This window comes from Heloderma suspectum, chromosome 1 (genome assembly GCF_057233095.1).
Source record: "Heloderma suspectum isolate Gila_16-S chromosome 1, 16-S_ref, whole genome shotgun sequence".
Lineage (NCBI taxonomy): Eukaryota > Metazoa > Chordata > Lepidosauria > Squamata > Helodermatidae > Heloderma > Heloderma suspectum.
The window spans coordinates 27,197,956-27,486,313 of NC_139458.1; the positions used below are offsets into that span (position 1 = coordinate 27,197,956).

The 288,358-nt window shown below is 43.3% G+C and overlaps 1 protein-coding gene across 8 annotated transcripts; it reads left to right on the forward strand.

Moving 5' to 3' along the window:
- The first annotated feature begins 46,459 nt into the window (after positions 1-46,459).
- On the forward strand, positions 46,460-225,000 carry BCL11B (BCL11 transcription factor B). Of its 8 annotated transcripts, none has more exons than XM_084839360.1 (4): positions 46,669-47,652; positions 66,272-66,640; positions 137,371-137,577; positions 221,389-225,000. In XM_084839360.1, exons 1-4 carry the CDS (start codon positions 47,595-47,597, stop codon positions 223,398-223,400), a joined length of 2,646 nt encoding a protein of 881 aa, XP_084695486.1. In that variant the 5' UTR covers positions 46,669-47,594; the 3' UTR covers positions 223,401-225,000. The 8 variants fall into 8 exon arrangements, with proteins under 8 accessions (XP_084695526.1, XP_084695486.1, XP_084695535.1 ...); XM_084839370.1 differs by having other exon boundaries at positions 47,508-47,652; positions 66,275-66,640; XM_084839381.1 differs by lacking the exon at positions 46,669-47,652 and adding an exon at positions 48,019-48,295.
- The last annotated feature ends 63,358 nt before the right edge of the window (positions 225,001-288,358 follow it).

Here is a 288,358-nt window from a genome sequence, read left to right on the forward strand (position 1 = left end):
GGTCAACGGAAGATAGATTGGGATCTACTGGTGGGAAACCTCTGGGTGATTTGCAGCAGATCAGCAAGGATTTCTGACTCCCATTTTTTTTTAAAAAAAACAATAACAATAAAAACACCACCACCATCCCTACCCAAAAAAGATTATTCTTCTGAAATGAAGGAAGTTTGTGGTAAGCAGGAATGGATTTAGGTGTGGGAGGACTCAGAGGTCAGTTCAGTTCTGTCATACAAACCAAATTCCTGGGCTCAGAAATCTTTAGTTATAAATGTGTATTTTTTTTACCTAACTCCAGTGGGTGGATCTCAGGGGTTGGAGTAAAGAAAAAAGATCCCACAGGCTTGAAGTCTGCCCACCTCTGCTTTACCAACACTAGAAGAATTTCTCCCCAAAGTACCTGCAATAGAAAATTGCCTGTTTAATCATTTGCAGGTCTCCCTGTGAGTCAGAAGATGGCAACAGTTCATATGTGCATCACTGCAAAGGTATTCTTCTTAAAAGTCCCTTCACCATGCCTGACTCTGCACTAGTGCAAATCCATGTAAAGAAGTTGCCTCAAGACGGCCTTTCTGGTTTATGACTCTGACCTATGAACATCAATGTGACAGAGCCTAGTTGGGTTTTATAGATGGGGCCATCAGGACAGCAATTATCGCTGAATATATGCCTGCCTTTGTCCAGGTGCCAGGACAGGAAATGTATATGATGCACCTTTTCTCTCACCAATAGGACATTAAAAGCAAAACAGGAAAAAAAAAAAGACTTGGAAAGTAAATGGTTGAACCCGACTCAGGTTCATTTGAGTCATTACTCTTTAGTGCCCAGCCTTTGTTTGTTTTCTGTTTTTCACTGAAGATCTTTTGCCACAAGAGGTTAAAGATTACTGAGATAACTGTCAATAAATGCGCCTGGCCCTTGTGACTTTTGACCTATAATTACAACTGGAGCTACTTGGCTGAAAGCAATCTGTTCCAAATGTTATTCACCCACGCGTAGCCAGAGCCTTGAGTGACAAAGGTGCGAATTAAAATCAAAGCTCTTTAACTCTTTTTATTAATATCAAGGAGGGAGGAAACACAGCTATTGCTTGTGCTTGGAATGACAAGAGGTGCATGGCCCCAGCATCTGGCTCCCAATTCTGCTTCTGTTGCAGAGATGGGGAACTGGTAGCCCTCCAGATACTGCCGGAGGCCAATCTTCACCAGACCCAGCCAGCATGACGATGGTCAGGGGTGATGGGAATGTAGTCCAACAACATGAGAGAGGAAGGCCAGGATCTCTTCTTAATCATCCCAGAATGCAGGACATGGAAGAATGGGCTCAAGTTACAGGAAGCCAGATTCCAGCTGAACATCAGGAAAAACTTCCTGACTGTTAGAGCAATAGTACAATGGAACCAATGACCTAGGGAGGTAGTGGGGTCTCCCATACTGGAGGCATTCAAGATGAAGCTGGACAGCCACTTGTCAGGATTGCCAGCTTTTAATTGGATCTGCTCCAGTTGCCTTTCACAGCAGACTTGACATGCAGCGGTAAATTTTCTCCTGGCAGGCTGGAGATAAAGTGATGGGAAGAGCTTTGGCAACTAAAATTGCCAGTGTGGTGTTGTGGTGAGAGTGTTGGACTGGGAGCTGGGAGATCTGGGTTCTAGTCCCCACTCGGCCATGGAAGCTCACTGGGTGACTTTGGGCTAGTCACAGACTCTCAGCCCAACCTACCTCACAGGGTTGTTGTTGTGAGGATAAAATGGAGAGGATGATGTTAATGTAAGCTGCCTTGGGTTCCTTACAAGAGGAGAAAAGGCAGGATATAAACGCGATAGATAGATAGATGATAGATAGATAGATAGATAGATAGATAGATAGATAGATAGATCAAGAGGCTGGAGCAACTCTCCTATGGGGGAAGGTTACAACAGCTGGGATTGTTTAGCTTAGAAAAAAAATGGTGAGTAAGAGGAGACATGATACTGGTGTACAGAATTATGCATGGTGTGGAGAATGTGGATAGGGAGACATTTTTCTCCTTCTCTCATAATACTAGAACCCGGGGTCATCCCATGAAGCTGATAGGGGGGAGATTCAGGACAGATAAAAGGAAGGACTCCTTCACACAGCGCATGGTCAAACTATGGAATTTGCTTCCACAAGATGTAGTGATGGCCTCCAATTTGGATGGCTTTAAAAGGGGTTAGACAAATTCCTAGAGGAGAAGGCTATCAATGGCTACTAGTCCTGATTGCTCTATGCTACCTCTAGTATCAGAGGCTGGGGAACATGGGTGGGAAAGTGCTGTTGCACTCATATCCTGCTTGTGGGTTTCCCGTGGGCAGCTTTCTGGCCACTGTGTGAACAGAATGCTGGACCTCTGATCCAGCATGGCTTTTCTTATGTTCTTATAAATCTTTGAAATAAATGAATCTTTGCCCATTTTATTCTAGCTGAGTCCCACAGCACCCACACAGGCAGAGGTGACACATCCTCCCTCAGTACCTCTCTGGCCCCCAGATCTCTGTAAGATTCCCCCATCTCATTAAGAGTGCTTCCAGATGGACTGCTGCTAGCAGTATGCACACTACCAATCAAAATACGTTGTGAAGCTATTCCATCTTTTCTTCCTTTTCTTGGGGAAAGAAGTGGTGGGGAAACATGGGTGTGTTACAAGTGGAAGACAATAATGTCTGACCCCCCCATGAAATTCCATTAATGAGGACAAGGCAATTGCATGATAAAAGCCTCATATTGAAGTGCCCTAAAGCTACTTAACCACCCCCCACTTTCTTGGGAAGGTCAAGAGGACTGACATGGACCCTAATCTTCTGAAGAAGGCCATTTAGCAGTCAGTATGCTGAAGTTTCTTTTTTTCTAAGCAACTATGTATGCCTTAAAGTGGAAGGGGAATATATTATTTCTTTAAATATATTTTGTTGTTTCTCAAGAAAATGTTTTTAAACGTTCCTGTTGCAAGTCGCTTTCAAGATGCCTTGACCCAGAAAAAAGAAAACCATATTGTTCTTGTTAATCGTACATTACTGTGACAATTTTTTGTTTGGAAAGACTAGAGTGAATAGATATCCAAGAACATAGCTACAGTCTAAGTACAGGCAGCTTTGCATATTGCTAGACTCATTCATCCTTCTTAGAAATTGCCCAGTGCTTTGGGTAATTTGCTCTGCGGTAGACTGAGAACTTCTTCTTAGACTGTGTGAGTAGGTCAGTATTAGCCAGGTCACACACAATACCCAGGATTAACATTGTTACACTCACTCCACGTCTCGGAGCGGTGAGAAGTTCCACCGGTTCCCTTTGATTCCCTCTGGAAGGTTTTCTCCTTTTGGAAGGAGGTCACTGGAGACCTATTGGCATTTTTTAATATTAGAGTTTATCCACAAATATACAAATTGAACAGCGGTGGAGGCACACTTTAATCACTCCAACGGACAATCAGAGTCCACTGCTCAACTAACACACCCAGGGTGCACTCCTATGCATGTTTAGACATAGATTAGTCCTACAACTCCCAGGATTCCCCAGCCAGCATGGCTGCCTGGGGAATACAGAGAGCTGTAGGATGTTTTTGCTGTCTAAACATGCATAGGATTGCACCCTCATATGCTTCTGGAGGCCAAACTCAGTTCTCTCTATCTCTCATGGTCTCTCCAATAGCAGTCTATTGTCCTGCTCACACACGGGCACCTTGTCCCCTCCCCCTGACCAGATGGGTCATGTCTTCTGACCATCACCCAGCCTTCTTAGCTCCCACAGAGACATATAGCTGGAACATTACAATTCTCAACATTTTTTTGTCGTGTCTATAGGAGGCTGGCTAGGTATTGCCTGGCAACCCACACTGTTAGCCTTACTCACTGGAATCTGATAGGGGAAACCCATAATAATATCTGTAAAGAAGTTCTCAGACTCAACTCTGTGAACCAAGAAGCAAGGCCTCTACATTGAAAACAAGTTCCAGAATGGAAGTCCAAAATGGAATTTCTTGCAACTAAAAAAAAAAAAAAAAAGCAGGTGGGGTATTAAGGGTGGCATCCTGGTCAAACTGGTTTAAGCCAGAAAGTCCTCAATCACACTTATTTGTAAACATGACAGAGAGAACCAGAGATTTTTTTAAAAAAATCCAAATGTGGGAGAAAGCAAAACTGACAGATTTGTCCAACCTTTGCCTATATCTATATATGTAGGGAGACAAGCCAGAACACTTTTGCTAGGCCATTCTAAAGCCTTAACGCCACCCCCAAGAAGGCTCTGCTTGTCATACCGCAGACTGCATTTCAGATGGTGGTGGGATACACAACAGGGCCTCCACTAAAGACTGAAATATGTGGACAGGTATTTATTTATTTATTAAATTTCTTAATCGCCCATCTGGCCAGTCACCCAGCCACTCTAGGCAAAGTACAACAGTACAAACAGTTTAAAACAATAAAATTAAACATTAAAACATCACATTTCTAAAAATACCCCACCCCACCCCAAATGCCTGTCTGAGCCACCACATTTTCAATGCATGGCGGAAGCTCATTAAATAGGGGGCATGGCAGAGTTCCATAGGGAGGGAGTTCCACAGAGTGGGGGCCACCACAGAAAAGGCCCTCTCCCTCGTCCTCACCAGCCTAGCTGTCCTGGCTGATGGGATAGAGAGTGGAGGTCACTTATTTATATTTATTTATTTATTTATTTCATTTCTATACCGCCCAATAGCCGAAGCTCTCTGGGCGGTTCACAAAAACTAAAACCAAACAACACACAATAAAACAATTTAAAATATATAGAACATTAAAACCACAATATAACAATACAACCACAATAAAACCTAGCAGCAGTACAGGAGTTTAAAATACAGATTTAAAACAGCAAAGCTAAAAATTTAGAAAGCTAAAATGCCTGGGAAAATAAAAAGGTCTTCACCTGGCGCCGAAAGGAGTACAATGTAGGCGCCAGGCGAACCTCACTAGGGAGCTCATTCCAGAGCCGGGGTGCCACAACAGAAAAAGCCCTCCTCCTAGTAGCCACCCGCCTCACTTCCTTTGGCAGGGGCTCACGGAGAAGGGCCGCTGAGGATGATCTTAAGGTCCGGGCAGGCATATATGGGAGGAGGCGATCCTTCAGGTAACCTGGCCCCAAGCCATTAAGGGCTTTGAATGTTAACACCAGCACTTTGAATCGGGCCCGGAAATGGACTGGCAGCCAGTGCAGCTGGAAAAGTACTGGCGTAATATGAGCTCGCAGGCCAGTCCCTGTTAACAATCTTGCTGCCCTATTTTGGACCAGCTGAAGTTTCCGGACCGTTTTCAAAGGCAGCCCCACGTATAACTCATTGCAGTAATCCAGACGAGAAGTTATCAGAGCATGGATAACTGTAGCTAGGCTATCTCTGTCCAGATAAGGGCGTAGTTGGTATACCAGCCTAAGCTGATAAAAAGTGCTGCGTGCCACTGAGTTCACCTGTGCCTCAAGTGACAGTTCTGGATCCAAGAGCACCCCCAAACTACGAGCGTGATCCTTTAGGGGGAGTGCAACCCCCTCCAGAACAGGTTGAATATCACCTAGCCGGGCAGACGAACCACCCACTAACAGTACCTCCGTCTTGTCTGGATTGAGTTTCAGTTTATTAGCCCTCATCCAGTCCATTACCGTGCCCAGGCACTGGTTCAGAACAGCCACTGCCTCACCTGGTTTTGATGAGAAAGAGAGGTAGAGCTGGGTGTCATCCGCATATTGATGGCACCTCAGCCCACACCTCCGGATAACCTCCCCCAGCGGTTTCATGTACATGTTAAACAGCATGGGGGATAGAATAGAGCCCTGTGGAACCCCATGGCACAATTGCCATGGCACAGAGCAATAATCCCCCAGCACCACCTTCTGGAATCGGCCATCCAAGTAGGAGCGGAACCACTGTAGTGCAGTGCCTCCAACTCCCAACCCAGACAACCTATCCAGAAGGGTACCATGGCACTGGAAAGAATGGGTCAATTGGATAACCACAAATGCAAAGGCGGACAAAGGTTTTGTACCTCTAAGAGGTATGGATAAGGTAGACATTTCAGCAGATGCATTTCTTCTCAATCCTGCATACATGATTAGCTGTATATGCCAAAATCCCCACTTCTTCTATACAACTCTTAAAGGTATAGGTAAAATGTAAATGTAAAGGTAAAGGTGTCCCCAACCAGTCATGTCCGACTCTAGGGTGTGGTGCTCATCTCCATTTCTAAGCCGAAGAGCCAGCGCTGTCTGAAGACGCTTCCGTGGTCATGTGGCTGGCATGACTGAACACTGAGGTGCACGGATCGCTGTTACCTTTCCCGCCGAAGCGGTACCTATTTATCTACTTGCAATTTCTTGCTTTCGAACTGCTAGGTTGGCAGGAGCTGGGACTGAAGACGGGAGCTCACTCCGTCACGCAGCACTCGGGTCTCGAACTGCTGTCCTGCCAACCTTCCAGTCTGCAGTTCAGCGTCTTAATCACTAAGCCACTGCAGCCCAAAGGTATAGGAGCTCCATCCTATTCTGCATGTGGTCACCCTATAGGGCAGCAGCTGTTAACAAAGAGTGACAAAGCTGCTAACATGGGACAATTGTTCCCATCTAATAATCCAGTCTTCCTTTTTGGGGTTGCCACCAGTGGAGCACCCACAATAGGAGAGCAGGGCTTGGCTCAAGAGGGTGCCAGAGCTGGGCATTGATCAAGTCCCACAAGCCAGCACTGTCATTCTCACTTTGTGTGGAGAACCCATTTCTGTGCCCTGCCTTTTCCAGGTTAAAGGGCCCACTGAAGCTGCTTTGCCTTCTCCTCCCCCACCAGTGCATTTTTGGACTGGAGTACCACATTGCAAAATCTGGAGAAGTGCAAATTTTGAAGGATAACTTGAGTTTCATCTGGCATATTGGTTTGAATGTGTAAAATTAGGTAAGTTCACTTTAAATGTGAATTGAACAAATTTCTCCCACATCCTTACCTTGAACCAGTAACTCCCTCTCAGCCTAACCTACCTCACAGGGTTGTCATGAGGAAAAAAATGTTGGGGAGGGGGAGAGGAGAACCATCTATACCACTTGGAGCTCCTTAAGGAAAGGCATGATATAAATGTAAGAAATAAAGTAGAAGGATACAGCTTGCTTCACCTGCAGGCCCCATTTGCTTTTAAAATCTGAACCCTTCCCTCTTTCTACATGACTGGAGCAGTTGCATTAATGAATGAATGAATGAATGAATGAATCAACTAATTAATTACATTTATATCCCACCTTTCCTCCAAGGAGCCTAAGGCAGCATACATGATCCTCCTCCTCTCTATTTTATCTTACCAACAACCCTGTGAGGTAGGTTAGGCTGAGAGTCAGTGACTGGCCCAAAGTCACCCAGGGAGCTACATGGCAGAGTGGGGACTAGAACTGGCGTCTCCCCGGTCTTAGTCCAACACTGTAACTGCTACACCACACTGGCTCTCCAGGTTGGAACGCATAGAATTGCCACTGTCACATCTTGCTGGGCTTTGATTCTACTGGGAGACGTCCTTTCGCCTGCCTTTGGGGTGTGCCGCTTTGCATCTGCGAGTCCTTCATGCTCACGTACAACATCCTGCTTTCCATCTGTTAGGTACAATTCAGTCCTCTTATCAGCAACTTGGCCATGTGATCCTAGCATCAGGTGTGGCCCAGGGTCACCCTCTGGAATGATTCCTAGTACCTGTCCAGATCCTGACTCTGATGTCACCGTCATCCTTGCCTGCAGCAGGCCCTTCCCTACCCACCAGGCCAGGTGTTAACCCTTTCCATATCCGATGTGATACATCCTCCACACTGGGGCAGGTTAGGGCTTTCTTGGAGTCTGGGCTTTACTGATTTCTTTTGTTCATTATCTACATCAGCCTTCCCCAATGTGGGTGGGGCATAGCTGGATGGGGGATGCTGGAAGTTGTAGTCCAACGTATTTAGAAAGCACCAGGTTGGGGAAAGCTGAGCCAGTGTGGTGTAGTAGCTTTGGACCGGAACTCCGGAGATCTGGGTTCTATTCCCCACCCAGCCATGAAGCTCACTGGGTGACTTTGGGCCAGTCATTGACTCTCAGCCTACCCTACCTCACAGGGTTGTTGGGAGGATAAAATGGAGAGGAGGAGGACCATATAAGCCACCTTGGGCCCTTTGCAAGATGAAAAAAGGCTGTCTATAAATGTAATAATAAAGAATGAAATAAAGAATATACTTGTTCATGACCTACAGTCATGTTTGGAAGGGATACGTTCTTCACAGGGTGTGTGTGTGTGTGTGGATATATAAAGTGGCTACCTTTTCAATCAACCTCTGTAGCAGAGATTGTACATTTCAAAGGTTTTAAAAAGAGGCTTTAAAAAGACCTGCAGCAATGTTGTGGCTTGGAGAGCAACATTTATTTCCTGCAAATGGCTGCAGATCAAGCTGCTTAAAAGTACTGGCTACAGAGGGCAAATGAAATGTTGGCAACCCTAGGCAGGAGGAACAGCAGGGAGACTTTGCTGAAAACGAACAGAGTGGCATAGGGACTACCCCTCTATGTATGGTTGTTTGGTTGGTTGCGTCTCCCTCTTGGCCCTGCTCCTGTGCCTTTAATAGCAGCTCATCACTCAGAAATGAATCAGGTGATGATTTACCTGGTGGAGGGATATGCCGAGGGGGTGGGGAGCATCACTTGCTCAATTTCTTCCTGGAAGCCTGCTGTTAACAGGCACAACAGCAAAAAATGTAAGAAGCTGGCAAGCTCGAGATCACACACACACCCTACCTGCTCTGCATATGCCAACTGAGTAACCTGGTCATGCGAACCTCTGACCTGACTCTACTGGCACAGTCTTGCCACGATGCCACAGTGGCTTCTCTGATTGTAAAAACCTGATTGTAAACTGCCCCAGAAAGCTCATCCCCATTGGAAGCACTTGGATGTTATCTCTGTACCAGGTGCCTTGTTGTTCCTTCCATTTCTCTTTGTTTCTCATGTGCCCCTCAAGCTTGTCTTTGTATATTTTCACACTAGGCAAGCTGCATTTCCTGTGCCTGTACATGTTATCTCTGCTTGGGATTATATGGACTGTTGAGTTAAGCTAGTTCCCCACCATCACAAAAGTTAAGTACGTGCAAAAAGGTCTGCATCCTATTTTGTTTTAATATAAACACTTAAGTAAAGAATAATTAGATTTACAAATAATTGTATTACATTTAATATAACTATTGTTACATAATGCAGAACAAGAATTATTACAGAATAATTACATTTACTAATAATTAGAGAAATATAACTAGTTGAATTTGTAATTCTCCCTGCCAAAACAACAACAACCATGCATTCTACTTTGTTGAGCGTGTGTTTGAACAAAAAGAAGGGGGGAACCTGAAGATCTCTCTCTTGGATAAGAAAGTAACCAGACTTGTGCAAGGTCAGGAACAGGCCGGTGTCAAGGGTAGGCATGGTTAGGCACTTGCTGAGGGTCCACACCCCAGCAGGAGGCCACTGACAAGAGTTGCTCCTCCTCCTCACCATTGCAACCTGCTTGTTCACCTGCCTCTCCCTCTGGCCCAACGGAGGTGAGAAGGAGGTGCCATAGATGCTGCTGCTCACTGCCTCTCTGCCTGTCAAGCAAGCAAGTGGTAGCAATGAAGAGGAGCGACAGGTGACAATGCTGGTGAGAAGGTGGCCTCACTGAAGGAGGGGGCCCACTGAGAGGGTCTTGCCCAAAGGCCCTCAAAAACCAGAAGGTGGAACTGGTCAGAAACAACCTCCACCCCCTTTAAAGCCACAGGAACCAAAGTGAGGTTTGTTGGGAGAGACACGTGCCAATTGGCAAGTTCTCTTAAATAAGCTTGCTGATGGCGAAAGTGTGCACACAACTGGATTAATCACATTATTTTTTGTGTAATTGATTTAGATTGAATTCATTGTTTAGCAAAGGAGAAAAAGAAACAAAATCCTAGATAGTGGAGGATGATCAGTGGGACAATGGCTGGATTGGAGAACATTGCCAGATGATTACTCAAACAAACACAAGGGACACTTGGTAAAAGTGTTGGTAGTAGCTGCTGAATTATTTCTTTATTCTATTTCTAATCTGCTCAGTAACTAATGTTCTCTGGGTAGAATACAAACAGTTGAATGAAGTCTTGTTTTTCACACTAACGCTGCAATCCTGTGCATGCTTACTCAGAATGGCTTCTTGGTAAACATGCAGAAGAGAGAGGTGCATGAAACCCAGAAGAACACCAACATATCTGGGATGAAGCGTGGACCACAAAAGAAATGTGTGTTATTTTCAGGTATAACTGTGCAGCAAAGCACAGGCGTTCGCTAAAAGCAACTTCAGGAGTAATTGTGATCATAAAAACAGTTGTAGTCCTCATTTCTGCTCTTCTCCATCTCATCCAGAATAGACCTTTTGCATCCTTTTTGGTGGGGAGATGTGAAAGGTTGCAAAATAGGGGGTACCTGGTGTATCTTCTTGCTGGGGACAAGACAGACATGAAAGACAGACAGGAAGCACAAGTCTGTTGTGCTTCCTGCTTTTCTGCCCCAGGAACATCACATCTAAAGGTATTCTTAAGACTGGGTTCTTAGTACCTTACCTTAATGGCATAGGGGCTGCAGCAACTCCACTCCTTCCCACAGCACTGGTAATATAAGAAGCCCAGAACCACGCTGGAGGAGTACACATTTTTGTTTTCCAAGATGCTGCCCATGCGACTCCAGATTTCTTATGTTGGGAATCCAGACTAAAGCTGCAATCCTTTGCACAACTTATACGGGAGTAAGTCCCACTGAACACAATGGGATTTACTTCTGAGTAAACATATATAGGATTGCTAGGCACACAGGGCTGGCACTACCATTAGGGAGAGTGAGGCAGCTGCCTCAGGTGGCAGATGCTGGGTGGTGGCAGCAGCCCCCTTGCCATGGTCCCCAGAGCTTGCCCTGCACTCCCTGATCTCATCTGCTGCCCTCTGGTGGGGTGGAGGACAGTGTCCTCTTGCCAGTGTTGAAGTAAGATTCAAAGGCCAGTCCAGTTGGATTCTACATGTAGGTAGGGATGGTGCCATCTTGTCCTTCATCTCAGACAGCCAGTGTCTTGGGCCAGGCGTGTGATGTAAGTTTTCCCTAAAACTTACAGCTAAGACCATAAGAACATAAGAAGCGCCATGCTGGATCAGACCAAGAGTCCATCTAGTCCAGCACTCTGTTCACACAGTGGCCAACCAGCTGCCCACAGGAAACCCATAAGCAGGACTGCGTGCAATAGCACCATCTCACCCATGTTCCCCAGCAACTGGCATACATAGGCATACTGCCTGATACTGGAGGGAGCATATAGCCATCAGGACTAGTAGCCACTGATAGCCTTCTCCTCCAGGAATTTGTCTAACCCCCTTTTAAAGTCATCCAAATTGGCAGCCATCACTACATTTTGTGATAGGGAATTCCATAGTTCAGCTATGAGCTGTGTGAAGGAGTCCTTCCTTTTATCTGTCCTGAATCACCCACCCATCAGCTTCATGGGATGACCCTGGGCTTTAGTATAATGAGAGGAGAAAAATGTCTCCCTTTCCACATTCTCCCCACCAAGCTGTGTAAGTTCCTTCTGACTGCTTTTCTCCATTGCTGAAAGAGTTAAGTGGATCTTGATACTACACAGTTATCTGGAACTCTTGTTTACAGGCAGGCAATAATTTTTTTACCCTTTCCAGGGCGGCCAATGCAAAAAAAAAAAAAAAAAGAGGTCAATGCAGACTTGAGGAGCTGTGTATAAAGTAGCCTCTTAAGTCTTCCCTAATTCATAGTGTTTCACTGACAAGGACAAAAATTCAAAACCCACAACATTTTTCTCAAATGAAGGCTATCATACTGCATCCAAAGTCACCAGAAACTCACATTTTTCTTGGAAAACAAAAACATGCATTTCTCAGTGGCGTTCTATACTTTTAAATGGTTGACAGTTGGAACAGCGACACTTGCATGGCACAATTAATGAAAAATGATAAAAATTAGCCCATAATTATGAAATGAAATCAATCAGATGTTAAAGTGGGTGGGTTCTGTAGGCAAGGTTCTATCCTGTCATGGGAATGGAGTTGCAAATGTGTGATTTTAAAGATACCTCTCAGTGGGCAGAGCTAGGAATGAAGCAAAGGACAAAAGCCCAGGCAGGTACTGAATAGCGGAGACGGAGCATAGCCATTTCCTGGAGGGTTTTGATCTATCAGGGAGTAGAGCCTGGAAGCACAGAGTGGGGGAAATGGAAGAAAAATAAAATGCTCCTCAGTTCAAAACACCTGACCTATCCAACAGAATACCTGATATGTAACCTGAAGATGGATGGATGGATGGTTGGATAGATGGATGGTTGGATGCCAAAATGGGCAGAAAAAAATTCATAAGAAAAGACAGGACGAAAAGTCCTGCAAGATGCATCTGAGAAGACCATGCGCAGGGCTTGAAGGTATCCACGCCTCTCCTGCCTGCTTTTGATTCCCAGCAACTGGCCACTTATGCATTGCCAAAAAAGAGGACACCACTTTGCATAAAGGGTGCTGTTGCACTCGTGTCCTGCTTGTGGGTTTCTGTGGGCAGCTTGTTGGCCACACTGTGTGAACAGAATGCTGGACTAAATGGACCTTTGGTCTGATGCAGCATAGCTCGTCTTATGTTCTTAAAATGCTCATATGGCTAGTTCATATGTACAGATGCAAATTTAGAAATAAGTGCTGCCGTTTAAATACAGTGCATCTGTTCACAGTGGGGAAGGCTGTGGCCAGGTGACCTGTGTTCCTGCTCAGTCTGCTGACCAGGTTCTCACTGTTAATGAGCAACTTCAAGGCCCTGGTTGGCTCCCCTTCTTATGCTTCATTCTCTTTAAACCAGACTTGGACCAAACAGCCCTTCAAATAGTGGATGCTTTCAAATAGAAGCCACATGGCTGTCCTCGCACCTGGTTTTCAGTGACATACTGCCTCTGAATATGGAGGCTCCAGAGACCCCTCCCTAAGGAGACAAGACTACCTCTCACTCTGCTTGCCTTCTGGCATGCAGTGAAGATATTTTTATTTGTTTCGCTTTCCAGGACTGTTAGTATGAGCCGATTCTTCTTCTTCTTGTCTTATGCATCTGCTGCTTGTGTTTCCAAGCATTTACATTTTCAATTCTTTAGTTCAGAAGGGTTTTTAATTCTGCATTGTGCACCGCTCTGATAGTCTTCTGGTGTGTGTGTGTGTGTGTGTGTGTGTGTGTGTGTGTTTTACTAAAGCAGAAATATTTTAATAAATACATAAATGTATTTTATATACATTTGATGATTCCTTTTTAAAGCCTGACAGTTAGCAACCCAACTGGGGAGAAATGTTTTTGGATGAAAAGGATGGTTCTTTCCCTTTGAGGTAGAACCACCATACTTCTCTCCCCTCAGTCCTGGGCCAGAGTCAGGACAAGGGGGAGAGGCGGTAGTGGTAGAGGCGGGTGCTCTCAGAAATATTCCATGCTCCCCTTCCCTTCCAGAGTAGGCCACTGGCAGTTGTGATCATGATCCCTGTCAGTGCTATATAGGGATGCCCCGTCTGGGTTCTCTGGGCACCTGCCCAGCCCCTGCCCCTGCCTGCCAGTCCCTGGACCGTGCTCGAGCCCTTCCCATGCTCGGCGAGCTGCCTGCACTCACCCCAGCGGCCTCATTGAGCTCCACGGTCACCATTTAAAAAAAATAATAAAACAGTAAACGCAAAAATGCACATCTTTGCATATATGCAAAAATGTGCATTTTGGGGAATGTGCATATTTGCATATGCACAAAATGTGCATTTTCACAAAAATCCACATTTTTGTGCATACACAAATATGTGCTTTTTTGTGTTCTCCGTTCTATTCTTTAAAAAATGGCAACTGCGGAGCTCCATGAGGCCACCGGGGTGAGTGCGGGCTGCTTGCTCAGCATGGGCTCAGGGGTGCGGGCAAGGGGGGTTCTGCCAGAGTCCCAGTCAGAATCGGGTGCCTGCACCATCCCTAGTGGTGTGTGTGTGTGTGCGCGCATGCACGCACGCGTGGTGTCTATGAGTGTGTGTGTGATATTGGCCTGGGTATGTCCGGGGAGCCGCTGAATATATTTATTGTCATGGGGGCCACTGAATATATTTAGGGCCAGGGGGGCACTGAATATATTTGTGTGTGGGAGTGTATGGGTCTGGACAATCACCTCAGGGGGGACACTGAGGGGGACTGAATATGAAATGTTGGGGGCAGGAACTGAATATATTTTGTTTGGGAGGGGCAATGATCACCCAGGGAGTGGTGCTGGCTGCTTTAAAAAAGGCGGTAATTACACCACTCCTGAAAAAGCCTAACCTGGACCCGGAGGATGTTAACAATTATAGACCAGTGGCCAGCATCTCCTTCCTGAGCAAGGTGCTTGAGCGGGTGGTTGCAGGACGGCTCCAGGCACTCTTGAATGAAACGGATTATCTAGATCCATTTCAGTCAGGCTTCAGGCCTGGTTTTGGAACGGAAACTGCCTTGGTTGCCCTGTGGGATGACCTCAGCTGGGATAGGGACAGGGGAGTGTGACTCTGTTGATTCTCCTGGACCTCTCAGCGGCTTTCGATACCATCGACCATGGTATCCTTCTGGATAGGTTGTCTGGGTTGGGAGTTGGAAGCACTGCAGTGGTTCTGCTCCTACTTGGATGGCCAATTCCAGAAGGTGGTGCTGGGGGATTATTGCTCTGTGCCATGGCAATTGTGCCATGGGGTTCCACAGGGCTGTTTTATCCCCCATGCTGTTTATCATCTACATGAAACCGCAGCGGGAGGTTATCCAGACGTGTGGGCTGAGGTGCCATCAATATGCGGCTGACACCCAGCTCTACCTCTCTTTCTCATCAAACCCAGGTGAGGCAGTGGCTGTTCTGAATCAGGGCCTGGGCACAGTAATGGACTGGATGAGGGCCAGTAAACTGAAACTCAATCCAGACAAGTCAGAGGTACTGTTAGTGGGTGGTTCGTCTGCCCGGCTAGGTGATATTCAACCTGTTCTGGAGGGGGTTGCACTCCCCCTAAAGGATCACGCTCGTAGTTTGGGGGTGCTCTTGGATCCAGAACTGTCACTTGAGGCACAGGTGAACTCAGTGGCACGCAGCACTTTTTATCAGCTTAGGCTGGTATACCAACTACGCCCTTATCTGGACAGAGATAGCCTAGCTACAGTTATCCATGCTCTGATAACTTCTTGTCTGGATTACTGCAATGCGTTATATGTGGGGCTGCCTTTGAAAATGGTCCGGAAACTTCAGCTGGTCCAAAACAGGACAGCAAGATTGTTAACAGGGACTGGTCAGCGAGCTCATATTACGCCAGTACTTTTTCAGCTGCACTGGCTGCCAGTCCATTTCCGGGCCTGATTCAAAGTGCTGGTATTAACATTTAAAGCCCTTAATGGCTTGGGGCCAGGTTATCTGAAGGATTGCCTCCTCCCATATGTGCCTGCCCGGACCTTAAGATCATCGTCAGCGGCCCTTCTCCGTGAGCCCCTGCCAAAGGAAGTGAGGCGGGTGGCTACTAGGAGGAGGGCCTTTTCTGCTGTGGCACCCCGGCTGTGGAATGAGCTCCCTAGTGAGGTTCGCCTGGCACCTACATTGTATTCTTTCTGGCACCAGGTGAAGACCTTTTTATTTTCCCAGGCATTTTAGCATTTTAGCTTTCTAGACTTTCAGCTTTGCTGTTTTAAACCTGTACTTCAAATTCCTGCACTGCTGCTAGGTTTTATTCTGGTTGTAGTGTTATATTGTGTGTTTAATGTTCTATATATTGTATATTGTTTTATTGTGTGCTGTTTGGTTTCAATTTTTGTGAACCGCCCAGAGAGCTTCGGCTATTGGGTGGTATAGAAATGAAATGAAATGAAATGAATGAATGAATGAATGAATGAATAAATAATATTTAGTGTCACGGGGGCACTGAATATAGGTAGAGTTGGGGGGCACTGAATATATTGAGTGTCGGGGGGCACGGTGTGTGGGTCTGGGCAATCACCTCATGGAGGCCCCTGGCCCCACCCACTGCTGGCATGCTGTCCCTGATGTGCTTGCCCAGAGCCAGTTCAGTCCTTGGGTCAAAAAATTTCCCCACCTCAGGCAGCCATGTCATGTGTGCTACTTTACAGCGGTCAGCCCTCTCTTTGAAGAGCTCTTCAGTCCAAGCCCAGTTTAGAGATAAAGAACCAACTGCAGGGGCCTGAATGTTGCCCAGCAGACCGAGCAGGCAACAGGTCACCTGCTCAGAGTCTTCCCCACTGTGGTGAGTTGGGCTGTATTTCTAGTGAAACTATAGCAATTGTTTCCACATTTGCCTATATACATATAAATTAGCGTATGCAAATGCATGCAAATATCTGTCCTCTTTCTCGGCCATGTATAGGTGGGCACCCTATCCCCACCCCTCTTTTAGACTGAGGAGGCACCTCCAGGCCTACTACTGCCTATTAGCCACGTTCAAGGTTTTGTTGTGACATTCAAAGACCTAAATTGGGACCAGGATACCTAGCTGACCATCTTCCCCTCTTTACACCAAATCCACCCTTGGGATCCTCCTCTGAGGAGGCTCTATTGGCTGTCTCATGACCAACAGTGTGTCATTATGTAACGACATGTAACTGGGCCTTCTTGGTAGCGGCACCCACCCTCTGGAACACTCTCCGAAGTGTAGTCCAAGAGACATAAACTGTGGTGAGCTTTAGATGCTTCTTGAAGATGCCTGTTTACTCAGGCTTTTCCTGACTTATAATTGCACTGCTCTTTTTTAAAAACGGCTTTTGCAATGTTTTTAATGTATTTATTATTGTTTTTACATGGCTTTTTATATTGTATGCATTTTTATATAAACCACCTAGAGATCTTATGATGCCAAGCAGCATATAAGTAGTTTAAATAAAATAAATAAATAAATAATAATACTGAAAGTAGTTGCTGGCCAAGGACCTAAGCACTCCTAGCGTGCTGTATCACAACTAGCAAACAGAGAAGCTGCTGTGTGGATGCAGTTCCAGTCCATGGAGCTGGTTCACCCTCCCATGTTCATCGCTTGATGGGCCGTCCGATCAAACTTTCACATCACCTCCAATGCAATTGCTTTCAGGGGAGCCAGTCCACATGTTTAGCTGTAAATCATGTCCACATGTGCATATTCATCATCACCGATTTCTCTACCCTAGATTACTAAGATGGCTGGCAGCTGGATGTGAGAGCTGGCTCCACGGAAAAGCCTCACGCTCGAGGTAGAGTTATACCAGTGATAGCAAATTCTCACTTGCAAGTCATCGCTTGATGTTGCAGGCATCAAGCAATGCGCAGGCATGTGTGAATCAGGTCAGTGCTAGTGATCAGAGAACCAGACGAAGCTAGCTATTCTGGATTAATTATTCTGGAAGCAGACAACAGTTGTTTTAAGAGTGATTTGAGAGAGGCTTTGCTTCCCATGGTGTACACACACATTTCTTTTGTCACAGTTTCACTTCTGGGTTTTTAAAACAATATAAAACCCTGCAAAAGCAATTTTCTAGAACCCAAAGTGGCATGAGTCAACTACAGACCACAAACACCAACCCCTCTTTCACGTTGCCCTCAAACCTCGGGGAAAAAACGAGCCTTAAGGTGTTGTGTGATCGCATGTTTTCATCCCAAATTTAACAATTATTTGGGGGTCTTTAATTTGGCGTTTTAAATTGTGGACACTGTTTTTAATGTTGTTTTAGAATGCAATCCTACGGGATGGAGCCCTCTGTCCACCCTAAGGCCAGCTAGCAAGAGCCTTGCAGGGTGGGTGGGACCTCCAAGGCTTTTTTAAAGCCTCTCTGTCCTCCAATTGTGCTGTTTTCACTAGATGGGCCTCTGAGCCCGTCTAGCTCACCAACATTGCTGCGGGTGAGGACCAGATTGAAGATACTTATGGATCCAGGAGATCCACAAGCTCTCCCCTCCCACTTGCCTGCCCACAACACACCCACTGCCTCTCCTCCCAATGTTGCGACACCAACCTTGGGAGAGGAACCATCTGTGAAGCTGTGAGGAGAGCATGTGTGATCATTGTCTGCAGCTTCAGAAGGGGAAATCTTCAGCATCCTATGGTCCCTCAGATGACATCTAAGGGGCCACAAGACAGTTCTCTTAATGTTTTAATAGGGTTTTATTGCTTTTTCTGTTTTTAGGTATTATATTTTTTATTTCCATAGTTGTACACTGCCTTGGTAACATTTGTGGAAAGGTAGTATACAACTATTCTCAAAAATGAATGAATACATGAATATTTCCAGGCCTGTCGCTCTGGCACTTTCTACATGAACCAGATTCATCAGCCAAAAGAAAGTAAAAGAAGGAGGAAAGAAGAAATGCTGAAGAGTTGAGGGCATCCTTCAAGTCCTTTGATCAGAGCCCTTGGCTCTGATCAAATCTCTAGCATTTAGGGCAATGATCTAGTTTCTCATTGATCTTGGCAGCGCTGGCAGGGTGCCATATTTCTTTTTGGACTGATTGCCCCTGGACATATTTTCCTCCACAAGAGGGTTGCTAAAGAAGCCACTTAGGCATCATCAACAACAAAAAGGAAATGCATCACCAAGAAAAGAAGACGAGAGATGACATGGGTTTGCATAACGTTTGCATGTGCTAATGTATCTGTATAGATGAACATCTAGAAATAATGGTTAAAATTTAAACAGTCCTATATCTCATCATAGCAGGCGATGGTGCGGGGAAAACTGTATGCAGGTGAACTCAGTGCCTGCTTAGTCTGCTGTCCGGTGCTAAAGTAGAACACATGGCCATCCTAAGGTTTGCTGTTACCAGGGAACCTGGTGCTTTTAAATTCATTTCTTCATTCAGCCCACCTGGCGCCAACATTGTTATCTTCTCTGCACCAGGTCAAGACTTTCCTCTTTTCCCAGGCATTTGGCAGCATGTGATTAGTTTTAACTGATCCTGGATAACAGTTATGGTTGGCTGATTACTCAAAGTTGTTTTTAGATATGTTGTCTTTGTGTATACTGTTTGTTTTTATATTTTATATTTTGCATATTGTACTTGTAATGTTTTAACCTTTGTAAACCACCCAGAAAGCTTAGGCTATGGGGTAGTATAATAATAATAATAATAATAATAATAATAATTTCATTACATGTACATTTGTTTAGAAGCATAACTTGATTTGCTCCAATACACTATTTTTGTCCCCGTAAAGTTGCACTGAAGTTTCTGGAATCTCATTGTTCATTTTTAAACGTGATGCCACTCACATACAGATTTCAGCCCAACCTCTACATTTCTATGACAGTTTAGATCATTCTGCTGCTCTTATTTGTAAAGGCTGAATGCATATATTCTAAAATAGCTGTAGCTGGTGAGACAACAAAGAAATTGTGATAATAACAGGCTCAGTGGATGCTGGTGGCTCCAATTTCAGTGGGGCTGTAAATCTATTCTGGGTTTCAGTCAGAACCAGCCCATAGGGCTGAGCACCTTGGATAGCTCCTTTAGAGTTCTGGCAGGTTCTGACTAAAACCCAGAATGGGTTCACAGACCCACTGAAATCGGTGCCACCAGCCTCCACTGAACAGGCGTCTGTTTTCATGCAGTAATTCCGATCTACTGTGCCTTTGGTAAGAATGGTCAGAAAATAAATAATTTGTGTTCTCTTTTGGTGAAACATGTGAATGAATCTGTTTCCAGATGAAATGAACCTCAAAATGGCTTTACTCCCCAGGAAATCAGATGGCCTACATCTGAGGTAAGCAGACTGGTGCCCTCCAGATGTTTTGGACTACAAATCCCATCAGTCCCAGGCATCATGGTTAATGATCAGGGGTTATGGGAGTTGTAGTCCAAAACATTTGGAGGGTGCCAGGTTGCCTACCCCAGGCCTACATGATAGCTGCAGGCAGCAAGACAAAGAAGGGAGAGAGTTGAATCCTTCGGAAATGGCTGTTTTTAAAAGCAGGATATAAATGATAAAGGGTGCAATCCTATGCATGTTTAGACTGAAAAAAGTCCTACAACTCCCAGCATTCCCCATGCTGGCTGGGGAATGCTGGGACTTACAGCACTTTTTTCTATTTAAACTTGCATAGGATTGCACCCTAAAACAAACTAACAAACCCCTGAGGCCTACAGACTCTAGTAACTCACACTAACAAAAGTTAAATAAGGACTTGTTGGTGGAGGGACATTAATTTATCAGGGACAAGATAACAAAAAACATTACAGACTGTTCCTACAGATCAGGGACCATTGTAGCATATGTTATCACACAGGATAATCTACAGATGGGTTCCATGCTATTTCCTACACATCAGAGCTATCCATGTAGGAAATGCACAAGAAGCAGCTCTTTATTCATCTCATGCAAAATTATGCCCTCATGTAACTAGATCATTTCCCCCCTTGTGCCTGCATCTAACCCTTCTTTATTTTATTTTTTAAAAAAAACACCCCCCTTATTTATTTCCATTTAAAAATGAGTAAAGAACGGAGTCGTCCAGAGAGATGTGCTCCAGCAATCTGTGGGTTTTGATCTAGGGATGCATGCTGCTGTTTCTCTGTGCTCTTCTGTGGAACATGAACCCCTCGGGACATGTGATAGAACATAGAGATGGCTGCAATTCAATAAAGTTGCAATAAAACATCCAAGGCCTTTGATACTCTTTCACTTTCTTTAACTCAATTTATTTTTCATTTCATGGACAGAGATTTAGTCTTGGTATTAGTTTGTGATTTTGCTGAAAGAATTACCCAACCCATACAAAAGGGAAATATTATCGTTACTTTTTTATTTTTTTATTTTTTTTTGCACCACATTATGCCATCAGAGCCTTCACCAACCGATGGAAACAAAAGAGCAGAGCCGAAATCACTTCAGCACTGCTGCGTTTTTTCATTACAGAAGTTATTACATATAGAAATTACTCCAAATTATCTGAAATGAATGGAAATTATGAGGTCTAAATTCCCCAAGTTGTTGCAAGCGCAGCACTGGAAATTTATTTTGTCATCTTGCCGAACATAATTGCTACAACAAAATTTTCTTCCATTTTACAACCGCAGCATAACTTATTTATACCAGTGTTGTTGTAATTCGACATCAATACGTTGCATGGGAAGGAGTACACAGGTGGTAATTGAAAACAATAATTTGTAGTGGGGTCCAGGTGGAACGGTTGGCTGGCTCAGAAAAGGCTTTTGCATCAGTGTGCCCTCTCTCTTTTCTCTCTCTCTCTCTTTTTTACCACAGCATAAGCAGCCCCCTGGTCCAGCAGGCTCTGAGGTTGCCTAATCATCCTAAATTACATTTCAAAGTGTCAGCTGAGGTGAACTGAACAGCTGATCTATAATTATGGCCTTGACCCACAGATCACAAACAGGAAAGCATCTGGGGAATCTATCTTGCCTCTCTTTTTTTCCTAAGGCCAAGTGCGAAAAGCCATTGGCCTCACCAAGAAAACAGAGATTAAAGCCATGACTATTCATGGCTTTATAGTGTTGTCAAGGTGTTTGGTATATAAAACGTTATTAACATGTTGCTCCAAAAAAAGACACCACAGGCATGTCAGCATTATACGTTTCAACTAGTTTCCAAGCCTGTTTAACTGTCATGGTTCCCCAGTCACAGAGCCCTAGGAATTAGGGTGGTCGCTTAATGCCTTGCCAAACAAAAAGGACAAAAGAGGATACAGATTGGCATAAAATGTGCACATGTTCATTTATATGTATGGATGCATATCTAGAAATAGTTACCATAGAGTTGGATCCAGGCTTCATCGTGCTTACTGTAGACACATTGAAATTAGTGGGGCTTCATTTAGTCCTGGGGTACTTCTCACACTGATTTCAGTCGGTCTGTTGTTCCTCTTCATACCAGACCTGGACAAGGCAGCCTTTCAAATGTAAGACACTTTCCAATAAAGCACTGCTCTCTGTAAAGTAGGACACACATCCAGTGGAGGCTGGTGGCTCCAATGTCAATGGGGTGGTGAAACTGCTCTGGGCTTCAGTCAGAACCAGTCTGAACTCTAAAGGAGCTAGCCAAGGTTCTGACTGGTTCTGACTGAATCCTGGAGCAGATTAACTGTCCCACCGATATTGGAGCCAGTGCACACAGTGCACACAGCCAACCTACTTCTGAGTAAGAAAATCATAGGATTGTGTTGCATGCAAAATGGAAGCCTAGAAAATTAGCCCTGATTTCAGCTTGCAAATCCTAATCAAACTTTCCCTGAATTCTAGCTCAAGTATATGTTCTAAGAGCTGCTCACGACAGCTACCTCAGTTCCTATAACTCTGAAATGGATAGATTCAATCCCTCCAAGTCTCTCAGAGCTGTCAAGAGGATGAATGAGAGAAATAACATTTGTTGAATCATTTTGCCCAATTAAAGTGCTCTATAACAGATTAATAATAATTGGTTCCCCAAAAGACACAAATAATGATATTCCCCTTGTTAAACTCACTCAAGCTGCATTCCTTGCAAACTCCATTACCAAGGCCTTAAAAACAATAAGCTGCACTTCATGTTCAATCCACAATTATCGCTCCCAGGTTAGGTGTCCTCAGTAGGTTTCATGTTTCATCTTGGTTGACAGGAAATGTTTTCTGCAAATGTTTTCAGTGAATCTAAATGCCTGGGATGTTAACTATTCAGTTTGAAGGTTGTTTCTTTTAAGTCCCTTCAGTCTGTCTGGCTTAAAGACTACTTTTACGGACATGAGCAAGACCAGTTGGAACATCTTTTTTGTGATGTTGAGGGCTTAACATAGAAAACAAGAGTAGATTAAAGGGTTCCTGAGCATTTCTTTCACTCCTAACTGTAGAGAGCCTGAACACAACAGATATTTGGGAGATGGGCTTCTTTGGGGTGGTGTCCCCAGAAAGGCTCAACATATGAAAAGAGGTTGTGTTTTGAGCTGAGTTTAGAGATTTCATCACTCATATCCCACAAATCTTTGGTGTTTTCTACAGGGTAACTAGTGTTGGGTAATAGGTCTCCTATCCTTGGTGCCACATGGTCAGGGGCACAAGTTTGGCATCAAAGGCTACTTAATATATTGACAGTTATTAAAATAACATTGGGTTGGGTCCAGACTAAGTGACACCAAGGCTGCAATCCTGTAAGAGCCATTGAACTCAATGGGACTTATTTCTGAGTAGACAAGCATTGGAATGTGCTGGTAGTTGTTATGGGATCAAAGTCACGATTAACTTGTCCCATGAACAGTGCAACTGCTAGTGTGGTTGGATTTTGTACAGGGAATGCAGGGAGATTCCACCTTATCCTTTTCCTCAGGCAGAAAAAAGTCTTGGGATGATCCTAATATGCTAGTTAATCAGGTTTAGTTACCTGGCTTTCAGTAACGCATTTTCACTGGTGTCTCCTGCTGAAGGAATATCTCCCAGCTGCGGCTACTGCACTTTTTTTCAGGTGATGTTACACCTACTCTTTAAAGAGATGCTCCTATATAAGAATAGTCTACCTGTCTGAAAAGTGGGGGCCCCAGCAAGGAGAACATAACCTGTCTCCAGCTATAGTCACTTCCATCGTTAGTACAAAAGTAGTAGTGTTAGAGCAGCTGCTCTCAAACTTTGTGTGCGTGTGTGTGTGCCATTTGGAAATTGCTGGACGCTTGGAGAATCACTTCAGAAATGTGTTTTTGTTCTACAGATCAAAGCAAATACTTAACTCATATGTTAATAACATTATTTTCTTCCGTGCCAGCATTATTGTCAAATGCTGTGCCATTATAAAAATCATGAAATGTAGGCAAGGCTGCTGAGAAGGGCCCTTTTTAACTAGTATTTTTAATGGATAAAATCATAGATGACATAAATGACATATTATGAAAATCATGGAGTATAGAACAGGGCCTTGATAGCCTATTCGATAATCTGGCCCTGGTCAAAATGTCCTCAAACTCTGTCATCAGAAAAAATAAATCAAGAGCAAGACCAACTACAGATATTCTCAACTGTTCCACAACTTTCCCATATACCAATGAGCTTGTGAACTGGCAGTTATCCATGAACTACAGTTTGAGAACCTTTGTGTTACAGTATAATTTCAGTTGGCACTAGAATCTCTTCAAGAAGTTACTCTCAAGCCTTAGAACCTGAGGGACATTTTACATTATACTAACAATTAGTGTTTGCATCATGTATACTATATGGCCCTACAAAGAAACATTGTGTCTGAAATGGACAGATATTTCTCAAGAAACATACTAAATGTATGTCCTGGTCATCTAGGTGCACATTAACTGCCACATGTTCAGCACAGGAACGAATGGAGGACGTGCTGCAAACTCATCTTTCTTGGGACGCAAACTCATTCTGTTTCATTGTGTGTGGTGGGAAAACCCTGAGTCTTACACAAATTAGACCAGCCTTTCCCAGCCTGAGTACCAGAATGCCTATCTATCTATCTATCTATCTATCTATCTATCTATCTATCTATCTATCTATTAAATTTCTTAATCGCCTATCTGGCTGGTCACCCAGCCACTCTGGGCAATGTACAATAATACAGTTTAAAAACAATAAAATTATGCATTAAAACATAATTTTCTAAAATTTCCCTAACCCACCCCAAATGCCTGCCTGGACAACCAAGTTTTCAACGCGTGTTGTTGTTGTTGTTGTTGTTCAGTCGTTCAGTCATGTCCGACTCTTCGTGACCCCATGGACCATAGCACGCCAGGCCTTCCTGTCCTGCGCTCTCTCCCGGAGCGTGCTCAAGTTCATATTCATTGCATCCGTGATGCTATCTAGCCATCTCATCCTCTGTCGTCCCTTTCTCCTTTTGCCTTCAGTCTTTCCCAGCATCAGGGTCTTTTCCAGGGAGTTTTCTCTTCGCATTAGGTGGCCAAAATATTGGAGCTTCAGCTTCATTATCTGTCCTTCCAATGAGCACTCAGGGTTGATTTCCTTTAGGATGGACTGATTTGACCTCCTTGCAGTCCAGGGGACTCGTAAGAGTCTTCTCCAGCACCACAGTTCGAAAGCATCAATTCTTCGGCGCTCAGCCTTCCTTATAGTCCAGCTCTCACAGCCATACATTACTACTGGGAAAACCATAGCTTTGATTAGACGGACCTTTGTTGGCAAGGTGATGTCTCTGCTTCTTACTATGCTGTCTAGGTTGGCCATAGCTTTCCTCCCAAGGAGCAAGCGTCTTTTAATTTCAGGGCTACAGTCACCGTCTGCGGTGATCTTGGAGCCCAAGAAAGTAAAATCTGTCACTGCTTCCATTTCTTCCCCTTCTATATGCCAGGAAGTGATGGGGCCAGATGCCATGATCTTCGTTTTTTTAATGTTGAGTTTCAAACCAGCTTTTGCACTCTCCTCTTTCACCCTCAACAAGAGGCTCTTGAGATCCTCTTCGCTTTCTGCCATTAGGGTGGTATCGTCTGCATATCGGAGGTTGTTGATAATTCTCCCAGCAATCTTAATTCCGACCTCTGATTCATCCAACCCGGCATTTCTCATGATGTACTCTGCATATAAGTTAAATAAGCAGGGTGACAATATGCAGCCTTGTCGTACTCCTTTCCCAATTTTGAACCAATCGGTTGTTCCATGTCTGGTTCTTACTGTTGCTTCTTGACCCTCGTACAAGTTTCTCAGGAGACAGGTAAGGTGGTCTGGTACTCCCATCACTTTCAGAATTTGCCACAGTTTGTTGTGATCCACACAATCAAAGGCTTTAGCGTAGTCAATGAAGCAGAAATAAACGTTTTTCTGGAATTCTCTTGCTTTCTCCATGATGCAGCGAATGTTGGCGATTTGATCTCTAGTTCCTCTGCCTCTTCTAAACCCAGCTTGTACTTCCGGTAGTTCTCGGTTCGCATACTGCTGAAGCCTAGCTTGTAGGATTTTGAGCATCACCTTGCTGGCATGTGAAATGAGCGCAATTGTGCGGTAGTTTGAACACTCTTTGGCGTTGCCCTTCTTTGGAATTGGAATGTAAACTGACCTTTTCCAGTCTTGCGGCCACTGTTGAGTGTTCCAGATTTGTTGGCATATTGAATGCAGCACTTTAACAGCATCATCTTTTAGGATTTTAAATAGCTCAGCTGGAATACTGTCATCTCCACTAGCTTTGTTGTTACTAATGCTTCCTAAGGCCCACTTGACTTCACTCTCCAGGATGTCCGGCTCAAGTTCAGTGACCGCACTATCATGGCTATCAGGGACATTCAGATCTTTCCTGTATAGTTCTTCTGTGTATTCTTGCCGCCTCTTCTTAATCTCATCGGCTTCTGTTAGGTCCCTGCCTTCTTTGTCCTTTATCATGCCCGTCTTTGCACAAAACGTTCCCTTGAGATCTCCAATTTTCTTGAAGAGATCTCTAGTCTTTCCCATTCTGTTGTTTTCCTCGATTTCTTTGCATTGTTCATTTAAGAAGGCCTTCTTGTCTCTCCTTGCTATTCTCTGGAACTCTGCATTCAGTTGGGTATATCTTCCCCTTTCTCCCTTGCTTTTCGCTTCTCTTTTTTCCTCAGCTACTTGTAAAGCCTCATCAGACAGCCACTTGGCTTTCTTGCATTTCTTTTTCTTTGGGATGGATTTCGTTGCTGCCTCCTGAACAATGTTACGGACCTCCGTCCATAGTTCCTCAGGCACTCTGTCTATCAGGTCTAATCCCTGAAATCTATTCCTCACCTCCACTGTATATTCATCAGGGATATGATTTAGGTCATACCTGAACGGTTTAGTGGTTTTCCCTACGTTCTTCAATTTAAGCCGAAATTTTGCAAGAAGCAGCTCATGATCTGAGCCACAGTCAGCTCCAGGTCTTGTTTTTACTGACTGTATGGAGCTTCTCCATCTTTGGCTGCAAAGGACATAATCAATCTGATTTCGATATTGGCCATCTGGTGACGTCCATGTGTAGAGTCGCCTCTTGTGCTGTTGGAAAAGAGTGTTTGCTATGATCAGCATGTTCTCTTGGCAAAACTCTATTAGCTTTTGTCCTGCTTCATTTTGTACACCAAGGCCATGCCTGCCTGTTATCCCGGTGATTTCTTGACTTCCTACTTTAGCATTCCAATCCCCTATGATGAAGAGGGCATCTTTTTTTGGTGTTAGTTCTAGAAGGTGTTGTAGGTCTTCATAGAACCGATCAACCTCAGCTTCTTCGGCCTCAGTGGTTGGGGCATAGACTTGAATTACTGTGATGTTGAATGGTTTGCCTTGGATTCGTACTGAGATCATTCTATCATTTTTAAGATTGTACCCCAGTACTGCTTTTCCCACCCTTTTGTTGACTATGAGTGCTACTCCATTTCTTCTAAGGGATTCTTGCCCACAATAGTAGATATGATGGTCACCTGAATTAAATTCGCCGATGCCTGTCCATTTTAGTTCGCTGATTCCCAAGATGTCGATGTTCAATCTTGCCATCTCATGTTTGACCACCTCCAGCTTACCTTGATTCATTGATCTGACATTCCAGGTTCCTAAACAATATTGTTCTTTACAGCATCGGATTTTCTTTTCACCACCAGACACATCCACAGCTGAGAGTCCTTTCGGGTTTGGCCCAGCCGCTTCACTCTTTCTGGCGCTACTTGGAAATACCCTCTGCTCTTCCCCAGTAGCATATTGGACACCTTCCGACCTGAGGGGCTCATCTTCCGGCGTCATCTCTTTTAGCCTTGTGATACGTTCCATGGTGGCAGAAGCTCATTAAAGAGGGGGCATGGCAGTATTCCCTAGGGAGGGAGTTCCACAGAGTGGGGGCTACCACAGAGAAGGCCCTCTCCCTCGTCCTCACCAGCCTAGCTGTCCTGGCTGATGGGACAAAGAGAATGCCATCCGAGGCTGATCTTGTTGAGTGGCCTGCCTGGTGTTGCTGGAGGTGCTCCTTCAGATAGGCTGGGCCAGAACCATATAGGGTTTCAAAGGTCAAAACCAACACCTTGAATTTGGCCCGGAAAACAACTGGTAACCAGTGCAACTCCTTCAGCACCAGTGTTATGATCACGCTGGCGGCTGCCTTTAATCAGGCGAGCTGCCGCATTCTGCACCAGCTGCAGCTTCCAAATTGTCTTCAAGGGTAACCTCAATCTCTCAGCTTAGGGTGACCTTGAGATGGAAAACGAAATCAGGGAGGCCTCCAAACAAGAAAGTGTTGTAATAATGGGCAACTTCAATTACCCCACATTGACTGGATAAATGCATGTTCCAGCCATGACAAAGAGGTTAGATTTCTCGATGCCCTAAATGATTGTGTCCTAGAACAGTAGGGCATGGAACCGACCAGAGGGGAGGCAACCTTGGATTTAATCCTAAATGGTGTCGCCCAGAACCTAGCACGAGATGGAAATGTTCTTAAACCAATTGGAAACAGTGATCACACAGTGCTATCAGGTTTAATAAATATTTAAGTGAAAAACTGCCATCCAAGGAAGTCCAATACAGTCACATTTGACTTCAAAAGAGGAAACTTCTCTAAAATGAGGGAACTGGTGAAAAGGAAGTTAAAAGGGGCAGTCAAGAGGATTAAATCCCTTCAAAATGTTTGGACTCAAAACCACAATAATAGAAGCCCAGCTAAAATGTACACCACAGGTTAGGAAAGGTAGCACCAAGTCCAAGAGGTCGCCAGCATGGTTAATGAGCAGTGTTAAGGGACCTATTAGAGAAAAAAGAGCTTCCTTCAGAAAATGGAAGTCTTGCCCAAGTGAAGGAAACAAAACACAGCACCAGCTTGCACAAAGGCAATGAAAGCAGGCAATAAGAGATGCAAAAAAGCATTTTGAAGAGCATATCGCTAGCAACATCAAGGCCAACAATAAAGAATTCTTTAAATATATCAAAAGCAGAAAACCAGCTAGAGTGGCAGTTGGGCCATTGGATGATAATGGAGTGAAAGGAATACTGAAGGAGGACAAGGAGATTGCAGAGAAGCTGAATGAATTATTTTCATCCGTCTTCACTGCAGAAGATATAGGACAGATACCTGTGCCTGAACTGATGTTTTCAGGAAGGGAGTTTGAGGAACTGAGGCAAACAGTGGTGACAAAAGATGAAGTTCTCAACCTTATTGATAAGTTGAAAGCAAATAAATCACCGGGACCAGATGGTATCCATCCTAGAGTTCTCAAAGAACTCAAAAATGAAATTGCTGATCTTCTAACCAAAAGTATGTCTTCTAACCAAAATATGCAACATGTCCCGAAGATCAGCCTCTGTACCAGAGGACTGAAAGATGGCCAATGTAACACCAATTTTAAAAAAGGGATCCGGGGAGGATTCAGGAAATTACAGGCTGGTTAGTTTAACATCTGTTCTGGGTAAATTGGTTGAAGGCATTATTAAAGATAAAACTAGTAAGCATATAGAAGGACAAGCCCTGCTGAAAAAGAATCAACACGGCTTCTGCAAAGGTAAGTCCTGTCTCACTAATCTTCTAGAGTTCTTTGAGAGTGTCACTAAACATGTAGACAGTGGTGATCTGGTAGACATTGTTTACTTGGACTTCCAAAAGGCTTTTGACAAAGTCCCTCACCAAAGCCTCCTGAGCAAACTTAGCAGTCATGGAATCAGAGGACAGGTCCTCTTATGGATCAGTAACTGGTAAAAGAACAGAAAGCAGAGAGTGGGAATAAATGGTAAATTCTCCCAATGGAGGGAAGTAGATAGTGGGGTTCCATAGGGATCTGTATTAGACCAGTGCTTTTCAACCTGTTCATAAATGATCTGGAATTAGGAGTGAGCAGTGAAATGGCCAAGTTTGTGGATGACACCAAATTATTTAGGGTGGTTAAAACAAAAAGGGATTGTGAAGAGCTGCAAAAGGTTCTCTCCAAACTGGGAAAATGGGCATCTAAATGGCAAATGTGGTTCCATGTAAGCAAGTGTAAAGTGATGCACGTTGGGGCAAAAAATCCCAACTTCAAATGTAGCCTGATGGAATCTGAGCTAGTGGTGGACAGCTCAATGAAGATATCAACCCAGTGTGCAGCTAGGGGTGTACGAACCCCACTCACCATTCTGCTGGCGGTGTCCACAGGGGAGGGGGAGGTGATCTGTCCCTCCCCCCGGAATCCTGCCTGGCCGGCTCCGCTCCACAGTGAGTCCGCGGAGCCACGGGCTGGGCCCATCCGTAGCCGGACTGCCATCCGCTGCTGGGCTCCTGCAGCCGCAAATGGCGGCCTTTGTAGCAGCTGCCATTTGCATCCCTGCCCGTGGCCGTGATTGGCTACGTATATATTTACGTAGCCTATCACGGCAAAGAGCAGGGACGCAAATGGTGGCCGCTACGCCATTTGCGTCCCTGCTTTTTTCGTCATAGGCTACGTAAATATATACGTAGCCAATCACTGCTAAGGCAGGAACGCAAATGGCATAGTGGCCGCCATTTGCATCCCTGCGTTAGCAGTGATAGGTTACGTATATATTTACATAGCCTATCATGAAAAGAGCAGGGATGCAAATGGTGTAGCGGCCGCCATTTGCATCCCTGCTCTTTGCCGTGATAGGCTACGTAAATATTTACGTAGCCAATCACGAGCAGGGACGCAAATGGCAGCCGCTACAATGGCCACCATTTCATTCTGCAGCCCAGCTGCAGAAGGAAGACGACGACCCGACCCAGAGCAGCCGCCGCCACCAGGTAAGGTCCATCCCGGGGGGATTTGGGGGGTGGCGGTGGGGGGGGGGTAGTCCATTCCACCATGGGCTCTGGGGGGCCAGAGCTTCACTGGAGTCCGTGGCGGATTTCTCCACCATCCCTATGTGCACCTACTGTAAAAAGCAGCTCCATGTTAGGCATAATTAGAAGAGGAATTGAGAATAAAACTGCCAATATCATACTGCCCCTATACAAATCTATGGCGCAGACACACTTGGAATATTGTGTACAGTTCTGGTCACCACACCTAAAAAAAAGATATTGTAGAGCTGGAAAAAGTGCAGAAAAGGGCAAGTAAAATGATCAAGGGGCTGCAGCTTCTCCCCTATGCGAGAAGGTTACAACAGCTGGTATTGTTTAGCTTGAAAAAAGGACGGTTAAGGGAGACATGATAGAGGTCTACAAAACTATCCATGGTGTGGAGAATGTGGACAGGGAGACATTTTTCTCCCTTTCTCAAAATACTAGAACCCAGTGGGGTCATCCTATGAAGCTGATTGGTGGGAGATTCAGGACAGATAAAAGGAAGTACTTCTTCACACAATGCATAATTAAACTGTGGAATTCACTACCACAGGATGTAGGATGGCCACTAATTTGGATGGCTTTAACAGGGGGTTGGACAAGTTCCTGGAGGAAAAGGCTATCGATGGCTACTAGTCCTGATGGCTATGTGCTATCTCCAGTACCAGAGGTAGTGATCCTATGTATACCAGTTGCTGGGGAACATGGGTGGGAGGCTGCTGTTGTGCTCATGCCCTGCTTGTGGGTTCCGGGTTGACAGCTGGTTGGTCACTGTGTGAACAGAATGGTGGACTAGATGGACCCTTGGTCTGATCCAGCATGGCTCTTCTTATGTTCTTATATACCTCCAGATGATTTGGCTTACAACTCCCACCATCCTTGACTATTGGCCATTCTGGAAAGGGCTGATAGGAGTTGTATACCAAGGCAACTGGAGGAACCCAGCTTGGGAAAGGCTGTATGATTAGATAGTGCTGGTTTTCCCTGCTTTGTGCCAACAGCTTAGCTGACAAATCTGAGTATGTGTCCCGCCCCAACTCTAATGAGTACAGTTAGGCAACTCCCACATCTGTGATTAAGGGATTATCTGTGGTTAAGGGCTAGAGCTTCCCGTTAAAAGGCACATCTTACAAATTAAGTGGCAATATAGAGAAGAGTAAAACTCAGTATTCCTTTGTAAAACAGCTTAAATGTAAACATTTTTAAAAAGCTAATTAAAACAAAATATAATTGCAAATATCAAATAGCAGCAAATATACTAAAACCTTTTTCGGTTGAAAGACAGAAGGAGCAAGAATGTTTTTAAAGCCCTGTTAGGAACAGCCACTGAAGTAGCCAGCTGCACATCTCCCAAGAGGGAATTCCATAGGGTAGGGGATACCACTGAGAAGGCCCGGTAACCCTCTGTCCCTGGTGCCAATGGGAGCTTTCTTCTCATTGCAAATATCAGGTGTGGGGTGTGTGGGACAATTCCAGTCAGGACTGCACCTGGGGCAAAGGGTGAAAGTCCCCCTCCCTCACGCCACATTCCCCATCTGGCTCACTGACACCACCTGCCTTCACTTATATCAGCCTGCCTGCACTTTAAGATCAACAGCCTACTGACCTTCTCACTTGTCCATTTTTGAGGGCATTAAGTGTTCAAGTACATAGGAGAGGGCCTTTTCCACAGTGGCCCCACTCCTCTGGAACAGGTTGGCATCTGGGCCCCATCGAGCCCTGCCCTTACAGGCTTGTAGAAAGCTCTGTAGACCCATTTGTTTTCTTTGGCCTTTTCTTGATCATGTGTGTTGGGTTGGGGGGGGGGTATTTTTTAACTGCAATTGTGTGTTAGATTTTAGTACTGGCTTGGCTGGATGTTGGTATTATGGCTGGTGCTTATTGATTTCTTTTTCTTTTTTGCTGTCTTATTATTGTATGGGATTTTATTCTGTAAGGATATTTTTTCTGTGGAATCCTATGCATGTTTAGACAGAAAAAATCCCACAACTCCCAGCATGGCTGGCTGGGGCATGCTGGGAGTTGTAGGACTCCCCCCCCAATCTAAATATGCATAAGATTGTATCCCAAACCACCTTGAGAGGGCTCTTGCCCTTAAAGGGAACTCAGAAACATTTTAAATTAAAAAGTAAAAAATGGAGGGTAGCACCAGGAATCAGATGGCGGGGTCGCATTGAGGGAGCCAGAAATGAGAGGACCTCAAGAGATGCTGAGAAGCAATTTATTGAAATGTGCTTAATGCATTTTATGTCTGAAACAACACAGGGGACAGAATTAGTCAGTGCTTAAATTCTAAAGAAAATTATGCTGAGGCTCACCTCTGTCTGGAAGGTTTTTTTCTCATCCAGCCATCCCCAAACTGGGCACCTTCCAGATGTTTTGAACTATAACTCCCATCACTTGTTGGGTGAGAATGGTGGGTGTTGGACTACATCCCCATCAGCCTCACCTGCCAATGATGGGAGTTGTAGTCCAACACATCTAGAGGGTGCCAGCTTGGGGGAGGCTGCCCTAATCCCTGATGTTCGGAGACTCACTCTCTACTTACTCCCTGGTGAGTGAAACACACTTTGAACTGTTCGGGAGCTTACATCATATGTAACAAATGCCAGAACTGAGCCCTGATAAGTACTGACACCGATTCAACTCTGGAATTCTATACATACAGAGAGAGAGAGAGAGTAGATATGAAGGCGGGGCAGGCACAAGAAATGCAGGGGGCTCATTTTAATTGCCTCTTTTCTGCAATTCATTGAGGTCCTCTCCCCTCTCTTCTCTCACACCCAATAAAAGATCTCTTGGTGTCTATTCTTTGTGGCCTTGTTATTAGTGGTGTAATGCTAAATTCTGAAGTGCATCACAGTCTCCATAGCCACACCCCCAAGGAGAGGCCAAAAATGCAGACAACTGTGCTGATCCATATTAACATACCAATTCTAGCAGGTTCGTCTCTATGCTATGCGGAGCAGGTCTTCTATAAAGCTGTTGGGTCTAGATTGCCCATTCAGGACCAGGGCACCCCAAAACACTTTGCATTACAACAGGGATCCCTCACAACTGTATATAGCTGCTGAAAATAATTATCTGCCCCTCTCCCAGCACTAGCTACTGTGAGGATTGCAGCTAAGTGCAGAGAGAGCAGAGAATTCGGAGCGGGGGGGGGGGGAATTGATGTCCGCATCCCTGCTAATCAAAAACTGTCATCACTGCTAGCCCTAGCTCTGTTACACCACTGCTTCTAATGCCTTCTTAGTCATGTCGGATCGGTAGAAGGTAGATCCCCAGGCGTTTTGGACTTCAGCTCCCAGAAAACTCTGCCAGCATGGCCAATGCTGGGAATTTAAGTACCAAAATCTGGAGATCCACTCTCTGACCACCCCTATTGTACACTTACATGCAGTGGGGAGATCCAAGGGTCTGTGGTAGACCACATCAGGCCCAGCATGCAAATGGTCAAGTCCAGCCCCAAGCACCTCCAGCGAAAAATGGTTTCAGATGGTTGTAGGTCTGGGAAAGAACTTTTGTTTGAGGCCTTGTAGAGCTGCTGCTAACCAGAGAAGTCAATACTGGGCTAGATGAACAAATGCTCTGACTTGAGATAAGCAGCTTCAGGTATGTGTAAGATCTGCCTATCAACTTATCTGGCTGTGTTTCATCCTCTAATAAAGATACTTACCTGCAGTCTGCACTGTTATATACTGATTTTAGCACTACATTGTTTTAAGTATAACTATTGGTCTCCTTTATACATTTTAGTTGGTGATGTTTTTATGTGTATGTTTTAAAATATTGTCTTCTATTTTTAAAGTACAATGCTAATTCCCAATGTCCCCAAAGGGAAAAAGACAGGGGGACGTCAGCCTATGCTTTCCCCCACTGAGTCCTCTAATATCTGTCTGTCTGTCTGTCTGTCTGTCTATCTATCTATCTATCTATCTATCTATCTATCTATCTATCTATCACACAGTGAAGCTGCTGAAGTCAACTCTCATTCCTGAAAATGTATGTAATAATACATGTATTGGTCTTTGAGGTGTTACAGGACTCTTTTCTGATTCTGCTGCAATTGACCAGCACAGCTTTCCCTCTGGAAGATTTGACAAAGGCAGAAAGATATCCAGGAGCCAAAGGACTCTTATTTCTTGTTTTTCCCAATCTAAAACTCCAAAGGAAATACGTGGACTCCATTAAAAGTCATCTTGGAGCTTTCCACAACCAGGTGCCCTTGAGATGTATGCATCTCTACCCAGCAGGTATTGGCCTGGGATGCTGGGAGTTGTAGTCAACACATCCAGAGGGTTGCCAAGTTGGGGAAGGCAAGGAAGGGCAAAGTTTTCAATTTGGGAAAAAGCAAGAAGGTACCTTTCTGTACTCTAGAAATTTTAGGCATATCTGCACCACATATTTATTTCAGGGAGGGAACCCTCATCTGAGAAAGGTTCTGAACAAAGAAATCCCAGCTGGCTTATCAAACTAGGATTCCCAATATTCTTTTGAGAAGGGGGAGACCCTTCAATTTCACACTGGTATAAAATCTGTATATATAGAGGGAGAAAACATGGAGGCAGTGACAGACTTTGTCTTTCTAGGCACAAAGATTACTGCAGACGCTGACTGCAGCCAGGAAATCAGAAGATGTTTACTTCTTGGGAGGACAGCAATGACAAATCTTGATAAAATAGTGAAGAGCAGAGACATCACACTGACAACAAAGGTCCGCATAGTTAAAGCAATGGTATTCCCTGTAGTAACCTATGGCTGCAAGAGCTGGACCATAAGAAAGGCTGAGTGAAGGAAGATAGATGCTTTTGGACTGTGGTGCTGGAAGAAAATTCTGAGAGTGCCTTGGACTGCAAGAAGATCAAACTAGTCCATACCCCAGGAAATAAAGCCAGACTGCTCACTTGAGGGAATGATATTAAAGGCAAAACTGAAGTACTTTGGCCACATAATGAGAAGACAGGATACCCTGGAGAAGATGCTAGGGAAAGTGGAAGGCCAAAGGAAGAGGGGCCGACCAAGGGCAAGATGGATGGATGATATTGTGGAGGTGACGGACTTGACCTTGGGGGAGCTGGGGGTGGCGACGGCCGACAGGAAGCTCTGGCGTGGGCTGGTCCGTGAAGTCACGAAGAGTCGGAAGCGACTGACTGAATAAACAAGATATGCCCTTTATAAATGCAATCCTAAAGAAGGAATTCGAAGTTAGTAGAGGACTTCTCAGACGGAGAATGCTGCCTGGGGAATGCTGGAAATTGTAGGACTTTTTTCTTTCTAAACATGCATAGGATTGCAGCCTAAAGAGTAGAAGAAAGCTGAGACTAAGGATTTGATCACTTTCTCTGTATTACTCTTGGGTAAGTTGCAGAGTGATCAAAATCTCCAAAGTAAGGTAGGAGTAAGGTGTGTGTGTGTGTGTGAGAGAGAGAGATGGCTAAGGGCCCAATCCTATGCATGTTTAGACCAGTGGAGGCTGGTGGCTCCAATTTCAGTGGGGCTGTATTTCATTTTGGGTTTCACTCAGAACCAGACAAATTTAAAGGGGCTATCCAAGGAGCTGAGCCCTTCCCCCCAAATGGATTCAGCACCTTGGATAGTTCGTTTAGAATTCTGGTTGGTTCTGACTGAAACCCAGAATGGAGTCACAGCCCCACCAAAATCAGAGTCATCAACCTCCACTGGTTTAGATGGAGAAAAAGGCCTACAATTCCCAGCACTCCCCAGCCCGCCTGGGGAATGCTGGGAATTGTAGGACTTTTTCTCCATCTAAACTTGCATAGGATTGTGCCTTAAAGACTTTTGTAGGTTGACCAACTATCTTTAGATTCAGTTGATCACAGGACTTGTTACTCTTTTGGTTTTATCACCGCGAGGGCGACACAAATGTTTGGCTAGGAAGGAAAGGAAGGAGTCGCCCAAAAGAACTTTGTACGTAATGTAGGACCATCAAACAGCGTCTCAATCCCCTGCGCCCTTTGCTTTATCCTACTCAGTTGTCCTCTCTGAGTTAGTAGCACTCCCTAGATCAGCGAAACTGCGCGCCACGAGCAGCAGTCGATGGGATTCCTTCCCAAGGGAGCCGTCTGAGCATTGCTCGTTGTGAGGGTCGCACAAATCCTGCTTCCTCCAGCCACACAAGGAAAACAAGAGGTTAAAATAGAAAGGAGGAGGATCATGTACTCCGCCTTGGGCTCCTTGGAGGAACAAAGGCGGGATATAAAGTAACAAACAAACAATTTGGTGGCAGTCAGAAACTGGGGCTTGTGGATTTCATTAATGTCTCTCTCTCTCTCCCCCCCCCCCCGCCTTTCCCTTTTTAACTGGAGTAGTAGTCTGCTATACACACGCTATATTTTGCACCCATTAATTCATTGCTGTAGGTATAATTTATGCACAACTCAGGGTGGGTTAGAACATTTTAAAATGACATTTTAACATTTTAAAATGTATAAATGGCTTATAAGACACCGCCATATAAAACCAACAAAGGGAGACTGGATCAGAGACTGAAACCAAAACATGGTCTATCTCATAAAACAAAAGCCTACTGGAATAAACAGGTTTTAAACAACCGACGAGGGAGCGAGGGAAGGAGCTAACTCACTTCACCCGGCAAGGGTTCCATAATTGGGTGCTGCCGCTGAGAAGGCCCCGCTTTCCCGTCCCACTTAGCCGCTTCCAGCCTAGGTGGAACACAGAGAACGGTCTGCCCTTCTGATCTTAAAGATAAATAATACTGCCCTACCTTTCAGGGTTGCTTGGAAGGACTGCTGAGAACATGGGCGTGAAGACACAAATTATTATCACGGATTACTTTACAGGGTTGGCATTATGTGAATAAAAGAAACCAGAACAGTAACCAAACGGGTTTTTTTGTTGTTGATTTTCGCTACACTGGAAAGCATTATAGGAATTATTAATGACTGGGAATCCGGAGGCATCTCTGCCCAGAAACGAAAAGGATTCCATCCCAACAACCCTGCTGAAACTGGTCCTCTCCTCGACCTCATGGGCGATATGATACTAAGTTACGCGCGCACACAGTTTTTTGTTATGTTATCTCAAAAGAGGATGCCACTAAACTTTGGATGAGGCTAGCAACTCGCTGCAGAAAACCAAAGGAGTGGAGTGGGATGATGCGGAGAACCCCTTCTAGGATTTCTTCCTCTGTCTTATTCATTCATTCCTTTATTCAATCCACCAGATAGAGAAGAGAGATGCACTGGAGCTGAAATATATATATATATATATATATATGCAGGAGATATGTATGTGTGTGTGTGTGTGTGTGTATGTATATAATTGCGAGTAACAGAGATTTCAATTTAACTAACAAAGCGCTTCGGCTTCCGTTTTGTTAGTTAAATTGAAATCTCTGTTTGTTAATCACAATTACCTGTGTGTGTGTGTGTGTGTGTATAATGACTAACTGAATCCTTCTATGGATTGAGTGAAGTTCTGTTTGTTGTTGCCTTAAAAAAAAAAAAACAGTCTGTGTGTATACACACACACACACACACACACACACACAGAGGCATGTAGCTTTCGCCATTCCGTTCATCTCTGGCGGATCTATTTAAATATATATATATATATATATGCACGCCACTATATGATGTCGCTGAAACCCTGTGCTTCCTCGACTCCTCGCAAGGTGGAGCGACGACTTCCACCAGCTTCGGGTTCGTCAGTGCTTATTCCTCCCCCGACACCCTCCGTTCCGCCCGTAGCCCAACTCCGCCAGTCAAGGCGTAAAAGAGACAGCTACACTGCAGACAGAGCAGCAGCCTTATAGCCTCGACCTGGACAGGCGGTTTTGAGTTTTGCAAAAAATACGAAGTCTTCCTCTCCTGCTCTTCGTCCCCCGCCCCGCCCACGTCCCCAAGGGACTCGCAGCCTTAATGCATATTTACTCCGAAGGAAGTCCCTTGGAGCTCGAGGGGGGTCCGAAGAAAGAATTCGGAAGTCTCCGCTAACAGAATCCTCCAGCCGCCAGAGTCTAGCCTCTGACCATTCCTGGGGAGGTGGGGGCGGAGAGGGGTTCCCCCCTACCCCGGGAAGAGAGAGAGGACGCCTGTGCGCATCCCCTGAAGTGGACGATCTCCTCACGCGTGGGGGAAAGCGACGCGTAAACGCGGACCGCGGAAGGAGAGACGGCCGCGTGGCCACTTCCTAAGCCGCGCTAAAGGAAGGCGCCGCAAACTTTTCTTGCACCCGCAAGTTCAGCCTTAGACGATAAGGCCCGTAACCAGCCTAAAAGTTCGCTGCCCCCCACCTAAAAAGGCACTTCATTTGGCTTGCAGGCCTTTTGAAGACAAAATTGTAAACTGTTTTGTTAATTATTTGTGTGTAAAAAAAAAAAGGGGGGGGGACAAGGGAAATGTAGGGGGCAGACCTCCCTCCAGCCGCCCCCCTGGCTAGAGGCCTGGGCATGACGGCGAAAATTCCTGAATAATATTTCAAAAAACAAAAACAAAACCCGTACAGCGTTTTTTAGAGCCATTCCCGGGTTTGACGGTGTCCTTTTATCCTGGAGCATTTGGCTTCAGGCGAGCGTGTCATTGATTAAGATCCTGGTGCAGTCGTATGGCTTGCCGAAAACATTTTCGCCAAAAGCCCTCTTGAGCCAGGACCTTGCACAACCTTCATTCTCTCTGCATCGTGCTGGGTTGGATCCAGACTTAGACCTGGTTAGAGCAGACCCATTCAAAACAATGGGACAAGTAAGTCGTGCCTAATTTAAGCCCCACTGCTTTCAGTGGGTCTGCTCTAACCAGGACTAAGACTGGATTCAAGCGCATTTGGCTCCGAAAAGCCGAAATGCGACATTCAGTTACTTGGAACTAAGCCTCATTGAAGCCAGTGGGACTTCCTTCCCATAGGCTTGAGTTGCAGAGCGTTGTTTTGTGGTTAGCCTTCCTAGAAATAGAATTCTGTCGAAAATATACATGTCGCAATATCCTGAATAGTTAAATAAGGTGGAGTATTCATTCACATTATGATATTTGCTCCTCTTTTTTCGGTTGCTATTAATTGAAGAGACATTTGATTTAACCGGATACTTTGATCTAATATTCATGATATGAAATAACTTGAGTTTAATTTCCCCCCTATTTTTTTATAATTAGTCCTCGTTTTCCACACTCTTTCTCGTTGTAGTATAGTATATTTTCCCCGCGGCTTGCGGTTGAGTCCCTACCCATGTTTACACATAAGTAAGTTCCACTGATTTCAACGGGATTTACTTCCAAGTAAACCTGTTACTTAGGCTTGAGCCCAGGTCTAAGTAGCAAAAATCACACGACCATTCCGTCGCTTCCTGAGGCCATTGAGCATGATCAACGTCGCAAACCCGTGCTCATTTACTCGGGAGTAAGCCCCGTTGAGCGAGGGAACTTAGTTTCGAGTCAACCACACGCAGGATCGGGCTGTAACTTTTGCTGGATCGTGTCCACAGCATGTTATAGATTACTTAAAGGGGGGTGGGTGGGACAGACAGACCTTAAAAAAATCATTACTCTTTGAATGCCCAAAACGAGACGGCAGTTAATCCGTAGCCTATAAAAGTTCAGCAAAGATTTCTTAGTTTTTATTATATGGGTAAAATCCAGCATAGATGCTGCTTAGAGCAGACCCATTGAAATGAATAGGACTTGAGTTAATCAGGACTTAGGTTAGTCATGACTAACGTAAGTCCTACTCATTTCAGTGGGTCTACTCTAACTGGGACTTATGTTGGATTTTACCCCGTGTCTTTGAAAAAGAAAGAAAAAGGGAAGCCTGTTTAGGTCACCCACTTATAGACATGGCCGCGCGCTTTGAATAGACTGATGCAGCCCCCAAAGAAAAAAAGGGGTGGGAAAGAAGAGATTCAGACAAAGCAATAAACCATCCATCGCCTATGGGATCCTCCGGCCAGCGTGGTCTTATTGTGACTGGCGGCCTGGAGCGCGGCGGAGGGAGAGGAGGCAAGGGCGGTTTCCCCTGGGTTTATTTCATTTTCTCTCCCGCTGCCCTCCGAGCCGCCAGGCTCGTCCCTCTTGTCTGCTGCCACCCGATTGTGGCTGGGATATCGACGCAGTGGGGCGGGGCGGGGCGGGGCGGGGGTGGAACAAAACAGCGGGCCAGCTGCAGATGGAGGAGGGGTCGAGGAAGAGGTCAAGGTTAGCGAGAGGCGGCTATTGATCTGACTTGGAACGCGAGACAAGGAGCGCGCAGGAGACTAAAGGGGGAGCTGTGAGACAAGGCATTAACAGCTTTCGCGCAGTGCTAATGATCACAAGTGCCAGACGGGGGACAGAAAGAAGAGACTGAGAAATCACTTTGGAATTTCGCCCCCCCCCCCGCGGGTTGGAGTATATTCGAGGGGGAGGGGGAAACCTTAAAAGAAAGAAATCAGCACCCTCCAGCAAGGATCAGCCTTTATCTCCCAGGGAGGAACAGCATCAACCGATGCTGTCGCGCCCCCCCCCCCCCGCCCTCCACCAAGCCCCGAGGAGGCAATAAACCAAGCCGCGGTGGCCAATCATTTATTCGTCCTTATCTTGGATTTGAATGCCCACTGCAAAGACGGTAGTTAATCAACAGAGGATGGCCAGGTACTCCCTGATAAGGTGTGTCAAATATAGACTCCCCCCCCCCCCTTTGAAGTTTCCTGCAAGGATTAACAAAGTCATTCAAGGTGGACTTTGGGCGCCTCGCTAAGTTCTCTGGTCTGACAGAGAGAGAGAGGAGTGGGGGGAACCTGCAGGAGGCATCGCTTGGAAAAGCTCCCCATACCTTCCTGCTCCAATACATAGGACTCGTTCACAAGACCGCACCCCTGTTGCTCCGCGGGAATAATCCCCGCCAGTCCCGGCTCTGTATTCAGAATAGACAGTACTTAAAATTCCCCACTCTTGTCTGTAAACACTGCTACTCGCTGGCTGCAGTCCTATATACGCTGACGCTGCAATCCTATAACCCTTTCCTAGGAATACGTCCCATTGAACTCAATGGGACTTACTTCTGAGCAAGGGATTGCACTGTGAATCAAGAGCATCCATCACTTCACGGTTCCACATTCATAACCACAGCCTGATCCTATGCTGCATGATTTCTCAGAAGAAAGTTCCACTGGCTTCCGAAGTCAACCTGCATAAAGAGTATAATTTTAGGCGGAATAACATCTGACCCATGAGTAGGGTCATGAAAAAATTGGGTTCGCGGGGGGGGGGGGGAGTATAATAGGGTATTCAAACAACATTTTAAAAATTATTCTATTTTTTCATGATCCTAGGCATTAAATAGTTTTATGGCCAATCCTATGTATATTTACTCGGAAGATTTAATTCAGTGTGAGTTCCTAGTTTAAGGGCTGTATAGCTCTTAAAGGCGGTATAGAAAAATTTAAAATAAAAATAAGTAAGTAAATAAATAAATAAATGGGATTCCAGCCACAAGGCTTGCCAACTATAGTAATAGTCACAAACTCAGCAAGAAAGAAAGAAAGAAAGACGAAAATCAATGATATGGGAATCCAGAGAATCACAAACACCCTAGGAAGTTTCGCCTGAGAAATGGTTCACGCGCGAAAACTCGAACCCAAGACCCCGGCGGGGAGGTTTTGCTTCCTGAGCTGCAACTCTTCTCTGACGCTTCCCCCCACCCCCATTCCTTGCCTGGAAAGGCTACCTTGTCCCGCCCCCCGGGAGTCCATCAAACTGAAACTGGCAAAGGGAGAGACGACTTCAGATCCGATATGAATGAGTTCCAAAAAAGATCGCAACTTTTTTGTGGGGTAGGGGCGGAGGGGAAGGAAGCACGGCTGCTCCATCAGGAGAACGCAGCTCCTCACCCCCCCCCCCCGCCCTCCTTCAAACGCAGCAGCGGATCCTTTAAGATTCTCCTCCTCTTTTCTTTCTCGCTGGGATTGTTTGGACAACTTTTTGAAACGACGCGTGCGTGTCTCAAAGAGAGAAAATCTCTCTGTTTCGGCGGCCTCCGATGTTGCAAGGGGGGGGGGAGTGTTTGCTCCTATCGTGATGCTAATTCCCCCCCCCCCTTTTTTTCTTTTAGAGAAACCTGTAAAGCTCAAGCAAATCTGCCAAAACTGGAACTAAGGGACGGCTTGAAGAGACGTTAAACGGCTTGCTACATCGCTTGCCCTTTGTGAATGGGACCCGAGCGTTGGGCCAGGACTTCACAAGAAGGACCGGGGAAGTTTGGCCCGGCGCCCGCCAATGAGGCCAGCCGCAGCATCCTATTTGGGCGGGGGGCGGGGGAGAAAGGGCGACAGCAGAATTATCTCTTCTGCCCAGCAAAAGCCCCGCTCAGGTGGGAACAAACGGGTGGGAATGGCATAACAACAACGGCAGACTGAAGATGGAGCATTGGGTTTGCAGCTTGGGTTCTGGAAAAAGAAGCTGATTTTCGCCATCTTCTTCACGTGGGATGTAAAGAAAGAACAACAGAATGTTATTCTCTTCTCTTCTCTTCTCCTCTCCTCTCCTCTCCTCTTTTCTTTTCTTTTCTTTTCTTCCAAAAGGACGCTTGGGCTCAAACAGACTAAATGTAGGTTGCAATCCTATTCCCACTTACCTGGAATTAAACTCCTCTGAATCTCTTGGATTGCTCCGGCAGGCACTTTTAAAGTACTGGTTGGACTTGAAAAAATTGGGAGGCCTACTCGGGAATAAATCCTATTGAGCTCAATTTGGGATTTCTTCCCAGATTACTGTATATAGGATTGCAGCCCTTTAAGAATATGCTTAATTTTCCCACGGAAATCCAGGGGACTTAATTTCGGCCGAATTATCCCCTACCCCGTGCATTAACTGAATGTATGAACGCAAGTCACAAAAAGTGTATCCTCCCTCCAGCACCCCAGGGACTTGAAGGTGATCAGAAGTAACCAAGACGGATTTGTGTGTATGTGTGAAACACCTCTCTAAAGAGCTCTCAGCTTTCCCTAGTCTTGTTCCACGGTGATAAAGGGGTGAAGGGAGAGACTGTAGAGCAGCATTTCCCAGCCTAGTGCTCTCTAAGTGTGTTGGACTACAATTCCCATAATCCCCAGCCACTACGGCCATGCCGGCTGGAGTAGACTGCTTTGTAGTCCCAACACAACTGGCTGGGGAAAGCCGGTGTACAATCTTAAAACGGGAAAGGGCTGTTTCTCATCCAACACACGCAACCCAAAGGCATCCCATAATATGGGAAAGACCACCATTCTCCATTCCAGCCCTCCCTGGTTCGATTCCACCTTATCCCGGCTGGAGTGTGTCTCCAGAGGGTTACTGCTAACAGCTGCACGTATAGAGGAAAGAACTTCCAGGCGACCCTACAAGGGCGAAAATAACCCTATTATTTGGGGCTGATGGGGGAGTTAAGTCACAGAAAAGAAACCTGTCTGGAGAAGGCTAGAGTGCCAGTTCCGCATGCCTCACTTTAACCCCTTTCTTTGCATTCAAAGGGCGAATTCCAAGGGTTCCTCGGCAGTAGCTCAGTGGCAGAGTACCTGCTTTGCACGCAGAAGCTCTCAGGTTCGATCCCCGGCATCTCTCCAGGTAGGGCTGGAAAAACCAGGTTCGATCCCCGGCATCTCCAGGTAGGGCTGGAAAAACTCCTGCCTGAAACCCTGGAGAGCCCCTGCCAGCCAGTGTCGACAATATTGGGACAGCTGGGTCCATGGTCTGACTCGATATCAGGTAGCTTCCTGTGTTCCTATGTTCCAGTGGGGCTGGGAGTAACAAAATGGGGCACTGAGTCCACAGTGCTTCTGCAGGAACAGATTCCAGACGGTAGCCCAGTGCCGCGCAAACAACGAAGAGTCTTGTAGCACCTTAAAGACGAACACATTCATTCTGGCACAAGCTTTCGTGGACTTCTCTCTCCCTCTCCCCCCCCCCCCGTACTGTATATACACACCTACAACTCTCCATCACACTCCATGCATCTGATAAAGTGGGCTATAGTCCGCCCAAGCTTATGCCAGAAGGTATGTGTTAGTCGTCTTTAAAGTTCCACAAGACTGTTGTTTTTGCCGCAGCTAACAGAGAGTGCGCGTGAGCTGCTTGTATTCGCCCCTAGAATCATTGCAACGGTGGCACTGTTAAAAACGGACATCCTCACACAGTCCACTGGGGAGCAAGGCCCGCCAGGTCGCAAGCAGCCGTAACCCAAGTCCGCGTGGCTGCGTGTTTTTTTTTAGAGTAGCCAGTGAAAAGTGCGTGGTCCCAGAGATGCAACGCATCTAAAAACCCCCCGCAATGTCGCAGATGATGCTGGGTACGCTTCCGGATCGCTGCGGCTTGGCTACCCTGCACAGGACTAGGCCAAGCGAAGACAGCCCCGCCACTACAGGTGACTAGTTCCCCGTTCCTTACGAAGCCATAGACTCCGAAACCACTAAATGCAGACGAATGGCCCTTTCAGACAGGTTGTGGACATCCCTTTATGCCAGATCAGGGTGGTCGAAAGTTTTGGTGGAAACGATGAGTTCTCTCCCTCTCCTCTCCGCTCCCTCATTTATGGCTGGCCCTGGAGAATCCAAAGCGCATTAACGCTTATGTGTATAGAAATGGGCGGTATTTTTTATTATGGGCGATTGAACCCGGATTCAAATACTCTGATCTTGCAGTGTGCATATTTAGGGACCCCCAGGTTAGATGGTCGCTCATGCTAAGGGATGCATTCGGAATGGAACGCCTTCAGCGCAAAGCAGCGCTGTATATATCCCAAAGCATTGTAACTGGGGGACCCCGCATTTAAAAAGAAACTTCTTTAGGGACAGAAAGAGCCCTATAAAACGCAACGGCCTTCCTTTATTAGCAAACAGTCATAGGATTATATTGGGGGGTGGGTGGTGCAAGACACATGGAGGTAGGTCCACCGACGACTTATTTAGTGGTCACGTTTCGCGGTTTCGACCTGGTCTGCAGCCCGGCTTCCTTGGGTGAACGCTCGTTTGTAGCACAGTGCCCAGGGATTTGGTAGGGATCCTTAACCACCTAAGCGCATGAGAGAGACAGACAGACAGAGTGGTGTGTGTGTGTGTCTTTGTGGCTCCCTCTGTAATCGCAATTCAGATTGAAGGGGGGGGGGGAGAGAAATATCTCTTCCCCCACGCAGATATTTGTGTTATTGTAAAAACTGTTGGAAATGCACTGCGAAGGTGTTTGGAGCGGAGTCGGGCTGTTGCCGCCTGCCTGCGTGCAGAGAAGAGAGCGAGGCAGCTCTTAGTTTAAAGAGGGGGAAGCGAATGGATCTCAGCGAAGCCAAGATCCAGCCGCCTGGGAGATCTCGGAGCAGGTGGATCGAGCGAGAACAGAATGGACCCCGCGTCCCCTGGGCGCCCACCTCCAGCCTGGCTGGCTGCTCTCCGGGTTTCGCCGATCATTCCCAACTCTCTCTCCCTTTTTTTTTTTGCCTTTCCGGCGCCAGCCTGCTTGGCTTACCCAATCCCTTTACCTATTCCTCCCCCCCGTTTCCCCCAGGAGACGTCCGTCCCATTTGGGCCTCCTGCCAGTGGGCGGAGGAGGGGGGAGGGAGATGGCCCGGGTCCGGATCACCTCCCCCCTCCACCGAAGACCCTCCGGACCTTGGCTCCTAAACCTGATCGGGGACGGGTTGGGAGGGACTCCCCTTCCCCCCTTTCCTGATTGCTTCCCCCCCCTTCCCCCCCCTTTCCTTTCCCCCTTCTCTTCCCTAAATTCAGTTAATTTCATTTTGGCTGTCGCTCTCCACAAGGCAGCCCTGGCTAAGCAATCGAAGCCGCGCGTGTGCTGGGAGTGTGTTTGAGGGCGGTTTTTCTCCTTCTTCTCCTTCTTCTCGTTCTCTTGCAGGGTACAATGTTAAAAAGCCACCGCTAGTCGCCCCCAGTGCTCCTACTCTCTAGGTCTTTTTTGTCTCTAGTGCAGATTAAACGTCACGTCCGCACTTGAACTTGAATTTTATCCCATTGTACGGAGGCAGACCCAGCCATAGAGAGACAGAGCGCTCCCAGGGAACCGGGCTCCGCCATCTTCACATTGCAATATATCTCCTAGTAATAGCCAGCCCTAACCCAGAAGCACTGGGGGGCTTCCTTCCTAGCAAGACCTTGTGCCAAGCGAGGGGAGGGGGGAAGCCAGTGGCAAAGTGGTGCGAGCAAAGCAAAAAAAAAAAAAGAAAGAAAAAGAAAAGAACAACAACAAAAAACCCCCAACCCAGTGGTACTTGAACTGGCAAAGAGGAGACACAGTTTGGGCTACCCCTTTTAAAAAACAAGCCAAGAAAAGAAAGAATTCTAATTAACCCAGCAAGGGTAATTTTTCTTCCTGCATTTTTCTCTGCGTGTGGGCAAATTCCAATTTTTCTACTTTTGTGCGAGCGTGTGTGTATATAATCCAATTTTTAGGTTTTTTTTTTATTATTAAAGAAAACCCTCCTGGTGGAAGAAGTGCACTTTGCTTCCCCCCCCCTTCTTTTTCTCTCCTCCACCCTCCCACCCCTAAACACTCTGGAAAAATAAAAGTGTCAGCGCCTGGTGAAGGGGGGGGGGAACCATCCTTCTCTCCTGAAGTTCAAGAAAAGATCTGGAAGCGGTGGAAAGGAAAAACAAAACAAAAAGACAGTTGTCTTGCGAAAATAAAACCAAGCCTAACCCTACTCGTTTGATGATGCTTTTTTAATTGAAGGAAGAACCTCATCTTGAGTGCGCCAAGGAGGGGGGGGAAAGAGTTTTTCGCCCTCTCTCTTTCTCTCTTTTTTAGTTCTTTATTGTGCTTTTTCTTTTTAAAAGAAGAAATCCGTCAAGAAGAAAATAGAAGAGGAGGAAGAAGAAGATCGCTCCCCCCTCCTCCAACCCGACCCCCCCTACCCAAGTCCAGCTCTCCGGGCGATGACCGCGTAAATGCAAGTGCAATGTCCCGTCGCAAGCAGGGAAATCCGCAGCACTTATCACAAAGGGAAATTATCACGCGTAAGTTGCAACTCGCGAGGAGCCGGATCGGAAGGAAAAGTGTCTGCGTGTCGTGTGTGTGTGTGTATGTGGGGAGAAGTAAGAGATCGAAACTTGGGGCGCGTGTATGCACCTCGTATGAAATTGACCAGGAAAGATTGGCGCTAGCTGCTGCTGGTGGCGGATGAAGTGAAGGGTCTCTGAGAGTTTAGAAAGAAGGGAGGACGGTGGCGGTGGGCTGTGAACGCGCGTGTAGCTGGCTGGCTTGGGAGGACGAGGGGGAACCGAGGAGAGAGAGAGAGCGCGAGGCGTGCGTGTGTCGGGGGGTGGGGGGAGCAAAGTTTGAGGTGAATTTGCAGGCAGCGTGGAGGTAGCGAAGGAGGCCACGAAGCCGGTGAAGAGGGGGAGAAACTAGCCGTGGAGAGGGGTGGTGTCGGTGTTATCCGCAGCAGGGACTTGGAGAGCCTGGGTGGGGAAAAAAAGCTGGTCCAAAGTTGGCCAGCGCCGGAGAAAAGCGGCAGCCAGGGAAAGAAAGGTGGTGGTGGTGGGGGGGTCATCGCTTAATGGGAACCACATGGAACGGCTGGGCCAGGGATGGAGCGGCGAGGCCGGCGTGGGGAGCTGGGAGAAACAGGAACGGAGGAGGCGGCGCGTTGAAGGCGAGGTGGGTGGGGGGAGAGCCGGGGATGGGGGTTGTTTCCTCCCGTCAGGGAAGCCCAGCTTGGTAACGGGGCCAGAGCCGGACTTTTGGGGGTGTGTGTGTGTGTGTAAGGGATGCCAGTGTACAGGTAGACAGGCTGTAGCCTTTTGCTCGACTTCATCCTTGCCAAGGTTCGGCTGCCCTGTTCGAAACGTTAGAGTGCCTTTGTATATAATGTGTGTGTGTGTGTGTGTGTTGCTTTTTCCAAAACCTGGAGGGCGGGGGGGAGGCAGGTGTGTGCCTGCACGCGGAGTGTGTATGTATATGTGTGTGGAAGCGTGTGGGAAATGGTGTTGTGTGTGTGTGTGTGGGCCAAACCTTTGCTAAGTAAGGTAGCACCATTTTGCACAGCGGAGCGCGCGCGCGCTTTGCAAAGCAGCTTAGAAGTCCTGCAAAAAGGCGCGCCACTTTTGCAAGGAAGGGAGAGGTGGCGGTGGGATCCTGTGGCAGCCAAAAATAGTCCAAGGGAGGACATTGGGTGGCGGTGTGAGAGGGAGAGATCTAGAACGAGGTGCTGCTGGCAACACAGCAGAGGGTGGGGGTGGGGACCCAGGAGTCGCTTGTATAGGAGTTCTGGGGAATCTACATCCAGGGGGTCAGTTTGCCTCATTGCAACTTCTCTTTGCAAAACCTTCTGCCCTGCTAATTAATAATAATTTTAAAAAGGCAATCGCCACCCTGTATTTCGCCGTATTTTTCCTTTGCTTTCTCTAACACTGAAATTCAATAGAAACCCAACGCTTCTGAAGATTTGCAGGCAGCATTGCCTTTTTTTTTTTTTGCCTTTTGCTTTCCTGAATGGCTTTTTTTTTCTTTCGGAGGCTAGGCTCAAACAAGTAAATACATTGAAATGAAAAAAGAAAAGAAATAAACCTAGGCTAGTATTTCTTTTGGAGGGGGGAGGGAGGCGCAGGGGGAGGAGAGACAGAAGAAATCACAGCCCAAACAAACCCCTGCAAACGCCAAAAAGAACAGCTCCGTTGCACGCTTTTGCAAAGCAGCGGTTGCGCGTGTGGAGCTAGGCGAGAGGAGAAGCGGGGGGGGGGGTAGTGTGAGAGAGGGAGAGGGAAGCAAGAGGAGAAGGGGGCCGAGTCGGAGAGACTGTTGAGGGGGAAGAGAGAGAGAGAGAGAGAAAGGAATAGAATATGTATGTTACATTCTTTTAAAATTTAAATATATATCTATACACACACACACACACACACACACACAGCGTCTCCCTTCCCCCAGAAAGCCCAAGACTTGCAGCCATCCGCCAACAGCATTTGGTGACAGCGGTCTCTCTTTCCTCTTTCCTTTGTTAGATCTGATAAAAATGTTCGTAAGAATACATCGGAATTATATTGATTGGCGAATGCAGTCGCTCGACCTGGCATGGCGTTTGGCTTGTGAATGTTATTTTTCCTTCCCCACCCCGCTACTTTATTTTTTCTTCTTCTCTTTCCATCCTCCCCCTACCATTTTTCCCTCCCCCCCATTATTAACCGACTACAGCATCAATGAAGATGTATTTGATATCGGCCTTTTAATTGATTCTGAACCCTATTTTGCAACGGCGAGTTGATGGTGTTGCTGAACCAGCAGGAAAAAGTGGATTTAAAAAACCCAAACCAAACCCCAAACATCTTTTGAGCAAACTGCATTGCCCTCCTTTTTTCTTCTTTTGGCATTTAGAAAACCTAACCGGTTTGTAAATTACCTTTCGCTTTGGGAGAGGGAAAGTGGAGGTGGGTCTTATCCCTCCTTTATTAAAAAAATCCATATTATTTCAAGTAACTCTGTTTTGTGGTTTTGTTTTCTGCATGGTTTGTATGAGGAGTTTGTTTTTTTGACATGGGGAAGAAGATAGAAAAAGGTGAAAAGGCAGTACATAGTAATAATAGGAAAAGAAAAGGTACACTGGCACATTTTGTTTCAAATTATGTTTTGGGATGAGGTTAAAACAGGTGGGCTTGTGTTCGTGAATTTCAGTTCTCCTTTTCCTCCTATTGTGTAAATTAAAAGTATAGGTTGGTGTTAGGTGTATTGGAAGGGTACCCCATGGTTCTGCCTACAGTGTGGCTTAATGGTGAATGAAGGTTTAGGCTGGAAGGGAGAGAAACAGTGCAATTTCTTTCTATCCTCAGCTCTTCCATTCATCTTTCCGTCTGGAAGGGACTTAACAACAAGAGACATCAAAGTGTCCTCTTGAACTGGGGAGGAAAAAGGGGTGGTGGTGGTGAGGAAGATAACAACCAGAGAGGTGATGGACATAAAGGGTGTATGTGTATAGATTAGAAGAAAAGAAAAGAAAAAGATCAAGAAAATGTAACCCATGTTTGGGCCATAAGAGTTCTAGAGAGATGGTTTCATCAGACGGCTGTTGAACCAATTTCCAGGAAGGAGTTATGCATTATTAAAGAGGAGCTTGTTTAAAAAAGAAAGGAAGAAATCTAGACAAGTTTGATGAGAAGCACAAACAAGAAGGACCAAATAACTAAGTAAATTAATATGAATTTCCCCTCCCCCCTCCCCCAAGCACTCTTTTCTGAATGGATAGTATCCTGAGAACTGCATTTCTTTGATGGCTCACTGTCAAGCAATCTATCAGGAGAATGGCATTGCATTTCAGGGTACACTACTAAGTGGGGGTTGTAGAGTCAGGCAGGAGAATGGGTTTAATTCTAACCATCCTATTGGTGTTCATTAGATTTTAGTCCCTGTGGGTGCTAAAAGATAAGACTGCTAACCTGAATGGCAAACAAGTAGAAAGTGAGTGTGTGAAAAATATTTACAGTCTGTGTCCTATACATGTTTACTTAGATGTAAGCACTGCTGAGTTCAGTGGGGCTTAGTCCCAAGTAAGTATGCATAGGATTTGGGGTCTTAAGTGTACATTCCAGATACAGTTCAGATCAATGGAGGTGTTTGTTATTGTCTACAGTGACTGCACTCTAACTTTATAACTGCACTCATGGTTATTTTTATTTATTTAGAGATAGGCTTCTTTGATTCTTGTGACTTCCATCCCTCTTCCCAAATGTATTCTACCTTGTTTGTGATAGATGAAGAGCTGATGAATGAACACATTTGAGTTTGTCTCTGGTGATGGCTTACTGTAGAAAAAATAGCAAGTTACATAACATTTAGAAAGTGAAAATGGGATCTCTAAAAATCCAGACAGAGATGTGGTAGGACCTTTCTGTACAGAAGGTGATAAAAAGTTTAATAGCTAGAAGAGTGAGATTTCTGCACTAGTTAAGCATTTTAGGAATGGAAGGATATGTTAGCCTGGAATTAAAGTAACCTTTTCTGCCAGCGAAATGACCTTCGTTCATAAGACAGTTGAACCCAGCTGAAGAAACGGAGCATGGGGGGGATTGAGAAAAATATGAAAACATTTCTGGGGAAAAACATCAGATTTCTGAAGTCCATGGTCAACAGGTTACTTGTTGGTTTTCGTGATTTGACCCTGTTGATTTGTACCATGCCCACATGATCTCAGTAGAGAGAAAACACCCTTTATTTATTTTTAATTTGTTTTCAGGTTTTCCTTAGTAGAAGAATTTCTGCCATTCAGAGGCGATCAAGGAAACTTAACATGCATGTTAAACAAAGCATAATAGGTATAACTAAAGAATTAGCCAGGAAGGAATTTGTAGAGATGGTTGCATTTTTTGGCATACCTGTAGGGCTGTAACACATACATGTCTCTAGCAGGTGTTACAGGCCGAGTTAAAGAAGGGCTTTGACAATATTGCCTCCTCCATTATCTGCATCCAAGCTGTACCTTACCAGTTCGTACGTGATACATTTTACTTAAAATTGCAGGTTTTAAACAGATTTTTAAGGAAATTATAACTCTTGGTTTTGTTTTAAAACAATTCACCCACCCCCCATTTTTGGATGCTTCCTAGTATTTTTCCCACTGTCTTCATTCTTCCTTTGAGTTGTGTGATTTGCTCAGCATAAGAAATGGCTTTGTGAATGGATGATGGAATAAGAAACAGCTTTGCTTTTCATTGGTAGGCAAACACGGAGGAGACTATTTTGTCAAGCTTATTGAAACATTCTAGCAAGCATGGCTAGGGATCTCCCCCCACCATCCCATTTTTGTTAATAGCAACGCATATATATATATATATGTGTGTGTGTGTCCTTGTCTAGCATTATCAAATGTATTGTGGTGTGTGTTGAACAAAGGACTGTCTTCTGGTGCACTAAACACAAATGGTGATCTCCAGGTAAAGAGGCCATATTATAGATGTCACTGCTTCTAATTGGCACCTATTCTCCTTCCCTTATCAGAACGAAGTGTGTTTGGAGTTTAATCTATTAGTTTAGCACATCTTGCACAAGGCGTTTCTTTTCCCTTTTACATTTCCTATCTAGATTGCCCTGCACCCTCTTGTTTGTTGATACAAAATACTTTCCAAAATAAACTTTGCTAGTTTCTTCAGCTGAATAGCAAGTCACATTTGTGCCTTGTGGTGCTCAGTGGCTAGCTTTGACGGCTAGGGGGCGCTCATAGCCTGTCTCATAGAAATTTCGGGTTGGTTCCCAGCACTGGTGGAGGCAAGAAAATATAATAATAGGTAGAAGGGAGTCCTTTTCACTACTGCAAAAATGTTTTAGGTGTAAAGTTGTGGTATTGATTTTCATGCTGAGATCTATATGGTACAAGATGAGAGAGATTGCAAGTTAGATAAATCTATTTTCTAAGCAAATTATGACTGATTAAGCAGCTCCGGCAAGATAGATGTCTTTTAATTAAAATTAGTTTTTAATGGTGTCTTTTACTGTCAGCAGCTTGCCTTTGCTTTCGCCATTCTGAGTTGCTGGATTAGCTAAGAGCGAAGAGTAGGCTCGTGTACAAATATGAAAATGTATATGCATCCAGTGATTAATTTGTCTTCTGTGTAGGTTTAGATTTGTGCACAGCGAGCCCGGAAGATTGTTACAGTGGAATATATAAATATAATGATTGCGAACTATAAAGGGCCAGCTGAGCTAAATCCTTAAGAAAATGTGGTCTAACTCAATATGCACAACAGGGTATGAACATCCGTGTGAGTTGTGTATACAGACACACACGCCTTTTTCTCTTTAGTGTATATTTGTATATGCACACAATATGTTGTACATTGTGAACAGCAGAGATGGGACTGACCAAACGAAATCCTTAAAAAGCTACATATATTTACTAGGGGGATGTGTGCTAGTTCAAATGGATGTTCTGTGTGCATATGTGTGCATGCATAAATTCAGCAGAAGAATTGTCAACAGAACAATACGTATGAATGTAACTCACAACAGTGAATGTTTAATGAAACCAGATCCTTCAAAAGCTGTGTGTTAGTGCAGGGTATGTTTGTGCAAATTATTATCACACATACACACGGATCTTTATGCCACGTGCATACGTATTTGAGCATTCAGTAAAAGATGAAAATAGTTATCGAACGTCTCTAAATATTATGTATAGCTGTGATGGGGCAGAACCTTCAGAAGTTGTGTGATAATAGTCATGGCTCTGAAGGTCAGAACTCCACATGGGCAGGTTGTCTAACTTTTAATTGCTCTCTTATAGTAATAAACATAGGTTTTTCCTATGTTAAAAGGAATAGAAATGAACTTACAGCACATCGTGTTTCTTTGTGTGTGTGTGTGTGTGTGTGTGTATGTTTGTATAAGTGTGTGTGTGTGTGTGTTTCTAACAGTGTTCCCATGATTTGCACACATCTTGTTAGTGTCGACATCACTGGAATGCTTTCATGCCCAAATGTATATCATTTAATGGGTTATATAGAGAGAATCAGGGTATCTGGGAATGCCAGGGGAACGTGTTTATGAGGAAGTTTGTCAGGTTATGGTATTGTCAGTTCTTCCACAGATTTCTTTCTCATGTTAGGGCACAGTATGTAGGTGGATGTTCTTTGCTGACAGGGTAGAGGGCTCCATTTGAACTTGAAAGAGAAATAAATTGGGTCAGACAAAAGACTAGGGCTGTCGCCCACTATAGAAAAAGCCTTCACTCTCAACTAGACAGGGCCTGCAATTTATCTGATGATTCCTCTATTTCATTTAGTGTTCGCATTCAGTTTGTTGGAAGCATAGAGACAGTGGGCAGTTGATTTGACTAACCTGGAAGATGAAGTGTTCAGAAAGTGTTCCCCCCAACACACCTTTGTTGTTAAAAATGCTCCAGTTTTGTCAAGAAGAACTTGCTTCAATCTTTAAAACTTTTCACAATATTTTCAGAAAGAAACAAAATGGTCCTTGGTAACCAAGGAGGCACCTCTGCCATGCAAAACATTTAAAGTCTTCCTTACGAAGATGTTCACTGCGTCCAGCCTGCTTTCTGTTTTCTTTCCAAAACAGTATTTCCCCCCCTCTTGCTTATTGCTCAGTGAACGCTGCTTAATTTAAAGAGGTGGATAAGCTTCGAAAAGAAAACAACAGCAAGATCCTATACATGTTTACTCAAAAGTAAGGCCCACTGTGTTCAATGACGGCTTAATCCTAGGTCAGTTTGCACAGGATTGTATCCTAAGCGATCTTTTTGTCCTGTATGAAGGCATACCTTAAAAGTTTAGTGATGCCGGAAAAAGCATCATGCAAGCTATTAAACAGTTGCAATAGAAATACAAAGATAAAGAGCTCTAGAGCACAATCCCATCAGCATGTGGCTGTGCAGCTTCCATTCCTTTCAATGGGCCTTGTGCAGAAGGCTTGGCTGCAAGCTTGCATTTGGTTATGCTTGCCTGGGACTTCGGTGAGACCAGAGCACATGTAACATGGGCGCATGAGAAGTGCAAACATACTGATGCATATATCTTTATAACAAGATGAGGGAAAACCGGCGCTCGCACTGAGCAGGCATTACTAATAAATGTGCGATCTTTCCAGTGGCTGTTATATTTCTGCTTATTTACTTTCATAAAGTGTCCTTTTGTAGTCCCTTTCCACCCTCAGCAGTGAAGGCGGTTGTGTATTCACAGTGAGTTACAGTTTCTCAACATCATCTAGATTTGCTCCCTCCCTCCCTTGGAAAAAAAAAAAAAAACAGCTGTCAACTAAGTCTTTACTATATACAGGGGACTCTTACGCAGCAGGACATCCCCTCCTCTTGTTCTTCCCAAGGCATATATTTTTTTAGAAAAATGTCTGATGGCTTTTTGAAAACAAATGAAAGAACACAGACTTCATGCAGTATAGGCATGCACCAGAGAGGGGGGAGGAAGAGGAAGAAAGTGATGGTGGCAGCGATGCTGCAGGAATATCATTTTCTGGCATAAATGACACCAGATTGGGGATTTGATTAATGGTATGATGTTAATAGGGGCTGGCTTGGGTATTATTTTATTTTATTTTATTTTATTTATTTTTGCATATGCAAGACTTCTGGCTCAGTGCAAAGAATTCATTTTATGAAAGAGCACGCAGATTTGTGTGTTTTGTGGGCACTGAAGTGCTTGTTGGGAATTGTGAGTGCTTGTGTGCATATCATGATATAGAAAGAAGGAACAGAGAGCGATTGCATGCAGAAAGTCACCTCCGCTTCACTTTTTATTTTTTGCTTTTAATGAGTCTGGAATCAGCCGACCCAATATGTTGGGTTTTGGAACACCTGAACTTCTGTTAACTTGAAAAATGACCCCAAAAGAGTTTGAGTGTGAGTAATGGTGGTGATTTAGAACTCCCCTGAATTCTCCCTTTTGACACTTGACAAGGATTCCACCTGTGTTTCAATCCACAGCAGAAATCAAATGCATTGATTTTTCTCATTTGCGTTTTGCTGTTGTTCATATATTGCTAAGGATCTATAATCCAGGCAGCCTGTTCAAGTGTAGCCAAGAGTATAGAAATTCCCTGTGTGGACTCCCCCCTCCTCTTTGAGTATCCATTCTCCCCACTCCTTTCTCTATTTAGTTTTAACTAAAACAAATCTATTCACACAGGAACAAAGGAAGCGTTTGTATCGCATCATCTCAGTCCCTGATTTATCTGTGAAGATTTACAGCTTTCGTGGTCTACACAAGAACCTATGCATTTTAGCCTTTCAGTTGCAATAAATCTTTTTCTTCCTCCCTCTTGTGCACCTAGAGCAACTAGTTTATTTAGCAAAACATACATCACCTTTGTTCCATTAACACTATATATATATGTAGCTTTTGATTTAACTAAGGGCAGAGGCATGTCTGAAATTTAGGGAAGCAGGACTGGGGTAATGCTGGGTATTCTAGAGAATGGAGATGACCACAGCTCCATGCAGTTAGAGGCACCATTTTGTAAGGTTTTAAGTGGCCTCCATGAGATCGCTAGACTTTGATTCCGCTGTAAGATTTGTATTTGTGTTGAAATGTGCTGGGCGTTTTATTTTTAACTCATCTCTCTTTTCTTCCTTTCTTTTCCACTGCAGCTATTTTTTTGAGGCATTTGTCCTACATTCAAGTGTGTGATGGGGTTTACTTGTTTTCTAAGATACAGGCTAGTTCTTCCAGAGGTGTCTGACCTGCAGGTTTACGGAGGAGTGCAGAAACTCACAGTTGTATGAATATATTTGCAAATAGCATTCAATCTAAATGAGCAATTCCAAGTTATCCTCTACTTCCTTTTTAAACACACCTTAATACTGATTCCTCTGCTTTCCATAGTAATTGGAAGCCATTTACATCTGAAGCCTGATCAGTAGTCTTTGCCTAGCATTAAAAGGGGTACTGCAGCAACAAAAACAACATCTTTCCCATGTTTGAGCCACATACAGAACTGGACGTGATTGTCACCTTCATGACACAGCAAGACCAAAGGATGAAGGGGACACGGAGATGGAACTGTCTTCTCCCTTCCCAAGAGCTGCTTTCGCACTTGACTTTTTAAAAAGTGCATTTGGGACTCCCTTGCGCTTAGATTTGTGCCAGTTGTGAATGCTGTTAATGCAAGATAGAATGTGGAAGAGAAACTGAATGTGCATGTTCGCCAGTATAGGTGTTATATATTTATTATATTTTTATTACCTTTGAAAGCAACGTAAAAAAGTTGCCGGCCCACAAAACTGGGCAACCCATGGATATTTGTCTGCCAATAGCTACCTCTGTTAATTATTTGTGCTTAGGTGAGAGGCTATTATAAGGCTGCTGTGGACCAGTTTAAGTAAGCCTCTCATGTGAAATAGCTGTTATGTGTAGGTTGGATCTTCATGGATCGATCGAGATACCTGGTCTGTTTTGTGCACGACCTCCAGATGGCTGGAATTAACAGTCATGATCTACCATTTTACACCATTAGATTGAGTTATACCTCTCCCCTACATTAGTCTTTCCTCTTTCTTTTGGGTTTATTTTCCATGGAAATGTATGTCCGCAGCTTCAGCCCCCCCCCCCCCTGACTACTAAAGGAAAAAAAGTGTGCAAGGCTGTGATACTGCTGAAGTTTAGATACGATGGAATACTTTTCCCAGCTTGAGAAGGATTTGAAGGCAAAATAAATGATACAGGTGGGATGGTTGGCAGAGAAGTTTTCCAGGAACTGTGTTCTTTACATCGGTGGCATCCTCAAAACTCTCACTCTGTGACTGATCCAGGTGATCTTCTCACTTGCAGCTGCATAACTCTGGTGGGTGTGTTGTGTGTGTTGGGGGGAGATAATTTCAGATGGAGGCATAGCATCTATTTAAAAGATGGTTTATGGGCAGCATCTTAAGATGAAAGTAATTCCTCCAGTGGACGTCTGGGTAAAGCTTTAGAATGTAGGGCTTTTGCCTTCTTCATGTAACCAAGGTTCAGAAATCTGGGTGCAACAGCTTGGAGATGTTGGGAGTGCTGGAAGATCCTCACAGGGGGCCAGAAACGGGAGACTGAGTGATATACCTTTGAAGTTAGGATTTCCCTGCAGAGGGGTGCAGCTGGCAAATGCTGCATGATTCATCATTTCATCATTACAAAACGCAGTCAGATCTGGTTAATCTGCAGTCTGCTCATCTGGGTCTGTGAAGAGATTTACATGGTAACCAACCTTACCAACATTGTACCCATGGCGATAGCAGCACCTCTGCAGAGGACTGTCGCAGCAGCATTTCCATTGGCCTCAAGCATGTTTCTGATGTTGTGTAGAACCTAGGTATCTTTAGCACCCAGGATGGAGGAGAGAGAATATTTGCATTATTTTTTAAGGAAGGGGCAGATCAGTGGATTGTTTTAGGGGCCAGAAGCAGCAAGACATTGGCCCCTAAAACAATCCATTGTTCTGCCCCTTCCTTAAAAAGAAATAATAAATAAGAATTCCTTCTGTACTGGGTGATAGCGTTAGAAAAGGGAGTGAAAGACATGTTTTTTTCATTTAAATCTCTGCCATTTAAATACAATTGCAATACTTTAAAACTAAGTATGTCCAAAGAGCTCACTTCACATCTTAATTTTTTAAAGCAATAAAAATACAAAGTGCGAATGCAACAGATAGGTACCACAGAGGTACGCTCGTCAGGCAACAGCTTCCTGTTGACTGTGTGGACGGTGTGGCAAACCTGGGTTTGCCTTTTCATAATATGTGAAATGGCCCTCAGGAGCTCAATTCAAAAGCAGCCAATGGCTAATATTTACACTTAAACCCAGTGGTTTCTTGTCTCATGCTCAGTATCCTCCTGTAAAGGATTTCTACCCTGTGAAGGAGATCTAAACCTTGTAATATTAAACATGAGTTACATGTGCTTCCCTACCTCCTACCCTGCCCCAGCTCCAACATGTTTTAAAATCACACGGCTATCACCACCCAAAGAATAGCATTGGTGGTGGAATTGGTTTGCAAAACTCCTGGTGAAGAATGGCATGATTATTAAGCCACTTGATCTGTAGTCTGTTTCAGTCAGTTGGAATGCAAGGCTTGTGATACTGCTGTTGTTCTGGAGCTAACTATAAAATATGGAAATTACTTCTACTTCTACTACTACTACTATTATTATGAATAATAATAATACAAGGAGGTGGTGTTGACAGGCTCTGATATCCCTATCTAAGAGGGGCGTTATGTATATTACCACCTGGAGCATTCAATTTGATTTCATGGCATCTAGGTTGTATTGGTTGCTAGAATATTTTTAAGGGGACTAGTGAACATTATTATTATTATTACTATTATTATTATTATTTTATATTTCTATTAAGTAGTTGCACTAATAGTAGAGCATTCACAGTCGAAGCATTTTCTATCCTTGGGTATGTGTGTGTTTCTAAGGGCCTCCAAATATAAAGGAATCATAGTCTTAGGACTGAAAAATGGTAATATTGAGTATGGCATGGGTGGACAGACATCAGGCTTGTAGGATCTACTTTTTTCTTTTTTACTAGATTCCCGAGATCTACCAACTGGAGCCAGGTATAGTGACTCAGTGAGGCAGATAGACCCTTACCATTAAAGGGTACCTTTGAGCACACAAGTTTGTTTTAATTACCAGAAATGAACTTTTGGCTTTTTCACAATAATCCACTCCTGATTTCTCTCCAGCTTTCCTTTGCTTCAGCAGCCAGAGAGAGAGAAAAAGAGAGAGAGAGAGAGCTTTCGCTGTTGCTGTTGTTAAACAGTTAGAAGTCAGAGACTGTTGCAGATCTACAGCAAGTCAGACAGAGATCTACCAGGAGATTCCAATCTACCTTTTGCCCATCCTTGGAGTAAGGCCCTTGGAGGATACATTCAGGCACAGTGAATGGCTCCTTCTATGAAGCCAAGAAAGCTGTCTTAATTTCCTGTGTGTGTGTGCGGGTGTGTGTGAATGAAAACCTGGAGTGATTTCTTTCTTTCCTTCCGATGAACATGTCAGAGACAGACAGCAATGTTTTTCATTCCCTGGAATTCACAGTTGTAGCTCAGAGAAGCTAGGCCGAAGCATGCAGTGTGGGGAGCCCTTCTGTGTTGCCACACCCAGGCATAACTTCTTCAGTTCAGCATGGGGTCCTTACTGGCTTTGGACACAAGTTATTGAGTGCTGCTGTTGTGTATGCCCCGTTGACATGAATGCCAGTGTCTTAGGAGTAGTGTCTGTGGTTTGTACCTGTTTTCCTTCCACGGTGGGCTCATTTGTGTCACAATCTGAATGTAGCATTTGTGGATGGGTTGAAGGGAAAGCATTTGGAACAGAAGAAAGTTTGCATTTGGCTGTTTACACACAAGTACATATAGAGGTGTGCTAAATTTGCCTCTCACTTTTTCTCATGAGTATGGTCAGTTTTAAAAAAAGATACTATGGCACCAGAGTTTCCATTAATTTCCCGTGTAGAAGCCCTTCAAACTTTTGATCAAATTCCAGTTAAGTACAGATTTTTTTCTGACCGATACACACACCAACCCCTTATATATGATATAGCTTATACAGTGAACTTCTCCTTAGGCTGTTTTATCCCAGCTGTCCCACAAGCATATTCATGATACGTTCAAGAGTTACAATCAGTGAGTGTCTTTTTTTCTTCAGTGATTTTGTTATGTTGTTATGTGTGTTCACTTTTGTTTCCTCTTTTTCAAAACTTCATTTTGAAATAAAATTCCATTTTAATTAGGCCAGGTGAATTATTGATGACCCCATTTACTCTGGAATAAACTATCAAAGTTAATAGATACTTTTTAGGGAGAAGGTTCTTTATTTGGTTTATACCCTGCCTTTCTACCACAAAATGGCACTCAAGGCAGCTTTGGATTGCAACTAGAGATAATTTTTGCCACAAGTCGTTTTATCAGCCCAGCTTTTGTTATGAGTTATTAAATTTAAAATGGAATTAAAATAACTTCAAAAAACTTTACTTAATTCCTTTGAAACGACTGACGATCTTTCAAGAGGGCTTTGTGCTGGGAGAAAATGTAAAGCTGATTTCCTAAAATATTAAGACTGCCAAAGAATGAAAAGGGTGCCAGGTTTTATTTTTAACAATATTTTTACAATTCTTACAATATATTTTTAAACAATTTTTAACAAACATGCTATTGCAGACTGTTTGGGGTGGGGGTAGAGAGGGACAAGAGGATTTCATATGAATGGGCACGTGTGTCCTTAACTAATTACGGTGAGGCCATAGTAATGCAAGATGCCACTGGGTTGGGCAGATAAATCTGGAAACTGATGAGGTTAATAGCTTTACATTCCCAGACCAAAATGGAAGAAATTGTGTTTTATATCTATATATATTCCTTCTGAGGGTACACTATAATGATTAGTTAGAGAAAATAAAAGAAAAATATGAATAATTCAGTTGCTGACAACTGAAGGAGATTTTGGAATTGTGACCTAGACAGGGTCTGGAAACTTAACAAGAGTCATGGTTTTCCACTCATTCCCCCTCTCCCCTTTCTTTTCTTGGAGCGAAAAATATCTCCTACACCATAAAGATAATAAAGGATTAAAAAGAAACACCAACGCCATTAATATATGTATACATAGTTAGAGCACTGTAATTTCAGAAACACATCTAACTTTAAAGAAGAGCAGGATGGCTATGGGAAATGCCAAGAGGCATTTTTGGATTTATTCTGTTCCCCCCCTCCATTCTCTGTGTTTCTTCCTTATGTACCTTGGCTCAGTTCAGCTGTGCTACTTACTTTGCCTCTTCCAGCTCTTTTACCTTATCTCCCTTTGTGCATGTGTGTTTTAATATTTTGACACTCTGCTTCTACCTAATAGGAATTCTTTCCTAGAAACGGTGCATATGTTGTCTAAAGAAGTCTTTTCACAGCACTTGTATTTCCCCCCTTTCCCTTTTGGCTCTAAAATTATGTATATGTAATTGGTAATTAAAGGTGCAAGCTCTCTTCAATATAAACAGTATTGCTCAATGTTAGATCATTAAAAGGAACAGAAGCACTAAATAATTACCTTTTGCATTGTGACAAACCATTCGCACAGAAATCCACTGACTTCCCGCTCAGCACCAGGGTTATGATTACATTTTCACGATGGCAAAGAGTCTTTTCATAAAATAAATTGGTAAATTAATTATGTTGCATTGTCTACCGGCTGCTTTTAAAGTAAACTTAGAGGAAGGGATGGGGGGGGGAGTAATTAATGGGTTTCACACACCATGCATTATGCCTAGAGTTGAGTTACCTACTGGATTAATTTGGCTACAAGTAAGTTCAGGAGACTCAAAAGCTTTCATGCATGCATCTTCTATTCCTTAGGTCGCTTCTTGTTCATACACCTCCGTTGACTGCAAAGGGGTATTAGCTTAGGCTTAATCTGAACTGCCGTGAATATACCAGGCACCAAGTTCCGATACACTTCTTTTTCTTACATAATGCACGTGGTTAGTGGGCAGTGATGCAGTTTACGATATGTATGATTCTTGTACTAATTAGCATTTTTTTCTTTCTTCCCAGAAAGGGAAGCTAGATTTGTTTTGACCTCTAAAATAACCGTTTCTCTGGCTGAAACTGTGAAATTAGCCTCCTAGTCAGAATGCCGTTTCCGATCCTTTATTAAAAAAATAAACAAAAATAAATGGTAGTATGTAGTTCTTGTTCCGTTCAGTTATTGCAATTCAGAATTATGACAAACGTTTTACATTGTCCTGCTGCTTTTAGATCTCCAGGAAATTTGGAAACAAATCACCAATGCCAGTATTTCCATGTGTTCATTTTTCCCCCTGCAGAGCTTTAGTATTCCCATCTCCAGATAAAACTTCAGTGGCTCATCTCTTTTATTTACATGCTGTTAGTTCTCTGTGTATTGATCGGGCCAAATGATAAAATTTTTGTTCAAAGCAAAACCCCGCCAGCCAATGGGAATTGTGCCTGATTGAAGACCATGTTTCGTGTGGTTTTTCAATTAGACTGCAATGGAAATAAATACCCCCCAAAATAAAAGTTCACTGCATAGCAGCCTGTGAATTAGCGGCTTTGAGTACAATACTGTCTTATGCAAACCTAGGTTGTCCCAATCTCTCAGTTATTTAAATTCATGTAGAGGTGTCACACTGCCCCATGTTTTTTGGCATGTAAAATTATATTTCCTTTTATATGATCCGATTATCAAAATGTTGGCCTTACTCCAGACCACTTACATAAATGAGGATCTACAAAATTTATACGCAATGTAAAGCATGGTATGAATCTGAATCTGGAAGTCAACTTTCCTCCCTAGAACCTGTCTTGTGATTTTCAGCATTTTAAGATATTCTTGATCATACCAAGAAACTGAGGCTGTAATCCTATGTGCCCTTACTCAGAATTAAGTTCCATTAAGTTAATTGGAATTTACTCTCAAGTAAATTTGCATAGGCTTGGGCTGTAAATTGACCAAATGAATTTGGACGGAAGTGCATGTTGCTGCAGTATATTTTACATTTTCAAAACATCAATTTGACTTTTGGTTGCTTAAAAGTTGTCACTTGATTCACCTACTTGTCCGCGTTCTTACTCTGCAGCCATCAGGGTTGCATGCAGATTAATTGAAATAAAGGCATTAAAAAGGCGCGAGGTTGCCTGGACCCCAAATTAAAACAATTCAATAAAAGCAACAGATAGTGGAAAAAAGAAAAAGGAGGAAGAGAAGAAGAGGGTGGGGAGAAATAGATTATGTGAAACTGTAGAATCACTACCCAACAGGAAAAATGCCTGGTAACAACGTGCATATTGCTGCAAGATACTGTAGTACCTGAAAAAGATGCAGCCTGCAATCCTTCGCATACTTACTTGAAAGCCAAATGTAGGTATGTTTACAGCTGGAGGTTTTCTTAAACCTCCTGCAGAAAGTGGAATCTTCAGAAACGCCTGGTGCACGTGTGGCTGAGGTGAAGAGACTGATATCCAGGAACCCACTAATTCTTGAGGAACCTCTCTCCATTTGCTACCTCATATGGACACCTACATGCATGGCATTTTTAATGGTGTATTATTATTTCATTACATTTCTATTTCTATTATGCGTTAGTGTGCACAGTCTGGGCCCATATTTCTCTGGACTGGGGCATTAAAAGCCAGCTGGTGTGTCAATCCTAGTCAGCGGGCGCTCATCAGTTTTTTGATGGGCGTATTATAATTCCCACCCTGTGCCAACCACAGTGGTGGGGTGGTGGTGGTGGGTGGCCATTGTGTGGCCTTGACAGGGCATAGTACCACTTCCTCCAAGCTGAGTGTGTGGGGAGTAGTGGGGAGAGAGGAAAGTATGTGGTTACCATGTCTGGGGTGGGGGACACGTGGCAAGCTGCCACGTTGCCTATGAAGGCAATGTGGCACGAAGAGTAACAAGCATCTTGCTGCTCATCCTGGCTGTAGCTTTTGTGGTGCAGTCAGGCTTTTTTTTGTGGGTGGGGGTTTGAAAGAGACTCTTCCTGCTCAAGGCGAGCCCGAGAAGCTACACCTGCATTTTGTTGCCTTCCAGCCAGGAGGTTGCATACCCTGGCAACAGAAGGAACTTGTTTCCTAAGCCGGTTTTGCCCAGCTAGGAGAGGCCTGCCTCAGGTAACATTCCCACCACCTTCTTGGCAGTGATGATGCAAGGACTTCGTCCTTGTGATTCCCTATTGCCACTGAGAAAGGAAGGCTTGAGGAGGCAGGAATGGTGGCAATATGGCACTTCCCTCCTTTGGTCATCCTGGAAATTTAGTACAATAAAGCAACAGAAGGACCACACTGCCTTATGTTGGTCTGTTCTCTTTAGGCACAATATGTCTCTTCATTGTAAATGAACAAACCTTGTGCAACAGGGTTAGTTTCACTTGAGCTACACACAGCAAAAATTCTTCACCAAATCTTTTGGGACTGGTGCTTACTCTTCCCCTGAAGCTTTTTCATGCTGATTGGACTTGACCCGTGTTAACTTGTTTTCTCTCAGTCCCGTGACTATATTTGTAAGACCAATTCTGCCTATTCAGCACTTCCAAAATATGTTTTACAGATTTGGCATGGTGGTGGCTATGGAGTGGATCTGAGAAAAGGCATATTTTGGAGGGTGGGTAGGTCAGATAAAAGGAAATACTTCTTCACACAGCGCTTAGTTAAACTGTGGAATTCTTTACCACAAGATGTAATGATTGACACCAATTTAGATGGCTTAAAAAGGGGCTTAGACAAATTCATGGAGGATAATGCTATCAGTGGCTAGTCCTGATGGCTATATACTACCTCCAGTATCAGAGGTAGCATGCCTATGTACACCATTTGCGGGGGAACATGGGCAGGACGGTGCTGTTGCACTCACATCCTGCTTGTGGGTTTCCTGCAGGCAGCTGGTTGGCCAGTGTGTGAACAGAATGCTCGACGAGATGGACCCTTGGTTTAATCCAGCATGGCTCTTCTTATGTTCTTATGTGAGCGGACAGTAGAAACATGAAGATGTGCTAAACTGCAAAGGATAGAGTGATAGTACAAGATTTAGGGCCTGTTCACAAAGGTCTCTTTAAGAAATACACCGTACAAGTGATTTTTGCAAAATGACTTCATTGTTGTAAATACGTTTTAATGTCAAACAGCATCTTTTAAGTTGTGTTTCTGCAACAACAACCCTGCCAGGCAGGTTTTAGTATTGTTTCAGTTTCATAGAAGAAGAAACTGAGGCTGAGAGTCAGATAGGGCTGCTTAATAATTCCATAAATAAAGCTGTTGAGACTTGAGCAGTGGTGTCAGTCCATCCCTTCTGTTCACAGAATCATGCCGGTCATGGTTCTACATAATAGGTCTTTACTGTTATTAGTATATTGCTGCAGGGTAGTTTGAAGGAGCATTCAGAAAAGCCACATCAGATATCTCTATTATTTTGTTTCGCAGACAGACTTGGTTGCAAAATATATTTAAATTATTTGTGGAGACAAGCAGGGAGGGGAATAGATAAAAGATACGATCAGGCTTTAAGCAAATCCTGTTCTAATTCAGGTTTTATGAATATTTAAACAAATTGCTCTCAATTCTTTTCCCTCTCTTTTTCTTTCTTTCCCCCTCTCCCCCCCACCCCCACCCCTCACCTTCTTTCTGCTTACCCACATAAAGCAGAGGCTGACCATGTGGAAACAGCCATCACCCATGAGGATGAGAGCCTAGCCATAGGAGAGCCGGTTGGGCTCGGCCTTGCGACGGGTGGAGGAGACCCCGACCTATTAACCTGTGGACAGTGTCAGATGAACTTCCCCCTGGGAGACATCTTGGTTTTTATAGAGCACAAGAAGAAACAGTGCAATGGCGCTGGTGGTGCCTGCTACGAAAAGAACCTGGATAAGACCAGCCCTCCCCCTTCATCACGCTCCGAGCTCAGGAAAGTGTCAGAGCCAGTGGAAATCGGGATCCAAGTCACACCCGATGAAGAAGACCGTCTTCTCACGCCTACAAAAGGAATTTGCCCCAAGCAGGAGAACATTGCAGGTACAACATATATTTTACATTAAGTCAACTGCAGAGGCAGCCTCTCTCTCTCTCTCTCTCTCTCTCTCTCTCTCTCTCTTCACCCCCCTGCCCCTGTCCTTTATCTTTAAAATTGAGAGAGAGAGACTTCTTGACAGTCTTGAGAATGTAAGATTTCACTAGCAGCCTGTGGGAAATTCATAATGCCTTAACATACTTTTGAGGAACCTCTTGCTTGCAGCCCTTAGTAGATCCTATTCTTTGGAGGGTTCATTTGGTTCCTTGGACTACGGAGGAATCTGAGTGTTCTGAGAGATAACTGTTAGAGTAGACCATGGTGTGTGTCAAGATGACAGGTTCCTGTGCTTCCTTTTGTTTACTGTGGTAGCCACTGGGAGCATAGATAGCATAGTGGGGAAAGTCAGAGGTCTCCTTCTCCCCAAAGAGAGGTATCTCCTTGTCTCATACTTACTGTGCGAAGTGAACTGCTTGGATTGTATTGTCCAGCCTGGCTGCCTCCTGAAACTTCTCAGCTGTGTGGATTGGCATGAGCTGTTATAGCCTGGACTGCAAGGGTTGAGAGTGCTTTCAAATCTTGTATTGGGAAGCGCTCACATGGACAAAACTCAAGGCCAGATATCAGAGATGTTACCACGATAGATTTCTTCTTCAAACTGAAAATGTACGTAATTTCCGGATACGGATGGCGCCTCATTACCATAGTTTTCTAAGCTTTAGATTAATAAAAAAAATAAAACCTTGAGAAAAGTGGTTGAGGGAACCTTCCCACACCCTAACCCTGCTTAGCTTTTCCCTGTATGGTAATTACCAACCCAAGGTGCCAAGACAGATACGTGTCCGGACAAGACAAGAAGATAAGTCTTGGCTAAATGTTTAGCTGGCTCATCTTGACCGCTAATGTAGATGCATTCACTTTGTCAAAGTAGTGGGGTGGGTGGCTATGAAATACTGGGGGAAAGGGCAGTTGTCTTCAGTGGAAAGAGGGCTTGAGCCTGAATAAAGAAACCACAAATGTAAAGCAGATTTAACCTTCTTGGTTCTGTCCAGCCACCCTCCCCAAAATTAAATCTGACTGTTATAGTTCCAGTGAGAGGCCTAGGGGTCTCAAAGAGAGGATTCTTCTCATCTTCACAGATCTACTATTGGCAAGCGTCCACTGAAGTTAAATTGGTTTAAAGTTAGTTAAGGCATGTGTTGCAGGCAGAACAATACAAAGCCTAAACAGTGTGCTTGCAAGCTGGACTGTGTCTGGCACTTCTGACTTATTTTATTGGCTTTGTAGCCCTTCAGCAGGCCTGCAGTTCCTGAGATTTAGGTGTCCCACATGTTTCTAAGTTTGGAGCAAAAAGAGAGAGAGAGAGAGCGAGCGAGAGAGCGAGAGAGAGAGAGCAGTACGTTAGAAATGCTTTATTCCAGAAATTAATTTCTGCAGGTATAGTGTTTAGGGGGGGGAAGGAACGTAAGCAGTTTCAGGTTGGAAGTTGACAAGTAGACTGCATTTTCATTTCTAAAGTGCTTGGACATCGTGGTGAAATTGGATGTGTAGGTTAAAGATACCCTGCGGCTGTATTCAGCATGTGCAGCCTGCACTTACTCTGGAGGTCACTGCTGGTCTCATTACAGGGGCATTACAAGAAAGGGGGACTGTATCATCCCCCCGGATGAGCCACTTGGAGAAATGGCCTTGCACTGCACACAAGAGAAGACAGCAGTTTTTTTCCTTAGCACTGGATGGCCATTAAAAAACACAGTTCTGATCTCCAACCTAACTGAAGCTATCCCAAACTTACTTGGACAGTTGGGGGAAACTCTGTAGATGAATACATTTATTTATTTTTAAATGTAGGCTACCTTTAAGGTATGCATCCTCCCAAGGCTGCATACTTAATAAAAGAAAAAAAAGATAACAACGGCAAAAATCAACAGAAACAATAAATGTCAGCAATTAAACCAGCAGCCCGAAAAGCCAAAGGCGATGTTTGTCTTGAGAGCTGCAGAGAAGAGGCCTGTCAACCCCCTGATGAATTGCCCATAACAGCCTTCCCCAACCTGGTGCCCTCCAGATGTTTTGGACTACAACTCCCAGTGTACCTGACCATTAGCCATGCTGGTTGGGGCTGATGGGAGTTGAAGTCCAAAATATCAGGAGGGTACTAGTTTGGGTAAGGCTGGCCTATAACACTGGAGCAGCGAATTTTGTGTTAGATGTGTGTGTGTTTTTAGGATTGTGGAGCTAGCCGTCTTTTACTTCTTTGTCAATTACTCCTTTGGCTATCAGGGAGCTTCAATACTTTCCCCCTTTACAGAAGGGGTGCGCAACCTTTTTGGCCCCAAGCTCTCAGCTGGGGGTTGCATATGTGTGCACGTGTGCACACACACACCCTTCCTCCTCCTTCCCACCTCACTGCACAGGGCTGGGGAGGTTTAAGCCTCCCCTCCTGCCTGATGTGATCTAAGGATCGTGGGGGGTGGAGGTGAAAAGCCTCTCCCATCCCCTAGCAATGGCAACTGAGATGGTTGTTTCTCTGTCATTTGTAGCAGCAGAAAACAGCCATCTCAGAAGCCAGCAGTCTTTTCATCAACTGGGATGTGGGGAAAAGTGGGGTGGGGTCTTGCCAGCTTTGGGGGAATCACTAGGAGTGGCTGACAACCGCAGGTTGTGCTAGATCTAGATCTTACGGTTAGAAAGGAAGACTCTCCTGACATCTCCAAGTAGGGCTGCGAAAGACTCTTGTCTGAACCCTCAGAGAGCTGTTGTTAGTCAGCACAGATGGATCGATGGTTTGACTGGGTATAAGGCAGTTTCTTATGTTTCTTCCTATGTTCCCATGACTTCATAGTGGGTCCTGAGCTGCACTTCCTAAAGCTAGGGCAAAATCTGCCATATAAGGGTTTGAACATAAGCCAGCAGTAACCACTGCAGGATAGTAAAACATATATTAGCTTAACAAGACATGTAGGTAATTGTACAGGGGCATCATACTCTCTTTGCAGCGGGCAAAATAGCAGTGTAAATCTACCCGTGGGCTTCAAATTGTCATGCATCACTCAGCAGTTGTCTCATCCACTTGCAGGATTGCGCAATTGATTTGAGGTCGACAGACCGAGTACCCAAATTTCTCTTTCTCGTATGGTGAGTTCAGTTCCGGAAAATGGCACTGCCTTTCAGAACGGCATGCCTTATGAATGCGTTGTTGTTCGTTGTTCAGTCGTTAAGTCGTGTCCGACTCTTCGTGACCCCATGGACCATAGCACGCCAGGGCTTCCTGTCCTCCGCTCTCTCCCGGAGTGTGCTCAAGTTCATATTCATTGCATCGGTGATGCTATCTAGCCACCTCATCCTCTGCCGTCCCCTTCTCCTTTTGCCTTCAATCTTTCCCAGCATCAGGGTCTTTTACAGGGAGTTTTCTCTTCGCATGAGGTGGCCAAAATATTTGAGCTTCAGCTTCAGTATCTGTCCTTCCAGTGAGCAGTCAGGGTTGATTTCCTTTAGGATTGACTGATTTGACCTCCTTGCAGTCCAGGGGACTCGTAAGAGTCTTCTGCAGCACCACAGTTCGAAAGCATCAATTCTTTGGCGCTCAGCCTTCCTTATAGTCCAGGATCTCACAAGACAGAGGTTAGGTTGAGCAAGGTTTCTACTGGTTAGCGACAAGAGCTGCAGTGCCCTGCATTAGTGTTGTGGGAGAAATTTTGGGCACATTTTTTTCAACCATTCTCATTCAATTTGATAGAAGAAAATTGCTTTCGAAAATTAATGCAATGGTGATTTACCCATGGCTTGGGTTTGGGTTTCTTGGGCTTAGCTTACTTAGGAGGTGGTCGAGGAGTGAGCACAGGTGTCGTGTTCTTCATTGTACAGTCATCTCTCTGGCAGCCTATAGCCTCTTCAGCTTCCTACACTTCAACTAAAGCCCAGTTTAAGGCCCCATGAGGTATTTTCTCCCATGGAGCTTTTTCAGATCAGGATGTGCAGGCAGTCTGGGAGGCCAGCTGTGATTAGGTAAGCTCAAAAACACCACGAAAACAAATTATACAACATCCTGAAAGAGGCAGGACAATGGAAGCCTGCTATTGGGGGGGAAAACTTTCAGGAAATTGGAGGGCAGATTTTGGCAGAGCACTAACTCCACCTCATCTGTGAAGCTAAACACAACACTGCCCCCACCTGCATTGTGGTGGATGCAAACGAGAGGCCTGCCTGCCAAGACAATTGATGCTGTTGCAGCACCAAGACCCCAAACACCCTTAGGAAAAAAGAAAGAAGCTGTGCTACAAGCCCTGCCAATAGGGAGCCCTACCTGGGAGAAACTGTGGAGAATTTCTAGGGATGTCAGAGAATTCTGTGACGGATCTCGGTGAGGCCGAATGATAGTGCATTCGGCCCCCCAAAACCCATCGCGGAACGAAGCCCCCGCCCCCCCAACCCACGAAAGGTGCACGGGACGAAGTGCCTGCCGCCCCCACCCCACGAAAGGCGCACGAAACGGAGCACTTACCTGCTCCCATCCGCGCTGCTGTGTGAATGGCAGCCGTCCTGCGGCCATCATTTGCTTCCTCCTTCTTCAGCCGTGATAGGCTACATAAATACTTACGCCATTTGCGTCCCTGCGGAGGCTGTGATAGGCTACGTAAGTATTTACTTAGCCTATCACGGCGGGAGGGGGGAAACCCCAGCGTATGCAAATGGCGGCGGCTACTGCCATTTGCGTACGCTGGGGTCTTCCCCCTGCCGTGATAGGCTATGTAAATATTTACGTAGCCTATCATGGCTCACTGCAGGGATGCAAATGACGGTGGCTACGACAGCCGCCATTTGCATCCCTGCAGGGCTGCCCAGCGGCCTAATGTCCGGCTGTGGGCAGCTGGAGCTGGCTGGCGGCTCCGCAGCTTGGCCGTGGAGTGGAGCCGGCTGGCCAGGATTCCGGGGGGAGGGATGGAGCATCTCCCCCCACCTGCGGAGCCCGGTGGAGCCAGGTAAGCGGGGTTTCGTACACCCCTAAGAGTTTCTCCTGCTCCTGGAGAAATTTGGTGAAACTGTCTCCCAAATTTCTCTGCCCACAAGTAAGGTGGAAAACTTCAAGAGGCCATTTGCACACAGCTCTACCCTGCATAGACATTTGTCCCTTCCTGTGATGACCAGAAGCAAGAGAAAGTGTGCACTGTTAGCAAATACCTACGAATGTCATAACTTAGACACGTTAATTGGCACAGATATTGGAATTCTGTAATGTAGGTTTGGGGGCTTTTTTTGAGGGGGAGGCACAGAGCATGCACACCCCTGAACAAAGCTGCAAGTGTGTACTTTGGTTTTTCTTTTTCTTTTTTTTTACAACAAACCATGTTGTTGTTTTCTGCAGTTGTCACATGAAGATCAGGGTCAGGCTTTGACGTTGAGGAGTTTCAAGAAGATATCACTGAATTGCAAGAGACCCAAGATACCAAATGGTATCCACCCTTCCCCAAATTTGCCCTGTAGCTTGCCCCACAAAAATGTCATACGTGCTTATCTTTGGGACAAACTATATGTGACATTAAATGCTAACGTGCATGTTGTTTAAAAAAAAATGCAAACAGCAGCTGCTGGGGTGGTGGTGGTGATAATTATTGGGAGAGCAAAGAGGTAGGAAGGGGGAGCCTAACCATTTCCCCTCCCCATTATGATCCTGACAAAAATCACTTCTTTGAAGCCACTATTTGTATTGGGAGCAAATCCCCCATTTGCACCAATTTCCTACCAGTGCAAATAGCAGCTTTGAGGAGAGATTTTTATCAGGACTGCAGCAGGGGAGAAAAGGGTTAATCTCTTCCGGGTCTACTGTGATCCTGATAAATTATCACACACACCCCTCCGATCAGCTGCTATTTGCATTTTTAGAAATGTGTATGTTAATTGCAGTGATGCAGGTGACATCACATCTACCGTGGCCTTTTTATACTCTGTTATGATCAAGAAACAGAATTCAGAATAGGACTCTACAGATAGGAGTCGGCTTTGCTCTTAATGGCTGGGATAACCAAGAGCAGGTTTAACCGCCACCATAATGGGGTCCCTGAAAGGCAATCCTTTGCTTTCTTTCATGGAAGTGAATGGTTGCCATTTACTTTTCTGTGCAGAAAAGTAAAATGTTGCACTTGGAATGAGTGTGTGCTCTCTCTCTCTCTCTCTCTCACACACACACACACACACACACTCTTCCATACACTCTTCCATGGACCCCTTCATACACTTCCGACCTGTCACACTGACAGGCATTTCACTAGCAATTAAATTTGGGTAGCTACATATGCTATGGGATAGGTGTACTCCTCCCACCAAACCACTTTCTACTCTGGTTGCTTTGGCCATGTAGTTTAAGTTGTTTCTAGGACACTTTTGCCTTGACTATAATAAGCACACCAAAAAGAAATAAGAAAGAGCAGAGCTGGAGGTCTTAATTTTTTTCTGTGGGAAACCAAACATCAAATGGAAAATGAGCTGGAGATTTTGAATCTGCAAATAAAATAATATAAAACGGGTGGTTCATTTGTTTTTTTCTTTCTCTTTATATAGGGTAGAGTCTTCTTGCTAAGTATGGCAGTAGTAAGGCTTTCTCAGATTAGGGATTGAACTCTTAGATAAAAAGATTTGTAGCATCCTCCTATTTTAGTGTGGGGGCTTTGCTCACCTTCCACTTCCCCCCTTTCCTTTTTTCTCTTTTCGTTGGTTGGTTGGTTGGTTGGTTCCTTCCTTCCTTCCTTCCGTCCGTCCGTCTTTCTTTTAAAAAAAAATAGCAGAGGATACTTTTCAATAGTAGGGTAAAAGCTTCATATTACAGCCATGGAGGCTACCCATGGAACCCCCCCCCCCCCCGAAGTCATTCACTGAAAAGGCTTTAGTGGGATATAGCGAGCCCCTTATTTATTTTTCAATAGAAGGGCTTTCTGCATTAGCCAAGAAAATCAGAATCTGTATTTAACACTAAAGGTATTTCCCAGTGAGAGGCTGTAGGGCATTGTTGTTAGATTTGTTAAAAAAAGAGACTAAATGCAATTTTATAAAAGGGAAACTTAATCTCTAAGCAGCTTTCTCCCCCCCCCCCTTTTTTGTGTGTGGTAATAATGCAACAGCATATATAATATTTTCACTTTCTATGTGACGAAAAATATTCTTAGCTTTTTCTACGCTGCGACAGGAAGAATGAAAATTTCTTTATTCCACCAAGAAATATGTAAAATAATCCTTTAGAAGAAATGGGGAGATATGTTTGTTCAAAGCATTTAAAATGTTATTTTAATCAAAGGCACAAAACAGTCGACATGCTATGTCAGCTAAAAGGAGACTATTACATTTGAACTGCAAGCTGCGCTCATCTTTTTATTTTATTCCCCCCACCCCCTCCAACCTCTTTTCCCTCCCTTTCCCAGCACTTTGAAACATTTTTTTTAAAAAAAATGAATAAAAAAGAGGAGAGAAATAAAGATTAAAAGAATAAAGGGGGAAAAAAACTTCTGTGGCTCAAATGTGTAAAAGTAATTTAATATGGCGAAAGCATTAATTATTTTAGCTTAATTGAATTCTGAGGACTGCAGCGGTTGCATTTTTGTTAGACAAGCTCTGTTTATTATTTCTTTGTGTGTAGATTAACAGTAAAGGAAACACAGATAACTTTCACTTATTTATTGTGAAATAAATGTGTCAATTCATGTGAAGAGCAAGCTGTTCGAAGACAATTGAATCTTTACATTTCAAGAGGAAGGAAAATAGAAATCACCCTCAGAGTTGCCCATAGAGAGGTGACAGCTACTTTGCTCAAACTCGTGTCATGTTCCTGAATCTCCTTTTACTCAAAATGGTTTGTGAACTTTGATGTCTCTGCCATAATACTGCGGTTTTCCTGGCCTGCATGTGTAGCCAAGTTAAGTCAAGCATGGGACTTGACTAAGACATTTCTTGGAGAGTGCAGGTGCTAGGCCTGAGAGAGGGCAAAGAAAGCAAGGAATAGGACTGGCTTGACCATACATGGCAACTCCAGGTAGGCCTCAGAAAGAATCCTTCCTGAAACCCTAGAGAGCCGTTGCCATGTCACTGTCTACAACTCTGCACTCAATGGACCAATAGTCTGAGTTGGTGTAAGGCAGCTTCCTATGTTCCATGTCTGAGCATTCATGTGTCTCAGAATCTTCTGTGACTGTGACTCTGCATTCTGCTGTGTACTTGGTTTGTGCAGGATGTTTACTGGCCTGCCTAGGATTGCAAAAACCCCTGAACTGGCCTTGATAGGGAAGAATCCTATGGAACCTAGGCTCATCTTATGCCTAGATTTCCTCCTACTCCCAAACTCTGTTTAGCAAGCAAGTGCTGCTGCAGGTTCTAAATTCCCTACAATTTCTTACTTGCAGTTGAGGTGGTGTGAGCCTAATGAAAGACAGGGCATAATGGAGGTGGTGGTGTTGCGGTCTTCTTTGACAACATTACCCTTGTGGGGAAACAGGAAGCAGTTCCACCTAGAAATGTAGTCTGTCTGTATAATCTGAATTTTTTTATTTGTATTTAGCTGTTTAATAGTTGTTTTTTTTTCAGGGAAATATTAAACACCCTTTCCCAATTTTTACTCTTTCATTCCCTTTGTAACATGGAAGTCTTTGCGGTCCTCACTCCTTTGAAGTTACAGGAATCCAAAGGAGGCAGTGTGTATTTTGAATGTGGATTGTATCTTGTAATGGTGTATCACAGGCTTCCATGCCACCAAACAGCACCCTGGCTGCTCCAGGAGAGGGATCCTACCAGCATTTGCTCCAGTTTCTTGTTGCACCGTTTTTCTTATATGCAGCCATTCAGTAGCAAATAATACCAACCAAACGCCCGGTGCAAGTTGTGAACGGGCCAATGTGAAAATATTACTGAACATGTTGCCAGGATTTGCTGTGTTAGCAGACAACTGCATAGAAGAGCACACAGAGCTGTGTAGTGTGATAATCCAACAATCAGTTATACTGTCATTACAGACAGGGTGGATTGATCTAAATTATTGATAAAAAAGCCTGATTTAAATCAAATTTCCTGTTGGTATTTCAACTATTTCCTAAACAATGATGCATACTAATTGGCTTGTCTAACCACTAAAACAGGTTTATTCACAATTGAATGTAAGTACACATGATCCCCAAGGTAGGAATAGTGGATGAGCCTCATATTGATATCCAGGATGGCGTAGAGATATCCTGGAGCCAGGACTGGATCCCAGTATCTCTGATGGCTTCCGCATTCCTGGACGTTGGGATTAAGCCTATAATAACATTATAGTATATATGACCTTTTGTGCCATAAATAAGCACGTAATGCTTGGTTCTTCATTTCATAGAAAAGCAGTGTGTATGACAATGAGCCATCGATGTAGTTATAAGAGATCATAAGTGTATGTTTAAAGTGCTTGATTATTCATGTTTACTTTTAACCAGGCTGTTTAAAAAACAGAAACATTTTTGATTTTTTTTTTAAAGTCAGATTTTATTTTTTTTAATTCCCTGTTTTAATTTACCCTGACTCCAGGCTTGTCTCATGGCAGATTTTAGCAGCTGGCCTAGTCCATCTCCCTACAGATTCCCCTTCCTTAAAAACACAGGAATCTGCCTTATACTGAGTCAGACCATTGGCTTACCTAGCTCAGTATTGTCTTACTAGCAGCAGCTCTCCAGGGTTACAGACAAGAGTCTTTTCTAGCCCTACCTGTAGATGCCAGGGACCTTTTGCAGGTGAACTACTACCACTGAGCTGTGGTGGTCTGGTCTGGTATATTTCTACCATTAGAACATAAATATTGCTCTGCTGGATCAAACCAAAGGTCCTTCATTCTGTCTCCTAGGATGGCCAGCTGGATGTTTCAAGGAAGTCTGCAACCAGAGTGTGAAGCCATTAGCTTTCCTACACTGTTGCTCCTCACCAACTGGTACTTGACAACATCTTGTTCCATTTAGCTATTACAGCTAAAAGCCACTGAAAGACCCTAAATTTGTCTAATCTCATATTAAAGCCCTTTAAGGGTGCAATCCTGTGCATGTTTATTATTTATTTATTTATTGCATTTCTATCCCGCCTTTTTTCCTCTGGCAAGGAACCCAAAGCGGCTTACATTCTCCTCCTCCTCCATTTTATCCTCACAACAACAGCCCTGTGAGGTAGGTTGGGCTGAGAGGCTGTGACTGGCCCCAAGTCACCCAGTGAGTTTCCATGGCCAAGTAGAGACTAGAACCCGGTTCTCCCAGCTCCCAGTCCAACACTCTCGCCACTACACCACACTGGCTCTCAATGTTTAGACAGAAAAAAGTCCTACAAGTCCCAGAATCCCCTAGCACCTTATGGCAACAAATTCTACAATTTTGTTATTTTTTTTGTTTATTGCATGATAAACCCCCAAGATGATGTGCATGAGGTTCCCAGGCAGCCTCCTCTCGAGGCATTGATGAGGCCCGGACCTGCCTAGCTTCAGCAAGGCGGCTTCATCCTGTGGCTTCAGACCATGCCATGTGGGATTATACACTGTATGGAGTGTTTTCTTTTTTCCATCTGAATCGGCTGCCAGTTAATGTCTTCAGGCAATCCTGAGTTCTAATGTACGAGACAGGGAGAAAAAAATCCTGTATATCCACTTTCTCCAAACAATGCGTAATTTTATACATGTCAATCATATTCCTCCCTCCCCCTCCCCCCCTTAGCTATCTGTTTTCTAAACGAAAAAGCCCCAAAGGCTTTAGCCTTTTCTTGGAGGAAAGCTTTCTTGCTTGCTTCCACATTGCCTTTATGTTCTGTCTTTAGTAAGTCTTCTGGCCTAGAATCTCTTGCTTTATTTTAGTTCCAAGAAGGCAGGACAACCCTACAGCATGCAGTCATAATCCATAAAATGGTGCTTCCAGTCTGAAGTAACGATGAGGTATAATGGTGTTCATGGGATCAGCGAGCTAAATTTTCAACGCCTTGTCATATTGACGTTGGCAGTATTTCCTTAACATGTGGCTTTCAAAGTCAAACTGGAAGGGTGTAGAAATGTTTTAGTTATACAGTGCATCCTATTAGGGGTGGCATGCTTTAGTGTGGCACATGTTCAAGGGTGTGGAAATCTCTATAGCTCCAGGCTATATTGCCCTGTGTCCAGGCTATATTGTCTTGAGCCTCTTGCTTTCTGTCCACTGCAATTCTGAGTCCTAGCCCTTATTTCCTTGTTTTTTTATATATATATATATATATATATATATATGTATATGTATATGTATATATGTATATATGCATATACACACACACACACACACACAATCTCCAAGTGCTGATCCTTATGTAGACAAAATGGCACCATCCATGCACACAAAGGAAGTATTAGTATGCTTGAGTGAACCCCAACGTTTGCAGAATCTTTAGGAAAAAATCCTGTGTGTATGTGTGTGAACTCGAAACATCCCCATGAGGACTGAGCATGCTCAGTGGGCACAGAATGCTGACTGTCTATTGTGCGGGAAAAACAGCAAACGAGTGGGGGTGGGAGATGGGAGTATCCCAGAAGAGGGCACTTGTTACAAACATACTCGTTAATGTATGCACATTCTAGAGTCAAAACCCTGACTCATGGCACTTTCAGTATTTTCTGTATAGAGTGTGAGCATCTTTTAGGCCAGAATTTCAAACCCAGCATCTACAACATCAGTTAGTATGGAGACATGCATATGGGGCATTGCAATATTTTTTTCTTTTAAATTGACTCATCTAGTTGCAATCCCTTTTCACCATCATTTAAAAAGCCAAACGTCCTTACAAGAAAATGCAGTCAGGTTACAGAAATGTTAAAAAAGGTAAAAGGTAAAGGTGTCCCCAACCAGTCGTGTCCGACTCTAGGGTGCGGTGCTCATCCCCGTTTCTAAGCCGAAGACCCAGCGCTGTCCGAAGACGCTTCCGTGGTCATGTGGCCGCCATGACTGAACACCGAGGTGCACGGAACGCTGTTACCTTTCCCGCCGAGGCGGTACCTATTTATCTACTTGCAATTTCTTGCTTTCGAACTGCTAGGTTGGCAGGAGCTGGGACTGAAGACGGGAGCTCACTCCGTCACGCAGCACTCGGGTCTCGAACTGCTGTCCCTTCCGGTCTGCAGTTCAGCGTCTTAACCACTAAGCCACCGCGGCCCCACAGAAATGTTAGACGTTGTGTATTTGTGTTTTTTACTACACACACACTTGTGTGGGTGGGTGTGCACACACACGTGCACAAAGACTGCCTGATTTGCACTGAGAATAAGAAACGCAATGACATTTTGCAGTTTACCTTCTTAACCTATAAGAAGCTGTACCATGTAGAGATGTGAAGGCCTGGAAAAACTGGGGGATAAAATGTTTTTCCCCTGTTTTTTTCTCAAGGATCTTTTTCGGGTTTTTCCAAAAACATTGGAAAAATTGAACAATTTCATCCTGCCATTGCCATCACTTGTGATGGAACAATGTGTGGGTTATTCCACTTACATTTCTTTTTTTCTTTTTTTTAAAACAACTTTGAGGGTGGGGTCTGTGGAACTCTTCCTATGGAGCCTTCTTCTGACTCCAGCTCCTGCTTCGTGTGGATTTTAGGATGATTCAGATCTTTCAGGGACTACTTGCTGAAGTTCCTAAAATGTTTTATGTATAACTTGATTCGTTCATGGTATATTAAATTTAAAAGTGTAGTTATTCAGGCAATAATTGCAAGTTTACTGAATGTACTTTTAAACATTTAAAATTTTAATGATGATTAATGAGTAAACCAAATTACCCATAATATGTGTTATGTTCCTAAAGTAACAGTGACTTTAGATCTGTAAAAAGCCCTAAAAAAAATAAACATTGCACATTTTCAGTTTTTCCTAAAATTTCTTTTTACTTGAAAAAAAGAACATTTTTTCCCAGTGGCTTCAAAATTTCACATCTGTAGTACCTTGTGACTGCCCTGGATCATACATTTTGGCACTTAGAATGTGAGACCTGGGGGGAAGGATTGCATCACATATATGTGTTCGGTACGGCTCCTGGCAGCATACAAATGCTAAGTAACCGTGACAGAAATATACTATTTCTGTTACTAACTAGCAGTAACAGAAATAGAGTGACAGAGTAACATTCATAGACTTTCAGATGCTGATCAAGCCAGTAGTGGAGGTTCATTTGAGCAAACTAGCTCAAAGTGGGCTAGATGAAACAATGATCAGGTGGATTCACAGTTGGCTACAGAATTGGACTCAAAGAGTGCTTATCAATGGGACCTTCTCAAACTGGGGAGAGGTAACGAGCGGGGTACCGCAGGGCTCAGTCCTGGGCCCAGTGCTCTTCAACATTTTTATTAAGCTGAAGCTGAACCCTGACAAGACCGAGGTACTTTTGGTGGGAGACAAGAGGAGGCTGGGGGATGTTGACCTGGTGTTGAATGGGGTACGGCTACCCTTGAAAGACCAGGTCCGCAGCCTGGGGGTCATTTTGGACTCCCAGCTGTCCATGGAGGCTCAGGTGTCAGCTGTGAGCCGGACAGCGCTGTATCAACTCCATCTGATACGGCGGCTGCGCCCCTTCCTTCCTGACCATCTGCTCCCATCGGTAATACATGCCCTGGTCTCCTCTCGTTTAGACTACTGTAATGCGCTCTACGTGGGGTTACCCTTGAAGACGGTTCGGAAGTTGCAGCTGGTACAGAACGCGGCGGCTCGCCTGATTAAAGGCAGCCGCCGGCGAGATCACATCACTCCAGTGCTGAAGGAGTTGCACTGGTTACCAGTTGTTTTCCGGGCCAAATTCAAGGTGTTGGTTTTGACCTTTAAAACCCTATATGGTTCCGGCCCAGCCTATCTTAAGGAGCGCCTCCAGCAACACCAGACAGGCCGCTTAACAAGATCAGCCTCAGATGGCCTTCTCTCTGTCCCATCAGCCAGGACAGCTAGACTGGTGGGGACGAGGGAGAGGGCCTTCTCTGTGGTGGCCCCCACTCTGTGGAACTCCCTCCCTAGGGAACTCCGTCATGCCCCCTCTTTAATGAGCTTCCGTCGTGCATTAAAAACGTAGTTGTTCAGGCAGGCATTTGGGGTGGGTTAGGGTATTTAAAAAAAAAAATTTATGGTAAAATTTTATTGTTTTAAATTGTTTTATGGTGGGTTGTACATCGCCCAGAGTGGCTGGGTGACCAGTCAGATGGGCGATTAATAAATTTAATAAATAAATAAATAAATCACCTGGAGGAGGAGGTGCAGGGAATGCTGATCAGATTTGCAGATGACACAAAATTGGGTGGGATAGCTAATACTTTGGAAGACAGAAACAAAATTCAAAGTGATCTGGATAGACTGGAGCGCTGGGCAGAAAACAACAGAATGACATTTAATAGGGATCAATGCCAAGTTCTGCACCTAGGAAAAAGAAACCAAATGCACAGTTACAAGATGGGGGATACGTGGCTCAACCACACTACAAGCGAGAAGGATCTTGGAATTGTTGTTGATCACAAGCTGAATATGAGTGAACAATGTGATGTGCCAACAATGTTATGTGGCTGCAAAAAAGGCCAATGCTCTTTTGGGCTGCATTAATAAAAGCATAGCTTCCAAATCCCAGGAAGTACTAGTCCCCCTCTACTCAGCACTGGTTAGGCCTCATCTGGAGTACTGTGTCCAGTTCTGGGCACTGCACAGATGCAGATAAGCTGGAGAGGGTTCAGAGGAGGGCAACAAAGATCATCAGGGGACTGGAAACAAAGCCCTATGAAGAGAGACTGCAAGAACTGGGCATGTTTAGCCTTGAGGAGAGAAGACTGAGGGGAGATACGATAGCGCTCTTCAAGTACTTGAAAGGATGTCACAGAGAGGAAGGCCAGGATCTCTTCTCAATCATCCCAGAATGCAGGACATGGAAGAATGGGCTCAAGTGACAGGAAGCCAGATTCCGGCTGAACATCAGGAAAAACTTCCTGACTGTTAGAGCAATGCGACAATGGAACCAATTACCTAGGGAGGTGGTGGGTTCTCCCACACTGAAGGCATTCAAGATGAGGCTGGACAGCCATTTGTCAGGGATGCTCTGACTTGGATTCCTGCATCGAGCAGGGGGTTGGACTCGATGGTCTTGTAGGCCCCTTCCAACCCTACTATTGTATGATTCTGTGATTAGCCAGCTGTGTTAATTGCTGCAAAACAGCAGAAGATGTTACATGAAGCTCAGTTTTTATTCACCAAAGCAGTATTCTGGACTTCATGTACCACAGTTTGATAGACATAGTGGAGAAGAAAGGAAGATTGGGGTTGGGGGAGGGGGAGGGGGAACGACAAATGGAGGATTAAACAGCAACCTTCTGCTCCACAAATGTTCGTTTTGGCCTTTTAAATGGCAAAACTGCCAGTGAGAGGAATGAAATAACTTGCATGTGCTGGGAGCTAGAGATAAACACTGCCACAGGTTGCTGTGAAAAGAAGCCATTTGATATATTTAGAATTGTTATTTTTCCTCCAAATTAAGATTAGTTAAAATCCATGTGTGTTGCATGAGTGATTGTTAACTCAATGGCATGGATTATCCTTTCCTCACTTCATGACAGCTAATTATTATTGCTGTCTACCCAGAGACATTCACTTACATTGTGTACCATTATGGATCCGGGCACCCCATATTAACGTTTAGGAGTCAGACAAGCCACCGTGGCATCTTAAGTGGGAGAAAGGAAGGAGGCAGGGAAGGGCGTGTTTGCTAGTGGCGCTGGGGAAAATCAACAGTCCCTCCAGTGTCAGGCAGGTTTGTAGCAAGTGGTTAAACAAGCAATAAGCTAGCATCATGAGTTGGAAATCGATCGGGGTTGGCTGGCATCATGGTAAAAACCAGCACTGTGTTATGAAAGTTGTGGGTCCTAGGCCAGGCTGCTGAGAAGGGCCCTGTTAACTAGTAATTTAAAAGGGAAAAATGAATAGACTGGGTCAGTGCTATATTATGGAAATCACGGGCCCCAGGCCACGGCCTTGTTAGCTTATTCAGTAATCCAGTCCTGGTCAAAATGGCCTCTGTCTCCGTCATCAGAAAAAATGAATCACGTGCAGGGCTGTTCTGCCACTTTCCTGTGGACCACTGGAATGGAGCTCGTGGGCCATCAGTGGTCCATAATTTGAGAGTCTTGCACCACTACATCATTCTGCCTGTCAACCATATGTTTGTCTGAGAAGGGATAGTTGAGAAAACAACCCAATAGGAAGATTTTAAAACAAATTAAAATTACAATGTAGAATAGACCATTGCAACTTGAGATCCATCAAACTTAAAAAGCTTGCGAGCCATGATATTTGGCCTGCTGATGTAGTATAGCCATTTGGCTAGTGTTTAATCCTGGAGCTTTATTTAGCTAACTCTCTGTTTCTGCTGTTATTTTGTAAAGTAGTTTTGCACTATTGTTGCAGGCTGTCTTGTGGGCCAGAAGAGGGGTGTGTGTGGGGTGTGTGTGTGTGTGTAAATGGCTTTATAATTAAATAAATACAAATACTTCAGAGAACTAAGTTTTCTTTTAGGCCCCCTCAAACTGTAGATTTAAGGCTGCAGGTGGGTACCAGCTGTCATGTATGTGTGGATTCACACAAACAATGATACACAAAGTTTAGGATTACTTAGAAGCAGTTGCACTTGAATTACTCGTATTTATATTGTTGAACATAATCTTAACCTATCTCAATAATCTTTACAACAACCCTGTAAGGTAGATCAGTATTATCCCAGTAATACTGTTGCATGTGTGGTTGTGTGTTTGCATGTGTGTATGAGAGAGAGTGTTGTGTGTGTGTGTGTGTGTAGAGGCAGTTGAAGCTAAGGGATAGTAGGATGTAAAGTCATCTTAACAAATATATGGTTCAGGAAAGATTTGAACTGGCCACTACCTGCATCGTAACACAATCTCCTATGATACACCAGCTCTTACATATATGTCCCGGAATGGGAAAAAAGAACAGATGTAGAGTAGGGGTGGGCAGAAAGTAGATGTCCAGATGTTTTGGGCTTCAACTTCCAGCACTCCTGACCATTGGCCATACTGGCAGGGGCTTCTGGGAGTTCAAGTTCAAAATATCTGGAGATCCTCCTTCTGCCCACCCCTGATGTAGAGTAACAATGTCCCTTATCACAAAGACATGTATTTGGATGGGCCTCTGAACACTACAGAGGTAATTCCAAATCAACTACCTCACTTTTAACTGATGAGTGATGATACATGACCTTAGAGTAGCTTTTCCCAACTTGGTGCTCTCCAGATGTTTTAAACTACTACTCCCAGAATTCCTGACCATTGGCCATGCTGGCTGGGACTGATGGGAGTTGAACTCCAAAACATCTGGAGGATACCAGGTTGGAAAAGGCTGCCTTACACTTTAAGGCTCTTTGGTTCTGCGTGGGAGGCGTGAAATTGACTAATTAGTTGCTTCTATCCCACATGTGCTTCTGGCAGATTTATTCTCATAGTATAAAAGTGTACTAGCCACGAGTAGATACCATCTTCTAGCGCATTGTCCCATGTGTATAACTTCCTTGAATCTTTCTTCAGTCTGTAGGGAAAAAAAAAAGGAAACGCAACTGCTAGTGCATCACCCCCCCCCCGCCTTCCCCCCCAGCAGGAGAGTCAAATTACTATGGCCCGAGTTCACCAGGAGTATCTTCTGTGTAAGCCCCTTTGAAAGCAGGGAAGCCATTAGGAGATGGGGAAATGCGCACTGTTTCTGACCACATATGTTTTGGGAACACGAACACCTATATCTCTGGCCAACTCACTGGTTAGGGCTACTGAGAGCCTAGGCAGAACAAGCAAGCATTACTCATTGCTGCGTTACCTGGTACAGGTGGAATAGGATATCCTGCCAGAGTGCTGTGCCTTACCTGTATTCTCGCTTTAGAGAATCATCATTTTTGAAAATGTATGTTGCCTTTAATTATTATTTTCCCTTGCAATTTGCAACAGGCTTAAGTGGCTACTTCGTTAGAAGTAATTAAGATGGCCTATGTTCTAAGAATGCTTGGAAAATATATGAGGAACAGTGTATTTATGTATTTATTTATCTGTTGCATTTGTATCCTTCCTAATGGCACCATCAACGTCTAATTCTTCAGACCTCAGTCCACTTTAGGGCACAATCCTATGCATGGTTAGACAGAAAAAGGTCGTACAACTCCCAGCATTCCCCAGACAGCCATGAGTGGCTGGGGAATGCATGGAGTTGTAGGAATGTTTCTCTGTATAAATATGCATAGGGTTGTGCCCTTAAGGGATATTACTCAAGAATAAATCTTCTTCAATTGCAGCACTTTAAAATGCAGACGATTCTAACACCAAAACTCTCACCTGTGCTAATGATAGTGTTAGTCAGTCTTGCAGTGCATCCAGACATACATAATTTGAGAAGTGAGTGGAAGCACATTTACTACATTTTGTTCAGATGTATACTTTTTTTTTTTTTTTAAATGACTGAGCTTAGGGAAAACCCGTTCTTCCTGTTTGTGGCTGAACACAATGATGCCCGACACATTGGCCTCTTCTTCTTCCCTTTCTGGAGCACTTTTTCAACTTTTAAATAAGGCAAGGAACAAACATTGAGTTGAATGAATCTATATGATGAGTAGACAGCCCATGAGAAGCCTGTGCGGAAGACCGAAGACATCAGACATTAGTACATCTGTCACCAGGATTCTGAATGTGGGAGGAATCTAAGCTCACGCGTCTGGGGAAATATGCACTCTGACTCCTTATTTTTTGGTACGTGTGGACACACCCTTGTTCTCACTAGCTACTGTGGGATCCAGTTCCACTGCTCCCCAACTTTACCAGATGGTCTCCTGGATACAGCCCTGAGTGAAGTTTCTCATAGAATACCTCTTTGTGTCTACAGATTTCTTACGGATAGTTCTTGGCCAGAAAGGTTGTTCTTCACTCTTCGTTTTGCAGCTGATGTTGTTGCTTTTAATCAGGACATTGAGCTTTGTGAAAAGGACATGTTCAAACAATTTTTTAAAAATGCAAACCTTCCTTCCTACCTAATCACATGGAAGATGGTGAGAAAGGGGCAAAGGAACAGGAGTTGTAAGTTTGTGATTGTACTACAACAGCCTACTTGTATGGTGCACGAAGGCTTTTCCCACAACATGCTGACTAGCAAGGGGCTTGTTTAGGCAATTCACACCTTACCCACTCATAGTGCTTATCAGTGACAGATATTTACTGACCTGTCCAAACACATTGTTAGGGTATAATGCTAGTCGAGTTCAGCCTTGCCCAACCTAGTGCCTTCCAGATGGACTTCAGCTCTCATCAGCCTCAGCCAGCTAATGAGAGATGATGGCAGTTGTAGTCCATCCGAAGGGCACCAGGTAGAGGAATGCTGGTCTAGTTGAAGGAGGGGTTACCTTGCTCTGGGAGTGTGTGTGTGTGTGTGAAATAACTGGTTGGAAAACTCAAGGGAGTGCCCATTCTAGTGCTGGATAAACAGGCCTTTTTTAATGTTTCAGATTGCAAAGAGTTTCCCTGGTCGACTTTCCATGGTACTTTCTTCCATTTTGGGAAGCAGCGTTTTGATTTAATTTGAGTTCAAGTTCCAGCCTTCTCTGAAAGTAAAAAGAAGTGGCTGCTAATTTGCTACCCTCTGCCCCCAATTACAGTTCTTCAACCATTTATCTATATAGAAAGTTGAAGAGGGACATGCCTTTGACACTTTCCTCTTACAGGCAGTAGTGTGGTTTGCAAATGGAGGTCTGGTCAGGGCATACCTGTTGGCTGTGGAAGCCCTGCTGATGGATTGCTAGGCTGCAGGCTGATGGGCACTGACAAACTTGGTTATGTGAAACCAAGGTAGCATTTTCTGGCATTTGTTTTAATTTGGTCATATTGGTAACTAGATTAATCTTGGCATTTACTTTCTCCATAATGAGACTTCACAGTTAGTTAAACTTCAAAGTGCTAGGAAAGACTCAGAGATGTCCTTTTTTTCTGCTGTTTATTCAGGCTACGTTTGTTGGTCTCACTTTATCGTATATATCTTCACAGTTCCCCTTACCTAGTGTATTTTGGCAGAAACTGTCACAACAGGAGGCACTGTTCTAAATTTGTGGGGGGAAGATCATTCCCGTAATATAGCTGTGCTCTTGATGGGTCATTTTGGAGAAGGATTTGAGAACCGCTGGTTGATATGTATAAATACTTTGAGCATCATTTGGTGGAAAGGTGGGACACAGATTTAACAAACAAACAAAATATGGCATGGATTGGTGGTACATACGTTTTGCATGCGGAAGGTCCCAGGTTTGATACCTGGCATCTCCAGCTAGGGCAGGAAAAACTCCTGCTAACCCTGGAGAGGCGCTACCAGTAGGTGTTGACAATACTGGGCTAGATGGACCAATGATCTGACTTATAAGGCAGCTTCCTATGTTCCTGTGAATATCTGTGCTTACATCACCAGCTAAGTTAGTGCAATGGTATTATTTTGTGGATTTTTGTAACCCCTGTGCAGGGCTGTGCCTGTGCAGCTGGAGCATGCTTGGAGAATTGAGAGGGTAGTCTCAGGAAGATTATCAAATGATTTCATATGAAGAGATAGAATTACTGTCTAATATTTTGGGAGCACACTGCTGTGGGTGCAGCTAAAGTCAATAATGAGCAATGGTGTAAATCCTCAAATCACTCTCTCCAGTGTAGGCCTACTGAAGCCAGAAGGAGATGCAGTCCTTGAAGACTGCAATGTCTGTGATTCAGCCAAGCAAGTGAATCATGCTAAACACAGTACCAGAAATACAATGCAAAATAACAGCAAGCAGATTAAAAGTAGCAAAACACATTCGTTCATGCGTCTGACCTCTTTTGTTTGTTCCAATCTTAAGAGGAGCAGCGTATGCCATTCACACTTTATATGCTTAACTGCAGACAGCTGCTTATACATTCAAAACCAGTAGCTGTTTGTCATAACTGGAAAAGACCCAGGCGATGGTTTAGGATATCCATCTCTGGACAAAACATATTGGACAAAATAGAGGATTGCAAGAATGGATTCAAATAGCAGGGCTGGATTAAGCATGATATGAAGTGGGCTATAGATTACGACCACTGCAAAAGGGAGTCTTCTTCAACTGTATAATGATAGGAAGGTCGTTTGACAAATCCCAACATTACTACTGATACCAGTAGTAGTATCTAATTATATCTACCTTATCTAATTCTTATTCCACACTTACTGCAGCGTGGCATACTACTGCTACTATTTCTACCATTACTATTTAGCACTGACAACATGCTGAGTCCTACCAGCACCTTTTACTGGTGCTTTTAAAGATTTCTGTAGCTCAGTAATAATGACATTGTTTGGATCTGCTGGATGCCTTGTGAGGCTCTGCTGCTTTGTGTCCACAAGAGGATGCCTGGTTTGAGGCTGCATTTGTCCTGTACTGGACAACAGGTGGGCTGAGTACCTCTGATAATTCTATGATGAATGGACATAGCTCAGAGCAAAGGGACAGGCTTTGCATGTGCAAGAAGTGGTGCAGTTAGGTAATTTTAGACTCTGGAACTGGTAGTGTTACCAGGCCAGGGGGAGCCCCCTCCCCTCTTTAGATGGCAATATGTATAACTTCATCTAATTCAAAATGTGGTAAACTGTTCAGAGGTCCTGCTGTGTGGGGCCTCGGGCATCTGCCCCAGAGTCCAGCCAAACAGTGCCACTGTGTGTAACTTCTCAGATTCATTTTCTGGCATCTGCAGTTAAAAGAATCTTGGGTACCAGGACTGGGGAGAGCCGGTGTGGTATAGTGATTAGAGTGTTGGACTGGGACTCAGGTGATTCAGGTTCTAGTCCCCACTCGGCCATCATGAAGCTCAGTGGGTGATTTTGGGCCAGTCACAGAGTCTCAGCCTAACCTACCTCGCAGGGTTGTGAGGATAGAATGGAGAGGAGGAGAACCATGTAAGCCACCTCGGGTTCCTTGCAAGGGGAAAAAAAAGGGTGGGATATAAATGTAAAAATATATAAATCCATGAGCTGCTGCCTGTCTAGAGTTTTGGCTAGACTAACCAATGATCTGAGGCAATTTCGTATGGTTTGGGGAAACTATGAAACACTTGCCTGCTTTCAGCAAGAGCAAAATAACCAAACACTCTTAGGGCTTGCTCAAGCAAATAGACAGAGCTTATTTAATAAACCTAACCACGTGTGTGACTGTGTAAAAACTTACCTGCTGCCTACATGAGGTTGGATAGAGCTCTTGTATGAACCTAGAAAGCTACTGTATACTACGTCAGCCTGTTCCGCTAGCCCAGAACTGCCTACTGTGACTGGCAGCAACTCTACAGGATCTTAGGCATAGCTCTTTAACATCACCTGCTACCTTACTCTTTTAACTGGGCATGCACGGGATCTTCTTTATGCAAGGCATATGCTCCACCACTGAGCTACACTTCTTCCCATAGTGGTTGCTGATTTTCGTGGTACGGAACTGTGCATAACTGTGTGAGCACAAGCAGCAAAGTATGTATGACATACAGATCAGAGATGTGGGGCCCTGCAGTTTGGATTAGCTGTAGATATACCCTTGCAGAGTGAGAAGACAATCTGTGGAAATAAAGGGTCAATCTATGCAGTCAGCAAAATCAAGTGATATACTGTATCAGTTCAGGCTGTGTGTACCTGTGCGTGAGTGAGTTGCGTGTTTGAATGTCCTTCTTGAAAAGATCTCCCTGCATGTAAGAAAATAGCATGCCAGGGAAAACAATCCTAGCCTTCTACCTGACATGCTATTTTTCTATGTGCAGGGAGGTTTTGGTTTTTGTGTGTGGAGCATTTCAACATTTCATCTTCTATCTGCACCCTAATGCGGCACATTCGTACTGAATGTATACGCTGTTTCAAATCCTTGCTCATGTTTCCATACTTTCCTGGGGCATCTTTAGAAATTACTATTATTATTATTTATTACATTTCTATACCACCCCATAGCTGAAACTCTCTGGGTGGTTGACAGAGATTAAAAACCATTAAAAATACAGTACACAAAATTTACATAAAAACACACAAACAGACAACACACACAGACAACATATATCTAAAAACAACTTCTAGCAATCAACCATAAAACAATCTAGGAGCTGATTAGAAATGTTATTGGCTTGGACCCTAAGTGTGCCTTCTATGAACAAAGGGGTACTTTCTGTTCATGGAAGATCCAGTGGATGACTTTACTGGTGGAAGTGTGGAGGGGATTTTTGTTCACCCCCTTTCCCTCAGTACTCCCCTCCCTAATGTTCTGGAGTGTCCCCCAAACCTTTAGAGCAGATTTATATGGGCACAAGAAGCTGCAGTGGGAAGGGGGAATTGGTGAAAGTTGTTTTTCACTAGTGGGAGCGTCCCATAAGCAGAACTCAGCGCATGGGATAGTCCTGCTGGTGAAATCAAACAGCATCAGAGCCATTGCCTGTGTGTTTGTGTGTGCATGTTTGCGTGCATGCATGTGTTAGAAGAGAGATACACATTCCTGCTATGATAATGACAGATATTGACAGGCTGAATGTTCTTTTTGATGCGAAGATGGTGTTAAAAATAGGTAGAAGGCAATAATCCTCCGATATGTTAGCTGCTTTCTTTCTGCTGTTACGGAAAAAAGTTGCCTAATAATAATGATGGCGGCAGCGGTGGTGGTGATGATGATGAAAAGGACAGTAATTATTAAAAACAAAAGCAAAAAGTAAAAACAAAAACACCAACATTTGTTAAAATGTAAGCAGAGAGAGAGAGAGAGAGAGAGAGAGAGAGAGAGAGAACCAGCTACTTTACAGTTAGTGAAATATTGATTGTAGGAGACACGTCATGTGAATTTGCTTGGGAATTTGAGGTCGCATGGGAAAATGGTTGAAAAGGACAGTACATCACCAACTCTCTCCCTGTCTCTCTCTCCCCCAACCCCCCATGCTTTCATCAGAAAAGCCAAGTCTGTGAGTACAAATTATTTGACAGCTGGAGACTGGTGGATGATCAATAAAAGTCACTCTGACTTGACTTTACCATAAATAAATACATATATACATACATAAATAAATGGGACAAAAAACTCTTTGCCACCCCTACCCCCCTGCCATATTGCAGGAGGAGAGAGTTCCTACATCACCAGACTAAACTTAGCATCATGTCTTTCCGGTGAGTGTTTTGCCTGTATTTGAACCTGCGCTGCATTAACGCTCATTGACCAAATAAGCTGTGACACTGTGGTTTGCCTCACCCCTTTTTACAGGGGTTTCTGAGACTGGGACATTTTCCTGTCATAGCTTTGTGCTTTGTGTGTGTGTGTGTGTGTATATATATACACGCACATGCACACACACACATGCACACACCATTTATAAACTAGTCATATATTTTTGTACAAGAAAAGCTCAAATTTCTCTGTCATGTCATATAACTGAGAAAGGCATTGATTTTCGCCTTGCTGTCTCTGGTGAGGGCTGGGAGGTGGGAGTTGAGGGCATGCATGCATGCAATCAAAGAAGGGAAGGGAGGGTAGCCCCCTCCCCAAATAGCAAGTCCATGTGACATTGCATTTCTTAACTGAGCCACACTGCAAATGAATAGAAGTACCAGCTCTCTGTATCTTGAGAGAACGTGTTTTGTCTACTTCAGTCAAAACATTGCTTTGGAGGGTGGGGCGGGAAATCTTCACACACTTATTTCTTCCTTTTAAAAAATAATTTAAAAAATTCCTAACAATACAACCACCAACAAAAAAGACATTTTATGAAATGGGTTGTAGGAATCCTGAAAAAAAAGCTATCTATCTATCTATCTATCTATCTATCTATCTATCTATCTATCATCTATCTATCTATCATCTCTCTCTCTCTATATATATATATATATATCTATCTATCTCTATCTAAAAAGTGGGTGGGATATCTTGGGATTTAGTATCTAAGCTAAGGAGCTAAGCCGGAAATCCCAGCAATGTAATGAAAACAAAACGGACTTTTCACTCGCGCTGTGGCATTCTGGCAGTCAGAGCAGTTTCCTGTGCCAATGTTTTCATTGTAGGTTTTCTCGAGAGAAGTAGTGGAAACGAATCGTTAACCCCTTAACTGGAATAAATGCCTGTAAGAGCAACAGCAGCACAGGCAGTAACAGCAGCAGCAGCAGCAAAGTCGTTCCTGGATCTCCCAAGCCCTGTTGGAGGGCTGGGAACAGCTGAAGGGAATGGTAGATGCTTTCCCTCAACAAGTTGGGTGAATCAGTCTAAAGCAGCTGCTTTCCCTTTTGTCCTCCCTCCCTCTCTCCCTCCTGTCTGTTTCATTCATGCCTTTGCCATTTGTGTGTGTGTGTATAAAAAAACTTAACGAACTGAAATTTGCTCCAACACTCAAAAGCCTCTTAATTTTTTAGAAAAAATCTTAGTATTTTAAAACACATTTATGATTTAGCTTCATGTGAGCAAGAAAGGAGGCATTTGCTCACTCAGGACAGCCAGATTAAAGACCATTTTACCAACATTAGATGTATGTACGCACAGTATAAATCGGTTTAAAACAAACATAGACAACACCCAGGAACATCTTTGGTTTTTAGGGTAAGTTAAGCCAATTAAGCTTTGCTTGCATGCCTGTTTATATTCGAAAACAGATTGGGGTCCTCCTGCCTCTGTAGATTGTGCTGTGATTTTTATTCTTGATATTTTTTTCCCTTTAACCTTTTGATCATGGCCAGTGCTTACCAATCTAAGCTCCCTCCCTGGCCCCCTCTCCCATTAGGACGTTTTATCTGCATTTGTGCTTGCAAAACTGTATGGCACATCAGACCCTTTACGAGAGAGTGTCTTAATCTAGCCTTTAGAAATTTGCAAAGCAATTAAAATCATTCAGCATCTCCTTTTTGGTGTCCTGCAAGCCTGTGTCTCCCTGTCTGGCTATACTAGTCTCAATCTTTGGAATTTCACTGCCACGCATAATTTAGGCATAATTGCGCAGCTGCTAGGGGCCATGTCTCCCCAGCTGACCTTGGTCAGCATGCCCAGTCCTTGAATAGATGCTCTGCCTTCTTTCTTTCCACTTTGACAGCTCCCTCCCTCCTCTTCGCCCAGTACACACACTTCCCTGAGCCCCTTCCTCTTCAGGTTTCATATTGAAAACCTTGTGGTGGTTTGGGAAGATATGTTCAAAGATTTGTACAGCACTGTGTACCCTGGGAGAAGTGCTATTTAAACAATGATGGTAATAATAATATTAATAAGGATGAATATTAATAACTGTATTGCTCTTTTTTTAAATGTCTGAAGTCATTACCTCAGTCATCTTCAGAACAACCCTGTGAGGATTTCTAGCATCACTTTGCATTATATATGCAGCAGCAAATGCATATTTGCCACTGGCCCATACCCATAGCCACAGGTATTTGGGACTGTGGCTAGTCCCAACGCCATACATAGGTGTACAAGTACAGGCGTGTGTTGTTGAATACATGAGAAATGCATGTTTATATTACGTTTGAGCACATACATATAAAATTTTTAGTGCTGGGGTTGAACGAAGCAGCTGTTGAGATGGAAAATTCTGGGTGTCCTAAAAAGGCAGGTCTGTATAAGTTCATTGAATGTGTGTGTGTATGTATGTATGTATGTTTGTATGTGTATACGTGCATGCATACCACAGGCTACAGGGTAGCAGATGTACATTTGGATTTTCCACCTCAGGGCCAAAAATGTCTTGGGCTGGGGCTGAAAATGTTTTATCTGTACACATTAAATATGTAACTTGTGAAGCATTCTGTAGTCTCACTATTAAAAATTGATTTTGTCTCCACTGTATACATACTTAACATTTCCACTCATTTCATGAATCGGTAAAATTCCTCTTTAAGCTTGTGAAAGCACAAGCTACAATAGCCTGGTTCACGTGACATGACAGCCCACTGCAGGTTAATTTACCTGCAGGGGCTGTTGTGTTGTGCCGGGCACCCGCAGGTGCCATTTTTGCATGGCACCCATGGGCACCTGGCTTGCTGTGGCTTGTCATGTCGTGCGAACCCAGGTGGCAGGGGGCATCTGAAGGTTAGACAACCCTGAAATAACCCATGTCTTATTTTAGGGTTATTTGAGTGTTGTCTAATCCCCAATCCCTGCCTTTTGGGTTCACATGACACAACAAGCCACAGCAAGCTGGGTGGCGTGCAAAAATGGCACCTGCGGATGACCAGGACAATGTGTCAGCCTTTGCAGTTTGTTTAAGTCACAGTGGACCAGGTTGCTACGTTTCTAAGTCCTAATTTGTACATTAATTGGGCCTTTGTGGAGTGGGAGCTTGGTGTGAGCCTGCCCTCTCTACCACAGATATGATGTCTCACATATCGACACCTGGTTGTGTGGATGCCACATCCATGCCACATCGCTCCTCTTTTGAGGAAGAACTGTGTGAATTAGAGCACCCACGTAGAGTGCCCATCTCCACTCTTTCCTGATGTGGCACACTTGCTCCAATACCTAAAGACTTTCAGAGACATGAGCTTATAAACTGAGTCTTATTCTTTAAGGTGCCATAGGACTCTTCATCCTACAAGGTAGGTAGTTACTATTGCTAATATACAACAATTATATTTCCACTGTATTTATAACATTCCTGGTCTTCCTGAATAAAACTACAACTCAAGGGAACAGAGGTGGACAGAAATTTATTTTCACCCTGGAGGAGCGTCAGTGTGTGTGTGTGTGTGTGTGTGTGTGTGTATAAACCTGCCAGAGTGGTGGATGAGAATGAAGAATGTTTATGAAGTAATAAATAACTCATTTGGATTTGCTGCCATTGTTTATTTCTTTTCCGAAGTGACCACATAAAAGGAGTAGAGGAAGCAAGACTCAAGCAAACACCAGCAGGGCTTAAACAGGCCGTGTCCTTTATAAAGACGTTTATTATTATTTTCAACGTCACTCTGGAGCCTGATGCTGTGAATGTGTCTGCTTGAACTCTTGGCTGGAGGTGGGGTCTGAGACGCAAGAGCTGCAGTTTATTCTGTACAAGACAAAGTCCAGGCTTGGGGACGTAGACGGAATGAAAACAACTCTTGAATTGTTTCATTTTGTATTTAAGTCTCTTATTCTCCCCACCCTCTCAGCCCGCTCCCCAATTAATTTTCACCTGGCCACCTAATGTTGTTTGCTGGAGAGGCCCTGTTACTAGCTCGTTAAAAACAAAACAGTACCTCGAAATTGAAGAGAAGTTTCATGAGTAGGAAGGTTTCCTATTCCCCCTCCCTCTCTCTCTCTTCCAGTGGTGGTGGCTAGATTTGGCTTCGTGCCAACCTGTCTTTCAGCAAGAAGAGAACCATTCGAAGTTGAAATTTATAGAGCAGAGTCCAAGTTCAAGGGCTGGAGCCCGGCAGGAGACCCGGCCTCTTTGTTACTGATTAATGCTGCAAGCAGTTCAGCTGGTTTGCTCACCTCTGTCTTCTCTCCACAGCGCTGCCTCCTTGGCTAATAAGCAAGATCGCCTACTGCCGCTATTTCTATTTCTCTTATTTCCTTGTCTCTTATTTCTTCTCCTCCTCCTCCCCCCTCTCGCAACCATTTCATCTTCCCCTTTCTTTCCCTTTTCAGCCACTTGAGGGCTGAAGTCTTTCAAATAAATTATTTTGCCTTGCTTCCTTGCTACAGTGTTTGGGGTTTCCTGTTTCGGTGTCAGCATCTACCAGCAAGGTTTGGGCTCTGAGTGTCCTTAGAGGCATTCGTTGGAACAAAGTAGCTTCTTTCAGCCTCACACTGGGAAGGCCTGCTCTTTCCAGCAGGTCCTCAAGTGGCGGGAGGCAGAGAAGAGAAAGGGAAGAAATGATAGCCTTGCTCCCTACTAATGTAGCTTGGATGCCTATGGACTTTTGCAGAGCTTAACTAACAGGAGCTTAACTTTAAAGTGTAGGAGTGGTCACCTTGAATTCACCTTGAAGTGCTGTAAATGAGTGGCATCCTTGAAATACATGCTAGAGTTGAGGAGGAAAGTAATCTGCATTTACAAATCGAAGACAAGTCCAAGTCCAGATAATTCTCCCCCTCTGCCCCCCTGCACTGTCTAGACAATGGTGGTGTAGCTTAAATAAGACATGGTGATAACACTTCTATATCAATATAAGTTTTGTAAGATGTCATCATTTATAAGGGTGTGTTTTCATGATCACTTAAATATGGATTAATAGCACCTTTGCAGGTTAGTGACTCCTCTCTGGTGTGAGAGATGATTTTACTAAGGGAAAATGGGGTACTGCTAGGGTGCTGTCCATATTGCTTCTTGCTGGCATGCAGAAATCAGGAGGTAGCATTCTGAACCAGGGCAAGGATTATGTCTTCACTATGTAGAAAGCAAACGTCATCTCTGATTCCAAGTCTGTTTATAAGTAGTGATGCAAATTGCTCTGGGTCGACAAGGCGTTCTGCACCCAAGGTACACCTTATGAGTGGAGATCATACGGCTCAAATTTTTAGGTGAATTTTTCAACTCGAGGGGGGTTCTATCATTACAGCCCTAGTTCCCCTGATTTTAGTAATCACAGGCAAACAAAAGAAAACAAAAAATTGCTCCTGATGATAACAAAGAGATGTTTGTAAATGTGGAGGCAATAGAGGAAGGAAAGTAAAAAACATTCAAATTTATTGTTCATGGATATAATCAGATTCCTCAATAGCCGCTTTGCATTTGCATAAATGAGAATAAGCTTCCAAAATAACAGGAATGGACCTTCTCCCCACCCTGTCTTAGCAGTGTCAACTCAAGTTTATTCTTTTAGTGAATTGAATCTGGACATGGTGAGCTGTGATTCCTAGATGTTTCAAGTATGTGTCAAGAGCTATGACTCGCTAAAATCCACTGAAAAATCAAATTGGATTGCTTGCAGTATGTGTGAAAACAATTCAGCTTCTATTGCTGTGGCCTTATTCCCAGTATACAAATATAAATGAATAATTAAAATCCAAATGTATTCGTAACAGACCATCCAAACGCAAGAAGAGTAATGTATATATCTCAAAGCTTCGACACAGATACCATTTCAGGATGCTAAGGAAATCGACTGACACAACCTGAAGCTATGATCTACCATGCAAGGCGAGGCAAAAAATGGATAGGGCTAGGAGTAGGAAACTTCTAATCAGTGCAGTGCTGTTGTGCGTTGTTGCTGTTGTGTTTTCATCACAACTCTGATGTGGATTTACTTGTGAAATCGAGTTAAGTACAATCTTATTCAAGGTAGTTTTCTGAGCTGTCAGTTTATTTTATTATTTATTTATTATTTATTTCATTTCTATACTGCCCAATCGCTGAAGCTCTCTGGGCAGCTCACAAAAATTAAAACCAAAGAGCACACAATAAAACAATATAAAATACATAAAACATTAACACCACAGTATACCAATACAACCAGAATAAAACCAGAATAAAACCTAGCAGCAATGCAGTGATTTAAAATACAGATTTAAAACAGCAAAGCTAAAAGTTTAGAAAACTAAAATGCTAAAATACCTGGGAAAATAAAAAGGTCTTCACCTGGCGCTGGAATGAATACAAAGTAGGTGCCAGGCGAACCTCACTAGGGAGCTCATTCCACAGCCGGGATGCCACAGCAGAAAAAAGCCCTCCTCCTAGTAGCCACCCTCCTCGCTTCCTTTAGCAGGGGCTCATGGAGAAGGGCCACTGAGGATGATCTTAAGGTCTGGGCAGGCACATATGGGAGGAGGCGATCCTTCAGATAACCTGGCTCCAAGCAAGTTTTTTTACACAGGTGCAGAGTAGTAACCACATTAACCCCTCCCCCCCAAACCCCGAGTACCAAATTCCAAGACCTAGAATCATAGACAGCCCCCACAGATGTTGGACTTCTTTGGCACAACTTTCTCCACATAGGATGCTGACTAGCATGCTTTGGTGGAAATGCTGGTTTAGCAAAAGTCCTCTGCTTGCCCAGATCATGGTGAATTTCTGAAGTGGTGCTGAATAAGTGGCCCATCTCTGACAGAAGTAAAAGGGATAGTAATAGAAATAAATTAGAAAAAGGCAGTACATTGGATTGTTAAAGTACCTTGTTGAGAACTAATGAGTTATTTCTAAAAACATTCAAAAATGTTATAATACGGTGATGAAATTAAGTCCTTCTGAAGACTTTCACAAGGATCCTCAGAGAAACAAATGATTGGGAGAACAGACTTTACATTCTGAGCTGTTTTTCATTACGATATTTCTTTTACATTAACCAGAAATAAAAACGCATGTAAATACTCACTTTGTTGTGGGTCTTTATTACCCTTTCCCTCCCTGCCACAACTCCCCCTCCCCAACTTTTAAATAGTTATTTAAAGAACTCAAAGAGTACTTCAAGAGCCAGAAAAATAAAAAACAGTATATGCCCTTACCGCAAAGCTCTTAAATTCTTGTTCAAACATTTCTCCAAAGCTGTTACTCCGGAAATAAAAAATGTGAACTGCTTGCCTGTAGCAGATTCAGAGTTTACCTTTTGAAATGACACCCTCTCGAATGTTGAGTCGGAAACGTGTTGATGTTTTTGTGGTATATAGAAACAGGTCTGGACCAGACGGAATATATTTTAAACTAAAATGAAATGAAGTAGATAGAAAAAGAAAAAAATGATTTGTAATCACAGATCTTTTCTGCATCTGTCTGTCTTGTAACTTTTTTAATGCACAAAAATAGCAAGCACGATGAAGAGCAATTTACAAATTTAAAAGAAAAGATTGAGCTTTTTTTTAAAAAGGGGGCAAACCCAAATTATTTGTTGTTCTGCACCTACAATCTCCTATACCAGCTGTGCAAACCTCATTGAACTGAATGGGGGATACGCAAGTTATCGGCATCCCAGTCTTCTGAGATTTCTTGAGGAAATGCTCCTGGTGGATTGTGCCCCATGTCTGTAATGATCTGGTGAAGGAACTTGTTTGTTTTTTAAAAATAGTATTTATAATTTTCACACTGGAAACTCAAAAAATGTATCTAAAGCCTCAAAGAGGAGCGTCTGGGAAAAAAAAGCTTTCACAGCTGCCGAAGCCTGTGTGTGTTGAATCCCTGGGGTCCCATTTATAACAATCTAACAAGATAGAATCTGCCTTTGAATGTCAGTAAATATGGCTAAAGATCACAAAACTACTCATAATTGTTCAAGTCTAAAAGGCACAAAATAGTGTTTCATTAATGTTTAGGGTACAGGAATTATTTTAGGTTGTGGGAAGAAGATGCAATGTTAAACCAAATGAAACCACATCCTCCCAAACTTATACAAGTCCATTTTAATTGTTACTTAATGACTGACCTTTCAAAAATGTTCATTTTGGCAGTCAGAGATTTTTCTTTACCTATGCTGGTGGTTCAGCAACCTGACCAAAGTTGCTCAGCCATTTTCTCTCTTAGTAAGGGTTAAACTGAGTTAGTGGAACATAGTGAAGAAACAAGAACTGACATGCTCTTTGCAATATTCCCTTCCTGGATGTTGGCCTTCGTAGATCTCAGCCTGACCTCTATATTTCACCAAACTTTTATTGCACAAAGAAGAAAAAGAAATGCCAAGATGATCCTGAAATTTCCTAGTCTGTTCAAAGACATTTTGAGTTCGAGTTAATAGAGCTTTGTCAGTAAGTGTTGATTCTGATAACAATTATTTACAATTTCATTCATTTTATAAAAACATTGCTTCCATTTTTCAGATGGAAGAACAGGCTTAGAAACAGTGACTTGCCCAAAGCCACCCAGAGAGTGTGTATATAAACGATCAGGCATTTGAAATCATGTCCCAGACCTAAGACTACCAATGTAGATGATGTGTGATCATATCGGATTGCCTGGTGCAGCAATTTGAGAATATTTCGTTTGGATATGGACAGTGCTGGCTCCAGGCTTTTGAAGGCCCTCAATCTCCCCCCCCCCCATGAATCTGCCTTCTCACTGCTGTTGTCACCAGCTGCTATTACTCTTATTTTTTCTCATCATTGCTACCGTTTGCTTGCTTGACATGCAGAGTCGAGAACCAGTGAGCAAGAATGCAGTGGCATCTACTGGTCCTCCTGTTGCCTGGGCCAGAGCGAGAGTCAGGTGAACAAGCAGGTTGCAATGGTGAAGAGGAGGAGCAACCCAAGAGGGCTATTGTCAGTGGACCCTGCTGGAGTGTGGGCCCTCGGCGGGTGCCCGACCATGCTTACCTTTAATGCTAGCCCTTGATAAGGAAGATACATTTTCAAATCCTATCAGATGCGCAAAGTGCATTGGGGTGGGTCTTGTGAATGCTGTAGCCCAGATTCAGTGAGTGAAAAAAAAATCCCTACTCCTCCCCCATATGTTACTGCAGGAGAAAATCCCCCCCCCCATTTAGACGACTGGCTTATGTTTCTCTTCTTTACCCTGATATTGAGCCTCATGATTTCAGCGGCTGGCTCTTTCCCCCAAACTCCTCTGCCTGTAGCAGCCAGTGTAGACACCCCCTTTCTCCTCCCACTGGTAATTTGTTTTGCTGTGCTGTGGGAAGGGATGAGTGAACTCCTCTTGTAGATCTTTGCATTGGGACAACTACGGACATGCCTCTACACCACATATTTAAACCAGTTTAATTTAGGTTTAATTGTCTTGGCTTCCTCCAAAAGGAGTGTAGTTGTATGAGGATGCTGCATGTTTTCTGGTGGTGATCCGTAACCCCTTCAAAGTACTGAACTTTCGAGGGATCCTTATTGGGTGCTGTGACTTCTAGACTGATTTGGAACAGATGTAAATTCGAAGTGTAGATATGTTTGCTTCAACCCAACCAAGCTTGCAGGGTTATTTTTAAGGATGCCTGATGTAAAGCAATTTTCACACGCCAAGGTACCATGATAGAAATGATCAGGTCACTCCAGTTTTCATGAAAGTTGGATTTTTAATTGGAGTAGGAGGCTGTAATAAGTAGCTATTTGTACTACGCTGAATGCAGTTTCTCTCTCTTTTGGTTATTGGTTTTGGTTTTGCTGTTGCTGTTCTTCATTAGCATACTGTGAGCCATCTTTGAAGCATCTATGAGAAATTGATTTCCAGTAACTCCATTGGTCTGAAAGTCTATAGGTTTTGAAAGAAGGGGGGGATTAAAAAGGGAGAGGGGAAATAAAAGTACAGCTGTCTGAAAATAGCAGAGCCAAAAAGTGGGCAAGGTGACACCTTTTTTATTGGATTATTTTCTGTTGGTGAGTGTCCAAGATTTCAAGCGTCACAGAACCTGTGTTCTGCTGAGTAATTCAATTTAAATATGTCTTGTAAAATGCTAGCTTTGATGCTTAAATAATAAATTACTATTAGCAGTTAAAATATAAATGGCATTTTTAAAAAAACAAGTGGGAACATTACCCTCTGGGATTAATCCCAGAAGGACGTTCCATTTTTGGGTGCTTCCTTAGGCTCCTTTGTTTTGACTTGATTAAGTTGGCCAAGAGTTTTCATTGAAAAACATATCTGTAAAAAAGATAAGCAATGTAGTAATCATGATAATGATGTTAGGGATAGGTTTATGCAATATTATATCCAATTATCTGCTTATTCAGCCCTGCAGTTGTCTGCCTGTGAAAACACAGGCTTTGGCCCTAGGCAGCAAAATGGCTTTGTCTAGAGGAGCTGGGTGTTGCCGAGGCAAACTAGAGTCAGCTAACAGACTGAGCAGAGAAACTGAGGCAAGACCCGGACTGAAGGGATGTAAGAGCTAGTATAACAGTAGTAGTTGTGAGCTACAAAATCTCAGATCCAAATCTTGTCTGAGCCACTGGATAACTTTAGAAGAGCCACTATAAAACATGAGTACGTAAGAAGAGGCATGCTAGATAGCCACCTATCAAGTCCAGCATTCTGTCTACACAGTGGCCAACCAGATGTGTATGGGAAGCCCACAATGGGTAGGGATGTACGAAAGTGACTTACCTTTCCGCGGATTATGTTGATGGTGGGGGGGAGGCGTTCCGTCCCTCCCCCTGGAATCCTGGCCGGGGGGGGAGGCGCTCCGTTCCTCCCCCCCAGAATCCTGGCCGGCTGGCTGTGCTCCGCAGCGATTCTGCAGAGCCGCTGGCCGGCTCCGCCAGCAGCCGGACATCCGGCCGCTGGCTAGCAGGGACGCAAATGGCGGCGGCCGTAGCCACTGCCGTTTGCGTCCCTGCAGTCAGCCGTGATAGGCTATGTAAATGTTTACATAGCCTATCACGGCTGATTTAAAAAACAACAACAACGTGTGTACGCAAATGGCGGCGGCCATGGCTGCCACCATTTGCGTTCTTTATTTTGGCATGTCTTAGTCTAAGACGGCGAAAATAAGGGGAACGCAAATAGCATAGCGTCTATGCTATTTGTGTTCCCCTTATTTTCGCCATCTTAATCTACGTAAATGTTTACGTAGACTAAGATGTGCCAAAATAAGGAACGCAAATGGCAGTGGCCATGGCCGCCGCCATTTGCGTATGGGCATTTTTTTTGTTTTTTGTTTTAAGTCAGCCGTGATAGGCTACGTAAAGATTTACGTAGCCTATCATGGTGTTTTTTTAAAATCTAGCCATGATAGGCTACGTAAATCTTTACGTAGCCTATCACATTTTTTTGGGTTTTTTGTTTTTTTTAACTTGGAAATGGTGGCGGCGGCAGCCGGTCAGAAGATCGGCCGCCGGAGCCGCCGACGCTGCCAGGAAGATCCGCCCAAGGTAAGTCTCGTCCGGGGGGGGGCAGGGGGGGCCGTTCCACCACCAATTTCAGCGGGCCGAATGCACTGGCATTCGGCCTCCCTGAGATCCGTGGCGGAACTTTCGTACATCCCTAACAATGGGACATGAATGCAATAGCACCCTCACATTTGTGTTCTCCAGCAAGCGGTATTCAGAGTCATAGTGGAGGTAATAGCCATCATAAGTGGTAGCCATTGATAGCCTTCGCCTCCATAAATGTATCTAATCTTGTTTTAAAGCCATCCAAGTTGCTCTCCATGACTACATCTTGTGGTAGCAAATTCCATATTTAAGTATGCCTTGTGTGAAGAATTACTTTCTTTTATCTGTCCCTGAATATCCCACCATTCAGGCACATGGGAAGACTCTGGGTTCTAGTATTATGAAACAGGGAGAAAGAAATCCCTATCCACTTTCTTCACTTCACTGTCTCTCACCCCTAGCCCTCGGCCACCTCCTTGGCTCTACCTTTAGAAGTCAAGTTGTTGCATTGCTTTAGTCTAAGGGCTTCTCCACACGGGGCTTATCTCGTGCGATCGAGATTGGTAACTCACGGATGTTTGCGGGTCCTTTACATGATGTCGTCAACCTCTAGGGCCCCTCCCGTGGTTTATAACCTTTAACCTGCCTTTGTAAAGCGCAGGTAAAGTTGTTTTTTCTCTAGGAAAACTGCTATAACAGCAGCACCATCCAGTGGCTGTAAAATGAAACATATAGAACTTGCTGAGAAATAAAAACAGCACATATCAGCCTGGGTAAAGGAGCCAATCTTAATCCTGCGAAGAATCTGGAAGCAGAAACCCCGGTAAGGATGTGAAAAGTTTAGCCTTGTGCGGTGAAGCCCTAAGCTTCACTGGGAAAGAGGAAGCAAAAGAACACACCCCAAGTAAACAGAGGGGCAACAATTACAAAGATCAGTTCTAACAGCCCAAGCTGCCAGAGAAGAAGTGAATGCGCAGCACTTGTTTGCCTCCAATATCCACCACTGGAAGTTCCTTTACTGCAATAGTGAAAGGGCTCTTCTCATTTTTTCTCCTTCCACTTGAACTTCCATGTCTATACAGCTCTTTTTATATGCTCCCTTTATCAGCCCCCCGCCCCCTGCCTAATATTTTGATTCCCATTATTTGATGCATCTCTGATTGTCCCAGTGCTTTGTTCCATCAGGTGCTAGTGTGATCTTTAGGAATTTCTCCAGGACCCCAGAACCACATATCAGCTAGCTCCCCTCCCCCTCCCCAGTGAAATAGCACCTCTGCATTACAGGTGATAACAGTACTGACTTACTTTACAGGGTTGTTGTAGGGATTACTGAGATAATGTCCAGGAAACACTTTGGACACTCAAAAACGTTCATTATTATTATTATTTATTTATTATTACATTTATATCCTGTGTATTTTCCTCTTGCAAGGAACCCGAGGTGGCTTACATGGGTCTCCTCCTCTCCATTTTATCCACACAACAACCCTGCGAGGGAGGTTAGACTGAGCGTCATCCAGTGAGCTTCATGGCTGAGTGGGGAGACTAGAACCTGGATCTCCCGAATCCCAGTCCAACATTCTAACCCCTATACTGCACTGGCTTAATAAATCATCATCACACTAAGACACCACGCTGGGTGGCAGAGTGTTGCAGATGCATGTGAATAATGGGAGATCCAAGTTCAAATCCTTGCTCAGGTATAAAACGTGTTAGAAGAATATTGCTTCCATGGAAGAATTAACCTGCAGTCATCACACAGAGCGTCACATGTGATGATCATACATGTGGGTTTTTCACGTGTGTACACATGCTGATTTGGCTGTGACTTCCCAGTGAATGGGCTTCTCCACATTTAGCGAAAATCACACGGCATTACTGGGGCTTTGTCTTTCGGAGTCTTCGCAGGTTTAATGATTGGCAAAATACCCCCCCCCCCACTTTTTGCCAGTTCCCTCTCATATGTTTCATTGATACTGCCAGCAGATGGCGCTGTTTTGTCGCATGATTTAGGCTAATTAGCGCATTTTCCACGACTTTTAAAATGGTGGATTATCCTTTGAAAACTATGCGAGAGGCATCGGAAGTTGAAGTCATTGTGAAAACGATCCACGAAATTCTCTGAGTGAACAGTCACGACTGCACGATAAATGTAGAGATGCTCTATGTGCATACAGAAAATAACCCCCAGCACCTCTTCATACATGAGTATTCATATATGGGATGCAAGCACATGAATCTCTTCACATAAGTATCTTCTATGTAGAATCATTTAGCATGCAACTTCTAATGGCTAGCCTGGGGAACTCACTGGCTTGGCCTAATTTACTACACTGGGTTATTGCATGGAGAAATTAGATAAAAATTGAACAGTACTCTCTAGGCTAGAAGGTTTTACTGAAATTATGGACTGAATGTATGTTAGGTTGAAATATCCTAGCTAGTGGGCAACCCCTAAAAGGAGAATATCTCATGTGGATGTCACCTCTTTATATTTATTGCTGAGTGTATAGTTTCTCCTTCTAGTTGGAATTGATTTATATAGGAGGACAAAAATGTAAACTCTGTGGGAAGTGTGTAATGTGAACTCTGAAACACTCCTTTTGGTTTCAGTGAGCTTAATAGCATGCCCTGGTAATTATGTAAGTTATTTTAAGATACATGTTTTGGATGCCCCTTCTTAGCACCTAGCAGTTTGGTCTGAAGTAGGAGAGGCTTGATATTCCTTACCATTGTTTTACCACGCAGACAGCCTCATATATAATGTCAGGGTTGAATTGTTAAGCTAAGGGCTAAAACAGGCATACTTTAAATGTGTCTAGCAGCTGCGTCTTCTTTTCATTTTTAATCTAGAGTAGGCACAGGCCCCTCGTCTGGATCAGGACTGTATCATAAGGGGGCTTTTAAAATCTGGATTGGGCCCCCAGTGTCTCTTTTAGACTAAAAATGAAAAGAAGACATAGCTGCTAGACACACATTTAAAGTAAATGTCTGTTTTTGCCCCTAGTATGCTACAGTTTAGGTCCCTGGCTGTATTATGGTCTTCAGTGTAGTGTAATTATCAGAGAGTGCCTCTGAATAGAAGGAATGCCATTTCTCCTCTTAAAAGACCACAATGTGGTGACCCTTCGCATAACATGTAACATTTTTACATCAAGTGATTTACATTTCTAGTGGTTTCTGTTCTCATTCTCAGTTGTGGCACTCTGTTTGTGGAATGCCCTTCCCAAAGAGATTTACCTGGCACAATGTTATCTGGAAAAAAGGTGGGATATAAATGTAATAAATAAATAAGAACGAACGAACGAACAAACTAGGACTGGGAGAACAGAAAGGTCTTTGCCTGGCAACATTGTTATCGGTTCGGCACCAGGCAAAGACCTTTCTTTTCTCCCACTTCTAGTTCTAGTTTGTTTATTTATTTATTACATTTATATCCCCACCTTTTTTCTACATTAAGGAACCCAAGGCAGCATACATAATCCTCCTCTCCATTTTATCCTCACAATAACAACCCTGTGAGGTAGGTTGGGCTGAAAGTCTGTGACTGGCCCAGAGTCCCCAGTGAGCTTCCATGGCCGATTGGGGATTAGAACCCAGATCTCCTGACTCATGGTCCAACACTCTAGCCACTACACCACTCTGGCTCTCACTGCTTTGATAGAGCAGGATCCCTTGTGCCTGTTTTATCTATTCCTGTTCTGCTTAGTATTGTATTTTATTCTTTTTAAATATTATATTGTATTTCATATTTTAATTGCTTGTACTTTAGTCTTTTAATTGTTGTAATCTGCCCAGAGAATGTTGGCTATTAGGCAGTTTAGAAATATAATACATAAATAAGAGGGGAAAGCAAAAAATAAAAATAAAAAACACCCTTAGATCTCTAGGTAAATGTTATCAGGGATATAGCCTGGAGCTTTAAACTGGAGGTTGGGTCGAGAATGTTGTATGGGTAGGAAATGTAGCAAGTATCCAAGTAGCTCTTGGCTCTTCCCCTCTTTACAAGCACGATGTAGGCAAAATGTCAGAGCCGGCAGCAGAGGTTGGCATCACCAGGCACCTGCTGAGGCCCACATCCAAGTAGGGGACCCTACTGCAGTCTCTGGAGGCTCCTGGTCCAGTTCTGTTTCCTCCCAGGGAGTCAAACCATTACATGTTTTGGCTCAGTTCTGACTGCGGTTCAGCTGCAACTGAAGTTCTGGTTTGTTTCCGGTTCTGGCCAATAAAGGCTTAGTTACTGGTAAAGAAATAAGCAAGCAGTTCTTTTCTTGTTCACATGAGAACATTTCAGTATAAGGCACATTATTTATAATGATCATTTGTACCATGGGGTGGAGCAAATCAATAGGTCTAAAACTGTTGCAAGTAGAGCCCTGTATAGGCATTACGTGTGAACTGGTTACGTCTGAAAGTGTGAATAGGGGCACAGAGCTGCTCATGTTGGCCCCACCCCTATGTTCACGTGCATGCTGCTCCTGCCCCCACAGTTCTGACTTGTTACATCAGTGGCAAGGTCTGAACAGGTGTTCTACTCAGGTTCACTTGAACGCAAGTAGAACTCTCCATGCAGGGTCCCTGACAGAGCATGGTCCCCGATTGCTTCAGTATCAGCAATAAGTACTATGAAGCATATATATACATACATATATATATATATATATATATACACACACACACACACACACACGCACGCACGCACACACTTTAAGTACTTAACAAATACATGCTTATTTTATTGGTATTGTTTACTTTTGATCATACAAACAGAGACTCTTGTTCCCCAGCCTCTGATAGTGGGGGTAATATATAGCCATCAGAACTAGTAGCCATTAATATGCTTATTCTCCATGAATTTCTCTAATCCCCCTTTAAAGCTGTCCAAGTTGGCAGCCACTGCTACATCTTCTGGAAGTGAATTTCACAGCTTGACTATGCACTGTGTGAAGAACTACTTCCTGTTGTAACATGCATGTTGACCAAACCCCTGTTATGGAAGGAAAGCAGGCCTCCAGAGTATAGAAGCTTCTACAAAACCAAAATATATAAATCCTCCCAGATGCTTTTTATTTTATGTGCTCATTCTGATTCTGGTTCTAGTGAAGCCAGTGTGTGTACCACATCAGGCGTTTTTATTGTTTGTTTGGTTGGACAGACATTCTGAACTGGTAACCTGATTTTTTCCCCTGGTTCTGTTCTGGTTCAGGTTCAGCAGAGATTTTCAGATAATGGTTCATATTGTGGAAAAAAATAAAGCTTGGTTCCATTTTTTTTTTGTACTGGTTTGGTTTGACTGTTTCCTCCTTGGTGTTGCTTCCTTTTCACCTGGCTTCTCCAAGAGTGGAGAAGGAGTAGTAACCTCCACCAGTGGAGGCTGGTGGCTCCGATGTCATTGGGGTGGTGAATCTGCTCTGGCTTTCAGTCAGAACCACTCAGAACTCTAAAGGTGCTATCCAACCTTGGATAGCTCCTTTAGAGTTCTGATTGGTTCTGATTGAAACCTGGAGTTTATTCAGCACCCCACTGACAACGGAGCCGCCAGCCTCCATTGACCTCTGCATAACTTCTCCTCTCCCTCTGAGAGGTACTGCAGGTTGGGCCCAGAGGGAAATGAATGGGCAGTGGTAAAGAGGAAGAGGTGGATGCATTCAGGAAGGGGATGGGGGCACTGAGAACATCTTGTCCTCCAAAACCTAAATCCAGCATGCAAGAAATGCTCAGCAGATATATGGGGATATGCAAGTAGATACATATTTCCTTTTTCAATTTATGAAGGAGAAACAAAAATGTTATGGCCTTTTTTCAGTCCTGCTTGGTCACCCTTTGATGTCCTGGGAATTTATCAACTGCATATAGCTTTGAAAACTAAGAATCCCAAAGGCCTAACTGGGTCACAGTAAGGAGGCCATGGCAAGGCACCAGGTCAGAGCTAAGAACAGTCTGTCCTCTCCTTTCCTTTAGAGCCTTTTCTTCTCAAGCACGCCTGTATTTGTTAAACTACCACTTGCCCTTTACTATCCTATTGGTGTACTATGAGTTAGCGTCTCTTTTAGGGGGTGGGGTGGGGGGCCAAGGTATGGTTGTTCCCACACCTGCACAATGCTGCTATGAAATCATGTTCCATCTATTTCCTCTGTCCACACCAGCAGATCGAATGCTGGACCAGCCTGTTTCTGCTTCTCCACAGATTTGTGTTTTATTAAGCAGTCATTGATCATGAACCCCTGTGTGTGTTTGGTGATCTTCCAGTATGCAGATATTTTTGTGGGATATACTTTTCTCTTCATTGTTTACCTGTCTGTACCTCCATTTATTCTTCTGTTGTTCTTTGTGGTATAGCAACTGCTGTGTAATTCATGATTATGAAAACACATGCTATTCGACTTTTGCTGTGGCTAACATACTTCATCCCTTAACATTGCACATCTAGTTATGAATATTCATGGCCATCTTCTTCGGAGTCATCATAAAATCATGATACACCATCTCCTTCAGTATTACAGACGGCAAATGAATATGCTTCTTTAGAGTGGGAAGTGTTTCCCAACTTAGAACTGTGACTTTGAGCAGGCACTGGCTCTGATATATCACTTTCAGTGGACTGCAAAATCTGGACTTGTATTTTTGTTTAAATATACAATCATGCAATGAAAATACAGGCTGCTGAACGGTGGAAAAATGCTGTAAAACAAATGAATTAGAAGAAGTAGAGGAGTGGAACATGGAGGAAGAATAGGAGTTTGCGAGGTACCTGGGAGGTGTGACTGACCTGGTTCACATGTAACAACAACCAAGAGTATGGGCTGAGTATGGGTTGTTGTTGAATTGTGGGTTGTTGTTGACTTGTGATTTGTTGTTACGTGTGAGCCCTGCACTATGGTTGAACTATGGGTTGTTTACCACAAATGATCCAGAGTTCACAACCCAACAACAAACCATGTGTTCTCTTCCTGGATTGTTTGTGATTAACAACTCATAGTTAAACCATAGTGCAGGTTTTGCATGTAACGATAATCCACTATTCAACAGCACCCCATACTCAACCCATACTCTGGGTTGTCGTTATATGCGAACCAGGCCTGTGTGTGTGTGTGGGAGAGAGAGAGGTGAAGAAGGAAGTGGGGATTGATGTTTGCAAGTGTCCCCTGGGAAGGTGAGGAACATCCATTCTGAGTGAAAACGTGTAGGTGACTCACTTTTATAACATGGGAAAACTGCTTTCTGTAAGGGTTGTGTCACTACAGAGAAAGGTGCAGGTTTCCTTTAGCAGCACACAAACTACACCATGACATTGTGTATCTGTATGCAACCTTACCATAACAGTGAGGTGGAGTTTTGCTGCCCTTACTACAGCCATCTTAGGTTCACATCCTCTTGCGAGAGGACTTATAAAGGCCACACTTCAGTGACCAACTCAAAGGGTGTGTGTCTAGATGCCAGCTTCCTGCACTGCTGGTTGCAATATTTTACTCCAAACAGTGGGAGGCAAATGAGAAAAAGAAAAGGCACAAGCGCACACAGGACAGTGAGCAAGGAACCTGACACAAGATGACACTTCTATTGTACCACCAGGTTAAATCCTGCTAAATTATAAGACAGAATACTGGACATCTGAAACAGCCCTTCTAATTATCCAAAAGGGGAGAAATATCATCTTGGCAACTTACCAATCAACATGGCAACATGCCACCTCTGACCCTAGCATACAATTTTTGTTACAGAGCTAGCTAGCTTGCTTGCTTTCTTTCTTTCTTTCTTTCTTTCTTTCTTTCTTTCTTTCTTTCTTTCTTTGAAGACTTTGTTCTGGTTTTAATTTATTTTGAAGAAAGAGCAATTTGGAGGAGGGAACACATATGCCAAAGTATCTGCCCCTCCTGCAGTGGGTGTCCTGTTGAGGCTCGACTGGTTACAGTTATATGGGGAGTGTGCCACTTCCCAGAGCCACACTATTGTTGCAGTTTTGGGCATGCTGCCAAAAGATGGCTGCTGCCTTCTTAATTGAATAAAGATCTAAGTAAATTTCACTTGTGATCATGTGACCACCAGACATGGAGCTTTGCTGTGGTCAAAGAAAAAAACCTGGAATATTTTATGCTGCGTATACATGATACCCCACGTAATTAAACCAGAAGCTGTTGCTTTTGAATTGAGTGGCATTTTTGTTTTTGTGGTTGTTGGCTTACCAATAACTCATGGGTTTAGTGTGTGTGCACGCGTGTGTATGTGTGATATTTTGTGTGTATTCACGGCAACACACACTCTTATACAACTGGAGGGTGAATGTAAAAAGAGAGCCAGAAAAGATCTGTGGCAAACTTACATAACACCCACATAAATATTGTTGGTATGAATTGGGCCCTTCATCTTTTGTTTAGTACCAGCTTGTTAATTAACAGCAGACTATTGCCACTTTTCTTTTAACACATGAATATATTTTGGGTTTGAAAATACTTGTATGCAATAAACCTGTGTCACTCATAGAACAATTCAGAAAAACTACCAGTGGTGCTCTGTAATGTATTTCCTCATTTTAAAAAATTGGTCCTCTCTTCCCTCTTTCTTTTTTTATGACACTCTTTTCCTAAATGCAATAGATTTTTGTAGTCTAGTGCACAAGAGGTGTGTTAAACACAGCTAAATAAATCATATTTACTCTTGATGTTCTTCACAGTGAAAGAAAAAAAAAAAACACGGTTGGCTGTTTTTAACTTCCTTAATTCTCAGTGTTTGCTTCCTACCTGTTTTTGAGTGTGTGCCCAGAAATAGTACTTTTGTCAAGCGAGTGGATCATGCCAACCGGCAGTTCCTTCTGCCAACTAAACTGCTGGATTGGAAAATCCAGAGCCTTTTTCCCAGTGACAGTGAGATATGTCTCTCTCTCCCCCATTCCCAGTTAACAAAAGAACTGAGGATATAGAATTGAGGGCATTAAAATTCTGCAGAATGGAAGACATAACATGATATTGGCATTTGGTCAGACCAGTAGGGGAAAATTAGAACGTAGATTATGGTGGCCTCTTCCCACCCTGTTTAATTGACTGAGCTTGTGTCAGTTGTGAAGCTTGAAAGAGGCAATTAAGAACCAAATATACTTTTGTTTCCTTTGCCATCTTCTTTCTCCCCAGAGAACTGGTGAAGGTGGGGCTTCACGTGCAAATAACTCACAGTCATCACTTGGGGCTTTTCTACAGGAGGCATTTATTGCGCCCGCGTCATTTCCTACTCACGGTTGTTTACAGGTTCTTTAGACAACATCGCGACACTCTACTTTGGCTTCTGTCTCTAATGAGCACTTCCAGCAAGTGCTTTTAGAGCAGGGAAAATGTGGCATTTAATTATGAAAGTGAAAAAGTGCAATTTCCTCTTGTGCATTTGCCCTATTCTGCTACACCACAGTGCCTCCTAGAGGTTATGTAGTGGAAAAAGCAGGAAAGGAAACGCTCCTTCAGTAGTGCTTGGATCTCAATTCTGCGATGAAACCAAAAGTAGATACAGCAGATTAACAGCCGATTAGCAACCTCGTGTAGAAAAGCAATGGTGTTAAAGCTCTTGGTGTAACCAGCTCTTGCTTCTGCTTGATTTGAATGCACTCTGTTGTTTCACATATGGATTAGGTTTGTTTGAGTACGTCTGCCCCAGCTAAATTGCATGCGGATTGTAGCAGAAAATAATAGTTTGTTCAGACTGCACCTCTTCTTGTTTCCAATCCCAGTTAATGCTCTACTTATTGGTTTCCTTCTGTGGAAGTACCTCTAGAAACCAGGTACTAACTTTACTGCAACACCTTCTGCATTCGTTTGGAATCTCCTTCCACAAGAACATATTGGATGTGATGAGTCAGACCAAAGGCCTGGCTGGTCCTCCATTCTGTTCCTACAGTGGCCATCCAGATGGCTATGGGAAGTTTACAAGCAGGACATGAGTGCAACAGCACCCTCCTGCTTGTGTTCCCCAGCAACTGGTATTTAGAGGTAAGCAAAGTTAGGACCTTAGCTGCTGCCATCTTTGTTTTCCATGAATGACTTTATGCTCTGGGACTCCACCTCTGCTTTGTATACAGTCATTTGGGCAGGTTACTTGTCCTTTGTAACTAGCCACGTCTCTCATGGCAGCCATTGTGTGGTGGTGCCCATGACAGTTTCTCAAATTGTCAAATGTGCCTATGGGCCCCAAAAGGTTGCCGACCCCTGAGTTAGGGGAACTGTATCTAATAGCGATAATTTCCAGATTATGAACCACATCAAGCCTACTCAAGCTAATTTTAATACAAAGGTTAACTGTGTGGGCATACTTGTAACACTGTAGGAAGTGGGAGTTTTATAAGATAATACTTGCTAAAGTACAAGCATTACTTAAGTCCTACATGGAAGGCCCTTCCATGTCAGAATGTATGTATGTATGTAAAACCCCTTCAGCTAGATAGCACATACATAGAACCTTGTACACAGGTTTCTGATTGTGTGAAGTCATCCTAGGAAGCTGTAACGGACTGCAGCTTCCCACACAGCAAGCAGGGTTCCCCGACCTTTTGGGGTTGGTGGCCACATTTGGGATTTTGAGAGGACATCATAGGTGGCTCACAAAATGCCTGCCATGGGCAGGGCTTGCCTATTGATAAAATGGCTGTCTTGGTGGGCATGGCTGGTCACAAAGCACTCATTTTCCAGAAGGCAAACTGGTGACACTGAAAGAAAAGTAACTTGCCCAAAAAAGTAAGTGCAAGGCAGAGGTGGGTGAGCTCCAAAACACAAAACCACCCTACTGAACCCAAATAAAGGTGGTGCTGGGGGGCAGCACTTTGCTTTGCAGCGTGCCAGTGAGCCTTCCAGTTTAATTTTTTTTAAAAAAAATCTTAAGAAATAAAATAAAAATCAGGAGAGACAGGGAGGTGTCTGCGGGCACCTGTAGTGTATCAGCAGCAACCCCCCCCCTCCATGTGTGTGTCATGGCACACGATAAATGGAATTGTTTTGTATCACGCAGTAGATGCTACTTGCTTCTGCTTTTATGACGTTTGCCTGGGCATACCCTTATGTACTGTAGTGTTTCTGGATACTTCTCTTGGAGGATCTGCTTGATCCTTTGGCTGCTTCCTTTGATGATGTTCTGATGCTACTTGCTTTCTCTCCATCAGTGCTTGTCTCATGGGAGAAACACCACTACTACTACATACGCCCATTTATCTATAGATCCATATGTGGTCCCAATACATGGTCTTCAGGCACATGAGGCAGCTACCCTGCTGAACCTAAGCAGGTCTGGGTCTGGTCAGTGCTTGGAGGGGAGACCACCTGGGAACCACATGTAGCCACCTTGAATTCCATAATGGAAGAAAGGTGGGATATAAGTGTAATTAATTAATAAACGCATAGTTATATACAGCCATACCCATAGTCCTCCCCAGGGGAATTAACTGCTGCGAGAGATAGGAAAGAGCATTCCACAGAGAGGGAGAGGGAGGAAGGAAGGAAGGAAGGAAGGGGAAAAGAACTTAGGGTATCGTACCAAATAACTCCCCCCTTCGGCCACCAGGACTTGTTTACTTGGGCTTTGTACATATGTTTTTAATGAGCCAATGGTTTGCCATAGATTATCATTTATTGTGAACGATCCTTTGTGTCTTCAAAAAGCCAAATTCCCTTCCCTTTACTAAACCTTGGAAAATACTTGATGAACTTCATAGTGGGTTTCTGTGGCAAAGAAATTAAGGCAAAAATCAAAGTGTATACATTATGATTCCTCCAAAGTTCTGGTGGGAATAGTTTGTGATAGAAATGACATATCCATGGAGGTTTTCCCTGCCAGTTGTTTAATTAGATTAAGTAGTGGTATAACCCTCAGTAGAAACTAAACCTCTGCTAAATCCAGTTACTTGAATACTGAATCATAAGGAATAACTAGCCTAGTGTAACATATTATAGCAATCTTTATTAAATTAGTAATTTTAAGTGCTAGTGTTTTTTTTATTACAAATAATAATATGGCTGCACATTTTCCTCTTATCACTCATTAAAAGCCTGAAAAGGGATTGCATTTTGTTAGGGGAAAAGAAAACCAAGGAAGCTGTTTAGAATGCTAAATTGGAAGACTATTGATGATTTTGCAATTGGATCCTGCTCAACTTTTAAAGTAAGCCCACAATACTTAAATTGAAATGCCATCTACAGCCTCAAAATTAGGGTTAAAAGGGCTACTTTGTTGAAACTAATTACAGCCCTACTCGATTTTTTTAAAAACTCAGTGACATTTTAGAAACTTGGCTTGAAACATAAGAGGCCATAGAAAGATTTTTTTTACATAGTGACATAAAGCAGCAAGCTCCCAGTTTGAGTGTATATACAGTTTCACTTAAAGCCAAAGCAAAACAGAAACCCAGTGGCATTTATTTTACTGGGATAATAAAGATGAATTGAATACATCCTTTCTCATGCTGAAGCCAGGTCTGTTGTTTGACCTCTGACAGCACAATGCCACTGTGTTGTTTGTGCATTAAAAAAAAATTAAAATCTGTAAATATACTCAGTGAAGAATTTTTTTGCCTTCTCATCTGAGTAACCAATGTAATGCATTTCGCCTGTACCTTGGCTGAGAAACTAAACAACATTCATTACTAAATTGGGAGGTTTGATGTCAACAGGATAGCACATGGAGCTCAAAACTAGACACCCCTCTTAGGAGGAGACAGGATGGTGGTCTCTTGTACTTCATATACCCAATCAAATAACACTGCTGCACAGGTGATAGATACGTTATTTTCTTCTTCTTTGGCTATGTGTTTTTGGATTTTTGGAGGAGTATGTCAAGAGTAATAGCGCTCTCCTCTGATCCACAGTAATGATCGCTTCCCCTTGTTCCACCTCCCGGGTTAAGACATCTCTAATTTGGAAGAATTTTCTGCCTCTGTGATAATAAATGTTGCACAGATGTGTAAAGCTTTTTAGGGATTGGTAATTGGACTGTTTTAAAGTTTGAGCTGTCTTTAAGGCTTTGTCTGTTGTCTATGTATTTGATGTTTTTATGTCTTATTCTTTTATTTTATATTGCAAGTCGTCTTGACTATTCTGTAAAGAGGCAACTCAAACGTTTATATAGGAATAAATAATTGTAAGAAGTTTTAAGATTACCAGAGGCACTGGCTATGGACACCATCCCTTACATAATTTAATAAGATATATAATTTAATATTGCTGGTAATTGGTTGTAGATATGAAACAATTCCCTTGATATTCATGATTTAGGACTTTTCCACACACCACGCTAGTTCTAGCAGCTGACAGCTGCTGAGACCTTTTTAGGATTGGAAAGAACTTAAGTTCAACCTCCTGTTCTGAAGCAGGATGCACTCTACCTAAAGTTACATGGCTATCCAATGTTTTCCAGGAAAACTCCATAAGAAGCAGTTCTACAACAGCTGTAGGCTAATGTTTTTATAATGGACAAGTTCTTTTTAATGTTTCATCTAAATCTATTTCTAGGTTATTTAGGATGGAATCCAACATTACCTAAGCAGACTTCTCTTCATGAAACAAGACTTTCCCTTCATCTGTTCCCCTCTGTAGCCCCCTCTGCCGCTCTGAAATCTGGTCTGGAAGATCCCCTGACTCTACAGAGCAGATTTGGGGGGGGGGGGATTTGGGGGGCTGCAGGCAAGAGAGGATGCCATTCTATTGGTGGGACAGATATAGTTTGATTCTGCCCTTTAAAAATATTGCTTCTTTTCCTGTCCTAAATGGATACAATGAACTACTGTTTCCACACTTCTATTTGATGTGCCTTTATATTGGGGCTGCAATATATAGAACCCGATCTTTATACTAGTTTACTTTGAAGAAATCCCAATGTATTCAGTGATATCAACACCCTAGTAAGTATGCATAGGACTGCAGGCTTTGTTGACTGATTAGTTTAATCAGTTAAAAGGCCTTTTCATTGATTAAAAGGTGTCCCTGATTTATTAGGTGGTATATTTCTTCCCTATATATTTAATTATTTTTAATGCAAGTACTTACAAACAATACTAGCAGCTGGCACCACCTAAGAAGAGGTATTCCACCTTCTCTCTTTCTCTCTCTGTTACACACACGTGCTGGCTGGGGAATGCTGGGAGTTGTAGGATTTTTTTCTGTCTAAACATGCATAGCATTGCACCTTTAGGGTGCAATCCTATGGGGATAGACGGCCACCTCTGAACTCGGGGGTGACTGCCTATCCAATGCAAGGCAGGAGAAGCACAGAGGGGATTGTCCCCTCTGTGCTTCAGCTGCCGTGCATTTGTGGCTAGACAGCCGATTTTGGCTGTCTAGCCGCGGGAAGGCGAAGCGTGGGAGGTGGCTGCCGGATGACACATAGGATTTGTCGTACCTGCATTTCCGCCTTCCCCGCCCTGGAACGCCCCCCGGAACACCCCGTTTTCGCTGCTCTGTGCTCCTCTTCCGAGTGTGGGGCCATTCCGAGCTGCCACTGGAGGGGGGGAAGGTCAGTTCTCCGGGAACCGACCTTGGAGAGTTGGAGGCTCCACGGTCGGTTTCCGGAAAGCCACATATCCTGTGGCTGTCTAGCCATTGACTAGTGGCCATAGGATTTCTCCATTAATTGATTATAGTCCATAGGATTAAGATCTTTAATTGGATGAATGTGCAGCTTTAAATATTTGAAAATAATCAACCCACTTCACTGCCACCCCTCTTTTGAATCTTCTTTCCCATAAGTTAAACATATCAATTTCCTTCTGCATGACCTCATGGTACTTGCCTGATAGCCCCTAATCATCTTTTTAGCTCTCTTCCCAATCATTTCCATTTAGCCATCATCCGGTGTGAATGGTGGTTCACAGAAGTGAGAACAGTATTATAAATGATGTCCCATCAGACCTGAGCTGAGCAGAACTTCTGTCTTGGAAGTCTTGAGATAATGCTTGATGCCACTTAAAATGTCACTAGTCTGATGACCTACAGCAGAAGCTTCAGGGGAAGGATTGTAGTTCAAGTGGTAGAGCACACACATTGCATGCAGAAGATCACAGGTTCAGTCTCTGGCATCTCTAATTCGAAAGATCAAGTAGCAGGTGATGGGAAAGAGCTCAGCCTGATATCCTGGTGAACTATTACCAATTGAATAGACAACATTTATTTTTATTTTATTTATTTCATTTCTATACCGCCCAATAGCCGAAGCTCTCTGGGCGGTTCACAAAAATTAAAACCAAACAACACACAATAAAACAATTTAAAATATATAGAACATTAAAACCACAATATAACAATACAACCACAATAAAACCTAGCAGCAGTGCAGGAGTTTAAAATACAGATTTAAAACAGCAAAGCTAAAAATTTAGAAAGCTAAAATGCTAAAATGCCTGGGAAAATAAAAAAGTATTCACCTGGCGCCGAAAGGAATACAATGTAGGTGCCAGGCGAACCTCACTAGGGAGCTCATTCTACAGCCGGGGTGCCACAGCAGAAAAAGCCCTCCTCCTAGTAGCCACCCACCTCACTTCCTTTGGCAGGGGCTCACGGAGAAGGGCCGCTGACGATAATCTTAAGGTCCGGGCAGGCACATATGGGAGGAGGCGATCCTTCAGGTAACCTGGCCCCAAGCTGTTAAGGGCTTTGAATGTTAACACCAGCACTTTGAATTGGGCCCGGAAATGGACTGGCAGCCAGTGCAGCTGGAAAAGTACTGGCGTAATATGAGCTCGCTGGCCAGTCCCTGTTAACAATCTTGCTGCCCTATTTTGAACCAGCTGAAGTTTCCGGACCGTTTTCAAAGGCAGCCCCACGTATAACGCATTGCTGTAATCCAGACGAGAAGTTATCAGAGCATGGATAACTGTAGCTAGGCTATCTCTGTCCAGATAAGGGCATAGCTGGTATACCAGCCTAAGCTGATAAAAAGTGCTCCGTGCCACTGAGTTCACCTGTGCCTCAAGTGACAGTTCTGGATCCAAGAGCACCCCCAAACTACGAACCTGATCCTTTAGGGGGAGTGCAACTCCCTCCAGAACAGGTTGAATATCACCTAGCCGGGCAGACGAACCACCCACTAACAGTACCTCCGTCTTGTCTGGATTGAGTTTCAGTTTATTGGCCCTCATCCAGTCCATTACCGTGCCCAGGCCCTGATTCAGAGCAGCCACTGCCTCACCTGGTTTTGATGAGAAAGAGAGGTAGAGCTGGGTGTCATCCGCATATTGATGGCACCTCAGCCCACACCTCCAGATAACCTCCCCCAGCGGTTTCATGTAGATGTTAAACAGCATGGGGGATAAAATAGAGCCCTGTGGAACCCCATGGCACAATTGCCATGGCACAGAGCAATAATCCCCCAGCACCACCTTCTGGAATCAGCCATCCAAGTAGGAGCAGAAGCACTGTAGTGCAGTGCCCCCAACTCCCAACCCAGACAATCTATCTAGAAGGATACCATGGTCGATGGTATCGAAAGCCGCTGAGAGGTCCAGGAGAATCAACAGGGTCGCATTCCCCTGTCCCTCTCCCATTTGGACAAGTGGTTCCACTGATTCCAGTGGTTGTCAATCAGTGTTCTTGAAAATCCTGAGCATCACTGGAAATTACTCAATTTTTTTTAAAGATCACTAATGGGAAAAGATTTTTTAAAGACAGCTTGCCCACCTCTATAAATCCATTCCTCCATAGGGGAGTGTTTTGTATTTATTTATAATTACATTTATATCCCACCTTTTTTCCCTCTTGCAAGGGACCCAAGGCAGCTTATATAGTTCTCCTCTCCATTTTATCCTCACAACAGCCCTGTGAGGTAGGTTAGGTTCGGAATCAGTGACTGGCCCCAAATCACCCAGTGAGCTTTATGGCTGAATGGGGACTAAAACCTGGATCTCCTGAGTGTCAGTCGAAACATTCTAACTACTATACCATGTTGGCTTTTGTACAACCTAGGATGCATTCTCCGTTCATGTGGGGCTATCGGAAGGCTCCATAGGCCCAAGCAGTTGCTCTGCATGAGCTGGCTGTGAACAAATTGCACTGACTCATCTTCCGATTGCTACCCACTGAATCCCATAGTTGTTCTCTAATGTCGTGATGCTTAGTCAGTTATCCCCCCCCCCCATCTCATAATTGTGCTTCTGCTTAATTTATTTTCCACTTTAGGTGTGCCCTTGATGAAACTCACGTTGAAACTGGGTGCCCAGCTCTCTGGTGTATTAAAATCACTGTACATTTTTATCCTCTACAGCAGGAGTGGGAAACATGTGGCACAGATGTTGTTGGACTGCAACTTCCATCAGCCCTAGAAAGCACAGACAGTAATGGTGTGAGTTGCAGTCCAACAACACCTGGAGACCCATACTTTCCCTATGCTTGAGCTAGAATGTAGCCAATCAAGATATTGACAATCTATACATTCGTTTCAGGAAGCTCTTGCGTTAAAGTGGCACACCATAAATTAAAGTAAGAAAATGCAAATTAAATAAGAAATAAAACAGCCCAGGTTAAAAACCAAATGAAAACTAGCAAGTAGATGCTAAATAATGGTGGAAAAAAAATCTAAAAACACTAAAACAATTTTTCCTAAAATGTGGGAAAATAAAAAGGTATTTACCTGGTGTTGAAATGTGGTGCTTGGTGAGCCTCTCTGGGGAGGGCTTTCCACAACTGAGGTGCCATGACTGAAAAGGCCCTCTCTCTTGTAGCCACCCACCTTGCCTCATTTGGTGGGGGTACCTGGAGGAGGGCCTCAGATGATGTCTTTAGGATCTGGGTGAGTACATATGGGAGGAGATGTTCTGTTAGATAACTTGGCCCCAAGTTGTTTAGGGCTTTGGACTTCGAATTGAACCTGGAAACAACTGATGGCCAGTGCAGATGGTGATGTACTGGCATGACATGATCACAAAGTAGCCACCCTATTGTGAACTAAGAGAAGTTTCTGGACAGTTTTCAAGGGCAACCCAACACATAATGCATTGCAGTAATAACTGTCCCAAGGCGTGCGCTCTCTCTCTCTCTCTCTCTCTTTCTCTCTCTCTCCAGATAGGGTCATAGTTGGTGTTTATCAGCCTAAGCTGGTAAAAGGCATTCCGAGCCACTGATGCCACCTGTGCTCTTAGTGACAATGTTGGGTTCAAGGGTACCCACAAACTACACACCTGGGCCCCATCTAAATGGCACCGCTTTGACCCCCCACTCAATCACAACTGTGCAGCAATGCGGCTTCGAGTAGGCATGCTCTGCAATACACTCGCAATGTACTGCGCGCTTCCCTAAGATACTTGCCGTGCCCTTTTTTTTTGCCATTATACTGAAATGTGCACCTGTGCAGTCCCATGAGTGCGGGGGTGCGACACTTCAGTGGCTCTTTTATATGTGAGGGGCTCTGCTGTGTCTTTCTGACCCTGTTTTAGGTAAAAATTGGGTGTTTTGTGCTCCTTCATATGCACACCATCAGTTTGTCGGTTCCCCAGCGTGAGACTCTTGCGATAGTTCACACTCATAAGCATGAATGCTACGTGCCTAGCTATCATTCCGAAATGGTGCCCGGAGCGATGTTGTTCCTCCCCCAAGACCCTCCCCAGCCCTTGGGTACTGAGTCCAAAAGCAGCCGTTGCGAAGATACGAAGCTGCAAAAACGTGCGAAAGTGTGATTAAATAAATGAAAATGCTCCTCTGTGCCTTTGTAGCTGCGCAGCTGTGAAGGAATAGGGGAGCAAAGGGGCATCACAGAGTGACGCAGGCACTATGCATGCCTACAACACACCCACTGTAAGATGCGAAGTCAGTTTGGGGTAGGGATGTCAGAGAATTTCGCCACGAATCTCGGGGAGGCCGAATGCCAGCGCATTTGGCCCCCCGAAATTGGTGGTGAAACAGTCTGCCCCCACGTACCTTGGGCGAATCCTCCTGGTGGCAGCGGCTCTGGTGGCGATTCGGCGGCGGTGGCCGGTCTTCTGACCGGCCGCCGCCACCGCCATTTCCAGTAAAACAACAACAACAACAACAAAACGTGATAGGCTACGTAAAGATTTACGTAGCCTATCACGGCTAGATTTTTAAAAATACCATGATAGGCTACGTAAATGTTTACGTAGTACACTACAATCACGTAGTACAATCGCGTGTACAATCACGTAGTACAATCGCGTGTAGTACGTAATCACGTAGTACAATCGCGTGTACGCAAATGGCGGCGCCCATGGGCGCCGCCATTTGCATTCCTTATTTTGGCACGTCTAGTCTACGTAAACATTTACGTAGACTATGGCGAAAATAAGGGGAACGCAAATAGCGTAGCGTCTACGCTATTTGCGTTCCCGTTATTTTCGCTGTAGTCTACGTAAATGTTTACATAGACTACACGTGCCAAAATAAGGAACGCAAATGGCGGCGCCCATGGGCGCCGCCATTTGCGTACACGCGATTGTTGTTGTTTTTTACTCAGCCGTGATAGGCTATGTAAACATTTACGTAGCCTATCACGGCTGACTGCAGGGATGCAAACGGCGGCGGCTACGGCCGCTTCCATTTGCGGGCCCGGCCGGCCAGGATTTGGGGGTGGAGGGACGGAGCGCCTCCCCCCCGGCCAGAATTTCGGGGAGAGGGACGGAGCGCCTCCCCTCCACCGCAAATCAAATTTTGTTAAAGGTAAGTGACTTTCGTACATTCCTAGTTTGGGGAAGGAACAGATGTCCCACAACCGCGGGGGAAACCCGCAGCAAACCCCCCAAATTACAGTAAGCCGACTCCTTGGAACTGCCATTTTTCCGGACAAAAACCGTGGATGGCTGCAAAGTCATGACTGCGTCATCTACCATGAAGGACCTTGCATCACACCCGCCCCGGAGTAAAAGTCCGGTGTAGATGGGGCCCTGATCTTTTAGGGGGAGTGTAAATGCTCTCCAGAACAGATTGAACACTACTCAACCAGGATGACGAAGCATCCACCTACAGTATAAGAAGGTTTATCCATATAAGAGAGTTGTTATCTTTTGTAGTTGAGTTGCTGTTCCCTCTTTGGGACCCAGGGGTTGGGAGCAGCTGTGTTGGAAGGGTGAATGGTTGAGGGTTCACTGTCTCAGAGGCAAGGTGGAAAAAATGCAGTAGCTGACACTGAAGAAGTTAGCACAACAGTTGCAAAATTAAGTTTGTGACCTTGGTCATGTCATTATAATTCAGCTGCTTTTCTGTCTGTGAAATGGTAATCTTGCTAACAGCTTAGTTATTATGAGGTAAAGCATCCCCCCCCCCCCGCCCAAAAGGATATATAAACCTTTAAAAGGCAAGGGGATTCCTTTGTATATGTTTGGTATGATTTGCTGAGTGATATTTTCTTCCTAATCTCTCAGTTTCTTGGACCTGGAGCTGTGGACAAAAATTTGGGCAAAGGAGGTTCACACAGTGACCCAGTTCCCACGATCAAAGCATGCTCATGGGTCATTTGAGGGGTGTTTAACCCTCTATCAAGCCATGGCACTCGGCTTCAGATGACATGATATGCCAGGGCCGGGCAGTGATTATGCAAATTGCGACTGGCATATACCGCAGCTCACAACAAGCCACTATGGCTTGTTTTGATTTTGCGAACTGGCCCAGAGAAATCATTTGCCTGCTTAAAACAGCTTAATTTTGTAACCTCACACTAGTTTTGTGTATTGTGTTTTATTCTGTTAACTGTTATGATCAGGCGGTTTAAGAATGTAAATCAATCAATCAATCTATGTTCATTTAGGCTTTTACAGTACTTCAGCATCCTTCAATAGAGGCCATTAGAGGAATAAAAACACATCGGTATTAATTATTATTAATGAATTAGCATTTTGTATCATTCTGCCAGTAGGCAATGAGAATTTTCCTTGCATAGTTTGGTGGGGCTTAAGTGGAGAAACTGATTTTTTAAAAACAACATAGTCCCAACTCTCCCCGGTTTGCTTTTGTACTCTAAAATGCATTGCATCTTGAACTTGTTGAAATAGGTTTATAGCCTCGTAATTAGCACAGAGAGGGCTTGTTTTTTAAAAAGGAGGAAATCTTGCTGCTACGGAAACAGAAATTGATAAGATACCACAAAGCTGTTACAAAGTCCTTATTCTGAATTGTTTACTTTTTTCATGGATTTTGTAGTTCATTGCTCATCTTGGTATATACATAAGGAACAGACAAAACACCCCATTCATATTGGATGGAGTATTAGGCAAAAAGCCTAATGTGGGTTAGGGTGCAATCCTATGCATGTTTAGACAGAAAAAACATCCTATCTCCTATCTTCCCTTCAGCCAGCCTTGCTCCCTGGGGCATACTGGGAATTGTAGGGTTTTTTTCTCCTGTCTAAACACGCATAGGATTGCACCCTTAAGGACATATATTTCAATTTAAGATGCATTTGTTCCATCAGCAAACAGATCAAGGTATACTGAAATATTGCAAACAATATTAAGCCAGCTCTATGTTCTATATAGTTTTCTTGTGCTCCCATCAAATTGATGGAAAAATATTGCCCCAGCATATCAAGGCAAGTATGCTAGGGCAAACTTTTAATATTGTGTGATGAAACAAACCAGACCAGTCTACAGAAACTGCAGGTCTGTTCAGGACTGTACCACTGCTTTAGAATTATGCCACTTCCCTATGTGTGTAGGGAAGGGTGGATTTCACACATTTGAATGAACAGAAATGTACAAAAAATGAACATAAAAAGCTAGCACATTAGCTAGAAGGTTAGGATATACTTCTTTCTGATAAGCTAGTCTTCTGGGTTTGGGGATTAAAAAGTAATAATAATGGGTGAACATTAAATCATGCAATTCCCCTCGTGCAGTCTGTAGCGGCATCGACGAGGAACAATTTTTCACTATGATCTCCAGTTTGTGTAGACTAACCATTTCAACCTAATTGCAAAATATAAATCAAAGTATGTTAGCTGCTCATTTTAGATCTTAAAGAATACAATTTTAAAAATGCTGGATACTGTGGGAATGAATTGTTAAAGGGTGAAACTACATATGATGCTCATTGGTGTGTAGCTTTTCCCAGAATTTTTCTGCTGCTGCTGCTGCAAAATGCAGTCATGGAGGATTCAGTCTCCAGTACAAGACCAGGCAGGAAGAGAGGAAAGGGGCTTCTTAACCCCTTTCCCGCTGTGGTGTTTTTAATGCTAAAAATCACCCTGTTTTTCTCCTCACAAGGGAAAAGATATGGGTGTATGTATTAGTCCTGTCTTGGGTGTGGGAAGCAGGTTGGAGGGGCAATTCTGTGAGGAAAAACTGCTAGAGTGGTACCCATATCTTTTCCCACATAGATGGAAAGGCTGTTTGGGGGAGTGACTCTTAGGGAAAAAATACAGAAGGGGGAGGATTAAGAATCTCCTTCCCTCTTTCATGGGTCTTTGTCTGTAGCATGCACAAAGGATTGCATCCAGTGTTATTCCTACTTGGAGTAGCCCCTTTGCAATGAATGAGACTTAAGTTAGGCTAACATTGGATACAACCCAAAGTCTCTAGGAAAAAAGTTTACATGACTGTGGTGTCAGGAATGATGGATCTGTAATGGTCTATAGTTTCCTTGTGCACTCCTCAATTAGATGCATCTGAGGATTCTTTTTAAAATGAAGATGTTACACTTTACATTTCATCTTCTGATCTGCAAAGTAACGAGAATGAAGAATTCATGCCTTTAAAAACAATGTGTGTGTTTATGGGGGTGGGGAGGGGAGAGGAGAGAACCCTTTTCCAGTTTATGTACTGCATATGATTTACAGAACATAATTTTGAAATAATAAAAATATTTGTGGAACCTTAAAGGCTAAAGACTAACTTAACCCTAAACTACCATGCTTAGAAATTGATCTTCTAGAAAGGTTATGGCTTTGTTCTTGGGACATCCTTTTTGTAAAGTATTGCCAAGGATTTCTCAAAAGCATCTGACAAACTGAATGGAACTTGTAAAACAGTTTCTGTGTTTTCTAAGCTAGAAAAGATTTAGCCTGAAAAGTTATAGTCCCCTCCCACCCAGCCCTACTGCTGGATCCATGCAGTATTGGAGTCTAATCATAAAAGCCAAGAATTCTTCTTCAGCATGCAAGAGATCAAAGTGCTGTTTCTTGTCTCTGGAGCGCCATAGAGCACTCAGCCATGCTACGGTGTAGAACTCAACTTATCTCATTCAAAATTGCCAAAAAGTTGATGTCGTCAGCCACTAATTAGATGTATTTGAATTGAGGAATCCATTTTTGGCAGCTAATACTGTTATTATGTGCTTCAGTGTGAATCTTTAGTGGAGTTGTTAAATTGTGAGAGTCTGAATTCATCAGACATTACGAAAAGCTAGTGGGTTATTTTGTTCATTTGTACAGAAATCTTGTGGAGAAGGGCAGTGTCTTTCTTACTTAGATATTTGGTGAGTGGATGGTCCTTTCTCTCATCTTTCCTTCCCGAGGATGAACATACAAAGCTGCCCTATAGAGCTATATTCTGCGTTAAGTAAGAAACAAGGTTTAGAAATGATAAGCTCTTCCTATGGAAGAGATCTGCTGTACCATTTCTACCCATTGATATGGGTGTATATGTGTGTGTATGTACACATATGTTCATCTGTTGTTGACCATAAGAACCTGCATTATACTGAGCACAGGTCTTTTCCAGCCCTGATACCAAGGATTAAACCTGGGGCTTTCCGCATACAAAACACATGCTTTACCATTAAACTGTGATCCTTTCCTAAATATGCAGCTTCTCTGGAGATCTGAAACATATTGGGTCTGATGCTGTGTGAAATTGTGCACACTCTCTTCCCATCTTAGGCAAGAATGAGTAAGCATATGCTGCAATTCCACAGAAGCACACACAAAAAAAGGCAGAATATGATATTATGATATTCAGCATAGAATTCATGTTTCTCAGAAACTCAGTTGTCATTTTTTTAAAACCAATTTTTCTAACCCTTATGGCTAAAAGTTGTGCTTGAAAATGTGTGGGTACTGTCTGCTGAAATCTTTAAAAGTCAGAGAGGTAGCTGACTGTGACTAGCAAAACCAGAATAAATTATGGAAATTCATTCAGTTTGCATAATCCATGTGAGTTGCAGAATTCAGCTTTGCTTAGCAATGAATTTGGGTTGCCTGAATGCAGAATTTTAGTGGGTGTGATCCAGACTTCCCATGCGTGGAGTGCCTCTCACAGGACACTCCGCTGGAGGAAGGCAGGGAGATATGAGTTTTGCCAATTCCTGCTTCTACCCCCAGTGCCATGTCACATGCTGTTGCGGAGGGTTCCCTGAACCCCGGGAGCAGCTTTTTGGAAGGCCCAGGGGATTGCCAGGGGACATCTCCTGCCCTTCATCCATTGGGAGCCCCACTGGATCTGCAAACAGAAGGAGCCCTTCCATTTGTGGAACGGCATGTCTGGATCTAACCCAATATCTTTTACACGCAGTCCTGGCTTTAGGATGCTATCCAGAACACAGTGTGCTTGCATTTCCTTGAGTATATCTTATACATATAGTTGTGTAATAGAAAAGCACAAAGTTGTTGATAGTCTGGCGCTCTGAATAGGTTCAGGGTTGTCCAAATTCTAGTTTATGTTATGTTTGCGGTTTATTGTGCCTCGTCTTTTCTGAGCATTTGCTTCCACTCAGAAAATGCTACTTTGGATTGTAGTTACAGAGCTGATGTTGTCTACACCGTCCACAACACAATTAACACCTTTCGGGATCACATTATGAAAAGCAATGCATCACGTCTCCCAGTAGAGTTATTCTTTTGTAGCTCTATCAGTTTCTAACCAGAAAATAATAATTAAAAAAGCCCAATCCTCTTCTCAGGGTAGGCTTTGTGAGGAAATGGGCTTTTCGTCTGTGAGCAAACAGTATATTTAATTATGCTTTCCCCTTCTCTGATCCAATCTTACTACCCACTTAGGCCTTTTTTCCACCCTACACTTTTAAAACAAAGCAGCTGATAAAATATTGAACCCATGAATTTTATTTCATTTTTTTATGAAAAAAAGGTGCGAATTCAGTCGGGTTATCTGCCTATCTTGTTTGTGAAATTTTGTGCTGTCTTTGCTGCATAGGCTGTGACTCCCAAATCTTCCGCAGCTCTATTTCCATATTCCTGCGTGCTTGTTCTTTGTTAATCACTTGGCAAGCGCTTATTTGAATATTAAAAATTTCTTTAATCATCAAAGGCAGGAGCACAGCTTCATGAATATTCATATTTTTTTTTTCTCTTCAGACTGGATTCTAGTTCATTACCCTGCAGTAAAGCCAAACAGTCATCAATCGCGCTCATTACTGCCGCTGGCGTTTTGATTGGCTGCCTGCTGCTGGTAGCTTTCTCTCCCCCCTCCTCCCGCTTTTCTCTGTGAGCTGTCGTGTACCTGCCAACAACAACAACAACAAGGAAAAAACCCCAACAATGCAAGAATAAATTTTTCTGGTTGAAAAACAACTTCGCAAACTTGTCATATAGTCCTCAACACTCCACCCTCCCCATTTCTATTTTATTTTATTTTAAATTGAAAGAGCGATTTTTTTTAAAAGGGAGAAACTTGAGCTTCAGAGATGAATATTTGTCAAGAGAGTTGACGTAAGTTTCATTTGCATAATGACTTTGTACTTCTGCATTAATAAAATTTGCATATGAAGCCATGTTAATTACTCCTGATCATGCTTTTTGCATTCATGCATAGTAATTTTCTCCGACTTGTGAGAATTAATGTCTTGGCATGGGGGGGGGGGATAGACGAGGGGGAGGTAGTAAGGGGACTGTCAAGTTTCTGTGCCAGTGTCCCTCACTTACAGCCTCTGTTCTACTTGCTCTCAACATTGCTTTTCTTGATCTATGACTCATTTATATCAAATCAGTAGAAATCCTGACTATAAAGAAATGTATCAGTTCAGAAGGAATCCTTGCTTGCCAGAAAAAAAAAATTGCAAGCAAGTCTCAAGATGTGGGTGAACTTGAAGAGACTAGTAGATATCACTCATTGTTTGATTCTTGATTGAGTATTCAAAAACTTGCGCTACATGCGTGTTTGGTTTGAAAGATATGGCTTGTGCATGGGTACGTCTGAGCATGCATCTGCAGTTTTGAGCATGTATCTGCAGTTTTGAGTACCCTTCTACATCTTTGCACATGTTCTGCATATTTGCGCATCTTATCTCTGTGTGCCTTGCTTTGTGTGTTCTCTTACAAGTATTTGAACCTCTGAATAAGCCTCCTTATATGTGTATAATTTCATATGGGATGCAGAGGTGTAGGGATGTGTGTGTGTGTGTGATATAAATTCTCCACTTTTTTTAAAAAGCACTGTTATGGAAAACAATCCACTTTTTTATTGCAATAGGAAAGAGGCAGTGAATCAACCTGTTTTTGTAAAGGCTTTACCAACTTTCTTTGAGATTTTAGCAAAAGGAGGATCACTGTATATGAGTCATGTGTGTAGGCATGCTACAAGGTCAATGGAAAAGCCTAGAAATAGCAGAAATAATTATACACAGCTCTTTCTGGAGGCAACGATACAACTGTAGCTTTCAGCTGGTGACCAAGACAGACATTGTTACTTTTAGGGCACAATCCTATGCATGTTTAGACAGAAAAAAAACCTCCTACAATCCCAGCATTCCCCAGCCAGCATGGCTGGGAGTTGTAGGAGGTCTTTTTCCCCTGTCTAAACTTGTATAACATTGCCCACTTAAAGACTTCAGACCTTCTTGTGCCATCCATCCATCCATCCATCCATCCATCCATCAGTCTAGCTGCAGGTATGCTCTTAGACAAAAAGGCAAATGAATGTCAGGAGCCAGTACAATTCCTTGTTGGACTGGACTTTAATTTGTTGGATAGTTGGATAGCCTTGGGCATACTGCTGTCTTAAAACAACAAGGGCATTTGCACACATGGGATTTGAAACAGCTCTTGTTTCATTCCTTTTGTAATGTGAATATAAAAACTGCAGTGGCAGGAATGTTCATTTGCATTACAAATTCCTCTCCTCTCTTTTTTCTTCTGCATTTACAGTGGCTAGATATTAACATAAACATAGCGGATAGAGGTTCAAAGGTGATTTATGGCTCACATGTCACAACACTCCCAAGCCACTTCCACATCTTACTGTAGTCAGCAGATACACACCTGTATACCACATACACCTGCATTCTATTGAGAGCCATAGTAATCTCTTTTTAATTGTATGGATGCTGTGTGTCTATTGCATGGGATGGGATCCAGAGTAATTGTGGCTCCCTGTGAACCATAGATAGGGTTTGCATGATCACTGGAGCCCACTGTGGCTAATTTAAGCCATGGTGGGTTGTGGTGCGTGCTGGTGGCCATTTTGAATATTCAGCCCCCAGTGGGGGGTTGCCATGGTTTGCCATGTTGTCCCAACAACCCTCAAATAACCCATGGTCTGTTGTAGGGTTATTTATGATGTGCACAAGGTTAAAAAAAGAAAAGAAGAAGATGCCTTACATATATTAAGAAGAACATACCATGTACACATAATACACGTACATTCTGTTTCCATCATACTTGAAGCAGCCTGTACTCCTCCAGTCAATTAAATGGGAATAACAACAGCCTAGCTTGGAAGACTTTTGTGAGAACTGCAAATGATTCTCACAGCATTTACACAGCCACATTTGAAACAAGGATGCAAATGGCCTTGTGTTAGCAGGGCACATGGAACATTAAGACCAGAAATACCTTAAAAAAGAAGCTATGACTCTTTCTGAAAGCATCTAAAGCAAAGAAAAAGAAAAGAAAAAAAATGAATACTAAAACCGGTGAATACTAAATGAATACTAAACCTTGCACAGGTTTTTTGTTTATTTTTAGATATGTGGGTACAGTTATGCATTAGCAGCATTTCCCACAGTTCCTAGATACAAATTAAAATAAATGAGGAACATACCTTAAATGTGGCTACTCAAGTCTTTTGTGTTGTAATGTTTTAAATTTCATTTGGATTTTGTGGTTTGACTTTCTTTGATTGCTCTTTCTTTTTGGCGGGGGGAAGGAGTAACTTAAGGGAACGGGAGAGGAAATACATTTTTTTTTCTTAGATGTGTTTGGTATTCATCATGTCTACAGTCTCAAACTCTTAGCTCCCATCTGCAGCAAAGATATTTAATCCAGGCCTAGGAACTCTGTTTCAGGAAATTCAGGTTCATTTGCATTTGGGGATGATTGGTGAAAGGTGGGGTAAAAATACAAGTGATAATTAATAATGGCAATAGTTCTGTTCTTTAAAATTTCAGTTCACCTTGTTGGGAACTAGCTTCTTATGCTGGATGCAGGCAGGCTGTGCTACAGAGATAGGCTGTGTTAATGGAGAGATTTTCTCTTCTTTCCCCTAATGGCCATACAGGAAAATCAAAGTATCAGAGAGATCGCATGTTCAAAAGCAAACTTAAATTCAAGCCACACTTATTGGCATTCTTCCATGAAAAGAGGGGGCACTTATAAGAAATAGCTCCCGATATGGGAGACTCCAGTTCTAAGTCTTGTTTCCCTCTGGAAAAAATTAAAATAGAAACACCCAACTAAAATTAAAGCTAGTTCTTCTATTGTACTAGTTCTGAAAGTGACTTGGCCACAAACTGTAGTTTTATATAATATGTTGTCCTAAAGAGTACACCAGTCTGAAGAACAGATAGATTGTATTCTGTTTCCTAGTATATCCCTGTAGAATAGCGGTGACTATCTACAAAAGGTTCTCATGGCTAGATTTGGTTATGTTGTTGTTTTAACAAGGAAGCACTAATGGAAGTGCTACTTCATGTGATCCAAGGCTGATCGGCCCTAGTATTGAATATAGGTTTTAGAGAAGAGCTGTTGGCCTTTGTTTCTAATTAATAAATGTTGACTGCTTGCCTTTATTTGAGGTTTGTAAACTTTGATTGTAAACTTCACTGAGCTGCGTTGGGGTTTTTTCTTTCTTTTGCACGCTTAGGTTTCTTTTTCTAAAGTTTTTTTTTATACTTCTGCAAACTTTGAGGTTACTTAGAGCATACTGATGCCTCTTGTGCATGGATGTTGCCATTTTGGTTATTTAAGGACTGGCACTCATAGCGCTGAGACGGTTATTAGTATATATGATGATGGTGATGATGTAGAATTCTTTGGGGGATGGGAGTGCAGGTTGGATTTTCCAAGAGCAGAAGCAAATTTAGAACTTTAGACTTTGCCATAATTTGTGTAAGAATCTACTGCTTCTAAAAAAGCATTGCCTGCTTTGAACGATGGGTGTACCATTGAAACCAATGACTAGTTACTGGGTACAAATTCATGAAATTCAGGGGCATAAATCTAAATGAAATGAGTTACGCTCTCAGTGCATATCAGCGGGGCTTGTGTTGATTGTGCACATACTGTGTATTTCAACTGCTTGTAGTTGAGGTTGTATTGTTCAGTAATACATGATATGATGAAGAATACAGGAAGATGTAACAAAAAAGAGAGATGTATTCATGTAAATTGTAAGGAAAATGAACGTAACATGCATAACCACCAAGTGACTCCTCTTGCTTTCCACATTCCTTTATATAACAAGCTTTGGTTCTCTCCAAAATCCAGGGTAAATGTTAGACATGTGATGTGATTAATCCTGAAGTCTTTTAAAGCTAGATCATCACAAGAGGCACAACTGGAACGATTTAAAAAGAAGTGTCCTTTGGTGTTTGTACAAAGCAGTTAATATGGTCAAAAATCTCCTCCCCATCTCTCTGATGGGGACACTGCGTGCAGATACCATGTAGCCTTTACAGTTGGTCTGAGGAGCAACATCAGGGATGTAATTACAGGGTGCTCAGGTGCTGAGCTGGATAAAATATAAAACCACTGTATTTTCTACAGTGAAAAGATAAACAAAATGTCTTTATCGTTTTAGCCAACAGATACGTTGTCGTAGTCGTTCCTGAGGAAAATGGTTTACGTGTTCACCTACACTTTTTAAAAACCTACAATTCAGTTATCAGATATTATTGGGGAATGGTTTTTTTAAAGCATCATTCTAGTCTGTAATTGATGAAACCTAATTTTATTATTATGGGAGATTTATTTTCTTTGAAAATATTTAGTATTTACCTGAAATTTGATTGAATTTTATTTATTTATTTATTTAAAGTATTTTTTTAACCTTTGCTCTTGGTATTAGTGAGGCATAGAGGTCTACAGCCATGTTGGATTCCATAGTATAGTGTTTCTCATCATTCCATATACTTATCTGCTGTTGTTTAGAATAATCTTCCTCATCTGTTTTCCCAGTAAGAATCACTTTGGTCTAACAGAGGAAGGCTGTAACCCTGATTGTCTCAGGGTCAGATTGGCATCCACTCAAAAGCCCGAGGGCTGTGTGACTCAGTGCAGGAGGTACCTGCCACCCTCATATTTAATAGAGGTGTGGTTTGTGGAGACAGACTGCACAGCCTCGGTCAGAATAAGTTGCCCTGCATGTTGAGGCCTGTGGCATTTGTACATTCTGGTTCCTTCCACATCAAGGTGATTCAAATGCTAGAGAGATGTTTGGAACGAAAACGTTTGAATTGTTTGTGCTTCTACTTACTAGACCTTGTGCGTAAATGGCCTCTTGAAATTCTCCGCCCTGTTTGTGGGCAGATGAATTTTTCTAGTGGGAGGAGAAATTTTCCAACTGTTTCTCAGGGGTGAGGCTCACCATTAGCTGTGGCAATAACACAGCTCCCCCCCCCCCAGTTTAGTAGTCTGGTCACCATTTTATTAATTTAGGGTGCAATCCTATGCATATTATGACAGAAAAATGTCTTAGGATTGCATAAGATTGCACCCTTATCAATTAAAATATTTCTAACCTGTCCAATATCAAAAGTTCCCAGGGTGGGATACAAAAAGACTATTTGAAATTTTGCATCCTTCACCTCCCTTGACCTAGCTTTGCTCTGAGACATGGGGATGTGTAATGGCGGTCATCACAAAAAAAATGTTGACGAATATTCAGAGAAAATTTTCCAGAGTGGACTTATTGCTGTTATTGATTTCATTTCTATACTGCCCAATAGCCAAATCTCTCTGGGCAGTTCACAAAAATTAAAACCAAAAAGCACACAGTAAAACAGTATAAAATATAAAAGCACTAAAACCACAATAGAATACAACCAGAATAAAACAAGAATAAAACCTAGCAGCAATGCAGGGATTTAAAATACAGATTTAAAACAGCAGAGGTAAAAGACTAGAAATCTACAATGCTAAAATGCCATGGAAAATAAAAAGGTCTTCATCTGGCGCCGGAAGGAATACGATGTTGGTGTCAGGCGAACTTCACTAGGGAGCTCATTCCACAGCCGGGACTTGTTTTCTGGTATCTAGGGGGGCAGAGTGTGGGAGAAGGGATAAAGAAAAACCTCAGGTATTTTCTCAGAAAAAATATCCCCTGAAAAATTTCAGCTCAGCTCTACTGTTGTAATGTGCCTGGTTGGCTATGATAGCTGAGCTCCAGGGATTATTTAGTGTGACATAGTGGTTAGCTATCAGTCGGAAGTCATCTCTCTTCTTAGCTATAAACTTACTAAAGCTGCCTTAAGACAAGATGCTATTTCTTGACTTCAGCCACCCCTCCTTCCCCCAGTAATACAGTCGTAATAAGACTGTCCTCCTTGACAGGATTGTGCTGAAGATGTATGCAAACCTCTTTTAATGCTTAGGAAAACCAGTGTATAAATACTAAACGTAATTATTACATTGCTGCCCATGACTGCCCTAGAGGTGAGGCTACCTCTGATGTGTGACTTCTGTAACTTCTGAATCACCCTCCAGTTGCACTACCACTCCGTTCCCCCTCTAGGAAGCTTACAAGTGATTATTGTGGTGAACAAAGGACGTGTGGAGAACCAACAGCTCAGACTTTCAAGTCTCTCTGTCTAACAGGCATATTTCCAGGTTCCGGTGCAACAGAGTTGAATGAACAGTGCCAACAGTGACTGTACTTTCTCACCCCCCCTCCCATAAACCAATGTTTACAACCCTGAATATTTAAAATAATTTTGGGAAGCCTCTCTTGTCTACATATCCTTCTTGATGCATTGAAAGATCCTGCCATTACTACTGTGATTTCCTAATGATGAGCAAAGTTGTTTTGTATATTTAGACATCCCAAGTCTGCCATCTGCTTTCATTGGTTTGGCACAAAAAGTCATATCCAGATTGTAATGTAGACACAGTTCCTATCAGTGACTTTTACCTGTTTGTGTAGCAATTTGAAGTCCGATCAAAAGGATGCAAAAGAAAAGAAGAATAATCCCAAGAGTCCAGAGAGTTTATTAAAAAATGCTACTCACCAAAGCACACAAATTTTATCCTTGATGCTTTGGAGCTCAAGTATTTACGCCGGGGATTTAGACCCTTCACTTGTGGTTTTGGCAACAGCTTCACACAAATGTTTTGCCCTGCTAGTCTCTTAGCCATTTAAGATAAATGACAAAAATCAAACACAGTCCATGCAGACTAGAGTTCGGGATACTCTGCCAAGGATGAAGTACCCCAATTGGATTTGCATGTGTAGCTATCAGATCACCACACTAGCTGTAGCTTTCAAATGGGGACATGTGAGATGGAGAAGCATTAGGGGGAAAATGCTATTTTGTAATGCTGTTCAATTTATGGGGAGTTTAATCTTTCTTGTCGGTGTTTGTATACTTGGAAAAAATCTTTGTACAGAGTAGTCATCATTCAAAACTAGCAGTTGCCTAATGATGATCCATTGCCAATATGATGGGGTCCAAACAGAAGGAGAAAATTGTGGCAAACTCAAAAATTACTTTTTGATATCTCAGAGAATCCTTATCTTAATGGGAAACTGGGAGAAAAAGTTTTGTGTGGTAGAAGATGGATATTGGAGATAGATATGACTAGCCTCTTCTCCCATTTCCCTTTGTGACTTGATAATGCCCTTGGCATGTCAAATGTGAATAGAGAGGTATCTTCATTGTGTGCTCTCTACTATTTGGTTTGTTCTGTTCCTTGATGCCTAGATGTCTTCTAGGCACCGCAACCTAGACATGTCTTTTATTTCAGTACTGGCTGATCAAAAGCAAGTGTGCAGTTGTTTCAGCTGTTATTGTTAAATGCAGTTTATCTATATATCTGTTAGATTTTAAAATTATTGCTGTCTGCCATGAGCTCTGTGCAGAAGTCACAATAGAAATCTGCATAAAATAAACTTGCCAGCCTGTGAGACTCAGAAGTTTCTGAAAGATGTTGCTTGTGATTATTAACTACCCGAGCTGAAAGGCTTCAGGTAAATATTGCCTGCAGCCAGAGCCATAGCTACTGAAAATCGGTATACTGCAGCCTGACTGAGTTCTAATCAGTACTGACTAAAAGTTAACTTTATACGATGTGTGTGTGTACATTTGTATGCTTTTATTTAATTGCTTAAGCCGTAGCGCTACGTTCTGACTACTGCCAAGAGAGCAAGAGGGAAAGTGTTTCCAACAGAGCAAGAGCAGAGACTAAATACAGTTTTAAATAACAGATGATTTCTAGATGTGTGTGTATGCTTTTTAAATGAATAATACAATCTGAGGATACAAGGCCATTTTTCAGCTATTAGGGGAAAAAGAAAGGTTGCTGTGTTCGTTAGAGACCTGGTGTGGGAAACGGAATACATAAAGGGATTGTGCAGAATGTGTTTCTGGCTGCAGTTCAAGTGGCAAGGAAGCCACAGTGGCCCATGAATGCTTTTTTCTGGTACCTTGATTCCTGGCATCTCTGTTGAAGCCGCTTGAGCTGTGAGTTGCTGCACTTTGTCTGTGCTGGTGTGCTGAGTCTGGTTCAGCGGTAGCTCAGCAAACAGCCCTCCCCAGCTCTCTGTTGGCCAGCTGCATTAGGACAGCCATAAAACAATAATCCCTCTTTCGATCCGGTTCCTAAGCACATGCCCTGTGGCTCTGGCAGGCTCCCTTGGTTCTCCTCTACACCGCCTCTAAAATAACACCTCTTATTGGTCCACTCAAGCCCCTTCCTGTCAGCTCTTCCACATTTGCCTGTTGAATAGCTTGTATTACTTCATAGCAGCGGAAAAGTTGCTTGGAACCCTACCTGGTGTATTGTGGCACGAGCTTTCACAAGTAAAAGCCTATTTTATTAGATGTAGGGTTGCTACTTTTTAACCTGGCAAAATAAGGTTAGCCCAGCTCTTGAGTAGGCAAAATGAGTAGGACCTCAGGGTGCTGTTAGCAACCCCAGTATAATCACAGTTGAATACAGTGTTGGAAAACTAGTGTCTAATTGTCGTGATTTCTTTGTACAAGTAATCTGGGTGGTTTTCTTTAGGACAAACAGGTCAATAACAGTTATATATTTCTATAACATGTATTTATATTTCTATAAAACAACTGGCATGTTCTTTTTAAAGCACATTTTCTGCTTGATGCCTCCAGAAATGAAACACACCATTTTGGAGGCTGAAGTGACAGATGTTTGTTAGGATGCAGACAATTCTGCTACACAATATAGCTAAAATCCATCCATAAATGTTCTGCTTATTCTAGATAGAGCTCCTAAAAATATGAATAATTCATACAGAGTTATAAACAGGGGATGACCCTAATCTAGAGATAGACTGAGAAGGCGGTAGGTGTATATCCACCCATGGCTTGAGAGGTATTGAGAAGGGGAATAAAGGAAGGTAACCCCATAAGAACTAGAGACAGTCTGTACACATATTTAGATTTATTGTCACCTGCATTGTGAAGGCTTAGGGCAGGCAAGAAAAGGACTCGTCCAGCAAACGGGGGGGGGGGGACCCCTCAGCCCAGATAAACCACATAAAATAAATTAATGGTAATTGAAATCTATTATTCTCATGAGAGGCACTAAGTAAAATTTTCCAAATCTCTTCTGGTCTCCCCCATAATAACTGCAGGAATCAGTTCTCCTTGAACTTTCAACCTATATCTCTCTACCCTGTGAGTTTGTTAAGCACATGTGCACAGTAAATTAGGCACAGCAGTTGTACATCAGTCCTGTTCTCCACCTTTCCCTTCCAACATAGGTACCACTGACAGATTTTTCTATTGTTTTTTCCTCAGGGCCGTCCAGGCCTGCAAAGCTGCCGGCGGCCTCCATAACTGCCTCCTCCCACCCTCACACATCCGTGATCGCACCGCCACCTCTCCGTGCTCTCACCTCAATCCCGCCCTGCCTGAGCCTGCCCTGCTGTGGTGCGCGCGCAGTGTCAGTTGGCGGGTCTCAGAGCGAGACATCAGGCACATTTGGATGTCATTGTCAGTTGTCAGGTAACAGAAACATTTTATTGTCACTATCAGCTGCCAACATGATGTGTCCTCTTTACTATGGGAGCATCATTTCCGTTTAGATATGTAAGGGCACAGCTAAAGTACTGTAAAACATCTCCCCACCATTTCTAAGGCAGGAATTGAGGTTAGTTTGCTCTTCTCTTGGTCTTTTTGGGAGGCCTAGTTGACCTCAGATGTTGCCACCAGCCCTGTTGCTGCTGGTTTGTTTATGCCACAATGTGGACAAATGTCTGAGAATCCACGCACAAATGTGATACTCTGATATCAAGATTTCATCTCTCTGGGCTTTATACTTTAAGCTTAATTGCATAACATTTATCATCTGAGGTCTTTCTTCCTAATGATTTGCGTTCTTCAGATATCATAGGCACATGGCATACTTGTGGTCCACACACTTTCCCTACACTGCTATTTAAAAAAAAAAAGTTTGTCATTAATTTCTTCCTTGCTTCGTCAGTTCCTTGTATGAAATACAGTGTTGGACAGAGAGGGCACTGTACACCAAGGGTGGGCAACATGCGGCCCACAGCTGCATGCAGTCCCCACTGCCCCCCAAGGGCAGCCACCACCACTCCCCATTGCTGCTCACTACCCCTATATTTTCTTTTTATAAAAAGGAGAAAAAGTTGCAGTCTTAGAACAGACAACTTTAGTTTGTTTTTCCCCTTTTTCTAATTTTTTTGTGGTGCAGGGAGCAGCGGGGATTGTGGTGACTGGTAGTGGTTCTGGCGATTGTGGTGGGGATATTGGCCTCCACACTGCCTGAAGTTGCCCGCCCCTACTGTACACATTAAAGGCCATTGAAAGAGTAGTCCAGCAATTCCACCCAAAGTTCAGCCTAAATCCTATAGGTATTATGGGAGATATTCAGTAGCTGAATGTGACCCTTATGAAAGTCCTTGTCTTATAATACTAGAGCCCAGGATCATTAATTGAAGCTGAATGGTGGGAGATTCAGGACAGACAAAATGAAGTACTTCTTCACAGAGCATCTCGTTAAATGATGGAGTTCTCTGCCACAAGGTGTTATAATGGCAGCTGGCTTAGATGGCTTTAAAAGAGGATTAGACAAATTCATGGAGGACAAGGCTATCACTGGCTACTAGTCATGATAGCTATATGCCACCCTTCCCCAACCTGGTGCCCTCCAGATATTTTGGACTTCAGTTCTGATCAACCCCAGTGAGCGTGGCCAATAGTCAGGAATGCTGGGAGTCACAGTCCAAAACATCTGGAGGGCACTAGGTTAGGGAAGGCTGCTATGCTGTTTTGGATCAAAGGCAGTATGCCTCTGAATACAGTTGCTAGGGAATAACACAAGGAGAGAGAGATCTGTTGCCCCATGTGTTGCTTGTGACCTTCACAGAGGCATCTAGTTGTCCACTATGGGAAACAAGATGTTAGACTACATAATTCTTTGGACTCTTATTAAGTAGAAAGTGCCCCAGTTCAATTGTACTTCATTCTTGAGAAAAAGTTATCACTGGCTGAGATCCTTCAAATCTTCAATTATTCTCCAAAGTAGGTTGAACTAAGTTCTGAACAAAGTGTGAATAGTGCCTTTTTGAGATGGTCCCACTGAGTTTTACCATTGTTCTCTGAGGTTTACTGCAGTGGTAGAGACCAACTATGGTAGGAGAATCCAGAGGATCCGTTTTTTCTTTTTTTTGTTTTTCATATCCTACATATTTTTTAAACAAACGTTCACAATATAAACAACAAAACAGTATCCCCATCACACTTGGTGTAATTCACAACTTTCCCCATGTGCTAATGTGAAATTTATAGAAAAGAGCGGGAAAGAAGGAAAGAAATTAAGTAGCAAATCAGTATGAAGAGAAAGGGAAAAAAAGAGACGGAGGAAGGAGACATAAAAGGAGAAAAGTGTGAGACCTAGGCCAACCAAAAATGAATGAAATGGAAGTACACGTATCATAGAATCATACAACAGTAGGGTTGGAAGGGGCCTATAAGACCATCGGGTCCAACCCCATGAGTTTCAGTATAAAAGCAAATCCTCACAATTCTTCCAAGTAAAAATGTTAGTTTCAGGAGTCTCTCTCCTTTTATAATACACTTTTCTCCACAATAAATGCAGTTGACACTTCTTTGTTTCGTGCAATCCAGACATCTTTCCTCAGGGTTGTGCTGCATATTGTTGTTATACATGTTTATTTATATAGCATATGGTGCTTTGCAAAGTATAAGAGGATTTGCACCTGTCCCAAGGAGTCTATAATCTAAAATAGATTGAAAGCTTCTGCTGTATTGTATTTTTCCAGCAGGCATTTTGTACCTGGGAAACAACTAGACTTGCTTCAGGTAGCATGTCAGTTACTACTGTTGTCCTGTGGAAGATGGGTGCTTGTGTTACATATGGGGTATTGCCTGCGATGTGAATGATGACATGTGACAAAACTATACCACCATGACGGACCGGTGCTATGGGTGGCACCACTTAGACTCTGCTCCTCCATATGTGAGAATTTGTTTGATGCAGGATCAAAAGTGATGATTTTGATGGGGTGGTTTCAGCACATACCTAGTTTGAAGACCAATTTCCATCTGTTGGATACTGTGATGAACTGAATGCAACCTCTTAGTTGCATAAAGACCTTCATAAAGGACCTTCACAATGTTTTTCACTTTTTTGCATGTGAACAAAATGTAGCAGCTGCTGCTGTTTTATTATTATGCCTTCCTTGTACATAGTACTTTAGAATAACAAGCCTAAATACAGGAATCTGATTGTAGGAGCTTGCAATCTAAATTAAACCAGAAGGAGCTTTACAGGAGGAGAGGGAAGGTAGCAAAAGATGAAAATGAGCAAATGCAGCCACACTTAATGTGTTTTCATTTGGGGGGATGACTGTGGACAAAGGCTTCATGGAAGAGGTATGAGCTGTGCTTGGAAAAAGATGAGGAGAGAGAGAGTATCATGTAGCTTTTCTGGGGGCTTCTTGACATGGAGCTTTTATCCTGCTATTGAGATTGTTCACTCACAGAAGTTTGCTGGCCCTTTAGATAATGCTGTTAACCTCCCGGGCGTCTTCTGCACTAAATAACCTTTATTCCATTTTTTAAAAGATTGGAGATAAGGAGCTATCAAATTACTGCACTTGAGTTCCCTCCATGAAAAAAGGAAAAGCTGCAATAAAAGGAGCTGGACCAATGAAACATATGGAAGACTCAGATACGGGGAGGAGGGGGAAAGGAAGAGTGTGTAAAAGGAGCCCTTCGTGATCCTCCATTTAAAATGGAAGCAGAAAGCCCGGTTTTAAATGTGGGATTTTAGGCTGGTGTAGAGATGCTCTGGTACAGAGTTCCAGGCATAAGTAACAGTAAGCAAGAAGGGACAGTGTCAAGAATGGGTTAATAGAGTAAAGCTTTTTGAGGGCTATTGGGATAGTCACCTATACCACAGCGCCTGGAGGTTGATGAGTTGGGCCATTTTTCAGCCTGGCAGCTCAAGGCCATGAGGTGCTCTGCCTGATTGGGAAAGTGATAACAGCTGTGCCTGGTGGGAAGATGCAACCTCCTTGGGAGGGTGGGATGGGGTGACCTGAGACTGAATTTGGATTGGGTGCTCCAAATCTGCCTGGGGTTGCTAGGGCTGGACAATAAAAAGAGAGCGAAGGAAGGGGCAGGTGTCTCTTCTGGCCCTGACGGCACTAGGGTGTGCTACTGGTCGATGGCTATCCTGAGAGGTCCATACTTTGGTATGTATAGGATAGACTAGCTAGCTTTACTGTTTTACTCTTGGGAGTGTGCGCCTTGAGGTTTGGCATTTTTGGTTTTGTTTAGAGTTTTGTACTTGTTTGTCCTTGCTTGTAATTTCCTGTACAACCTACCACCTCTCCCTTCTTCCCTTCCCTTCGCCCTTTCCCTTTCCCTTTTCAATAAACCTTTATCCAACCTTCAGTTGGTGTGGTATATCTGAATAACTTCAGTGCTAAATACAGTGCCTATTGGCCTGGGTGAGAGCTACTGGGTTACTTTGGGGGAATTTGTGGCTGGGTTAGGCCTGACCTACCTTGCAGGGTTGTTGAGGTGAAACCAACAATTCTTCACAGATAGTATCTTTTAAGAGAGTTGAGTGCCTCAGCGTGGTAGAGCTGGAGGAGTGAGGATCATGAGCATGAATACATTGAAATATGATAAAGTGAAGGGAGTGAAAGCCTGTAGAAGTATCAAGAGGTAAAGTCAAGGAGTTTGTGCTCCCCTGGGGGCGGTTGGAGCTGGGACCATAATTCCATGGTAAGAGCACAGGCTTTGCATATAGAAGATTTATTTTATTTCTATTTATTGTAAAATAAATGCATAACCAGCTTTTCCAGTGCTCGAAGTAGCTAATAAAACCTACAAAATAACAACCATGGCATCATGAAAAGTGAATACCACAAAATAACAAAGCATTAAAAACCAAAGAGAGCCAGGATGTAACACATGGGTATCTAAAGGGCAGTAAAATCAAAACCTGGTTGGAAAGGGAGCGAAAGCCTTCAAATGCTGCTGGAACCCAGGCAAAGGAGATAATCAAACCTTTCAGGGTAGAGAGTTCCATACACCAGGCACGGCCATGGAGAAGGCCCGCTTGCGTGTTGCCACCAAATGCACTTCAAAAGCAGTGGTATGCACAAGGGCTACATGGGTTGATATTAAAATATGGGAAGAGTCACATAGAGGGTGGTGGTTCTTTTAAGTAGCTTATTCCCAAACTGTTAAGGGTTTTTAAACATGATAACCAGCACCTTGAATTCCAAGTGGAAACAGGGCTGTATCCAAAGCGAGACAAGCATTAACATAAATCACATTGTGCTAGTGTAATGGACCTCCGGTGCAACCAATAGAGTTAGCTGGCATGATGGGTTTTCCGGGGAATCCTTTTGCACCAGTTAACACTATTAGCAATGTGCTAGAGGTCGCTTATGCTAGTGCAATGTAATTTATGTTAGCACTTGTGTTGACTTGGATTCTACCCAGACCAATTTACTGCAGCTGATACAGTAAGATCCCAGGCTCAGTCCTTGACCTCTCCTGCTAAAAGCATCCCAGCAGGTAACTAGTCTAGGAAAGACTTCTATTTGAGATCTTGGAGAGTTGGAGCCAGTTCTGAGTAGAGAATACTAGGACAGGTGAATCAGTCATCTCTCTGCATATAAAGCCACTTCATACATTCCTATGTGCCTGGTCTGAAGGGAGAAGCAAATGACTTTGGCGGACAGAAAGTTAAGAAGTGAGAGGCCTGATGTGAGACAAGAACTGTTTGCATAGTCCCCCCCCCCCCGCACTTACTTAGTAGATGAGTGGTGTACGTTTTGCAATTATTATTGCTAATGTTTTCCCTATAGAAACTCCTATAACATTTATTTGGCATAATGTAGGCACCAAGCCTCTTCCATATAGAAGATGTAACAGGCAAGTGCTACCGTGTTTGCTCACTTCTTCTAAGATAAACAGACACCAGTAATGGAGAGAGTAAAACTAAGAATAGATAAGGAAAGAGTAACTCACTAAAGCACACAGAGGCAAGAGACTCTTGCATTTTGCATTCTTTCACCTTCTGCTTTATCGTTGTGCACTGTTAGTTTTTGGACTGATCTATTTGCTGAACAAGCTGTGCCAATTTTAAGTGGGGGATCGACCTGCTATCATGGCTTCCTGTAGTTACAGCTATAGTCTGCAGCACTTAGAGAATTAATATCAAAGCACACACTAAGTGTTTATGACAGTAGTTGGTCAAGTTTTGCTTGAAAGAAATGTTTTTTCCCCCTTTGGAGAGGAGGTACTTAACTCATTATCTTCTGCAGTGCCAGGAACAGAAGAAATTAGGTAGCATTTGAAGTATACTGAATTCAGGACAGCTCCCATATTTTTAAAGGAAGTCAAAATTAGGAGAAGCTTCTTTTTGCATGCAAGTTGTAATAATGTTGATTTTGGAGGTCCCAATCCAGTAAAGGGATAATAGTCATATAGTCTTATATTAGCAGCGGAGGTTTTAGAGGGAACATTTCTCCTAATTTGTTAGCTCTGGCACCAAGTCCTCAAGCTCCATTCATTCATTTATTACATTTTTATACTGCCCAATAGCTACAGCTCTCTGGATGGTTCACAACATGATAAAGCATAATATAAAACTTTTAACATACAAAAATTTAAAACAGTTAAAAACAATTAACAATAAAACTACCAGGAAAAACTAACGTTAAAAAGCCCCATCATATGCCATCAATTGCTTGGGAGTAGAGGGAAGTCTTAACCTTGCACTGAAAAGATGACAGTGTTGGTACTAGACAGATCTCACTGGGGAGAGCATACCACACTTGGGGGCCATCACAGAGAAGGCCTCTCCCTTGCTGAATTCCTCTCACATAGGAATTCTATATAAAGCAAACTGAATCTGGATCCAGATCATCTCTATTCTCCCAACCCCTTTGTTCCTCATATAGCCACTTGCACCAGCGTGTCACTTGCCTGACTTAAAAATATTCTTTGTTTAGCTTCTTTTTTTAAAGTGGCCTTTGTTTCCTGTTTTCAGAAATTGTTTCTCTTCTGAACAAATGTGTTTATTTCAAGTCTCTCTGGAAAACTCAATATGGGGCATCTCATTCAACCACTTTGCAATTTGGAGTGCCTTCCGTCTTAGATTTGCATCAGAAACTGCAATGAGTATAAACATATATATTTGTTGCCATTGTCATTTTTTTCAAGAAATAAAAGCCCTAAGCAAAAGCTTCAAGAAAGAAGCAATAAGTTAAAAATAGAAATATAAAATGGCCAAGTTTAAATCAAATTAAACAAATAAGATATAACAAAGATCAGAAGTCCAACCTCATGTTGGTTTAAACCCTGGCCACTAAAAACAGCCCAAATATTATAATGCTCCTGGGAGACTTGGAGAAATCTCTAGGGAAAGGGTGTCATAGATTTGGCCCAGACACTGAGCCGCCCTGAGTAATCATAGGCACTAGAAGGGCTGGATATATTTTAAAAATATAAATAATAAAACCCATTCCTATTAGTCTCTGCTGTTGAGAATTGGCATGAACAGAGAACTGTTAAGAGGATGGTCTTAGAAGCTGAAACTGCTGGAAGCTGAACCTTGAACACTTTTGCAATTTATAGTAGACATTCTGCATTCATGGCTGCCTGTGTAAGTTTGGGTGCTGATACATAAAATCTGTCATTGATAATACACAGCTTATTACTGTTTCTGTATGGTATTTTCTATAAACAGCCTGGTCCTAAATCTTGAAGTGCTGACTGTTACACCAAGTCAGTGTCACAATCCATGACCTCATATCTACTCTTGGGCACATACGTGCAAATTTGGTCTTGTAGGCTGCAATTCTGTACAAGTGTACCTGGGAGTAAGTCTCACTGAACTCAGTGAGACTTAGTTCTGAGTAGACATGGAGAGGATTGCACTGTTAGTTGTGCAAAGAAAATTGTCCCATGTCATCTGCGGCATTTTGTGAGCCTCAAAAATTGCAAGAAGATTCATAGTCAGTTGTTCTCTATTATACAGTGACCTTTCTTCTTTTTCTTTTTGCTAATGCTAGCTCCGTTTACTCACAGGCTTTGAATTCTATATAAAGCCAACATAGGGAACAGACTTTTGCAAGATGGGCCCACTCCCTAAATGTTGCTTTTAAATATCTGCAGACGTCTCTGTTGCCATGCCCTTTTTGCCTCCAAGAAGACACTTCTGCCTGCTGTATTGGATTCTCCCACTGAAACATTTTTAGTGTCTATTTAATTACAAGCTGGAAGGGAGTCACAAAAATCGCAGGCTTGTGGTACATGGATCAAAACCAACGCATTGCTCCTTTTTCTGATTAACTTGCTCTGAATACTGAAAAAAAAGAAAGTTGGACATAGTTCTGATAAAAACATGCAAGTTGGATGAAGAGAACTACACCAGGAAATGTTTACAGAAAACCACACTTATAGGTAGGAAATACAGATAGATATGTTTGTATATTCAGACTGAAAAAGTGCAAAGCCATTCATTCAGTTGCATCCATATATGTCTCATAGCCCGTATGCTTAGTGAAAACCACTGATGTGGTGAATTAATTTATCATTCTTTATTTCATTCTTTATTTGTTACATTTATATCCCACCTTTTTTCCTCCAAGGATCCCAAGGCAGTGTACATAATTCTCCACTCCATGTTATTCTCGCAAAAACCCTGAAAAGTAGGTTAAGCTAAGGGTTGGTGACTGGCCCAAAGTCACTCAGGGAGCAATCCTATGGCCACTAGACACTCTGAGGTCGGTTCCCAGAAAACTGACCTCCCCCTATGTCCGCGCTGCCTCCGAGGGAAGAGGAGCACAGAGCAACTTAAACGGGTGGGGCAGGGGGTGTGGCAGGGCGGGGAGAGCAGAGCTGTGTGTATGACACATCCAATGTGTCGTAAAGCAGCCTCCTCTCCTGGTTGCCCCCCCCCCCCCCACGGCTAGACAGCTGAAAACTGCTGTTTAGCAGAAAATAGCAGGGCAGGAGAGACATGGAGGGAGCGATCCCCCCTGTGCCTCTCCTGCCTTGCTTTGGACAGGTGGTCACCTCTGAGTTCGGAGGCGGCCACCTATCTTTATAGGATTGCGCCTTCAGTGAACTTTATGGCCACATGGGGACTTGAACCCATATCTCTCCTGCCCCAGTCCGGCATTCTAACCACTACAGCACACTGGCTCTCCAGTTATCCCATCCTTCCCAAACTCACTATATCATGATACTTTCCCTTGATAATTATGATTTAAAGTATTCCTATACTAGCTTTTAGTCAAAGACTCTCATGAATGTCTCTGAATGTTTGAACAGTTATTTTATTTCTCTATATAGAAGATTTATATATTGCCCTGTCCTGTGGGCTCGGAAAAGCTTATAGCAGTCCCCTCCCCTCCCCAATATTTTTTGTTCCCAAGGGGTTCACAATCTAATAATAGACATGATTGTTGAGATGTTTTTGGCCTTAAATATAAAAAAATGAAGTCAAAGTTAGGAATTTTGTGTTGGTATGAGAGTTGTGATGGTCATGTGGTACCCACCTGTTTGCAGGGACTGCTCCATTTGTTTCAGTGGAGGAAACAGATCTGCAGTGTGCAGATCTGTTTCCCCTGCTTCAGTGAATGGTGCAGCCCCTTTGGATATGGATGAACATATGAAGCTCTCTCATAAAAAATTCAGGTGCCTTCTCCATCTAGCATAGTATTGGTTAGGGAGCATTGTGAGAGCATGTGGAGCCCTGGATTGTATGTAGAGAACATAGAGATGATAATGCCTTGTAGCGGATCATACATTGCTTGCTGTATGATTTACAAAAAGTCCATTCTTTTTGGTCCAGTGCCTGCATGCGTACCTATGTGCATTCTTCTCTGGTGGTAGTCAGCACCTAGTTGTCCTGGACATGGTGGCAAGCCAAGGGTCCCATCTCATCTCCCCCATAGCTTTCTGGCTACAGATGGTGTTCTCTACATGTAGGGAAGGAGCCTGGTCACTAGTGCTGGTTATGTTGCTTTAGCAAAAACCAGCACTTGTGCAATGTCAATAGTGCTTGCTAGTGCAACGGGTTTCCCAGGAAACTTATCAAGCTAGCAAGTACTGTTGATGTTGTGCAAGTATGGGGTTCCAGTAACTCAATATAAATAGTGCTACTGGCCAGACATCATAGGATCCTTCCCATTATCCACTTACCTACCTGTCTATCACAGAAGAAAATAAGAGAATTCAGTTAGGTTTTGTCTCTGGGCTGTCTGATGTGTGCCTGGTGGCATCCTTCTGTAGGCCAGATTTAGCCCCAAGCCTTTTAGTAGCTGATTCTGTGAACATGAAAAAATCCAGTGAATGTTATGGAAAATATAGCCTTATGTAAGCACAGGACACAATGGATAGCCTTTGTATGTATGGGCCTTTATCTTTAGTTTTAATTATGAACCAGATTTCACTGATAAATATAGACCTTTCCCTGAGGCTTTATGAAATGTATATTGGCTAGACATGCAGAAATTCTCTCTCTCTCCCCCTCTGTAATATATATCTATATATGTTTGTCTGTCTGTATCCAAGCTTTAAAGCGATTTTTCCCCACATACTGCTGGATACAACAAGGTGGAAAGATATAATGAATTGTGCGTATTTAAGAAACAGCAAGTGGGCATTGACAGACCTGATTAATGGGCAAGGCTAGGAAGTTCAAGGTCCAACACTGAGGAATGCACAAGGGCCCAAGCTCTAAGATTTTAAAACAATATCTTTCAAGTACAAGGAGCTTGGCCGCATTACTCATTAAGGTGTTCTAAAAATCACTGTAAAGTTAACATCGAATCTTGTAAAGTTAACATCAGTTTGGTTTTCTTCTGCTTAATGCATTGTTCAACTAGTCAGGTGTTTGCTCAGCGCAGCTTAAAAGTCAGGACGAAGGTAAAAGCAATAGTGTAAGTAAAGTAATGGGCTTGAACTATAGCATGTATGTATATGACCATTATATGTATGTATGTATTTCTCTTTCTGTCTTTTCTTCACTAATATTCATTTTTGTGTTGGGTTTATAAGCCAAGTCAGCCAATAAGAAGTCTAGATCAGACCACCCTTGCTGTTAAAAAAAAGAAAAAAAAGAAAAGAGGAGGAGGAGGGGGAAAATATAAAAAGAAAAGAGCCTGATGCAATTAATATAGTCTGTCTAGAAAGCAGCATTATTTCAGAAACGTTTATGTTAATGATATGGTATGTGTTCTGCACATTTCATACTCAAACAAGAAGCAAGCTTTTGTTTCATTCCAGACTGGGTTTTATTAAAACTGGAGGATCAATGGGAAAACAAAACAGTAATCAGAGTGGAGAATGCAAACTCATCCAGTAAAAAAAAAAAAGCAGCTTCTTAAATTCATCAAGGCTTGAGGAGAACATAGAAGATATGAGACCATTCTTGCCTTCATGAGGCCTCATGAACAGCAAGCACACTCCCAAAATCAGGTTTGAAAACACAGTTCCCCTCCTCCCCACACCTCCATGGGTGAGAAAGATGGTAAGAATAAACTAGGCTGTTTATTCATGTACATCTGCCAAAGAGAAACAAAGAACAATGGAGAGATATATTGATACCATGTATAAAATATAGCTCCTTCCTCTGCTGGGAAAACATGGCTTTCACCAAGGTGAAATTTGCTAAAGTTTATGCTTGGGAGAAATGGCCCTATTAGCCACCGTCACTTATATTTATTGATTTGAATGAAATATTTATAGCATCTGGAAGAATGGAATTTGTACATGATAGTTATGTTATGTGCAAATATGTTAAAAAAACTAGACTCAGAACATTATAAACAGTGTTATATCTATCCGTTTATCTAGCTTATCTCATAGTCAAACAACCAGGAAAACACAACTGAATATACTCTTGTTTTTATATATTTCCAGACAGGTTTTATAGTGAGAAGTGTGGAGAATATTATAGAGACTGCACAGAGGGAGGATGCTTAAGTATTTAGAGGAAGGCAGTGTGTGTGGGGGGCGGGGCGGGTTCTCTTCCTCACCCACAATACTTCTGGCACTATTAATTTAAGTTGAGCACTGTTCTAAAAAGACATTCAAATTGACGTAACTTGGTCAAATCTCAACATGCAGAGTTAAGAATTAGCAGGGACACCAGTATTTAACAATGTTTAAAAGTACATGCGTGCAACATTTAGGCATCCAGTCCTGGTGTTTTTTGTCCATCTCTGTACATGTGTCTGTTTGCGTTAAATCACAGTATTATCAGGTGGAAGTAAATGGTGTAATCTAAACACAAACGATCCAAACTAATGAGGATGTAGCAGAGACAATGGCTCCAACAGTTAGAGAGTTAACTGGATTTTATTCTAATACCCAAGCCCAAGAGCCTGAACTCTTCAAACACTCCAAATGTAGAGCTAAATCAAAGAATTCTGTTTCAAATCCATACAAGATGTCGCTGGTTCCACCCCACACACCCCGCCCCCCTGACAGGAGAAACATTTGGAAGTGCAGTTTCTTCCTTTTTTTTTTTTTTTAATAGCTATCTTAAAAAGGAGTTTGGATGTTTAGCACAGCTGGTGCTCATTACATTATGCACTATCAATAAAATAGCATGTGTAATTAATTTTTAATGTGGTGCTCTATGTAGTGCTTTAAAGCAGTTACTGTATGGGGAGAGCTGACACTGGTCACCGACATCAGAAATATTAAAAGAGAAGGTTTGATTTTTGCATTTTTTAAAAGGTGTGAAAAGCAGACAGTGGCTGTCGTCAGCTTGCTGTTCCTTGGCCAAGCATAATAGCCTGGAACACTGTATATGTATGAGGACTTTTGAAAAAAAAGTATTATTTAAATAATAACCTGAGCCAGTCTGACATAGAAGATGGAAGTTTGACTTGGATGTGGGAGGCATGGGTTCAAATCCCCACTCAGTTATGAACTTAATGTGTGGTGTTAAGCAAGTCTTGACGCTTGTTCTGAAAGGCCACTCTGAGGACTTTGGAAAGGAATGTAATAAGGCAGGATACAGACACCACAGATGAATTTGTCTCACCTTTTTTTCACTGGTTCAGGCTCTGCTAAACTAAGGTTTGGCTCAGAATACTCATCAGAAGAGGTAAATAGAACACTGGATTGAGAAGAAAGTTAGTTCCCCCCCATCATGCGACCAATCCGTATTAAAACTCAGTCACAGCTTGTAAATATCAAGCAGGGGAAACCTCTGGGGAAAGACAAATTCGGATGCAAGTCTAAAAGAAAACAAAGGGGGAAGAAGTTGGGCTCCTTCCAGGAAAATTGTTCAGAAATAATACGAGCCTTCGCCTTTTCTTGTGGCTTTTGGTTGGTTATACTCAAAATAAATACCAAAGTTCTTCCCTTCATATTTGAGGAGTGACACTAATTTGGAAGACAGCAGGCCTGAAAGACTGGAGAGAGACCTGCATCATTTGCTCTGATAATTGACCAAATCATAAACAAATCTATTTGCACTTTAGTTTTCTTCTCTTTCTATACTGTGAAAATTATACTGCATGCCAGACTTTCCAGGAGGTGAAAACCAGAAAGGAATCTCCATGATAAGGTTGATGGGGAGAATATCAGCAGGGGTTATAAATGTCTTAACTCTGAGAGGGTTCCTGTACCTTTAAGCATTGCAATAGAAAGCAGAAATTCACCAGGTGTGGCACTTCCCATAAGAATTCTGCAATGATGGGAGAAGGCACACCTGGTGAAATATCCCTTTCCAGGCAGCTATTAAAGGTTCAGGAGTCTTCCTGGGGCATGGACTAGACTGCTTGACTTGCTCAGTTTATGTATTTATTCCCAGAAGCTCAAGGAAGGCTCACAAACTGACATAATAAAAACGAGTGCTGGGTTTGGAAGCATTCGGCCCAGTGATTTTTAAGGACTTTGTACACTTACCTGGGAGTAAGCCCCACTGAACTAAGGCCCAAACTATGTGGGATGTTGGCAGATCCATGTCTTCAAATGTTGGTGGGACCCACATCATGTATAAAGTGATGTGTGGATGTGGGTCAGGGTCTGATTTTAAGAGAGAAAGCAGTATGAAGGGGAGGGGTGCTATACTTTCCCCCAGCTGTTGCTTACAGCCCTTTCCAGATTCTTCCCCCTCCCTTGGGTTGCCCAAGGGTGGGAAATGTCAGGTGAGACAGGCCTCAGCTGCATGACCCTTTTGCCCTTGCAGTTGGACTCCACACCCATGATTAAAAACATAGGTGAGCTGACATCATGTGCAGTTGGGGGAATTACTTCTGAGTAATCTTCCTTTAAATCAGGCTATAGGGTATGTAGAAAAATCACAAGCTGAAGCATATTTTCCAGCCAATAGCAGGAGCAGTCAAATGCCTAGGTAAACTGCGGTATGCTTCCTTATTCAGAAATCAAGCAGGAATTTCCATATTTTGCAGCAACATCACCTTAGCAACAGGGTAAACCAGTATGGATGATTTGTGTTGTAAAATCAGCCACGCTAACTTACTCCTACAACTCCTCAATTTCACTAAATGCAGCCAGTCAGCTGAATGTCTCTTTGCAAACATTTCATAAAAAAAGAAAAAAAGATTAAAAACACAGAGAGGAGGAAAGCTTGTGTGAAAGAATAATCTGCTAGGAGTATAGATTTGCTGGCCTTGTGCTCCACACAGAATTTTAGCAGTGGGGGTTTTAGACACACACATATAATAACTGGTTGTTTGCAACTATTCTCTTGTTGCATCAATAAAATTCCATTCAGTTTTGTGTAGCATATGCCAAACCATTTGTTTTCATCACTTCACCTGGCATGTGTAGTATGGAGTTCTTGTTACTTGAAATAGGCTGCTTGAATGCTTCTGATACGTTGTGCATTCTGTACTCTGTATGTGTGTACAGGCCTAGTTTTACCGTTCAATGACTGTAGGTGGCTGCCTAGGATAGAGCTGTGCAAGGGGGCAATGCTTTCAGAATATACTCAATCTGAAACCTACAGCCAGAACATAACTCTTATGCCATGGTTGACAACGTGAAATGTGTGTGGGGGTATGTGTAGTATTGGCAACTTTTTATGGGCCCTGCTGCAGCTTAAACAACAGTCTGACATACTGTGGATGCTTTTTCTGACATGGAGATAGTGATGGTAAAAACGACTACATTGTATATAGATGCCAAAATATATAAGGATAGATGGATGTTTGGGTCTTTGTAAAAAGCACTGTACTAGTTTTTAGCATGGTACGTGGGGAGACATCTGAGTATAACTCATATTATAGCGCAGACAGACTGGCTTAGTTCAGGTGTCATATCTCCCAATTGCAAGAACGTGGCAGATCCAAGGCCACACCCAGAATGCCCCATTTTGGGCTCTGCTGTCAGCAAGGACATCACTGGTGGTACATGCAGTGGCTCCTTAGCTGGCTTTTGGCTGGCTTTAGGATTGCTTGTTCCTTTTTCTTGCTTGCTTTTTCTTCTCAGAATACTGAAAAGTGATTCCTATTTTTTTTCTATTGTCACTCTTTAAAAAAAAATGCAGTATCTTTTTTTTTAGTATGCGAAACAGTCAAGGCCAGTTGATTTAGGTCAGTGGGGAGGTGAGGATCAGAAGTGGGGAATGAAAGAGTGAATGAATTAGTAAGATTCATTCACGAGGAATGAAACAAGTCCAAATCTGTCCTAAAGAAGGCTTGCATTTTTTATGAATTCAACTAGAGAAGTCGGAGGTCTGGGGACTTATGGAATCAGGTTAATGTAGGTGTGAGTGTTTGAGATGACAAGGGCATTTGGAAAATTTCCATAAAACTGCACTTTAAACATTATTTATCCTTCTTTGTAGGAATTAAGGGGAATATCTGGATAGAGAAGGGCGAAGTTACACAACTTCTGGCGGTCTATTTTTGAGCCAGGGGCTGTTACTCACATGAGCAGCTCTGCTACTGTGTTCAGGAAGCACCTTTCTTAATTGTTGACACTCCCCCGCCCCATGTCAGTCTAGTTACCTCTTTACATTTTGAAAGTATGTTTTCTTTTCAAAGGGCTCTCTTCCAAGTCCTGTGAATTAGTATTTTGGCCAGTTTGAGCTCATAGGTCCCATTTTAACGTTTATTTATGTGTTTTTATTTTTCCATTTTAACATGGATTTAGAACAACTTGTAACCAGCTAAGTGAAATGCAGCCCACCAGCCAGGGATTCAATAAATCTTCCATTGCTGTTGCCTTCTTGTTATTGGGGAAATTGGGGTGGGTGGACGGTTTATCATGACAGAGGTTTTCTTGCATCTGGCAGGCTAGCAACAATATATGGCTGGTGGTTCATGTGTTGTGCAAGTCTGATTTGGAACATTAAGCGATTTATTCCCACGTTATAAGAACTGTTGTTGTTGCTTCACTGTTATGTTTTATCCCAGGATCTAGAATATTCATATTACCTATAACACTTTTCAGTATTCAATATGCTTTCTAATTCTTATAATGTATCCTCCAAACCAGCCTACAGGATAGGTTGCTGTAGGGATGTACGAACTGTGTAAAATCTGCTCCGTCTGTTTCATGGATTGTCAGGTGCCTTTTGTTCCGTTGTCCGCCCACAGATGGATGCGAGCACTTTTTTTCGTCATGCAGAAAAATACACAAATAATTACGTGAGTATTTACATAAGTATTTACATAATTTACCTCAGTAGGTAACATTTAGCGTATTGTCCCTCATTCCATTCAATGTTTCCTCAGCAGAATCCTCAGTACGTATTTTCCTACAAATTTATATGCTTACATTTCAGGAAAGTAAAAAAATAATCTGAAAGTCTATGGACTCCATGCAGCCTGAGGGGGTTGCTCCGCAGTGGATTCCTCAGGTCAGATTCTTAGAAATCCGAGCTCATTTTAGTCCTTCTCGAATTTCTCCAGCATCCCTAGGATGGTATAAGAGACACCACAACGATATCCAGTGAACTTCAAGGCAAAGTGGGGAGTTTTAAACTAGGTCTTCCAAGGCCAAACCCTAAACCCACCATTCAATCACATTCTCTGTCTCCTTGAAATACACATTAAATTCCTTGCTCTCTATGCTATATCAAGTAATTAGGGAAAGATAGCTCTCTGTCTTTCTATGAAAATCATGTCAGTTTATGCAGCTGTACATACAGATCTTAATACATTTACTTGAAAACAGAGGCTCATTCACACATGCACCTTCATCACTTCATGGGCATGACTTACATGGGTGAATGGTAGGGATGTTGCAGGCGCCCAACTGGGTCTGGGAATTTGTCTGGCTCCCCCTGACAGCGACCCCTGGATTGCGCCCGCTGAGACACTGTCCTTGCTCACCCCCTGCTTGCGAAAGGAAGGGATTATACCTCTAATATTGTGCTTAATTAGCTTTCCCAGCTCCAAACTGCACATATTTAAATATGTGCATTTTTTAACTTCCAATCAAAGGTGCGAAAATGGCAGGTGCTCACCAAATGGGATTGTGATGAGCCCAGGGAACTCGCTGAACTCGTGGGCGGCCTGAGCGCGGTCCTCCGGGGCGAGCGGGAGCACCACTTGGGCGAGTGCCCGGAGAAACCGAGCTAGGATGAGTTCTTACATCCCTAGTGAATGGACTGTCACAGATCTAGCATCACAAAAAGAAGTTTAACTCTCATCTCAAGTGCAATATTTTTCACAAGTCAGTTTACACATTCAGCTGCGAGTCATCAAGTGTAAAAACTCAAATGATACATAGTACATGCATGTGTGAACCAGTCCTAAGCCATTTGTTTTTAACTGAAGTGACAGAGTTTAAATCTTCAGTCTTATAGGATATGTTGTGTGCATATTCTGAGAGAAGAAGTGATTAGGGTTCCCCCGTCCCCTCCTTTAATGGAATGATCAAGAAATAGGGCTATAGATTCTAATATGGCAGGGTTAGTTGAACTAAAAATTAGGTCTGCACAGATTAATTAACCCAAATCCTTAATACAAATGTGCCAACTGCTAATTAACCCAACTTCAGGGTTTTTTGCTTCTAACAAAGACAGGTTTTTAAGCAAGTAGGATTTTTCTTCTCTTTTCTGAAGTGGCCCTATAAAGTTCAATGGAAAATGTAAAAAATCTTCTTTCTCAGTTGTTTTTTTTTTAAAATCCTGTTTAAGCAACATCCCTGTTAATTAAATTCTGAGGATAGTTCCCGACAAATGGATAGAACAACCATGTGAAAATAATTTGGAAAATGCTGAATTAAATTCCTGTAGAACCCAGCTGGGTTCAGTGTAGTGCTGTTTGCCTCAATGGCATATGTTACATACTGATATTGCAGCGTTCGGCAGTAGAGCTCTATTAAACTTCTTCCTGAATGTCACAACTGGAGATTCTGAAGACTGAAATCAACATTCATGCTAGGGTTGCCAACCATTTAGGATTGTCTGAAATGGCATAGTGTTGTTCAGGAACCATTTGAACTTTTTTTGTTGATCCCAGTGCCTAGCAATTTATATATCACACTGGAAATATGCTTTTACCTTTAATGAGGAAGTATAACTGAAAACAGGATGGTTTTCGGTTCGCTCATGTTAGTGTTATGTTTACAAGTAGGATAGTGCCCGTGTAGGAATCAAAGATGGAGGTGTGGGGTAACTCTACCCTTAGAATGTAGGCAAGATAGTACACAGCTGGGTTGTTCTTAATATTAAGAAGAATACTGGAGGGTGTCGTCTGCTAAGAACAAGCTCCTTATTTCATGTTACAGAGGGAGGCTTTACCCTTGCCTTCCCTAATGTGTGCCCTCCAGATGTTTTCAACTACAACTCTCATCATCCCTGTCCATTGGCCTTGCTGACTGGAGCAAATGGAAACTTTAGTCCAAACATCTGGAAGACACCTACAGAGATGTAGAATATCTGGAAATTTTAAGGCCATGGAAAAACCCAGTTTTTTCCCAGTTTTTTTTTGGGGGGAGGGGGAAATTTTGGAAAAATTGAAGAATAAGCAATACTTATTTTTTTAGCGCTCCTTACAGATCTGAAGTCACTTTGTTGCTTTAAGACAGCCTTCCCAAATCTGGTACCCGCTAGATATTTTGGACTTCAGCTCCCACCAGCCTCAGGCAGCATGACCAATGGTCAGGAATGCTGGGCATTGTAGTCCAAAACATCTGGAGGGCACCAAGTTGGGGAGAGCTGCTTTAGGAACATAAAGCAGCCTTTCTGTTCCTAAAGTTATTTTATGTATGACTTAATTTGCTCATTAAATTATCATTATATTTTAAAACTTTTAAAAGTAAACTCAGTACATTTGTAATGATTGTCTGAATAGATTAGAACTACATTAAATGACTGCTACAACATCAGAAACACAGGACTCTATAGAACAAACCAAAGCTGTCAAAAATGCACACTTACTGTCAAGAATGCACAATGGTAACTCTACTCACATATTGGAAACTGAGCATTAAACGTCTATCAGTAAAATATACTTCAGATCAATAATTTTAAGGAATGAAAGAACTATGATGGGAATCTTACAGAGAGAATTAAAAAAGTATTTTCCCCATGGCTTCATTATTTCCAAACGTTTTACCTCTCTAGTCTTTCTATAAATGTGTTCTTATTACATAGTTTTTAGAAATCATTTTCGTGGGGAGTAAAGGCTGGGTAACAATATATGAATACTCTTTCTTAAATTCTAAAAGAAAATATTTCATAAACCAAAGCTGTTCATTTTTTCCGAATTTTCAAAAAAACAACAACCCCCAAATGGTCCTTGGGAAAAAAAAGGGGGGGGGGTCTGATTTTTCTGTTTTTTTTTCCCCAGGCCTTCACATCTCTAGGCATCAGGTAGGAGAAGGTTGTTCTAGCCCTAGTTTCATGTTCCTATTCATGGAAGCAGAATGTTCACCAGATGTTGGGGAACATGACCAGGAGAGTGCTATTGTACTTATGTCCTATTTGTGGGCTTCCCATAGGCAGCTCGCTGACAACTATGTGAACAGAATGCTGGACTACATAGGCTTTGGTCTGATGTGGCATGGCTCTTAATTACCATTGTTCCAGGGGGAGAGTGGGGCCATGCTCACCAGCGCTACATCCTCTGCCAGTTCTTCCCGTACCGTCCACCCGTGGTGGTGTGGACGGGAAGTGAGGCACTTGTTTTACTCATATAGGATTGCATGACTTCAGCCTCTTCAGGCTTTTGCTGAAGAGGACTTTCCTGTAAGTGTGGAGGGAGCCAAGGACATGTGCTGTAGCCCCGCCCCCTCCACTCTTGACTTCCCCGCATTAGGCTGTAAGTGCAGTGCAAGCATGCTCAGCTGAATGTGCTTGCACTGCTCCATTAAACTGGAAGGCAGGGTTCCAGATTGCGTGGGGCTCTGTAACCACATTCCCCACAACCGTCTCCAACCTGGTGCCTTGCACATGTGTTGGACTACAGTTCCCATCACCGATGGTCATTCTGGCTGTGGGTGATGGGAATTGTAGCTCAACACATCTAGAGGTAATCAGGTTGGGCAAAGCTGATAATCTCTCGCATAACCTTGTTGTCACAAAATACTTCAATTTATCAGGATTTAGGACAGGTGAGCATGGATAACTTTTGTATGAGTAAGGTGGCATACAATAATGTCCAGATCTATGAGGCATACCTAAAAATATATGAGATTTTACTTTTTTAAAACCCACATTTTGAGTTTGAGGTGGTCTTTGCTGTAGCATTTTTTGTTCTGTTTCCTTTTCTGCTTACTCTGTTAGGAACTTCATTCTTAGATCATAGTAGAATATCTAACGCATTCAGTTAACTTTGACTATCCAAAAATGAAAGACTTTTAGACAACTGACCTTGCTTTTGAATTTTTATTGTTATTATTGATGATGAAAATAATAATAATAATAATAATAATACAGTTGTGTAATGTATATGGCACTACAGCATAAGAAAAAAAGAGGTCCTTGTCCTTTTATAAAAAAAACCAAAAATACCTCTATCTTTTAAACTAGTCATCTAGTTTAAAATAAATATTTTTCCATTATAATGCAGGTGCTATTTGTTTAATTGTATGCTTAGCACACCTTAGGCTCAAGGTAACAGCAACGATCTGTCAAAGATGCATTCACTGCCTCTAATGAACTATATCACGTGATCGTTTTGGAGTCAAATATCCAATTTGTATTGGTTTTTGTTGTTAGCATGGCTTTAATCTATATGGAAGGGCTGGTGACCTACATGCAAACTGGGAAGCAGTTGCCAGTCTAGAAAGCAGTCAAGTATGCAGGTACGGTCAGACTGAGAGCTTAGTCTATGTCCAAGCAATAAATCACTTAGACTGAGTGGCCAGGTTAAGTTAACTGTTTTATAGGAGCAGATGGAACCCTGTAGGTCCCTCATATCACCTGATCCCGGCTAGCTCCAGGTTTTTGAGGGCCTTTGGGCAAGACACCCTCACTGGGCCCCCTCCTTCAATGAGGCTACCTTCCCACCACCATGGTCACCAACAGCTATTGTTCCTCATCCTCTTTGTCATCATTGCTACCACTTGCTTGAAAGGCAGAGAGCCAGTGAGTGTGTAGGCAGTGGCATTTACTCCTCCTCCTCCTCCTCTTCACCACCACCACCACCACCACCACTGTTGTCTGGGCCAGAGCCAGAGATAGGTGAACCAGCAGGCTGCACTGGTGACAAGAAGGAGCAACTCCACGGAGCTCTTGTCACACCCACTGCTGGGGTGTGGCCCCCGGTGGGTGCTTGACCATGCCTACTTTTGACGCTAGCCTGCTAGGGATGCTTCCAGACAAGGTTTCACTGTCACCATTGCCCTTTCTAATTCATGGAATTTAAGGGGGAGGGGAGCCAGACATTGTCATCTTCCGCACGTAGCTATCCCATGTTTTCCCATCACTTCCTCCATCTTTCCTATTACTGCAAGAAATCTGTTAAGTCATAAAAGTCAGAATAGTTGCATGATACGTCCATCTCCAAGCACCCTTGGTAGCTATAATGCCACCCTCTGGCATCTACACTGTAAGGCACCTGGGTTCTGCTACTAGACTCCCTGGTCCTTGACCCATGGCGCCTTACAGTGTACGTGTGCTCATTGCCTAAAAGGTACACCACACACAAAGACCCCAGATTGCTGTGCTTCCACAAACAATATTTTTGAACAGTTCCACCAAATCTGGAACCTATGCTCATTCAACCGTATCACCATACAGTGCACACACTCAGTGTCACATGCGCTAAACACAGAAAAGTCACATTAAAAATGCAACCCAAGAGGCAGCTATGTGAAATTGGTTCTTAATTTAGAGCAGTGTTCTGGGGAACCCTGGGTTCCACAATCAGTAACAGCAGAAAAGCTTTTCTGAAGGACAACTTCTGAAATGTGCAGACACAGGAGAGTATTGGGTATGTTCTAGGTAGCAACAAGCCCAGCCAGTGCCCCATGTGTTCTGAGTGTGCGGTCAAGAATATTTCCAAGAACGTCTCTGCACGTGTAGATGAGTCTGTGTGGAAGGTATTCCCTGAAGATGGAGCATTTGAAAACCACTGATCTGTCTTATAAATGGGAGTTGGAGAAAAGACGTATATAAAATTAGTTCCAGAGGGGCAGCCGTATTAACATTGTTGCAGCAAACACAACAAAGAGTCTTGTTGCACTTTAAAGACTAACAGATTTATTATGACACAAGTTTTCATGGGCTAGAGTCCACTTCATCACATGCATGAGGTGTTATCCCCAGTTGGCAGGTGTGCTTTTATTGTTTATATAATGTATAAGAGTGTGTGTGTGTATGTGTGTGTGTGCGCGCGCGTGTGTATGTGTGTAGTATAGAGAAAAGATGGTAAACCAATAATTTTTAGAGGCTTTACTTCTTGCATGTTATAGCTGTTTGGGCCCACAGTTTAGAAGGTTTTTCTTTATCTCCCTGTCTCTCTCTGTGCATGTGTGTGTGTGCATATATACCTGCCAACTGAGGATAATAACACTTCATGTATCTCTTGTCCACAGAAGCTCACGCCATAATAAATCTGGTAGTTGTTAAATGTGGCTGAAAATCCCAGTGGTCCTGCCCCTCACTTCTGCTCTTTTGTTTGTATTCTCTACCCATTCTGCACCCAGTTCTCAGAATCTGAGGATATCTTAGGAGCATAACAGCTTTTTCTCAATCAGATAACAAGAGACAAATAATGCATTATTTTGAACACGATCTTACACTTGGAAAGGAGCACTTAGATTGTCAGCAGCCACGGTTTCAGCACTGAGTACCCTTCTGCACAGAACAGCTCCAGAGAAAATTCAATTATAAATCTGCATTTGAAATCTGAGATGAATGAGTTTAATCGACAAATCCAATGAGACCTGGATCCCTCAGACCCTCTTATTTGCTACTGAGTTGTAGGGCCTGAAATTGTCAGTATCAGGGCCAAAGCACATATTATTTTTAAGATGTACCTAGCAGCTATGTCTTCTTTGCTCTCTTTTTTACTCTAGTGTAAGCATACAGCCCCTAGTCCAGATAGGGACTCTAACATTAGGAGTATAGGAGGCTTTAACCCTTTCCTCCTGCTGTGGTCCTGATCCAGATTGGGTGCCCTGTCTCTGCAATATATATTACTAAGTACTGAGCCATATAAATTGCAGGCACGAACCCCGATCCAGGACAGGGCCACAGCAAGGAGGGAAGGGTTAGAGGCCCCCTGCCGCCCAACCAAGGGTCCCACTCTGGATTGGGGGGGTGGCGCTGTGCTTATTCTAGAGTAAAAAAAGAAAAAAAAACTAGTGTGTGCTTTGGGTCTATGCAGCATATGCTTCACTACATATGAAATTAGAACGAGACTTACGACTAGAAAGTATTGTGATGGCGCTCTTCTCCTACTGCTATAATCTCCCCCCATTTATTATTTATTTATTACATTTATATCCTGCCTTTTTTCCTCCTAAGGAGCCAAAGGTGGAATACATAATCCTCCTCTCAATTTTATCCTCGCAGCAACAACTCTATGGGGTAGGTTGGGCTTAGAGTCTGTGACTGGCCTAAAGTCACCCAGTGAGCTTCCATGGCCGAGTGGGGACTAGAACCCAGATCTCCCGGTTCCCAGTCCAACACTCTAGCCACTACACCACACTGGCTCAACATGTATTATTATTATTATTATTATTATTATTATTATTATTATTATTATTATTAATTTTGCTTCAAATATTTGAGTCTCATTATAATTTCTCCTCCATGTGGGATGGCACCTACATTCCCTGCCTAGCCATTATCTAATTAATTCCCTCCTCTACCTTTCACCTCCCATTTTATCATCACCCACCTTTTCTGTGAATCCTTTGGCACAACTCTGTAGTCCCCCTTGCCTGACTGTAATGAAGCATAAGTATGTATAATGGTAATAATGTATATTCTTCCACCATTTACTTCTGCCCCCACTTTTCTCCCCTTTGTCTGTTGTGCTTCTGTGTCGAATGATGGATTGTAAGCCATTTGCCCTCTTGCACATTGATGATGCTATGTAAATATTATTTTTTTAAAAAAGCAAACAAATGAATGGAACCCCTCATTTTGTATAGGGAGAGAAACTGGCAGGGACCTATATCCTTCCTATGCAAAGTCAATGACAGCATGCCAGTACAAGTGTTTGTGACTTAATGCCAGCCTTCCTCAACTTGGCGCCCTCCAGATATTTTGGATGAAAACTCCCAGCATTCCTGAACATTGGCCATGCAGACTGGGGTGGAGGGGAGTTGAAGTCCAAAACAAATGAAGGGTGCCAGGTTGGCGAAAACTGCTCTATGCCCCATTCCTTTCATGGCCCAATCATTTCATACATATATTCTTTCACTTTATGTCCAACCACCTTTTGCTCCACTATTTCTCACCAACGGTTGTCACGGGGCCCCGTCCCAGCTTCAGGGCTGGCACAAACTGTTTCTTCACTTGTTTCCCCCTCTCAGTCATCCTGTCTAAAAGGGAGTCCATGAAGCAGTCTGTTCCCTGTTCCCTCCCAGTGTACCTCCCCGCCCGCCCAAGCCCTGGGCCATACTTTGGGACTCCTGTCCTACTAGCCTTCATGCATTTCCAACCAACCCCAACAATATGTCCTCCATTGCCGATTGCTTTCATCTTGGTAAGATATCTCTTTGTGAATCTTGTTTTGGTCAGTTCCGATAAAATGCATGCATTGTTTTCAGTTCAACGTTTGCCAAACCCCTAAGCGAAAATGTTTTGATTTTAATTGTAAAAGGGAAAATAACATAACATAAATGGGAGTGTTGGTTGACTGGAATCATAGCTCCCCAACACACACACACACACACACATGCACGTTTACTGTGCCAGCACAAGCTATTATAGCAGGATATTTGGGGGGGGGGCACTGTCCTTTTAAATCTGATCTCTCAAACTTTACTGGATATTTTACAGAGCCTGGTTTCATTTATAGTGGAGCCAGACTTGCTGTGTGAGTCGTTCGCATGCTGGAATTAGTCTTAAGCTTGCTTCTGTGGCGTTGCCAAATTCCATGTTTGTGTTTTATTTAGAATTCTTTTCACGGCCAGTCGAATCTGTTCAGGCATACACAGGCGCTGTTGCACCCCACAGAGAAAATAAGCAAGCTTGCGTTTTCTTTGGCATGGGCTGTGGCCACAAAAGACTGCGGTCTAAAAAACATTTTTTTTAAAAAAGAAGCTATTTTAACCCATAACAGATGTATAAAGTAGGCACATGCATGCCAGTTTCCTTAGTTTTAATTAAAAAATAATTACGGCTTTAATGGGATGCTAGTGACAAATTTGGATGAATGGTGGGTGACAATATCTCCAGGCTCCCTTCAAGTTATAAATTAGTGTATTTCTCTTGGCTGATAGAACAGACAAAATTAAGAAAAGGGAGCAGAGTCATATTTTTTACACAAGTCACATTTATTAAATATAAAATAAAATATTTTAAAATAATAGAAGGCTGGGGAAAATTCTTCCGTGGCTGAAGAATAATTGGATTGGGGTTAGACTTTTGCTTTGTGAGGCACCTGCAAAGGTATTCTACATGATTTTGCAGTAGCTATACTGCCAAATCTTTGTGGTTTACATCACCAGATAGCTTTATTTATAGCCACATCTAACCTACCAGGAGGGGCTTTTCACTGAGGGAATGTTTTTTTTAATAGGAAACCATACTTGTATCTCTAGTACTGGTGCTATCACTTCTGCTACTCTGATGACCTCAAGGATAGACTACTGCAATACATATTCCATACAGTTTCCCTTGATGACAGCCTGCTTCCTGACATGGTAGGATCAGAAGGAACAAGTTGCATCAGTGTTCCAGTGGTTACTGTAGTCTCCTGGTGCAATTAAAGGTGCTCAGTCTATAAAGCTATAACAACTTGGCATCAAGAGACAATATGTTTTGTGATTTCAAGTCATGACCACAAAGGCACAATTCAGGGTGCTGGGACTTACCTGTAATGCCTACAAGTTTTGTAATCTAGATACTTGAAGAGGTGCCTGCTCCTTCATCAATCTGCCCATATAGTAAAGTCATCTATAAATGCTCTTCTCCAACTGCCCCTGCTGTCTGGGGTAAGGCAGGTGGCAATTGGAGTGAGGACATTTTTGGTTGTGTCACCCCATTTGTGGAACCCAGGGCTGGTCTGTTTTGAATCAGGATTTGAATTCTCCAGGAGGCATTCTTGCCTGGGGTGCATGCTGTTATCTTTTTGGTGTCAGGTGAAGACAAATTTTCTGAAACATTTTAATATTGTTTTATGCTGCTTCTCATTGCTATTTTAGGATTGTATTTTATTTTTTGACATTATGTAACTTTGTAAACTGCCCTGGAATTCTTTTTTGAAAGGCAGCATACAATCTATTTAACTTATAGCCTAACTACACATGTTATTAAGTGCATCACCTGCAGCATCGTGGAAGACGTTTAAAAAATTTAAGAGAAAGCTCAGGTGGGTGGATCAGTTTTGAATTGGCACTGCAGTGTGTGGAGAGAGGAGGTTTAACCCTCTCCTCTTCTGCTGTGATCTTGGAAAAAAACACCTCCTGCATTGCATTTAATACAGGAAAAAAGCTTCTTTTGGTGCCAATGGGATATTTTTTTTCTATTGCTCATTGAAGTGCAGGATGGCATTATTGTCAGGACTGGATAGAAGAAGGTAAGTGTTAAATGTCCCCTCCCCATGCGTTGCAGTCTTGATTCAAAATGGACCTCCCCACGCTTACTGTTACATTTTAAATAAAAATTCATATTATGCTGCAGATAATGCATTCAACAGTATGTGTAGTTAGGCCCTAAGTATCTAATTAACTATAGAGCCATTCTTGAAGGCTGCTCTACTGTTTTGGAATTTTCTACCCTTAGGCCTGGGGAATGCTTGGAGATGTAGGACTTCTTCTGTCTAAATATGCATAGGATTGGGCCCTAAGTCAGTTACCATAGGCTGGACTTGAGCATTCTTTAGAAGAACTGTACATTGGGTTTCATTTTTAAAGCCACGGTTAAACCACTGCAGAGATTGCGAGCAACAATGGCTTTACCATGAATGCACAATTTAGGGGTGGCACACTTTGGACAAATTATGTTCAAAATATGTTAATGCTGAGTCTCAAGCTTCCTGGGTTTTGCAACAGCATTGGGAGAGGAAGGAAACATCTCCAAGATGGTGCCAGCTGTGTGCATTGCATGTGGACTTCCTGGAGGTGTTACACTAGAGCAGGGGTGTACAACTTGTGGCCCTCCAGATTTTGCATACAACTCCTATCAGCCCTCAGCATAGCCAGTGTTGAGAGATGGTGGAAGTTGTAGGTCAAGACATCTGGAGAACCACAGGTTGCCCACACCAGCTGTAGAGTGACACTATATTTTCTAATCTAGAATGGCCCTAGGGAAATGTTTTTTAAATTATGTTTCCTTGGATACCTTGGCAAATGATCTGGGGTTTCATAGAATCATAGAATCATAGGGTTGGAAGGGGCCTACGAGACCATCGAGTTCAACCCCCTGCTCAGTGCAGGAAGCCTGATTCCCAGGCAGTCTCCCATCCAAGTACTAACCAAGGCTAACCCTGCTTAGCCTACAACATGTGCAAGATTGCGCCCTCTTTTATTCCAGGTTAGTTGATCTGGAATAATTTATATCTCCTGGGTTCAAGGCTGAGCCAGCACATTTGGATGCCCTGGCAGAAAATGTAGTTGGCTTTTCCCCCCACAGATTACATACACATTTTTGTTACGTTTGTCAATGAAAAGATCAATGATGGCAAACAAGCTTCTCTGAAAGAGAGCTTGTCTATCATTACTAATCTTCCTGTGATATACATAGCTGCAGGGGTCTGTTGGTAGATTTTAAATGCACGGTTTGTGGTCTACATGCGTTGAGAATGCACACCAGAATATGCCCAAGAATTTTATGCAACATGAAGGTAGTTCTTGGTGGACAAACTGGTGGGAAAGCTTTTTGCTGTATTTGAAAAACACTCCACTACAGAAACTGCTCTAGGAAGCCTGCACAAATTGTGAATCTCCACTGCTATCTTGGAGGCACTTCCCCCCCCTCCCCCACCACTGGTGGAGGAGGCCAACCAAGTATGTGGAGCAGATGGGGGAGATAGCCCAGTTGGATTAGGCTTTTTTTTTTTTTTTTTAACTTTAGGTAGTTAAATTTTACTTCAGTCCTGGTTAAAATGACAAGATAGTAGAGGAACCCATCTTATGCTATAAGACATCTAGTGTTCAAGCTAAAATGCTAGGTGCTTGTTGAGAAAAAGGTAGTTTTTGGTGTTAGTAAATCTCCTGTATCGAGTAACAGAGAATTGGTTTGACCGATGTCAATGTGTTGTTCTGATGTCTGGATAGAGTATGCCAAACATCTGGATTTTCCTGCTGGGAACTTTCTAAGCAGGAGAGACGAGTGTTCGAAACATGCCCTTGTGGGTGGATTGGAGAAGGCTATTCTGCTTTGCATTATGTGTGAGTCACGCTATCTTCAGTGCTACCACTCTCATAAGTAAGATCCATAGGCTTTGGCCTCTGTCATTGAGGACTTTCTTGCTCAGCTACTATACTCATATAATTAATTTAATATTTAATTAATTTTAATATTGATTTAGTTGCAGTCTTCCTACTATAGAAGCAAAGCTTATTGAGGTTCACAGAGTTCCTATCATGTCGGCTGAGAACAGTTGTTAATATTAGAGCAAGTGTGTAGTTATGTGTGTGTTTTTCCTATGCTGTTTTGCTTTATTTATTTATTTTTTATTTATTATTGCATTTATATCCCGCCTTTTTTCCTCTTGCAAGGAACTCAAGGCGGCTTACATTATCCTCCTCCTCTCCATTTTATACTCATAACAACAACCCTGTGAGGTAGGTTGGGCTGAGAGTGTGTGACTGGCCCAAAGTCACCCAGTGAGCTTCCATAGCCGAGTGGGGACTAGAACCCGGATCTCCCAGCTTCCAGTCCAACACTCTTGCCACTACACCACACTGGCTCTCTTTACAAATTTTTTACAAATTTTTGTCTTCCAAGCTGTCTTCAGCCTTTGAATTTGCTCTTGATGGAAATGACTCTGGGTCTGGCATTCGAATGACTTCAGTTTAATTCTGCTTTCACAGAAATTAATCAAAATTAGGCCTCTGATTTCAAAGCATATGAGAATTGCAAACCTCCTGCTGCCATGTAACTTGCTGTAACAGTAGCCAGCCGCATCAAGGCAAGGAAAACCTACATTGGCTGAAATATACTTTTAATGTAGGAGTTCATTAGAATGTTGTTTCTCAATCAGTTCTTTCCTCTTCCATTCTTTCACTCTTTTCTACTTGCCAGCATTCTGTATCTATTGCCTGGAATCAAGCCAGTCCAGATTCCCTTTAAATTCTGGCTCTGTACTTTTAGCCACACGTAATAAGAAAGAGACAGAAATTTTGTTTTGCTAGTGAATGGCACAATACTGAAAGCATGGTTTACCCTAGTCCAAGTTCCTCCAAAGTGAAAATTACATTCCAGCTTTAAAACCATGAGTCATACAAGCACAGAGCACGTTCCTGGAATTTTCTTTGAAGGGAAACATTACATCGGTGTTAATCCATTCAATTATACCTTATTACTAAATATCGGTCCACTAGGCATTCTGCAAAGAGCCCCTCTTCTGACTGATTAGAAGTGATTAGCCTTTGAAAACATCAGCTAAATGTTTTAATGCCATTAAAGTTTAGATTATTTTCTTTTAATTTTTTTGTTACACTCACGAAAGCCTGTTGTCCCCCCCCCCTTTTTTTTTACTTCCCGGTCTTTCTTTCTTTCTTTCTTTCTTTCTTTCTTTCTTTCTTTCTTTTCTTTCTTTCTCTCTCTCTCTCTCTCTCTCTCTTTCTTTCTTTCTTTCTTTCTTTAAAGATAGAGGCTAATTTGATTTGTTCCGATATCTCTCACATATCTAATTGCTGCTGTTGAGAATGATTAATGTCCAGCTGAAGAGTTTCCACATCTATAAATGAAAATTGAAAACAGATGTTACTTTGATGAAAGTGTCTTCCAGCCCTCATCAGCAGTGGCTGACAATGCAGGCTGCTGAGATATAGCTATCTGTCAATAGATAGATATTTGGTGCCAGATACACTCTGTATGCACACTGACAGAGAGCCAAGACAACAATTAATGATAATTTCATCCAGTGTGTGTGTTATTTTTCTCAAAAATGCACACACCACCCTTCTCTTTCTCGGTGTTCATAAAAAACAAACAAAAACGTGAGCAAGCAATGCCTGGCTCAGCATTTTTTTGTGGGGGGAAATGTAAATAGTTTAAAAATAACTCTAGACATATTGCCACCGCTCAACTGCAAGTAACTGCTGTTTGGTGTTCAGTCATTCAGTTATGCTGGTTACCTGTTTTTGTTATATAGAGAGCTGGATTGGTCATTTCAAACTGACCCAAGAAGTAATCTAGATGGGTCCAGTTGGCAGTTGGTAGACTTTGATACTGATAGAATAGAAACTACAAACAACAACGACCACTCTATCATACCATCCTGGGTTTCCAAAGTAGTGCAGTTCTGGTCTGCTGAGGCAACCCATGTGGCACTGACCTGTCCACTTCGAAACTTCCCATATCACTAGGGTCTATCTGCCCCTGTTGCTTGATGATGCAGCAGTCATCCCTCCATTCATTTAGGTATCTGCTGATTCAAAGGAAACTTTGGGCATCTCTACACCATCCTAAAATCCTGCATTTAAAACTGGGCTTTCTGCTTCCGTTTTAAATGCAGGATCACGATGACTCCCTTTTTCACGCACTTCCTTTTCCCCCGCCCCTTTCCCCCTCCTTCTCCCCGTATCTGAGTCTTCCATTAATATTAATTGATCTCGTGCCTCTTCTTGCCACTTTTCTTGCCACTTTTCAGGGAACTAAAGTCGAACACAACGGGGTAATTTGATAGCTCATTATCTGCGATCTATTTAAAAATGGAACAAAGGGCATTTAGTGCAAGAGGTACCTTGGAGGTTCCGGGCGTCATGTAAAGAGCTCGCAAACCTCTGTGAGAGAGCCATCTCAATAGCAGGATAAAAGCTCCGTATGAAGAAAGCCTTTAACATTTTATCATACCAAGATTGAATAACAAAACCAGAAACATTTGTAAGTCCCACTGATTTCAGTACAAGATTTAAGGCCATCCTTAACCTTTCCCCATTGTATTGACAGGCACTTAGAAATACTTAAGTTTGGCAAGATTGTGTCCACTTCTGTTCTGGAAGGTGTTCCTGAAAATATGTGAGACTTTCTACTCTTTAACTTAGGGTCAAGGAATACAACTGCTTTGCTCATGGTCATTTTGTTGCTCTTGGTGAACAGCTCACCTTACTTGTGCCTTAAGCAGAAGCTACCATTTTGTAAACCACCACAAACCACCTAAATGCGGATAGCCTTTGAGCCAGAGGCATGCACAGTTGCAGCTTTTCGTGTGTGTGGTTGTATTGCCCATTGGTCATTGGCAGGAAAACCAGTATTAGCAAAAATAAATGGCTACTATGAGCACAACAGTAGCATGCATCTTTTTAGGGCTGGTTTACACATTGTGGCTGGCATGGGGAGGCTGGATGAAACAGCTGCTGCATGCTGGTTATTCCATGATAGAGTCCTGACATACACAACAGCTGGCCATGCGGATCAGCCTTACCATGTAGAGGATCTCCATGCCACTGCTCAGCATCCCTGGTGGTGGATTAAAGTGGTATTGAAATCTTTGCAAAGGTTAGTCTGTTGTGGAGTAATGCCCTATAAGGTGGAAATAAAAAGTATTTAATTGACTGATTCAAATGTATAATAACTAGTGCTGTGCTGAACCAGACTCCCTGCTTTCGAGAAATTCTTCCGTCCATGCGAAAGGGGCATTGTTTTCGAAGAAATTGCTAACTAGTGGCCAAACTACACATTACTTTAATTACGTAGCATGCCGCTAACCACTGTCCTGAATTCTTACTCTAGAGTAAGATCGCTTGGCCCCAGTCCAGATCAGGTTGATTGCATGCTGGGAAGGTAGGTTTAAAACTTCCCCCCAATTGCTTGCTTCCCAATATGCCCCCTCCCCGCTGGCAAGGGTGTAAAAAAGAAAAAAAAAACCCTCAGTTGATGCTTTAAGAACTTTGGGGCATCTCTACACCAGCCTAAACCCCTGCATTTAAAATGGGGCTTTCTGCTTCCGTTTTAAATGCAGGATCACGACGACTCCCTTTTTCACGCACTTCCTTTTCCCCCTCCCCTTCCCCCTCCTTCTCCCCGTATCTGAGTCTTCCATTAATGTTCATTGATCTCGTCCCTCTTCTTGCCTCTTTTCCTCTTTTCATGGAGGGAACTCAAGTGGAACATAACAGGATAATTTGATAGCTCATTATCTGTGATCTATTTAAAAATGGAACAAAGGGCATTTAGTGCAGGAGACACCCTGGAGGTTCACAGCGTCACGTAAAGAACCTGCAAACTTCTGTGAGAGAGCCATCTCAATCACAGGATAAAAGCTCTGTGTGAAGAAGCCTTTAGAAAAGTCTTCTTTGTGTTTGCAGCAGCACAGGGCTCTTAACAGATTGGCTTTCAGCCTGGCAGCAGTTCCTGGAATGCCCATTTGACCACACAACATCACTTGGTCACATGGGCATTCCAGGAACTGCTGCAGGTTGAAAGCCCGTCTGAGAAAAGCCCCATGATGCTGTGAGTGTGCCGACGGGGGGGAGCAGGGGCATGTTTTAATAGTAAAGAATAGATAGAAGATCCTTTGTACACTTAATAAGGTATGAAGAACCCTTGGTCCCCCACTCCCTTGTTAGAAATTTCTTTGAAATTCACCCCCGCTTCCCAGCCTCCTTCACAACTTCTATTTGTTTTGCCCCCACAAATTCCTGAAAATAAAAATAAATATTCAGCACAGCACTAATAAATAATTGCTTTCTGGGCTCAATTTAGGCTATTGTGTATGAAAGATAAGAAGACTTTGTCTGCAGTAGAAAATTGTATTGGCGTCATCCCACTTTTGTTGTCATGACTTCCGTCAAAGTGCCTGTCCTTTGTAATTTGGTGAGGTTGCTGAAAATTCTGTTGGTGTTTGCTTGTGTTCTCTCCCCACCGAACTACAATCCCCAGGGAAGATTTACTGGGAAATTAGAATAACTGTTAAACCAGTGTACACCTGTAGTGTGGATATAAAGAGAACTGGGGCAAGAGTTTAAGTGAAGCAACAAAGTGTGTGTTTGTGACTCACAGCATCATACTGGGTCACTTCACATATAATTCCAATCCAAACCCTGACTGAGCCTTGGGGTCAGGCACTCTTTCCTCCTGTCACATACGACACATAATTAGTTCCTTTCTGGCTTGCAGGCAAACCATGGCTTGCAATTCTGGTTTGGAGGATAAATACAAAGCATAGTTTGCCAGCTCACATGTAACAACAAACTAAGGTTTGTCATAAATTAGGAAGTAATAGTGAATAGAAGGAGAAGGGAGTGCATGAGCTTGAGGCATGGCACAAACCCGTATTTTGCCATGAACTTGACTCACAAAGTCTTTGAGGTGGTCCATACACTGCAGTCACCATGGGCATCAGCATCCCTATGGTGTTTCCCTCTCCACTGGCTGCATCTTATTACTCTACTAAGAACTATCAGTTAGCAGCTTTTCAGTTCAGCATCATTGGTGGCCAGCAGTGGGGGTAGAGAAACTTGGTACACACTGGCCTCAAATCATGCAGTTAATTGGATCAAATGATTTGGCCAAGAACTGAGAAACTCACCACAGGGACATGAATCCCTGTTGCAAGTCTAATGCAAAGACCAGTTTTCTGCTACAGGTGAGGATACATTGCAACAAAAAGGGCCCTTCTTCCCAGGTGACCTTGCAGGTGCCGGGAATGCCAGGCAACACTTTGTAATTCAGGCAATGGCTGTCAAAGGTCTAGGTGGTTCAGGTTGTTGTTGCTGTTATCATTTTGCAAGTAGCTTTTTGGTTTCCCTGGAGAGCTTGTTTTGGAATATTACTTATTTTTAAAACATCTACCCCACTTTTCAACCCAAAAAGGGCCCCCAAGTCAGCTTACATGCAGTCACTTAATTTACAGGGCTGAAACACACAGGTTTAAAGTTATCATTTATGGTAAATATGCTGGTATGGTTTCAGCTCAGGTGTTTCTGAACTGAAGTTTGGATAGCGAAGCCTGTCTCTTGTTTTTTTAAGTCAGGAGAAATGGCTCAATGAAAGCTGCATTTTCTGGAGTCTAAAATTTCATCTTAACTTACACTGCACAAATCACTCCTCTTCTAAACGTATGGTAATCCTTGACTTTGTTTGGGGCCTTGACTATTGGTCTTGGGGGCATTTTATTAAGATTGAGACAGGGCCAAGTATGAAGAACCCCACTATATCCTTGAGAGGCAGCCCATGGGACAGACAACAAGATCAGACTAGCTGCCTTTCTATATAGAGCCAAGCCAGAGGAAAACCTTCTGCTTTAGCATGATGTAATTGCATCCAGTCGATGGGAGCTGTTGATACCTGTGTTGAAATCTTTGTAGGGCGTATCTCGTAAGTTGCTTGGGGGGACACTGAAGAATGCTAAACGAGCAATGTTGAAATAGAAACTCAGAGGCTCGATGTAGTGGGTGGAAAAATCTGCTTGATTTCTGACTAGCAGCTTGTAGGAATGTGAAGGTAGAACCATACTCTTACATAGCTCATCCTTGGTTTCCAGTTGTACAGGGGCACCATTTATTGCTTGCTGGTGGGGGGGGGGGCGTGATCATTCCTCAGACCTATCTATATGTCTGGCTAGGATAATTATTTTTACCTACAGGGTGACTATTGTTATCATCAATTTATAATGGAGCTGTGTATTAGATATGCACTCCAACCATACAAATGCCTTTGTTTCAAATAATTGGTATATGTGTGTGTTTTTAAAAATATTTTCTCCTGTGTTAATAACATCTATTCATTCATTCATTTCATTTCTATACCGCCCAATAGCCGAAGCTCTCTGGGTGGTTCACAAAAATTAAAACCAAAGAGGACACAATAAAACAATGCAAAATATATAAAACATTAAAACCACAGTAAACAATACAACCAGAATAAAACCAGAATAAAACGTAGCAGCAGTGCAGGGATTTAAAATACAGATTTAAAACAGTAAAGCTAACATTGCAATAGTTTTTATGAAGTATATAAACTAGAAAATAATCACAGCAAATCCTTTTAAAATACATTGCTACTTTGAAATTAATATATCTAAGAGCAAGTCTTTGAATCTTACTGAATTGTGTCTCCACCTCTACTGAGATTTCTTTGCACCCTTTGGAAATACCATGTGTGAAGGAAATGGGATGGGGGTGTGCTGATTAGAATGCTCCTCATACTTTTGTAAAGCTGTTTTCGTCCCCTTTGCAGTTGGAAATCGTGGCTAAAACTTTGCCTCTTCGATACCAGTGGTGCAAATCCTTGCGGACAAGTTCCCTGTAAATCAGTGGGTAGTAAGATAATTCCTTTCTAATTCTAACTCCTAAGCCTGAGAGAAATGACTTTTTTATTGCAGCAGTGCTTCAAGGGACCCTAGGAAAGGAAGGAAAGGAAACAGCAGAGCAGCTGCCAATGGCTAGTGGCAGGTTTGGCCTAATAAACTGCAAGTAAATAACTTGGGGATTATCTGGAATTGGCAAGCCACTTGAGTGCAGCACTGCTGACTAGGTAGACGGGTTTCCCTTTCCCCTCACTTTGATGCTACATAACAGTATGGAGACACAGCTAGAAAACACACAGGTTTCCACAGTGTCAGTCACCCAGAACTCGTCCAGCAACTACTGTGATATCTCTATTTGTTAGTAGTAATGATGAGAGCTGATAAATAACAGTGTGTATTTATGTACTACCCTTAGGAAAATAGGAAGCTGTCTTACATCGAGTCAGAACACTAACTGGCAGCAGCTCTCCAGGGTTTCAAGCAGGATTCTTTCCTAGCCATACTTGGAGAAACTGGGAATTGAACCTGGGACATTCTGCATGCAAAACATGTGTTCTACCACTGAGCTTCATCCCTTCCCACCTAGGCTGAATCTACACATAGCAGTTTTACTGTTATCATACTGCAGTGATAACTATTGGTGCTCATTGGTGTCATGTGCACCAATAGTTATCACTGCAGTATGATAACGGTAAAACTGCTATGTGTAGATTTGGCCCTAGTTTGTTATTTCAAAAAACTGTAAGCTTGGGTGAGATTTTGAGAGTGCTGGTTTGTGATTCAAAACCACAGTGGGTCTGCACTCTTAGTTCCTGCCATATACTTCTGTTGAAGGTTTGTGTTAAGGGCAGATCCATGGGGGGGAATTCAGCTGTGACTGCAAAGTCAGGTGTTAACTTGCGTATGTAAAATGGCCATCACAGGGCAAACACAATGGAAACAGCTTTCATGTAATTTGACATTGGTTTAATGTTAGCAAAAGTAGTTGTGGGTCACTGAGTGATAGGTCACAGGACATAGGTACTAGGGATGTACAAAAGTCACTTACTTTTTGGAAGGGTGACATTCATGGTGGGGGGGAGGTGGTCTGTCCCTCCCCCTGAAATTCTCTCCGGCTGGCTCCGCTCCGCAGAGATTCTGCAGAGCCGCCGGCCGGGGCTGCCCACAGCCGGACATCCGGCCGCTGGGCAGCCTGCAGGGATGCAAATGGCGGCAGCTGTAGCCGCCGTCATTTGCGTCCCTGTATTTTGCCGTGATAGGCTACATAAATATTTACGTAGCCTATCACGGCAAAAAACCCCAAAACACAACGGACGCAAATGGCGGCTATGGCGGCCGCCGCATGCGTTCCCTTTTTTTGCCGTTTTAGCCTACGTAAATATTTACGTAGGCTAAAACGGCAAAAAAAAGGGAACTCAAATGGCGGCCGCTGTAGCCGCTGCCATTTGCGTTCCCTTAGTTAAGCCGTGATAGGCTACGTAAGTATTTACGTAGCCTATCATGGCTACATGGAAGAAGCGAATGGCGGCTGCAGATGCGGCTGCCATTCGCAAGTCAGCGCGGACAGCAGCAGGTAGGTGCTCCGTTCTGGGCCCATTTCATGGGGTGGGGGGGCTTCGTTCCACCATGGATTTCAGGGGGCCAAATGCACCGGCATTCGGCCTCACCGAGATCCGTGGCGGAATTCTCTGACATCCCTAATAGGTACATAGGAAATTCCCTTATATCAGGTCAGATCATGTGCATACCTGGCCCAATATTGTCCATTTGACTGGCAGTAGTTCTCCAAGGTCTCAAGTGGAGAGGGATCTTTTCCATCACCTGCCACCTCTTAGAAATAGTACTTGGTATATCACTGGAGATGTGAGGGATCTCAGATCTTCTGCATGCACAGTGGTGCTTTACCAACAAGATATGATGATCTCATTAAAACAATGGCACAGGGCAGTATCCAATGGTGTCATTCCACAAACTCAAATAGACACTATCCGAGCTCCACTGAATCTTTCTATTGTGCAAGTGGTTGCCCATTATGGTTGCACAGTTGGTTGCGCAATGCATTGCACAGTGGGTTGCACAATGCATTGCACAATTCTAATGCACAACCACTTGCACAAACGTAACTTTAGTTGAATTCTTCTCTTGCACATAGTTCAGAACCTAGTTTCCGCTAGCGCAACATCATTTGCTGTAATGGAATAAGACAGTTGGATACTTCCCACAGTGTGTGATGTCACTGCTCATGTAAATCCATCATTTCACTTCCAAATCTTGAGGGATGGGAAAGAGCTTGGTTCCCTAAAGCTACCAAAGCACTAAAAGATGCCTGAAACTTAAGTATGGGAGGGGGAAAGGCTCTTGTGCTCATATATGTGATGTGAAAGATGCGGACAGATATCCCTTGGTATGTGTGTGGGGAGGGCAGAAGAGAAAAACTAAAACGAACATAAACCCAAACATGACTCTTTGGTTTCCACATGTTCAAGTCTTGAAAATGGTTTTTGAGACACCACAGTAGTGGTTGTAAATTCCAGCAATGACTATGCATTGGGACTGGTAGAATCTGCAGTTAGATTTTATTAAGTAAATTTCAAATTTTCACTAGAGTTGAAATAGCGGCGATATAAGCTTGGATCAAAGAATATGAGTATGGCTGTTGAGAGGGGAAAGAAGGGTATTCAGAAGTCAGTGCCCCAGGAACGCTGATTAATCTAGTTTGCTTATTTGGTGTTTTCATATTTAGCTTAGGCCTCAAGCACTCCTTTTCAAGACCTGAGGGAAAGATTGGACCTACACCTGAATAAAAGAAGGGATGCTTTCTCACACATCAAAGCCAGCCATCCCCAGGCAAATCACACAGCTACTTCACACTGATATTCTTTGATATCTGAATGTGTTTGACTTTTCATAAACATGGTGGGACTTACTCAGTGGTCCCTGGGCATTCACTCCTGAAAAGCATGGAGTGGCTGTCCTTTGCCCAGGGCCTTTGAACAAGTTCTTGCTGTGTATTTATCGAGGAGCAGTGGCTTTCATCCATCACAAAACCAGCTTAGAGCACCTCTGTGCTTTGCAAAAGGATAGCTGACTAGGATTAGATTTTGAGATGTGTGAATGTGCCTTGAAAAGAGGAGGCCCATCAGCTCAGCAAGAGCTTATTTGGCATTGGATCAAAGCTCGAATCTGCTAGCCTGTTAGTATTACTTGCTGAAATACCTGTTCCTGTTTTTGTCCAAGGGTATCTACCTCACTCCCCTAATGTCTCCTTCACCATCTCATGCTTGCTTTCTCCTAGTGATAGTTGTCCTGAGCTGTAAGTCCAAGAGCTCTTGTTTTAATCCCCTTTACAACTCTTGTCAGTTTCCACCACTTCTTTGGTACTACATTCACCAGGTTCTGCCTGAAATTCCTCTTTAGGTTGCTGTTATCTCCCTTTCTGTCATTGGCTGTTGGAGGAAGAAGTTTGCCCTCTAGCTATCTGTTTGTTTCTTTCTCCACTCCCCAAAAAAGAAAGTTCTGCCATGAAATGAAAAAGTAGACAATGTGGGTGTAATCTGGATTCCCTAGGCCCCTTCCAACCCTACTATTCTATGATTCCTTCAGTGGAAGCTTAGCCATTTAATTCAGATGAGGATTGAGCCTATACTTGCTCTGCTCAGAACCCCCCCCCCCCAATAAAGCTGTCAACATGAATTAGCACTCATAATATGAGTATCTAAAAGCACCTTTGGGAAGGTAATATAAATTGAGGGAAGGGTTAAAACCCACCTTGATCCAAATCCTACCCCTCCACACCCAGTGCAATTGCTTTGAACCAAAAGAAGGTATTAGGAGATCTAGTCATGGATAGAGAGATACGGATTTTGTTAAATCCATTCTGTCTGTGTTTCACAGATTGTCGGGTGTCTTTCATTCTGTTATCTGATCATTTACAAAATTTGATTTTTTTAAACCAGAATTTCATTCTAGTTGCGCTAATTTGCATTCAGTAATGTGGATTAGTACATTTGCACAAGGGTTGTGGATTTCTCCAACATCCTTAGTCATGGATCTCTCACATTACATCTGATTTGAATAAGACTGCATTATTGTATATTTGCGTATGACATGTGGCTACACAGCCACAGCCTTGCACAGGAAAGAGATCTTGGGGTTCACAGCTCAGTGTGGTGGACAGCTCAATGAAGATGTCAACCCAGTGTGTGGCTGCTGTAAGAAAGGCAAACTCCATGTTAGGCATGATTAGAAAAGGAACCGAGAATAAAACTGCCAATATCATACTGTTCCTATACAAATCTATGGTGCGGCCACACTTGAAATACTGTGTGCAATTCTGGTCCCCGCACCTAAAAAAAGACATTGTAGAGCTGGAAAAAATGCAGAAAAGGGCAAATAAAATGATCAAGGGGCTGGAGCATCTCCCTTATGAGAGAAGGTTACAACAGCTGGGATTGTTTAACTTGGAAAAAAGAAGGGTTAAGGGAGACATGATAAGGTTGTACAAAATTATGCATGGTGTGGAGAATGTGGATAGGGAGACAGTTTTCTCCCTCTCTCAAAATACTAGAACCCAGGGTCATCCCATGAAGCTGATTGGTGAGAGATTCAGGACAGATAAAAGGAAAGACTTCTTCACACCACACATAGTTAAACTATGGAATTTGCTACCACAGGATATAGTGATGGCCACCAACTTGGATGGCTTTAAAAGGGGGTTGGACAAATTCCTAGAGGAAAAGGCTGTCAATGGCTGCTAGTCCTTATGGCTATGTGCTACCTCCAGAACCAGAGGCAGTGAGCCAATGTACACGAGTTGCTGGGAAACATGGGTGGGAGGGTGCTGTTGTGCTTGTGTCCTGCTTGTGAGTTCCTAGTCAACATTTGGTTGGCCACTGTGTGAACGGAATGCTGGACTAGATGGACCCTTGGTCTGATCCAGCATGGCTCTTCTTATGTTCTTATGTTCTTGTTTTATCTGTAGCTGAAATACGCAAATTCAGACCAGATATTGGGGATCAGCTGTTTGAGTGTTCTTCCTTTTCTTTAAAAATAACATTAAACTCCTTCCATGTACAAAGCTAGCATGTAGAATGGAAGGCTAGCCTAGAAGTTCCCCCTGACATGCTAGCCTTTTATGTGCAGGGAGGATTTATAAGGGGGGGGGGATTTAAATCTGTATTCTAATAATTGCAGTTTGTAGTAGTGCAGTCCAGCAACAGGTTAGTTGTGTGATGCTGGTGATTGTATGTTTCATTTCTAAGTGAAGCCTTGGGGTAGGAGATGGGAGGGGGAAGCTCATTGAGGCTGAGAGCTGTTGCATCCAAGGGTTTTATAAGTGAAAGTAGGAAATATATACTAGCAGAGGGCAAGAAGGTGACAAAGGAGGGAATACTAGGGTGGGGGCTAGACTGACACCAAACTATGGGGATACAATGGGAAAGTGAAGAATTGCTGCCAAGTCCAGAAACCTAAAAGTTCAGTTTGTAGGGAAGGAGCAACAATTTTAATATTTTTCTTATCACTCACTTTAATAGCAAATTCAGGTTGTGAGTGTCAACAGAAATGGCTGGCTAGTAGGAAGTAATCCTGAACAGGGGCACTTGAGATAAGGATACACTGGAGCATTTTATTGCAGGTTCCATTTGCGTTACAAAGATGCTTAAGGCTGGACTTATTCATATTAGCTTCTCTAGAAATTAACATAGGGAGTTAGCTTATCCAGTATATATAGAGTTTAACACCTTAAATTTCTGCCTTTCTGAAAGGCTGTTTTTACACTTTCAAATCACAGACTTTGTGAACAATTCAAACATATGAACCTATGAAACTGGCTTATGTTGAATTGGAGCATTGGTCCATCTAGGTAACCGTGGCTATCCAAGGTATTGGTTAGTGCAGGGTGCAGAATGTCAGGGGCAAAATCTAGCCTTCCGGTGTTCCCCACGTGGCCATGCCCCGTTACCCATTATCATTTGGTCTTTTCCTGGCTTTTGTGCAGTCCCCCCATCCCTGCACTCCCAAAGATTGAAATGGTTTATCTAAAGCCTAGTTACTGTCAGTAAGTGTTAAGCTAAAATATGCTGGTATTTTTGATGTTTGGGGCTTTTGTCACACCCACTACAAGAATGTGGCCCCTAAGAGGTTCTCCGAAATTGCATACGGCTTTCAGGCTGAAAAAGGTTCAATGTGCCAGAGCAAGAAGTCTTTCTCAGTCCTTCTGCCTGTGATACTTTTGAGTAGATTTGCCAAGTATTGAACCTTTCCCATGCAAATCATGTGCTCTGCCACCAAATTGTATCCCCTCCTCAAATAAACACAAATAAAGCAGATTTAATTATAGAACAGGGATTTAAGAGTTAATAGTTATCTCAAACATGGTTAAGAAAGCAGCAAAACCTGAACTTTGTAGACTAGATAAGGAAAAGATAATTTCTTATTGCTGAAATATTTCTCTGTCTCTTACTCTCTGTCTGTCTGTCTCTTTAGCAAAGGAGTTAGTGTGTGCGTGTGTTCATGCGTGCGCGCATGCGTGCAGTAGAATCTGGCAAAAAATAGAAACACACATAAGGTTGCCTGATGCAGATGTCCTGAAACTGTTGTTAATTTGACAGAACAAAGCAATATACTGCAGTTGCCTGCCCTCATATCTTGCCTATTCCAGCCAGATTCCAAATAGACTGTGAAAGTCCAGAGTCCAATGTGAAAAAGGAGCCATTGAGCTGGGAAGGATGTTCTTATAAACCTGGGAGGAAAATAGCAGAAACCTACCTTGGATAGTGAGTGACACTTGACTGTTGCTGAGATGTAACTGACTTTGTCAGTCTTCACTGAACACACTCTCATTTTCTTTCTGTAGCTGCACTTTTGGCCAGAGCTGTTCAAACCCTGCAGGGTACAGCTCATGACAGTGTGTTTGAAGTGAAGTCCGCTGTTAGGTTCACAAGAGTTTGACGGTCAACTAAAGCCTGTCAAGTTTGCTTGGAGGTTGAGCCAGATAAATTAAAATTATATCAGGCACTCCCCCCTGCCCTTCACTGTTTTCCACTAGGGGAGGTCCTCTCCTGTCCTGTTCCATATCAAGATTTAGGGGATTGGTGGAGAGAGTTTTCATTAGCTGCTCTCTGTATTGTCTGTCTGTGGTATGCATAGAACTGCAAGATGAACTATTCAAGAAGAGAAGCAGTAGGCTAGCATTTGCAGAGTGCTTGCTTGCTAGTATTTAGAGTTGCCCACATTTACATGTTTAAGTAAATATTCTCTTTCTTCCAGAGACATATAATACCATTTCCCACAGCACTAAAATACTTTTAATAACTTGGTTTCAGGTCTCTGAAAATGTACATGAGGACCGTCAGCAGTAGGGGGACTGGGAATTCTGAGCTGTTCGCTCAGCATCTGGCAACCCCTATGACCAGGCCAATATATAAAGGAGAGAGGCTCATAGGAAGCCACTTCCTTCTGGAAAATTTAATGAGGATTATATTTCCTTTACCAGTCTTAGGGTGCAATCCTATGCATGTTTAGACAGAGAAAGGGCCTACAACTCCCAGCATTCCCCAGCCAGAGCCCTTGAAAGGCCTTCTTAGTCAGTTCCTTTCCAGACCCTAATGTAAATGCTCTCTTTGGGGATGGGGTGAGGAGAACCTTCCTTGGGGGTGCAACTTGGCTGGAGAGATGGCAGATCAGTTTTCCTGTCACGTAATGTCGTTCTCCTTTCTGGAAAAGGCTGATATTAGTGATATATGACAATGGAGGAAACCGGCCATGTCTGTCATGGAACCACTTCAGGGAGAAAGGAACATGGGTAACTGTTCCTTTATTTCATTTGGCACACATAGAGCCAAATTGAATATGATAAACACATGGCTATTGGCAAAAACCGCAGCTGTGTGTCTACTTCTCCCCCCCGTCCCCGTAATTTCTAATACCCCTTAGCTGTATTCTGATGATGTGACATGATGTGTTTCTCTTCTTACACTACACATAATTGACTTCCACTGGTGTGCATGTGAGTCAGGACAAACATGGAATGTTGTGAAGTCAGGCTATGGGTAAGTTCCAATGGACATTATGGAGGGGAAGGGTGTCAAGCCCTATACTCTCAGGAAAGGATGTGCTGAGGGTGAACACAGATACCCATAAGTGGTAATTTCATTAGGAAAGCCCAAGCAGTTGCTCCTGTAGGAGTGAGTTATCTTCTGACCCACCCATCCCACAGCCTAGATTTCATATTGGGCCAATAGGCAAGTGTGGGCCTGCCTTTCTTCTTCCATGTCCTACTGTAACCTAGGTAGGTGTGAGCCACCCTATGTGTTGATTGATGGTGCTGACCGTTGATGGAGCAATTCCTGACTTTTTACAAGATTTCTTTGAGTTCCTGGAGCAAAAAGTCCAAGTGACCTTGTTCCTTCCGTTTTTCTTTCTATAAAGCCACACAGACCTTTGCCTGGGACGATAAAGGAGTCTTCAAGCCAATGTGTCTTCGCTGTCTTCAAGTTACTCCTTCAGAAGCCAAGTTGAGAACCTCAGCCTTAGATACAGTATTGGAAAAAACACAGTCCTGAAGTCTCTCTCTCTCTCTCTCTCTCTCTCTCTCTCTCTCTCTCCCCCTTGCTCCTCCCTAGAGCATTTATAGGCATCATTCATAAACAGGTGTGTTTTACGACATGATGGGGAAAAAAAGAATGAATAGGGAGAGTACAAATGGACATGTCTAGACCATGTCTGGCTCAAGGGCAGAGTTGTTACTGCTCTTCACAACGAGATCTGTGTGCACAGGTCTAGAAAGGCCACTTGGCAGAAAATGGTTTGTTTTACATAAGATCACCGTGACAGAATCAGACCATCACATCAGCCACCCTTAATGTTTCATAGTAACTGCTTTTGGGAGGTACTATCAGACACCAAGAAATATTCATTACACAGTGGAAGACATGAATAGTTTCATTGGTTCTGATTACTCTCATTCGTGGTTGCTTTGGTTTTATGAGTATTGTTATGTCGAAATCTCCTGTGCTGAGTTTTGAAAGGACAGACCACTAAGTTTCTGGAAAAAAATGTATCGTGCCCTGTTGATCCTTTTGGCTCAGGCTTATATTCACACTACCACTTTCAACATACTGCGAGAAATCTTAGTTGACCTTTTCAGGGATTTAATTAATGTTGTTATTCTGAAGGATGTTGAACTGGTCTTGTTAATACACTGAAGTGTGTCTTGATTTGCAGTTTGACATATCCTGATTCAACGTTTTGGAAAGATGTCCAAGACACGGTGAATCACAGACTGAGAATACAATATAACCACTAACATAGGAGTAAGCCCCTATTGTCCCGTGAATCTGAGTTGGAGCATTCATAAAAACACTAGCTCAGTGTTCCAAATACTCAGTAAAAAAAAACTGGCTTGGTTCATTGGCCACATAAATTGGTCTCTAACAATGGCTTATCTTAATTCCTTGTTGAAATGTAAGTTGCCTCAAGAATTTTGCACCCCATTGACCTCAGCAGGGTAATCTGCCCATTCACTTAGGATCCTGTCATGCCAAAGATAGTGGCTCAGTTCACATATAACATCTCAAATCATGGCTTGGTGATATGTGAGTGCACCCCAGGCTTACACATTCCACCTCTCCCTTCACTTAATGAGTTCCAGCTATCTTGCTTTACAAGGAACTGACAATCTATGGTTTGTGCTTGCCCTTCAAAGCAGAATTTTAAATGACAGGTTGATCGTGTTTTGCAATTCGGAGGGCAAATGCTAACCATAGTTTGCTGATTTGGGTATAACGACAAAGTGGTGTGTCATAAAAGAGGAAGTGAAGGAAGGTGGAAGGGAAGGAGGGAGTGTGTGAGCCCAAGACTCGTACATGTCATGCCAAACCATGGTTTGGTGTTTATGTCTGAACCAAATGACACATACTTGCGTCTAAATGCAAATTGTTTCTTATTGTGATTATATTAGTTTCAAGGATAGTCTAAAATGCGTTCTGAACACCCCTCTTTCTTCTCTTGGTCCTCCAAAATCCTTTAAGAATTATGAGAAGAATAGTGAAAAAAGCTGAGAAGAGTTGAGTGATGCTGCCCATTTTCTTAGGGCCCCTTCACACATTACACCCTTGAACCATACTTGTTAAGCAGAGTACACTTGTCCTTGACTTTTGTTCAATCACAGCTCCCTGGCAAGTATCCTTGTGTAGGCATTTATTGCATTCATGTGTTATATTTTCCATATAGCATCACACCACTCATTTTCTCTATCAAATGACATATATTTGTTGTTGTTCAGTCATTCAGTCGTGTCCGACTCTTCGTGACCCCATGGACCATAGCACGCCAGGCCTTCCTGTCCTGCGCACTCTCCCGGAGTGTGCTCAGGTTCATATTCATTGCATCGGTAATGCTATCTAGCCATCTCATCCTCTGCCGTCCCCTTCTCCTTTTGCCTTCAGTCTTTCCCAGCATCAGGGTCTTTTCCAGGGAGTTTTCTCTTCGCATTAGGTGGCCAAAATATTTGAGCTTCAGCTTCGGTATCTGTCCTTCCAATGAGCACTCAAAGTTGATTTCCTTTAGGATGGACTGATTTGACCTCCTTGCAGTCCAGGGGACTCGTAAGAGTCTTCTCCAGCACCACAGTTCGAAAGCATCAATTCTTCGGTGCTCAGCCTTCCTTATAGTCCAGCTCTCACAGCCATATGTTACTACTGGGAAAACCATAGCTTTGATGACCATGCCAAATGCCAGTTTGCAAATGCCTGTATTGTACAGTATCCTTGCCAGATTTTCTACAGTTACGACATCATTTACCTACCTAAGAGCAATGCAGATAATATGACTGTGTTTGGTATGGGGAATGCTACTCTCTCTTTTTTGGCTGGTGGTGGGATAGCTAACAGATAAAAATAGAGAAGATAATTGAGAAGACAGAATAGTCCTATTTTGGGAGAAGAGAACCCGTGTGTATGCTTACAACTACACGTGTGATTAATATTAACACCGAGCCGCGTGTGTGTGTTTAAATATAAAAACATCGGGAAATAATCCTTTCCCCCCGCATTCATGCCACTATGGTTGTGTTGATTTTGCAGACCTAGGACTGAAGTAGTCAGGGGGAGCTGTTCCACAACAAATGTAGCTGAAATTCACAGGATCTTTTGGAAACAAAACCTTTCTTAAAAATCCTTCTCTTCCACAGCCTTTATTATGAAGATATTCATTCTTATAAGAGGATGCTAAATAATTAAGCTGGTGGAGGGGGGCAATGTAAATAAATGCTGGAATATATTTAAATAATGAAGAACATCTTTAATTTGCCCATGTAAAATAATTGCAGACCGATGGCAGGTTAAGTCTTCAAATTTATTAAACCATTCTTTCCGCTCCCTTTCAAAAGCAGTAAGATTGCCTTATCTTCTCCACCGTACAAGACCAAAGGCGCTTCAAGGCTTTCTCTGTTCTTGATGATGATGTTTTTGTTCAGAATTGGTTATGAGCTGTGGTTGCTTTCCAGAAACCCCTTTGCAAGGCTAGGTTATCAGGCAGGAGGCCTGTGTACTGAGTTATATTTTGGTGCTCCTTCCTATCTTTGATACATACGCTGCAACTTTTCATCTGCCATGATACACTTGAAAGGTGGTATTGAGCAAATGCATAGGGACACTGTCCTTTTAATTTTGACCTCATCCTCCCATTTCTAAAATCAGAGAATATGCCACTTATTATGTCATTTATATTAGTTATATGCTAGCTTTCCTATATGTTTCTGAAGCAGCATGCAGTCCAATTTACAACCAAAGCAGTATCAATAACATCAAGATTTAACAGCAGCAAAATAAAACCATATAAAGAACATATTAAAAGTATGTCAGGCAGGTTACTGTTGCTCTAAGGTTTCCTCACACTGGAAAAAAATTACTTTTCCTTTTTCTGGGGAGGGAGAAATTATTGTCCACAATCCCAAGCGCCATAAGGCTCCAAAACACATAAAACAGCTTTCTTTGAGGAAATGGGTTTCCTGTTTTCTTCAGTGTTCTGTGGTGCCTACAGGCTTTCCTACCACTGGAGTAAATGAGGCAACCCTTGTACTCACGAAACTCCATTGATGTCCCTTGTGCCCATAGAAGCCCCTGGATCTGGGCAACAATATTCTGAGCTGCAGAAAATATAAAAGAAACCCATATAGCGAGCAAGAGTGACAGGCACCACTCTGCAGAATTCATAGCAAAATGGTGAATCTAGACCTGCCATTGTATTTCAGCTGAAAACATTGTGGTCCTTGCTCCTGGAAGGAGAGGAGAGGAGGGGGCGGAAAATGTAACCAAATATCTGGCCATTTAAATGTGGATTCCAAATGATTCAGTGTATTGACAGCAATCAGAATTCTCAGGCCATTGAAACTTCCCCTCTAATTGAACTGGGAAAGGTAAACCAGCTTCAGCGCTCTGTGCGCTGTAATTGCAATAATTTAATTTAGCTATTTAACCTGTAATTCAGTGGTATTTATTAAAGAGCATAGGAGAAAATGAGGCCATTAGGAGCCAGAGATGAATACATTGAAATGAAAATGAACACTTCTAACTGCTAGTTGACCTTCGTTTTGTAGCAGTTTTTATTAGACTGGTCATGGTAATTACCGGGATGTGAATCATGGAGAAAAGTGAATAATTCTGTAATGAACATTTTTATTCATTATCTCACATTTTCAGGAAGCAGGGAAGTCTCATGTAAGAGGACCGGCAGACGCTCTCCCCCTTTTGTTTGTTTTTCGACAAATAATGGTTTGTGGACAAAAGCCCAGTGCAAAACATCATTCCACTGGGCGAATTTGTGTCATAGTAAATTGATGGGCCAGTTGTGTTCAATATGCAGCATACCGACTTTCATAGTACACTTAGGGAGACATAGCTGTTCGTAAATTGAACAGGAAAAGTACCGGCAAACAGAAGACAGGCTAGTTGCAGAGATTCAAAGACAGGATGTGCTGTGTTTATTAAAACAGGCTTTTCACATTATAAGATTCAGATGTGTCAGGCACACGGGGGAAATGGATCTTCAAAGATCCCTTGGAATCCTATAGAGCAGTGCTTTACTTTTCCTATAGTCTCATCAGCTGGGTAGAGTGAAATGTTTGTGATAATTAACTTACAGGTAGGCACCCACCTTTGCTGTCTGTGAGGATCTATTTGAAAGAAATGCTTTTGTTAATATACCCTCAATAAGCTGTGCGGTGCATGATATGAAATAATGACATTTCTCTGTGAATGCTTCCAACTTAGAAGACGAATTAACAAAAGCTGACTTCTTTTGTCATCAAAGTAACTGATAAAATGAGTGTGTGAAAGTAGTATTCAAAGAACAACCTTAAATCAAGGTGTGGAGGTGAAACTCTTAAGTAAAATTAAGAACCTTAAATTTTCTATGTAACTCAATTGATCTATGATAGTGGTGGGCAGAAGGTAGATTGGGACCTGCTGATAGATCTCTGGGTGATTTGCAGTAGATTGACAAGAATTTCTGACTGCCAAATGTTTAACAATTGCAACAACAAAATGACATTTTCCACTTAAATTAGGCTGCTGAAGTGAAGAAAGATTGGGGTAACCAGGAGTGAACTTTTGTGTGAAAAGACTGTGAACTCAGTTCAGTTCTGATACTGAAAAGTTTAATTCTAAGTGTATGTCTTTCACATCTGGCTTTAATCAGTAGATCTTGAGGTTCTAGTATCAATACAAAGTAGATCTGGCAATCCTGAAGTCTATCCACACCTGTTCTATGGAACTCATTGCTGTAGGATAATGTGAAGGATAAATATTATTGTTTTTTTTAAAAAGAAAGAGTGACCAAGGGAAGCATTTCATATTAAAGTCTGAGGCAAGGAAGTGCAAATGAATTATGCTCTCTCTTGCTGTGTTTCTAATGTAATATACTAAAACAAAATAGTGGGGGAGGAATGTATAAGCTCTTCTTATATTTGGAATGTGCATGTTTTACGTTATCTACACCACCAGAAAAGCACAGCAAAAGTGCCCTCTTCAGGCAGCAAGAGCCTAAAGTGATGTTTTCTTGGTGTCTGCCCACCCCCAGTTTTAGAATTTCTTTCCATTGTCCAGTTGGTATCAGACCTAGCTGTTGGTAGTGGCTTGGAAAGCTGATATTTCAGTCTGATTTAATTTATTTTGCATTAATATAATGTGTTAATATTATGCCATAGACATCCTGAGCCTTAGACATCCTGAACCTTCAGCATAAGTCGAGCTATACATTGGAGAACAATTGCTGAAAAGTTATGAATTGCCAAATAAATAAAAATAAATTTGAATGAATAAAATAAAGTATTAGAAATGAGCCGCTTTTAACAGCCTCCCTGACAACGTGCAATTGAGATGATAAATCTAGCCTGCTTGCTATTTTAAAAGTTGATAAGCTTTTTAAAACTCCCTCAGGCATGTCTTCATCACCTGTGGGCATGATAATCCTAACTAATATTAGGAAAGTGCCCCAAGGAATATCCATGTTAATTACATACAATTATGGTTATTGTAAAATACAGGCATATAGTCCTGAAGTATTGGAGATGTAATTCAATTCTAAGCCTGAGTACTTTTTGGAAGCAGTGTGAAACCTAGCTGTTAGGATTGGCTTTTGGGGTTGAGGATTAAAATGTGAAAGGATGCAGCAGTTTCAAATAATTTAATTATATTTTATTCTGTTCCACTGGGGGGCAGAGTGTTGTTTGTTTTACTTTTGTTACCCACCTTGAACCTTCAGGGTGGGGTTGGCTGAAATAAAGAAATAAAGAAATAAATGTACTGGTTCTGAGCCAGAAATAATCTAGTGCCTGCTAAACTCTTACAGGTAAGGTTATATTCCATACCTATAGTTCAGAAATCCAAAAGCCAGGGCAGATGTTTCTTCTGGAAAACATGGTTGAATGATTTAGCCTCTGACATTCCAATTTAGAGAGTGACTAGAATGAACTCTTCAGATTATCAATCTGTCTGCCTGAATTCTTTGCCTCCTACTTGCCCACCTCCACTGCAATTATTTCAAAATTCTGAAGTGGTAGATTTTATGTTCCCTGATATAAGTAATTATTCCCCTTCATCTCCCGACCGCAATCAAAACCTGTCCCTTGCCAAAAATATAGCTGTTAAAATGGGTTCTGAAGCTTGTGTATCTGCATTCGTTTCAGATCTGATTTCTGTATCTGTTTTAAAAAAACTAGACAAAGAAACAAAAAATTGGCAGCTTTGTGTGTCCTAAAGCTACAGAGGTAACTGGTATTTGGCAAAGAATTAAGTGCTTCCTATAGTATTTCATTTGCCATAAAAGCTTTGCTACATGAGAACAGCTTCCTGACTTCTGGGTTAGGATGCCACCCAAAAAGGACTGTTGGTGGCCTTATTCCAGGGGTAGGGAGTCTAACATCTGTTAGAGTCCAACAACATCTGGAGGGCCACAGATTCCCCACTCCTGCCTTACCCCTTTCCTAGTCCTTCACCTAATGTCAACCACTTTGCTCAGAAGATAAAAAATGGGAACTGCTGAGGTGAGGTTCTATTGAGAGGATGATCATGGTCTAGCATCAGTAGAAAGGGATGATTTATTCATCTTTCTTTGCAGACCTCTTGGTCTTTCTTGAAGTTCCATGGTAGTTTGGATTATAACCCTCCTAGGCATGGCCTGTGTTGTTTGTGTGAACTGATGGAATCAACAGCCTGAACAGGCTTCTATAGTGGTGCAGCTTGGCTCTGGCTGCACTGCAAGACTTGGGGGTTTTCTCCTCTGCTTGGCCACTCTTCAACACTGGCACCTAGTATGTGCATGGGATTTATTTTCCTCCTTTCTTGCCAGCCAGGCAGCGATACCCAAGCATCTCAGGGTGCACCGTCACAGGAGTCACTGCCATGGACATTATACTAACCAACCAACAGCTTGAGAAATGGAATGGAAAAAGAACATCTACTAGCACTTGAGATGGAGCTGGCAAAAAGGATATCAAACTACTGGGTATAACATATTGAGGAAGGCTTGGGAAATAGAATAACCCTGATATAAGTAAGGGAATGCTTTCATGTGTACATTTATTCTCCCATCCCTAAGATCAGTGGAGATTGTCCTCTTAATAGCATCCATGGTAAGCTACATTAGAACATAAATCTAGAGATAAATTTTTGCTGTTCAAACAACGGACATCCTCTCGCCGTAAATATTTGTTAAAGCCAAAGCTTGAACATAGTGAGGAAGTATTATAGAATTGTGTGTTTTAATTTTGGTGGCCATAACCTAGGCTAGGGTGGAGGCTTACCCTTAATTTCTTATATGTTAATACAGCTGTTTTTCATATGCAAGGAAAATTACACTTACCTGCTCAAGGTCCCAGGTTGGGCAGCTATAACTTCAGATGCATGCATACTTAATGGCAGTGTACTTCCCAAGAAGACTGAGCTGGCATCCAGGACAGCTCTACTGGTATGCAGGGTTGAATGGCCTCTGTCAAGTAGCAGGTTCTGGGATAACATTAAAGGGCAGCAAATTGTGGATTTATTTTTACCACCATGGGAGGCACCATTGTGATTTTGGGCCTCAGGTAAATACTCTTTTGAAAAGGACCGTTCTAAACCTAAGTTGGTGGAAACAGGGATAATCAAAATGTCCTGCATTCGTTTATGTTCTTGGTACCTATATGGATAATATTCAAAAAATAATTGAGATAAATTATCAAAGGATTTGCAGAAATAGGCCCTAACCTACTGAATTGCTGCTATTGAACTAGTGCAAGTTTGCTGCCTGAAGATATACACTTGCTGAAAAATGCAAGCAGCCTGAAAGATAACTGTATATTATTTTCAGTAGCACAGGATCTTTCAAAGCAATAGGTCTTCCGCTGAGGACTGTAGTATGAGATAATTGACCTCCATGTGCGTTATGCATCCTGAATTGAATACAAGGGCACACACAGTGGCACCACGATCAATTATCAGTCTATCTCCTGAATGGTGGACTGAATTGGGGGAGGGGGGGTGTATAGCAAGACGCGAAGTGCTATTAGATACAGGCCAGTATTGTATTGCTTCTGGGGGTGGGGTGCTAGGGGAGGGGGGAGACCACACAGTTCAAGAGCAATACACTTCCTGTGCTCTGAGCTCTGAAGGAGACTAAGAGAGCTCTGTAGGAATCTGTACTTTAATTTTTTAACTAGAAAGTTGGTTTAAAAAAGGCTAAGTTTGTTGGGTATCACAAACCAGTGGAGGACCTGGAAATTTGAACAGAGCACTCAAATAGGACCATGTGTTCTGTTGCGAAATGGTTTGGCAGATTATCCTGTTTTGTTGTGTGGTACACCCAAGGAGATGTGCAGAATGTTTCTGGCATTAGTGGCCTTGAAACTTCTGAATGGGGTGTGTGTGTGTGTGACACAGAGAGAGGGGGGGTAGGATATGAAGGAAGGGAGAAGAGTTTGCTGTTTATATGCAGTTGCCAAATATATTGCCAAAGTAGAATCATCAGTCAATATATGCTAACTTGCTGTATATAACAGATGAAATTTTGCACAAAGAGAACTTAATTTGCAAAAAGGTAGAATTCTTTAGTCTTAGAATTTGAAGGGGAAAATAACTCAGGAGTGAGAAATAGGTGGGTGTATCTGAAATGGATTTCACCTCTTTGGTTGGATCCTGCTCACCTAAATGATCAGCAGCAAAGCGATCATGTGCTGGAACTTTGAAACCCTTCATCTGTCCGGTTGCTTGGTTACAGTATCACTTGTCATGTATTCCATTAGAAAGGGAGGGGGGTGAGGAGAAGATTGGATGTGCTGTTGAAAATGCAATGAGCCCATTCGATCATATCTAATTCCCATTCATATTACTGTAGACAACCCTGCTGTCCAGCTGCCCTCTTGCAAGGCTCAGATTTATATATATTTTTTGGCATGAATGAAGGTGGGGGACTGGGCCAGAATTCTGTTCCCAGTCTTCTCCATCATTTATAACCTTCTGAGTTTTAATTGTTTTCCTGCTTCTTGTGAGATGTTTATCTGGGAAGACGTGTGACACAGCACAGGCTGAAGAGGTGGTAACTAGCAGTCACTTGTTACTTTAGCAGAATCAATTAAAAAAAAAAACAAAATGGGGGGGGAACCTCAAAATGTTCAAGTGATGACGAATGCCTGGGCATTATATATATCAGGTTGTAATGCATAGTAAGCCCATTGCTGGTGACTGTGATTAAAAAAATACATGATATACCTTTATCCTTACCTCACATATTCATAGCTATGTTGCAGGAACAATAGTTGGATTTATTTTGGCTGCAAGTCTGTTTGTTTCCTGATGGATTGTGGGACTTCAGTGGGAATAAGGGGACAACCACTTGGAAAACAGCATGCTCTCCTCAAAAGTTAAGCACCCCCCCCAAGAATTGTCTGTGAGATCTAGATGCCAAGCATGCTATTATTTTGCCAGCAATTCAGCATCCTTATTCCTCAGATACCTTTGGAAAAAGTGTATGCATTTTGTTTGTACTTGTGTATCTTTTTTATTTATTTATTATTTATTATTAAATTTATTAATCGCCCATCTGGCTGGTCACTCTTAATTTTGGAGATTAAGGCAGGACGTGAAAGTGGTGTTCAACAATCTGAAGGGTTGTCCTGCAGAAGATGAAGCAAACTTATTCCTTATTGCTCCAGAGGGCAGGACTAGAACCAGTTGGTGGAAATTCCAAGGAAGTAGATTTCGACTCAGTGTTAAGAGCTGTTTAACAGTGGAACTGACTGCCTCAGGAAGTGTTGGGCTCTCTTTGACGGAGGTATTTAAGCAGGGACTGGGTGGCCATCTGTCAGGGATACTGGAGTTTCATCCTGTATTGCAGATTCTGGATTGAGCAGGGAGTTGGACTAGATGGCCTCCAAGGCCCCTTTCAACTCCATGATTCTTTTTTCTGGCTTTAAAAAGGTGTGGCCATGGATGCTGCAGTTTGAAGCAGGAGGCTTCTTTACTCTTTTTCCTCATGCTGTTTTCCCATTGGAAACCATCCCACTCCCAAGTGCTTTTACGCCTCCACAAGAGATGATACAGGCCTTTGAAATGACTTGAGTGGAGCAATTCGTTTTCCCAGTAATAAAACGTGGTTGCTAGGAAAGCTGTCTTGATAATAAGTGTACTTTGCCCCACGTGCAGTTTGTTGTTGTCAGTTTTAGAGAGCTCTTTTAATATTCTACGTTCTGGAGAAACTAAGGGTTTCAAAATAGAGCCTGAGCTCACAGGAGCACAGCAAAAGGGCTCCTTTTTGCTGCTTTTGGGGGGGGGGGTAGGAAGTGGGGGTAAGGAATCCACTGGGTCATCGTGCATCAGTAAGGCAAAGGTCTGGTTTCCATGTAACGAGATGCCACCTTGGTTGAATTCTCCCGTGAGGCTTTTCGTTGCAGCAGCAGCCAACGTTTTGAATATTCAAGCTGCAATGGAGACACGCCATAGCTTGTGATTATGTGTGAACCCAGCGAGAGGTGATTGAATTCACTCATGGTAGCTTCTCATTACATGTGAACTCACTCATGGTAGCTTCTCATTACATGTGAACCAGGTCAAAGAATGGGCATAGCACCTAATACAGTTATTGTAACAAGGGCTTTCTCACCTGTTTAGTGATAAGTGGGCAGAGCTCTCTATTTATTATTTTTTAATTAACATTTATATATTGCCTCTTCTGCTAAAAAGCCATCAAGGCAGTGTACAACAATTTAAAACAGTATCTGTGCAACAATAAAAACAGAAACAGTTAAAATACTAAAAACGACACATTTTAAAAGATGGGTCTTTCCAGCGAGGGGACTGGGGACTAATCTTAATCCCCGAGAGACCGCATTCCATAGTTTGGGTGCAACGCAGGAAAAGCCCGTTCACATGTGCCTGACAGACGGGCCTCTACGAGTAGTGGTGCCCTCAAAAGGGCTTATCCTGCAGACCTTAATATTTGGACAGGTTCATAGCAAAACAGGAGGTCCCCTAGATCTGGACAGTCTAGACTCTGCTTGTGAAGCAAAAGCTACTGACATGGGTAAAACCAGGTAAAATCTGTAACTTGTTTGGAACTCAAGTTACATGGGTGAGCTTTTATGACATGCAAACCAGGTCTGACTAGACAAAAGCAACCCACAGAGTCCACTACTAATTTAAACATAAGTCCCCATCCAGTACCCCACGTCACTGGACCACTGTCTCATTGCTTTGATTCTAGCTTTTAATTTCTCAGTATACATCTGTATTATATAATGCATTCTTACAGACAGCTATATTTTGCAGTTAAGGACTTTGAGGGTGTATCTACATTAAGCAAAATCCCTGCAAAAATCCACATCCTTTGCAGAGCTTCCTGCTTTCGTTTTTTTTGCGGGATTAAGAAGGACTCCTTTACATGGCAGACATGTCCCTCCCTGGCATGTGTGCAAACGAGCAGGAGGGGGGAGGGGGTTCTTGTTTTTGTAGCTTAACTTCTGCTGCCGTGTTTTCTCACAGCCCCCAGTAAACCTCTGACTTACTTCTGAGGAGACATAAAATGTAAGATTGTGCCATAAGTCTGCAACCCTTGGCACACTTACATGGAAGTAAACCCAGTTGAACTTAATGGGACTTACTTCTGAGCAGACATAAGATCACCCTGTAAGTCTGCAACCCTCTGCACACTTACTTGGGAGTAAGCCCCACTGAACTTAATGGGGTGCTCTGAATCAACAGAGGACGTTGCTTCTGAGCTTGATGGGGTGGGGGATCAGATTTGTCTTCCTTCATTGCAGGGAGGCATTTTACCCTCTTCCTCCTCCAACTGAGAAATGTGCTCAGGCATTTACATGGCAGACACCTGGGAACTGAGGAAAGTCCTTCCTCAACAAGTCTTGCGCGGAGGCAGGAATTGCAATTGGCAGGCAATTCTTGCCCTTGCACCTTTCAAATCTGCTCTTGCACACCCCGCAGCCCATCCTCAATGCCTTATTTCCTGACTGCCCCCAGCAACTGAAAACAAATGCCCCACAGCAGGCAGACACAGCAGTTTCTTCCACTATTGAAGAATTTCACGGGGACGTCATGGTGCTCCTGTTCCGGGGGCTGCAAAAAATACCCCATGTTTTGCGTTTGGGGAAAACACGGGATAGGCTGGGGGAAATTACGGGAGTCACCCTGGAGGGCAATGGCGCCCTCTAAAGAGCCCACAAACTTCCATGGCAAAAGGTCCGTGTGATGAACCATGCAGAATTCAAAACTTCTCCCAGTTCTACAGTTTCTCAAATGCATTTTCCCAACAATGCTGTTACCTACCTTCTGCAACGGCATTAATTTAAGACATGTCTCTGTCCTTTATAAGCCACCACATTTTAAAGGATCAGGCTCTGTTAAGTTTGAATTCCAGGTGTCTGTTTTTTTTAATTTCGTATAACTACTGGATGTAGATCAAACCAAAATGTTTATAGACCATGCAGATGTTAGTTGGTCTCTTTTAAACGGCATGCATTAACCTTTCTGTCGGAGTTTTGCTTTTTTATTTGTACAATCCTAAAAATAAAGAAGTTTAATCTTTGAATCTGTTTTATGTCATCGCAGTTTGAATATGTAGCAAATGTTGAACTAACAGTAAATCTACTGCACTTTGGTATACACTGCTAGAACAGTTTTAACACTGGAAATGTCAGTGCCTTGATCTAGAACTAACCAGTTTTCATTTTTAAAATTCAGTAGGTTGAATGGGGGAGATGTAAGCAGAGCACATCCTTCATTCCCCCATTGAAATCAATGGGGTTTAACAGTGCTTGACTTTGGCTAGATTGCCATCTTCCTCCAGTTAATATGCCGATCCTATCAGACACTTTTATGTTTGAAGGCTGGGAAGAGACAAACAGCTACTGCTTCCCTATTTTGGCTTTATCCTCAGATGTACCATCTTGCTCTTACTCAGGGGCAAAAGCCCATACAGAGTTCAGCAAGGCCTGCCAATTTTTACATAGAAAAAAGTATATTGTTCTGGCCCTGTGCCTCCCACCCTTGCTTCTCTTTGGTAGAACATGCTTCCACATGATTTTCCAGTGAAACCAGCCTGAGGAAGTGTCATAGATTCGTCTTTGAGTGGGCGATTAATCCCAATGATTCTGATATGGCCCATAGTAAGGACTTAGGACTTAGGATTTGGCTGTATAACCTTACTGGCTTTGTATGAGGAAATGAATATAACCCTCCTGTAGAACCAGCCCTCCAGATCTATCCTCTCTACTGACAATCATATCAGTCCTTCAAGTCCTTTGGACCCAATCTAATATAAATGGAATTTTCACCATGCAAATCGTATTACCTAAACTGCCAATGAAACTAATGGGATTTGGAGTGGTTGAAAAAAAATCTGCAATGTGATGTGCAGTTTGGAATATAAAATTAAGAAAAAAGAACCGTTGCTGTATGTGTTCAGTTGTGATTAGTGTTGTCATCTGGCCAGCTTTTAAACCAGCCTGACCACTTTTTAAAAAGCTTATCTGCTGTGCTAAGCAATGGGCTATTATATAATTGCATACATTTACATGAATGAACATATGAACCGTTGGGCAGTTTTGGTTTCCCTGGGGAGGAGTGGCAGGCCAGCTTGGGCCCTAGCAAGCAATTCTGGAGTACCAAATGCCTTTTTCAAATCCCATCGTTTCTCAGTGAGGTAAGTAAGAATCCCTCAACCTTGTAAAGAAACAATGTTCTTCACATAGCCTCTTGTTTAATTCAAAATGCATTTAAACCTGGCGAGGGTGGAGAGAGAGAGCTGACCTACACACCCTGAAGTTCAAGGGCAGACATATAAAATAACTTACTGTTTTTCCAAAAGGAAACACTTTTGCCATAGAGGGTTGGCAGAAAGTATCAGGGACATGGGGTGCTTGCGGATGCATTTTGGCAATTAGGTAAAACGTTGTTGTTTTTGTTGTTTTTAAGAGAGAGATAGAGAGAGTAGATCTAGGCTGTCAACCTGTGTGGTATGTCTTGGGCTGAGGACACTGAAGACAGATTGATCTTGAACTCTGCAAAAAGCAAGGTTAGTGGGCAATCTTTTAGTTGTTTTCAGTGCTACAGATGGTTGCTCTAACATGGCATAAGAAAAAGGTCTAAGAGCCAGCTCACATGATGTCTCCATCGTGTTACAAATAGACACAGTGAATCCTTACAGAAGCTGGCCACATGGTGAAACGTTCAGTCAGTGCATCTCCGCAGAGCCAATTTGGGTTCTTCCTGCTGGTCTGTTGGCAGTGGCTAATGGCAGCAGTAGAACCTAGAGTCAATTAACCTCCTTATGGCTTGTACGAAGGTCCACTTGGAGAACCAACGATAGGATGTATAGCGTTTTGTGTTCCTGCATGGACAACCAGCCCCTTCATGGATCACTGCCTTGTTGTGGCGAAGGGGCTTGCGTAACTCAGTGAAGCCATAAGCTATGCCGTGCAGGGCCACCCAAGACGGACAGGTCATGGCAGAGAGTTCTGACAAAATGTGGTCCACTGGAGAAGGAAATGGCAACCCACTCCAGTATTCTTGCCAAGAAAACCCCATGGAACGTATCACAAGGCTAAAAGAGATGACGCCGGAAGATGAGCCCCTCAGGTCGGAAGGTGTCCAATGTACTACTGGGGAAGAGCAGAGGGAATTTCCAAGTAGCGCCAGGAAGAGTGAAGCGGCTGGGCCAAACCCAAAAGGACACTCAGCTGTGGATGTGTCTGGTGGTGAAAAGAAAATCCGATGCTGCAAAGAACAATATTGTTTAGGAACATGGAATGTAAGATCAATGAATCAAGGTAAGCTGGAGGTGGTCAAACATGAGATGGCAAGATTGAACATCGACATCTTGGGAATCAGCGAACTAAAATGGACAAGCATGGGCGAATTTAATTCAGATGACCATCATATCTACTACTGTGGGCAAGAATCCCTGAGAAGAAATGGAGTAGCACTCATAGTCAATAAAAGGGTGGGAAAAGCAGTACTGGGGTACAGTCTCAAAAACGACAGAATGATCTCAGTACAAATCCAAGGCAAACCATTCAACATCACAGTAATTCAAGTCTATGCCCCAACCACTGAGGCTGAAGAAGCTGAGGTTGATCGGTTCTATGAAGACCTGCAACACCTTCTAGAACTAACACCAAAAAAAGATGTCCTAATGCTAAAGTAGGAAGTCAAGAAATCACCGAGATAACAGGCAAGCATGGCCTTGGTATACAAAATTAAGCAGGACAAAGGCTAATAGAGTTTTGCCAAGAGAACACACTGATCATAGCAAACATTCTTTTCCAACAGCACAAGAAGCGACTCTACACATGGACATCACCAGATGGTCAATATCGAAATCAGATTGATTATGTCCTTTGCAGCCAAAGATGGAGAAGCTCCATACAGTCAGTAAAAACAAGACCTGGAGCTGACTGTGGCTCAGATCATGAGCTGCTTCTTGCAAAATTTCGGCTTAAATTGAAGAACGTCGGAAAAACCACTAAACCATTCAGGTATGACCTAAATCATATCCCTTCTGAATATACAGTGGAGGTAAGGAATAGATTTAAGGGATTAGACCTGATAGAGTGCCTGAGGAACTATGGACGGAGGTCTGTAACATTGTTCAGGAGGCAGCAACGAAATCCGTCCCAAAGAAAAAGAAATGCAAGAAAGCCAAGTGGCTGTCTGATGAGGCTTTACAAGGAGCTGAGGAAAGAAGGGAAGCGAAAAGCAAGGGAGAAAGGGGAGGATATATCCAACTGAATGCAGAATTCCAGAAGAATAGCAAGGAGAGACAAGAAGGCCTTCTTAAATGAACAATGCAAAGAAATCGAGGAAAACAATAGAATGGGAAAGACTAGAGATCTTTTCAAGAAAATTGGAAATCCCAAGGGAACGTTTTGTGCAAAGCCGGGCATGATAAAGGACAAAGAAGGCAGGGACCTAACAGAAGCCAATGAGATTAAGAAGAGATGGAAAGAATACACAGAAGAACTATACAGGAAAGATCTGAATGTCCCTGATAGCCATGATAGTGCGGTCACTGAACTTGAGCCGGACATCCTCGAGAGTGAAGTCAAGTGGGCCTTAGGAAGCATTAGTAACAACAAAGCTAGCGGAGATGACAGTCTTCCAGCTGAGCTATTTAAAATCCTAAAAGATGATGCTGTTAAAGTGCTGCACTCAATATGCCAACAAATTTGGAACACTCAACAGTGGCCACAAGACTGGAAAAGGTCAGTTTACATTCCAATTCCAAAGAAGGGCAATGCCAAAGAGTGTTCAAACTACTGTACAATTGCGCTCATTTCACATGCCAGCAAGGTGATGCTCAAAATCCTACAAACTAGGCTTCAGCAGTATGTGAACCGAGAACTACCGGAAGTACAAGCTGGGTCTCAAAGAGGCAGAAGAACTAGAGATCAAATCGCCAACATTCACTGGATCATGGAGAAAGCAAGAGAATTCCAGAAAAACGTCTATTTCTGCTTCATTGACTTCACTAAAGCCTTTGATTGTGTGGATCACAACAAACTGTGGCAAATTCTTAAAGTGATGGGAGTACCACACCACCTTACCTGTCTGCTGAGAAACCTGTACGAGGGTCAAGAAGCAACAGTAAGAACCAGACATGGAACAACAGACTGGTTCAAAATTGGGAAAGGAGTACGACAAGGCTGCATATTGTTGTCCTGCTTATTTAACTTATATGCAGAGTACATCATGAGAAACACTGGGTTGGATGAATCACGGGTCGGAATTAAGACTGCCGGGAGAATTATCAACAACCTCAGATACGCAGATGATACCGCTCTAATGGCAGAAAGCGAAGAGGATCTCAAGAGCCTCTTGTTGAGGGTGAAAGTGGAGAGTGCAAAAGCTGGTTTGAAACTCAACATTAACAAAACTAAGATCATGGCATCTGGCCCCATCACTTCCTGGCATATAGAAGGGGAAGAAATGGAAGCAGTAACAGATTTTATTTTCTTGGGCTCCAAGATCACCGCAGACGGTGACTGAAGCCATGAAATTAAAAGACGCTTGCTCCTTGGGAAGAAAGCTATGGCAAACCTAGACAGCATAGTAAAAAGCAGAGACATCACCTTGCCGACAAAGGTCTGTATAATCAAAGCTATGGTTTTCCCAGTAGTTATGTATGGCTGTGAGAGCTGGACTGTAAGGAAGGTTGAGCTAGGGATGGCGGAGAATTTCTCCCCGAAACTTCGGGAGGCTGAGCGCCAATGTGTTCGGCCCCCCGAACAAGTTTCGGGGAGAAATTCTCCGCCCCCCCGCCCCCCGCACCCCCCCCGGGACGGGACTTACCTTTGCCGAATGTCCCTCCCGGCGGCGGGTCCGGCCGGCGGTTCGTCGGGTCTTCGTCAGGGGCGGGGGCGGCAGCCGATCTTTCGGCCAGCTGCCGCCGCCGCCATTGCAATAAAAGAAAAAAAAACGCCCCCGTGATAGGCTACGTGACGATTAACGTAGCCTCTCATGGCTAGATTTGCAAAGTCAGCCGTGATAGGCTACGTAAATCGTCACGTAGCCTATCACGGGGGCAGTTTTTTTTTTTTTTTTACTGTTTAGTTCGCGGTTGGGCGAGGCGCCTCCTCCCCGGCCTGAATTTCAGCCGGGCGAGGCGGGAAGCCTCCCCCACGGCCTGAATTTCGGCCGGGCGAGGCGGGAAGCCTCCCCCCCCGGCCCGAACTTCGCGGGGGGAGCAACGAAGCGCCTCCCCCCCACCGTGGGAAATCTTCGAGGACAGGTAAGTGACTTTCGTCCACCCTTAGGCTGAGCGCCGAAGAATTGATGCTTTTGAACTGTGGTGCTGGAGAAGACTCTTACGAGTGCCCTGGACTGCAAGGAGGTCAAATCAGTCCATCCTAAAAGAAATCAACCCTGACTGCTCATTGGAAGGACCAATACTGAAGCTGAAGCTCAAATATTTTGGCCACCTAATGTGAAGAGAAAACTCCCTGGAAAAGACCCTGATGCTGGGAAAGATTGAAGGCAAAAGGAGAAGGGGACGGCAGAGGATGAGATGGCTAGATAGCATCACCGATGCAATGAATATGAACTTGAGCACACTCCGGGAGAGAGCGGAGGACAGGAAGGCCTGGCGTGCTATGGTCCATGGGGTCACGAAGAGTCGGACACGACTTAACAACTGAACAACAACAACATGGACAACCAGGTCCTGTTGTCAGATATAGAAAGCAATGTTCTATGACCATAAGCCACATCATATCCCACAGTGGGAAGGCCATATCTCTACATGATGAGTATGGTTGCCACTATCATGCCTTCTACGGGCAAAGCTTCCACCTATTTACTGGGAGTGCTGCTTCTTGAGTGGATAGGTTAGTGATGGGTTCATTGCCGGGATCATTTTTTAACCACCTTTACATTTTGATGACGATTTTCCCATTTAGCTCTACCGTGAATGAAAAATGAATAATTCTTTTACATTTTTTTAAAAAAGAACACTTCAGAAAAGGAAAGGGAGAAAAGAGCAGGAGGTCACAACAGAAACAACTGAAATCTGCTGTTCATGTCTAAGGTTTTGTGGAGCTGATGATTATTTTTCCCAAAGAAAATAATGTCCTTTTTATTTGCTTTTAACATTTTGCCCTTGGCATCTGTTCCATCCATTGTGGACTAACCTAGACTATGTTCTGACAATGGGTTAAAGTGAGCACTTATTGAAAAGTGTTCTGTACTTAATTACTTTTCCTTCTTCTGGAAGCTATTTTTTTTTTCATAATCACATGTTAATTGTGTATTAGCAGGCTTTCCTGATTAGTTGAAAACATAATGAAACCTTTGTAAACAAGGGAGAGAGAGAAGTAGATAGAATAAAAAGTAAAACAAAAGGGGTGTAAGGGGGAAATGTCTCTGATGGGGAAGATTTTTAAAAAGTAATATCATTGCATAGGGCAGAACTACATGGTACAAGCAACACAAGGTTGCCACAGAAAACAGCAGCCCCAGATTGTAATCCCCCTCCACTTATTATTTACTTATTTATTTAAGAAATGTAGACCTCTTAAAATTCTCTAGGCAGCTTACAAACATTTTAAAAAATGTAATTAAAACATCATAAAAGACCCAAGAAATAAAAGCAGCAACAGCAGTAGTTAAGATGGTAAAGATGGTAAATAAAACCTTAAACAGCAGTGAGCAAAAATGAATCACTAAAAACCTGGGTAAATAAAAATATCTGGACCTAGAGCCTAGAATTAGTCAAGGCAGATGCCAGACAAGCAGCCCTGGGAAGAGCATTTCAGAGGAAGGGTGCCACAACAGAAAAGGCTCTATATCTGCTAGCTACCCACCTAACCTCTGATTAGGGGCACCCAGAGAAAGATCTCCTGTGATGATACCAGGTTTCATTCTACTTGTACTGTGTCTTGATGCAGTTATGGAATGGGTTCCCTTCAGATCATTAGCTGGCAGGGGTGGGAAAAATGCACAGGGGAATTATGTCAGGATGTAAGATAAGTTACTGTTATTAGATTACATCCAGATTTAGTCATACAATGAATAGACCCATTGAAATCAATGGGATGTAAGTTAGTCATGACTAACTGAAGTCCTATTGGTCTCAGTAGACTAAGTCTAGATCCAGCCTGTTGTTCTTCTTCTTAATTTATAAATCATCTACACTTTTCTAGGCAGTGTTAAAACAAAGATCCTGCAAAAGGGGAAAAATGATGAGAAGGGAGAATAAATAAGCAAATTCAGGTACCAATTCTTACACAAGCTGTGCTAGATGGACAAGAAAGAAGTTGGCTGTCTTTTTGATAGCAGCCTCATGTTCCTTTTCAATGGCAGCCATGTGCTCCTTGTAAGTTGTACTATCCTTGTGTGTCATGGTCCATACCATGGTACAAATAGCTTGTTTCCTTGATCTCTACATCACTTATTTAAGTGCTGAAGTGAACGGCAGTACTGGAGGGTTTTCCTGCAGCATTATGGCCAAGTCAGCTGCTTTCTTCCAGAAAGGTCGTGTTCTTTGTAAAGGATATTGTGAGTAGCTTAGGATGTTGCAAGGAAAACACCAAGAGAGGGTAAATGAATGACTGGGGAACATGAATCTCACTGAGGCTGAAGATGTATCAGTCACCCTGGTGAACATCACACTTTTAGTTGGTTGTCCTCTATTGGGGCTTTCTCACAATTGTCAGAACCTTCCTAATTGGGCTACTATGCTGCTAATAAGGAAGACTGTGGGAGTCTCTAGACTTCATGAGGAAGCTCAGTACATTAACTGCTGTTTTTAGGTATTCTCATTCTCCCTCCATTACTTTCCAGATGTGTGACTAGATTGTAAGCCTGCAGGCAGAGAAAATATTACTCATTCTACAGGTAATACATGGATGTTGTAAGTTCTATTTATTATCTTTGAAATGTATTTATTAGCCACATTTTTGGAAAGGTAGTGAGTAGATTATTATGATTATATGGTTGAAGGGGCTAGGATAAGATGTGTGAGCTGCACATGCACCTGAAGGACAGACATCAGCTGTCAGGGTTTTGTCTGTGCAGGTGGGTTCGCGTCAGTGGTTTGCAGATTGCACATGTATGCAACGTGCTTTGTTGTGATGGGTTTAGCTCTATGTCTAATCATGCCAGTACAAGAGAGATCATCACACCATGCCCGTCAGTGAATGCAGGGGGATATTGAGTGAATGCATGGGGTGGGTGGAATAGGATCACATCAGCTGACCCTACTTTTCCATATGCCTTCTAGCCACATCCACAGCGACTGTGAATTCAGTGTTTAGTAAGAATGGTCCCTTGCAATTAGGAATCCTGACTGGCCCAGCGTTCCCAATCATGAGGAAGTACTCTACATGCATACAGGTGTATGCGCACATGGGACCTTCCTGCTCCTGCTGAACACAGGACTTCTAGGGGGCATAGCCAGTGGGGGTGTCATTGTCATGGCCAGCAGGCACAATCCTGCTCCCTCCTCACACATTCATTGAACATGTGGGGGGATTGTGTCAATACCCCTAGGTTGTAACACTAACAAAATCTGCTACCGAGAACAATGGCTGTGGATCAAACTCCCCTCTAAAATGTCCATTACCTACCATCTCATGACTTTATGGAACTGTTGTCTTTCCCATTCTCACCAGTGGCAGCCAGTGATGCAGACTGACATCACAACTTCAGAATGTGTATTATTAGATGTTACAGAGTGGGGAGTTAGATGCATGACTATTGTTTTTGGTGGCAGGAACACAATTAGCATCTCAACTAGTCTGCGCTTCCGTGGGAGCTTTTATGGAAATATTTTGGGAAGGATTGCACAGTACTTACTGTTACCTAGCATCTTCAGTCCTAGTGACTCAGCAGGATCAGGGTATTTGGTGTGCTTTACTCTTTCATCCTCCTTTTTAAAAAAGTTCTCGTCATAGAACGTTATGTTTAAAGCATCGTTTTCCTGTTTAGAGCTCAGTTTGATAAGGTAGACCTCACCCAGCTTTGCTTCTTTTTTATTGCTGCTTTAGAGAATGATGCTCAAAGAAATGTTGTATTCTTGCAGCTCTTTCGCACTCTCTGTTATTAGAAAACGGGCGGCTGGGACACTTAAAATGGGAGCGCTACTGTATGTGAGAGCAATATCCACTGTAAGCGCTCCAAGGGAAGCCTGCCAAGGCAGTTTGTGAACAGCAGCCAAACAAAACACAGGCGCCTTTCCAGTGAAAACCAGCACACTTCTGCAAATAGAGGAAAAATTGACTTTCTGATTTGCAGTGTTTCTGCAACTCAGAAGCAGTGCTACAGGAATTGTTCTAAAAATAATATCAGGCAGGAAATTTTTCAAGTGTTTGCAATGCTTATCGTTCTTTCATCATGCTTTACTTGAGATGATTAACCAGAATAACATTTAAATAAAATGTGGAGGTGCTTTTTAACAATCCATATTCAGCCTATAGTGTTGTGGCAATTTTAAAATGGCACATTGAAGGAGCAAGGTGGTGTATCTCTCCTCTGCCTCTTCCCTTTTTTTGGAAATGTGTGTGTCTGATAGCTAATTCTTTTTTGCCGCTTTAGTTACATAATTTAGTTACATAATGTGTGTGTGTTTTATATTGTATTTATTATACAATGCCTGAAATATACATGATGCTAAACAGAGTTGCAGAGGAAAAAATGGTGAAGTCTCTGCCTTCAAGGTGCTTGCAGTCTAAGACAGAAAATGAGGCGGGACAAAGGGACAATGATAGGGAGAGAAGAATGTGGGCAAATTCTGGTATGTGTAGTTAAAGTGTGATTATAGTTGGGAATGAAAATTCAGGAGATAAACCAAATTTTGATGAGGGATTTGAAGGGAGGGAGAGAAGTGGCACCATGTTCATGTTCAAGAAGGGAGTTAGGGGCAGCAATGGAACATTTAAAACTAATAAGGCAGCTTTCTGTGTTTCTGTCCTGTCCGTTGTATATGCATGGGTGAAACCCATTGAAATCAATGGGGCTTTAGTCTTGCACAACAGGAGGTAGGATCACAGTTTGATTAGTTTTGCTTACTACATTCTTCTTTTCCCTCAATCTGGAAAACGTCTTTTACAGGATTTAGAGACTTATAATAGCCATATTAACTAAAAGATGCAACTATAGGCATTCTGGCTCTCAAGTAATTTCCATAATGATGGAGTATGTCTGGGATTCACTCCTCCCTGCCCACCCCCACCCCCAATGCCCAGAGTAAATAATGTTTGTTTTGCTACAGTTCATACAAGCAATACTTGATAAAAGGGGTTTAGGAATGCTGTACATTTATCTAAAATGGAGGAAAATAAAGAGATGTGAAGAGTATTATTTTCCTTCTGAATATAATACTGTAGTTGGAGAAGGGATCAAAATCCCCCCCCCCCAGCCTACTTTCAACCGATTTCTTTCTCTTTTGTATTTCAATCAGCTTGTTTACTGAAGTTAAGCACAAGTATTTAGCAGAAGGGCCTGAGGAGGAACTAAATGTGACGGTGGCAGGCAGTTCTTCAAACATGGGTTGCCGCAAGCCCCTGAGAAGTGGAGGAGGTTGAATGCAATTTCAAGCAGAAAAGTATGAAGATGTTGCTAAACCATTGCCTCCCCGCTTCAGGGTGGCCAGGTGTCCTATTTTTACAGAGGACAGCCCTCTATTTGATAGAGCTGGCAGAGGACATTCCTCAGTTTGAAGGTGTTTTCTGTTTGAAGAGGTGTCCAGTCGAAGTCCGGTTTAACGACAAAGAACCATAAAGAGGGAGAGCAGGGGCTTGAGGTTACCCATCAAAAACACTTGGACAGCAGATGGAGCAGGCACAAAGGTCACCTAGTCAGTCTTCTCTACTGTGATGAGATATGCTGTATTTTGATTTAGATTATACTTATTATTTCTAACTTTGTACCTGTACATACATATTTGCATATTCAAATGTTGTGCAAATTGGTGTCCACCTTTGCCCTATTTTGGGTGATGCATTTCTCCTTTTTTGATGATGCGTAAGCAGCCGCCCTATCCTCTCTGAAACGCCTGTCCCCAGTCACTTTACTTCCCACTGTGTCTGGGGAAGGAATTGGCAGAAGGGGGAAAAAAAATTGTAATACCCTCCCAACTGCTCCTTTTCAGCTTGCCCCTCCCCCCAATCTAGGCACCTTTACTGAGAAGGCCCTGTCTTATTATTTAAGTTGCGCTAGCAAAAATCAGTGCTTGCACAATGTCAGTTGCTGTTCAGTCGTTCAGTCGTGTCCGACTCTTCGTGACCCCATGGACCATAGCACGCTAAGTGCAATGAGTTTCCCAGAAAACCCATCATGTCTGCAAGCATTATTGGTGTTGCACAAGTGTTGGTTTCCACCGGCGCAGTACAAATAGTGCTGATGACTGGACACCATTGGCTCCTTCCCATAGGCTACAAGAAATAAACATCCGGGAATCGCCTTTCAGTGCAGGCCCATTCACATGACTGCTGGGGCCTGTGGCAGCTGCTTGAAATTCCTGTGTATGTCAACGCAGGGCCTGTGGCCAACTGCTGATGTGCAGCTGTCACCATGTGCAGGACTGAGCTTTTTGCAAAGGTTGAAAAAACAAGCCTTTGCAGGGGTTTCCTGTGGCTGTTATGGACCCATGTTCATATGAATTTGTTTTTAGAGTGATTGTGAATAAAGTTTTTTTTATAGTGATTATGAATTGCAGGATCATGGGATGGAAGCACAGAAGCCAAATGGAACAAATTTACAGTCCTTAGCAGTTAACATCATATTGTTCTTAGTCATTTCTACACTACATGCCAGCACATGTACAGTGAGCAAACAACAGGATCCAACAACAGACCGTGCAACTTGTTCTAAGTGACCAAGAAAGGGCATTGGGCTTATGTTTCTCAAAAAGTAGCCCCTGATACCGCTTGGTACACTGATTTTTCAACATGGTGGAACTTTCAAAACCAGATTGTGATACGTTATTTCTGCTGTTCTGAGAAAAAAAAAGAGCAAAGCATCTCATTGGGAATGTCCAAGCTCTTAGGGGTGCCTAAAATAGCTCTTTTAAGGACAGGGGAGAATTTCATTTGGTCTGTATTTTTAAGTGAAACCACCTTATTCTCACTACTTGGACTAATATGTGGATCATATTGCTTACTTCTCTAAACTTTGCTGAGCTGCATTTCTCAGCTCAGATATTGCAAACAAAAATGCATATCTTAGGGGAAACTGCGTACCAAAATCCCTTTATTAGGGAAAGTTGCATACAACCAATGTGTATATTGGGGAACATTGCGTACAGAAATGTGTATATTAGGGAAAGTTGCTTACAAAGTGCATATATTAGGGAAAGTGGCACACAAAAATATGTATATTAAGGAAAATTGCATGTATATGCAGTTTATGTATATTCTAGGGGAAACTGTGTACAAAAATAAATGCGAATTTTTGTGTGTTTGAAAAAAATGCAGACTGATACGGAAATTGGAGGATGGACTTATGTCTGAAGATATGCAAAACTGATAAAGACCAAACAAGAGGAAAAAAGGCGGGATATAAATGCAATAATAAATAAATAAATAAAAACATAAGAGTGATTTGTTCATCTCCAAGCAATTTAGATCCTAGCCTTTCATTAGACCAGGAAGCCCTAAGCAACGTTTTCAGTTTTGAATCTAAGGATTGCAACCCAATATGTTCAAATCAGTGTATTTAATTTGTGTGACATATGCCACATGGAGTCACAGCAACAGAATTCTGCATCTTTAAATACTGACTCATAACGGTGGAACCAGGTGAGGTCTGGCCCCAGGTGTTGGCTCTTGCATGCATTATTGAGCAATTTTAAGGTATGAATATTAGGTTAGGCTGAAGAATAGAAAGAAGAGAGGAGAAAAATAGTACTTTCAGGGTTATTTTTGTTCCTATATTTGGGTGGATTTTAATGTCACAAACAATATGAGCGACTTAATGGAACATCAGATGTATCTACATGAAGCGTATTCCATTCCATTTCATGACCTAGATCTTTGATCTTCCAGGAGCCACCCATCTCTACAAAACAAAGCCCTACTTGTGCTGAACTCATATGATAATTATTTATTATGTGTTTATATGGAGCTAGGAATGTGCTAGCCTCTGTACAGAGCACAGAATACAGAAGAGTTACAGTCCCACAGAGGTGTACAATGTATCACTACTAGTAATCATTTATACAGAATCCTTTGATCCAAGAAGCAGAGGTAGGATGGGTGGTGGATTGGTGCTTTACCCTTTCCCTGCTTTTTACCCCAAAATTTTTTCACAAGCCACTTTTCCCCCTGTGCAGTACCAGAGTAAACATGAGTCTAGAATCCCAAATCACTATATATGTATTTATATAAGAATGTGTGCTCTGCCTTTTGAATCCTGTGGTATTACTTAGGGCAGTTTACTACACCTAAAATCATAATACAGTATAAAACAATACTTTAAAAGAAAATACAATAGAGGCAGGTACAGCAGATAAAACAATCAATGCTAAAAAAATAATAATCTTCCAGCTAGGCAAAGGCCTGCTGAAATAAAAATGGTGAAAGACAGCCAGAAAGGGTGCCACCTGAGCCTCATGGGGCAAGATGTTTCACAACATGGGGGCAGCCACTGAGAAGGCCCTATCCCTTGTTTCTATCAACCACACCTTCCCCCTAGATGGACACAAAGAAGGGCTTCTCCACCTGATCTTAGGTAGCAAAAACATTGATATGGGAGAAGGTGGGCTTTAGGTGTCCCAGACCCAAGCCATTTAGGAAGCGACATCCAGCAACATAGCACCACCAGGTCAGGTGCTAATTCCTACTCCATGCCATGGGGTCATTCAGTGTGGGGGATCTAAACTGTACCACTGACCTGCCTAAGGCAATATCATGATGTCAACATGATTTTCTGTTAGGTAGGGAACACTGGCTACAGCCCAATCATATTGGCTTGGATAAAAGTTCCAGGGAAATCTGAAGTAATTACTTCAGTGTAAATACATTTAGTATTGGAGTGCCAGTAATTGGCCAATGTCATTGAGACTTTGCAGCTCATATTATCTATGGCTGGATCTCCTAGATTTCAGATCACCCTCCTCACAGTTACTAATGTGAATTAGAATATCCACATTCATTTGAAAGGTTGGAAGGAGGAAAAATCCATCTTTTCACCATCCTGTTTTCTGATTACATTATGGTGGTTAAGGAACAGCTAATCCGCATTAAGTGATCTCATATATGCACCCCCTTAGATCATACTGTATAGTGGAATGCCCTTGGGAGAAAGAAAAAAAAAATCACTAGAGTAATTTCTTTTTGAATACTGGGGTTCCAAATTGTCCTCACAGTCATCTGGGGCTTGGGGTAAACCTACTTAAATCTCAGAACAACCAGTGATGGGGCAGCGGGGTGGGGGTGGGGTGAAGACTAATAATCTTTACTAAAGGTTTATGGCTTTGACTTTAATTACAGCAGTTTGATATAGCTGGGGGGGGGAGTAGTCCTGTAGGACGGTTTTATTTTGAGACATCTGTAGGTTGGCAGCTGTGCCAGTCGTGTCAAGTAAGGGAAGCGGCAAAGCCAAGAACCTCTGTGATTTTGTTGGTGACAGTGTTGTGAATACTGGTTGCACTGCACTGTGACAGCATTACCCCCTTTCCCTCTTTTGCATATGTTTTTGGTGTGTGTGTGTGTGTGTGCGCGCGCGCACACATGCACATATGGAACGGAGAGGGAATAGTTTTTTTATGTTTTAATTCCAAATAGCACTTCCTTAGCTTGTGTGTGTGTTCATTAGCATCCTAGCAGAGCAATTTTGCTAATTATATTGGGCAATCCACTTTAAATTCAGAAACACTGCAACTTTGAAACTGTAACATTTTGACTGGGAAGAATGACCAGGCTCCTCTCTCCTGCCCCCCCGCTTTCCCCCCACCCGCCATTTCACAGTGAGCTAGTTGAAGGAAGCTGGCATTGTCGCAGAGTGAAAGCTCTGCAGAAGTGCCGCAGGTTTTTTCATATGGAAATGTGAAATAATGGGGTGATTAAATAGAGCTGTATATTAAAGTACATCTGACATTAGAATTAGCATAATGTGCTCTAGCCCTAGGCTGAGTACTTTATTTGCCATCTGCGTCGGACCAAAATCCCCTGGGGAAGCGCTAAAATATTCTGAATAAACTCAGCCCGAGTTCTTATTGAGAGTAAAATACCATTTGTGGCACGTCGTATTGATTCGTCTTAATTGCGGTGCAGAAAAGAACATTCAGTCGCCGATGACTTTTGTACTCTGTGACAAGTCAGCTGGAGTTATTCTAACACTGCAGTTGGTTAACCTGAACAGACTGTGGTGCTCGGAGTAGGAGAAAAACCTTATCTTCAGCCACAATATCATCTCATTTTAGAATTTTTTGAGGCAAAAGCCTTTAAAATACAGAGAGAGAAAGAACAGGGCAGCAGTTGGCGAAAGGAAAAACTAGAGAAATAGTCCTTTAAAATTAAAGTTCTTTTAACCAATTCATTTTATGTATATTTGCATAGCATTCATTGAAGATTGAAGGGACTGAAAAATCAGTGTGAGTTACCCTTGAGCATCCATCACCTGACCCATTAGTATATTATATACTATTCCTGTATTTAAAACTGTGGTATATTACGATGTCGTAGTGGCACAATTTGTTATCTTTTCATTCAAATTGGTTGCAGAATATCATCATTTATAATATGTGTAAAAAGCAACAACACCTAAACATTTCACCTAAAGACGATAAAATAGTATAATCTATGCAATTCTGTTAGAATTCACATCCAGTTTTTACCCTATAATTTCCTATCATTGTACATGATTTGCATATTCAAACATTCCTGACAAACCTTAGTCTAGGATGTTTTTATTACAAATTCAGATCAAGGGAATAACCTTTAACTTCAGAGACAAATGAGACAAATTTACAAGTGCATGTCTGCTGTTTTCTTGTGTTTTATAAATCCCCGTGGACCTGAACACTTTTGCTATAACGCCACTCCGAACAATATACATACATTACTACTTGTTTGTAGTGCTTCGGTAATGAGTCCCCTTTGTATTAGATAACCTATATAATTCAGCATCCAGGCTCTCCATAACGTCAATTATCTCCTCATAGCTAAATGTACATTCCATTAAAACAAGATTTACAGCCCTTACAATACTTCTTAGGCTTGAACAAGGAGATTTTGTGGATTTGAAGAAGCAGGGATAGTGAGTTCGTGTTTGTTAAAGAAGTAATAAATTAAAACACTCTTTCATTTACTACCTAGGAATAGATACCTAATATCTCCCAGAGCATGCCGTGATAAAACACATACACCGATTTGAGGAAGGGGGGGACATGTCAAATTTGTTTCTTACCTTTTGCGGCCTTTTATAGTTTTTAACATTCACACTGTATTTTTTCACATTAAATGATTTAGAACATTTTTCTTAATATTTCCCTCCCACTCTCCTTTTCTCCTAACTTCAGAAACCTGGAATCGTGGTACAGTTCTGTAAGATCAGAATCTCAGAATACTTTCCTGGAAGGAAAAGAAAAAAAGAAAGGGGGGGAAGAAACCCTTTGCCAGCTTTCAAACAAACTACTGTTATAGGAGCTAGATTTTAAAGGCAAGCTGCCAGCTTATTTCATACATTGTAGCAAAGACTGACATTATTTCAAATGTATTTGAATGCCTTATGCAAAAAGAAGCCTAAAATGTCCTTGGGAATTGTGATGTTTTTTTCTCAAAGGCTATAAATGTGATACTGTATATAAAGCCATACGACAGGTACATCCTATGGCCCTTTCATTTTACTAATGGGCAAATCTTTTCCACCTTATATTAATGTGCCTTTTTATTATTTTGTTAAACTAATGATTCTTGCTGTTTTATAAAGCTGATTTCTAATCTATCCCATATATACATCCATATCCTGTCAATTCTGGCAAGGATTCCTATATTGAACCTACCTTTTAAAAAACACACCAAACCATATAAGTACTAATTACATGGATTTGGTTGAAATGTTGGACAACAAAAGGCTAACTTAAAAGTTAGCCTATTGTTCTGTCCTCTGCATTTCTCCCCTTCTCTCTCTTTCTGATAGAACCACTGTTGCAGCTTTTAGTGTTTAATACTGATTATAGGCATCCATGGAGATGTAATTCAGAATTCTTCTCTCATTTTCGAAACATATGGGGAATGTAGATACATTCCCAAACTTGTTTAGTGATTTAAGTGCTTTGGCACTCAGGGCTCTTGAAAGTAGAATTTTGTTTTATGGTGTCATATATGGAGCAGCCAGAATCACAAGACACTACTAAAAATTTGACATTGCTAGGATGTTATTTCTTTTTAAACCAATGAGCTATATGGCTTTATTTATAGGGTCAATGACCATCTCTCTCATTAGTCTGTGCCAGAGTTTCAAGTCTGCCTGGGTGAATATTACATATATTTTGTACAACATATACTTGTAGCAAACAGATTTTGTATTTGCAGAGGGCACCATCTTGCTGGGGTGAATCAGCCCTTTGGTGTCATTGTTTGCAACTATAATGCCCTTTAGATGTTCTCCCAGCTTATCCATGGCTGAGAGAATGTCTAAAGAGCACCCAGTTTTCCAGTGATGCATAGTAGGTTTCTTGGTCTCCAGAGCTAGAGCTATTAGTAGTGATGGATTTTTTTTTTAACTTTGCCAATGACATTCCTGATGGTTTGTCATATTATTTTTGTTTCACAATACATGTATTGCCAGTGTGTTGGTGAGCCGTAAATTGTGTATTCATATTTATCATTAGTGAATTATTTAATTCTAGTGTGACTCTGCTAAGGACTAGGATGGAGGTTAGTGGAATAACTTCATATTTATAGGACATAGTTGTGATCAGAGTATGATCCAATGCATATACATATTTGTTTATATTCAGTACATCTTAGCTCTTGTTGATATCTATGCAATCCATTCTTAATGATTTCTGAAGAAACAGCACCACAGATATCCAAAGGTCCCTCCTGGCCTAACAGAAAAAACTCGATTGCATGTTCAGTGTTTCTACAACTGTATTAATTTTCCATCATGTACAGTACATAATTTATTGGATTATATTGTTTGTTAAGAAGGGAAGATGTGCAAGTAAGTAGTCAGTAATCCAGCTTGGAGTCTGTCTGTTGCTGGTTGAGTTCATTGCCTACAAAAGTCAATGAAAAGAAATATTCCCATTGACTTTGGAGGCCACAATTTCATGTCCCTAATTAGATTTTCCTCCTATTGTGGTCCAAGACAAAAAGTTCTGCTCTGGCCCTGGGTTAGCTTAGTACAGAAATGTGGACTCGCAACTTTTGTGTCAGGTGTCATAAAATAATTTACCAATCGTTTAATATTTTTTAGCTCTTTGAATTGAAATATATAGTATTATTCCTTAGGATTGAAAGCCTTATTTTGTGAAGAGATACTTGCAGTGGTGGGTCTCCCATAATGCACAGTCCACCCACAAGGTTGCTTATTTCTCAAGACCTTTCTCAAATCTGTCATGACGTTCTGGGAACTTGGGTGATTTTGGACAGATGGCTCCTAGCGCGTTCCATCTTTTTCTCATTAATGGATTTTCAGTGGTAAGAGAAAAGATGGAAGAAATGATGGGAAAATATGGGAGGGTTACAAATAGAAGACGGTGTCATGTAGACAACCCCACCGCACCCTTGGTAAAATTCCATGAAGGAGGCAAGTCTATTTCAGCATAAAAACCTCGTTTGGAAGTATCCCTCATCTCTCCCACCTATGTCCCCCCACTTTGTTGCATTCTTTCATTTCATTTTCCATACTCCTTCCATATCTATAAGATCATTTTGAAAAGAGCACTGTTAAATCTGACCAAAGGCCCATCTGGTCCAGTTTCCTGTTGGCCAGCCAGATGCTACTGGAAAACCCATAGTTTTCAACCTTTCTTCCATATCAAATCTTAATTCCCCAGCTTCCCTTAATTAAACTGTATAGTTTTCAAAAACAAAACCTTTCATACCTCACACTTCTTTCCGAGATCCTTTCCTGCATCCCACTCTTCAATCTTGAACAATGTCTAGAGCAAACTTGCACAGCTAGCCCCAGCCTGAATGTAGCCAGCAGTGCCATCAGGGCAGGACTTTGGGGCAGAGGTCCAGGGCCTCACTCAGTAGAATGAGGACCCCCAAATACAGCAGAAATAGATTACCACATTTTGAAGAAAGTGTGATAACACTGTTAAGTCCAGAGTCCAAAATTTCCCATCTGCACCACTAAATGTAGCCCACTAACCTTCTGCCAGCCATTTAACAACTCCCTATTTCTGCAGCCCCAGGGAACAGGAAAAAATATGTTTATCAAGCCCTTGGTGGGTCACCATAAGTGGCTGGTGGTCCATTTAACTTGATGAGTCACAAGATGTGCAGGCCCATTCCAGAGGGTACTAGCATTCTGATCCTAAACATTTATACTCGCTCACCTGCTCGCATAAGTAATGTTTCCACAGTGATACCAAAGTGCCTTGTCAGCGCTAATGTAACACTGTTTTATGAGCTCTTGTTTGTGCAGTAGGTGGCTTGTCTCATTTCCAGTGTATGTTATCGAAAATCGTAGAGCTGCAACATGCCTCAAAGATATCAGGTCTAAACTGTACCAAGAGAGAACATATCTGTCAGCCTCCCAAACCCTCAGTGGATCATAAGGTGTGATCAGGAGCAGAAAACTTGTACCAAAAGGAGCAGAAAAGGTGTAGCAAAATGATTGCAGAACAAATAGCTCTAGATTTGTTGTTGCCACAAGATCAGGCTATCAATGCACTGTTGTAGAGTTATTGGAGGATTATTTCCCACTACAACAAGCCATGTCACCCAGGTTCAGACGATATGACAAGCTACACCCAGGCGGCGATTATGGAAATTGTGCCTGACACACAACGCGATTTAAATAAGACACCATGGCTTATTTTGATCATGCGAACCACGTCAGTGTGTTTAAGTTCTTGTATTCTGCCTTATTTAAACTATTTGGTACATTACTGAGGCTATGTAAGGACACAACCACCTTATTGTGACAGAGTGGATTATTTCTCTGAAGCTGCTTTAACATGACCATGTTTACAGCCCTGGGGTAATTTACAAGAAGTTATGTCTGATATTTCAGTGGTAGATTTAAAGGGAGAATGGGAACATCTGGGTTGCAACCCAGTTACACTCATGACAACTAACCTGTGAGAGCCATTTAATACAACCACTAAGTTATCACACAACAGCTGAAGTTATCAGATGTTATATATGGTTGTGTCAGTTGGCTGTGGTTAGGTATAAATCCTAGTATTGTGTGTTTAACTGGTTTGTGGACCTGACACTTGAGAGTAAATGGCACATGAATTTTACTTTTTTGTACAGAAGGGTATATCAGAGATTCACTTTCCTGATCCCTTACAAGGGATGTAGCCTTAAAAGAGATTGCCAGGAAAATGCTGAATTCCCTCTAGTTTTTGTTCATTGAGAAACAAAACCTTTTCACAGTTTAATTCCCTTCTCTTTAATATCAACTGGTCTTATGAGAAGGCTTGTTAAACCACTGCTTTCAATTAAAGCATTTTAATTCAATAATAATTCAATTAAAGGTGTGGTTTTTATTGAGAATCAACACTACCATTATTGGGGGTATTAGAATACAAAAGCATAAGTGGGAGCAATTATATGAATGCTCGTTATAGGGGGGGAAGCGGTGGAAGTAGCTATACAGGAAGCAGATACATGTCTGCTCCTGAGCGTTAATAATAAACATGCCCATGCTTTAAAATCTTGCAAATTGTTATTTTCCTGAATTTCTAAAGCTGCACTGAAGCAGCATTAAAATCCCTTACGTTTTTATTACCTCTGTTCCATCTTTGTAAAGTGAACCTGCAATGTTTTGTAAAAGAGAACTAAAAAAAGGTTTTTGGTATATGCCCTCCAACTGTGGCCCACAGAAGGGATGGGGAGACATAGGATGATGTGCTTCCTAATGGAAGTATACCTGTGACTAGTTGCCATTAGTTCTTCCCCTGGGAAACCTTCTATTGCTAATTTACATAAATTATAATTAATTGTGTATGTGCTATTTAGGAATGCTTTTTTGAATTCTGAGGACAGTAGAAACTATTAATCTTTTTTTGTTATATATTCTTGTATTTTAAGAGAAAAAATAGTTTAGAGAGAATGTAAGACTAATTTTATATTAAATACTTCATTTTATATCTATTAAACACAGGAAAACTTATGGCAACACAAAATCAAAATCAGATCTGCCTTAAATCAGTCACATAATTGCTAAATGATTTTGCTTCATCTGCATGTAGTAATTCTAATCCTGCTCCCAAGTGACATTTTCCCCACCATGCACTATAATATGCAAACAACTGCAACTTTTAATGGATCCCATCTTACTTGCATGTTTGGGTTATATCTGCAGGGAGGCTTCAAAAGTTACCATTTAATCTTTTATCTCTAGAAGCGGGAGGGCAGGAAGTTATATCACCTGAGAACCCTGACCTGACATTGCCTTCTGTACATTGCACTGTAATCCTAGTCCATAGTCAGCCCGTCTCTTCTTGCAAATTGGCATAGTGCATGTTGATTGGAATGGTCTCCAAATCCCACTGCCTTTGCCAAGGAGATATGCCCTTCAATATGCACTCCATCTTCCTGGACTGGTTATACAAAAAAGTAGCCAGACCTGGCCCACAATCCAAATTGGTAGTCAGTCGTGACTTCTATACATAATCTGTCCATTTTAAAATCTTACTAAACTGTTTAGGTTCCCCTCCCCAAATGTGATATAAATAATCAGTATTAAATATTGCCTATAGAAAAGGAACTTGACTTGCAAGAACATGAGAGCACATGTAGAGGAGCAGGGATTGGTAAACCTAGGCCAAAATAAAGCAGACTGCTCAGTGAAAAAAGACAGCAGAAACTCTTAAGGCTGGAATTAGTTCTATCTTTTTTGGTGAGTGCCCAGTGAAAAAACTGCTTCAAGACCAGGACAAAGCCACAGTGAGAAACTGCTCTGTGTGGGAGTGCTAACTTCAGCTATGCTTTTGCTTTGTACCTCTTTTTTTAATGCATTCACATTTTGAACATAATGTCGCCCATCACAGAGCGATGAAGAGAACAATTATTTATTTTCAGAAAAAGTCTACTCTCAGAATAGGCAGGTGGGTTCACCAAATGCAGAGTCTATAATTACTAGCATAGGTTTAAGCGATAGGATACCCGAAGGCTCGTTATTTAATCTAGCAAGATCCATTTGTTAGAAGCCTAAGTACCGCTGGAATAAATTACTGATCCCAGTTATGTGCCAAAAGTGAACTGGGTGGAAAAGGCCTTGGGGCAAGGGGTTGATATGACCCACAGGAGTAAATTCTTCTGCTGCTAGATTAGGGATTAGCAGTTGGTAGCCCTTGAGACAAATCCATCCCCTTGAGGAGCACCATCCAGCATTCCTCTTGAGAACCTAAAGGCAATGGGGGAGTTCTGTGGAGGAGGGATTGGTGGCTTCATCCACACAACATCCCAATAGCCTACTTTGCGGATTGGTAGCAGGACTCTAGCTCTTCCTCAAAGTGGCCAGGCAGTGAAACAAGCTGCTGATTAGGACTTCAGTTATGGACCTCCATGCTTCCCTTGCTTGATCATATTTGGTGTTTCAACCATATTCTGACTCACAGTGATGTTAAAGCATCTTTGTATTCCAGGACCTGGAGAGAAATACCATTGTAGAGTCCTTGACCAGCCTTATGTTGCAGTGCATATATGATTATGTCATTTGAATCATCATTATCAGATGAAGATATGCTTCATATCATTATACATTGCAGGAATTAATTAGAGCTGCTTTCTGTCATATTCTGTTAATGTGGGGGTGGGTAAAGAGGAATCATTCAGTGTGTGCATCAGAACACTGACAATATTTGTTGTTGAATGTATTGTGAAAGTATAACAACATTTACTAAAAAAAAAAGATAAGGCTATACAAAAGTGAGGAATGGGGAGGAAGCACAAGTGACTACTTTTTATGCTTCCACTGTAACGTGTTTATGGAGAACTTCCATATACCCCCACAGAAATATGATTGAAGTTGGCCATTGTATCTGGTGTTAAAGTTTCCACTTTAGATTTAGATAGGAAGCATCCTAGCAAACTCATTCTCAGAGTGTGGATCTTTATGTAGTCAAAACAGCACAAGTCATGCACAAGAGGGAACTATTAGCAGGCTTGGGTGAACCCTAAGGTTTGCAGAAGTACAAAATAATAGTTGGGGGGAGTGAGCATACTTAGTAGGCACAGAATCCTGAAAGACTGTTGTGGGGCGGGGCGGGGAGGATTCAAGAAATGAAATTGAGTATTGTGAGAGTATGGTTGGGTAGAGCACAGAAGAGGAGCATTTTGTCACAGGTCCCACTTGTGTTGATAAGTGACTTGCACATCCGCTTTTCCTTACTGGAGTGTAATATGCAAAGCCACATTAACAAGGTGGTCATACATGAAAACTGGCCTTATAGCAAAATGTTTTTCAGGGTAGGCACTCTGCATTATTAACTTACAGGAATCGCTTTATAGCATTCTGACCATTCCTGAGCATTTAAAAAAATACTTACCAAGTTTTAGCATTTAAAAAGGTTCGGAGTGGATCTTCAAAGACTTTTTGACATTGTTCTGTTCTTAAAAGTGAGCATTCACACTGCTCAAGGCAACTTCGAGGCAAGATAACCATGAAGTGATAATATGGAAATGAACATTTTATTATTATTATTTAAGTATATAAAAAGGGGGTGTCTAGGGAGAACCTTTGAGGGCTGTGAAAGTGAAGCAGGGAGAAGAAGTAGAAAAATATATAAGTGAATCTGTCAGAGCCTTGGTAGCTAAGTAGCCTGCAGTCAGTTTTGCCATTGTGAACAGGGGACTGCCAAACAGAAGAGTTTAGGGGCATGAAAGCGAAATGAAAGAAAAACAAAGGAAAGAACTGCTACTGTTATGACCGATAACTCATCATATCACTGTGTTATGCCAGTAATACACACTAATAAGCTGATTTTGAAAGGGAATCAGGAAGCAGAAGTAAAATGGTTTCATTCTCTTGCTTGCGTTTCACAGAGATTAGATTGTTTTAATGTAAAGTATAAAAAAACCCAAAAGCATCTCAGCAGCATGAAGCATATGCCAATGGCTAGCAATTTAGGACTATTTTTTCTTTTTAAATAATCCAGTAGACTGGCCTTGGTTTTCAGCTTAGGTCATAACACAGACTGCTTTTCTTGAGGTAAACCTCTTTCCTGTTAAATGAGTGTGTGTGGGGGGGGGGCGGTGGTGGTAGGGGAAGAATTCTCTTACTAGGTGAGACAGTTTCTGAGAACATTGAGGAAAACATAAATAGGAAATTCTTTCTTTGACTTTAAAGATGAAGGACTCAGTCAGCTGTGGGTAATCAATCAATTAGTGTATAAAATGGAGGTTAAGGGTGCTGAGCACTCTTTAGTTTGAAACTATATGACCTTGTAAGATTATGCTCTTTGGTTGCTATTAGATCATACTTCAAAAACAGGGCTTTATTAAAGTCCATTCAAGGGTGAGCTGAGGTAAAACATATTGTGTAAAAAAGCTTTTGACAGAATATGCTATATATTTTAGCCTGCCTCAGTGATTTCAGTCACTTTTTATACTACACCTTGTTTTATTTAAGAAACATTAAGGGTCTAGACATTTTTGTCAATTTAGTCTCAAGAAAGAAAAGTTTAACTAAAGGAAGTAATCATTGGAACATTGACTGTTGAATTATCTTCAGAACTGACATAAAACACCCTCTTCTCTCTGCCAAATGCTTCAATTTCCAAGTTGATATTAAGGGGCACTTCCTATATCTTGGTCTATAATATTGGTATGAATTGCTGCTAGAAAGCTTTTAATTGTATCTCTTGTTCTTTTGGAACAATATTCAGTGTTTGTAACCAGCAGCAACAGTCATAGTTGTATTGCAGTCTGCCCTCCAATAAGATACTTTTTTGGGGGGGAGGTGTAAGGAGGGGGTCACCTTTCCCCCAGGAATCTTAAATCATATCATTGTGGGAGTGTGGGGTGGGGAATGGAACTGTTAAGTTTCCTAAAGTGTGACTAATGGCTGATGGATATTGGAGTTGCCCTAAAACTATTTGGCTCCCAGCTTATAACTTTTGTCTACTGTTAATGCCTAGGGTGGCCAACAATTTGTTAGGGCAGAATGAGTCTTATGGGTGAGTAGCATCTGCCTGGCTTTTCTGTTTTTTCACTGACTAGTTTCTGTCTCATAGAAACTTGGGCTCTGTCCAGTATACGCGTTTTCCTTGTTTATGTGTGGGTACAATTAACCTTAATGTTTTCAGTGGGATTCAGAGAAGAAAGTAGTTTTTAGGGGCCCAAGGTCTACATACATTTATTGCATTCTGGCACTTCATAGAGAATACGCAAGGCATTCAACCAGCTCTTGTAGCCCTGTTTCTGCCAATCAGGAGAGCCAGAATTATGGAGTAGGCATCCAGATTTGTGATCTGTGCAGGGCATGCCTATAGGGCAGGGGATGGCAACCTTCAGCCCACGAGGTTGCTGAATCCGGCCTGCAGAGAGTAGTATAGGGTATTCTGTGCCCCCCCCCCCATTGATGGGAGTGAGGCTATTTGCACATTCAGTTCAGTCATGCAAATAGCCTCACTCACATTCATTCTGCCTTGGATGTCCTAGGACAGGCATCCATGGCCAGCATGATTGGCACATGCCAAAGCCCATGCACTGCGGGGTGGTGGTGGTGGTATGTCCAACTGCTGCTGGACATTCCCATTTTATTTTACCTTCTGTACGTGCTCTAATGGAACACAAGCCATTATGGCTCCTCTCTGCTGCTTCTAGGGACAGATAGCTGCTTTGAAGCTGGAATTTAGCTATATCTAGGAATTTGCCAGGATGTGAGTCTCACAATGGAGGTGTCCACATTTAAGATTATGATGAAAAGTTTGCATTGTATGTCCAGGGATGGCAAAATCGTGAATGTTGAGTTGCAGCTTCTCCACACCTGCCTTTAAATCATTCCAAAGCAGGAATGCTTTTTAAACTTTTAGTTGCTGAGAGGAGAAAACAGGAGTAGATTAGAAAGACAAACCATAGAGTCAAGAATTCTAGCTTTTCTGTAAAGAATGATGAGCTGTGGTTTGAATACTTCTATGTGGAATCCACTTCTATTGCGGCCCAGTTGTTTGACTAGAACATGGGAGAATTGCATTCCAAACCTGCTTAGGGAGGTCCTGGCAATGTTATAGGAACAGGGCCGGCTTCAAGAGAAGGCATGGTCAGGCATCTGCCAAGGGCCCACAACCCAGCAGGGGCCCACTGTCAAGACCTTCTGGAGTTGTTCCTCCTCCTTGCCATTGCAACCTAAGTAGGTTCATCTGGCTCTTGCTGTTACCCAGGCAAAGGTCATGGTGAGAAGGCGGAGCAACAGATGCCACTGCTGACTTGCTCACTGGCTCTCTGCCTGCCAAACAAGTGGTAGCAATGATGAGAAAGAGGATGAGGAGCAATAGCAGCTGCCTGGGGGGAGGGGGGCGACTGACGGCGTCTTGCCCAAGAGCCTTCAAAAACTTGGAGCCAGCATTGAACATACAGAGCTACCTTATACCAAGTCAGATCGTTGGTCCATCTAGCTCAGTATTGTCTACAGTGACTGGGGTTTTCCTCTGGGTTACTTTTCTGATGGTTCTCCCTCTTTCTGTCTTTTTTCTTCTATAGGTAAAGATGAGCCTTCAAGCTATATTTGCACAACATGCAAGCACCCTTTTAATAGCGCTTGGTTCTTGCTTCAGCATGCCCAGAACACGCATGGATTCCGCATCTACCTGGAAACAAGCCCTTCAAACAGCTCCCTTACTCCACGCATCACCATCCCTCCTCCTCTGGGACCCGAGACTGTTGCACAGTCCCCGTTGATGAATTTCCTTGGCGACAACAACCCATTTAGCCTCTTGCGAATGACAGGTCCCATACTGCGTGATCACCCTGGCTTCGGTGAAGGTCGGCTCCCCAACACACCTCCCCTCTTCAGCCCACCGCCTCGTCATCATCTGGATCCACATCGCCTTAGTGCCGAAGAAATGGGGTTAGTCGCCCAGCATCCCAGTGCCTTTGACAGAGTCATGCGTTTAAACCCCATGGCAATTGAGTCGCCAGCGATGGATTTCTCCAGAAGGCTTCGAGAACTGGCAGGGAACAACTCCACCCCTCCACCAGTCTCTCCCAATCGCAACAACCCTATGCATCGCTTATTGAATCCTTTCCAACCAAGCCCTAAATCTCCTTTTTTGAGCACCCCGCCATTGCCACCAATGCCCCCAAGCAGCACTACGCCTCCCCAGCCTCAGGCTAAAAGTAAGTCCTGTGAATTTTGTGGGAAAACGTTTAAGTTCCAGAGCAATCTCATTGTCCACCGGCGGAGTCACACAGGAGAGAAGCCCTATAAATGCCAGCTCTGTGATCACGCTTGTTCCCAAGCCAGCAAGCTAAAACGCCATATGAAAACACATATGCACAAAGCTGGGTCCATGACAGGGAGGTCAGATGATGGATTGTCTACTACAAGCTCCCCTGAGCCTGGCACAAGTGAACTCACTGGAGAAGGACTAAAGTCTAGTGAGGCAGACTTCAGGAACGAGAGTGATCCTTCTCTAGGCCATGACAATGAAGAAGAAGAGGAGGAGGAGGAGGAGGAAGAGGAGCTGGAAAATGAAAGTAGACCCGAGTCGAGCTTTAGCATGGACTCAGAACTAAGTCGTAACCGAGAGAATGGTTCTAAATCGCTGCCAGATGAAAAGTCCCTTGTCCTAGGAAAAGTGATAGAGAATGTAAGCCTCGGTACTATCCAGCAATACAGTGACATGCTGGCTGAAAAGCAGAAAAGGGGTGGCTTCATGAAAAGGTCTTCAGATCAGCGAGATCTCTGTCCTAGAGACCTTTGTCAAAGAGACACAGGCGATGAAGACTCAGTAGCTGGAGAACTTGACCGCACTGAGGAAGGGACAGTCAACGGGAGAAACTTTGGTCCGGGCGAACCCTTCCCAGGCCTGTTCCCTCGCAAGCCCACCCCTATCACAAGCCCCAGTTTAAATAACTCGTCAAAAAGAATAAAGATAGAAAAAGATTTGGACTTGCCACCAGCAACAATAATACCTTCTGAAAATGTTTACTCGCAGTGGCTGGTAGGATATGCAGCATCAAGGCACTTCATGAAGGATCCATTTCTAGGATTCACAGACTCCCGACAATCCCCCTTTGCAACTTCTTCTGAGCATTCCTCAGAGAATGGAAGCCTGCGTTTCTCCACTCCACCAGGTGATATGCTGGATGGCGGTCTCTCAGGGCGCAGTGGGACGGCGAGCGGAGGAAGCACGCCCCATATCAGTGGACCTGGCCCCGGTCGACCCAGTTCAAAGGAAGGACGGCGGAGCGATACATGCGAGTACTGTGGCAAGGTCTTTAAGAACTGCAGTAACTTAACGGTGCATCGCCGGAGCCACACGGGAGAGCGGCCTTACAAATGTGAGCTCTGCAACTATGCATGTGCCCAGAGCAGTAAGCTGACGCGCCATATGAAAACACATGGCCAGATAGGGAAGGAGGTCTACCGCTGCGACATTTGCCAGATGCCCTTCAGTGTTTACAGCACCCTGGAGAAACACATGAAAAAGTGGCATGGCGAACATTTGCTGACAAATGATGTCAAAATTGAGCAGGCAGAAAGAAGCTAAGGCCCCCGCTGGGTTAAAATCAGGGGTCTAGGCAACATTTAAGTTGTACAGTTTAACTATTGCCAACTGAGAATAGCTGACCTAACTTGCCTCCATAAACATAACTTAGCATAACTATGGCAGGTGCCAGAATTTGGCACTTAAATATAACCTGTGTCTACAAAGTTCTATTAAACCTGAGGATTGGTTAAGGCAGTAAAAATTGTGAAGCCTTTTAACTGTGCAATAATTTCTGTATTTATTGGGTTATTTTGTATTTTTTTATTTTTGGCATGTGCAGGTAATTTTTTTTAATACATTTTTTTTTTCGTTTTTAGATTTCCTTTACAATCTTTTTTGGGTATCCCATTCTAATTTTCCCCAGTTCTAACCTGAGATTATTTGCATTACAGGGGGAGATGCATATCAATTTAAATTATAATTTTAGAGGGCCGCTGCTTTGTTGAATCTTACGCTAAGCATGTGTAATTTCTTGTGAAGAAGCCATCATTTTAAGTAATAATTTTCTTCTTTTTTTGCTGGCTTTTCTTTTAAAGAAAGGAAGAAAAAATCATTTGAAAATTAGGAAATATCATGAAATAGTACCGCGGATAACAATCTTAAAAATTGTAGCACTTTCTTTTGGATTTGGATCTGTAGCACTGATGATGCCACTAAAAATAGATGCCTTTATTAAAAAAAAATTTTTTTTACACAGCTCCAGAGTAGACGTTATGACAGCTAAAAAGAAATGGGCACAGGTGTTTTCTAAAGGCAGCTATATTCATAAAAGCAATAGCAAGAATTGTGCATTATTACTAGGGAATTTGTTTCGGTTACTAATGGCTTATTTTCACCTTTATGCCATTTTTAAGGTTCATTAAATAAAGAGAACTCGAGAGCCCTGACCAGCTGCATGTGCAAATTTTAGAAAGCATGACAGAAAGGAAACCTTGCTTGTTTTTCTCAGATGTGCCACTTATTTTGAGGCCTTGTTCACATTAAACATTGTGCACACGATAATTAGAGTTATCAGTTGATAGCCTGAATATGTGATAACTGCTGTAACAACCATTCCATAGCAAATGCAGCAACGGACCAATTCATGTTTTTTATTGAACATTAGTTTGTCTAACAAGTGCACATGCTTGTGTACATATGTGCACATACAAGCGTGCACATACAATATTGGTAAAGGATTATTTTGATTAGAGCTGTCATTCAGTTAAAGAAATGTTAGTTAATGAATTAGATTAAATTGCATATGATTAAAACAATACTTTTGAAGGGAAAACCCTATTTGCTTTGATTTTTGGATGGCACATGTATATATTACAGCAGGTGCTTATCTTAAAAGAGACATTCCATCTTATATGAGGATGAAGGGGAAAGGCACATGCTTCACATGCAAAAGGTCCCAGACTCAGTCCCTGGCATCTCCAGGTAAGATTGGGAAAGACCCTGTCTGAAATTCTGGAAAATATCTACCAGTCAGTACTGAGCTAGATGGACTGACTTGGTGTGAGGCATCTTCCTATGTTCCTAAAGGGGACATGCTTCTTCTTTTATGATGCATGTTACCTGCAGTTTTTATAAGTAGTTATATTTAAATAATTAACATTTTTTTAAAAAGAAAAGAAAAATGAGTTGCCCGATTAACCATGGCTCCTTTTGTTGTTTTTACTCTGTCCTTTGCACACTTACCTGGGAGTAAGCCCCATTGAAAACAGTGTAACTTACTTCTTAGGATTGTGCTGCACGTCTGTTAAAGAGGGTTTTTAATCTATTAACCTAACCAATTAAGGTTGCAGGCATAATACTGAGACATTATCATATGATCGGTTTTCTCAGGTTGTTGCCCTGATATTACATCAGGCAATTCTACAACAATGGGAGATGTTAATCCCTATACTTGTTGATGCTCTAGTCACATAAACTTCCCTAAGAGAACGTCCTTTGTTAGATTAGCAGGATGAGCTAAAGAACTCCAGTTTACTCCTTCCTTTTGAAAGGAAGTGTCACAAAGTTTTACCCATTTGGATCCTTCCATGTATGACTGTTGGATGCCAACTGATGCTAACTGGAATTCTATAAGGGTAGCCATATCAGGACCAAACTAGATGTTCACTTGAAAGGTAGCATACAGAGGAGATGTCCCCTTATGGATTGGTAACTGGTTAAACAGAAAGCTGAGCATAGGGATTAATTGCTAGTTTTCACAAAGGAGGGATGTAAACAGTGGTTCCCCCAAGGATCCATATTGGGACCGGTGCTTTTTAACAGCTTTAAATGATCTGGAATTAAGAGTGAGTAGTGAGAAGAGCTCAAAAAGTATCTCCCCAAATTGGCAAGCACAGTTCAAAATATGCAAAATTGGCAAATGCAATTCAGCTGTAAAGTGATGGCCATTGGGGGGAAAAAGTCTAATTTTACATTATACACCGATGGGGAGCTGAGATGGCAGTGACTGACCAACTTGGGAAGCTTTAAAGAGGGATTAGACAAATTCATTGATGCTAAGGCTATCTGTGGCTACTAGTCATAATGACTATATATTATATCCAGTATTGGAGGCAGTATACTTCTCAATACCAGTTGCTGGGGAATATGAGCAGAAGGCTGCTATTATATTCATGTCCTCATTGTGGGTTTCCGTAGGCATCTGGCTGGCCGCTGTGGGAACAGAATGCTGGACTAGAGAGGCCTTTGTTCTGATCCAGCACAGCTCTTCTTATGTACTTATAAATCAAGTTTTCTTCTAATTAATTAAAGGTGGAGGACAAATCATTTTTGGGAGTGTGTGGGGTCCCTCTGTGGTGCCTTCAGAGAAACCCCCCTCCTGCATGGGACTAGAAAACTTAGATAAAAAATCCCAACTGGCACCACTTGGGACTTTTTATCTAAATGCTGTAGGTGTCCAAAGCGGGGGCGGGAGGTTCCCTCTGATCACTCTGTGGAGGGAAGAGATAAGCCCCTCCTCCACGCATGCTGCATTCCAAGTAAGATTCGCCTTACCACCGGCCTGTAATTAATTAGAGGAAAACTTCATATGTAGTTGCATGCTATGTATCAAGTGAACATCTTGTTTGGCCCTGAGTTTGTTGCACCAAAAACAACAGAGACCCTTGTGCCACCATAAAAATATAATAAATCATGATAGGGTTCAAGGTGCCACAATACTTGTTTTTCTTTTTACACCACCATGGTGTCTTGTTTTAAATTAATATATGAGTAAGGTCAGAAGGGACCAGAAGGCCATCAGGTCCAATTCCCCACCACAAGGTGGGACTACACACTCTAGCCCATTGCAATCATCCCACAAAGTTCATATCACAGTGTGCTACAAGCAGCGAGAAAGTAAACTGCATCACTGCTTGCAGAACAATGGCTCCAGATCACTGAAGTAAGTGTGCCAAACTAAATACTTCCGGCAGGCCCACTGGCCAATCTAACGTGAACACCAATATCTTCCCTATTTCCAATATGGCAATCATATAGGATTGTTCCAAATGCAGACCAGTGTTTTAGCCCCTTGGGGTTTCTTCTTCCCCCAAATTAATTGGCAGCACCATAGTAAAATACTCCCAATATTTTTGTGAGCCACTCAGATTTACATCCACATTTGAGGATCACTTTATCCCTATTCAGGCATTAGTCCCCAATGAATTGTACTTGCATTAATCCCCATGCAATCGGAATTGTGTGGAGAGAGGGAGAGCAGGGCCCCACCTGCTAGCTCCACCACCATTATGTCTCCTGCAGGCTCTACATCCCCTACCGTCCATGTGTTGGGGAACCATCTGTAGCAGGGAGTCTGCTCTATGTGCACAGGCTCCCCCCATAATGTAGAACTCCAGTCATGCAGGGCTCTAAATCACGGGGCAGCCTATGTGCATAGAGCAGGCTCCCCTCTACAGACATGCATCCCCAGCAGAAGGATGGTGAGAGTCAGCAAAGATTCAGTGGCACAGTCCTGCTCCGTCCTTCCACACGATCATAATCGCATGTAGGATAACATCTGAATAGGGCTTATCTGTTACATAAATCAAGTTTTAAAAGAACACTCCTTCAGAACCCCTGATTTAACAATAAGAGTACACAATCCCTAACTTTGCAGTACCCAATATTCAAGAGGTAACACCCTCATGGTTGCCTTACTAAAGTCAAGCCAAATATAGTCTACCACCAGATACAGTGGTCTACCAAAAGCTTGCTGTTCTGATTGCTTGCGTGGAGTGTAAAAACAGAGATTCTCAGATAATGCACAATTGTGTTATTGTAAAGAAAACAGGCCAAAATCTGCAGACCACTCCCTTTTAGAATAGTGCCATTTAAGTAATTTGAAAGTATTGATAAATGTCTGTTTAAGAAGGTTTGAGGATTGCAGCCTTTAAAAAAGGTATTGAAATGAAAGTGTACACAAATTCAGTGAACTCTCTGCATTTGAAATTGCAGGATGTGAGGCCCATAATAAAAACAAGGTTTTAGATGGAAGAACTCATAATTGTCTTGATGTAAAAACTTAATGAAGGGCTTTGATATCCTAAAATATATATTTTTTGGATTTGCCTATATTTCACTTTTAAAAATAAATAAATCGGTATTTACAAATTAATTTCCCTACATGCCTGTCAGTTCTACTTCAATTCCCATTGCAGTTTATAAATTTCTTAGGATTATTGGATATTCTTTGTTTATATTACATCTCTTATTCCATAGGCTGCATAGCATCATAAAGCATAATAGAAACTCCTTCACTGGGAATGCTGAAAGGTCCATTGAATTTTACTGAAGACACCAGATCACTTCAGTGTTGTTTCTGTTTGAAACTGTTACTTGGCAGCCCTTATCATTCTGAACCTTCTCATGGCAAATTATTGGATTAACCCCTTGATGGAGACAGTGGAGTCAGTGGAAAGACCCCTTTAGATCTACAGCCTATAGTGTTTCTTTGGAGAAGGAATAGGCAAAACACTGTAGGTTAAAATTAATGACTTTATCTGTTTTTCTATTATTTAGCCCCATGTTTCTTCACATGTGAGGTGGCTTTCCTGAGGGATGCATGGACAGTTGCTACGAGAGATATAAATGCTCTTCTGAACCTTTCCCCTTCCCGTTCAGTGTGTGCATGTTGACTGGGCCACAAAGTCTAAGCTGTATGTTTCTCTACATGCTGTTGTGTTGACTGATAGCTCCATGGAACAATGGGATGTCTCTTATTTTCATGAGCTTTTGGCATCCATATGTATCTCTCGCCTGAGCATACTGTGGGTCCATAATGGCTCTAATCCCTTCTTTTTCTTTTTACTCTTCCAATCAGAATAGGTGTCCTCATCTCAATTGCCCATCTTTCTTGGGTAGATATGGCATAATTTGAATTACCCTAATTTAGTCTATCAAGTCAATGGACAATGTTATAAAAGTTACACATTTTGATTCTGTTGACCCGCACTTTAAAACTTTTTGTTTGCATTCAAGACCAGCGGCTTCTAAACAAGAAATTACAGCATCTTTGTCTTTGCTTGGCCCAGAGGTGGGTGAAACTGTTAAAGGGGGACATCTGAGATTAAGTGTCAGTGTTGCTAAGCGTGGCATTCACAATACTGGCACTATAAAGAAAATAATAATTTATTGGACAGTTTTTCTACTGCCATTCAATTTGATGTGAGTGCCTTGAAAACTGATCTTCCTATTTGAGTCTCTTGAGACAAATGCAAACATTTTTGTGAAATGAAAAGACTTTTAAAAAAAGTAGAACAAGAAAAGTATGTTCTTTAAGTTTTAAAAAAACAAACAAAAGAGCCACATTTACTTAAAAAAAAACCTGGTTGAAGATAGTGGACATGAAAATGCCATAAGACCCAATCAAATGAAGATGTATATCCAGCACAACTTCGGACATCCATTTGCTGAATTGTTCTCAGCCTTTCTCTTTTTTTTCAGGACAACGCTGCTTAGGAAATGGAATGGAAATGATTTACTGCTGAATTAAAACTCAAATGACACAAATTGCAAGTTGTTATCATTGAATGAAAAAAAAAATCAGGAACAACGGCTAATTTTTTTAAAAGTTAAATTTAGTGCACTCTGTCTTAAAATACGTTTACAGTATTGAATACATACAAGGGTAAAAAAAATTGTGTGTATGTGTGTTTGAGCAATCTCTCTTTTTTTTTTTTCAAAGTTTGCTTAATAGGTTATTAAAATGCCATAATGGCCATGTGTATATTGTTTTCTTTTGGTGACGGGGTTTTAGTATATATTATATATATTAAAATTTCTTGATTACTGTAAAAGTGGACCAGTATTTGTAATAATGGAGAATGCCTGGGCATTTTACAAAACCAGAAAGAAAAAAAAAACTTTTCTCTTTTTTCCTTGAAAATGTTGCAGTAAAATTTAAATGGTGGGTCTATAAATTTGTTCTTGTCACTGTAACTGTAAAGTCTGAGTTTTAGTAATTTTTTTTTTCTGCCTTGGGTGTTGAATTTTTATTTCAAGAAAAATGTATAGAAACTTGTATTTGGGGATTAAAAAGGTGACTGCTACACCATGTAGAAAAAGTATGTAGAAAAAAAATGCTTAATATTGTTATTGCTTTGCAGATTAAAAAAAAAATCACATTTCTGACCTGTACCTATTTTTATCTCCCCCGCCCCATCCCCTCTTCTGGAATGGATATTGATATTGGTTGATTCATATAATGTAGGCACTTGCTGTATTTTTACTGGAACTTGTAATTTTTTAACTGTACGCTTGTCCTTTTAAAGGGATTTAATGTACTTTTTTGTTAGTGAATTTGGAAATAAAAATAAAAACAAACAAACAGGCTGCCATAATATATTTTTTTAATTTGGCAGGATAAAATAGTGCAAAAAAATTTGTATGTCAAGACCTTATTGTACAGAAGGAAAAACGAAAGGGTTGTTTGACGACCTATGGGTAAAAGAAACAAAACAATTATTATTTTTTATTATTTGGGGGGGGCGGGTATCAGGTTTGGTTTTGTTTGGAGTTTTTTGTTCACAATTTTAGTTGTACGTATGTATATATTTTTTTCTGTCAGAAATGGCCTACAAAAAACTTGCTGTTCCTACAGGGCAGTAATAACGTTAAAGCCGCCTGGACCCCTTGTATCAAGGCCTTCCCAGGTATAGTTGAACTAGGATGGATGGCTGTCACCTGTTGTTAAATGAAATTCAATTTTTGTGAAGACATTTGACGTAACATTCCACAGATGCCCCCTTTTTTAGACACATGGAGGTGGGTTTTCCTGGCAAATATAAGTTTTCTAGCCCTGATCCCTGCACATGTGTGCTTGAGATATTCAGCGCTACTGGTTTAGACAGCGCTGACATCTACTGAGGGAAGAAGGGGCCATATCGTCCCACCATCACTGAACAGGTGATCGGCACTGTTAATCCTCACTGTGCCAGCTCTCAGTTAGGGGAATGTGCATTCGGACCTCAGCTCACCTGATTCTGCAAGGCTTTCTACTATGTACAGCACCCCTTTGCTTGAGTGGGGTCTGATCAGAAGCCCTTGCTGGATCAGGGCACCTATACATTAACACCTCCTCCCCCACTTCACAGCCTACAGATGAAGCTGTTTTTTAAATGGGGAGAAAGGAAGAAAAAGAGTAATGTTCTGTTGGTACAACTGTGAATTGGATTGGAGTTTTAAAAAACATTGGTCCAGGCGCATCCCACTTGTCCCCTACACCCCACCCCACTGTCAGAAAGGGACCATGTACAGGTTTTGCCAGTCTGTGTTCTTTTGTCTGCTTTGCTGCTGTTGACTCCTAATTGTACATTCCATAAATTTCTCAAATATTTGAAGGACTGGGATGAAATTCTGTGCCTCTACATTAAGTACCCCCCCCCCAGCTTTAAAAAAAAAAAGTAAGACAGGCAGGAGAAAATTACCAAAGTGATGAACTGCTGGTGATATTTTTAAAGAAAGGGCTTGTATTAATGTGTGGAAAAAATATCAACAAAAACAAGGTGCGGGGGGGGGGACTTGAATGTCACTCTGTGGGGGGATTCAGAATCTGCCTCCCGCAGACGAGCAGAGGAATCCCACTGCCGAATTCCCCCTCCTCCTGCAGTCCGTTATCCCCCTCAAATCTGCTTCAGAGGGTTGGAGGATCCTTGGGAACTGGGGGCTGCAGAGGGATAGGGATGTGGTGAATATAACAGTTCCCTGCTTTCTACCAGCAGGAGTGTCCTGAATGGAACTCTACTAAGGGAATGCTCCTGTCAGTGGAAATGAAGTTGGATCCAACCCACTATATCAAGTCATGGAGCCATCACAATGTTAGGGGTGTGTTGGAGAATAGAATTTGGACTAGCCATTCCCCATTCCATCTCTTCAAAATTAGGGACAAGGTTATTTTAAAAATAAGACCCCTTGTGGAGCAATTCACTGGATGCATTCCTGATGAACAGAGAACCTGAGAGACCAAGCTCAATTTCTTATAGGTATATCCAGAGCATTCTACAAACTCTGCTTTCCCTTACCCTGGAATAAATCCAGGGAATTCAGTGGGGTCAAAGTCAGGCTTAGAATTTTAATCCCTAGATGTTTGTTTTATCCAAACCCAATTCCACTATGAAGTGAGTTCACATTTCATATTGTCACTGTGAGCACCACTTACCCCTTTTCATTCTGGATGAAGTAAGATTTGAACCACCACCAGCTGTCTTCTCATGTGACTTGAATAATTGAGAACCCAATATAAATCATTCTAAAGCACAAACATTGTGTTCAGTGAAACCACGATGACCCCCCACCCTTCCTGCTTTTAGGAATCCTGCTTTTTACAAGGCCATAAGCACAACATTGGCAGACATATCATAGTTCTCTCTGCTGTCATAACAATTGCTCCTCTGGTAAAATCAGCGAAATTAACTGTGTTAAATCAGAATAATTCTATACAGCAAAGGTCTGTTCCAGTTATAAACGATGGTTGACACATTTCTGGTGTGATAGTTTTGGGTTTGTTTGTTTTTTAAAGGATATGACATGAAAATATAGTTGCACCCTTCCATGGTAGTTCAGCATTTCATCCTAGTCCTGATTAAATACAGCCCAAGGTTTTGTTTTTCACAGGCAAACTCATTTTATGGTGCTCTTTGTATTTTAGAACTGCAAAGCAACGTAACGTTGATTTCAGTTGTTTGCATTTGTACCGGCAAGGCAAACTATTTTTATTACCTTTTTCTATTACTTATTGTATGAGCTTTCGTTGTTTACTTGGAGGTTTTGTCTTTTACAACAAGTTTGGAACTATTTATTATTGCTTGGTATTCATGCTCCATTAAGAAAAAGGGGGAGCACTTTTTTTTATGGATAAAAAATGTTGAGATGGCAGGAGGTCATTTCAATATCACTTAGTGAAATATTTATTGTTCCTTTTATTCTCTGTACAAGACTTTTGGCCTCTTTTTTCCCCTTACTGTCACACTGTTGAGTTCAGCATGTGTCTACCATTTCATTTGTACGCTCGTTCAAAACAACATTTGTTCCAGTTTCAAGTTATAAAAAAAATAAATTGGACATTTGACTTGATCTCCAAATATTGTCTTCACTGCTTATTTGGAATTAGAAGGAGTTCGAACTAGCATGGATTGTGTTTATTTTGAAAAGTCACTGTAGGTTCCAATTTGGGGGTGGGGATTTGTTAGTGCCACTTGAGACAAAACATTGTTCCTACAAGAGCATGCAGAGAGAAAGCACTACTTGAAATAAGAACACACCTTGAAGTTTACTTGTCAGAATCCTCGTTCACTTGTTCCGCCCTTGCTTTTGTGCACAGGCAGATAAAATGAAGGTTTACCACCTCAGGGCAAAGTAACCCTGATGATTACTTCAAAGTGGCTCAGGTAATAAAAGAGCAAAGCTTTTCGTTCTGGTGCAGGGGTGGGGAACCTCAGACCTGGGGCCAAATCTGGCCCTCCTGGGGCTTCAGGCTGACCCTCCAAGGTTCCCCAGATGGCCATGTCCCTTTTCTCTGGTCCCCCCTTTCCCCCCCCACAACTAATCGTTTGGTGGTTTCCAGCCTTTTGTGCAGTTTTTCCCTGTTCTAAAAGGTAGAAATGTGTCTCATAAGGCTTAGTTACTGGCAGTAAGGGCTTTAAGCCCCCAAATCCTGGTATTTTTTTTTTGTATTTTGGCCTCTGCCCCTTCTTTGCCTTCAGCCCTGCCCACCACTGAAATCTCCCCCCCCCCGCTTTTCCAAAATTGAATGTAGGCCTCGAGCTGAAAGTAGTTCACCACCAATGCAAGGGGTCAGTCTAATTTCAATTTATTACATCAAGTCCCATCTTCTTGGGCTTCGTGTTCAATCTTATTACTTGGCACCCCTTGTTATCTTACCTTCATTTACTTGTAGTAAAGTTAGGAGCACAGGAGTACCTGTGACACTGGGGCAGCCTTTACTAAGAGACAACTTCTAGGGCAGCACTTTGGCTGCAGTAAGAGTTCTTCTGCTTAAGAACAGCACTGGAATGATGGAACTACCTAAAGAAAGTCCAAGAAACTGGACAAGGAGTATAGTGGGCTGGGATAAAGGCAGGATGGGCTGAACAGTAGCAGCCCACTGGAACCTGAAAGGTGGAATACTGACCATGACAGAGAGACTGCAGTGAGTTTGATTAGCACTGTACATATGTGTGCGTGTGCATGCTTCCTGAGGCAGATGTATGAATATAGTGGGGTGGCTGCAAGTAGAGAACCAGGGGTTATTGATTCATATGAGTAGCCCAGAGGTCAGGAGTGGATTGTTTGTGGAACATCACCTACATGCCCTTACGCTACCTGCTCTTGGCTGCATCTGCCCTAAATGTAGCAGACAAAAATATCAGCACATGGCAATACTTTCTGAAGAAGGTAAGACGTGAATTAGGCTTTGCTCCGCTTTGAGCATGCTTACATGCCAATATGTTCTTAAAGTCACTATTTTAAATACTTGTGGACTTGCGGCGGGGTGTGTGTATGTGTGATTCACACAACCATCAGGTGTATGGTGGCTGGAATTATGTGTCATGTCCCTACCCCTGCTCAGCTGGTTGTATGCAGCTGCCACTAAACAGAGCATCAGCCATCACAAATCATCTGAATGTGTCATGAGCAGGGAGATTACATGTACAAGGCTATCATGAGCCTGATATGTTTTCACCAGTTTGGGTTGGTGGAGTCATCAGTGTAGAGGAAGACTGCTAGACTCTCCTGCAAACTTCAGAAATGCTTTCCAAAATCAGATTTCAGCAAGTCCTCCGAAGTGTTCACATAAGTTTTGCACTATCCCAACAGTCCACAAACCAAAACTCTGAAGTGTCCCCAAATCATGTCCATATGATGGGATGAGTTTGAAAATAAGAGTTAAGTGTGAAGATTCACCCCCCAAATTTTTTTTAAAGAAACTTTTGGTACCTGTTTCTTTTACTTCCATAGTCTCTCTCTCACACACACAGACAACCTCTCTCTCACATACACACACACACACACACTATCTACTATCCAATTCAATGTGGGTGTTTTCCTGATATGAAAGTGAGTTACACTGGAACTCTACAGCCTGTAAAAGAGACCCGAATAAGTATCCATCCTGTACGTAAAAGACTTTCTCACATATTTTATCTATGGGATAAAATATGATGTGGTGTCATACTTACAGAGAGAAGAATAACAGAAATCAGGCATGCACACCACATATAACTATGTGTGTACGGCCATGAAATAGTATGTGTGCATGCAGTCCTAGTGTTTCACTGTATGTACACAATTACAGAATGGCAAGTGTGTGAACTGACCCTAAGTAAAAGGAATATCTAAGCCTTTGCTTAGCTCTATGCACCACTGTCGACTTCATATGTTAAAGCTTGCATATTCCTTTCATACCAGAAGCTGGTCCCATTGGAAAAAAAAACCCAGATTCCTTGCCAGATATGAAAGAGAGATTCCAGAACAACATGGGAAACATATTTTGAATTCAAAATCACACATGTTCATGCTACAAATATGATTCTGAGATCTGAATTCAAGTAAGAAACAGCCATGTTATGCAATGCACATGAGCAGTAATAGTGTGCAAACAGAACAAAAATTTTGCACTGCTATTAATTATTTAGTAATATACACATACAGACAATTTCCAGGGTGGGGGAAAGCAATTTTCTATTAATTATTCTACCAGCTCTGCTAAATAGTGACCTTTAGTTACCAAATGACATCACATATTCTATTTTTCTGACAGATGACAGCCTATTCTGTTCTGAAAAAGATCCTACATATTGAAGATGATAAAGAGCTTAGAGTTCATATTGTGCATCTTGCAGTATATTCTCTGGATGTTAACTTTATGCAGATAGAGGTGAACATATTTCCACTACACTGTAGAAGTGTAAAAATGTAGGATCATTAAAAAGATGGGTGACCCTATTCTGTCCCTGACTGTTTCCTATCAACGAGAGCAGCAATAAGGGAATCTCCTCTTGTAAAAGATGCAAAGGGCTTGGAGAGAAATTGGAACCACTGAACACACATCTGAAAGTATCTGTAAAGAAATGGAACACCTTATGATACAGTCTTTAAAAAAAAAAAAAAAAACCAACAGGCACATCAGATATGTGTTTAAGTATCTCCAATAAAATAATACCACCAGCAGAAAAAGGTTATGTCCAAAATTTAAAACAAAAGCTGTACGTGCTTTCTCCTCTGCCTACCAGTGGCTTACCTCCCCAAGTAGCCCCTCTTCCTGGGTACTTTACTCTCATGATTCATGCTTCTGGGATCAGTGGTGTAGTGGTAAATTTTGACATGCAAGTGTTGATCATGACAAGTCACATAGCACACCCCCAAGGACAGCCCAAAAATACAGGCAGCTGTGTTGATCAGTATCAACAAACCTGTTTTAGTAGTTTTCATCACCAGGAGCAGGCCTTTTGTAAAGGTAATGGGTCTTAATTGCCCATTCAAGACCTAGCCACCTCAAAAGACTGCATTAAAAGAGGGAACAATAATATTGTTGCTGGGAAAATCCATATTCTCCCTAGCTGCTATGAAGATTGCAGTGTAACTCAGAGGGAACAGGGAAGTCTGAGGAGGGTGGCAGATGACATCAGCATCCCTGCTAAGAAAGAAGTGCTGGTGCTGCATCCCTGTGAGCCCTGGCTCTGCTATACCACTGTCTGGGATCGAAATTCAGATGAGGGGAAAAGCACCTAGGGAGAGAAGCTGTGAATCATGGGGATGGGATTTTGCACCTCTCACTTGTGCACTCTCCTTTTAAAATTGGACCCCCTCCCTCTGGACCCCAATGGGATTGGGGCAGTTCCATATATAAACACCCACTAAAGCAAAAAATGCAATTAAAAAATACAATAATAAAACAGCCTGGGGGGAAAAGATGGGTAAGGGGAGAAATGATAGAGGTACAAAATTATGCATGGTCTGGAGAAAGACATTTTTCTCCCTCATAATACTAGAACCCAGGGTCATCTCATGAAGCTGATTGGTGGAAGACTCAGGACAGATAAAAGGAAGGACTTCTTCACACAGTGCAAAGTCAAACTATGGAATTTGCTACCACAAGATGTAATGATGGCTACCAATTTGGATGGCTTTAAAAGGAGGTTAAACAAATTCCTGGAGAAGGCTCTCCGTGATTACTAGTTCTCATGGCTATATGTTTCTTCCAGTATCAGAGGCTGTCTGCCTATGTACATCAGTTGGTGGGGAACATGGGCGGGAGGGTGTTGTTGCACTCATGTGCTGCTTGTGGGTTTCCCGTAAACAGCTGGTTGGCCACTGTGTGAACAGAATGCTGGACTAGATGCAACCTTGGTCTGATCCAGCATGACTCTTCTTATGTTCTAACATCAGTAAAAGGTGGGCGTGGGAGGACAGGCTGACCAGCTTAAAATGACTGGGCAAACAGAACCGTTTTGATCCAGCACCAAAATACCAATTGAACCTTCTTGGAGAGGGTGTGCCACAAATGGCATGCCACAACAGAGAAGGCTCTTTCACTAGTTCCCTTTAACAGGACTATCAACTGTCCAGGATTAAAACATCCTGGCCTACTTTAACAGCAGTACGATCTTAAGAAGGCAACAGCTGAAGTTTTTCATTACCACCTGCTAATGTCTGCCACCCAAGCTGCTATTAAAGGCACAGGAATAGGGGGCCATTAAAAAGCTGGCAGCTCTACACTATAGTTCACAAATGGCTGTCAGGATTCAAGGCCATAGGTAGCCCTGAAGTTGGTTCTTGAGGGATGTCAGGCAGGGATTCAGGGAATACTAGAATCCCTTTGCTGATCAGACAAGTGAGCATGACCTGGAACCTTTTATAAGGATCAGAGGAGTGCCACATGACTGTCGAACATGTAAATTGGCCACATCTCTACCAGGAGGAACTAGACTAGCTCCAGTCTCTGAACACAGCTTACAGTTCTGGTCACCCTGACTCTAAAAAGGATATTTTAATGCTGGAGGAAGTACAAAAAAGGGTAACAAAACTATTGGAGTAACTTCTCTAATGAGGAATGGCTAAAGACACCGTGGCTTGTTAATGCAGGTAAAAAGACTAAGGCTGGAATCCTATACACACTTATCTGGGAGTAGGTCCCACTGAACTCAATGGGGCCTTTTTCCAGGTAGACATGCACAAGGTGATGTGGTTAAAGGAAGGACAAGATATGGATGTACAAGATTACAAATGGTAAAGGAGTAAATAGCGGGGGGGATCATTCATTCACCCAAGGAAGGGGGTAGATTCAGACAAAGCAGAGGAAGTATTGCCTTACACAGCACCTAATTCATTTAGGAATTAATTACCACAACGTGCATATATACTTATTTATTTATTTGGATACTCATAAACTACCCTTTATCAAAAGATATAAGGGCGGTGAACAATAATTATAACCAAAAAATTGTCATACACCCACAAAATGCAACAAAAATAATAAAATAAAATCATAAAACAACAATAAAGGCAGTTCAACAACAACAACAAGACAGAATGACCAGCTTAAAATGCCCAGGAAAACAGAAAAATTTTGACCTGATGCAAAAATGATTGCAAGATCGGTGCCAGTCACACCTCTGTGTGGGGGTGTTCCAGAAATGGGGTGCCACAACAGAGAAGTCTCTTTCCATAGTTGTCATACAACAAGTAGAAGGCATCTTGAGAAGAGCCTCCTCTACAGATGGTAAGAGGCATTACTTCAGGCATTTGGGTCTCAAACATCAGAACACGTGGTGCTGGCCGATAGCATAACATTTCAAAGAGGATTAAATAAATGAATGGAAGACAGGTCATAGAACCTCCATGATCAGAGGCAGTGTTGGGTGCTATGTATAGGGGATTTCCTCTCACCACTATTGCCACCACCTATGGGGAAACTGCTCCTTCACTGAGCAGTCCCACCTATGGGGTTGCTTATATTTCTGGGCCTAAGGAACTCTCTGCCATTATATCTCAGAGTTCCACAAGCTGACCCTTTCCTGCTGCCACCAATTCTCCTAGTAGCTGGTGTAAGAGGCTGAGGCATGAGATGGGCACCAACACTAGAGACGAGCAGAACGACTAAACAAATAATTTATTAAAGGGATATTTTGTACATAAGAGTTTATTAATGCTTACTTTGGGGTTTTCAAAAGACTGCTTAGTGACAGTTCTTTAGGACTCAAGAGACACTTTTGCTCCTACAAACCTCTAAGGACTTCTTTTACCTCAACAGGGCAAATTCCCTAAACCTCCACCCCAGCCAAATACCCTTACAACCAGGTCCAGCTCTGGGGTACAGTCTTTCTTTGACACCCAAGCGCCTCCTGTTATATTACTGGTTGCTTGGTCCGTTTATCTGGGCTTTTCCTGCCTGCTTGTATAACCTCCTTCGGGCAAGATCTTAGAGCAGCCTCCTGGTATAACACAGCTACCTGTTCCCTACTCCTGATCTTCACCAACCACCTGTTATCCCACAGAGAAAGAATAGCTATTCCCTTTCTCCTCAGCTTTCCCTTAGGCCTTCTAAAAAACCACACACCAGACCTTCTCCCTCACTCCCCACGGACTAACTCTCTGACTAAACTCCTGTCAACTAACATACCTTAACTATCATTTCTCAACTGCTCTTTTCCACCTAGTGAGCATCCTCAGCCAATTAGAATTGAATTTACCTGCTCCAGGTAAATTCAATCTAACAATATTGTTAGCGATGGCCTCTCCCACTTCAGAATGTCACTAAGCAACTACTAGTTGTGCAACTACTAGTAGATAACTACTAGTTATCCTTGACCATAACCAGACAAGGCCTCAGGCCTACTCATATATACTGTAGTTTCACAGAGGCCACACCAAGTAAACATTACATAACAATAACCGCTATATACTGGGCATTTCTTCACTCTATGTGTAAGCAACAGGACATGGCTTTACATCATGTGCTGCCTATGAGCTTTCCGCAGCATGTGGCTGGCCACTGTTGGAAACAATATATTATCCAGGAAAAATGATATATTACAAAATATTACAGGTTTTTTAAAGTTTAAGTTTACTGTCACGTAATGCATAATGAAACATTTAAAAACAAAACTGAGATGTTTAAAATACATTAGTTTTTAGAATACGTTATCTCCAAATGAGATCTTTATTATGAGACAGGATATAATTTTGTAGATGTGTTAATTTCTTTGTATTTCAAAAATCTCAGTTTTGTTTTTAAATGTTCAGTTATGCACATGTGATAGTAAGTATAAGTTTTAAAACGTTATTGTTTTGTAATATATTCTTTCTTAGCTTTTATATTGTTTGTCAGTTTCGTTTGGTTAAGGATTATTTTCCTTCGTGTCTTGGCCACTGTTGCAGACTGCAGGATTAGCTGGATCGCCTTGGTCAAATCCAGCCAGGCAAATCTAATGTTTTTCTGGAATAATACTTCCATAACAGAAATTCTTCAGGATCTCCCCCAACCTGGTGCCCTCCAGATGTGTTAAACTGGCTGGGAAGGGTGGTAGTTGTAGTCTAACACATCTGGAGCACATCTGGAGGGCACTAGGTTTGGGAATGCTGATACATAGTGAGGACAGGTAGACCAGAAGCGCAGGATAACAGCAAAAGAATAATTTTCTAGTACTCCCTGTACTCTGTAGGCCTAACTAGACCTTATGGCAGGATACATGACCCACATCTCACAGCTTTCCCCAATAACATCTAGGAAAAGAGATGAGTGACGTGAAGTCATAGCATCCATTATTTCTCATACCCTGAAAGAATCTGCCAATGAATTGCAGCATGACAGAGGAAATGCTGAATGCAGTGTCATGTCTCTTTTTCTTTCTTACTAGATGTTACCAGTGAGATGCCTAGGGTTGCATGCAATCCCCATAATATCTACTTAGGCTGTGTATTTGGCATACTTTCCTGGAAGCCACCAGAGCAAGTTAACAGCATGCAATGGCTGCAGCTGTAATATGTTGCACAAACAATTTGTCTATGAATTCTGACCTTTGGATGATCCTGTTGATTTTCTCTCATATGCTCTACTAAGCTTGATAGTTCATAGGGTTTTTTTTTGGGGGGGGGAGAAAAAAAAGAAAAGACTATGTTATGAAGAAGTGATGCTTTGGAATTTAGTTAAGTGTTTTTATTTAGTGGACTCCTAAATATTTCTGTCTCTCATCATTGTTGTTATTTTTTCTCCTAGATGCACATCCAGTCATATCTTGTAGTCTGACATTTTCTGTCCAGTGGCTTTTAGGGCTATATGGATTTTAAGAAGTATAATTTATGCCTTTGCCCTTTAATGATGCACCTTTTAAGCAATGATAAAACAAACATGTTTCTTCTGATGTAGCCCTCTTGGCCTGGCTGAGGCGGATCATTTTAGCAAAGAAAAAAGGTCGTTTGCAGTGGGTATCTCCTGACCAGGGAAGCTACTTTGTCTTAATTACCTCAGGATGAGAGACTGCCCCTGAAGCAATCATCTTTGTTTGTTAACACACCCTATCGGCTGCGCTGCTCCATATAAATAAAACATGACCAAGATTACAATGTCATGTTCTTGTGGACTCCAGACCCTGGTAACTGCTCAAGTCGAATGCACAAAAACATCCCAGAGCAATCTGGTGCATATCAGAGGGCATCAAGGAATGTTATTCATTCCTAAGCAACCACATGTGAACTGGCTTCTAATATTAAACACAATTGTTTGCTCAAATGCTAAAAAGAAGTGTAGGAAACTCACTTTGTTTTGCCTTTGTCTCTGGTAAACAGTAAGCCACAGAGCAATGAATTGATAGGGCTTCATTGTAGCATTTAACTTAAATAATGCTTCCACTCCATCTCTCTCTTCTTCTCACCTCCCTACTGACTATTTTTAGTTCTCCTTTTCCTCCTTCTTTTGGCTTTCTGGCTGATTTGCATCAGCTGAGGATCAAGCCCTGATTTTAATGAGCTCTGAAATGCATGTTGGAAGCAAATGTCAAATCTATCAAAATAAAATAAAATAAGTTTCCTTTTACAAATTCATTCAGCTTTTAAAAAGCACATTTTTGGTAGTTAATTTGCTTTTCAATACTTCATATTTCTTCATAGGTATTTGTTCATTTCATTATCCTATATACTAAAAGCAAGCCCATTCTCCAAGTGTGGATCTTTATGTAGTTCCATCCATCCATAAGAGGGAGGTATCAGTAGGCTTGGGAGAACCTCCACAGTTTATAGAAGTACAAAAAAAAGTTAGAAACCCCCATCCCTGGGGGGGGGACCCCCCAAAAAACAGCCAAATGTGGGTTAAGCATGTTCAGTGCCCATGGGATGCTGGCTGACCGTTGGGAAGGGGGAGGACAGAAAACCAGGGCAGAAGGGAAATCTGATGGAGTATCTTGGAAAAGGACATAGCTGGCTGGCTGCGACCGCAAACAGGAGCAATGTGCAGTTCAAAATTCTGTTACAGGTCCCATTTATTCTTCAGAATTATTGAGATATTACTTACTAGATTAACACAACCGTGTTCACACATTCCAGTGAGTAGTTCATGTGTTAAAACAGATTAATGCTGCAATCTTAAATTAACTACACAGATGAAAATTTCAATCAAATAAACGACATTCATTTCTGTGTAAATATATTTAAGTTTGGAATATTCGTGTAGGAAAATCTCACACTATCTTTAAATTGGTCATGGACTTGGTAGTCCTTCAAATAGAGGACTGTCCTCTGTAAAGTAGGACACATGGCTACCCTATCAGGGTAAATGGTTCACAGGCGAGGAGCATCTTCATGATAATTTATCTTTAACCTGACAATCTGTATATTAACATCTGTATGTTGCCTGAGAACCTACCTATGAAATATACATAGTGGCCCAAAAGTAGGTATACAGTATAGTTTATTTGCATCTTATTACATGGTTTATTACATTTACATTTGTTTAACACTGTCTAATCTTGTAAGTGCTTAAAATGTATTCCATCAACGTTGCAACATTCCTCAAACCTGTCCAGACCACCTTCGCTGGACAGTGCACCCCACACTGTGATGCCTGGCTGGTTCAGTTGAGATGTGATAGTCAAATGAGGATTTTCATCTGCCCAATACACACAGTTATGCCTGTTCACGTGGCCTGACAACTTGAAAGAAGCCTCATCTGACCAGATGATCTTATCAAGAAGGTCTGGTTTGTTAGAGATTTGGTTAAGCATCATCTCACAGAATTGCAACCAACGGTCTGGGACGTCCTCCAGAAGACCATGTAACAGTCTTGGACGGTACGGCTTCAATTTACTCATTAAGTGTTGCAAGGATGTTCTAGATATAGATAGCTGCTTAGACACACATCGTGTGGACTTTTTCGGACTGTTCACAAATGTCAGAGCAACTTTCATCTCATTTTCCTCTGTCATAGGTGTCCTAGGACATCCAAATTTTGGTGCATTAGCCACTGCACCTGTTGCTTCAAATTTATCTCTAAGATGATAAATTGTCAGACGTGTTGGTGGAGGAGTGTCAGATGCTTCTTGCCACACTGTGTGCACCCGCTCAGCATTTTCAGTCTTACAGTACTGCTTTAGAATCCACTTTCTTTGTTCTTGAATCAAGATCGCTGCCATCATTCACAATACCAGTAAAAAAAAAAACACTAAATAACTAAACAACTGTATACCTACTTAAGGGCCTCACTCCCCTCACTCTCTACACTTAAGTGTCACTCCCTGTCACTCACTCTTCCCAACTGTCATTGCGACTCCACCCACACATATTCTACTCACACATTCTCTCCTCCTCCCGTCAACATTCTAAACAACTGTATACCTACTTTTGGGTCACCTGGTATAGAATCTTAGGCCAACTCAAATGGTACCAGAACACTTTGATTGATACTTCCCCATGAATTCCACACCACTTCAGTAACATATGTGAAAAGGTACCACCTATCTCAGGTGAATGACATGGCTGATTTCCTCACCAAGGGTCATGTTGATCCCCACCTACAACAGCAGCTTGGACTTTGACCCAGAGGAAAAGTCAGATCAACTGCGCTGGAGCCAGTAGTACAGGCAATGAGCCTGGAGGCAATTAACAGAAAGGATGGGTGCTATGTTCAGGCCCGATGGTTTTTCTTTACAGCAGGGGAACTGTGGGCTTGTGAGCTGGAAGTGGTCCACAGTGCATCCCCAAACTAGCCTGTGGCTATCCTCTTCAGCTCTTTCTTTCTTTCTTTCTTTCTTTCTTTCTTTCTTTCCTTTATATGCTGCCTTTCCACAAATGTCGCCAAGGCAGTGTACAATTCAAATAAAAAACTATAATCCATAAAATCAATAAAACCATATTAAAACATTAACAACAACACTAAAACAGCATTAACACAAGAGCCCTCCCTCTGGTGCACCACCCCTCCATCTTACCTGGTGGCTCTTGGAGCTTTCATAGGGAGCCATCCCTACAAGACATGTGAAGTGCCTTGAAGTGGCGGCTCCTGATGGAACATACTTCCCCCAACCCTTGCCCACCCTGTACATCACTAAAATGCTCATATGCATAAATGTGGGTTTTAGTAATATACAGGGATAGTGCACATTTTAGCGATATATGGTGATTTTGCACATATGCGCAAATGCACATTTTAGTGATATGGCGATTTTTGCACAATTTTCTGCCATTTTTATTTATTTTTTGCTTATTTCTATAACAGAATCAGAAAGAAAGACGAAAATGGCTGCCAAGAGCCATCGGCAACCCCACTCCTGTAATGTCCGTTTTTGGCTGCTCTTGCTGCAGAGCTCTATGGAAGCACTCTGTTAACCACAGGGGTAGTGATGTATGAAAGTCACTTACTGTTTTGTGAGTCTGCTTCGTGGTGGGGGGGGAGGCATTCCGTCCCTCCCCCCGGAGTCCTGCCCAGCCGGCTCCGCTCCACAGGGATTCTGCAGAGCCGCCGGCTGGCTCCACCTGCAGCCGGACATCCGGCCACTGGGCAGCAGGGACGCAAATGGTGGTGGCTACGGGCTAAATATTTACGTAGCCTATCATGGCAAAGTAAAAAAAAACACGTACACAAATGGCGGCGGCTACGGCGGCTGCCATTTGCGTTCGCTATTTTTCGCCGTTCTAGCCTATGTAAATATTTACATAGGCTAGAACGGTGAAAAATAGCGAACGCAAATGGCGGCCACTGTAGCCGCCGCCATTTGCGTATGATGCGCCCGGCCGTGCCCGGCCAGGAGACCAGCCACTGCACCCGCCACCGCACCCGCCGCCACCACTGCACTCGCTGCCCCCACCGCTGCCCCTGCCCCGCCACCCCCGCCGCCGCTGCACCCACTGTACCCACCGCCGCACCTGCTTCCGCCGCCCCCACCCCGCCCCCGCCCCCACCGCCCTGCTGCACCTGTTGCTGCTGCACCTGCCGCCACTGAATCTGCCGTCGTTCCACCGGAGCCGCCGCCGCATCCGCCCCAGGTAAGTGCCATCCCGGGGGATTCCGTGGGGGGGCAGGGGCAGGAGGCCATTTTGCCATGGATTTCAGGGGGCTAAATGCCAGTGCATTCGGCCTCACTGGAGTCCGTGGTGGAAATCTCCGCCATCTCTACACAGGGGCCTGATCAGACATGACACAAAGCTATGGTTGTTGTTGTTGTTGTTGTTGTTGTTATTAATATTTCTATACCGCCCCATAGCTGAAGCTCTCTGGGAGGTTTACAAAAGTTAAAACATTAAAATACAATATAGAAAGTTTAAAAACCATTTACATAAAAACATGTGGACAATATATACAAACAACATATAGCTAAAAACAACTTTGAACTAAAAACAATTTTTCAAAAATCCAACAATAAAACACAGCTCAAAACAACACTGCTAAAAACAGTACACAAAAGTCAGCAAAAGGAACAAGAGTCCTAAAAAGGGAAGGCCTGCTGGAATAATAGTGTCTTTAATGCCTGCTTAAAAACCTTCAACGTGGTCAGCAGGCACATTTCAACCCACAGGTCATTCCACAATAGAGGGGTGGCAAAGGAAAAGGTCCTCTTGTGTGTGGCTGCCAATCTCACATTAGGCAGCCACAGCAGAGAGCCCTCAGAGGACCTTAGGTGGCGGACTGGGACGTAGGGGAGAAGGTGCTCCCTAAGGTCGTTGTCGTGTTGTGTCCAGACCAAACTCCGCTCTGCCAAAATGTAGCCACTGCCACACCGCCGAGCTGTGGTTCGATCAGGTGGTAGAAGGATTAGCTGGCGCAATGCACCATTACCAGGGTACACCCGATTGTACAACAATCTTCAAGGAGGCTCCTTCCGTGTACCCTGCTCCCTAAGGTACCTTGGTCCTAGATCATGTAAGGCTTTAAAAGTAAGAATCAGCACTTTATATTTTGCTTGGAAACAAATTGGCAGCTCGTGTAAAGATTTTAAAACTGGTGTAATATGGTCTCCACGGGATGTCCCAGAAACCAACTTGGCTGCCATATTTTGTACCAGTTGAAGTTTAAATATAAAGGCAGCCCCAAATACAGTGCATTGCAGAAATCAAGCCTAGAGGTTACCAGCGTGTGCACCACCGTTACCAGGTCCACATGTTCCAGGAATGGGTATAGCTGGCATCAGCTGAAGTTGATAACAGGCACTTCTCACCACTGCCTCCACCTGGGGTGCCAGGAGCAGGGTTGGGGCAAGAAGCATCCCTAAGAAGCTCTTGCTCCTTCAGGGGGAGTGCAACTCCATCCAGAACCTGGTTGATATACCTCAATACCTGAATTAGGACCCTTCACAATGAGCGCCTCTGTCTTGCCTGTATTCAATTTCAGCTTGTTCTCCCTCAACCAGCCCATTACCAACTTCAGGCAGTCATTCAGAGGAGTCATAACTTCCTTGGATAAAGATGTTAAGGAGAAATAGATTTGGGTGTGATCAGCATACCAATAGCACTCAGCCCCAAACCTCCTGATGATCTCTCCCAGCAGTTTCATGTAGATATTGAACAGCATTGGGGATAGAATGGAGCCCTGAGGCCACATGATAGTTCCTTTTTCGAGGAACAACTATTCCTGAGTGACACCATCTGGAGCTGTCCTGAGAGAAAGGAGTGGAACCAACTCCCAACTCCCTCAGGCAATCCAGAAGGATACCATGGCTGATGGTATCGAATGCTGCTAAGAGATCCAAAAGAATCACAAGGGATGCACTCCCCCTATCAATTCCAGGCAAAGATCATCCACCAAGGCGACCATGGCAGTCTCAACTCCATATCCCACTTTGAAGCTGGTTTGAAATGGGTCCAGATCATCAGTTTCATCCAAGACTGCTTGGAGTTGAATGGACACTGCCTTCTCAATTACCTTTGCCCCCAAATGGTAAATTACTTACTGGCCTACAATTATTGAAGTCTAGGGGGTCAAGGGAAGGCTTCTTCTGAAGCGGTCTAACAATTGCTTCTTTTAGACATGATGGAAAAGTACCTTCCCTTAAAAAGGTGTCCCCAACCAGTCGTGTCCGACTCTAGGGTGCGGTGCTCATCCCCGTTTCTAAGCCGAAGAGCCAGCGCTGTCCGAAGACGCTTCCGTGGTCATGTGGCCGGCATGACTGAACACCGAGGTGCACGGAACGCTGTTACCTTTCCCGCCGAGGCGGTACCTATTTATCTACTTGCAATTTCTTGCTTTCGAACTGCTAGGTTGGCAGGAGCTGGGACTGAAGACGGGAGCTCACTCCGTCACGCGGCACTCGGGTCTCGAACTGCTGACCTTCCAGTCTGCAGTTCAGCGTCTTAACCACTAAGCCACCGCGGCCACCCTTAGGGAAGCATTAATAATATATTTAGCAAAAACTGCTTTACCATTTCCCCTCCCTGGACCACAAGCCAGGATGGGCAGGGATTGAGAGGGCAAGTTGTCTTTTTGACCAAACCAAGCAGCTTGTCCACATCATCAGGAGTCACAAACTGAAAATGATCCAGTTTTATTGTGCAAGCAGAGTTGCTGGACACCCCACTGTTGATTTCTGTCCCCATGACAGCATCCAAGTCGGCTCGTATACATGAGATTTTATCCACGAAAAACTCATTAAAGGTGTCACAGCGAGCTACCGAAGGCTCTAAAATCAGATTGGGGGGGGGTGTGTGACTCAGTTCCCTAACCACACTGAACAGCTCAGCTGGGCGCGAGTTTGTGGATGCGATATGTGCAGAGTAGAAAGCTCTCTTCACTGCACGTATCACCACCTCATAGGTCTTCAAATGATCCCTATGATGTGTCTTCTTGGATTAAAGTTGAGTTTTCTGCCATTGGCACTCTAGTTGTCATCCTTGCTGCTTCAGCTCCCTCAGTTCTTCTGTAAACCATGGAACTTATTTGGAAGCGGGTAGGAGAGAATGTCTAGGAGCAACCGTGTCAATAACCCTGGTCAGATCTTCATTCCACACAGAGACCAGGGACTCAACAGGGTCGGCGACGGCACCAGCCAAGAACCCCCCCACCAGGCATTTTGGAATCACAAGGGTTCCATCAGTCTTCGGGGCAGACCATTTTAATTGGTCCTGTACCCCTGAGGACATGGGTAGTAGCCATGATACCAGCCCTGACCAGACAGTGATCCGTCCATGACAACATGGGGACAGATAGAACCTCCACCCATGGATCATTCTCCTGATTGGAGCAGAAGATCAAATTGAGCATGTGATCAGCTTCACGTGTTGGCCCCTTGACCATGTGTTGGCCCCTTGTCATGGTCGCCATGAACTCCTGAGCTACACTTGGGAAGCTGGACCTGAGGGGGAGGTTGAAGTCGCCCAGGACTAAAAGCCTGGGCAACTCCAACACCAGCTCTGAGACCAGCTCTGTGAGCTCAGTTAGGGACTCTGTTAGGCAGCAGGGTGGCCGGTACACTAACAGAATCCCCAATCTGTCCCTAGTCCCAAGGCCGAGGTATACACACTCGATGTGAGCCAGTTCCCTTACCGTATGTCTGGTCAGGGGAAAGTTATTTTTGTGGACCACTGCTACGCTGCCTCCCCATCTGCTTCTCCTTACCTGCTCTACCATGGAGTACCTGACCGGGAGAAGCTGTGTCCATACAGGCCCGCTTATCTCCCCTGGCCAAGTCTCTGTAATGCATACCAGGTCAGCCTTTTAATCCAAGATTAAATCATGGATGGTTGCGATCTTATTCTGGACTGACCTGGTGTTGCAAAGGAGCAGGAAAAGATTCTGCGAACTATTGTGCAGCAGGTGGTTAGTGAGTGTGGTTTGTGTGTGGTTAATAAACCACCATGGTTGGATCTGAGCCCCGTTCAGATGTCACACTTAGCCACCATGGTTTGCTCAAAACTCCTAACCATCATGGCTTAGCATGATGTCTGAGCAGGCTCATAGTAAGAGTCTCTATCTTCTGTTATGTAGACAGGCAGAATTTGGAAACCTTTCCAGATGTTATTAATATGTTTGTGTACTTATTTGCTACATTAATATCTGGCCTTTCTGCCAAAGCACTCAAGGCAGTTTGCATTTTATAGTGATGGCTTACAATCTAAGAGACATGATATAAAAGAGGAAAGAGAACAGCAGGGCTGGCTCAAGACATTTTTCTGCCTGAAACAATGGACAAGAGGTTGCCCCTCCCATTTCATGTACAAAAGCTGATTGGACTGGTAGTTGAATCTTTCTTCAACACTGACAATGGGACAGCTTCCTCCACCACACCTGAAGGCAGCAGGCTACCTTAGGGAGCACAGGGGCGACTGTCTCACTCTACCTAACAGTAGTGCCCTGGAGAACAGGTGGGGAAAAGGAAAATACACGAATTCAGTAGGGGTGTACGGATTCCCCACCATCTGTTCCAGTGGGGAATCTGTGTGTGTGTGGGGGAGGCGATTCCCCCCCCCCGAATCCTCCAGAGCAGTTCCGCTCTGCTTGGATCCCGGGGGGGGGGACTGGCTTGGGGGCGCTTACCTTCCCTCCTGCCAGCCAGAGCCATTGGCATCCTCCCTGTCCCTGCCAATCGCCATGTCTTAAAAAAAAAAAAAAAAAAAAAAAGGTGAGCGGGAGGATGTGCCCATAGACTTATACACAAATAGAGTCATGAATCTTGCATATAAGTCCATGTGTCCATAGGCTTATACGCAAGATTCACGGCTCTATTTTGCATATAAGTAACAACAAAGCTAGCGGAGATGACAGTATTCCAGCTGAGCTATTTAAAATCCTAAAAGATGATGCTGTTAAAGTGCTGCATTCAATATGCCAACAAATCTGGAACACTCAACAGTGGCCACAAGACTGGAAAAGGTCAGTTTACATTCCAATTCCAAAGAAGGGCAACGCCAAAGAGTGTTCAAACTACCGCACAATTGCGCTCATTTCACATGCCAGCAAGGTGATGCTCAAAATCCTACAAGCTAGGCTTCAGCAGTATGTGAACCGAGAACTACCAGAAGTACAAGCTGGGTTTCGAAGAGGCAGAGGAACTAGAGATCAAATCGCCAACATTCGCTGCATCATGGAGAAAGCAAGAGAATTCCAGAAAAACGTCTATTTCTGCTTCATTGACTACGCTAAAGCCTTTGATTGTGTGGATCACAACAAACTGTGGCAAATTCTGAAAGTGATGGGAGTACCAGACCACCTTACCTGTCTCCTGAGAAACCTGTACGAGGGTCAAGAAGCAACAGTCAGAACCAGACATGGAACAACCGATTGGTTCAAAATTGGGAAAGGAGTACGACAAGGCTGCATATTGTCACCCTGCTTATTTAACTTATATGCAGAGTACATCATGAGAAATGCCGGGTTGGATGAATCAGAGGTCAGAATTAAGATTGCTGGGAGAATTATCAACAACCTCCGATATGCAGACAATACCACCCTAATGGCAGAAAGCGAAGAGGATCTCAAGAGCCTCTTGTTGAGGGTGAAAGAGGAGAGTGCAAAAGCTGGTTTGAAACTCAACATTAAAAAAACTAAGATCTTGGCATCTGGCCCCATCACTTCGTGGCATATAGAAGGGGAAGAAATGGAAGCAGTGACAGATTTTACTTTCTTGGGCTCCAAGATCACCGCAGACGGTGACTGAAGCCATGAAATTAAAAGACGCTTGCTCCTTGGGGGGAAAGCTATGGCCAACCTAGACAGCATAGTAAGAAGCAGAGACATCACCTTGCCGACAAAGGTCCGTCTAATCAAAGCTATGGTTTTCCCAGTAGTAATGTATGGCTGTGAGAGCTGGATTATAAGGAAGGCTGGGCGCCGAAGAATTGATGCTTTCGAACTGTGGTGCTGGAGAAGACTCTTACGAGTCCCCTGGACTGCAAGGAGGTCAAATCAGTCCATCCTAAAGGAAATCAACCCTGAGTGCTCATTGGAAGGACAGATAATGAAGCTGAAGCTCCAATATTTTGGCCACCTAATGCGAAGAGAAAACTCCCTGGAAAAGACCCTGATGCTGGGAAAGACTGAAGGCAAAAGGAGAAGGGGACGGCAGAGGATGAGATGGCTAGATAGCATCACGGATGATGATGCAATGAATATGAACTTGAGCACGCTCCGGGAGAGAGCGCAGGACAGGAAGGCCTGGCGTGCTATGGTCCATGGGGTCACGAAGAGTCGGACACGACTGAAACAACAACAACAACTGAACGACTGAACAACAACAACAACTATGGGCACATCCTGGTGATTGCATTTGTCCATAGACTTATATGCAAAATAGAGCCGTGAATCTTGCGTATAAGCCTATGGACAGATGGACTTATACGCAAGATTCATGACTCTATTTGCATATAAGTCTATGGGCACATCCTCCCAATCGCTTTTTAGACATAGCAATAGGCAGGGACAGGGAGGAGGCCAACGGCTCTGGCTGGCAAGAAGCAGCCGAGTACCGTCCCACCGCCAGTCCTCCTGGAGCGGAGGTAAGTGATCCCGATCCGCTGCAGATTCCTGAGGCTGGATTCCAAAGAATTTCTTTGGAATCCGGCCTCATTTGAATCCGCAGCGGATTTCTCTGACATCCCTAGAATTCAGGATTAATTATTTCAAACTGTTACATAATGAATTTTTGTAATGACCAGGTGAGATGGTCATTGCAGGGGACAGTTCTAGAGGGGAGAAGCCAATGGTTCTTGGTCCAAGGCAGACTGATAGAGGCAATCTCACCTTGCCTTCTGCTATAACCAGGTGGCTATCAACAAAGTCTCCACAAAGGTCTTGTTTTGATTGTCCCCACTAGAGATGAACTTGCACCAGTTTGTCCACTCTATGTACACCTCTCCAGTGTGATCAGTTACTAAGAAACTTGTAAGAGGAACTTATTACAGGAACTGCTGAAAGGAGATTTAACTCACATGCTTTTCTTCCCCCACTCTTTTTTGGTTGGATATAAATGCATCCGATCATTAAGGTTGTGCCAGCGTCTCTGTGTTCCCTTGGTGCATGTTGGCACTCCAACGCTCAATCTGGGAACAAACATGCTTACATAATATGCATTAAAAAAAAACAAATAGTTTTGCCTCTTGAAAATGATAAATGAGGTGGGGGAGAGAAATGAGAGAAGAGTAATTTGAAATAGCTTGGTGTGTGTGTGTGGTGTGTGTTTTTGCTTCAGCCCTAAAAGAAATCTGCTTATCTACGTTTGGGCTGCCCAAAAGACTACCTGGGAGCTTCAGTTGGTGAAGAATTCTGGTGCTCATGATTTGTCAGGAGATGAACGCACAGAATCTATTACACCATGGCTTGTAAAAGTGCACTGGCTGCTCATTTGTTTCCCATGTGCCCCGTGTGTCCATGTATCCTTAAGAAACAGGACAGGACCATGCTTTCTAGGCAGAAAGCTGCAGGCATCGACTCCAGGTTAAAAAAAGCATCAGGGAATAAGTGATCGGAAAGACCTTCTGCTTAAGGCTCTGGAGCCCTGTTGCCAGGCACTGTAGACAGTACTGGTCTAGATGGGCAAATGGTCTTATCTGGTATAAGGCAGCTTCTTATGTACACCAAAGTACTTCTGCCCAGTCAGAAAAAGGGCTATTCAGATAATCTGGAGAGACCTTCCTACCCCTCTGGAAATGTGGTTTGTGAGCATATGGAATGGAGTTTTCATTTCTTGCTGAAATGATGGAATGCCCTCCCAATGCAGTTTGTCAGATCAGAGGTGCAGCATCGCTTTCAGCCTGAGGGCTGAATTCCATTTTGGAAAAGCTCTTGGGGGCTGCATTTTGGTGGGGGGCAGGGCAAAAGGGACAGAGGCACCCCACCCCAATAACAGCATATTTTAGCTTAAGGCTATTACTGCCAGTGACTTAAGCCTTTGAAACATTTCAAGCTTTTAGAATGGGGAAAAACTGCACAAAAAAACAGAAAACCACCAAATGAATGAAGGTTGGGGGAAAGGGGTTTGGCTGCCTGGAAACCCCAGTGGGCCAGATTCGGACTCCAGGAGGGCCAAATTTGGCCTCAGTGCCTGAGGTTCTGCACCCCTGTTATGTTTTGCTAGGCTTTGGTGGTGTTTGGTAACCAGAACTGCTAATAGGATCTTCTGAGCCCAGCATACTCTGAGGGAGCGGGGACACACAAGAGCCCCTCTAATTTTTTCCAGCATGGAGCTCTGGTTCTTCCACAATCTGTTCACTGCTCTATGCTTAACTGGTCTCATTTCTAATCTATATCCAAGTCTTATTTGTTCAGTGCTGAGTTGACTTGAAAACATCATCATTATTCTTTCTGTTGTTTTCCTCTCATCACAGTTTTTAGAGCCCTACAAAATTCTCTCTCTTATTCTAGTGTTTAAAACCTTTCTTACATCTCCATTCTTATCTTCTGTCATTTTCTTCCCCTCACCCCTTGGATATCTGCCTGGTCTGTCTCCTGTATTTCTCTTCCATCCTCCTTTAGCAACATTTTAGTTTTACATTCATGAGTCTGATACTGGAATTAGTCTTACATTGTCTTCTTTCAGGGTGTGCATGTTTTTCTATCAGATTGTGAGGACCCATTGCCACAATTTAATTTCAATTTAAAGTGATAATACAATGTCATCAATGTAATGAAAGGACAAGAGAAGAAGGACACCCCACTTTTAATTTTGGGGGTGTGAGTTTCCTGTCCCTTTGTAAATGGATTATTGCCCATCGTCTCCTGGCTCTTTTTCAGTGATAGATGCAGAAGTTGAGCATCTGATTAGGGATATATGAGAATTTCATTTTTGCGTGCAAAACATGTATGCCTTGTTCGAAGCTTCAAACGCAAGTGTGAGCATGTGTCTGCTGAAAATATTCACAAATCCTTGAACATGTGCTCGCATTCATCTCCTTCCAGATTCCAAGTATGATTTGTGTAAATTCCTAATTTGCGCAAATCTCAGTAGACCGAATCAGCCATGCTTTAGTCACTGGAGGAAATTTGCACAAATTAGGAGATTTGTGCAGATTTGGGGAGATTTGCACAGATCTCCTATTTGGTCACTGCTCCATTTATGCAAATTTCCCGTTCGTGGAGAGCGAGCAGTGATCGTAAGTGCAAATGGGAATTGGGCAGAAGATGAGTGGAATAACGATGTTCAGAGAATCCAAGCGATATTGAACACCGCTCATTTGCCAATCCCTACCTCTGCTCTTTCAGGGGGAGTGCAACTGGGCAGACAGACAACTAATCTCCATCTTGTCTGGATTGAGTTTCACTTTGTTGGCCCTCATCAGTCCGTTACTCTGCTCAGGCACCAGTTCAGGAAATCCACTGCCTCATCTGGGCTAGATGAACAGGAGAGGTAGAGCTGGGTATCATCTGCATATTGATGGCACCCCAGTCCACATCCCCTGATAACATCCCCCATGTGGTTGCATGTAGATATTTAATGGCATGGGGAATAAAATTGAGCCCTGAGGAACTAGGGATGGGCAGACTCACATGCACCCGGCTTTGTTGGGTGCTTGCCGAGCTGCTGCTGCTGCCCGCCCCTGCTTGCGGTGCTGCACAAGCTTTGTCGTGGCCCAGTGAGTGCCTGATGAAGCTGCAGGGCTGCCCATCCTCCCTAGTGAGCCGCCATTGTGCGTGTGTGTGATTAGATAACCATAAAGGGGCCATCTATACAACATTACAGGTGTGAATGCTCCATTCATGCCTGTAATGTTGTGTAGATGGCCCCTTTATGGCTGCCAATTATGCAACATTACCTACCCGGAAGCAGCCAAGCTGCCATTGTTGCACACAATGTTGGCTGGCTAGGGAGGACGGGCCACTGCTGGGTGCTTGCTGAGCCATGGGGTGCTTGCCAAGCAGGTCCATGAGTACCCCTTAATTCAGCGAGTGGAGGGCGGGAGACGGGGAGTCCATTGGATTCCACCCCCCTGCAGAATCTTGCAATATCCCTATGAGGAACCCCATAACATAATTGTCAGAAACAGAGCAATAATCCCCCAGCACCACCTTCTGAAATGGCTATTCAAGTAGTAATGGAACCACTGTAAACTTCCCAACCCAGACAACTGATGGTATGGAAATTTGCTGAGAGGTCCAAGACAACCAACAGAGTTGCACTCCCGCCCCTACTTTCAGCAAAGGTCATCCCTCAGAGTGACCAAGGCCTTAAAGCGAAACCCAAGCCTCAATCTGGATTGAAAGGGATCTAGAAAATCATGTTCAGAATGCAGCGCTATTCAGGCATTCTCCCCGTGTGTACGCTCTGCATGCGTGGAGAGGAAGTGCGGATGTGCATGCTAGCTCTGCCCCCTTCCCTTGCCATTCTTGCCTCTAGTTGTTCTTGCCACCAGACGTTCCCTTGCCTCTAGACTTTGAGGGCAACTGTCTGCAGAGGAGAGGTAAGGAACCAACCCCCCCCCCCAACATGAACATCATGCTAATCACTGGCAACGTCATGTCATGTGATGATTAGAATGTGGGAAAGAGCCATCATAGGAACAAAGGAAGCTGCCTTATACCAAGTCACTCCACTGGTCCCTCTAGCTCAGTACTGACTACGCAAACTGCCAGCAGCTCTCCTGGGTTTCAGGGAGGAGTCTTTCCCAGCCCTTCCTGAAAATGCTAGGGATTGAACCTGGGACCTCCTGCACGGAAAGCAGGTGCTCTACCACTGAATTATGGCTATTCTCCAAACATTAGACATTTCATATAACCTCACATCATGCTTTTCAATCCAGTCAAAAACTGGGTAATCGGATGTATATGTATTTCTTTATTTCTTTCTTTATTATTAAATTTATTAATCGCCCATCTGGCTGGTCACCCAGCCACTCTGGGCGATGTACAACATACAATAAAAACAGTTTAAAACAATAAAATTCTACAATAAAAACATTTTCTAAAATACCCTAACCCACCCCAAATGCCTGCCTGAACAGCCATGTTTTTAATGCATGACGGAAGCTCATTAAAGAGGGGGCATGACGGAGTTCCCTAGGGAGGGAGTTCCACAGAGTGGGGGCCACCACAAAAAAGGCCTTCTCCCTCGTCCCCACCAGTCTAGCTGTCCTGGCTGATGGGACAGAGAGAAGGCCATCTGAGGCTGATCTTGTTAAGCGGCCTGTCTGGTGCTGCTGGAGGCGCTCCTTAAGATAGGCTGGGCCGGAACCATATAGGGTTTTAAAGGTCAAAACCAACACCTTGAATTTGGCCCGGAAAACAACTGGTAACCAGTGCAACTCCTTCAGCACTGGAGTGATGTGATCTCGCCGGCGGCTGCCTTTAATCAGGCGAGCTGCCGCGTTCTGTACCAGCTGCAGTTTCCGAACCGTCTTCAAGGGTAACCCCACGTAGAGCGCATTACAGTAGTCTAAACGAGAGGAGACCAGGGCATATACTACCGATGGGAGCAGATGGTCGGGAAGGAAAGGGTGCAGCCGCCGTATCAGATGGAGTTGATACAGTGCTGTCCGGCTCACAGCTGACACCTGAGCCTCCATGGACAGCGGGGGGTCCAAAATGACCCCCAGGCTGCAGACCTGGTCTTTCAAGGGTAGCCGTACCCCATTCAACACCAGGTCAACATCCCCCAGCCTCCTCTTGTCTCCCACCAAAAGTACCTCGGTCTTGTCAGGGTTCAGCTTCAGCCTATTCCTCCCCATCCAGCCACTCACCGTCTCCAGACATTTGGACAGGGATTCTGCGGCCAACCTTGGTGAAGATTTAAACGAGAGGTAGAGCTGCGTGTCATCCACATATTGATGACACCGCACCCCAAACCTCCTGATGATAGCCCCCAGCGGCTTCACATAGATGTTAAATAGCATCGGGGAGAGGATGGAACCCTGTGGCACCCCACAAGTAAGTGGCCACGGGTCCGAAACCTCCTCTCCCAGTGCTACCCTCTGGTACCTGCCAGAGAGGAAGGACTGGAACCACCGCAATACGGTGTCCCCAATGCCCAACCCCTCCAGGCGGTCCAGGAGGATACCGTGGTCAACGGTATCGAAAGCCACTGAGAGGTCGAGGAGAACAAGGAAGGAGCATTCACCCCTATTCAGAGCCCTCCTCATATCATCTACCAAGGCGACCAAGGCCATTTCTGTCCCATGCCCAGGCCTGAAGCCTGACTGAAATGGGTCTAGATAATCAGTTTCTTCCAAGTGTGCCTTCAACTGCACCGCCACCACCCGCTCAATCACCTTGCCCCAAAATGGCAGATTTGAGACTGGGCGAAAGTTGTTCAAAACTTGAAGATCCAAGGAGGGCTTCTTTAAGAGCGGTCTTATCACTGCCTCCTTGAGGGCTGATGGCATCACTCCCTCCTGAAGGGAGGCGTTCACCACCGCCTTGATCCCCTCACCCAGTCTCTCTCTGCAGCTCATAATGAGCCAAGATGGGCAAGGATCAAGTAAGCAGGTGGTCGGCCGTACCGATGAAAGCACCTTGTCCACTTCATCAGGAGGAAGAAGCTGGAACCGATCCCACAAAACTGGTTTGCCACAGGCCGCCTCTTGCTCACTAACTGTATCCACAGTGTGCAGAGTAACACACCTAATCTGATCAATTTTATCTGCAAAGTGCCTTGCCAAGGCCTCACAGGAGGCCTTAGAATGCTCCAGTGGTTCCGGAGCCACAGGACCGACCAGGCTCCGGACCACTTGGAACAGCTTCCTGGGACAGCACTCTGCAGACACGATGGAGGCAGCATAATATTCCTTTTTTGCTGCCTTCACTGCCACGTGATAGGCTGAAACAACTTCACTTCTCCAGAAACAAACACAAGGTCTAGTGCATGACCGGCTACATGGGTGGGCCCAGTTAGAATATGGTGCAGCTCCCAGGAGGCCATGGTCTCCATGAAGTCCCGAGGTGCTCCTGTGAGGATGGCCTCCGAATGTACGTTGAAGTCCCCCAACACCAGTAAGTTAGGGGACTGTACACGCACATCAGAGACCACCTCAAGCACCTCGGCCAGGGAGTCAGTCGTGCAGCGGGGTGGACGGTACACGAGCAGAATCCCCAGACTGCCCTTCGGGCCCAACCTCCAGTACATGCACTCAGCAACCTTGGTCTCCCGGACAGGGGTCTGGTGAAGACCAAGGACTCTCGGTAGATAACAGCCACTCCCCCTCCCCGATCCCCAGCCCTCGGCTGCTGTGCATACGAAAATCCAGCTGGACACATGGCTGCAAGGGTTGGAGCAGCAGCCTCGGCCAGCCAGGTCTCCGTAATACATGCCAGGTCTGCACCCTCATCCAGGATCATGTCATGGATGAGGGAGGTTTTCTGGGTAACAGACCTGGCATTGCAGAGCAGCAAACGAAGGCCAGAAGATGGGGTCACGCCTCCCCCAGCCATCCTTTGGCTCTGGACAGGCCCGGAGCAGGGAACAGATACTACACATCTTTCCCTTGTTCCCCTTACCTGGCATGGCCTGCCCCTAGCACTCCACCAGCACCTGCCACCCAGCCTCGGTATCTTCTGGCCCCCAACACTCCCCCCACTGCCTCCATCAGGTGGACACATGCCCCCTTGCTCCTGCCTATCAGGCAGGCTACCCACCCCTAAAACCACAACAAAATCCCCCAGGAAAAAGAAAACACACACACACACACACACAAAACAATTAAAAATCCCCTTAAAAATAATGCCAGGCTGGAGTCCACAGGGAAGGCCAGGTGGTGGTGGTGGTGGTGGTGGTGATGGCGGCGGTGGCGGCGGCAGTGGCAGCCGCCGCTGCCGCAGGCCCAGCAGCAGCAGGCGCACCTCTTCCCCGGTGATGGTGGTGGCCTCTCCTGCAGGCCCTGGCTCTCCCAAGCCACCTCAGCCAGCCAGCTTATGTAGCCCCTCCAGGGAGGGCAGGTGGAGCAGCACAGCGGGCTCGGTACCTGGGGGCCTGGTCCTGCAGGGACTGGCGGTCTGCCAGGCAGAAGTCTCCAGGGAAGGCCTGATGGTGGTGGCAGCGGCGGCGGCAGCAACAGCAGGCCCAGCAGCAGCAGGCCCGCCTCTTCCCCGGTGGTGGTGGTGGCCTCTCCTGCAGGCCCTGGCTCTCCCAGGCCACCTCAGCCAGCCAGCTTATGTAGCCCCTCCAGGGAGGGCAGGTGGAGCAGCACAGCTGGCTCGGTACCTGGGGGCCTGACCCAAACCTTAGTAGGTTTCTGACCCAAACCTTAGTAGGGATGTGTGTGTATCTAAGGAATGTCGGGTGGTGATGGAGGGGAAGAATTCATGTGTCACTCACTGATATATATATAAGGATATCGACATGGAAATGTTGGAGAGATGGGAAAAGAAAGGTGGGCCTGGATTTAGAACTAGGCATGAGGATGTCAAGTAGGTCTTTAAAAACTTTCTTTACCAAGGTTATGAGATAAATATTGTTGATCCCCTAGGTAGGTATTCTTGTTACTGAAAGTGGCTATGGAAGCTATAAACTGAAAAAAAGGCTCATAGAAATGTAGTCCATCAAAACGAACTAAGTGGATGATCTCATTCCATTATTTTTAACTCTGTACACCATTGATAATTAATTTGTCTGACATCATATTGATTTCCTGTCTCTTGTTTTATTGTCAACATTTTGTTTGTAATATACAACTGGTTAGCTTCCAATTAACCCTTCTGCCCAAACAACATCTTGAACAATAATATAAATAGGACGTTTCACACAGATCTAACTCTGAAGAGTTAGAAGAAAATCTCCCGAAGAAAATATCCTGAAAGGGAATCATGGGGGCCAGGTACATTTTTTGATAAGCATAAACATGAAGGAATAAAGAAATAGACTCCACATGGAGGGATGCATGATCAAATTGTCTCTTTTTCTTGCCAGATCTATGAAGCTTGCCTGCTCTTGGTCTTCAGTTTGCTAATTAGTATTTCTAAAGGAATATTTATACATGAACAAATCAGCATGTGTTACATTCCTTGATAGAAATTGATGACATTAGAAACCTTGATATTCTTATACTACAAATACAATTCCGTATTGGGCCACTGTGGCCTGACACAGATTTCGCTGTCTAAATTGCAGGCTTTCTTACTTCCTATCTGTGGAGTGTCACAAAGGATTTAATAGGATAATTAAAAATGTTTATCCCCTGTCTTGCTCCAGTTCTCTTCCTTAGACATTCTTCTAATAATGCCAATTTCTGGTTTTGAACCATCATCACAGTCATTACTCATAACAGTCTCACATAGAATAACATGCAAATCAATGGTGGTGTGGGATGGGGGGAATGCAAGAAAAATCCCAAGGATGCAGTGATCCCATCTTCTTAGGATTTGCTGCTCTTTAATGATGTGACCTAATTAAAGACATCTTATTTGTTTAATCATATAACTTTTCAATTGTTCAATTAATTGATTAATCTGCATAACTTTGCATATGAATAAGAATTCCAAATGGAAAAAAGATGTGCTTTCCTTTGTGTTGTAGATCATGTATGCAAGAGTTGAAACTGGCACCATCTTAGAAAAGTAGGTCCTCTGTGTGTGTAAGAAAAGAAATATGTCTACTAAGATGGATCCCGTAATCTGCTGTTTTTGCTAAGTTAAAGTCTAATGCATGGGCCCGATGCACCATTTAAATCCACTAAAGAGATTAATTGTGGCTGTTATCTGATTAAAAGTGCAATCCTATCCCTGGGACAGTGTCCCAGGGGTCATAGGATAATCAGTATCTCCCCCTCTGTATGGGGAGGTCCATCAGCAGAGAAGCCAGTCTGCCCACAGAGGTCTTCTCTGGATGGTGCTGGAGTTTTACACCAATGTGGCTGTCCTGCTGTTGCTGTTCTACTGGTGGCAAGGGGAAAGGGGTGGTGGTGTTCTCAGGGCACATCTGGGCAGGCTCTGGATCTAATGGTTCCAAAGCCCTCTCATTCTCCAAACATGCCCCTGGTATGGGGAAAAAACTACACCAGCCAGCCCTGAATTTCCATCATGTTGGAAGCAATGGGAGGGAAATTTTCAAGAAAACAAAGAAAATGAAAAGGACATTTTCAAGAAAATGGGGGAACCCCCGCCTCACCACTGTTCTGGCTGGCACAAATCCAGCAGGGCTTAAGAAGTGGCAGCTCTGTCACAGATGCTCCCTCCCCCCGTCCCCATAGGCTTGTTCTGCCTATCAATTCATACTGTGTTTTAGTCAATTAAGATGCAATCCCATGCATGTTTAGGCAGAAAAAAGTTCCACAACTCCCAGCATTCCCTAACCAGCTGTGCTGGCAGGGGAATACTGGGAGTTGTAGGACTTTTTTCTGTCTAAACATACATAGAATTGCACCCTTAATCAATCAATTAATTTGCATCAAACTCTCTCCTTGGGAAACTCACCTAACACCGTCTCTCTTATCATTTCGGCACCAGGTGCAGACTTTTTAAAATTCACACTGGCTTTTCAGAATGTTTAGTATTCTGTTATATTGTTGAAAAGTTTATTACATATTGCATCATTAAAAATAAATATTTTTTTATTCCTCTTCCCAACACTTTGGGAGGTTGTATGGGCAGAAAGGGGCAAGTAGGGATGTACGAAAGGCACTTACCTTTCGCGGATTATGTTTATGGTTGGGGGGGAGGCATTCCGTCCCTCCCCCCGGAATTCTTGCCCGGGGGGGAGGCACTCCGTTCCTCCCCGCTCGGAATCTTGGCCGGCCGGCTGTGCTCCGCAGGGATTCTGCCGAGCTGCCGGCCGGCTCCGCCAGCAGCCGGACATCCGGTTGCTGGCTAGCAGGGATGCAAATGGCGGCGGCCGTAGGCGCCGCCGTTTGCGTCCCTGCAGTCAGCCATGATAGGCTATGTAAATGTTTACGTAGCCTATCACGGCTGACTTAAAAAACAAACGCGCATACGCAAATGGGGGCGGCAACGGCCGCCGCCATTTGCGTACGCACATTTGTTGTTTTTTTTTAAAAAAAGTCAGACATGATAGGCTATGTAAACATTTACGTAGCCTATCACGTTTTTTTTTAAACCTAGCCGTGATAGGCTACATAAATCTTTACAGTTTTTTTTAAAAACTGGAAATGGCGGCGGTGGCAGCCGGTCAGAAGACCGGCTGCCGCCGCCCCGCCGCCGGAGCCACCGCCGCCGCCAGGAAGATCTGCCCAAAGTAAGTCTTGTCCCAGGGGGTGGGGGGGGGGTGGCAGGCCGTTCCGCCACCGATTCCGGGGGGCCAAATGCGTTGGCATTCGGCCTCCCCGAGATCCATGGAGGAATTTTCATACATCCCTAGGGGCAACTAAAATGGCCAAGGGATTGGAGCAACTCACCTATGAGGACAGGTTACAACAGTTGGGATTGTTAGGCTTAGAAAAGAGGTGAATGAGGGGAGCGGTGTACAAAATTATGGCATGGTGAAAGTGGATAGGGAGACATTCCCCCCCCCTTTAATAATAGTAGAACCTGGGGTCATCCCATGAAACTGATTGGTGGGAGATTCAGGACAGATAAAAGGAAGGACTTCTTCACACAGCGCAGAGTTGAACTATGGAATTCGCTACCACAAGAAGTAGTGAACGCCACCAAATTGGATAGCTTTAAAAGGGACTTAGACAAATTCATGGAGAAGAAGGCTATCAATAGCTACTAGTCCTCATGGCTATATGCTACCTTCAGTATCAGAGGCAGTATGCCTATCTACATCAGTTGCTGGGAAACATGGGTGGGAGGGTGCTGTTGCACTCATGTCCTGCTTGTGGGTTTCCCGGTGACAGCTGTTTGGTTCACTGTGTGAACAGAATGTTGGACTAGATGGACCCTTGGTCTGATCTAGCATGGCTCTTCTTATGTTCTTACGTATACCTGAAAAGCAGTCTGTCTGTCTGTCTGTCTGTCTGTCTCTCAATCGCTCTCTCTCTCTCTGTATGTGCTTAAAAAATAAAATAAACTTTCATATAAAAACAACTCTCTTAAATAAAAAGTGCACTTTCTTATTTTCTGTATGTTGCATGCATATGCTATAGCCAGCATCTTCTTAAGAGGCATTCCCTCTTCCCTCACACACACAGATGGTGCTTGTCTTCTGCAGTTTTTATAAATGTACATGTGTCAAAAATTGTTACAACCCCCCAATAATATTGCCCAATTAATAACTGCCCAATTAAAATATAAACATTTTTATTTTATATTGCATTTTATGATGTATTTTGTGGTCTTAATGGTTATGAACTGCCCAGAGAGCGTTGGCTATTGGTTGGTATAGAAATGTAATAAATAAATACATAAATAATCAGGGGCACTTAGTCTAGCAAAATGGTTTAAATAATTAATTCAAAAAAAGGAGGACGTCAACACATTTAATATCATATTTTATTGTGGAAGGTACTTATTTATTTATTTATTTATTTATTTATATGGCACAATCAGCATGCAAGGCACTTTACAGAGTACAAGAGGACAGGAACCTGCCCTGAGGAACTTGCAGTCTAAACTTTATCACAAACAACAGAAGGGAAGGGAAATGGAGGTATGGGAAAATAGGAAGCAATATAGGGTTGTTTCAGTTTTACATTCTTAGGCTTAGTAACAGTTTGAGTTACAGTACAGCATGGGTATCATCTTCCTCCTCTTCTTCCTCCTATTAAATAATTTATATTTTATCCATTGGCTTAATTATAATATTGTATATTCATATATACGTACTTATTACAGCTTTTAAAAATCATTCGCTGCATCTTTACAATGTTCCTGGGGCCATGTCTCTTATATCTATTGCAATTTTAAATGTTTCCCCCTTTAAAATGTTTCCCCTTATGCTGGTTTTGCAGCTCTTCTCTTTAGTCAGCCGAGCATCAACTGTGAGTTTAGAATGTAAACACTGGCAATAGGGCCTTGACTTCTGAAAATTGCACTATGGAAATGTTCTTCTTATCTTATTAATGTCTTTCAAACAGTGCAGGTTCACAAAATGCCCTCTTCTCCTGTTCCCCTCCAACTCTCATCATGTCACAGTTCTGTGCCTCTGAAAGAGTTTGAAAAAAATCTTTTTAGCAGCCTGCACCCTCCACCCCATTGACGATAATTACATAAAGACTTTATTTAGGTCACAGCAACTGGGACCGTTTTTCCCACTTTCTGAATTTGTAGAGACTGTGACTTTTGTCAAGGAGTCATTTGAATAACTTAAAAAATGAAGGAGGCCTTGTCTTAACTGTGGGTCTTGGGCTTGGCATCCCTTTGTTTTTCTGTTGATGTTGTTCCATCAGGTTAGAATTGGTGCCATCTTCTTTTTTTACACAAATAGCTGAAGGAATGACAAAGAAGCAACGAGCTAAAATGTCCCCTAACATTTGCTAAATGGAAGCAAGTATGGGTATGTGTGTGTGTGCGTGCGCGTGCACTGTTTCTCCAGATTCATGGCTGGAGTTGGCAGAACAAGGCTTCATGATAAATATATTATGAAAGGTCTATGTTAATCATTTCAGCTTTTGGAACAGGCACTTTAGTTGGCTTTAATTTGTAAATCTCCTGAGTCTCTCACAACTTGAAGGTCCTCCTTCAGGGGGAACCTTTGGAAAATGGAGTGTGTCATTCTACACTGTAAAATGGATGGGCGAGTTCTCTCTCTCTCTCTCTCTCTTATGGGACTGTCAGTAAATTGAAAATGTATGATGTAATGCACATGGATGGGTGATGGGGGGGGGGGTAAAGAGCAATTTTACCACTCATGCAAATTCATCCTGAGGTTTATGGCATTATAGTTTGACCACTGGTGGGTAGAACAGCAGTGTAATATCTTTCATCTTGAACCACCAATGTTTGGCATATGAAAACTTCAGTTGTTTTATGTTGAGGGCCATGGTGTACGTTATATTGGGAATAGGTTTCTCAGCATAAAATAAACTTGTGAAATTTCCCAGGCCCTTGAGTGCAGCCATTAAGAATAAATGTGACTTTCTTTGATCACTGAAGTAATCTACTTGAAGGAACAGTAAAATGATGGAGGCAAACTAACTAATCTTAGTTGTGGTAACACCTGCCATCTTGAATGTCCATTTTAGGGCTTCAGAGATCATGAACGCTGCCATGACTGAGATGCAGTCTGTCTCTAGTGAGTAGCAACTAGAACTCTAAATTCTACTTTCTATAGCAAAACAGACTGCAGGTGTGTGATTAGAGGGCAGGGAAATATTACTTTTCCCTCTGTGTGTGAGTGTAATTATTTCATTGTGAATACAGATATAAGGCTGCATCACATGTGACCCCCGTACGTATAATCTACTCATCCCAAATAATCGCAGCCCTTGTTTCATTTCTTTTATTTATTTATTTAAAACATTTCTATACTGCTTTGTATTCAGAGATCATGAACGCTGCCATGACTGAGATGCAGTCTGTCTCTAGTGAGTGGCAACTAGAACTCTAAATTCTACTTTCTGTAGCAAAACAGACTGCAGGTGTGTGATTAGAGGGCAGGGAAATATTACTTTTCCCTCTGTGTGTGAGTGTAATTATTTCATTGTGAATACAGATATAAGGCTGCTTCACACGTGACCCCCGTACGTATAGTCTACTCATCCCAAATCATAGCAGCCCTTGTTTCATTTCTTTTATTTATTTATTTAAAACATTTCTATACTGCTTTGTATCAAAATAAAACCCCTTCATGGATCATTGCCTTGTTGTGGCGAAGGGGCTTGCATAACTCAGTGAAGCCATAAGCTATGCCGTGCAGGGCTACCCAAGGCGGACAGGTCATGGTGGAGAGTTCTGACAAAATGTGGTCCACTGGAGAAGGAAATGGCAACCCACTCCAGTATTCTTGCCAAGAAAACCCCATGGAACGTATCACAAGGCTAAAAGATATGACGCTGGAAGATGAGCCGCTCAGGTCGGAAGGTGTCCAATATACTACTGGGGAAGAGCAGAGGGAATATCCAAGTATTTATTTTATTTATTTATTTATTGCATTTATATCCCACCTTTTTTCCTCCAAGGAACTCAAGGCAGCGTACATTATCATCCTCCTCCTTCCTCCATTTTTAATCCTCACAACAACAACCCTGTGAGGTGGGTTGGGCTGAGAGTCTGTGACTGGCCCAAAGTCACCCAGTGAGCTTCCATGGCCGAGTGGGGACTAGAAACCGGATCTCCCGGCTCCCAGTCCAGCACTCTCACCACTACACCACACTGGCTCTCTGTAGTGCCAGAAAGAGTGAAGCAGCTGGGCCAAAGCCGAAAGGACACTCAGCTGTGGATGTGTCTGGTGTAGGGATGTACGAAAGTCACTTACCTTTTCGCAGGGGTGATTCGTGGTGGGGGGGAGGCGCTTCGCTTCTCCCCCCGAAGTTCAGGCGAGGGGGGGGAGGCACCCCGCCTCGCCCGGCTGAAATTCAGGCCGGGGAGAAGCGCCCTGTCTCCCCGGCCACGAAAGAAAAAGTGAAAAAAACCCCACAAAACCCCGTGATAGGCTACGTAACGATTAACGTAGCCTATCACGGCTAGATTTCCAAAGTCAGCCATGATAAGCTACGTTAATCGTCACGTAGCCTATCACGGGTGACTTTGGGAAAAAAAAAAGTGCGTACGCAAATGGCGGTGGCCCATGGGCGCAGCCATTTGCGTTCCTTAGTTTGGCACGTCTAGTCTACGTAAAGATTTACGTAGACTACGGCGAAAATAAGGGAATGCTATTTGCATTGCCCTTATTTTCGCCGTAGTCTACGTAAATCTTTACGTAGACTAGACGTGCCAAAATAAGGAACGCAAATGGCGGTGCCCATGGGCCGCCGCCATTTGCGTACGCGCTTTTTTTTTCCCCCAAAGTCACCCGTGATAGGCTACGTGACGATTTACGTAGCCTATCACGGCTGACTTTGGAAATCTAGCCGTGATAGGCTACGGAAATCATCACGTAGCCTATCACGGGTGTGTGTTTTTTGTTTTTTGTTTACTTTTTTATTTTGTAATGGTGGCGGTGGCAGCCGGTCAGGAGACCGGCCGCCGTCCCCGCCGAAACGCCGCCAAAACGCCGCCAGGACCCGCCGCCGAGAGGGACATTCGGCCACGGTAAGTCCCATCCTGGGGGGTGTGTGGGGGGCTGGTGGAGAATTTCCCCAACACTTTCAGGGGGCCAAATGCCTCGGTGCTCGGCCTCCCGAAGATTCGTGGAGAAATTCTCCGCCATCCCTAGTCTGGTGGTGAAAAGAAAATCCGATGCTGTAAAGAACAATATTGTTTAGGAACCTGGAATGTCAGATCAATGAATCAAGGTAAGCTGGAGGTGGTCAAACATGAGATGGCAAGATTGAACATCGACATCTTGGGAATCAGTGAACTCAAATGGACAAGCATGGGCGAATTTAATTCAGGTGACCATCAGATCTACTACTGTGGGCAAGAATCCCTGAGAAGAAATGGAGTAGCACTCATAGTCAATAAAAGGGTGGGAAAAGCAGTACTGGGGTACAATCTCAAAAACGACAGAATGATCTCAGTACGAATCCAAGGCAAACCATTCAACATCACAGTAATTCAAGTCTATGCCCCAACCACTGAGGCTGAAGAAGCTGAGGTTGATCGGTTCTATGAACACTTACAACACCTTCTAGAACTAACACCAAAAAAAGATGTCCTTTTCATCACAGGGGATTGGAATGCCAAAGTAGGAAGTCAAGAAATCACCGGGATAACAGGCAAGCATGGCCTTGGTGTATAAAATGAAGCAGGACAAAGGCTAATAGAGTATGGCCAAGAGAACATGCTGATCATAGCAAACACTCTTTTCCAACAGCACAACAGGTGACTCTACACATGGACACCACCAGATGGTCAATATCGAAATCAGATTGATTATGTACTTTGCAGCCAAAGATGGAGAAGCTCCATACAGTCAGTAAAAACAAGACCTGGAGCTGGCTGTGGCTCAGATCATGAGCTGCTTATTGCAAAATTTCGGCTTAAATTGAAGAACGTAGGAAAAACCACTAAACCATTCAGGTATGACCTATATCATATCCCTTATGAATATACAGTGGAGGTGAGGAATAGATTTAAGGGATGAGATGTGATAGACAGAGTGCCTGAGGAACTATGGATGGAGGTCAGTAACATTGTTCAGGAGGCAGCAACTCAATCCATCCCAAAGAAAAAGAAATGCAAGAAAGCCAAGTGGCTGTCTGATGAGGCTTTACAAGTAGCTGAGGAAAGAAGGGAAGTGAAAAGCAAGGGAGACAGGGGAAGATATACCCAACTGAATGCAGAGTTCCAGAGAATAGCAAGGAGAGACAAGAAGGCCTTCTTAAATGAACAATGCAAAGAAATCGAAGAAAACAATAGAATGGGAAAGACTAGAGATCTCTTCAAGAAAATTGGAGATCTCAAGGGAACGTTTTGTGCAAAGCCGGGCATGATAAAGGACAAAGAAGGCAGGGACCTAACAGAAGCAGATGAGATTAAGAAGAGGTGGAAAGAATACACAGAAGAACTATACAGGAAAGATCTGAATGTCCCTGATAGCCATGATAGTGCGCTCACTGAACTTGAGCCGGACATCCTAGAGGGCCTTAGGAAGCATTACTAACAATAAAGCTAGCGGAGATGACAGTATTCCAGCTGAGCTATTTAAGATCCTAAAAGATGATGCTGTTAAAGTGCTGCACTCAATATGCCAACAAATTTGGAACACTCAATAATGGCCACAAGACTGGAAAAGGTCAGTTTACATTCCAATTCCAAAGAAGGGCAATGCCAAAGAGTGTTCAAACTACCGTACAATTGCGCTCATTTCACATGCCAGCAAGGTGATGCTCAAAATCCTACAAGCTAGGCTTCAGCAGTATGTGAACCGAGAACTACCGGAAGTACAGGCTGGGTTTCAGAGAGGCAGAGGAACTAGAGATCAAATCGCCAACATTCGCTGGATCATGGAGAAAGCAAGAGAATTCCAGAAAAACGTCTATTTCTGCTTCATTGACTACGCTAAAGCCTTTGATTGTGTGGATCACAACAAACTGTGGCAAATTCTTAAAGAGATGGGAGTACCAGTCCACCTTACCTGTTTCCTGAGAAACCTGTATGAGGGTCAAGAAGCAACAGTAAGAACCGGACAATGAACAACCGATTGGTTCAAAATTGGGAAAAGAGTACGACAAGGGTATATATTGTCACCCTGCTTATTTGATTTATATGCAGAGTACATCATGAGAAACTCCGGGTTGGATGAATCACAGGTCGGAATTAAGATTGCCGGGAGAATTATCAACAACCTCAGATAATCCTCCCTCTTTCCCTTGGGGCCATGGGAGGCGGCCATTGCTTGCGTGCCAAATGGGCGCTACGCCTCCTTTCTGCGCCCTCCATCGCTCGTCGCTCTTTGCATCTGCGTTGAGCGTCTAAGAAGCCCCCCTCCCGCACTCTCTCACTACCCGGGTCACTATCTCTGGAATGCTGGCAGGAGGAATCTCTGCCAGGTGCTGAGCCTGTGAGGGATGAGCTGGCTCCGCTCCCACGGATGGCTGTTCTTCCTCAGAAACAGAACTGCTCTGGGGCTCTCTGGGCTCAGTTTCCACCCTGACATCATCCCTGCTCCCATGAGGCCCCCCCTCGTGCTCCTCCCCTGGGGCCCCGGGTTTGTAGGGGTACAGCTGGTGGAAACGCCTCAGCAGCAACAGAGCATGCACATTTTCCACGGGTTCCCAGGATCGCTCATCTGGCTCGTACCCCTTCCAGTCCACTAGATATTGCAGGCGGCCGCAAGAAAGGCGAGAGTCCAGAAACCCTGCGACCTCAAAGTCCTCCTCCCCCTCCACTAGCTCTGGCGGCGGCGGGGGAGCCGACTGAGCGATAATGGTCACCAGAAACCAGGGGGGACAGCAAGGACCGATGAAAAACAGGATGGATCTTCATGGAGGGGGGGGGAGAGCCAGGCGAAAAGCAACAGGGTTAATTTGGGCCGTAATCTGGAAAGGCCCCGTGCGGCGAGGCACAAGCTTCCTTGTGGGTGAGTGAGAGGGGAGGTATTGGTTGGACAGCCAAACCCAGTCCCCGAGTTGCAGAGACGGACCCGGCTGGTGCCGCTGGTCTGCAGAGGCCTTGTAGGCTGTCTTGGCTTGCTCGAGGGAGTCCCGTAAGAGGTGATGTACCGCTTGCAACTCCTCCAAAAAGTCATGGGCCGCTGGCACCAAAAAGGGAGCTAAGGTGGATGGGAAAGCCTTGGGGTGGTAACCAAAATTGGCAAAAAATGGAGTTTGGTGGGTGGAAGCATGGCAGGCATTGTTATAAGCAATTTCTGTGAGAGGCAGCCAGGAAAACCAGTCATCCTGCTGGTAATTGACATAATAGCGCAAATACTGCTCCAGAGTCGCATTGGTGCATTCGGTCTGACCGTCCATCTGTGGATGGTGGGCGGAGGAAAGACGGAGCGTCACATGGAGAAGCCCAAGTAGGTCCCTCCAGAAATGGGCAGTGAATTGGGCCCCCCTATCCGAAATGAGACCCACGGGCCATCCGTGGAGCCAGAAAACATGCGCCAAAAACAGCTCTGCCATCTCCCTGGCTGTGGGCAACCCAGAGCAGGGGATGAAATGGGCCATCTTAGAAAACAAATCCACCATCACCAGAATGGTGGTCTTACCGTGTGAGGGAGGCAAGTCAGCGATGAAGTCAAGGGAGAGCAGTTTCCAAGGTCCTGAGGGGGTAGGCAGGGGGTGAAGCAAGCCTGCGGTAGGGGTGGACGAAAGTCCCTTACCTGTCCTTGAAGGCCGTTCGTGGTGGGGGGGAGGCGCTTCGTTGCTCCCCCCGCGAAGTTCAGGCCGGGGGGGGAGGCTTCCCGCCTCGCCCCGGCCGAAATTCAGGCCGGGGGGGAGGCTTCCCGCCTTGCCCGGCCACAAACGCAAAAGTTTTTTTTTTTAAAAAAACGCCCCCTAATAGGCTACGTGACGATTCACGTAGCCTATCACGGCTAGATCTGCAAAGTCAGCCGTGATAGGCTACGTCAATCGTCACGTAGCCTATCACGGGCGACTTCAAAAAAAAAAAAAAGCGCGTACGCTAATACGTATTAATACGTATTAATACGCTAATACGTATAATTCGCATTCCTTATTTGGTTGCTGTAGTCTACGTAAAGATTTACGTAGACTACGGCGAAAATAAGGGCAACGCAAATAGCGTTGCCCTTATTTTCGCCGTAGTCTAAGTAAATCTTTACGTAGACTACAGCGACCAAATAAGGAACGGGAATGGCGGCTCCCTATGGGGGCCGCCATTATCCGTACGTGCTTTTTTTTTTTTTTTAAAGTCACCCGTGATAGGCTACGTGATGATTGACGTAGCCTATCACGGCTGACTTTGCAAATCTAGCCGTGATAGGCTACGTGAATCGTCACGTAGCCTATCAGGGGGCATGTTTTTTTTTTCCTTTTATTGCAATGGCGGCGGCGGCGGCTGGTCGAAAGACCGGCTGCCACTACCGCCCCTCTCTAACACCCGCCGAACCGCTGGCCGGACCCGCCGCCGGGAGAGACTTTCAGCGAAGGTAAGTCCCGTCCCGGGGGAGATGCGGGGCGCGGGGGGGTGCGGAGGATTTCTCCCCAAAACTTGTTCGGGGGGCCGAACACGTTGGCGCTCGGCCCCCCGAAGTTTCGGGGAGAAATTCTCTGCCATCCCTAGCCTGTGGGCTTGCCTGAGGGGGCCTTCTCCCTCTCGCAGGTTAGGCAGGAGGTGACATAGGACTTGACGTCCCGACACACACGAGGCCACCAAAAATCCCACGTCACTCCGTGCAGGGTTTTGGTGAAGCCAAAATGCCCAGCGGTGGGGGAGTTGCGGCACTGATGGAGGACCTTCTCACAGAGGGGTCTAGAAGGCACATAGACCTGGCCGGAATGGTAAAACAAGCCACCTCGCAAAGAGAAGGGGTTGGGGGGGGGCGGAGGCTAGCCCCAATTCCTCCACTTTCATGCAAACAAAATCATCCTGAGCCTGTGCAGAGTGAAGGAGCTCCTCCCAAGAGCGAGGCAATGCAGCTGCCACCAGGCTCGGGGGGGGGGAGAATCAGAGAGGGGAGGGGATTCCCCTCACCCCCTGGCTGGAGGTCTGGCTTACGAGAAAGAGCATCTGCTTGTAGGTTGTCGGATGCCTTCACATGGCAAATCTTAAGGTGGAACTGGGGAAAAAAAAGTGACCATCTAATCTGCCTCTGGTTTAAGGCATGGGCTGTCTGAAGACGTTCCAGGTTGCGACGGTCAGTTCTAACTTCAACTGGGTGCTGTGCCCCTTCCAGCAGATGATGCCAGGTCTCCAAAGCAGACTTGATGGCCAACAGTTCCTTCTCCCAAATGGTATAATTCCTCTCAGACATGTTCAGCTTTCTGGAGTGGTAGGCGCAGGGTTGCAAACCGCTGCCCGTCTGATCTGGCTGAAAAAGCACTGCCCCCACCGCAAAGTCAGAGGCATCAGTTTGCACTACAAAAGGCTTCATTGGGTTGGGATGCAACAGGATCGGCTCAGAACTAAAAAGCTTCTTAAGTTCCTCGAAAGCCTGTTGGGCAGATGCCATCCAATGAAAAGGAGATTTCCTGCCCTTAAGGAGGTCTGTGAAAGGAGATGTCAACCAAGCAAAGTTGGGCAGAAACTTTCTGTAGAAATTAGCAAACCCCAGAAAACGTTGCAAGTCGTTCTTGGTGGATGGAGCCTGCCAGGAGAGGACAGCCTGGACTTTTGCAGGATCCATCCTGATGCCGTCAGCTGAGATAATGTAGCCAAGAATGTCCAAAGAGGTTAGGTCAAACACACATTTCTCCAGCTTGGCATAAAGATGGTTCTCGCGGAGGCGCTGGAGGACGGTGGAGACATGATGCTGATGGGTGTGGGGGTCCTCAGAAAATATAAGTAAATCATTGAGATACACAATGAGGAAAGTGCCCAAATAGTCGCGGAAGATGGCATTCATAAAACACGAAAACGTGGGGGAAGGGGGCGCAGGCGAGCCCAAACGGCATCACTAGGTATTCATACACTCCGTACCGGGTGCCGAAACAGGTCTTCCACTCATCCCCCTCCTGGATGTAAATCAGATTGTAGGTGCCACGCAGGTCCAACTTTGTGAAAATCTTGGCTTGCCCCAGGCGCTCCAGCATCTCAGGGATCAGGGGGAGAGGGTACTTGTCGGGGACCGAGACCGAATTAAAAGATCTGTAATCATGTACCAGGCGGAGTTCTCCAGATTTCTTGGCCACAAAGATGGTAGGGGCGCAGGCGGGGGAGGAGGAAGGGCGAATGAAGCCATGTTTGAGGTTTTTGTCCGAAAACTCTCGCAGAGCTCCACGTTCTGGCTCCGACATTGAATACAGTCGTCCAGTGGGGATGGTCGCCCCCAGAATGAGGTTAATGGCACAGTCAAATGGGCAGTGTGGAGGGAGCTGGTTGGCCTCCTTCTTGTTGAAAACATCCCGAAAAGCCGCATACTTCTCTGGGAGGATCACGGTAGTTGAAGAACTGCCAGAAGCAGACGAGGAGGGAGAGGAAAGGGTTAAGGCCTGGGCTGGGACTGGCACCTCGGTCCGGAGGCAATGCTCCTGGCAGTAGGGAGACGCAAACTCCACTTGCTGAAGCCCCCAAGAAATCTGAGGATTATGCTTGGAGAGCCAGGAAACACCCAGCACGACTGGGTATTGGGGAACCTTGGCCAAGTGAAACTAAATCTGGTCAACATGGGACTGGGTGCGCAGAGTGAGAAGAGATGTAATCCGGGTCACCGCGCCCAAAGAAAGAGGACGCCCATCGATGGTCTCCACTGCCAAGGGGGCAGGAAGAGGCAGGGTAGGAATCTTGTGGAAAAGGGTGAAGGTTTCATCCATGAAACTGGTCGTAGCCCCCGAGTCCACTAAAGCCAGGGCCTCCACCCCACCCCACTGGGAGGAGCGGAGGTGAACCTGCAATAGCAGATGGGAGGGTGGGGGGGTTGAGGAAGGCACCCACCATGTGTGGAAACAACCCCCACACTGGAGATCCCCAACAGGCTTGGGGGGCAGCCTAGTCAGGCCTGGGGGCGAGGAGGAGGAGGGGGAGGAAGGAGAGGAGGGGGAGGAAGAGGAGCTGCGTGTCTAGCACAGCAGTTTTTGGCAAAATGTCCCAGTTTTCCACACCGAAAGCATCGGCGCTCTGCTCGCTGCCTCTCTAGTTCCTCTGGTGGCAGTGGGGCTCAGGTAGCTCCCAGCTGCATCAGGGTCCCCTCCGCCCCCACTGCGGAGGGGGAGGGGGCAGGAAACAGGGGGGAATGGGAGGGGGAAATCCCTGCCGGGTCTGCCGGTGGCCCTCCAACCAACTATCTATCTGGAGGCAGGTCTGGATGAGGTCCTCCAAAGTAGGCAGGCTAGGCGTTCGTGCCAACTTGTCCAAGATCTCGTTGTTTAAACCGTCCAAAAACTGAGCCACCAGCGCGGCATCATTCCACTGTAAATCCTGCATCAGCAGGTGAAAAGTTGTTGCATAGGTGGAAACTGAGTCCTTGCCCTGCCTGAGGTGGCGAATCTCCTGAGAAGCCATCTGCGTGCGCAGGGGGTCACCAAAAAATCTGGCCATCGTTGCCATGAAAAATCTGGCCATCGCTTGATAGTCCCCGAGCAGGGGTCATTAGCGAGAAGAAGTCCCGAAGCCCATTTAGCTGCCACGCCTGAAAGTAGGTTAATGATGAAGCCCACATGAACCTGTTCCATCAGGAAATCCTCAGGTCAAAGGCGCATGTACAGCTCCGATTGGGCCCTGAAAATCTGAAAAAGTCCTTTCTCCCCAGAAAACTTCTCTGGCAAAGCCACCGGGCACTTGTGGTGGGGAGGAATCGGAGGTGGTGGGGGTTGAACCGCAGCTTGCAGATTCTGTACGGCAGTCGTCAGTTGAGCCACTTGATCACGGAGGATCTGGTTCTCTTGCGCCAGAGCTTGCACTGCCGGGTCCCTGGCACCCTCCATTCGGCAGGAGGAGAGAGAGAGAGAAAAAAAAGAGGAACGGGGTTCAAGCTGTCAGGAGCGCCTTGGCAGCCTCTCTCAGTAGATTCCAATAGCCAACTCAAGACACAGACGAAAGGGAATTCTTTTCAAAGCTTTAATCCCATTACAGCTTAATGACTCTTTCAGATGCTAATCACCAGCGGCTAAAGCAAAGAACAGCTGCGTGGACTAAGCTTCAGGCAGGCAGTTGATCCCCGTTTGAAACAGAGTCACTTGAAGACCCAGAACTTATGGGCTAGGGAGAGATCCTCCCTCTTTCCCTTGGGGCCATGAAAGGCGGCCGTTGCTTGCATGCCAAACGGGCGCTACGCCTCCTTTCCGCACCCTCCATCGCTCGTCGCTCTTTGCATCTGCGTCGAGCGTCTAAGAAGCCCCCCTCCCGCACTCCCTCACTACCCGGGTCACTCTCTATCTCTGGAATGCCGGCAGAAGGAATCTCTGCCAGGTGCTGAGCCTGTGAGGGGATGAGCTGGCTCCACTCCCACGGATGGCTGTTTCTCCTCAGAATCAGAACTGCTCTGGGGCTCTCTGGGCTCAGTTTCCACCTTGACAAATCGATGCTTTCCAACTGTGGTGCTGGAGAAGACTCTTACGAGCCCCCAGGACTGCAAGGAGGTCAAATCAGTCCATCCTAAAGGAAATCAACCCTGACTGCTCATTGGAAGGACAGATACTGAAGTTGAAGCTCAAATAGTTTGGCCACCTAATGCGAAGAGAAAACTCCCTGGAAAAGACCCTGATGCTGGGAAGGACTGAGGGCAAAAGGAGAAGGGGACGGCAGAGGATGAGATGGCTAGATAGCATCACCGATGCAATGAATATGGACTTGAGCACACTCCGGGAGAGAGTGCAGGACAGGAAGGCCTGGCGTGCTATGGTCCATGGGGTCACGAAGAGTCAGACATGACTGAATGACTGAACAACAACAATCAAAATAAAAACTCTAGGTGGTTTACAAAAATTTAAAACTGCAAGATTGGCCCTGCTAATATGATCCATCCACCCAGTTTGGGAGCCAAGATGGATGGCATGAGTGAAGCCTATTCAGGGGCACACACAGGGCCAGCCCAAGACATTTTGCTACCTGAGGCACAGGTCAACATGACACTGCCCCTATTCCACATACACAAGCCAACTGGACTGGCAGTTGAATCTTCTTTCAACAGCGTTGAAAGGGCAGCATTCTTCACTACTAGGTTAGGGGGCACGGGGCAGGCTGTATGGCACACACAGGTCTGTCCTCCAACACTTTCCCACTGCTCTGCACTCCCCAGCATCTTGAGGCAGCTTCCCAACTCTGCCTATGGCAAGGCTGGCTCTGTGCACAATGTGTGCACTGCATCACATAGGGAGGGGACCAGGTTCTAGGCTTGGAGCTGGGACGCCCTACCTTGGTCCCTAGAATATGGTTCAGCAGAAGTCCCCATTTTGTTTAATCCAGCACTGCTTGGCATTGGGCAGGAAGCAAGAAAGACCAGACGATCATCAGCACAGGCAGAATGTGAACAAACTGTGGATGGATTGCAATGCAACATTATCAAAAGAATAACAGGATGAGTCTTCTTCCCACATCTAAAACATCTAAATGGTATTTAGCTCTTCTCACAACTTAACAGGGAACTCTAGGGATGCTAACTGAATTTGTGGAAGCCTGGCTTGCCTCTCAATACTCTTTGATATTTGTGAAATGCCAGCTTTCTATGAATATAGGAATTTGGCAGACCTAGTCAGAACAATTCATTATACTTCAAAAGTACATAAATGACAAACAGGAAAGGTGTTTATATCATGTATTTGGCATGTGGGGCTGCTCAAACTAACTAAGTGGTCTCCTGGCTCTAAAACCTTTGACCACCTCCCTAGCTCACTCTCCTGTATCCAAGCCAAATGTGACTAGGAACATTGTACGGGCAAGGATTTGGGCCAGTATGGATTGCAACTGACGGCCTTGTCTAGCTAATCCAAAGAGGGAGGCTGAAGCAGAGACAACTGCAGAGAGTGTGCTCCATCCAGAGATGGTTACATTCAACGGTTGGGTTTTGTGTGACTAGTAGCCTGAGCCAACGGGTGAGGATGCCTGTTATCATCTCTTTTGCAAGACAGATGGGAATGCACATGAGCATTGACACCCTGCATTGCAAAAAGGGATTGGATTAAATTATTTGCATGTGTATGTGCATCATCATGTAGATGTGCTTCCAGATCCAATCTTCATGGTGGTCAGAGGGCAGATGGTGCTGTTACATTCTTAAAATGAAGAAGCTCCTAGCCTGATCAGGCCTTGGATGGAGTCTTGCTGCAAGCTCCATCTTTAAAAGGTTTTCCAAAGCAATTAATGGTCTCGTTTGCATGCAATGACAACCCATTGTGTGGCTTGTTGGAATCTGGGTTGTTGTGCTTCGCTAACAAACCTTTCCTTTCCTTTGATGAAGTTCCTACTTCATGCTGGCAGTTTAAATGATAATACTTCTTTGCAAGATCATTACGCTTTTAATGAAAAGCAAAAGGTTGCATTTCAGCTGGCTGAAGATCTTTTTTTAAAGTTCGATGTGTTTTTATATGTTGAACCTCTGCGGTTAGTAGTACGCACCACTGAGTTCAATGGAGCTTACTCCAACACAGTTATGCGCAGGGTTGCAGTCATGTCAATCCTAATAAACTGGGTGGTATGCTGTGTACTGCTGCTTTTTGGAGGGGATGGGGATTTACACACACAGTCTTGATGAGCTCCTCCACTTCAAAATTCACTATTACACCACTGCACACAGTGCATAGTCAAACTATGGAACTCGCGACCACAGAATGTAGTGATGGACAAAGATAGCTTTAGAAGGGGGTTAGACAAATTCATGCAGGATAAGACTATCAGTGGCTACAAGTCATGATGCCTATATGATACCTCCAGGATCAGAGGCACCATTCCTCTCAACACCAGTTGCTGGTGAACATGTGCAGGAGGGCACTGTTACTTTCATGTTGTGCTTTCCTCAGGCCACTGTCGAACAAAATGTTGGCCTACATAGGCCTTTGATCTGATCCTGCAGGGTTCTTTATATGTTCTTAGGGGATGTGGGACTTTTGCTTCCATAATAGTCATACTACCAACACAGCTGTTAAAACAATAGTATATATAAAAAAGGATAGCCCTGACATGGGGGAAAGCCCCCTGCCCCTATCTTTTGGTTTATTCATTCTTTAGAATGAGGGATGAAACTGTTAAAGTTAAGAAAATACTCCTTTGTTTTATGCCATAAAGGCCTGCTGCTAACTTTGACTGTACGATCACCAAGAGAGTGTAGCTTCTGTGCTAGGTCATAGGAGTTCAGCTGAGAGTTGTATAGTAGAAAGAGCATGCCTGCAGTCTCTTAAAGACATCAGACTTCTGTAATTCAACAATCCCCTTGGCCCTGAAGGGAAATCTACAGCCGATTGAAAGCAGTTACATCTCTCCACCCAATACTCTCTCAGTGTGGTGTGTGGGGGCGGGGGAACAAGACGAAACTCAGCCAGCTGATATCAAAAGCGCATTTAAACAAAGAAAACAAAACACTGAGATATTTTTGAAAATCATTTCAGTGAGAAGGCCGTTGAGGGGCTTTAATGTGTATTTTAAAAAAGTCATTCTGAGTATCTTGTAAGAAGGTGACTCATAAATTTATAAATAAACATCACAATAATGATTACTAAAGAACTGTTGTCTGTGAGTTCTAGTTTCATAATTTGACTGTGGGGAAATGTTCCTTACACTTGAGTAGGCATTAGAAGGACGTCTCTAATTTCTTGATTCCCTCAAGTATCCCCTCTCTATATGACCAAAAATGTACTTACTCCCCATTTCTGCTGAAGCAAATAAACATCAATTTTAATGCGTAAATATATTTATTGGACTTAAACTTTAGATATAAAAATCTTGTTTACGTAATACAGGCATCCCCACTTTTGCTACCCCCCCCACGGATATAATATGAACAGAGGAAGCTGCCTCATACTGAGGCAGACCATTGGTCCCTACCTGGAGGTACCAGGGATCAAACCTGGGACCTCCTGCGTACAAAGCGGGTGCTCTAACACTGAGCTACAAGCCCTCCCTAAAATATAATCTTAAAAGTCAGTGGATACCCACATCCATCTTCATATGTATAAATGAACAAACATGGGGCGGGGGGAGTACAGGATTGCAGTGCCATGCTTTGCCCCCAGTGGTGGGAGATTCAGGAGAGATAAAAGGAAGTACTTTTTCACACTGCTCAGAGTCAAACTATGGAAATTGCTACTACAAAAGGTACTGATGGCCACCAATTTGGATGGCTTTAAAAGGGGGTTAGACAAATTCCTGGAGAAGGCTATCAATGGCTATTGGCAACTAGCCCTGATGGCTCTATGCTACCTTCAGTTTCACTGCCTGTATGCCTACGGACACCAGTCGCTGGGAAACATGGGTGGGATGCTGCTGTTGCACTCATGTCCTGCTTGTGAGTTTCCTGTGGGCAGCTGGTTGGCCACTGTGTGAACAGAATGCTGGACTAGATGCAACCTTGGTCTGATCCAGCATGGTTCTTCTTATGTTCTCTTTTACAGAGGACAGTCCTCAATTTGAAGGGCTGCCAGAGGACTGTCCTCTATTTGAAGGTGTCCTTTATTTGAAAGGCTGTCCTGTTTAATTCCAATTTAAAGATAAAGAACCATAAAAATGGTTGGCCATCAACAGTTAGCCCCTGAACAGCAGACTGAACAGAAAAGAACACAGGTCGCATAGTCAGAGGCTTCTACACCATGGTGAGATGTACTGTATTTCTATTTAAATTATAATAATTATTTCTAAATTTGCATCTATACATGTAAATTACCATATGCTAATCATATGCAAGTCAGTGTCCTCTTTTGTCTTCCTTTTTGGTGACGCATGTCCTCTTTTTTGGCAATTCAGAAGTGGCCACCCTAACAACAGCATGTGCAGAAGGCTCTCTTCATATGCAGTGGTAGCCTGCCAAAGCAGGGTTTCCTATTACAAGGAGAGAGAGAGAGTACTGCAGCATGCAGACATTCAAAGTGATGCAAATAGGTTGGGGCATAGTTGTCTGCCATGGTCACACTCCTCCTCCAAGGGCTTTTGTTTGAACGTCTGAAAGGGCTCATGTGTTTTGACAGCTGTATGGTGAGTGGAACACACATGTGCCCGATGTCTAGTTTATTGTGAACCAGGTTCTGTCATTTTGGGTGGAGTTAGATGTTACTGAAGACACAGCGCTACCACTGAAAACGTCATCGCCCATGCTGAGGTTTCGCTTAACCTCTACCAACGTCTAGTGCAGCCTTCCCCCACCTGGTGTCCTCCAGGTGTGTTGTACTAAAACTCCATAATTTTCAGCCAGCTTTGGCCATCAACATTCACATCAACTAATGGAATGATGTGGCATCATCATTCATCATACTGTGGGTTTCCCCACCTCTGCCATGGGCAGGCAATCATGCAGAGCAGAGCCAAGGAAAATAAAACTGTAATGACATCACCCCATGCAGTGTGTTTCCCTGGGCATTGTGGGGAAAAAGTCTCCACTTTAAGATCAGCAAGAGAAGAGAGGCCCTTCTCAGTTGCCTGCCTGTGAGAGCAGTTAGACCACACATGAGAGGGCCTTCTCTGCAGTGGCCCTCTGGAATAAGTTGCCATCAGGGATCCACCATGCTCCATCATTGTGGGCTTTTAAGAAGGCTTGAAAACATATTATTTTACTCTGGCCTTCTCCTGATATGATTGCTGTTGTTATTTTCACTGCTGGTTTTGTTGTTGGTTTTTATTGCTGTTTTTATTGTGTTCTTACTGTTTTCTTGTGTTTTTATAACCTTTAATATTGTATTGGTTTTATGTGGTTTACTGTTGTACTCTGCCTTGGGAGGGCTTCTGCCCTGAAAGGCAGCAAAAAGAGATTTTAAATAAATACATACACACACACACACACACACACACACAGAGGGATGCCATTTTTGGTATGGTTAACATCTAGTTCTGCCCATAGATATAACAAGAGAACATTCCAAAATATGCCTGATCTACATGCATATTAGGTATTCCGTCTGGCAAGTACATTTTCATGCTAGTACCCAGCTAGGGTTCTCTGCAGTGCAAGCATAAACAGTACGGTAGTCGAGAAGCTTCCAGAAACAGAAAATATGGATTTGGATTTGTTTGTTCTGTACAAAACATTTTGTAAGAATCCCTCCCCTGCCCCTTCACCATGCCCAGGTAGAATTTTGCACTCAATGCAAATGATTTTTAAAAATTATTTTAAAGTAGCAATATTTCCATCATTTAAATAGAAGTGCAAATACCCCAAACCTGTGGTTTAATGAGGGGTACAGCTCCATATTTTTGGTCCTCCCAAGTTTATCACTCTGAATACAGAGTGGTGAAAAAGGAGACCTCAGAAGTTCCCTACTCACCCCGGCCCCGCAAATTAAAAAATTAAAAACATCACACAACCCTAAGCCCTGACATGCTCTTTTGTTTTCACCCAAGTCTGTAGCCACTGCTATTACTCCTTTACACCATGGATGGATAATAAGCCTCCTTTTCAGGAACAGAAAAAGCTCTTATACATTTTAATGTGACCTTAGACAGTGCTTTTCAGAAATCACAGGCACATCTGACTACACTTGAGGTTGAATTGAGCTAATGGCATTCACCTCATCTTTAGATGCAAAATTGGAAGATAAAAAGACCTTGATGTGAAAAGGAAAGGGGACGGGAGGGAGGGGTGAAGAGAAGCAGATTAGAGATATTGCTTAAAAATCTTATGATTGCTAGTTGATAACGAAATGTCTCCTCTTTCTGAGAAAGAGAAAAAAAACCCTGTGGGCTTGCAAGATGTCCTCATGCTTTTTATTTTTAATGATAGAATCTATTTTATTCCCTGGCCAAAGAAATTTCAATGTTGCTGCATATGTGACCAGGAGATATGCTGACCTTTAGCAAATCTTAGTTTTAAAATCTGATGGAACAGTTATTGCAATATTCCATCCCTGTAAGATTAAAAAAGGGGCTTTCTTCCTTGTAATCAGAAGTGGATTAAATTTATTAAAGGTGCAGTAACTCTCCTCCCTTCACAAAAAAATGACACTTGCCAGTCATACTCCGTTATTATTTGAAGATGTCATTTTGTCCTGTCGTCCCCCCCCCCCGCCTTTGCCTTCTAAAACCCATACCAAGGTATTAGAAAATGAGAGGTTTACAATTATTTGACTAGGAAAGATATTTGATGCTAACAAGAGGGGGCAGCCAGCACAAAAAAGCCGCCAACAAATTAATAATAATGATAAGCGATGAGAGGTAAAAGAGAGAACATATGTAGAAACACAATGCATGGGAATACAATCTAAGTACTAATGTTGAACTAAAAACTGAAAAAGGTGCATTGGCTGTAGAGAAAGTTCCCCAACAAAAAGGTGAGCTATAGTTGCATACAAGTTTGCTTCTGTTTTAAAAACAGAATAGCATGCAGCTGCAAAACCAGTTGCTCAATAATATAATATTTATCTTTCATTACAGGTTGATGGTGTGCTTCCTTGTTATCCAAGGACAAGAAGTGTGTGTATGTGAGGTATGTTATTGAAAAAATCAAGACCAACAGTCACAGCAGGAAAGGCTTCAGGGAGGGAGACAACAGACTTACAGTACCTGTTTAACCTACTCTGGCATCCACCAAACTGGGAGGGCATTACTGGAAGGGCCTCAGCTCATCCTTGGCCCTGTCCAACATAGAGTCTATATCTATGTAAGAGATTCAACTATAGAGAAAATCTTATATTGTATGGAAAGTCAATGGATTTAGCAACCATGTGTTGAAATGTGAGTGTAGACCAAAGATAGCTAATATGGATAAGGTGGCCTATAATAAACTGGCTTTGATAGTGGCAAAGATGAGCATTCCCCTCCGCCCCGTTAGCATATATAAGGGGTTTTATGTGATAATTACAGTTATTACTTGATTATATGATTGCATGAAACATCTTGGATGGATGTAGGGCAGCAATAACCTTGTCAACTTTACAGCCCCTTGTGTTACCACCCCTTACCTTCTAGCAGTAGAATCTCCCTTTTTCCTGTCCAATTCTGCATTTGTATGGCTGCCATAGAAATGCAAGGGGATGATTTTGTGATCTATAGTAGTAGTATGAGTCATATAAATCCTACATGGTTAACAAAGTTCTAGGCCCATGCTAGCATATCTGAGAGGAGATTTACTGCATTGTGAAAACACCGGCTGGTTCTATTCCCATTAGCATTTTGGGCCATGGGCACATTTGGCAATTTGAGAAACCATCCTGAACACCACCACAAAATGGCTGCTGTGGGAGGTGTGGCAAAGGACAAATAACCTGCTGTATTGGCCCCAGGAGTGTAGCCAAGTCATTTATAGTGTTAGAGGGGCCTAGAGATCCATAATGCTTGCTTAAGTTCATTATTGGTGCAATTCCCTTGTTAGTAAGGCTCTGAGCATGTGCAGATGAGTCAAAAGGTTGATAACAGCCCCAGCACATTCCATACCAATGAATGCTAGAAGGCCTTATCAGGCTGTGCCTGGGAAGTGAAGCTATGTGTTTATGCTGAGATACACAGGTGGCTGGGCTGAGAACCTAGTGCTGAGAACCAAGTGCTGTTAGTCTATGCTGGGAATGTATGCTAGGGGTGCTTGCTGCTGTTACGCTGTCTTATTGCTAACATGTATTGTATAAAACCCATTGTACCTGATGGCTCTGTGTTCAGAGAAGCAGTCTGATCCAACCATTGGGTACGCCTGTGTGGTGTACGTTACCCAATAAAGTCTCCTTGTAAGTAAACCTTTGAATCTGATTTATCACTATCTTGGCACCTCTAACCTAAGAGTTCAGTGCCCATGGCTGGGGCAACACATCTGCCCAAAAGAATGAATACAAGGCAGAGGTGGGCTCTGAGCCCCAACACACTAAGCCACTCAATTGAACCAATGGTTTTCAACACCTACAGAAAGGTATTTCACTGTAATCCCAGCTGCCGGTAAGAAAATGTGAGTTTAAAAAAATAAGTGGGAGGGGTAGGGCACCCTGGCAGGCACCAAGAAAGGTGTCCAGGGGCACATTGGTGCCCACAGGAACCACATTGCCTGCCTCTGCATCAGTGAAGCCAACATTAGTATGAATGAGAGGCAGGCACGATAACTTACTAAACATTAACATGGCTAGTGATACCAACCTTACCAACCTGCCTGGTCACTGAGGTCATCAGAGGGCATGCTCCTGGTGGTTCCACATGGACCTATGGCCTAATTGAAGACCACCAGGGGAAGAGCCTTCAGTGTGGGGGCCCCCTTTCTATGGAATTCTCTGTCTTTGGAGGTCAGACGGGCGCCAATGTTGTGTTGCTTCCGGCACCTTCTGAAAACATTGTTATTTCAGGAAGCCTTCCTTGAGTGATTGGCTGTGGTTTTATCAGAACGCTGTTTCTTTTTAAAAATAGTAATTATCTTAACATGGTGTTTTTATTCTTTTATCCTATCTGCTGTTCATTGCTCCAAAATCTTTTAGATGTGGAGTGGTATACACATCCATTCATTTACAATGAATTGTTAATAAGTAAAAAAATAAATAAGATATGCAGGATGTAGAGGCTTGCAACGGTACCTGACAGGGTCAGAGGTTCTTTAGGATTCAAAGAAAGCAATAATCACACCCAGTGGGTTCCTTCCCCAGATTTTAGTTAGAGGGAGAAGCAAGATATTAACAGCAGACAGAAACATAGGAAGGAACAGACAGGTACAGCAAACTTGTACCCCTTCAGTTACCGGGAACCCCACTGCAGTAACAGATGTGCTCCATAGCCAGTCAGCCATGGCACATGGACTGATCCTTGCCTATGGAGAGGTTTGTCATTATGAACTCCCTTAGGGCTTTTTATATTGTATTTCTCCCATAGGTTCCAATACATTCTGCCAACTCATGCTTACATCACTAATGAGCTATCAAGTACACCTGCGATTAGGCTACATTCTAACAAATCTAGCAGACTATCAGTTTCAAGGTTATGTACATTAATCATGACTGATATGCTGTTACATATTACTGGTATTCCTGATTCGTTCATCTGTTACACCTGGCTATCTTGCCTTGAACATGCTCCCTAAACTCTCCCCTTAGGGCTCAGGAGAAAGTTCAGGCACAGAAGATGAATGAAAGGGAAGACTCAGACATGGAGATTTGAACACAGGGAAACTATTGTCATACACCACTGTAGCTGTGCAATTTTGAGATTTAAATGGTGTGAACTAAAGTGAATTCACAGACAGTCACTGGGCATCTCTACACCAGCCTAAATTCCTGCATTTAAAATGGGGCTTTCTTCTTCCGTTTTAAATGCAGGATCACGACGACTCCCTTTTTCACGTGCTTCCTTCCCCCCTTCTCCTCCCCATATCTGAGTCTTCCATTATCATTCATTGATCTTGCGCCTCTTCTTGCCACTTTAACTCTTTTCACAGAGGAAACTGAAGCAGAACACAAGGGGGTAATGTGATAGCTCATTATCTGCGATCTATTTAAAAACGGAACAAAGGGCATTTAGCGCAGGAGGGTCACGGCATCATGTACAGACAGAGCCCACAAGCTTCCATGAAGGAGCAATCTCAATCTCAGGATAAAAGCTCTGTGTGAAGAAAGCCACTGAGAGAAAGCATCAGTCAGCACCAGCAGCAACTAATCCACCTGCCTGCATGAGAGGAGAGGTGAAGCTGCAAGACTTCCTCCATCGACTTGGCAGGGACCCAACTTTGGCTAAATCTACACTACTGTTTTATAGCGGTATTGAAGTGCACCGATAACTGTTGAGGCACATTACATATTCTATATACTGCTGTTGTAGTGTTATTTCCTGCTTTTTATTCCACATTATCTAACATACCACAACAGATGTCACTGTGTGTCCTACGAGGTATAAATGTGCAAGAGAGATATAGCATTACCATGGTGGGATCATAATGATATGACAAGGTGTAGATCTGGTCTTCCACGTGAGTCCTACCCTCCCAGAGCTTTCTCATGCAGCAGCCATAGCACCAGAATTCACTTATTTTCCTCCTCCTTTCTGCCTTTCCCCCCTTCTGCATCATGTCTATTAAACTGTATGCCATTTTTTAAAACCTGTGAGCCACCTTGAGAACATTGGTAGTAAGAGGGTGTATACATGCAGCAAATAAACAAACACAACAAATAAAGGTCAGCATCCAAAGAACTACAAACCTAGTCCTATAACTTCCAAAAGGAAGAAGTTTAGGGGTGTTTTTTTTGGTGTGTTTTTGGAACAGCAACCACTGCCTCCATGCAGCACGGATAGGGTGAGTATCAAGAGTGGGTATGGCTGGGCACCTGCCAAGGGCCCACACTCCGGTTAAGGGGCCTACTAACAAGAGCCCCCTGGACCTGCTCCTCCTTTTACCATTACAACCTGCTCGTTCACCTTCCTCCCACTCTGGCCCAGACAACGGCGGTGAATGAGGAGCAGTATAGGCCATTGCCTATTTGCTCATTGGCACTCTTGTTGAGGGTGAGAGTGGAGAGTGCAAAAGCCGGTTTGAAACTCAACATTAAAAAAACTAAGATCATGGCCTCTGGCCCCATCACTTCCTGGCATATAGAAGGGGAAGAAATGGAAGCAGTGACAGATTTTATTTTCTTGGGCTCCAAGATCACTGCAGACGGTGACTGTAGCCATGAAATTAAAAGACGCTATGGTTTCCCCAGTAGTAACCTATGGCATTGAGAACTGGACTATAAGGAAGGCTGACCGCTGAAGAATTGATGCTTTCTAAATGTGGCGCTGGAGTAGACTCTTATGAGTCCCCTGGACTGCAAGGAGGTCAAATCAGTCCATCCTAAAGGAAATCAACCCTGACTGCTCACTGGAAGGACAGATACTGAAGCTGAAGCTCAAATATTTTGGCCACCTAATGCAAAGAGAAAAGTCAGTGGAAAAGACCCTGATGCTGGGTAGGATTGAATGCAAAAGGAGAAGGGGACGGCCAAGGATGACATGGCTAGATAGCATCAATGATGCAACGAATATGAACTTGAGCACACTCCGGGAGAGAGCGGAGGACAGGAAGGCCTGGCATGCTATGGTCCATGGGGTCACGAAGAGTCGGACACGACTGAATGACAACAACTCTGCCCAGCAAGCAAGCAGATGGGAGCGATGATGAGAAGCAGCAGCAGCTAGCAACAATGCCAGTAAAAAGGTAAAGACCATAAGGGAGGCCCACTGAGGGTGTCTTACCCAAGGGCCCTTTAAAACCTAGAGCTGACACTGACAATGGGATTCTGCTTTTGAAACAGAAGGGAATTTCAGTTTGTTATATGGTATGGAGCAGGGGCAGCTGGGTTGGGAAGTTAGTAAAAGAAACCAAAACATTCCACTGGGCTAGCACAGAAGCTTTGCATAACCTTAAACAGACCTTTAGATTCTGGCCTTAACTTCATTGTGTGTTAAATTGCAGTCATCATACAATGGCTGGCTTCACTGAAGCCATTATCATAGCTTAGTTAACATTATCACCCCTTCTTATTTGTTACCATGTTATTCAATCAGCAGGGGTGATAAAACAAAGGCCAGTTTTGTGTAATGGAGCATCATAGTCAGTACTGACTCATCCCCCCCACTCCTATTTTGAAGAGTCGAGGATCAGTTCTTTATTCAGCAGAATCAAGTGGTAAACTTTCCAAAGATTACAGTACTTTAGGCAGCAGGTTTGTGCAAGTCTAAAGTGGGCATATTTTGATTCCCTCCCTCCAATTTTAAAAGAATAAATAAATCTTTGCACACTGAAATGAAAAGCTAGCTGGAATATTTCTTTCTGGCATTCTGACATGCTAGTTTAGCATTGAAAAAGGTTTTCCCCCAGATAGGAGATAATCCAAATGTATCACCCACATGCACAGCTGCAGTGGTTCTGTCCAAGAACAAATTTGCCACTTGATTCTTGGAGAGCTCTGCCTATTAGGTGGTATAGAAATGTAATTAAATAAATAAATACATTCTACTCAGGGTCAAACTGCACTTTATGTTACTTACGCGGCATGTAGTTGACCCCCTTCTGCTT

Coding starts and splice junctions, on each gene's coding strand:
- BCL11B (XM_084839360.1), top strand. CDS start 47,595: ATGTCCCGTCGCAAGCAGGGAAATCCGCAGCACTTATCACAAAGGGAA. Junction 47,653..66,271: donor ACAAAGGGAAATTATCACGC/GTAAGTTGCAAC, acceptor ACCCACATAAAG/CAGAGGCTGACCATGTGGAA. Junction 137,578..221,388: donor ATGTCATTGTCAGTTGTCAG/GTAACAGAAACA, acceptor TTTCTTCTATAG/GTAAAGATGAGCCTTCAAGC.